This window comes from Hippocampus zosterae, chromosome 1 (assembly GCF_025434085.1).
Source record: "Hippocampus zosterae strain Florida chromosome 1, ASM2543408v3, whole genome shotgun sequence".
NCBI lineage: Eukaryota > Metazoa > Chordata > Actinopteri > Syngnathiformes > Syngnathidae > Hippocampus > Hippocampus zosterae.
The window spans coordinates 30,678,676-30,957,182 of NC_067451.1; the positions used below are offsets into that span (position 1 = coordinate 30,678,676).

Below are 278,507 nucleotides of genomic sequence, written 5' to 3' on the forward strand. Positions count from 1 at the left end.
GTTGGTTCGCCATTACCATCTTGTCAGTCTGGATCTGGAAGTCCCACAGGATCGTCGCTTTGTCATTCTCCACCACCTTCGGACGTGTTTCCCATTTTGACCTTGGGGTTTCCAGTCCATACTCCGCACAGATGTTTCGGTAGACTATGCCAGCCACGTGGTTATGGCGTTCCATGTAAGCTTTCCCTGCCAGCATCTTACACCCTGCAGTTATGTGTTGGATCGTCTCAGGTGCCTCTTTGCACAACCTACACCTTGGGTCTTGTCTGGTGTGGTATATCTGGGCCTCGATGGCTCTGGTGCTCAAGGCCTGCTCCTGAGCAGCCAGGATGAGTGCCTATGTGCTGTCCTTCAGGCCAGCCCTCTCTAGCCACTGATAGGACTTCTTGAGATCGGCCACTTCAGTTATGGTCCGGTGGTACATCCCGTGTAGGGCCTTGTCCTCCCATAATGGTCCCTCTTCCAGCGCCTCATCTTCTGTTCCCCATTGTCTGAGACATTCTCTGAGTACGTCATCCGTTGGAGCCTTCTCCTTGATGTATTCATGGAGCTTGGATGTTTCATCCTGGACAGTGGCTTTCACACTCACTAGTCCCCGGCCTCCTTCCTTTCGGCTTGCGTACAGTCTCAGGGTGCTGGATTTGGGATGGAACCCTCCATGCATGGTTAGGAGCTTTCGGGTCCTAACGTCCGTGGTCTGAATCTCTTCCTTTGGCCACCTTATTATTCCTGCAGGGTATCTGATCACTGGCAGGGCGTAGCTGTTTATTGCCCGGGTCTTATTGTTGCCATTGAGCTGGCTTCTTAGGACTTGCCTCACTCGCTGGAGGTATTTGGCCGTAGCCGCTTTCCTTGTTGCCAGTTCGAGGTTGCCATTGGCTTGTGGTATACCGAGGTACTTGTAGCTGTCCTCAACGTCTGCTATTGTTCCTTCAGGGAGTGAGACCCCTTCAGTGCGGACTACCTTTCCTCTCTTAGTCACCATCCGACTACATTTCTCAAGCCCGAATGACATCCCGATGTCGCTGCTGTAGATCCTGGTTGTGTGGATCAGGGAATCTATGTCCCTTTCGCTCTTAGCATACAGTTTTATGTCATCCATGTAGAGGAGGTGACTGATTGTAGCTCCATTTCTGAGGCGGTATCCATAGCCTGTCTTGGTGATTACTTGGCTTAGGGGGTTCAGTCCTATGCAGAACAGCAGTGGGGAGAGTGCATCACCTTGGTATATGCCACATTTGATGGACACTTGGGTAAGTAGCTTGTCATTGGCTTCGAGTGTGATTTCGAGTGTGAACATCCTCATCGAGTTCGCAACGAAGGCTCTTAGGGTCCTGTTCACCTTATACAACTCCAAGCATTCAGTGATCCATGTATGTGGCATCGAGTCATAGGCTTTCTTGTAATCAATCCAAGCCGTGCACAGGTTGGTACGTCGGGCAGTCTTGTGCGACTGTTCTGTCAACCAGGAGCTGATGTTTGGCTCCTCTGGTATCTCTACCAATGCCCTTCTGTGCTTCGTTCATGTATTGATCCATGTGTCCACTTATCTTAGCCGCAATGATGCCTGACATGAGCTTCCATGTTGTGGAGAGACAGGTTATTGGCCGATAGTTGGATGGGGCTGCACCCTTCGAGGGATCCTTCATGATCAGGATCGTTCGCCCTTCGGTTAGCCATTCTGGGTGAGTCCCATCCCTCAGCAGCTGGTTCATTTGTACTGCTAGGCGCTCATGGAGTGCTGTGAGTTTCTTTAGCCAGTAGGTGTGGACCATGTCCGGGCCTCGTGCTGTCCAGTTCTTCATATCTGAAACTCTTATCAGACTCTGTATGTCTGCCACTGTTATGGTAACTGGGTTCTGTTCAGGGAGGTTGCTGTGCTCCTCTCTCAGGGTCACCAGCCATTGTGCACTGCTGTTATGTGCAACCTCCTTCTCCCATATGCCTTTCCAGTACCTTTCAGTTTCCAGTCTTGGTGGGTCAGCTCGGTTGTTAGAACCCTGCCACTGAGCGTACACTTTCGCAGGTTGTGTTGCGAACAGCCTGTTTATTCGTCTGGCCTCATTCTCTTTCGTGTACTGCTTTAGGCGACTGGACAAGACTTGGAGCCTTTGTTTGGCAGTTTCGAGTGCTTCAGGTATGGTCATCTGGATGTACCTCTCGGGTATCCGCCTTTTCATCACACCTCTCTGGGCCTCCGTCAATTGACTCACATCTTTCCGGGCCGCCTTGATCTTAGCCTCCAACCGTCTTTTCCATGGTGGGTAACGTATCTCATGGCTTCCATGGTTGCTCTTATAGCCCAGAGTCTCCAGGAGCACTGATGCTGAAGCGTATATCAGCTCATTGGTTTCTGTGATCGTTACGGTAGGGATCGCCCTCAGTGCTGCATTCACACTTTCTATGAGACTTTCAGATGGTACTTCACATAGGCGTTGTAATCGGTTTCTAGGTTGCCCAGCTTTCATTCTCGCCATGATCTTAGCTTTCAAGTCAGTTGTTGCCTCGCTCAGCATTTCATTCATTGGGGCTGGCCACCCAATCTCATCATCTGCATTCATTGGGGCTTGCCTCCAAATCTCTTGTATGACCTCCTCCTCTGATCTGCCAGCCTGGGGCCCTTCACCATGGAACCTGCGTTGTACCTCATCAATCTCAAGTTGTGACAGCAGTTGCCGTTTGTGGATGTTGGAACACTGAGTTACTAGTTGTTTCGTGGTCAACCGTGGTCAACTGTGGGTTTGAAAGTAACCATTTAGCCCACATTCTCTGCATGTAACCCCTCTGACTAGGGTTGCTTGAGTAGTAGCATTCCAACAGAGCCATGTTATCGCAGCTCGCCCATCTCCGCTTTGTTCCAGTAGCCCATTTTTCATCAAGGTGCTCTGGTCCCCCAGCACCTGACGCAGAGCCGTCTGTGCCGGCATGTCATTCGTTTTATTGTCTCTCATCATTTTATGAGGTAGGAATTAGCGTCAAGGATCTTGCCCAAGGACCCACACTGGATGGTGTTATGTGCTCATTTTCATTTTTGCCCCAAGCGGGATTCGAACCACCGTCTCCCGTATGCCAAACCGATGCCTTACCAACTGAGCTATCCAGCCGCTCACATATATATATACACACACACACACACACACACACACACACACACACACACACACACACACACACACACACACACACACACACACACACACAGTATAAATATAATATAAATATAAGCATGTTAAAAATGGGTGAGTCGGGTGAGTCCAGATTTTCAGGACTGGAGTAATACAGCACACATGTAGAATGACAAGGGCGCACCAGTAAAATGTCTGCTTATGAGTAACCTTTTTTCTCCATACTTCACGGCATTTCTACACACTTGGAGGACAACTTTGGCACACTCTGACATTACATTACATGTGAAGCAAAAGTGTGCTTTTGATGACAGCTGGGCACTAACAACATTTAATTGAAATATTTTGATAGCTTCTTTGTTCCCATTAGTCAGAGTAATTTCCCCAATGCAGCACGCTGTGTCTTCATCAACACACCATGCAGTCGGCAGCTTAACACAAGGCAGTCAAGTCAAGCCCCAGAGGGACACTTGAGTAGACTCAGCCAAGTGAAAAGCCCACTACCCCATTACCAGCTGAGAGATGGAAACGATTAATAGCTACAATTAGCATAGTAGTCAGCACTCGCAGTTGGTTTCATCAAAATATTATCTCATCTTGAGGAGTGATATCAGATTCTTGGTTCCGGCATTGTGGAGTCCCACTGAGCAGCAAATGTCGAGACGGCAGGATGGTGATGCTTATTGATTACTCAGCCTCTTTTCCTCCCGACGCATGAGTCACCGAGACCGACGCTATGTGGCTTTGTGCCTCGGTGTGAAAAATATCTCTCCTTCGTCATGCGTGGATTTCGGGAATGCGACATAGCATGGAGGCATTGTCCGGGCACAATGGGGCCCCCCAGATGAATGTTGCACATCCACGTGGGTGCAGTTGTTTTTATATGTCCTCTGATCTTGTCCTTGTGAGCTGGATCAATAGGAGTCACTCTTTTACGCGCAACCTATAAACCGTGCTGTCATAGAGTCCGGCAGTTGCTGAGTAAATTGACAAATAAGGTACACCAAGTATGAAGTTGCCCAATTCCATCCATTTTCTATTCATTTCTCGCCATTCATGACTGGGTAATAACACACATTTTGGGACAGATATACAGTACTTTGCGACAAAAAATAATATTATAGATACTATATACCTGTGTGGACCGGCCCAGCGAGTGGCAGGGAGCCATGGCCCTAAATATTTCTTTCACCAGCTCGTGCTCGTATTCAGTGATGTAGCGTGCGCACAATCGTTCAACGACATCAGTGGCGAACACAATGATGGGAGGTGTTACTGATTTGTTCTCATCTCATGACTTCAACACAGATGGCATGTCAACAGAATAGACCATTGACCTTTTACATTTAGCATGCTTGTTGCGAGCATCTGCATGCATGTTCAACATTTGCTGCCTTGCTTTGTTTAGATGTGTGATAACAGCCACACATCTTTTACTGCAAGAAGGCAGATCACTCGAGTCATGTTTATAAAGTGCTCTCTGATGTTTGCTGGTCTGTTTTTTATTTGCAGGTGATTAATAACAAATGCCAGTTTTAAATCCTTTTTTGTTTTGTTTTTTTGTGCTGCTTTATTTGCTCATCTGTAGCAAGTCTATACCGCAAACCTTTCTGTTTACATTCCAGTGCCTAATAAAGAATAGAGCAACGTCATTTGTTTTTTCTTGTGACGCATTTTCTTACCCCTAGAAATGTTACGATTAGAACATGAGACAAACCATGGTTAGGGTGTGGAGGATGGGGGTGGGTGAAGGACGTTGTTCACAAACCCATGAACAATCACCAGTGGAAAAATACACACCCATCTACTTTTGATAACTGTTGAATGTTTGGGACTTTAAACATGTTGACAAAAGACATTTGACAGCAACTACACAGTAACCACATTGCCTTCACACAACATGTGGCGTACCATGAGGCACAGTTCTTGGCCCCAAAACAATGCATTAAGTTTTTTTAATTTGACACATTTTCTTGTTTTTTGGGGGGGGGGGGCTGGGGGGAGGGATACACACTGTATTTTTAAATTAGCTATAGGGTTGAACATCCCTGAGGTTGTACAATTCAGAATTAATTGTCTTCAAAGTCACATAAAAATTGAGTTTAAATCACCACCACATATGCCTTGCAAAGCCTCAAAATATCTTGCGAGATTTTAGCTCACAGAGTATTTACTGTAAACTATTAACTCCACCAGTGTGGTCTGCATTTTCTTTGGCATATTTGTGTGTGTTTTTTCCCTAACGGGACAACAAAAACGGGACAACGTGGTTGTCTGGAATGTAATGTGAGATGGGAAAGCAGTCCACACATTTGGGTCTATGCTGCTCTGTACAATATAGCTAACGACAATAATAATTGAATCCAAATTAATAATGAAAAAATGAAAGAAAAAAAACGCTGAACAGCAGCCAACCTTTGTAATGGGCAACTTGAATTTTTAGTGGTTCCTCACACAACACAACAGCGGTACAATTTGTGTACAATTTCTTGCGTAACAGTAGCAAGGCAGTGAAAACATCAAAGCTCAAGATGCTGGTGGTTAAAAGGAAGGAAAAAAGTCCGGAAGTCACACGGCAGATCAACTCCCCCCAAAGTGGAGGAATTGCCAATAAAAACTGGCACCTGCTTTGGTTCCAAGCAGTGTGGAAGGCCTTGAGTGGGGAGCCAGATGATCTGCTCCACCACTAGTGGAGCATTTCTGAAAACCACCTGCTTTTTGGCCACTGAATGCATGGTTTTGGAACCTCAGTGGAAGAAATGGAAGAAGCTTGTGGTGGAAACCAGACAGTGTCTCAACTAATTCATGAGTCATGTCAATGCTGAAAGAAGCATGTGCGCCAAAATATACTCTTATTATGGGTGATGCTTGAGCTATTAATTTTCTCCGAGCAGTCGGAGCTCCTTGATAGCGTATTTACATGATGTCCCTGGGTTGCTACTATCCTTTGTATTGGTGATGTATTAGTCAGTGTTACATAAGAATACATACATTAATTTATGGTACCTTTTGTTGTCAGGAGGGTCATAGGTGAGCTCGAGCTAATCTCAGCTGACTTTGGGCAAGTGATACCCCTTTTGCAGCCGATTATAATGTGACAAAAGTCAATTCGAAGTTCGTTATTTGATGACGCCATTACTATCTTTTCAGCACAGAATGTACAATGCAATGCTACTGGTCTTATTTTGGGCAAATATTTTTACTCGATTGCAGCCTAGTGCGGCTGCATGTTTTATTGTGACTATTACGACACAGTGTCGCAAAACAATTCTTATCGTTGATGTGTGTCGTGTATGTGATGAGAAAATAGTAGTTAAATAGTAGTTCTCATTCACACATATGTTTTTCCTGTTCATTCTTAGGCTGAAGCTTATCTGAGCTGTCTTTTGGCAGTAGGCAGGGTACACCCTGAACTGGTTGTCAGTCTATCGCAGGGCACACACAGGTGACCATTCAAACACACACACACACACACACACACACGCACACACACACACACACACACACACACACACACACACACACACACACACACACACACACACACACACACACACACAGACAAAAGCAATATTGACTGACGGCCCAACATTGACTGACGGCAGCGTGTATAAGGGGTTAAAGTGAAAATCAATCTGTGAAACTGTTTGTTGAGAATAGTTGAAAATACTCTGCAGTGAATACTCCTTCTGGTGTGCCATTACTCCTTCCCACCTGTTTTCAGTTTCTTCTTTTGGTCTTTGTTTGTGAATCTCCAACACACTCACAGCTGAGGAGCTTCCCCATCAGGCTGCTGTGGTTTCAAGAGAGTCATGTAATTGTTTGAAGCTGCAGGTGCGTTTTGGACTCTGGGAGTTCCCTCCTGCTAACTACAGGCTCCCAACTGACATGTTTATTGGCCATTGTAAATTGCAAGGCGACTCAATCGCTCCCCTTTCGACACAACTCCCAAAAAGTTTGGCATAGTCGGTTTCTGGGTGAAACGTTAGGATTAACCGAAAATGCACTACAACGTTTACAAGTGAACTGATGATGCCCTACTTTGAACTTTTAAATGAACATGTCCATCTGTTGAGTGTGTTTTGGCACAGTTTGTTCTCTAACAGGGAGCTGAATGGCAAAATTCACAAATGGGGCATCCATGAAAGGACATCCATTTCTCCTGTATGCCTTTCAGTGACTCTGGCAGCTTCTTTGTCTGCTGATGAGATTCAGTGGACACCTTCCAACCTGTTGATGGTGAGGTAATGGTGATTATTTTTTCAATGTCATTTTTGTCTCATCATATCAAAATGTCAACAGAGTGATCAAGAGGACTGTTTAAACACACATTCTCATGGAATCAGAACATATTTTGGTCCATTCAGTGATCCAACACCTGTTGTGAATTTCGCTGTTCAGCCCCATGTTAGAGATGGAAAGGTGTATGCAAAGACTGAAACTCAAATTCAGTTCAACTGTTAGCTCATCCTGAAAAGCTGAATATCCCTAACTTGTTGGTCGTGTATCTCTGCATTGCGTCTACCTAACCTGACATATCCATGTAGCCTGACTTCCAGGACTGAGAGTTGCAAGGAAAAGAAACCGGGTCCCACAGGAGCCCGAGAAGGAATGCAAATGAGCTGTTAAACCGAGCCTGCACAGTGTGACCGACCACAACATCCTCCTGTTGCTTATTAACGGCCTCCATTGCTGGCCATTTCTCTGACCTGGGTCTGTGGCGAATAGGCGCTCCCTACCTCCGCCTCCTCGTCATCCACCAACAAAGCCCTTATTTCAAATGGATCCACAGACCAGCAGGAAACGACATTACCACATCACAGCTTTTTGTTTGAGAGGCTTGATATACTGTATAGTAGACTTACTTCAAACCCTGCTGGGCTCTGAACAATGTATGGTGAAGAGAGAGTGGCCGCTGGCAGGGATCCAGGGTTCAAATTCTTGCCACTCCTATGCGTGCGTGTGCATGTGTGCGTGCGTGCGTGCGTGCGCGTGTGTGTGAAAAGTTCAGTCCGAACTTCTGCTGAATTTTTTTTTTAAATTTAAATGTCTGTTACACTGACATTAAGAACCAGGAGACTACATTCTCAGTTAAAATTGTTTGATAAGATTGACACAAAGCCATGGAACGTTTTTTTTCAAAATCGTCTTCTTGTGCTGTATGCTCTTTTAGTCATTTTAGTCAGCTACTATATTTCTTTACTTTGCTTTGAATGTCTTAAATTATTTTAGTGTGCGTTTTTCTCTACTTTGCTGATAAATGTATCAAATAATTTTAAATGTTGGATTTTTTCATCATGTGAAGCACATTATGTTACCTTGTGCATAAAATATGCGGGATAAATAAATCGAGCTAGCCTTGCCTTATAAGCCCCGTATGATGCAGAAGGTGGAATACACGGGTCACGAGCTTGGGGCACCAGGTAGCCCCCAAAAGGACCACGTTGGTACCTGGCGGGCCTGTTCGCTACCCAGTGATGTGACAGTGTGATTTTCCAGGAATGTTGTAGAAATGATCATTTTAAAATATAAACACAAGTGTTGCATACTATGAAATATCATTATCATTATCAGACTCCTCACATCAATCCATGCATCCATCCATTTTCCGATTCGCATATCCTCACAAGGGTCGCGGTGGGTGCGCAGCCTATCTCGGCTGTCTTCAGGCAGTAGAGGGGGGACACCCTGAACCGGTTCCCAACCAATCGCAGGGCACACACAGACGAGCAACCATCCACGCTCACATCCACACCTAGGGACAATTTTAGAGTGTTCAATCAGCCTGCCTGCCATGCATGTTTTCGGAATGTGGGAGGAAACCGGAGTACCCGGAGAAAACCCACGTAGGCCCGGGGAGAACATGCAAACTCCACGCAGGGAGGCCGGAGCTGGAATCGGACCCGGTTCCTCTGTACTGTGAGGTCATTGTGCGAACCGCTGGACCACTGGGCTGCCCCATCACATCAATCAATACAATTAATTATTCACAAAACAACAATTTAACATTGCTGAAGGTAATTTGAGCAAACGTGTTATTTCAGTGGTGGTTTTAAAATTGGAAGCCAGTCAAAGTAGTCAGTACCCAAGAAGTGGCTCTCACCTTCCAAAAAGCTTGTGAGCCCTGGTCTCATGTTTCCGAAATCATTCCAGATTCAAACTAACCAATGCAACTATGAGAAGATAAGATAAGATAAGATATCCTTTATTTGTCCCACAATGGGGAAATTTACAGCCTCCAGCAGCAAGAATGTATGTAGAAAGAAGAAGAGAAAAAAAAAAAACAACAACAAACATCTTTCAATTAAATACAATATGAACACAAATGGATAAATCGCAGTACTATTTACAATTTACCTTCACATCATTTAATTATTATTATTATTATGATTGTTCTTTTTTATTCATCAGCCTGACAGCAGTCGGTAGGAACGAGCGTCGGTATCTCTCCTTCTTGCAGCGCGGGTGTAACAGTCTCTGGCTGAAGGAGCTACCAAGTGCTGTCAGGGCGGGCTGGAGGGGGTGGGAGGGACTGGCCATCATAGCTTTTAGCTTAGTTAGCATCCTTCTGTTGCCCACCTCCTCCAGAGTGTCAAGGGAGCAACCCAGGACAGAACTGGCCTTCCTGACCAGTCGCTCCAGTCTCTTTCTGTCCCGGGCCGAGATGCTGCCTGACCAGCAGACAATGCCATAATAGATGGCCGAGGCCACCACCGAGTTATAGAACGTCTTAAGGAGTGACCCCTGAACCCCAAAAGACCTCAGTTTCCTGAGTAGGAAGAGTCTGTCCTTTCCTGATCAGGGTGTCCGTGTTTGTGGACCAGTCCAGTTTGTCGTTGAGAAGAACACCAAGGTACTTGTAGGAGGTCACCCTCTCTATGTCCATATCCTGGATGTTCATCGGTGCTGGTGAGGACTTTTTCCTGCAGAAATCCACAACCAACTCCTTAGTTTTCCTCGGGTTGATCTGGAGGAGATTCTGCTGGCACCAGTCCACAAAGTCCTTTGTCAGTCCCCTGTACTCCCGATCATCCCCTTCTGTAATGAGGCCAACAATCGCAGAGTCATCGGAGAACTTCTGAAGGTGGCAGTTTGGAGTGTCATGTCTGAAGTCCGAGGTGTAGAGGATGAACAGGAATGGAGCCAGGACAGTCCCCTGCGGCGCTCCAGTGCTGCAGAGAAGCCGGTCCGACTCACAGCTCTGCAATCTCACGTACTGCGGCCGATTTGTGAGGTAATCTATGATCCATGCTGTGAGATGGTGGTCCACTCCGGCGTTCTGCAGTTTGCCTCCCAGCAAATTGGGCTGGATGGTGTTGAAGGCACTGGAGACATCAAAGAACATGATTCTCACAGTGCTCCCAGTTCTCCAAGTGTGACAGCACTGAGTGGAGGAGGTAGATAATGGCGTCTTCCACGCCGATGCCAGGCTGATAGGCAAACTGCAGCGGGTCCAGTGACGGGCTCACCAGCGGTCGAAGGTGGGCGAGGATGAGTCTCTCCAGCGTCTTCATCAGGTGAGACGTCAGCGCCACCGGTCTGTAGCTGTTCAGCTCCTTAGGGTGGGGGGTCTTGGGCACTGGGACCAGGCACGAAGTTTTCCACAGCTGTGGAGCTCTGCCCAGCTTCAGGCTCAGGTTGAAGATGTGCTGGACAATGTTACACAGCTGGTCAGAGCAGGTCCTGAGGAGCCGGGAACTGATCTTGTCCGGACCTGCCGCCTTCCTCACATTCATCTTCCTCAGTTGGTTCCTTACCTGCTCTGTTGTGACGGACAGGCAGGAACCAGGTGACATACTGGGTTGATGAGAGCTGGTCGAAAGAGGAGGGGGAGATAGAAGAAGTCCCCAGTGAGAGAGGTTGCAGTTTGTGGTTGGGGGAAGGGACAGACGACTGGTCGAAACGGTTGAAAAACTGGTTCAGTCCATCTGCCCAGTCCTTGTCCTTCTCGACCACTGTCTTTGAGCTGTCATGGCCTGAGATGGTTTTCAGGCCCCTCCAGACACCAGTGACATTGCTGGCCTGTAACTGGTCCTCCAATTTCATCCTGTATAACTTCTTCCCCTCCCTGATCTTTCTTCTCAGCCGAATCTGCACAGCCTTCAGCTCCTCTCTGTTTCAAGACCGAAAAGCTCTCTTCTTCTCCTTCAGCAGGGTCTTTATGTCCGGATTAATCCATGGTTTGTTGAAAGTTGCGTGTGCTATCTGGATCTCCGTTCACAGGATACATAAAGAGATTAAAGCAAATAAAGGAGATGAGCATAAATGAAGCTGCCCCCCCCCCCCCCCCCCCATGGGTTTGGGGTACAAAACCACCCAAAACAAAATGGGAAGAAGTAATAAATAAATAAAGTAAAAGGACGAAAAGAAACTCAAACAGGGATATGAGCTGCTGGAGAGGCAGCCACTCAGGGGGCGCCATCATCAAAAAAAAAAAAAAAAAAAATGTGTACCAAGCTTTGGGTTTTAAGTGGCTCTAACTAGTCTCAGTGTGAAAAGAGTGCAGAGACACAAAGTGCAAGGCCTTAGCAAAAAAAAAAAAAGGGTCACAGTGATAAATCCGTCTAGCTCAAGTCACCTATCTACCGTAATGATGTGTGCGAAAGAAGCCTACATCTAAAGAAATGGCTTTATGTGTTTGTGTGTGTGTGTGTGTGTGTGTGTGTGTGTGTGTGTGTGAGTGCGTGCAGGACCTCATTATACAACCATACCATAAAAGAAAAGGGGACAATAAACCAGTGGCAGTGCATCTGGTAAACTTGACTAATGGTCGCCCATTCAATCGAAGGGCACTCTGTGGAGTGCCAGCCTGTGCCAACCATTGCTATAGTTACCAAACGTAATGCCAGCTCGGGAAAACAACATCATAAAAGAAAATTGCTGTTGTGTTTCACAGTCATTATTGGACTGTATTGCATTGTGGGTGGGAGTAATTGAAGGCAGATGTTTTGCTCTTTGGAGACTGAAAGAAATGTTTTGTGTGCCTTGCAGTTGACAGTGCGGATGAGGTTACAACTTTCCTTGTCCATGTTAGTCAGTCTTCCTCAAGGAGATGTCATACATAATTTCCAACTGGGCCTTACATCTCCCAACACAGTGGATGACTAGTTTGCTGTGGTGGTATTTTTCCTTTGATAAACGGGTGAGTGGTGAGCACCATCAACTTTCACAAGACAGAAAAACGGTTGTCAAATATGATTGATTGATTGAAGGAGCGAGGCAGTGAAGGCGTTGTCTCAGTGAGATCGTGCGGTTGAACCAATTTTAACAAGTATGAAGTGACGGTTCAAACTTTAATGCAGTTGGACAGTTCCGGCTTGAAAGATTTTGACACAAATAAATGATGATCACTATGGATATTAAAATTCTACACACCCCTGATCCAGGAATTTGTCCATCCATCCATCCATCCATTTTGGGACCCGCTAATCCTTGCCAGCTGTCTTCAGGCAGTAGGTGGGGGACACCCTGAACTGGTTGCCAACATATCACAGGGCACACATAGATGAACAACCATCCACGCTCACACTCACACCTCGGAACAATTTTGAGTGTTGCATTAACCTGCCACGCGTCTTTTGAATGTGGTAGTACCCGGTAAAAAACCCACGCAGGCACGGGTAGAACATGCAAACTCCACACACTATGAGGCCAATGCGCGAAGCAGTCGACCACCAGGCCGCCCCCCCAGGAATTTGTGATATACAGTATACATATAACCCCCCCCCCCGGCCCCCCCGAAATGACAGTAGACCAAGCTAAATTTGAAAACTTTTTCCGCCAGTAATATAACCTCCAGTACCTTGTACAATTTAACTGAATAAAAATCTTTTTGAGAGGGCAAGTAAAACTAAACAACTGAGATAATGTGGTTGCATGAAATGAGCACAAACTCTCAGAGCTGGGGCTAGGCCTGGATTTAGAATTACCGGTAACTCAGAATGTTGTCCTTAAGTGCAGAAAATATGGCACATCAGAGCCATTACCGAGAACTGGACGCCCCTTCAAAATTGATCAAAAGCAGAAAATTGATCACGGAGGCAACACTGAAGGCGCCACAGAAAATTCTGCCAAGTACTGGATGTTTAGTGCTAATGACCAGAATCTCCTGTCTGACAAAGAAGTAAATACAAGACTGGTGACACATTTCAAAACACATTTGAAATATCCCCCAAAACATGTTGGAAATGTGTAATGATGTATCAGATGAAATAACGGTGGAAATCTTTAACCACATGATAATTTCGAAAGGAATATTTGCCACAAATGTGACACTACTCATCACCAAAAGAATATTTGCTCAGAAGCTTTGCCAGCACCATGTCAAGGCATCCACACAGACATTTCCAAATCTATCCAATGACTTGATTATTCAATGGGATAGTAACAGCTGAATAATAGACCTCTTGTTGCATGCAACACAACCCGAATCATCAACTAAGAATTCCAGTTGACATTTCTTATTTTCCTTATGTCCAAACCTCCCCAACACTTGCCCTGCGACTTTATGTCCTCTTTTCTCATGCTTTTCCATCCTCTTATCTCTATGTCAGGCTCAGTCTGGTTAAAAAAAGAAAGAAAGAAAGAGAGAAAGAAAGAAAGAAAGAAAGAAAGAAAGAAAGAAAGAAAGAAAGAAAGAAAGAAAGAAAGAAAGAGAGAAAGAAAGAAGGAAAGAAAGAAAGAAGAAACTCCCATCAAGACCACTGTGTCTATTTCTGTTGCAGGCAACGACATGGTGTAGCTACTTCAATTCACTTCTTCCTGGTACTTTCTGTCATCTAAAGTTAACACATTGTTTTGTATTGTTTGCAAGCTTGTGCAAGTGGGTGTTGATTGTAAGAGAGTGGGTGGAACCTGAAAGGCGTGCATTTAGATAGGCTCTTCCTTCGAGCCCATGACCGCAATCATGAGCAACACAAAAGGAAACATACTGTTGGCACACACACACACACACACACACACACACACACACACACACACACACACACACACACACACACACACACACACACACACGCACACACACGCACACACACACACACACACACGCACGCAGTGACATGTTGCTGACCTTACCAAGGAAAGGCCAGTCTTGCGTAAACACACAGATTGTTGTTTCTTTGTATTTTTCCTGGACTCTCTCCTTTGCCAGCGCAGTGTTCTCTTCCACGCGTCTGTCAACAGTGCCACTTTTAGAACAGTGGGTGTTTGCTGCTTTAAGTAACAACAAACATTGCTAAAAATATGCCAGTGAATATGACCACAGTTTTTATATGACTTTCGTCATATTTTTTGGATCTTATGAAGCTTATTAAAGATTATGCTTTATTTAAGCGTTTTAAAAACCTTTTTTCCTCCCTCAGGTACGGTTGTTATTTGTTTGTACATAACAGGACAAAAAAACTAAAGCTAATCAAAACAATGCACACAGTGTCACATTACATTGTTTAGGGCTAATGTTGTGGCCAATAGTGAGTGTACCGGTACATCCTGGGTGTCATGTTAAGGTGACCATGTGACACACCGGTTAGTGGCTGACAAAGTCAAATGACCTCAGTCCCGCTGCTGACAACAAGCTTCTAAGTTGACTTTGTCATAGACTGACTGAGTTCGTGAGAAATATTTCGGCTGGGAAGGTCACCGGAAACCACACGCTCATTCTATTGTGGTCCTGTTAACATCTTTACCGTCTTTTCTCACACATGACACCTGCTCACGATGCCTATCTGAAGGTCAAGCTCACATTTTGACTGGAAGGCTCTTTTCCATTTCTGGTGTCCCATCTGCGTCGTATCACCGCGACATTCCTTCCTTCACCATGTTCCTGTGCCCTCTCCAAACAATACTGACAAGAGAGAAGAAAACGAGGGCCCAAAAGTGGCAGCGGAGACAACTTGAGCAACGTCTTGGGAGGGCGGCCAAGTGAGGTCACGGCTCCTGCGTTGCCGTGGAAACCCTGGTGGCCTTGACACACAAGCGGCGAGATAATTTGAGGCTAAAAATCTCCTGTTTATACTGCTGTCTTAGATTAGATTTAGATTACAGTACGTAAAACTTTGGCGTGTCACTTTGAATGAGGCGAACCTGGTGAAATCAACAGCGCTCTTGCCTTTTCATTGAATGATCATTTTGAAAATAATGAAAAATGTGACTTTAGGTACTGGCTGTGCACACTTGTGTTAATTATCATCAAACACATACAGTAGGTAAATTAAGTTGTGTTACCATGCCGTTTTCTATCCTGCTTATCCTGTTCTGGGACGCCAGTCAATGTAGTTTGAGATCGACACCCGTTCACACTCACATTTACATTGTCACGAAGTGGGAACAACTCTAATAATGGTGTAAATGTCATGTTAGATCAACTTAGTAGTTGTGTGTGGTACAAACTCAATGTTATGATCCCAAATGAATTTGTCTTTCGGATCAAACAAAAAAGAAACGGAGAAGAAAAGCGTACTCCCGGACCTCTCACGTAGACAATGAGCATGTCAACCAAAGATTTTGGACAAATCCCACTCGAAAATTGCTGAAACAATCAGTGCAAACCTTTGCCACACATGACATTTTGTGGGAGCTCAATTCAATATGATGGAGCTTTTTCTTTTTTTTTTTTGCAACAGTTATTCCAAAAGAAGTGCAGCACCTGCCTCAACAATTGAAGAAGAAAAAACTACGGTAATCGAAAGCTGCCGACGTGGTAATAATTTACACTGGTCTGATATAATGTGTCGTACAGAAAAGGTGGCGGGTTTTATAGATTTCGCGCCTTGAAAAGTGATGCACTTCATCTTAACAAGTCCATTAGAAATGATAAAAACTGATTCTGCATCCACATGATCTGCAGCATGATCTTATTATTTGTCATTAAACTTGATACAGTTTTATTGTTTTTTATGAGTAAATACAAACAGTGGTTGATGTGTTTTTATACATGTACGCTTATTAAAACATGATGCCTGGACAGCAAATAACGCTTTTCTGGGGCGGACAGTTTGACCTGGGAATGGATTATTTCTATTCCTATACTTTCCTTTTGAGAAAAATGGTTTCAAAAAGACCTCATTCTCTCGAGGCGAGGAAGTAAAATTTCTTGCTCACAGTTGCTACACCTCTTTCACAAGTGTAATGACACTCAAGTTTGGTAGTGACAGTGAAACCAATAAAACCCATCCTCTGTGACCAAGAAACACCCTAAAATAATTAACTACGCCACCTAAAAGTGTTTCTCTTTTATTGAGTTGCACAGGTATTCTTATAGGGGCCAATGAGTGGTGCAATAGAAATAGTTTCACGGTCCAAATGAAGGGTGTGACAGGAAAACAGTGGAATGTGACAAGTGCAGGTGCGGCGGCAGCAAAAAAAGGGACAGGAGCGGAAGTGTGCTTAGTGTAGCCTCGGGGCCATCTTCATCCACCTTTGTACAGATAAAACAAGATTTACACAAGCTGACCTGACTCACAGTCGCGGAGCTCTTTTTACGCAGCTCCAGCGTGGCTTTGCTTCATGTGTCATGTCCGCGGCCAAGCAGGCAGCTGCAGTAACCTGAGTCAATGTATGACCAAGCAGCACTCAGGTAACTTTGAAGCTCATCTTGCAAACAAAGATATCATATTTCTTCCTTGTGAAAAAGAGGCTGGCATTTTAGCGATCAAAGGTGTTTCCTCATATTAGCGTCCCTAAAATTACCAACGACATGAGTAGTACAGAAAGTTATTTACTACTATAGGCCTCTCGCAGTTGGAGAAAAAGAGCACTCTGGTTTGGCAATATCTTCACATGCACTGATTCGCACATAGAATGAATTAATGTGACAAGTGTAATTCAACATCTTGGTGACAGCGTTGGCTCTCTGAAAGGTTTACAATATATCTACGGGCGCGCAATTCTCCCCTCCCCCCCACATTCCGGGTTCCACTTACAGGAATGAAATCTTTACCCCGTGAGCCCGAGCTTGGCAATATTTTACCTCACAGTCCGTGCAGTGATCCGTTTTCTTCTTCATTTTGCTGTGGTTTACAATGTTGTTTGTGAGTTTGTTTCCCTTCAACTGATGTGTCCAATATGGCGGGATGTTTACAGTTTCATCTGTTACTCTTTGAAGTGGAAAGCTGACCGTACTGAAGTAATTAGAAATACGCCTCTACTGTGGAAATGTGGTGTGTTGAAAAGCTCTCACACACGCATTAGCTTGTAATTTAGCACATGTTAGCTACACCGTGGTAGCTGGTAAAAGAAACCGCCTTTGCGTTTTGATTCTAATTGATATTCAATTTATTTTAGACTTATGATAATTACATTTTTTGCCTATGATTTCATGAACGAACTAACTAAAGTCAGATGGCAAGTACATTATAGCGACTAGTTTTGGTTAGACAGAGGTCTCACAAACAGCTTCACTTGGTGATAGCATACATACAAATACGGAATCACATTTTGCAATTTCTTTTTACTTGCTTGCTGAAAGAAATTAATCATTAGCTACTTTTTAAAAATGTTAATTGAACAGGCAGTTCTTTGCTCAAACTTTTTTCAATTTTGTGTGAGGGACACTAAGTAATAGGCAGGAGGCAAATCAGGGTGGCCTAACTGTCCTCACCTTTGAGGGCTCTGAAATGACTGTACGAATGTTGGACTGAACTCTGAAAATGGGGAGATAAACAAGGATTTAATAATTACAGTACCGAACATTTCTTTGATTTCGACTTTTCCATTTATCCTGTCTGTAGGACTCTACTTGCCAGGTAGTGGGGCACCTGCCAGGAATCCAAACTATTAATGACCAATTATTACAGCAAAGTACCGTATATTTGACATGCTCAATAAAGGTCTGATCCGAGAAAAACCTTACTCGCGGCCTTAAAAATGAGCACCGCACTCACAAATGAATGCATGTGGCATATTTTCAAGGCGGGCACAGCATTCCTCTAAATGCTTCTCGGTAGCGGCCAAGCATTATTGAAATGTTTTCCGCGGCATGTGTCTGTCTCAGGCCCCACGCATGTACGTAAGATATGTTAGGCATTTTAGCAACCTCATCGCACAACCAGTCATTAGACACCATATAAACTTGAACCAGACCTGTCAGTGGCTTGCGGACCAGTGATTCACAGTCGCCACGTTGCACCTGCAAAGTGGCATAATGAATTATGACGTTCAAATGGTGTCTTACAAGAAGGAAGTAATGTTACGGGTTTTTTTTTGGGGCGGGGGGGATGCACAAAGCAGACATGGGATTGATTTCCTGAACAGTTCAATTCCTTTCCACTTTGTTTCTTTTAATGAAAGATGTCAAATTAAAATGTGAAAAAGTATCATTATTTTGATCTGAAAATCAATCGTCTGGTATTGGAAATATGGATATTTCACGATCAAGCCACACATTATTAGCTAGGAAACCTAAAGAAAATATAAAGAAGCTTTTTTTAAGACCCTGAAAGATAATCCTGTGGTGTGGGTCGTGATAACTGTGATTCTTCCTTTCCCATCTGTCCAGAAATCAACAATTGTAAATGTGGCATAAACTGAAACCACAAGCAATTCGGAAGCCACTTAAAAAGATACACTTTTTGTTGGATAAATATTGAGGCACAATTGTCACTAGCGATCTAACATTTTCTTTTAGGCCTGTGACATGAAGCAGTTTTCCTGTATATTGTTTTGTGAAAGAATGTCTCTGCAAGTGTTAATACACAATTTTTTTAAGGCTCCAACAGTAATAACTCATTATCCACTTTTTCAACTCTACCTTCTCTTCTGGAACGATTAACTTGAGCTTCACGGTTTCCGATCCCTTATCTTAGATCGACATGCAGTCATGCAATAGCAGATTAGCACACAGACATAATTGTGTCAGTTCAGTTGAAACTGAGCTGTGAATCAAATTGCGTCATTCAGACACAACTGAAGGAAGTAGAGTACATGGTGACATCTTTGTCAGCATCATTTGTACTCACTGCGCACATCATTAGGTACGCTTGCAAATTACACAATCCAGTACAAAAATCCCGTCTTGAATGACGCTGTCAGGGCGGGATTTATTTAACAAAATGTTCATGACTGTGACTGGCGTTTGCTGTGCAGCATCTTACTGATCAATGCTGCGATGTTGCTTTGTTGAATAAATTCTTTGTATAATTGATTTTGTAAATGTAATTATCTCAGAGGGAGATGGATCACGCACAACCAAAGAAAAATGACTTTCACTGAAAGCAATTGATGCCAATTCCTCCTTTTATTGATTGATTCAATGGGATTCTATCAAATATTCAGTCCTGTGTCCTGAGGTAACGTGACCAAAAGAAATGTGAATCAGACAAAGAGAGTATTGCAGCATGTAGGAAAGAGGAAGCTACAGATTGCGCAAAAGTGAAAATGGTGCCTTGGTATACTGTTTCATTGCCATCTCACTGATTTCATCTTGGTGTCATTATTTCAACTGTACATATTTTTAAAGATAGTTTGGTTAAAAGATTTGAAACATTTGATGTGAAATGATAATCATTCTAGGGTGGCATGGTGGCATAGCACGTCGGCTTCACAGTGCAGAGGTGCCGGCTTCGATTCCGGCTCTGACCTTCTTGTGTGGAGTTTGCATGTTCTCTCCCTGCCTGCGTGGGTTTTCTCCGGGTACTCCGGTTTCTTCCCACATTCCAAAAACATGCATGGCAGGTTAATGCAACACTTAAAATTGTTCCGAGATGTGAGTGTGAGCGTGGGTGGTTGTTCATCTATGTGTGTCCTGTGATTGGCTGGCAACCAGTTCAGGGTGTACCCCGCCTACTGCCCGAAGACAGCTGGGATAGCTCCAGCAGGCCCTGCAACCCTCGTGAGGATAAGCAGATTACAAAACGGATGGATGGATGATAATCATTCTCCCTAATGCTTGTGAGATATTCAATAATTAAACAAGTCAACACTCATAAATTAGAAGTCTGTGTTATACTCTCCTCCTTACCCCCACTACCCCCATCTGTATTATATATTCCATAGTGCAGTAATTTGAGTCCGCAATAATGTGAATAAATAAACTTTCCCTAAGTCAATAGAAGAATGGAAATCTGTCCCATAGTACTGCTTATGATATGATTTCTCTCTCTCCATTTACGTGTCTATTCATGGGCATGATGAGAAATGCAAATGTTTTCATTGGCCTTTAAGCCATTTATGATTGAGCCCTATGAACTCTGCCGAGCAACAAGTGGCTGCATGGGCAAACATGACCAGTAAAATCCATGCCAAAACAAATGTTTCAACGTTAGTGACTCCAACGGTTGTTAGCATGTATGCCTCAAAGTTGAGAAATACTGGGTTTGAATCTGCAAGTACTTTGGCTTCTTCCCACAATCCAAAACACATGCATCTTAGATGATGTGAAGTGACTTTAATTAGTATTGTGAATGTTGTGTTGCCGTCCAACGGGCACAGAACGTGCAGGCCACTTCTGATTCATAGTAGGGGCAGATCATGGATAGTCATTTACAACGAAGCTGTGGAAGAGTGAGGGTTATAATAATTTTGGCTTTTTTATTTTAGTTTTTCATTCGTTTTGATTTTTCTTTCATTTACTTTGTGTTCATTTGTTTTTAGAGTTGGTTTGTTAGTTTTGTTTTTATTTTAGTTTCGCTGCAATTGGTTTTCGTATTGGATTTTTTTTTTAATATATGCAGGAGAAAATGCACGCATAGCAGACATGCTAAGCACCTAGTTACCATGATTATTATTCATTTTTGAAATTTATTCGGTTGATTGAGAAGCAAGGCCGATCAGCTGTCTCGCCCCTTCTTGCTACCTTGCTTGTACCTTTGCTTTTGTTCAAACCGTTTAAATTAAAGGTCCAGCTTGAAGTGTTCTATTGTTTTTGGATGTTTAATTTAGATTCTACATAGTCACTAAATGTTTGCTCTTTTAATTCAGCAAGTGGTCCTTTAGTTTGACAGAAATTGGAATTTTCAAGAAAGCCCATGAATCATTGGGAGAGCGTACTAGGTTTTTTTTTCCGGTATGTAGTCGATCTCAGTAGTTGGTGCCCCACCAATGTTTTTTTCCTACGAATATTCCACAGCTCGACAGAAGTCCAAAAACACAAAGTGATGGCCTCTTCCTGGTTACACTGTCATCAGGCAAATCCAATTTTGTGTTGGAAAAAACACTTCTATAAATCACGTTGGGATCCTGTTCAATTAAGGCATTTACTGGGTGGGTCAACTTGTGAGTACACCCTCCGAAGAGAGACTTCACTGATACACCCATGTGTCACAGCCTTCTGATGTCTGACATGCTAAGAGACAAGCGAAGGACAGACTGTCCTCCCGTTCCGTGCCGGCGCCGCACTTATTCCAGGCAGGAGTACAGTCGTTTCCTATTCGATGGCTCTCCTCCGGTTCTTGTAACAGGAGCCGTCTTTCTCGCAGAATGGAGAATGTCACAATGATGCGTCTCCGTTTCACAGACTCTCCCGACCTTCGCACAATGCTGCTTTTCAGCCATGGAGTGAGCAGTTTCTGTGCAAGTGCGTGCGTGCTGTGCAGAATGCAAGGGGAATCCCCGAACAAACCGTGTTTGTTTTACAAGCCCAGCAATTCAATGCTGCATTTTGCCATCATAGGAAAGCTTTCCATTGCTGTTTCCATCCTTTTCTATATTGTGGTTTCTTGTCCTCTCAGCAACTCGCATATATAGAATGCATAGCGCAGGAGTGTGTTTTGGAGTGGGGTCATGGGGAATAGGGCCCACCCCTCTGTGGGGATTGAGTAGCATGAGAAAAAAGCCATACAGTATGTATTTTCCCAATTGTGGACCACAGTCGCATGCAGCAGATCATGGAGACGGTCTCAGCTGCGCGGCATGAATTATGTGAAAAATGCAGTGGGCGCGTGGGAGACAGAATGCGCCGTCTGAAGTGCAGGAAGCTGGAAGCTAACCCAGTCAGAGCAGTCAGACAGTCTGATGACTCTGCTGACACGCACACGCACGCACAGACATACGTACACACGCACGCACACATTGATGAAGCAAGCAAAGAGAGAGTCATAGACAGCTTTAGATCTTGTGCAAGTCGCCCCAGACGTAATTTAGATTTGATGGCTTTGGCATTTCAGATTATTGGACAGCAACGGAATATGTCACTCGCTGCATGAATGATTGGCCTTCCAAGATTTACAACCATTTGGGCAGCACACTTCAATGCAAATATCATCTCATATGAGATGAGAAACGCGATGCCAACATCATGCACTCCCTGCTTCAGGAGGAAAACATTGTTTTGTTTTCTTTTATGAAAATGAATGATGGTTGCGGAATGTGTGACTTAAGCGTGTGACCTCATTCTCGGACAGTGTGATGGAACATGTTAACACAATTAAGAATCCAATGTTATACAGCCAATGTACAGAAAACACCAGTACAGTTAAGAGCACTATAGATGCTGTTCTGAAAGAATATTGTTCTGTTTTTATATATATATATATATATATATATATATATATATATATATATATATATAGGGCGGCTGGATAGCTCAGTTGGTAAGGCATCGGTTTGGCATACGGGAGACGGTGGTTCGAATCCCGCTTGGGGCAAAAATGCGCACATAACACCATCCAGTGTGGGTCCTTGGGCAAGATCCTTCACGCTAATGCCTACCTCATACAATGATGAGAGACAATAAAACGAATGACATGCCGGCTCAGACGTCGCCCGGCCAAACAAGGTCTGCGTCAGGTGCTGGGGAACCAGAGCACCTTGATGAAAAATGGGCTACTGGAACAAAGCGGAGATGGGCGAGAGGCGATAACATGGCTCTGTTGGAATGCTACTACTCAAGCAACCCTAGTCAGAGGGGTTACATGCAGAGAATGTGGGCTAAATGGTTACTTCGAAACCCACAGTCGCGGTTGACCACGAAACAACTAGTAGCTCAGTATTCCAACATTCACAAACGGCAACTGCTGTCACAACTTGAGATTGATGAGGTACAACGCAGGTTCCATGGCGAAGGGCCCCAGGCTGCCAGATCAGAGGAGGAGGTCATACAAGAGATTGGGAGGCAAGCCCCAATGAATGCAGATGATGAGATTGGGTGGCCAGCCCCAATGAATGAAATGCTGAGCGAGGCAGCAACTGACCTGAAAGCTAAGATCATGGCGAGAATGAAAGCTGGGCAACCTAGAAACCGATTACAACAGCTATGTGAAGTACGATCTGAAAGTCTCATAGAAAGTGTGAATGCAGCACTGAGGGCGATCCCTACCGTAACGATCACAGAAACCAATGAGCTGATGTACGCTTCAGCATCAGTGATCCTGGAGACTCTGGGCTATAAGAGCAACCATGGAAGCCATGAGATACGTTACCCACCATGGAAAAGACGGTTGGAGGCTAAGATCAAGGCGGCCCGGAAAGATGTGAGTCAATTGACGGAGGCCCAGAGAGGTGTGATGAAAAGGCCGATACCCGAGAGGTACATCCAGATGACCATACCTGAAGCACTCGAAACTGCCAAACAAAGGCTCCAAGCCTTGTCCAGTCGCCTAAAGCGGTACACGAAAGAGAATGAGGCCAGACGAATAAACAGGCTGTTCGCAACACAACCTGCGAAAGTGTACGCTCAGTGGCAGGGTCCTAACAACAGAGCTGACCCACCAAGACTGGAAACTGAAAGGTACTGGAAAGGCATATGGGAGAAGGAGGTTGCACATAACAGCAGTGCACAATGGCTGGTGACCCTGAGAGAGGAGCACAGCAACCTCCCTGAACAGAACCCAGTTACCATAACAGTGGCAGACATACAGGAAAGAGTCTCAGATATGAAGAACTGGACAGCACCAGGCCCGGACATGGTCCACACCTACTGGCTAAAGAAACTCACAGCACTCCATGAGCGCCTAGCAGTACAAATGAACCAGCTGCTGAGGGATGGGACTCACCCAGAATGGCTAACCGAAGGGCGAACGATCCTGATCATGAAGGATCCCTCGAAGGGTGCAGCCCCATCCAACCTGTCTCTCCACAACATGGAAGCTCATGTCAGGCATCATTGCGGCTAAGATAAGTGGACACATGGATCAATACATGAGCGAAGCACAGAAGGGCATTGGTAGAGATACTAGAGGAGCCAAACATCAACTCCTGGTTGACAGAACAGTCGCACAAGACTGCAGGTCCCGACGTACCAACCTGTGCACAGCTTGGATTGATTACAAGAGAGCCTATGACTCGATGCCACATACATGGATCACTGAATGCTTGGAGTTGTATAAGGTGAACAGGACCCTAAGAGCCTTCGTTGCGAACTCGATGAGGATGTGGAAAACCACACTTGAAGCCAATGGCAAGCCACTTACCCAAGTGTCCATCAAATGTGGCATATACCAAGGCGATGCACTCTCCCCACTGCTGTTCTGCATAGGACTGAACCCCCTAAGCCAAGTAATCACCAAGACAGGCTATGGATACCGCCTCAGAAATGGAGCTACAATCAGTCACCTCCTCTACATGGATGACATAAAGCTGTATGCTAAGAGCGAAAGGGACATAGATTCCCTGATCCACACAACCAGGATCTACAGCAGCGACATTGGGATGTCATTCGGGCTTGAGAAATGTAGTCGGATGGTGACTCAGAGAGGAAAGGTAGTCCGCACTGAAGGGGTCTCACTCCCTGAAGGAACAATAGCAGACATTGAGGACAGCTACAAGTACCTTGGTATACCACAAGCCAATGGCAACCTCGAACTGGCAACAAGGAAAGCGGCTACGGCCAAATACCTCCAGCGAGTGAGGCAAGTCCTAAGAAGCCAGCTCAATGGCAAGAATAAGACCCGGGCAATAAACAGCTATGCCCTGCCAGTGATCAGATACCCTGCAGGAATAATAAAGTGGCCAAAGGAAGAGATTCAGACCACGGACGTTAAGACCCGAAAACTCCTAACCATGCATGGAGGGTTCCATCCCAAATCCAGCACCCTGAGACTGTACGCAAGCCGAAAGGAAGGAGGCCGGGGACTAGTGAGTGTGAGAGCCACTGTCCAGGATGAAACAGCCAAGCTCCATGAATACATCAAGGAGAAGGCTCCAACGAATGACGTACTCAGAGAATGTGCCAGACAATGGGGAACAGAAGATGAGGCGCTGGAAGAGGGACCATCATGGGAGGACAAGCCCCTACACGGGATGTACCACCGGACCATAACTGAAGTGGCTGATCTCAAGAAGTCCTATCAGTGGCTAGAGAGGGCTGGCCTGAAGGACAGCACAGAGGCACTCATCCTGGCTGCTCAGGAACAGGCCTTGAGCACCAGAGCCATCGAGGCCCAGATATACCACACCAGACAAGACCCAAGGTGTAGGTTGTGCAAAGAGGCACCTGAGACGATCCAACACATAACTGCAGGGTGTAAGATGCTGGCAGGGAAAGCCTACATGGAACGCCATAACCAGGTGGCTGGCATAGTCTACCGAAACATCTGTGCGGAGTATGGACTGGAAACCCCAAGGTCAAAATGGGAAACACCTCCGAAGGTGGTGGAGAATGACAGAGCGAAGATCCTGTGGGACTTCCAGATCCAGACTGACAAGATGGTAATGGCGAACCAACCAGATATCGTGATCATAGATAAAGGGCAGAGGAAAGCCGTTGTAGTGGATGTCGCGGTCCCAAGTGATGGAAACATCAGGAAGAAGGAACATGAGAAACTCGAGAAATACCAAGGGCTCAGAGAGGAGCTGGAGAGAGCCTGGAAGGTAAAGGTGACAGTCGTGCCTGTGGTGGTCGGAGCACTCGGGGCAGTGACCCCCAAACTAGATGAGTGGTTGCAACAACATCGGGAACGGGAACAACATCGGTCATCTCAGTCCAGAAATGTGCAGTGCTGGGAACAGCAAGGATACTGCGCAGAACCCTCAAGCTTCCTGGCCTCTGGTAGAGGATCCGAGCTGAATGAGGGACGGACACCACCCGAGGGGTGAGATGAGGATTTTTATATATATATATATATATATATATATATATATATATATATATATATATATATATATATATATTGTTGCTACAAGGTGTCTCTGTCAAGTCAGGCTAACAGCTAGCCTAGATCCTTGTACAGTATTTCATTTTCTTCTTCTTTGTACTATGGATCAATCTGGCGGCAATGTGACGTTACTTTACCTCTCACAGGTCCGTCTTGACACTCCGACAGACTGTAACGCAGGCGTGCCCAACCTTTTTTTGACCAAAGATCGACTTTTCAATCAACCAACCTCCTGCGATCAACCGTTACCGCACACGTGCGCATTTGCACGCACTTACACACGGATGCCCCTATGATCAATAGCCATCACGGCCCCTAGGATGAACGAAACAGAAAAATAAAGTAGACACAAGAGTTTGTGAGTTTGTCAAAAGGAAATCAGTGCTTACCTTCATCGAGATTTGACACGGAAGCACGGTATGCATTTTATTTACTATCGTAGCGTTGGTGTACCATTTTAAAATGTTTCTCTCGAACCTCCAGATTTCCATTCTTTGCCAGTGCACTTGGTGAATTGTCCATGAAACGAAATCTGAATGAGAATAATAATAAAATATATTGCGCTGCAGACTGCTGATTGCTAACAACTTACGGTGATGTAGGTCCCAGGCCACCGTAGGTTAAAGATTTACCTGCTTTATTTTATTTTATTTTTTAAAATACTTTTTTGTGAAGGTGAAACTGATAGGATGCTAAGGGTGCAGTGTTCACTGACACAAAAATATACAGTATCATTTTAATAACACGCACACAGACACACAAATGTTTGGGGTTGGGTTTTTGTTCCCACTCTACACTTCTAGCAATCGACTTGGAACCAGTCAGCGAGCTACCGGTCGATTGCGATCAACGTATTGGGCACCCCCGCTGCGACGTCATTCATTATATGCATGGTGTGCTGTGTTGGTCATTTCAAGTACCTCACATAACAACAAATATGCCATGTGTGGGGTCGCTCACATTTCAAGAATATGTTAGACGTGTGTATACCTGGCCACTGAATAACACTCTCGCGGCCAGGCTTGATGGCTTTGACTCCAGGGCCTCAGGAGGGTTGAAGGTATCTCGTGGACCGAGCACATCACAAATCAGGCTCTAAGAGACAAAACCAAACAGCCTCCCGTCTCGCACAATGCGGCGAGTGCGATGGTATGGGCATGTCATCCGCCTGCCCCAGGAACACCCAACCAGCGCCATCTTGGCCTTCAACCCCCAGCAAGCTGGCTGGAGACGACCCAGGGGTGTCCCCCGCACTCGCTGGCTGGACGTAATAGCCCTGGACCTTGCCAAGCCCAACCCACAACATATACTGATCGGTACATATTGTTTTCCAAGCTGTTTGGCAATGTAGCTGATTACCCAGCAGTAGCTAAAACAATAACAGTATTGTTATTTGTGCCAATGTGCTTGCACGTTCAGTCACACAGCCGCCGCGATAAATCATCACCCTCACCATATCTTGTGAAACAATCATCTTATCAAACCACAAAAAGAAGAGGGGGGAAAAAACGAATAGGGTGAAGGTGTGTTGAAACCAGTGCATTGTCAGGGCATGTTTGGAGAAATCGCCAGTGAACCTGTCATGACATCACACTGAGTTTGTCCTCACCTCACGAGTCAAGAATGCAAGCATGGGAATCCCTGTGGTACTTTTCCAAAGTGTTGCTACACCGATTGATAATAGATTTAACAACGGCATATCTGTTCTACTTGTTTCTGCACTTGGTGATAATGGATTGTTCGCTTCCATTGAGGCCCTCTCTCTAAAGTTTCGACTCTTCAGCGCATGTCTCCACACCAATGCGCATAGCAGATTACAGCTATCAACACATACACGATTTATAGCACATTGTGTATGGGAGCAACTGTACGTGCAGTCCTTGTGCTTAGCTCAGAGGTCACACAGTGGGGCTGTGACTGGAGCAGCTGTGCTTCCACTTTATTGGGACCATGCGTTTTTGATGTTCTATTTAGTCCAGCACTCCTAAAGAAAAAAAACCCCACTGGTATTGCAGTTTTCTGCAGCTTTACGGACACAAAATTGTTGTCGTGCACAGGTGCCAGGATTTAAAAGGTGAGATGTGAGGGGAGGCGCACAAGTTTACTGAGTGTGCGTATTCAGAGTATCTCCCCTCCACTGCCACTCAGGGTTCTCTGTTTATAGCAGCTAGGCGCACCACCCCCACCTCATGACAGGGATCTACAGACCATCATGACCTCACCATCCAAGAGGCTTGTGCATTCGCGTGGTCCTGCTGGGTTGCGGGTCGCCGCTGGTGTTAATTTACGAGTTAACATGATGCCATTTAAGTGGTCTCTCAACCACGCACACACACACACACACACACACACACACACATAAAGATAATACGCACGCTCATTACAGCCCAGTCATGCCAAAACATCAACATTGCAGCCGCTCCGCTTCAGGCCGGCAGGTGAAAGGTATCGTGGCATCTGAATGCTCCGCATGCAATGACCTCTTCACCTGCACTGGTCCCATTTAATCAGTGGGTAGTTGGGCTTGTGTGTATGGCGCGTTATTAATACTCCAGAGGCAGTCAGGGGATTTAAAAGGCTTCTTGGGTTTCAGTGTTTCTAAGCTCACAGACAAATGTCCCTACATGGCAAGTTTCTTTGCCACTCCAAGGTGTTAACAACCTGGCCCTTGCAAAGACGACACCGGCCCGTCCGAGGCCGGTGGGCTGTTGGAGACTATTTGCCTACCAGATGGATGACGGATGATGCAAAGCAAAGTTTGGCCAACTTGTGACTTGACTTGAAATCCCGAGAGACACTGGGAGAATCTGCATGGATGCACAACTAGCTCAGCAATAAACAGGGAAGTGAAGGTCCAAACGGGAGGTCCACTGGGGCGGTTGAAAGTGAAACAACAGGGGACTGTGGTTGGATTTAGCAAGTCCAGGCCTTTGCTAAAAATGGCCAATAGCAAAAGACTGAATGTACACGTCGTCCCCTTCCCATAACAGTCTTGCGGACTTTAATAACTGAATGAAAATGATACCAATCATCAAGAAAGAGGACAAGTATGAACTCATGTGTGAACCATGCCAAACTATTAAGAAAAGTCGTCTCCTATGCAAATATTGTAACGCTCCAAAAACCCCAATTTTTTTTCTTTGCAGAGCTGTTTTGCAAATCAATGACATCATTTGAAGAACAACTTTCAACTTGCAATTTTGTGGAACAATTATTTTTTTTGCAAGTTAATCCCCTGAAGAAAGGCTTTTATTCAACAACAAAAATATGACAACATAAAGAAAGAACATTTGGTTTTCCTTTTTAATAGAATCAAATTATTATTTCTTAAATTCAAATTGTGTATAAAAGAAAACTATTCTCTTGTTTTGAAGCAAAGCCAAATTGATTTTAAAAAAAAGAAGCTCTGCTCTCATGTGATTTTGAGAACATTAATTGTGCAGACATCAAAAGTCAAAGTCAAAACTCTGGACTCTCTTGTGAAAACAAGCAAACATTCCTGATCAATTATAAATATTTCACACTGCCTTCACATACTTTTACTTACTCATCCTGGCTGATGTGCACTGTAACAGAAATGAATTAATTTCCAGTTTCGGTTCCGTTTAGCGAGTATGTTTTTCTCTACAGACATTTATTCATTATTCATTTGCTATTGTGTATGTTCTCCACTTTAACACGGTTCCAGTCTGACTTCTGTGCATTACTGACTTAAGAGTGACTCCACAACATGTTGAAGTGCAAAAGTAGCCACCCAAAACGGTTGTAAGTTTATTGCTTCTGCGTAAGTAGCACAGAGCTTCCCTGACTTCGGTGAAGTGACGTGAACCCACTGAAACTTTTTGGGACCACTTCAGTGGCTCTTCCTCTGGTTTTATTTGACGGTTCTCTTGGCAGTGTATTCTCAGTTTTGCCAGTCAATGCGTTTTGATGAGGTGTAACAACTGTTACAGTTTTTCCATTTTATTTTATACGTTGTAACTAGGTCTGAGCATAAAAAAGTGATTCATTTTTGCTCAATATTGCCATTGCAATTTGATATGCATATTATATCACCGCAGTTACACCTTTATTCCGAGTCGAGCGCAAACCCCAAAATGCAGCAGCGTCTCTGTGCAGACAGTTCTCTGACCTCTGTCTGTCTGCTTTTGAAGTGTCTGTCATTGCCAGGCTGTGTGTCCACTCATCTATTTGCAGTTGTAGACAGGCCATCCACTTTGTGTTTGACAGTTGATGTGTTATTTTGTGTGTGTGTGCCTCGAGTGAGGTAATTCAGGTGCTGTGTGCCCGGGCAGCGAGCCCAGGTGACACCGTCTGATGCTGTTTTTTTTTTTTGCACCCTGTCCGCACTTCTGTCACTGGACACCGTGCAGTCTGGGGAACACATGTGCAAGCTCAATAAGTGCAGTCTGTATGAGTGTGCGCATGTGCATTCTTGGTGCAAATGTTAAAAAGTAATACCTACAATAATACCTGTGGCACCTTTGCAAAGTGCTTGAAATAGGGAAGCCCTGTGATTGGACAGTGGTGTGTGATGGAGCACACTTTCCTTTTACTCGCTTGACTGGCTGTTCATGCATTTACACTGTGGTGATGGATGCCCAACCCAGAGTAAATATAGCCTTGCTCCAGCTAGTTAACATCACTGGCATGATACAGGCAGCCAGTCAAAAGCTAAATATATATCCAAAATAGTTACGTCCAGATTGAATTTGCGCTTGTTGTTTAGACAGGCTGGGGTGTAAATCTAACGGAGAAAAAATGAGACAGTGGGCCCTTCTGTATGGAAGTAAATGCTTAATGTTTGCACGATCGCACACAAACTTTGGAGAGCCATGGAACAAAACTCTTCTTGAATTGCTTACACAGAGGCTGCCCAGCGCAGTGGTGGCTGTGGTTGGGAGCCATCGCCACGGTTTCCATCCAAGTTTGATTTTGTGTTCATATTCACCGTGGGAGCTGTGGTTGCAGAAATAAAGCCCGGCAGCCTGCAGTGACGCAAGCAGACAGCTTGCGGAGTTCATGTGGAGGTTTGTATTCAGGTGCAATTATACACCACGACCACGGCTCCTCGACAAATGAAGCAAGGAATGTCTCTCCGTGTGCATGGTACAGATGCTTCGGTTACAGTATATCTGCAAGCATGCAGTCCTTCACCACTCCGCTGCAGACAAATGCCAAGCCACACTAAATCATAAAAAAAAATTTGACCCACTGAGTATGTTTACCTATTATCTAACTTTACCTCCTCAAAAACCTGAGACAGCGAAATGGGAAAATTCCAATTAAATCTTACAATTCTAAAACTGACTTGAATCCTCACGATATTCTTCAAAAGAAAGCATTCAATTAAGCCTGGAGTCTTCATTACCATTACGACCAGGGGCGTGGCTAGGGTTTTGAAAGATGCAGGTGGCTTCTACTAGCCGAAGCAGAGAGCAGATTGGAAAAAAGAGGGCAATCAAATTATTTTCTCTCATGGAGGTAGCACTTCATACATACGTACTTGTCCATTAGTTTTGTCGATCAGTGCAGGTGCAGCATGCAGCAAACATTACAGCAAGTACCAATACACCACCGATTCCCACTACATGGACGAATATTTGAGTATGTGCTGAATATCAGAGGGTAATATTGAGAACCCGGTTAGCCTATGTTAACACCGCCACTCTGCTTACATTTTTACTGTGATCTGATAGTGCTTCCCCTGTAATCAAGTGGCGGATTTACCGCCAGCCTAGCTGCCAAATCATGGACAGATTATGCAAATTACAGACACCGGATTTGTTTTAACCCGCAAACTTCAGAATGGCTCGCGTGCAAACACACAACGGACCCCACAGAAGAAGAAAAAGTACATTAGGTAAAGTCTTGTTTTGTGCTCTCATTTTCTATGGGTGTAGATGTCCCTGTGTTTTTAGACAGTGCAGTACTCTGAGTGCAAATTTTCTTTAAAAAATATATATATACAGGTGTATATATATATATATATATATATATATATATGTGTATATATAACAGCTATCCAGCGCGGCTGGATAGCTCAGTTGGTAAGGCATCGGTTTGGCATATGGGAGACGGTGGTTCGAATCCCGCTTGGGGCAAAAAAAGAAAATAGCACTTAACACCATCCAGTGTGGGTCCTTGGGCAAGATCCTTCACGCTAATGCCTACCTCATACAATGATGAGAGACAATAAAACGAATGACATGCTCAGGCATCGCCCGGCCAAACATGGTCTGCGTCAGGTGCTGGGGAACCAGAGCACCTTGATGAAAAATGGGCTACTGGAACGAAGTGGAGATGGGCGAGATGCGATAACATGGCTCTGTTGGAATGCTGCCGATTTGAAAAGGACACACCCATTTCCCACACACACCCACCTCTACCAGAAACCACTCTACCTACCCCCCACCCTCTTTTTCTCCATTACAGATCCACGAACAGGACGTGAGACGGCTTTTCAAGCAGCAAAAGATCAAGAAAGTGTCCCCCTCCTGCCTGAAAAGTCTGCGCTGACCAGCTGGCTCCGGTCTTCACACAAATCTTCAACAGATCCCTGGAGCTGTGTGAGGTCCCATCCTGCTTCAAACAGTCTACCATCATCCCAGTTCCCAAGAAATCGGCAACATCGGAACTGAACGACTATAGGCCTGTCACCCTGACGTCTGTGGTCATGAAGTCCTTTGAACGCCTTGTGCTGAACCACCTAAAGAACGTCACTGGACTCCTGCTGGACCCTCTCCAGCTTGCCTACCGGGCAAACAGGTCTGTGGAAGACGCAGTCAACATAGGTCTGCACTACATCCTCAAGCACCTCGACAGCACAGGGACCTACGCAAGGATTCTGTTTGTGGATTTCAGCTCTGCGTTCAACACCATCATCCCGGAACTCCTCACCCCCAAACTACTCCACCTCGGTGTGTGCCCTACGATCTGCCAGTGGATCCTCAGCTTCCTGACGGGACGGACACAACAGGTGAGACTGGGAGCAACAACATCATCAATACGCACCACCAGCACTGGAGCCCCACAGGGATGTGTCCTCTCGCCACTGCTCTTCTCTCTCTACACAAACGATTGCACCTCAACAGATCCAGCTGTCAAAATCATAAAGTTCGCAGACGACACCACGGTCATCGGTCTCATCAAAGACGGCGACGAGTCTGCGTACCGCCAACAAGTGGAGCAGCTGGAGCTCTGGTGCGGCCGACACAACCTCGGGCTGAACACGCTCAAGACTGTAGAGATGATCGTGGACTTCAGGAAACATTCTTCTCCTCAGTTGCCCCTCACACTATCCAACTGCCCTGTGTCAACCGTCGAGACCTTCAAGTTCCTGGGAATCACAGTCTCCCAGGACATGAAGTGGGAAGTCAACACCATCTCCATCCTGAAAAGGGCCCGGCAGCGGATGTACTTCCTGAGGCTGCTGAGGAAGCAGGGCCCACCACAGGAGGTGCTACGACAGTTCTACACGGCAGTCATCGAATCAATCCTGTGTTCTTCCATCACGGTTTGGTTTGGGGCCGCCACATAAAAGGACAAAATCCGACTTCAACGGACAGTTAGGACGGCAGAAAAAAATCGTTGGAACCGCCCTACCCACTCTTGAGGACTTGCACACTGCAAGAATCAAGACAAGGGCACGGAAAATCCTCCTGGATCCCCCGCACCCTGCCCACCACCTTTTTCAGCCACTCCCCTCAGGCAGACGCTACAGATCCATGCGCACCAAATCCAGTAGACACTTAAACAGCTTCTTCCCTCTCGCCATTAACTCCTTAAACAGTCACTGACATAGTCACTCTTCTTGCAGACACAAAATGGTACTACAAAACCACTGGTTACTCTAAAATGGTTCAATGATTTTGTTGTTTACGATGATACTAGTGCAGCGTGTTATACCGGAGACAAATTCCTTGTGTGTTCTACATACTTGGCCAATAAAGATGATTCTGATTCTGATTCTGATTCTGATTCTGATGCTACTACTCAAGCAACCCTAGTCAGAGGGGTTACATGCAGAGAATGTGGGCTAAATGGTTACTTCGAAACCCACAGTCACGGTTGACCATGAAACAACTAGTAGCTCAGTGTTCCAACATCCACAAACGGCAACTGCTGTCACAACTTGAGATTGATGAGGTACAATGCAGGTTCCATGGTGAAGGGCCCCAGGCTGCCAGATCAGAGGAGGAGGTCATACAAGAGATTGGGAGGCAAGCCCCAATGAATGCAGATGATGAGATTGGATGGCCAGCCCCAATGAATGAAATGCTGAGCGAGGCAGCAACTGACCTGAAAGCTAAGATCATGGTGAGAATGAAAGCTGGGCAACCTAGAAACCGATTACAACGGCTATGTGAAGTACCATCTGAAAGTCTCATAGAAAGTGTGAATGCAGCACTGAGGGCGATCCCTACCGTAACGATCACAGAAACCAATGAGCTGATATACGCTTCAGCATCAGTGCTCCTGGAGACTCTGGGCTATAAGAGCAACCATGGAAGCCATGAGATACGTTACCCGCCATGGAAAAGACGGTTGGAGGCTAATATCAAGGCGGCCCGGAAAGATGTGAGTCAATTGACGGAGGCCCAGAGAGGTGTGATGAAAAGGCCGATACCCGAGAGGTACATCCAGATGACCATACCTGAAGCACTCGAAACTGCCAAACAAAGGCTACAAGCCTTGTCCAGTCGCCTAAAGCGGTACACGAAAGAGAATGAGGCCAGACGAATAAACAGGCTGTTCGCAACACAACCTGCGAAAGTGTACGCTCAGTGGCAGGGTCCTAACAACAGAGCTGACCCACCAAGACTGGAAACTGAAAGGTACTGGAAAGGCATATGGGAGAAGGAGGTTGCACATAACAGCAGTGCACAATGGCTGGTGACCCTGAGAGAGGAGCACAGCAACCTCCCTGAACAGAACCCAGTTACCATAACAGTGGCAGACATACAGGAAAGAGTCTCAGATATGAAGAACTGGACAGCACCAGGCCCGGACATGGTCCACACCTACTGGCTAAAGAAACTCACAGCACTCCATGAGCGCCTAGCAGTACAAATGACCCAGCTGCTGAGGGATGGGACCAACCCAGAATGGCTAACTGAAGGGCGAAAGATCCTGATCATGAAGGATCCCTCGAAGGGTGCATCCCCATCCAACTATCGGCCGATAACCTGTCTCTCCACAACATGGAAGCTCATGTCAGGCATCATTGCGGCTAAGATAAGTGGACACATGGATCAATACATGAACGAAGCGCAGAAGGGCACCAACCTATGCACAGCTTGAATTGATTACAAGAAAGCCTATGACTCGATGCCACATACATGGATCACTGAACACTTGGAGTTGTATAAGGTGAACAGGACCCTAAGAGCCTTCATTGCGAACTCAATGAGGATGTGGAAAACCACACTTGAAGCCAATGGCAAGCCACTTACCCAAGTGTCCATCAAATGTGGCATATACCAAGGTGATGCACTCTCCCTACTGCTGTTCTGCATAGGACTGAACCCCCTAAGCCAAGTAATCACCAAGACAGGCTATGGATACCGCCTCAGAAATGGAGCTACAATCAGTCACCTCCTCTACATGGATGACATAAAGCTGTATGCTAAGAGCGAAAGGGACATAGATTCCCTGATCCACACAACCAGGATCTACAGCAGCGACATCGGGATGTCATTCGGGCTTGAGAAATGTAGTCGGATGGTGACTAAGAGAGGAAAGGTAGTCCACACTGAAGGGGTCTCACTCCCTGAAGGAACAATAGCAGACATTGAGGACAGCTACAAGTACCTTGGTATACCACAAGCCAATGGCAACCTCGAACTGGCAACAAGGAAAGCGGCTACGGCCAAATACCTCCAGGGAGTGAGGCAAGTCCTAAGAAGCCAGCTCAATGGCAAGAATAAGACCCGGGCAATAAACAGCTATGCCCTGCCAGTGATCAGATACCCTGCAGGAATAATAAGGTGGCCAAAGGAAGAGATTCAGACCACGGACGTTAAGACCCGAAAGCTCCTAACCATGCATGGAGGGTTCCATCCAAAATCCAGCACCCTGAGACTGTACGCAAGCCGAAAGGAAGGAGGCCGGGGACTAGTGAGTGTGAGAACCACTGTCCAGGATGAAATATCCAAGCTCCATGAATACATCAAGGAGAAGGCTCCAACGGATGACATACTCAGAGAATGTCTCAGACAATGGGGAACAGAAGATGAGGCGCTGGAAGAGGGACCATCATGGGAGGACAAGCCCCTACACGGGATGTACCACCGGACCATAACTGAAGTGGCTGATCTCAAGAAGTCCTATCAGTGGCTAGAAAGGGCTGGCCTGAAGGACAGCACAGAGGCACTCATCCTGGCTGCTCAGGAGCAGGCCTTGAGCACCAGAGCCATCGAGGCCCAGATATACCACACCAGACAAGACCCAAGGTGTAGGTTGTGCAAAGAGGCACCTGAGACGATCCAACACATAACTGCAGGATGTAAGATGCTGGCAGGGAAAGCCTACATGGAACGCCATAACCAGGTGGCTGGCATAGTCTACCGAAACATCTGTGCAGAGTATGGACTGGAAACCCCAAGGTCAAAATGGGAAACACGTCCGAAGGTGGTGGAGAATGACAGAGCGAAGATCCTGTGGGACTTCCAGATCCAGACTGACAAGATGGTAATGGCGAATATATATATATATATATATATATAATATATATATATATATATATATATATATATATATATATACTGTATATATAAAATTAAAAATGAATTCTGTGTGTTTTTTGAGGGGGCTGGAATGGATTAATTGTGTTTCCATTCAATTCATTTTCTGAAGGAACCACTGTATTTGTGTACTTCAAAGCTGTGTGACAACAAGCTATACAAAGAGAGCATGATGCCATCAAAACAGCTTTGCCACATGGAGACAACACCCTTCTGAATCGAGTTGTAATGCGTCGCAAGCCTGTGGCCAATTAATTACACATTAAAATGCACATGCAGTAGCTGGTCTTTGTAAAGCGTTCATGTTAAATTGGTCAGTGGTGCAAAACAGGTCAAGACCTCTGCAGTATGCCGATAAACAAAAACAGAAAAATAACGCCATCGAGCTCAAAAAAGACCAGAGTGTTTATGAAATTGGTTTGTAAACATCTTGTCAGGGTGCTGCCACCATGAGTTAGTGATGGGATGTAATCTGTAGCTTGAAAGTTTCCATTCTTTACCCAATAATAGAGAGCCTTCTCCAGGCAGTCTGCCTCCACCCTGATGACTAAATGCATCACAATCACCCCAACATAACTCCAGTTTCCCCCCTCTGTTGCTCTTTGGACTGATATCACACATTATCACCTGAGGAGACAAATGCATGACACAGTAAAGGCGTGCCAAAGCCTAACATCTTACAAAGTGATGATAATTTTTGACTGGATCATCAGTGTAGCCTTAACTGCTTATCAGTAATTAGATGTCTTGACATCATGGAAAAGGCTCCAGATGGGCCCTCACAACAAGTGTGACTCAAACCATAACATGGAGAATCCTTCGAAGAGTTACAAATATGCCAAAACACCTGATGATTATGCCAGTGGCAGTTCTAGATGAATTTTAGTGCGGGAAAGTAGGGGAGGCAGGAGTGCTGGGGCCAAGAGTTTTTGTCAGAAAGACACACACATATAAAACACACATACATACGCTGTTGTCTTAATAAAATAAAAAAAATCATTTGTGGTAGGGTCATCGACATCTGCTTCTGCTACTTCTTCTTCTTGGTTCATTAATAGATCACCGCCATTTACTGTACAGGATTAGTCAACGGAAGCAACCTTGCTCATTCACCCCTTCAATTAAACCCTGTGAACAAATAAAGGAGACAATCTTGCATATAATGAGCTCAACAAGATTTAAAAGAAAGCCGCAATCATCAAGGTTTATATGCAAATAATTAAACATACATAAAATATGAGACTCAAAGATTCTAGATTTGTGTTATCATAGCAAAATGGAGTGACGTCATCTGGTTCAGTATCCTCAGCCAATCACAGCTGGCCATCACAGTGCCTGCAGATATCCTATTGATACAGGAGCACTCGCTCCCAAACATATATAGCTAATGCGATCCTATCCAAGAACCCCATGAGCAAACAAACACACGAGACCCAGTGGGGCGTTTTTTTTCGGTCGTCAGCAAAACAGGTGTCCGTCAGTGACAGACTCGGAGGTCCGTCGATATTTGACCTGACAGTGACGATTTCACTGATGGACAAAAACCCACTCCTGACACTGCTTCTCTGTCATGTTTTTTTGTTGGTGTTTTGTTTTTAGTTTCTTGTCTTTTGTCAGTCACCAGCAAAACGGGCGTCAGTCAGTGACAAACAGATGGACCTTCTGTCACTCGTGATAGAATGTCCTCCTCTGCTTAAGGGGGAGTACCTTGTATGTGGAATGACTCACGAATCTGTTATCACTCTGTTTCCCCACCCATCAGCACAAAAACAAATTTGAGGTGAGAAAAGCCTCCACTCTGAGCAACAATAGAGGATTTTGATCCAGATTGTTACTTTCTGAGGAGAACATGAACTATGGCAGGGTTTAGAGCAGGGGTGTCCAAAGCTGGACATGCCTGGTCGAGAGAAAACACTGTATACTGAGTCCCTAAGAGCATACCAGCCTTGTTTGCAGTGGAAACTAACTAATCACAAATAATCAAGCAGCAGGGGACTCTGTGTCTTACGTAGTCTTGTCATGTTCTTCCAGATATGTGTTCTTAATAACATACATATTATCACCAGTGGCCTTCGGCTTGTTATGACACTCTCAACTTTGTAATTTATGAGGGCTAGTCACCTAAAATTGGATTGCAGAGAAGGTCAATATGTAGTGAAAGATATCATCATTTACTACGTAGTGTACTATAACACTGCAATTGGCTGGCGACTATTCCAGGGTCTACCCCATCAACTGGGATGGACTCCAGCTCACACGTGAACTTCATGTCCACAAGTGATACAGAGAACTATCCTATTGCCTTGCGTGCATAAAATGAATCACACAAAAAACAATATATGTTCTCTCGATTGCAAATATATTAAGAGATACAGAGAAAGGAAAAACGATACCCAAGTTGGCAGATGCACTTTACTCATTAATATATGGCAAATTGAATACCTTTAAAATTATTATTGTCTTTTGCAACCAGCGTTAATAAAAAAAAAAAAAAAAAAGAGAGAGAGAGAGGGAAAGTGTTTCTCTGGGTTGTCTGGAATTCTTTAGAAGCTACCATTGTTGTGGTGTTTATTGACATACATAAACTGTATATAGACGGCATGGTGGACGGTGGGGAGCCTCACAGTGGAGAGGTCCAGGGTTCAATAATCTCCAGGTACTCCAGTTTCTTCCCACATTCCAAAAACACACATGGTAAGTTCATGGATCACTGTAAATTGTCCCTAGGTGTGATTGTTTGTCTGTGTGCCCTGCGATTGGCTGGCAACCAGTTCTGGGCGAACCTGCCTACTGCCCGTATACAGCTGCGATCGGCTCCAACATGCCAGCGATCCTTCGTGACGATAAACCAGTTCACATATTGGATGGATAGATGGATGGATCCCCTCCATGAGCCATCACCTTACTGTGGTGGAGGGGTTTGTGTGTCCCAATGATCCTAGGAGCTCAATTGTCTGGGGCTTTATACCCCTGGCAGGGTCACCCATGCCAAACAGGTTCTAGTGAGGAACCAGACAAAGCCCCCATATGATGAGTAAAATTAATGGATCTCAGTTTCCCTTGCCGGGACGCGGGTCACCAGGGCCCCCCTCTGGAAGTGAGGCCTGGAGGTGGGGCTGGTCGCCGAGCGCCTGGTGGCCGGGCCTACACCCATGGGGCCCGGCCGGGCTCAGCCCGAAGAGGCAACGTGGGTCCCCCTTCTCATGGGCTCACCACCCATGGGAGGGGCCAAAGGAGTCTGGTGCAATGCGAGCTGGGCGGCAGCCAAAGGCGGGAACCCGGTCCGATCCTCGGCTGCAGAAGCTAGCTCTTGGGACATGGAATGTCACCTCTCTTGCAGGGAAGGAACCCGAGCTGGTGTGTGAGGCAGAGAATTTCCGACTGGATATAGTCGGACTTGCCTCCACACACAGCCTGGGTTCTGGTACCAGTTCTCTCGAGAGGGGTTGGACTCTCTTCCACTCTGGAGTTGCTCACGGTGAGAGGCGCAGAGCAGGTGTGGGCATACTCATTGCCCCCCGGCTCAGTGCCTGTACATTGGGGTTCACAGCGGTAGACGAGAGGGTTGCCTCCCTCCGCCTTCGGGTGGGGGGATGGGTCCTGACCGTTGTTTGTGCATATGCACCAAACAGCAGCTCGGTGTGCCCACCGTTTTTGGAGTCATTGGTGTCATGATTCGGTTTAGGGACCAGCAGGTGTGCAGCTTCAGGGGGAGCCCTACAGTGCCACCTGTTGGTAGCCATAGGCCACCATAGGTAATTAAGGCCTTAAAAGGACTCCCAGCCCGAACACTCAGTGTCGGGTCTGCTCCTCTCTCCTGCCTGCTTTTTGGGGTCCACCACCACGTCGCAAACGTGACAGAATGACCCGACCACCTGGACCCCGCAGGTACTAAGGACTGGTCCCTATTCCACCATGTGCCTGGCCGAGCGCATCTGCGGCCGACACCCCTTCCCCTTTCAGGCAGCGCTGGTGATGCGGCTGTCCTGTTTTCGTCTCGTCAAGCCGCGTCTACGGTGGGCCGAGCCCCGTCCGCGTCCACGTTGAGCCGAGGCTCGCCACGTGTCTCTTTGAGCTGAGTCACATTCAGGTCGACGACGAGCCATGCCACGTCCACGTCGGGTCGAGCCCCTGTTCACGTCCGGCTGTTCCATGTCCCCCGTTACGTCGAGCTCCATCTACGTCAGGCCACGCCCAGCCAAAGGATTGCCGTCGCTTATTGTTCCTGTATTTCGGCGAGTCAAAGGATTGCCGTCGCTTTTGTTCCTGTTCCCTGGCGAGGTGAAGGTCACCGTCCCTTTTGTTCCTGTTCTCCGGCGAGGCAAGCGTTGCCGTCGCTTTTGGTTCCTGTTCCCCGGCGAGGCAAGCCTTTTGGACAACTTTGGGACGTCTGGGATCCGTCCCTTGAGGGAGGGGTACTGTCATGATTCGGTTTAGGGACCAACAGGTGGCACTGTCGAGCTCCCCCGGCAGCTGCACACCTGTTGGTCATAGGTAATTAGGGCTTTAAAAGGACTCCCAGGCCAAACACTCCGTGTCGGGTCATTGTTTACTTTTGCTTAGTGATGGGTCCAGTGACACCGATGCATTGACACATGCGCCGGGCTCACAGAGCAAACCACGTGTCGATGCATGTGCTGGCTCATTACGTCACGTGATTGACACGTGAACTGCGTTGACACAGTCCAGGCTTCTAATTGACACATCGAATGTGTTGACACAGTCCAGGCTGCTAATTGACACATCGGCTGCGTTGACACAGTCCAGGCTGCTAATTGACACGTGAACTGCACCGGTGCAGTTTAGACTGCATCGGCTGCTTGGCACAGTACAGGCTGCGCCACTTAGTCCAGGGGGCGTCGACTCAGTGCAGAGGGCGTTGACGCAGCAAAAGCCCGCCACACAGTGTTTATAAGGAACACCTGCCGAAACAAGCCAGACCTCACTCACGCTCGCTTGTCGAAGCTCGTGTCAGTGCAGACTTCGTGTTCGTGCCTTGCCTTCCTTGCCGATTATGGAGCAGAGACGCAAATCATCCGCCGTGTGGGACCATTTTGATGTCCTGGAGAATAAGGTATTATTTATTTATTTATTCAAATCGCCTTCTGTCGCCGAGAGCCTCTCAGATTATTGACATGTGTTGTACCATTCTAATCCGAATACATTTCAAGGTAACTCTTAGTTACTTCTTATTCACATTTCATTACAGGTGAAATGTCGAATTTGCCAAGTCAATTCGCCAACAGAAGCACCTCCACCATGCTGAGGCATTATCGGGCCAAGCATGAGAATGAAGTTCGCGATACACCCGGTATTACGCCAGGTATACAAACGTTCACTCATCTTTTCACGGTTGCTATGTTGATTAATTGACAGTAATCAGTAATTATTGGTTGACTCTCCACTCCATGTTTGACAATCAAGGTTCCAGGAAGCAGCTGTACTGGAAGGACCAACACACTTCTTTCCCAAACCTCTCCCACCTCGCAAAGGAGTTCCTTTGTACGCCAGCCACATCCGTCCCTTGTGAGCGTGTGTTCTTCACAGCAGGAGAAATTGCTTGTAAAAGACGCAACAGGCTGAAGTTTAAAACATTGGAGCATCTTATTTTTCTCAATAAAAATATGAAATCAAAGCCCACAAGCATCCTCATTCAAATGATCTTCACATTATTTGAACACATTGAATGTTGCAAAATGAATGCATGGATGTGAATGATATTGTATACACTTCATCAAATCGATGAATGACCTTATGAAAATGTCTTGGGACAGTTGTAGATGCAAAACCGTGCTGGCAGCTACATAATAGATAATAAAAGAAAAATATCCCAAACCATAGGGATCCTCCCAAAACTAAGGATGTGCTGAATAAGAAATCCTTGTACACACTTTTATTACTTCCATATTTGACCTATTGTGTGGAAATATGGGGAAATGCCAGTAAAACTGTTTTAAAACTACAATACAAAGCAATCAGAACAATTACTGGCTCCAAATAGACGGAACCCACAAATCCACTGTTTATCAAATTAAACAATGAAATCTCATGACCTGGTTGACTTCAAAATCTCCCAATTAATGTACAAAGCACACAATAACCTCCTTTGCCAAAACATCCAGAAGCTTTTTAAAATTCGAGAAAGTTGTCATAATTTAAGGGGTACTAACCTATACAGAAAAATCCAAAACACGAACAATCACGCAAAGGAGTGTATCTGTAATAGGTGTAAATCTGTGGAATGATTCTGAAACGGACCAGTAAAATGAGTAACTCTCTTGCTGAGATTAAAAATGAATTTGAGAGTAGTACAAGACAACTACACAAATCAGAATTAAGCTAATAAATTCGATACACCCATGAAATATAGCAATACATCAGGAATACATTGATGAGATTATTTAATATATTAATGAAATGTAGCATCCATTATGAATATGAGAAAATCGACATATACTTGTGCTCCAATGAGTATGTACTGTATATACAAACCTAAAGTTGTAAAAATGTATAAGTACAGCATACATAAGGGTAAAAGCATTTGTTGATATGTAGACTTTCTTTTCTATTTTGAAAAATGATCAATTCATATATAAGAAGGGGTAGGACTCTAGGTTTTTTTTTACTTCTTTCTACTCCTTTGAACACATATTTGTGATGATGACTATTTTCTTTTCCTTTTTTTATATCTTACCTTCACTTTTTGCCAATTTATTACCGAATTGTATATTTTATATGTTCAATATACAAAAAAATTATCAGTCAGTAAAGTCTGTTGAGTGGGTTGGATGCAGGGATCTTGAAGGTCCAGCAGGTGGCAGTGGTCAGTGACACAGTATCAGCACAGTATCAACACAGTGTGTCAGTGTGTCGACACGCCTCATGAGGCCTCATGGACCCATCACTACTTTTGCTACTGTCATGTTCGTTTGTTTGCTGTTCCTTTGCTGCTGTCATGTTTTTTGCAGTGTTTTGGTTATTGATAGTTTTTGTTTAAGTCATGGTTTTTGTTTGTTACTTTGGACTTTGTTTAGGATTTAATTTTCTGTGTTTTAAATACAATTCTTCAAATACACCCTGCTCCTCCCTCCTGCCTGCTTTTTGGGGACCACCACCACCACACAACGTGACACTTCGAGGGTGTGCTGGAGAGTACTCCTGCTGAGGACTCCCTTGTTCTGCTGGGGGACTTCAATGCTCATGTGGGCAATGACAGCGAGACCTGCAAGGGCGTGATTGGGAGGAACGGCCCCCCCGATCAGAACTCGAGTAGTGTTTTGTTTTTGGACTTCTGTGCTCGTCACGGATTGTCCATAACGAACACCTTGTTCAAACATAAGGGTGTCCATATGTGCACTTGGCACCAGGGCACCCTAGGCCGCAGTTCGATGATTGACTTTGTGGTTGTATCATCGGATTTGCGGCCGCATGTTTTGGACACTAGGGTGAAGAGAGGGGCGGAGCTGTCAACTGATCACCACCTGGTGGTGAGTAGGCTCCGATGGTGGGGAAAGATGCCGGTCCGTCCTGGCAGACCCAAACGTATTGTGAGGGTTTGTTGGGAGCGTCTGGCGGAATCCCCTGTCAGAAAGAGTTTCAAATCCCACCTCCAGCAGAGCTTTTCCCATGAAGCGGCCAATCTGAGTTGTAGCCGTAAGGTGGCTGGTGCCTGTCGTGGAGGCAACCCCCGTACTCACTGGTGGACACCAGCAGTAAGTCAAGCTGAAGAAGTCCTATCAGGCCTTTGTGGCCTGTGGGACCCCAGAGGCAGCTGATGGATATCGACTGGCCAAGCGGAATGCAGCTTCAGTGGTCACTGAGGCAAAAATCCGGGCGTGGGAAGAGTTCGGTGAGGCCATGGAAGCTGACTTCCGGACGGCTCAGAGGAAATTCTGGTCCACCATCCGACGTCGCAGTGGGGGGGAAGCAGTGCACTACTAACACTGTGTACAGTGGGGATGGGGCGCTGCTGAGTTCGACTCGGGACGTTGTGAACCGTTGGGCAGAGTACTTCGAAGACATCCTCAACTCCACCAACATGCCTTCCTCGGAGGAAGCAGAGTCTGAGGATCCTGTCTGAGGATCCTGCTTCAAACACAGAGATAGGAGATCTCTGTGGTTGAAGTCACCGATGTGGTTATAAAGCTCCTCGGTGGCAAGGCCCCAGGGGTGGATGAGATCCGCCCAGAGTTCCTCAAGGCTCTGGATGCTGTGGGGCTGTCCTGGTTGACACGCCTCTGCAGCATCGCATGTTCATCGGGGAGAGTGCCTCTGGATTGGCAGACCGGGGTGGTGGTCCCTCTTTTTAAAAAGGGGGACCAGAGGGTGTGTTCCAACTACAGAGGGATCACACTCCTCAGTCTCCCTGTAAGGTCTATTCAGGGGTGCTGGAAAGGAGTGAGGATCAGCACCTCCAAATCTGAAACCATGGTGCTCAGTCGGAAAAGGGTGGAGTGCCCTCTCTGGGTCGCGGAGGAGATCTTGCCCTAAGTGGAGGAGTTTAAGTGTCTTGGGGTCTTGTTCACGAGTGAGGGTAGGAGGGAGCGAGAGATCGACAGGCGGATTGGTGCAGCGTCTGCTGTGATGCGGACGCTATATCGGTCTGTCGTGGTAAAGAAGGAGCTGAGCAAAAGGGCGAAGTTCTCAATTTACCCGTTGATCTACGTCCCAACCCTCATCTATGGTCACGAGCCATGTGTCGTGACCGAAAGAACGAGATCCCGGATACAAGCGGTCGAAATTAGTTTTCTCCGCAGGGTGTCCGGGCTCTCCCTCAGAGATAAGGTGTGAAGCTCGGTCATTCGTGAGGGGCTCAGAGTAGAGCCGCTTCTCCTCCACATCGAGAGGAGTCAGATGAAGTGGCTCGGGCATCTAATTAGGATGCCTCCTGGACGCCTCCCTGGTGAGGTGTTCCGGGCATGTCCCACTGGCAGGAGACCCAGAGGACGACCCAGGACACGCTGGAGAGACAATGTCACCCAGCTGGCATGGGAACGCTTCGGGATCCGCCAGGAAGAGCTCGAAGAAGTGGCTGGGGAAAGGGAAGTCTAGGCTTCCTCCTAAAGCTGCTGCCCCCGCGACCCGACCTCGGATAAGTGGTGGAAAATGGATGGATGGATAGATGGATGGATATAAACCACAGTATTTTGTCTTTGCTTGAATATCATTACAGTAGTTTGTTCAAGACTGACATTAAATAAACTTTTGCGCCATGCCTCCTCACTTAGATACTGTGAAATAACAGAGTAAATGAAAAGTGACAAGGGAATTTAGGATTGAATGGAAAACATAATTTAAACTAAAAAAACATTCAGTTTCACAGTATCTTCAGTTGACTTTCAGGCATAAAATAAAACAATAGATTCCCCGCAACAGATATAGAAATACATATCAAGTTTCTCTGGATTCTCTGCAAAAAAACCCATACCATTACACCTGTTTTAAATTAGTTTCTGACTTCTTTTCAACAAGCTAGCGTTGCCTGTTTAAATTTGTAACCGAGACATTTCACATGATTGATGCCGTATGACGACAAAGCTTATTACAGGGCAAGGCACGATCTTTGGTAATCAGCTCCACTAATTGACAAGCGCGAATGGATGCCACACACACCGCACTACAACAAAACCAAAAAATATAGAATTCAATAAAATGAGAAACTTTATTAATATGAGCGGTATGGTCATGATGAAAATGTCTTTCAGTGAATGCTTCAATAGTTGCTATACATTACGAATGTACAAGTGTTCCTCTTCTCATCAACGTGTTCACCTCAGCTTCTACTCGTCACCGTATTGTATATCGTCACGCCGTGCAGTATCCACTAACATACCGCGGCTTGTTCTGCGCCGTGTCGAAGCTTCCACTCACTGACTTGATGGTGGTGATGAAGCATGTGGCGAGTAGGGCCTGTTAATATTATTACTTCCAGAGAAAATGGAGGAGGGTGATGCGTTTGTGTGCTCATGTCTAATGGTCATTACATGAAATGAGTGATGTCTGTGAGTGGAGGGCCACCCTTGTGTGCATGACTCACGACTTAACCTCATGCAGGAAGAATCCAGTGACCTAGAACGGACCTGACCACTGAGTGAGACCAAAGGCACACCCCCGTGGAGGATTTCTCACATGAACATGAGGCAGGTTCAACCCTATCTCAAAGACGCCTCTGAAGAAGCGACGTGATGCTATGTTAGCGCATGTGTTTCCAAAGACAATAAGCATGCCATCCGTGACTGAAGGTGTGGGATTGTTCCCGTCACTACGCGCCTCAGCGATGTGCTCGCTCCCTTGACGCCCATTCCTTCCATTCCTTATTGATCGAACGTGCACGTCGTGCCCCAGCGAGGCGCTCGGGGAAAGTGATCAGGCCATGACATCATTTTGAGTTACCTCATTCTTAGCGCTGGATAAATGTAGGCGGGTTTAGGTGATGGGGCACGTGTATGTAGTGTAAGTAACAATTTCCTCTGTAGACATGAGGGGGGTCTGAGGATGCTGGGTGGGACGAGACATGTCTAGACTTCCAGGACAATATTTCATTCGATTGTTCTTTTCCTAATTCCCCAAATTATTCATACCCTGGCAAGATTTTTAAGTCAGGGTTATCATATTGTAGTACAAAACAGTTTGGGCTTTTTCATGAGACTGTTGTTTTTTTTGGGTTCTTTTTTTGGTCTTTTCTTTTTTAAATTCAGTTAGAGTCAAGAACATGCTTGTTTGCTTTTCTTAATGTTTATTTTTTGAAAATGCTTAGTTTTATTTAATTATTATTATTATTTTTTTTTTTTACAAATTTTTGCATTACTATTAATACATGGATGGTTTCTTTAGTGAGACTCATGTTTATTTTTGATTTACACTGTCAGGGAAAAATAAATCAGACATGTAATGTTGCAGCTGCAGTCATCTACAAAAACACAAACTTTTTAATTGCGTAATGGATCCTGTTACATTGTATGAATGGGCGTATGTTTGAGCTGTCTTCCATCCATATATTTCTTACCGTGCTCGTCCTCATTAGGGTCACCAGTGAGTAATTGTAAGAGGAGTTGAAAAATGAGATCATTGCAAAAGGGGATGACGTTCATTCAGCTGTCACACAGGTAGGCCTACCACCTGCGCCTTTATTAGTACAAGCCTATGCAGTCGCCAGGCAACAAAATGAAGGCCGGATGGCACGGTTTCAGGTGTTCACAAGGCATCGCCCCTTTATCTTATCTCTGCTGTTGCCTTACTCACTCATCGCCTGTCACAACGATACATGCTGACACAAGCGTGTGTATCCACATGGAAGTGAATGCCTTTTATGGGTATTCAGGTAACACACGCCTCTAGGTGGGTCACCCTCACTCTGGCTTGTTTTGTTTTTGTTGTGAAAGTGTTGTCGCTTCTCTGATTCTTTGAGTGATGCAGCATCAAACATGACTCTTACTTTTTTATGATCTTTGGTAAAAGGTGATTTACCTTTAATGGGTGGCAACTCAGACGATGGGTCAGAGGTAGACACAATTTCATGCACATGTCCTGTGTACAAAGGTTTGGGACTATGACAATTCTAATTTGTTTATTTTTTTTTATCTTAAGTCGTTAAAATTGTGTCTACATTGGGGACATTTCTATGAAAAAAATTGAATGCAGCCATCTCATTACCTCTGCGTCCCGCGTCCTAGACGCATAAATTTCCCGCGCAGACGCAGAGTTCCAAATAATGTGCGTTTTTGGGAAGCGAGGAAATTTCTCAGTCAAAAAAAAACAACAACGCAGCAACGATCGCAGTTTGACAATCGCCACCATTGTTGTTTTGATCTTGCCTTAAATACTCTCATGTAACGAGATTTCCGTTCTTGCTAGACGAGATTGGCTAGATCGGCCTTCCCCTGGTGGAAAGCAGACAATTGCCAAGCAGTGTAACGTTAAGTGTTGCAGAAGTTTATTGCGGAGATATCACGGAGGAAGCAGCTAAAGTGGGATAGTTTTTTGCAATAATAATCTTGTATGTCTGAATTATTAAAATGTTTGCAGCATTGGTTTACAGTATAGGAAATAAACCTATTATGACTGTATATTGTTGTTGTTTGTGTTATTATCATATGCAATTGAAAAAATTGGCCTTTTTCAGAATTAAAAATTTGTGACACTCTAAATACATAATGGGACTCCTACTTTTCTTATCAATGAGTCCCTGGGACTCGCAGGGCTCAAACTGTAAAATTATCACTGAGAATGTGACTCAATTGAGCACAGACCTTCGCCAATGTTGGACTGTTAACTTCAGTGAAGGAGGGTGAGAGTCAGCGGGGATCTTGGAGGGCTGACTTTGTCCATGCTCGAAGCAACCAAGAGAATTGGGAATTTCCTCAAAATGCCAAACGATACAAGACTAACGGAAAAACACAGGTCGGGGAGGAGATCTTGCCCCAAGTGGAGGAGTTCAAGTATCTTGGGGTCTTGTTCACGAGTGGGGGTAGGAGGGAGCTGGAGATCGACAGGCGGATTGGTGCAGCGTCTGCTGTGATGCGGACGTTGTATCGGTCTGTCGTGGTGAAGAAGGAGCTGAGCCAAAGGGCGAAGCTCTCAATTTACCGGTCGATCTACGTTCCAACCCTCATCTATGGTCACGAGCTATGGGTCGTGACCGAAAGAACGAGATCCCGGTTACAAGCGGCCGAAATGAGTTTTCTCCGCAGGGTGTCCGGGCTCTCCCTTAGAGATAAGGTGAGAAGCTCGGTCATCCGGGAGGGGCTCAGAGTCGAGCCGCTTCTCCTCCACATCGAGAGGAGCCAGATGAGGTGGCTTGGGCATCTGATTCGGATGCCTCCTGAGCGCCTCCCGAGGTGTTCCGGTCATGCCCCACCGGGAGGAGACCCAGAGGAAGACCCAGGACACGCTGGAGAGACTATGTCACCCAGCTTGCCTGGGAACGACTCGGGATCCCCCGGGAAGAGCTGGACGAAGTAGCTAGGGAGAGGGAAGTCTGGGCTTCCCTGCTAAAGCTGTTGCCCCCGCGACCCGGCCCCGGATAAGCGGTAGATGATGGATGGATGCATGGATACAAGACTAATAACTTACAACAACATCTTAATTAGTGTCATTTTTGTTGAACCATTCACAACCTCACTAAATCAAACAATTTTCCACCCATCCATTTTCTCTTTCTTCTTTTGAGGGTGCAGCGGAGCAACTGACTTTAGGGAGAAAGGCAGACTACCCCCCGAGATTGATTATAAATCAATTAAAGGGACAGACCGAGAGACAAACAAACATTCACACTCATTCACAGGGTTACCGAGTGGTAACTAAACTCAGGTTGCTCACACGAAAGGCAAGTGAACAAGCCACCAGTGAGTGACTCATAGGTAGTACTAATTAATAGTAAATTTAAATACCTGAATAAACGCAGCTCCATCGTGATTTCTGGGTTTTTTGTCCGCTATTTAGTGGATTTTTGTTTTTGTACAGTCATAACTTCCGCTGTTTGCCACATGCATTTTTGGCCACATTATTTGGCCACATGACGCCCCTTTCGGCGTGACTCGACCACATGTGGTTTACAAATTCAACAAAGATAATTAGCAGGCTGGGTCCTTCTACGCCTTCAACAGCTTCTCCTCATGTAGCCTCCATGGCAAATTTGGACAGGCTTAATGTGAAGTTGGACACCACGTGCGGTCGAGTCGTGCTGGAAGTGACGTCAGGAGGCTGAATAATGCAGGCTTCAGAGGAGCCAGCCTGTGAATTTGAATACAACCCCTATTTTGTTGTGGGCTGCATTAATTAAGGTGTGATTCCACTGCTAGGCGTGAGATGGCGATCTTGCTGTTGTTTTACACTGTGGAAATTTGAAATAAGACTGAAAGCAGGAAGTATTCATTTATTTATCCCCCGCCAGCCTAGATGGCAGCCATCGGCAAGTGCTCTTCAAGGGCCTTGCTTTTTTGTTGTTTTTTTGTTGTTTTGTCGTGTCGAACTGTTGTGGACTATTTTCAGCGTTTTTTGGCCATGACTTTCATGAAAGGAGAAGAATCTGTACTTGGTGGTTGCGCCTTCTCGGTAGCACGGCTGTACCAGCACAGATTTTGATTGGGAGGAATGTAGGCGCCATTAGACTTTTTTTCAGAGCCGGACAGCCCTGGGGTGCTTGTTTTTTTTTTTTTTTGCGCCTGTAATGGGCAGCATTTTTTCACCGCCCCGTTTTATTCAGTGGAAATGTTATTTTGTGACTGATACATCACAGAACGCATCACAGACAGAACAAATGACAAGAGGGTACTTTACATCACTATGAGTCAACCATACAGTAATCAACAGTTGGGGTTTGACACACACAAAAGAAGCAAGAGATTGTTGAAAAACATGGGGAAACACAGCTACCTACACAAACGTCCGATTATCTCTGAAAACTGGTTTCTTATCCTACGGCCTAGCCCATGCCACCTACACGTTTTCACATTCCTGACAGCAGAGCTACAATGTGGACAGGCGACTTTTCCACTTGTCCTGTTGACAAAATTTCCAGCAGGTCCAAATACAGGTGGCCCCCGAACTGGGCAGAGGGCAAACACAATGGAACCTGGTCGTCACAACGCAGCATAAAGAAGTGACGAACATTTCGATTTCCATCATTTATATTACAATGTAAATCGGTACAATAATGTACTGTAAATGCTTTCATGAAGGTCAGAATGGCAGAATTCAAAGTGATGCTTATGTGTGTACCGTAAATGTTTGTGTGTGCGCGTGTGTGTGTGTGTCTAGAAGTGATTGTGCACCAAGGCGTGTCTGCCGGAGGTTACAGTCTGTGTTCATAAGGTGTGGTTCCTGTAATCTAAATGGTGACACCACTGGCACAAGATCAAGGACCTACACTTCCACTGAACCTTAGACAGCGTTGTGACAGATTGGATCAAAGTTTATTTGCTAGGTAATATTATCAGGAAAGGCAACATAAACATAAATTACAAGTCAAATTTCATTTCAATTATATTCAGAAGTTGGGTCAGCCTTGCATCATGTAGCAGCAGACAGACACAGAAGTGAAAACGAGGAGCCATTTTTCAAAATTCTGTCTTGACAAAGATAATAATGATCACTTTTGATCTTTTGCAAGGTGTTTCCCTGTGGAGGTTGGTTGCAGAGGATTTGCAGCCCGTTCCTTGGCCAGAGCCTACTGTAGTTTAGGCATCGATGGAGAGAGGAAAAGGAGAGCCATCCGCAATACCACTGAAGCGGCAGAAAGAGCCTCAAGATGGCTGTGGCTCAAAAGAGGAGATCCATGGAGTCATGGTAGCTAGCTAGCTGTCTGGACACAAGCCGGGACTTGATCAACCCCGGCTGGGTCACCTGGAGGAGGGCGTCTGATAGTTGAAAGACCCGAAACGTCCAGTGAATCCAGGAACATCACTGATGATGTGTCCAGACTAGGCATCAGTAGATGTATGTACACAGCGAATACCCTGAGAGATCAGTGACAGTCAGGAAAGACAGGATGACAACCATGAAGAGTGTGGTGACGACTGGAGAGTCAGTGACAGCCCGGAGAGACGGCAACCGGGGCAGAACGGGTCAGCAACCCAATCTGCATCCTCTGAGAGGAGGGACCCAACCAAGCTACGATGAACTCAATGGAAAAATACCCCCAGGGGTGCCCGAGAGTGGGGGAGGATGAGCACCCCAGTCGGACGGACACAACGGCTACAGACCCAGGCAACGGACAATCGACTTTGAGTAAAACGTGTACATGCGGCAAAGTCTGCAAGAACATCCATGGCTTGAAGATCCACCGGGCGAGGATGAAGTGCCCGTTGGGAGCAGAAACAACACAACGCACAGGTGTTACACCTGGTGAGACGCAGGAGGTGCCAGGCCCGGAGTCACCCCACAGTGCCCAGAACCTCCACGTGTTGCAAACTAATCCCTCGAGCATCAAGTCTGAAACGAGGCGGATCAAATGGCCTGCAGCTAGCATGACCTCTCTCTGGAAGCAATTCGACGACGATGTCGACCAAATTCTGGAGGCTATGGCGAAGGGACACGCCGACGGGAAGCTACAAGCTATGACAGCAGTCATTGTCAGCTTCGCAGCAGAAAGGTTTGGCGAGGAGGAGAAGAAAAGCCCGGGAACAACGTACGCAAAGAATCAAAGAGCGGTAAGGATCCACAACATCAGGCAGGAGATGAAAACGCTGAAGTCCCAGTACAAGGCGGCAGGACAAGAGGAACGCACTGGCCTGGCCCAGCTAATGTGCATCCTACAGAAAAAGATTAGAGTTCTCCGCCGTGCAGAGTGGCACCGGAGGCGGCGACGCGAGAGGGCACGGAAGCGTGCTGCTTTCATTGCTAACCCCTTCAAGTTCACGAAGGATTTGCTGGGGCAGAAGCGGAGTGGCAATCTGGTCTCCTCGCAGGAAATCATAAACCAACATCTGAAGCAGACGTACAGCGACCCCGCAAGAGAGCAGGAGCTGGGAGAATGCAACATCCTCATAGACCCCCCTGAACCTTAAGAGCAGTTCGACATGTCGAAGCTGCAGCTAAAGGAAGTCAGGGAGGTTGTCCGCAGAGCAAGGGCGAGCTCTGCTCCAGGACCGAGTGGCACTTCATACAAAGTGTACAAGAACTGTCCCAAACTCATGCTGCGTCTGTGGACAATCCTGCGAGTCTTCTGGAGAAGGGGAAGGATCCCTGAACAATGGAGAATGGCTGAAGGGGTATGGATCCCGAAGGAGGAAAACTCCACTCAGCTAGACCAGTTCCGCATCATCTCCCTGCTGTGTGTTGAGGCAAAGGTTTTCTTCAGTGCTGTTTCCAAGCGGCTGTGTACCTACCTGGCAAAGAACTCCTACATCAATACATCTGTCCAGAAAGGTGGCATCTCAGGAATTTCAGGATGTTTGGAACATACCGGTGTGGTCACACAGCTTATTCGGGAGGCCAGAGAGAACAAAGGTAACCTATCAGTGCTGTGGCTTGACCTGGCAAATGCATTCGGCTCCATTCCACACAAGCTCGTCCAGCTCACTCTGACAAAGCATCATGTACCCAGCAGATGCAGAGATCTCATTGCTGATTATTACAGCAATTTCAGGATGAGGATCTCTTCAGGAGCAATGACATCCAGTTGGCACAAGGTGGAGATCGGCATCATCACAGGGTGTACTATCTCTGTGACACTGTTCTCGCTAGCCATGAACATGCTCATAAAATCTGCTGAGCCAGAGTGCAGAGGGCCCCGCACGAACTCCGGACAACGGCAACCACCCATCAGGGCATTCATGGATGACCTCACAGTCACGACAGAATCAGTCCCAGGCTGCCGGTGGATTCTGAAGGGTCTTGAAAAGCTGATGGCGTGGGCCCGGATGCGTTTCAAACCCGCCAAATCAAGATCTATGGTGCTAAGGAAAGGGAAGGTGGAAAACAAGTTCCGGTTCACCATCTCAGGCACAGCCATTCCATCAATCTCAGAGAAGCCAGTCAAGAGCCTAGGGAAGGTTTTCGACTGCTCTCTGAGAGACACAAAATCTATCCAGTCGACATGCACGGATTTGGATGGCTGGCTGAAATCAGTGGACAAGTCAGGCCTACCGGGGAAGTTTAAAGCCTGGGTATACCAGCACGGCATTCTTCCCAGGATCCTGTGGCCCCTCCTGGTCTACTCCGTCCCCATCTCGACAGTTGAGACCTTAGAGAGGAAGGTCAGCAGCCACCTCCGGAGATGGCTAGGACTTCCAAAGAGCCTGAGCAGCATCGCTCTCTACGGAAACAGCAACAAACTGCATCTGCCCTTCAAATCCTTGGAGGAGGAATTTAAGGTCACCAGAGCCAGAGAAGTGGTTCAATACAGGGACTCAAGAGATCCGAAGGTGGCTAAGGCTGGGATCCAAGTGAGGACTGGCAGGAAATGGAGGGCAGAGGAAGCGGTTGAAGAGGCAGATGCAAGGCTCCGGCACAGGTGCTTGACTGGAGTGGTCACACGAGGTCGAGCTGGGCTAGGATCCTTTCCATCTCCCCAGCTGAACACCAAGGGGAAGGAGGGGCGACGTCTTGTCCAGGACGAGGTGAGAGCAGCAGTGGAGGACACAAGAACCTGCAAGGCTGTGGGAATGAAACAACAGGGTGCTTGGACAAGATGGGAGAACGCAGTTGAGAGGAAAGTGACCTGGGTAGAGCTTTGGAAAGCAGAGCCTCAACGCATTAAATTCCTCATCCAGGCAGTTTATGATGTGCTCCCAAGCCCGTCAAATCTGCACACATGGGGCATAGCAGAGACACCGGCATGCCCACTGTGCTCCAAGCGAGGAACCCTGGAACACATCCTCAGTGGCTGCACCAGGGCACTTGGAGATGGACGGTACAGGTGGAGGCATGATCAAGTCCTTAAGACTATCGCGGAAGCCATTACCGCAGTGCTGGCATGGGCTAAACAGTTCCGCCCCTCCAATAAAACCATCGCCTTTGTCAGAGCTGGGGACAAGCCTACCGCGGCCAGCAGAACATCATCTGCAGGCATCCTGACATCTGCAAGAGACTGGCAGTTGTTGGTGGATCTTGAAAAAAAGCTGAAGTTCCCCAGCCATATTGCAGTTACCACCCTACGACCTGACATTGTCCTCGTATCGGAGTCCACCAAACAAGCAATGCTGCTGGAGCTGACAGTGCCGTGGGAAGATCGCTTGGAAGAAGCCTTTGAGAGGAAGCTCTCCAAGTACGCAGGACTGGTCAGCGACTGCCAGCTGGCTGGTTGTAGAGCAAGGTGTTTCCCTGTGGAGGTTGGTTGCAGAGGATTTGCAGCCCGTTCCTTGGCCAGAGCCTACTGTAGTTTAGGCATCGATGGAGAGAGGAACAGGAGAGCCATCCGCAATACCACTGAAGCGGCAGAAAGAGCCTCAAGATGGCTGTGGCTCAAAAGAGGAGATCCATGGAGTCATGGTAGCTAGCTAGCTGTCTGGACACAAGCCGGGACTTGATCAACCCCGGCTGGGTCACCTGGAGGAGGGCGTCTGATAGTTGAAAGACCCGAAACGTCCAGTGAATCCAGGAACATCACTGATGATGTGTCCAGACTAGGCATCAGTAGATGTATGTACACAGTTGATGGATACCGTCAGAGGGGTATGAATCAAACACTGTGTTCATTATGTTCACAATGATTTCCATGCAGGTGTCATTTGTTTCAACATTTTATTTAACTACAGTTATATATTATCATTACAGTTTATTTATATTGTATGAATAAAAGAGTTCTTATAATAATTATTATAATGATAATCATATTTCCATATATTTTTCTTAAAATAATGAATAAAAATCCAATTACGATACAGTGCAGTTCTACACATTGCTCTATATCTACCCATTGGTCTATATCAGGGGTCACCAACATGGCGCCCGTGGGCACTGGGGAGCCCTCAAGGACTACATGAGTAGCAGGCTATTCCAAATATAGCTCACCAGTGATTAGACACTCCAGGGATATTATGAAAGTGATTATTTCAAAATGTGAACACTGGCAGATATTTATAATAAAGTGTGGCCAATTGATACTTATCTGTTTTATAATTATTGTGAGACATCGCTAATGTACTCAACAAAACTAATTCACTGCAATCTACAACTACAATAATTAAATTTTGTTTGATTAATGCCTCGATGTCAACCAAAACTGACCAGTACTTTTTGTCTCAACTCCAGTATTGTTTGTTACGTCCTGGTCGGATATTTCGTTCATTTTACTGCCAATCGCATCAAAGTCGCGACCCAAGTTGTGCGTCTGCTTTCAGTTACCACGGTCACGTTTCAAGCAGGGAGTAATAAATGCGTGCGTAAAGGTGACTGGGGCTTCTCACGAAAGATTTGCCACCTTAAACAGGATTCAACATGATGGGCTATCGTAACAAGTTTTATTGGTCTGTGGCATCCTCTAGTGGTCACTCAATGACACTGACGTTGATGCAAAGCCACCGCTGACGATTAAATATAATTTCCAAGGACATCGGTAACTCAACGCAAACCACAAGTTCGTCGATTTACGTTAAATGTTGGAGTTTCACTTAACAAATAATCGGATTTTATTTTTATTTTCTTGGTTCAATTACAAAAGTAAAAGGCGTGACGTTTTTAATGACATGAAATTGCGATGAAATGTGTCATATTGATTCACATAGTCAGTGTAAAACATTTCAGGACAATTTAAAGATAATTGTGATGATTAAAGATAACACAAACTCAAAATTATTGATAATACTGTATAGAAATTAAGCACTCTAGCCTATGTGACAATTATTTACCTTGTTAATGAACTGTATAATGTATGGGTCTCACTTTTTACTCTATCTATCTATCTATCTATCTATCTATCTATCTATCTATCTATCTATCTATCTATCTATCTATCTATCTATCTATCTATCTATCTATCTATCTATCTATCTATCTATCTATCTATCTATCTATCTATCCATCCATCCATCCATCCATCCATCCATCCATCCATCCATGTGAATGTGTATCGTGGCCTCCTGCTACATTCCAAAAGCATGCTTGTTAAGTTAATTTAAGACTCTATATTGTCCATAGGAGGTGAATGTGAATGTATTTTTAATCTATATGTATTCTGCGATTGGATGCCAACCAGCCCAAGTCAGCTAGGATAGACACTGAGATGTGAAGTAGAATGAGTGAAAAAGAGAAGCGCATTTATGTGGCATGTTTTATTGGCATTGTCATTGTTGACATCATGCACACAATTCAGTCTTGTGTTTGTAAGGAAATGCAATGACAAAGCAACTGAGGTTCTTTTACAACAGCATTTTCCAGTAATTTAGGAGACATTTTGTTGTTAAAGTACACACAGTGATTATGTTTCACAAGAGAACTTCGGCAAGATAACTTAGAGCGTTTGTATAAAAAAAAACAACCCACATTTGTGGGATAATATATCAGCTCCTCCCCCGCAATAATATTTGAAAAGCATGATCTCAAAACGGTTTCTTATTCTAATATAGCAGCTCTAAAGACAAGAAGAGGCAGTGGATAAACAACATACTGAATTGCTGTCTTCAAGCGCAACATGAAAAGTCAAATAACATTACAAGCTAACATTAGGCTTCTACTTTATACAGTGTGTATTTAAAACTTAACAGGCTCCAGCAAGGCGGCCCATGTCCGCTATTTCAGGACCTTTTCACCCCCGATGAGGGAAGGCTGGGTGGATGTTTATGGTAGTAGACTGGTGGGGTGGGATTGGAGCCTGCATTCATCCCTGTGGGAAGATAATACATACCCTCCAGGTAGCTCTGGTGCAGTGGTGGATGGCTTGAGGCATCTGGTTTGGACCCCTGACCAGAACAATTCCTATAGCTGCCACTGGGCGCACTTGGGTGAACTGACACTGCAGATAAGGCCTCAGGATATCGAGGTGGCTGGTGTTGAGGCTGGGGATGAGCGGTGGGAGGGGGAGCAGCATAGGGCATGTACTGTGAATTGGGTCCGTACATATTAGGGTTGTGGAGAGATGTGTATGGGGCTGCTGATGGAGGATATAGGCCTGAGTGAGACATCCCTTGCTGGGGGATGAGAACTTCCACATACTGGCCAGTTTCTGGGTCAAACAACATCTTCCTCAAGGGCTGCATAGGCACCTCGATATAAAAATACTTTCCCGTTTCAGGATCCAAGAGGACTCTTCGAGGTGTCGGCCCATAGCTGTTCTCTGAGTACAAACTGGAGGTGTCACCCCCATACTCGGAACCATACTGCCCGCACATGTATTGAGGATCCATGGGATCGAGGCCAGGGGAGTGGCTGTGCCCAGGATCACTGTAAGGAGCACCAGGCATGCCTGCTGGCTGCTGCTGGGGAGATCGATGGGGAGCGAGCCGGCGGGGGTCAATGGGCATGGGGCGGTCCATCGGCATGAGCGAGGGGTGGGGAGGACATGGGGGAGGCTGGTGAGGAGGTGGGTACGTGGTGGGAGGCTGGCTTGGCCCGGAAACACTTGACTTTGGTGATGAGCTGGGATAGAAATTTACGGGCTGAGGATCTGCTCTGTACTGGTGGGGACAGATGACAGGCTGGGGGGCTTGATATGGTATCACATGACCTGGGGAGTGTGGAGGCGCTGTTGTGGTGAGGTTGTGTGGGCTGTGGCGATGATGGTGGTGTTGGGGTGCACGCGGGGGCAAAGTTGGCTGAGGAGGGCAGCCAGCTGTACAGGAACAAGGAGGGTAGGAGGGGTTGTGATAGCGATTTGAACACCGGTGAGTCAAATCTGGCATGAGGGGACTGAAGCTTTCTCTTTCATCGTAGCTTGGAGGGTCATCTGAGGCATAAAAATGTGGGTCAACGGCCCTTTGGGTGCGTTCGGTGGACAATGATCCACGGTATTGCTGCAGTGCGTGTCTTGGGGCTTGTGTTGTAGAGAGCGCAGCAGGTGGTTTGGAATTGTTTGAAGATGTTGTCACAGGTACTCCATCTGTATTTGGCTCCACAGCAGCAGGCGGGCTTGTATGTATGCCTCTTGCAGACGATAGTTCAGTCACTTGTTTAGCTCCTGGATCAGAATTTGAACCCTCAGTTGAGATAACACCTGGCAAAGGAGCTGAGGTTACAGTTCTAACATGTGCGGATCTCACAGGCGCTGTCCATTGATGCTGCAGCTGACCTTTGGAAGCATCTTTGTCTGATGATGATGTAGCCTGGTTTGTGACACTCGACAGCGTTGCTGTTATTTTGCTCGGGAGGGGTTTAAAGCTGGATACAGCAGAGATGGCTACTTTTCTTGTTTGGCTGGACGTTGCGGTGGACTCACTGGGGATCTTTCTGTAGATTGTGGGCGATGCCACGACTATTGTTTGAGGCCTCTCCTCCTTCTGAGGTTTTACGTTTGGAATAGCTGATCCAGGTGCTTCACAAGTCTTTGCTTCTAAATCCAAAGCTTTGAACTTGCAAGTTGGCTTTGGAGGTACGGCTGGCTTTTTGGAATTTTTTGCAATAGATTTAACTTCGATGGTTTGCGGCCTATTTGTCGGGCTATTTTTGGTCACCTCTTTCTTTGGTGTCTCTTTAGAAAGGGACTTAACCTCAATTGGCTGAGGTCTGAATCGTCTTACTGCAGGTGACCTTGGGGGGAAAGTTGGGTCCTGTCTTTTCACTGCTTCAAAATCTTTATGTTCCTTTTGTTTGTCAGGAGTTGAAAAGTGATCCAGTAGATTTCCTTGTGGGGTGGTTGTTTTTTGTTTGATGCGGCCCCCCTCGTCCTCTCTGGTATTTGCGGGTTTATCTATATGGTCGAACAGCAACAAAGGGCTCGGCACAATGGATGAAGCAGAGGATGTCTTCTCTCGATGCGACTCAGCTCCCTCATATGAGGGCGTCTGAAGTGGAATCTCCAAGCAGTTCACATGTTTATGCGGGACCTCCTTCCCTAGCGTTGTATTCTGGCTATCACCAACCACTGCTCCAATGTCAGCTTGGTAACCTTTCTCCTTTAATAACATATAAACTGAGTGACTGCTACTGCTTGGGGTGCTGCCATTGTTTACAATCTCAGATGAAGATGAGGCCTGGAGAAGGGTGGGAACCTCTTCCGGACTTAGCGGTGCACATGTCTTTGCTTGACTGGATCCATCTCTTATCAACACAAGGGCAGTGGACACGCCTCTTTCCTTACTGTAAAGTTTGGGGTGACTTCCGAGCATGGGAGGTTTTCTGTCTGTTTTCCCTGGAACAGGCTTGTCATCACTGTATGCCTTCGGTGATTCTGCATCCATATTAAAATCACGTTGCCACAATTTGGTAGATGGTGTTTCCTGTACCCCCCACTGTGTGTCTGTTTTAAGGGAGTTATTTTCTTGCTCTCTGTTTGCAGAGCCCAATGTTTGGCCACTTTGGTTCTCTGAGTCTTCATGGTTTTGTATTTTAGTTTTGTCATCTTTCCAGCAAACTGCCTTGCATTGTATTTGCATTGGGTGTAGTTGAGACAGAGGCTTCCCGTCATTCGGTAGAGGTGAGCGTAATGTAGACAACCTTTCATCTTTCCCCTCTCGCCTCTCCACCACACATTTATTTGTCCTGTCCTGACATAACTCTGTTATAGGTCCCTCGAGCTTTTCTTCTGAATCCTCCTTAATCCCGTCCTTTTTTGTCTCATTCAAATGTTCGATCCTTTCGTCAGTAATCTCCGCGGGCGATGCACGACTGGTCGCTTTGAAGGAGAGATTATATGTATTCTTTACAAGTTTCCTGACATCTCTAACTTTGTGGATAAGGCCCTTCGCTTTATTGTTCTCATTCTTTTCATCCTCCTTTGTTTTGGGGTCCACATTGCTCTCTTTGATCTTTTCTTCTTGCTGTCCGAAATGCATATCTGGAGAAGATGTGTCTCGATTTTTTTCTGCCTCAGGTGTAAGGCAGACATTGAGAAAGGCTTTCTTTTTCCTGCCCCCTTCAAATATAGTCTCGGTTTCCTGTGTCATGTGGCAACTCTTGTCACCCTGTTGCACTTGTTTATGGACCTCTGTGTTTTCACATGCTTGATATTGGCTTGTCATCCTGGCTTGTGTGCTGAAGGCTCCAGTAGCAGAAGGAACTTGCGTATTCCCAGCACTGGCATTTGCAGAGTTGCCTCCCTCTCTTCCTTGCTGTGTTTTACCGTCATCTATCTGTTGTATTCCACCTCTCAACTGGGAGATATCCAAAGGCACTCTAAGTTTGGATCTTATTTCGGATGCTGCTGCAGCCGTATTGCCCTGTTGAGAACCCCACAGTTGGTTGTCAGTGGGTGAAAGGTTATAAATTCTATTGCTGCTCTTTGTGCTTGGCCTGTTGTTGGATTTCTTGACAAAGTTCTTTGTTGGTCTGATGTCATCTCTTTGTTCCTCTTTCATCGGAAACACTTCACAGGGACGATTGTAGTTAGAGGATAGAGAGGAATTCAAGTTGTCACATTCCTGGGGCTCCTCAGTAGTGTTGTTTCCGCCAAAAGTGGGGGTCACTTCATCTCCATCCGGCTCATCAGATTGTTTATCACCACTTTGCATCTTCTTGGACAAAACACTATTGATTAGGCAAGTAGCCATTTTTGTCTTAGAGCATGTTTCATCCAGAGAAATAGATTTTTTAAGTTTGGATTTTCTCTCATTATGCTCAGGATCAGAGCTGTGCTGGGGAGCGTAGAATTCTTGGTCTGCTGCTGGTGAACTGTGCTGTCTCAACAATGCCTCCCTGGAATGTCTTTCAAGTGAGGGTCTGTTGTCGATTGCAGGAAGTCCAGAAATATATTCCCCATCGATCCCCTCAGCAGAATTTTCAATACTGTGATCCGCGCTCTCCTTTCTCTTCAACTGAATCTGTCTCTTTGGCACTCCTCTTCTCACCTTCCTAGTGTCTTCTCTTTCCACAGCCACATCTATGCACTCAAAGCTACCCATCTCATAGCAGCAGACCGGATCAATTCCATCTGACTGGTACAGGGACTGCTGCTGTAATGAAAGATCATCACTGTCCAGCTTTGAAGCGGAACCCCTGAAATCAGCGTAGGTCGGCCAGGCACCACTGATCCCCGCTGAGCTCTCTTGAGTAGAAGGCTGGGAGATGTTGGCAGATGATCGGTAACTGGAGTTGTACACATCAAGGTAATCTACATCGGGGCTGGACAGGCTACGAAAAGCCACATCTGTGAGCCACTTCACCTCATTGTCTGTCTCATCCAACTCACTTCCCATGCTAGAGCTCGAACTCTGGGTAGGCCTGTTTGTGACCGATCGAGGACTGAACTTGTTCTGTGATGCAGGATTCTGACGTCTCCTGGTCAGGCCACCTCTCTTGTCTCGCTGAGAAGCAAGTTTAAGTTGATTATGCTGTTCCTGTGGCTGTCTGGTGGCAAGCAAACCCTCTGAGTCGGAATGCAGTGTTGTCAGTCCCTGAGAGCTCTCTGTGCTTGTGGGGGCTGTACTGCGACTTACAGGCTCTTTTCTATTCTTGTCATTGAATGACAGCTCAACCTGTTCCCCTCTGTAACTGGCATCCCTTTGCCACTCCTCCCCCTTTTCAATCTCCCACCCCTCCTTGTATGTTTCTCTCTCCATCCCACTTTCCCTTGGCCTTTCTCTCTTCTCCCCCAGCTCAACTTTCCTCTCCACTTCCAATTGCTTCCCAAGTCGGACATCGTGGGGCTGACTATTATTATCAGGAGGGACAATATCGGGACTTTCCCTATTTGTCACAGTCTTCTTCAAATAACCACTCTGTGAGGGTGCTGCAAAGTCAGGGGCGGCTGTGTTCTGCCAATGTCGGCGTGGTTTCTCAGGTTCTATAATGTGTACAGGGGTAAATCTGGTTAATGGGGGAGAGGGAGTTTTCCTTCTGTTTATATGGTGGGCCATGTTCTGTGCAAATCTTGCTCTTTCAACAAGTATTTGTCCTGAATGATCAGACGTAAAATTGGACTTAAATGAATTGTGTGTGTGTTGATTCAGTCGTTTTTCTTCTCTCTCCAAAGATTTGGCCTTGTTCGGAAAATGGCGAACAATTTCCTTCTTAGTAAACTCAAATTGAGGTGGAAATGACCTATTTTTAATAGTCGGGCTATTAAAATGATTACTATACCCAGCGCCTTGATTTTCCACAGACGAGGACACCAAAACAGCAATAGGTATTTCCTTTGGTGTAAGTCTGTCCCTCTGGTGTTGTTGAATTGATGCCTGGTCAAATTTCTCCTCAGTTGAGCAAGGTGGATAAGATACTTGCGACTGAATTGGGACAATTGGGGAACAGCTTTCCGTTTCAGATGTTTTATCTTCTTTGTCCAATTCAAATTTAGGTTGAAAGCTCTGGGTTTGCAACTCTATGTTTTGGTTGGGAAAGGAGGAGTGAAATCCCTCTGATGTCTCTAAGGCTGGAGTAGGCTGTAAATAGTGGGTGTTGTACTCAGAGCAGATGACTAAAGGTGAAGGTTGATTAGAGCTGTTTACTGGAGAGGGTGTAGCAGGTGATGGATCTGTATTTCTGAGCTCAGGTGAAGAATTCAGGTTCTGGTATGTTAGTTCAGGTGAGGGAGTGCAACTCATTGACTGAGGTGAAGATGTGTGCGACCTGCACTGAGATACTTCAGCCTGGAGCTCAGAGCCTGGGAAGCCTGATCCAGGAGAGGAGTCTTGTGGTGTCCTTGCTCTACTAGGGGAGGGGCTCCGTCTTGCAGGTGATGCACATGCACGTGTGATATCAGACTCAGGGCTTGGGAGACGATAGAGCTCGGGAAACGATGGAGTATCTCCCTCCCCGTGTAGTACAACGGAATCAGATATCTCAGTAATATGAGGCAAGGAACTGATGCTCTTCGTTGGGGCACACTCAAAAAGAGAAGACTCCGACATTGTTTGCTCTTCAGAGATGAAATCTCTCCTTTCGACCTCGGGTGAGGATGCTGTGATCCTGATCTCAGGTGAAGGAGCTGTGTGTGTGCTCTCAATGGAAGAACAGGTGCTCCTGATGCCAGGTGATGGAGATAAACTATAACTAATCACAGGTAAAAAGGACTTGGTGATTATTTCAGAAGATGCAGAATTCGGTCTTGAGTGTCCAGGTGAGGTTCTTGACCCACTTGTGTGAAGTACTGACGGTGCACTCAGCAGGTCAGGCGATAGCGAGGTGTGCTTTAATTCAGACACAACAGCACCATTCACAGGATATGGGCTCAATGCTGTAACAGGGGAGGAGGGTGTGTATCTTGTGGAAGCTGTTGGGATGGGAGTGCCAAACTCAGTACTTTTAAATTCAATTTCTGTTGTGTTGGGATATTCAGTCAACTCAGAGCTAAGGGGATAGTTTTCTATTTCTAGCCTGCAGCCTCTGGTCAAAACATTAGGCAGGGAGACCGTTCCGCTCAACTCATTTAAAGGAGATGACATTCGAGCATCAGGTAAGGAGGTACTATAATTCAGTTCAGAGGAGAGCAGTGTTTCTTCTGGCTGGGACTCGGTATATCCTGGTGAAGTCAAATAAGATGAAACATCAACTCTCAATTCTAAATTTGAAGATTGAGAAGATAAATCAGTGGGTGTGGTGCCACATGATGGACTGGTGTTTTTGCTAAGGTGTGCGCTCTCTGCCTCAGGTTCTGTTTCTTGCAACTGAGACTGGAAGTTGATTGATTCTGAGGAGGATGAGATGGTGCAGTTTATGGGCTCACAGGAACGACTTGGAGTTAGAGATTGGCTTGACAAGCTGGACACGCTGTCATTTTGTGTACTGTTTAACATAGGAGTGAGTCTCATTTGCTCACTTTCTGGATGAAGTAATGAGGGTGAGCATCTTGTCTCAACAGAGGAATCCCACAAAACTGGGACTAATTCCTGTGAACAGAGGAAAGAGGAGCTGTTGTATCCAAGAGAAGGGATATTCTCCCCAAAGTCGGTATTATCACATTCAGGTGAAGGGCTTGCTGCCTTCACTGTGATATGCTTCGGCTGCTGGGACTCAGTGGACTCACCCTGCAGTGCAGGGCTATAAATTCTCTCCGTTGGGACGTCAGACCCCCCTTCTCCTTCAACAGAGCCCGGTGCTGTGTGGTATGAGCCTGAGGAGTCATTTAAATCATCCACGAGGGGCGATGTGACCGTTATCCTCTCCACCTCGGTCATGGAATGGACAAATGATCCGACGGCTGGACTGTTGGAGGCCGAGGGTGACTCACTATCATCCCCAAATATGTCACACAAAGAAGTGGTCTCAGAGATGGCACCGCGTTGACTCTGAGAACTTATAATGTCAAAAATTTCAATGTGGTTAGGTGTGCCGTCTCGATTGTACAAGGAAAAAGGCGTGCGAGGTAAACTGCGCAGCAATGGGTAGCTGTCCTCTTGAAGAGTCCAGCTGTCCATCACTAGTCCACAAGCATTGAAGTCTGGCCGTCCAGTCTGTCTCCGATTCTGCTTTTGGTTCTCTTCCTGGACTGGAAAGGAGACCAGGATGGTGTGTAAGATTACTCACTTTTTATGTCCACAGACATACAGCATGAAGAGATTTCTTATAGGGAATATCATTGTGTTGATTGCTGCTCTTTTGAATTCATATATATTAATTATCATTCATTGCCAATTAATAATTTTCATGTGGTCTGAAATACAAAGAGCGTTTGAAAATGGCTTTCAATTTTGTTGAAGTTGTTTGAACAGATTTGTATAACGAATACATGTCATTTTTTTCCTTATTACTTGCAACAAAAATGGAAGTTACCATGTTAATACACTACTGTAATGTAGCAGCAAATAGTTGATACTGTACCTTAGGAAAGAAAGATTGGTATTTTCCAAAGGGCATTAAGTTGCTCTATATAGCAATGTTTGCCAGTGATCCGGGGAAGTGTCTCTTAAATCCACGGCACTCTTCGAATCTCAGAGTTCAACAAGTGAGGACGAGCAGCTTTGTTGAGCCCAAATGTGACTGAGCCTCACTGCTTCAGAGCAATGCAGTGGGGTGGGTCAGGCTTCATTATAAAAAAGCAACACGGGCATCTCTTGCCAGCACGTTGCATCCTCCCGTCTTCATTTCTGCCCCTCCCTTTTGAGTTGGCCTTGGTCAAAGTGCCTTCAGAGCCTACGCTGGCTCCTCACTTTTCTTCTCGAAGCTGAGCTGTGCGGGTGGGCATTGGCTTTCTTTTGAACGCTGGGCAGGGTGGGTTTATAGTTAGCAGCAGGTGCTGATCCAGCCAGGACGGATGATGCGACTGGAATCTGACACTTAGTTCCAGCTCAGTCACAGGGCCCGTCTATATATAGAACCATACTATCGGAGACTGATAGCTCTTGCTTTAGCTGTTTTCTCGAGCAAGATGGGAAAGCAAATAATACAAAGCGGATTATACCGACCAAATGCTTCACTAAAGTGTTTCAAGTGTTCCCTTAACGTTGACCTTGTATATTAAATGTGAATATGTGACTGTATAGATTCAAGAGCTAGGTGGGGGGAGGACAGGTCAAAGGTGGCTGCAGTGTATCCGACTTTGACAGGCCACACGCAGGCTGCTAGGGCACGCTACCTTTGTGCAACATGAGCAAGGTATGTACACATTTGTCTCCGACAGTCTGGATTTTTGACTGCCGTCAGTGTTCTGCACATCACACTAAACCAATGGGACAATAGGTGGTCAAAGCATCTATTTATGTTGGCAGAAAACCCATGTTGAACCACATGAGATTGCATGGATATGACTCTCTCAATTTGACTAAACTTGTCTCTCCCCTAACACCTCAAGAGATCAGCTATATATCGCAGTCATCTGGTCATCCAACACATGCTAATGGAAAATATTTGACTGCAGCCAAAGCCACAATTGCTCACTCAGTCAATATTACCGTAAATCGTTTGCTCAATGATTTCACTCGGCGGTGGGGGGTGCAGGTCGAGAAATACAAGGGATCAGAGAGGAGGAGAGAATTATATATATATATATATATATATATATATATATATATATATATATATATATATATATATATATATATATATATATATATATATATATATATATATATATAAAAATCCTCATCTCACAACCTCGGGTGGTGTCCGTCCCTCATTCAGCTCGGGTCCTCTACCAGAGGCCAGGAAGCTTGAGGGTTCTGCGCAGTATCCTTGCTGTTCCCAGCACTGCACATTTCTGGACTGAGATGTCCGATGTTGTTCCCGGGATCTGTTGCAACCACTCATCTAGTTTGGGGGTCACTGCCCCGAGTGCTCCGACCACCACAGGCACGACTGTCACCTTTTCCTTCCAGGCTCTCTCCAGTTCCTCTCTGAGCTCTTGTTATTTCTCGAGTTTCTCATGTTCCTTCTTCCTGATGTTTCCATCACTTGGGACCGCTACATCCACTACAACGGTTTTCCTCTGCCCTTTATCTATGATCACGATATCTGGTTGGTTCGCCATTACCATCTTGTCAGTCTGGATCTGGAAGTCCCACAGGATCTTCGCTCTGTCATTCTCCACCACCTTCGCAGGTGTTTCCCATTTTGATCTTGGGGTTTCTAGTCCATACGCCGCACAGATGTTTCGGTAGACTATGCCAGCCACCTGGTTATGGTGTTCCATGTAGGCTTTCCCTGCCAGCATCTTACACCCTGCAGTTATGTGTTGGATCGTCTCAGGTACCTCTTTGCACAACCTACACCTTGGGTCTTGTCTGGTGTGGTATATCTGGGCCTCGATGGCTCTGGTGCTCAAGGCCTGCTCCTGAGCAGCCAGGATGAGTGCCTCTGTGCTGTCCTTCAGGCCAGCCCTTTCTAGCCACTGATAGGACTTCTTGAGATCAGCCACTTCAGTTATGGTCCGGTGGTACATCCCATGTAGGGGCTTGTCCTCCCATGATGGTCCCTCTTCCAGCGCCTCATCTTCTGTTCCCCATTGTCTGAGACATTCTCTGAGTACGTCATCCATTGGAGCCTTCTCCTTGATGTATTCATGGAGCTTGGATGTTTCATCCTGGACAGTGGCTCTCACACTCACTAGTCCCCGGCCTCCTTCCTTTCGGCTTGCGTACAGTCTCAGGGTGCTGGATTTGGGATGGAACCCCCCATGCATGGTTAGGAGCTTTCAGGTCTTAACGTCCGTGGTCTGAATCTCTTACTTTGGCCACCTTATTATTCCTGCAGGGTATCTGATCACTGGCAGGGCATAGCTGTTTATTGCCCGGGTCTTATTGTTGCCATTGAGCTGGCTTCTTAGGACTTGCCTCACTCGCTGGAGGTATTTGGCCGTAGCCGCTTTCCTTGTTGCCAGTTCGAGGTTGCCATTGGCTTGTGGTATACCGAGGTACTTGTAGCTGTCCTCAACGTCTGCTATTGTTCCTTCAGGGAGTGAGACCCCTTCAGTGCGGACTACCTTTCCTCTCTTAGTCACCATCCGACTACATTTCTCAAGCCCGAATGACATCCCGATGTCGCTGCTGTAGATCCTGGTTGTGTGGATCAGGGAATCTATGTCCCTTTCGCTCTTACCATACAGCTTTATGTCATCCATGTAGAGGAGGTGACTGATTGTAGCTCCATTTCTGAGGCGGTATCCATAGCCTGTCTTGGTGATTACTTGGCTTAGGGGGTTCAGTCCTATGCAGAACAGCAGTGGGGAGAGTGCATCACCTTGGTATATGCCGCATTTGATGGACACTTGGGTAAGTGGCTTGCCATTGGCTTCAAGTGTGGTTTTCCACATCCTCATCGAGTTCACAACGAAGGCTCTTAGGGTCCTGTTCACCTTATATAACTCCAAGCATTCAGTGATCCATGTATGTGGCATCGAGTCATAGGCTTTCTTGTAATCAATCCAAGCTGTGCACAGGTTGGTACGTCGGGACCTGCAGTCTTGTGCGACTGTTCTGTCAACCAGGAGCTGATGTTTGGCTCCTCTAGTATCTCTACCAATGCCCTTCTGCGCTTCGTTCATGTATTGATCCATGTGTCCACTTATCTTAGCCGCAATGATGCCTGACATGAGCTTCCATGTTGTGGAGAGACAGGTTATTGGCCGATTGTTGGATGGAACTGCACCCTTTGAGGGATCCTTCATGATCAGGATCGTTCGCCCTTCGGTTTGCCATTCTGGGTGAGTCCCATCCCTCAGCAGCTGGTTCATTTGTACTGCTAGGCGCTCATGGAGTGCTGTGAGTTTCTTTAGCCAGTAGGTGCGGACCATGTCCGGGCCTGGTGCTGTCCAGTTCTTCATATCTGAGACTCTTTCCTGTATGTCTGCCACTGTTATGGTAATTGGGTTCTGTTCAGGGAGGTTGCTGTGCTCCTCTCTCAGGGTCACCAGCCATTGTGCACTGCTGTTATGTGCAACCTCCTTCTCCCATATGCCTTTCCAGTACCTTTCAGTTTCCAGTCTTGGTGGGTCAGCTCTGTTGTTAGGACCCTGCCACTGAGCGTACACTTTCGCAGGTTGTGTTGCGAACAGCCTGTTTATTTGTCTGGCCTCATTCTCTTTCGTGTACCGCTTTAGGCGACTGGACAAGGGTTGGAGCCTTTGTTTGGCAGTTTCGAGTGCTTCAGGTATGGTCATCTGGATGTACCTCTCGGGTTTCGGCCTTTTCATCACACCTCTCTGGGCCTCTGTCAATTGACTCACATCTTTCCGGGCCGCCTTGATCTTAGCCTCCAACCGTCTTTTCCATGGTGGGTAACGTATCTCATGGCTTCCATGGTTGCTCTTATAGCACAGAGTCTCCAGGATCACTGATGCTGATGTCAAATGGGAAACACCTCCCATTTGTGAGAGCCACTGTCCAGGATGAAACATCCAAGCTCCATGAATACATCAAGGAATGGCTCCAACGAATGACGTACTCAGAGAATGTCTCAGACAATGGGGAACAGAAGATGAGGCGCTGGAAGAGGGACCACAATGGGAGGACAAGCCCCTCCAAGGGATGTACCACCGGACCATAACTGAAGTGGCCGATCTCAAGAAGTCCTATCAGTGGCTAGAAAGGGCTGGCCTGAAGGACAGCACAGAGGCACTCAGCCTGGCTGCTCAGGAGCAGGCCTTGAGCACCAGAGCCATCGAGGCCCAGATATACCACACCAGACAAGACCCAAGGTGTAGGTTGTGCAAAGAGGTACCTGAGACGATCCAACACATAACTGCAGGGTGTAAGATGCTGGCAGGGAAAGCCTACATGGAACACCATAACCAGGTGGCTGGCATAGTCTACCGAAACATCTGTGCGGCGTATGGACTAGAAACCCCAAGGTCAAAATGGGAAACACCTGCGAAGGTGGTGGAGAATGACAGAGCGAAGATCCTGTGGGACTTCCAGATCCAGACTGACAAGATGGTAATGGCGAACCAACCAGATATCGTGATCATAGATAAAGGGCAGAGGAAAGCCGTTGTAGTGGATGTAGCGGTCCCAAGTGATGGAAACATCAGGAAGAAGGAACATGAGAAACTCGAGAAATACCAAGGGCTCAGAGAGGAGTTGGAGAGAGCCTGGAAGGTAAAGGTGACAGTCGTGCCTGTGGTGGTCGGAGCACTCGGGGCAGTGACCCCCAAACTAGATGAGTGGCTGCAACAGATCCCGGGAACAACATCGGACATCTCAGTCCAGAAATGTGCAGTGCTGGGAACAGCAAGGATACTGCGCAGAACCCTCAAGCTTCCTGGCCTCTGGTAGAGGACCCGAGCTGAATGAGGGACGGACACCACCCAAGTGGTGAGACGAGGATTTTTTTTATATATATATATATATATATATATATATATATATATATATATATATATATATATATATATATATATATATATATATATATATATATATATATATATATATATATATATATATATATATATAAATTTTATATATTATAAAATAAATAGTATATATATTATTTATATTCATTCATTAATAACGGCTAGGAATGACCCACATGACAAATATAGACGACTTTTATGAAGGTGAACGAAACCGAAGTTGTTCGACGTAAAAAGTAGCTGCAGTTGCAAGACTTTTACTGTGAAGTGATCGTGTAAAGTCGTGATGCGACACAGGAACATCCGCATTCGTACTGCTAACAACTGCAGACAAGTGCTACGCTAATGTTTGCTAACTAATCCAGATCGGTAAGTGGGTTTCGTTTAAAACGTGTCTTTATAACTCGTCACGGTTGTATATAAGTTAGGTGCTGGGGAAACGACTAACGAACAATACTGGCTACGTGTCCAGCCCCGTCGAGTCATTTTCGGCCTTGTCAAGTCACTCAGCAGCTAGTTCACAAATTAGCTGCTAGCAACGGCTAGCTTTCATACGGGTGGTCTTTTTTAATGACGGGTTGTCTTGCACGTTTCTATAGTAAACCATGTATGTGTCGAGAACTATGTGTTTCGTCTCACTTATAAGAAAATAACTACATGGAAACGTAGGTTAGATTTTAACGTCGGCTAGGATTGTGTAAGAAATTGGTTTAGACTAAACGCACATTCACGCACAAACAATAAGCCAAAACGGGTTCTAGATCTTATTACAGAAGGGTGATAATATTTTTAGACTCACCAATTTCCAAGTGTTGCAATTTCATACATTACCCGCCGTTTAAAAGCGATTTTCTCCGTTTTCTCGTTAGTAAACACAAGGCCTCAAGACCAGGCCTGACCGTAGACTGCAAAAGAGGTGACGTGAACACCAGCAATTGAAATTGCCCCTTTTTCTAGCACGCCGTGTTTAAAACTCAAATATTTTTATTGCCACAAAATATACACGTATCTGTTCATTGGTACCCACGATTAGCTACGTGCCGTGGAGATGGCTTCGTGACTTTCAATCAATGTCAACATATGATGCAGGTTTTTACTAGGGGCCATGCACCAAAATACAATTATGTTTTTATGGCAACCCGTTGTTTTTTTTTTTAATCAAACGCATACCTGTATACCTCCGTGTAAAATGTCATGAATGTTGAAGAAAAAGATGAGTATTGAATTGAAGCCCCCCCCCCCCCCCCACACACACACACAATAAGCACCTTTGCGATTTGAAAATTACATTCTAAGATACAATACAATACATGCTGATTTATATAGCACTTTCACAACAGCGGAAGCTGTAACAAAGCGCTTAACAAAACAGTTAACATAAAGTTAAATAATAAACACAACGCAATAACATAAAACACGGACAGTCGTGCAGTCCTAAGATATTACGATGTCGATTTTAATTCAATTTTCGTTGTTGTAGTTCACTCCTAATTCTTACAACTGTAAGTAACATATTCAAGTTGCTTCATCATGTCTCTTGACTGACTGCACTGTTAAGTATGTTTTATGTTGTGAGGGAAGAAATTTCGTCTGTGCTGTATATTACACATATGTAGAGCACATATGACAATAAAATTGTATTCAAATCAATTCAAATGTTTGGCTATACACATTATAGTTCCTGTTTGATTAACTCAAAGGATGATTACTGTAAATTAGACAGGACAATTTTCCTGATATAAGAGAAACAATGGTAGTCAGCCAGAGCGCATAGGTCATTTTTAGTGAAGTAATTTTTACTTGTAGTAATTTTTATACAATTAAGACAAGGTGTATTGTTTGTATTTTGAATCACTGAAGAACACATGTTCACCCATGTCCCTGTGAAGGTTCCACTATAGAGGTGTACTTGAGTGAAAATCAACATAGCTGGAATTCGAAAACATATGCACCTACATTATAAAGTAACGATGAAATGGATATAAATTTGATTTGCACCATTTGTTTTTCTTCGTAGGTGGTGTTTTGGGAGCGTGAGTGTGTCTATGTGTGTATGTGTTGCGTGTGAACAATGGAACAGTGCGGGTGCGTGGAGCGGGAGCTGGAGAAAGTGCTCCATCGCTTCGTCATGTACGGCCACCAGTCTGAGGAGAGGCTGGACGAGCTCCTGCGCAGCGTCTGCGAGATACGAGGACAGCTGGTTGCATTTGGTAAGGAAAACAGAGCTGCCGTTGAATATGTTCTTGGTCTTTTTCTCTAATTCTTGACTTGTTTTTCTTTTGCAGGGGTCCAAGACGGAGATCTGTCAGTGCTGTCTCAGACTATGGCTCAGTGCTGTAAGAATATCAAAGAGACTGTCCAGATGCTAGCCTCTCGACATAAGGACATTCACGGCAGTGTATCTAAAGTGGGCAAAGCCATCGACAGGGTAAAGAGCAGCGATCGGTTACGCTCACGAAAACCCAGATGCTAGATGTGTGTTACCTGTCTTTCCAGAATTTTGATGCAGAGATCAGTGCTGTGGTCGCGGAGACTGTGTGGGACACTCCGGAGAGACAAAAACACCTGAGTGAAACCATAGTGGAGCACTTATACAGACAAGGCATGCTCAGTGTAGCAGAAGATCTTTGTCAGGTAATGAATCCAAGCTCCATCATTCTTATTATTGTATCGTGACATGTGTTCTTCATGAGCCGCCGTTTCACAAGTGTGTTGTTTTCTAGGAGTCGGGTGTAGTTATAGATATGAGCATGAAGCAGCCTTTCCTGGAGCTCAACAGGATCCTTGAAGCGCTGAGGATGCAGAACCTAAGGCCGGCGCTCGAGTATGTTGGCTGCACATTCATCATCTTGGACCTACCTGATCTTTCTATTGATTTTTTTTCTAAGTAACATAAGCCATGCACAGAGAAGCGTAACCGAATGCCACTGCAACAATTCCCGTGTGCCTCACGGTGTGCAGGGCAAGCCACGAAATGTAATTGGTCAGTGGAGGCATGCAATCAACACAGCTAAAGCTAACACTTTACAAACTGGTCAAATCTTGCGGATATTGTGAGGGAACTTGTTACAGAGCTTCAAAGGAATTAACTTCTGTGGCTTTTCACCAGAGAAGAGTACCGGCATTGGCAAGAATTAAAAATGTGATGCCATTCATAGAAACCTGAATGGAAAATATAGCAGAGATGCCGTAACAGGGTGGCCAAATTCATACACATCTCTTTCCCAGCTGCTCAGTGCAGTCTTGGATACAAGAGTGGAATGCACGCCGCAAAGTGAGCTGTGACCATTATTGACTGAGAACTTTTATTTTGCTTGACTTTAGGTGGGCAGTGACAAATCGGCAACGTCTTCTGGACCTCAACAGCAGTTTAGAGTTTAAATTGCACCGCTTGTATTTCATCAGCCTGCTCAACGGCGGTATTAGCAACCAGATGGAGGCGCTACAGTACGCTAGGCACTTCCAGCCCTTTGCCTCGCAGCACCAGAGAGGTAAGGAGGGCAGTGAAAGACGGTGAATTTTTTTTACACGTCTCTTCTCATCACAATCCCAAGTACTACTTTCCTGTTCGCCACCGTTATATTTTTACATCGTGATACATACATACTCAATGTGCAGACCGCACATTTGTCCATGTCACGTAAATATCTTCCTCTGCACCTGCATGCAAGGGCGCATGAAGCCCACTTTTTGTAACCGCATTGACAATTTTTGTGCTACTGTGCATTAAGTATCATCATCTCCTCCGTCCTCCTCATCCTCACCCTGGTCACACGATGGCTCACGCTAGATATGTCTCCTTACCCTTCATCCCTGGTGCCAATTGATAGAGTGACTTTACACGACGGCTTCCTTCAATGTTCCTTTTATTGTGAACACAGGAAGGGCATTCAAACGACAATAAAGCACTTAGTCCGCCATCCGTATGTCCGGCCATACAAAGACATCTGGTAAACAAAGCATGTGTTTATTCACGGCATCATTTACCAAGTAACAACAACAGCAATGGCACGTGCTTGGCCCCGTGCTTGTGTGAAGAAATCCACCAGTATCCCCATCTTTATAGTACACGTTTTAAAGCAATTAAAAAATGGCTCAAGGATGGCTTCAAGGTTTATTTTAAACATATTAAATTTGATATTAATGTATAGCTGTGCGGAAGAAAAAAGGTAATGAGAATTGTGGTATACTTCATGCTTTTTCTTTTGTTGCACTACGCTTAATAAAAAAAACTAAAACGAGTACCACAACTATTAAGCTAAATTCCAATGAACCATTTTCAAAAAATAAAAAGACCATACACATATAAACAAACCATGTGTAAAATGAATTCAAACTAACTGAATTTGAAAAAGCAAAGTCAAAATGAAGTAAAAACTAACTTTAATAAAAAAGACCTTGTCGTGCACATATATGTGAAAAATGCAAATGTTGGCCCAGAAAAAGCTAATCAAACAGCTTGTTTTTTTTTGTAGTAGTAGTAGTCTTTTTAAATGTTTAGTTTTTTTAAAAACATTGTTTTAGTTTGTGTGTGCATATTGTGTTCTACATGCAGATATTCAGATCCTGATGGGCAGCCTGGTGTACCTTCGTCACGGCATTGAGAACTCTCCATACCGTAGTTTGCTGGAAACCAATCAGTGGGCGGAGATTTGTAATATCTTTACCAGAGATGCCTGTGCTTTACTGGGCCTCTCTGTTGAGTCTCCTCTTAGTGTTAGGTGAGTCCTCTGCTCCGTTTGGTGCTAACGACAAAGCTTTTGATGTCCTCATGTCGTGTTTTGTACGCGGGGGGTGATGAACGCCGCAATGCTTTACTCCCCTCAGCTTCGCTTCAGGCTGCATGGCTTTGCCTGTGCTGATGAACATCAAGCAAGTGATTGAGCAGAGACAATGCAGCGGTGTCTGGACGCACAAAGACGAGCTGCCTGTAAGTTTTGTTCTCCTTCCCAATTTCTCCTTTCCTTTTTTCTTCAGTCTTCTGCTAATGTCAATCCCGCCTCTGCCCTAGATTGAAATTGACCTCGGCAAGAAGTGCTGGTACCACTCGGTGTTTGCCTGCCCCATCCTCAGACAGCAAACTTCAGAAAGCAACCCGCCAATGAAGCTCATCTGTGGTCACGTCATCTCCAGAGACGCTCTCAACAAACTGACCAACGCTGGGAAGTAAGTCAGCTCTCATTTCATGTAAATTGGAATCAATTGTAAATAAATACAAATCCATGTTTTTGTCAAGTCCCAAATTACACAAGGTGGTACTTGGAAAACACGTTTAAAACTCTCATTTGTCCTTATATTTGTTATATGTATAATATGTAATTGTTCGGGGGCAGTCTCTGGTCAGCGAATCAAAAATATCAGAACAATATAGAACGCTGATTATTTTTGACAAGACCCGTTGGTAGTTCATTTTGAAGTGCATGTTCTGTAAAGTGCTTTGTTACAGCCGCAGCTGTTGTAAAAGCACTATACAAATTCAGATGTTGTTTATTGTATCAAGTTTGCCCATCACTGGTCTTCATTATTACTTCTACTACTATTTCTTCCTGACAACAGTGGACTTTTTCAAAAGGCATTCCAATTGGCCAAGCACATGTTTGTCCTTGCATGTAAAGAAACAGGTACAGACATGGTACTTCTCTCTAGCTAGGGGTTCAATTGTCAGCCCTGTAGGTAAATCGCAAAATGTTGAATATTTTATGACAGAAATGAACCTCTACAGTATTTTTTTTTCCCCTGACCATGTACAAAATTAAGGGATGGCTTATAAAGAAACCAAATGATGCACATCTATTACCCAAGATGACATAAATTTTCGACGGAAATTGTCTGTAAAATAAATTCAGGTCTGGAACAGGTATGACATTTTGAAATGTGTAGGAACCCCCGTGTATGACATCTTGTATCTCTGCAGTGAGTTTTCTCAGAAAAACCTGCTTCTCTGAACAGGGCTGCGTTGACTTTGTAAATGTATTTTGTCAGTCTTACATTGCTTTGTCGTTCTGTCTTGTCAGGTTGAAATGCCCGTACTGCCCCATGGAGCAGAATCCCTCACATGCCAAGCAGATCTACTTTTGATAGCGTACACTCCTGGGTGGGCGAGAGGATGAAGTTCCTTGGAGCGGCTTGCATTTCCAGGAGCATTTGACGGAGCCTGCCTCCTCTGTCTCTGGCCCATGACCCGTTGTCGGCATTAAGGTTCGATCCCGGTCCTCATGGGACACCTTCGGCCACCCAGTAGAATGCAGCGTCCCACTGCGACCTGCGGTGGAACGATGAGTCATGAGAATGTCCTCGCAAAGCAGCGCCACTGACTGAGAATCATTCAATCAAACTTGATTGCAACTGAATTATTCTTATTATTATTATTTATAGTGTTTGTTCTTTGGGCTTTTTTGAGTTGGCTTCTGAGAAAAAAAGACTCTTTCTGTTGTTGTTTTGCCCCTTTTTTATGGCAAAGCATCTGATCTTTTAGAGCAAATGTGGAGTACAACTCAAGTGAGACTTGCCTCAAGCACTACTTTGATCAGATCCACTTATCGGTGATGGAACAACACCGACCAGCCCATCTCCCTCCGTCACAAACTGCACCAGCAACCCCCCTGTAGAAACCATTTGTTATGTTCCATGTCTGTATTCAACAAACACAACACCAAGGAAATATGCGCTACTGTGAAAATGTGCTCTCTTTCTCCATCGCAGCACCCCAATGTCAAGTAAATAGCCAAGCGAACATGCCTAATAGACACTAGTGCAGCACGACTAACAGCTCGCCAATGCGCCGCGTAGCTGAATGCTGGCACGCCATGGGACTTGGAGATGTGAACTGGTGCGACGGTTGCCGTGCGGTCTGCCCGGAGGCTCGAGATTCAGCTTTACTCATCATGGATGAGAATGTCTGCTGGATTGTCGTGACCGCTGTTAAATATATTCCCGATATATATACATCTGCTGTATAGGTTTGGTTTTCTTTTAAGGAGTCACAATAGATGGATCATTAAAAAAAATCCTCAGGGCTCATCATACTCACAGCACACAGCGAGTGTTAAAGAAATGAACAGAAGTAAATATAAAGATCTTTAGGGCAGTCCTGCAGTGCTCCGTGGCATCTTGATGCATGTTCCCAGTGTCCTAGAAGTAGTGATGTCACCTCACATCAGTGAGGCTCATTAGCTCTGCAAGAACTGCACCAGCATAACTCACAAACAAAAAAATATATAGTTTAATGGGTCATTTTTTTCAGTGTTGCATACACTGATTTTATTTAAAATGGAGCAAAGCAAGATTTTTTGGTGTGTGTGTGTGTGTGTTTTTTGAGATTTCTTTTGTTTGCGATTCATTCATCGCTTCTAGAGTCCAGGCAGGCTTTCTCACGTCTGTCTGCGTTTCCTGCTTTTCTGTACGTGATGTGAGTTTATTGTAAATATTTAACCTGACATGTTTCATTTACTGGCATCAGAAATAAAACTTTATATTCCAGGCAAGTTGGCAAAGCTTATAATTACTGTGACACCACAGAAACCCGTTCTTCCCCCTTCGGGATGAGAAAACGTGTGAATTATTGGATCATTGGTAGGCCTGACAATTTTGAGAAAGGATAACAACTTGGGTCACCAAATATTAACTGCATTTTTTGTTTTTTGTCAGAGATGCAGTTAAACAAGTCTAGAAGATTTTTTTTTTGTGCCAATTCTGCATCTGTCCTCTAATATCGATTTTACAATACAGTACTGACATCGGAATTTATTGACTAATAGTGTTGAATCAAAGATTAGGTTCAGGAACAAGTGTTCTTCCCCCCCCCAAAAAAATGCCATAGCTATGAATTATAATGCATGTTAAAACCTGTATTGCGCAAAATGTTTATAGGTCGAACTTTAAAAAAAATAGTTGAAACCTATTATGCCAGAGAAAAAAAGTACACACAGTATTATTTAGAGTTCTCTATGACATATATTGCAGAGAATACAAAACGTGTTCATTTTTTATTGAAAATGTAGGAATAAGAATGCGACTGCCACCTTGACATTTTAGATTTTGTTTTTTAAATTTTTGTTATTAAATATGAGATACTGCAAATCTTGTCACGTTCTTGTTATGAATTATTCTTGTGGAGCATTAATGTTATATTATTGCATTTTCTTCAATGGTTCAATTGGAATAATAAATTACAGTGGAACTGTACTGCCATGTTCCATAAAATACGCATTTATTATTACGTTTCATGACTACATTATTGTGACTTGACAGTCTTGCTCCAAAATATGAATGTTCATCTTTAAATGTTATTTAATAAGTTATAGTCTAATGGCCTTCTTCTGTAACTACGATTCACAATGAATTGTATTATCACATATTTATTATTGAAGAACCTGGTAGAACTCGATTAAATTGTTACTTAAAATGTCTAGTGTTTTTTTTATTGTAGAAAGAATTATGGAACTCCACAACCTTGTACCATGAAGTTTAGTTATTTAAGAAAAGTGCTGACTCACCAATTTAATTACAGTACGCTGCGGCTGTTAATTCAGGTGAGAAGAATTACGTTCCTGTAAACTTGCATCAATAATAAATTGCGCAAACTGTGGATCAATATTAAAGTGAAGTACATATTTTCAGAATTTTCTTTTTTTCTTGCACTCTTTTCTTCTAACCATTTGTGGGCCTTGCAGCGAGGCGTCACTGTTGCTGTGTTGTCCATTCTGAAGTAGTTACAGGGATACTCGGTTTAGGACCGAGTTCCCTTGCTCGGTTGGCGACATACCCTAATTTGAGCCTTTTCTGTTGCTGGTCCCTCTCTCGAGAATGACCTCCCACTGAACATTCGGCAAGCCTCCTCGCTGCCCATCTTCAAAACTCGCCTCAGAACTCATTTGTATTGTTTGGCATTTGACTCAGCATGACTTAGATTTGTTCTTGGTTTTGCTGTTCGGTGCTTTCTACCGTCTTTATTACCGATTTGCTTTACTGTTTGTTGTATATGTTAAATACAACAAAAAAAAGATCACAAATCTGCAAATTGTGAAAAGAATGTCCCAATTTTCCTGAGATGCTGCGGTGCACTTAAGGAAAAGTCAGTTTGGTCCTCAGCTTCTTGATGGAGGGGGGAGGGGTGTCCTATGTTGTCAGGACAACAGTCTCTCCGGTACAGCACTTTGTATGTAGCGATGGCTGTTTAAAAGTGCTCTATAAATACAGCTGAGTTGAGTTGAGTACGTAAATTGAAACATAGGCATAAATTCAATCAAATTGAGAAATATTTAGGATGGCGGCTGAGGAGTACTGAATCATTTGGTGGCCCAAGGCAAAATAAATCAAGGGACACGACACATCCGTGAATGACAAAGATTTAAAATTTTAATGTTCATCAATAGGCATTGGTCAACTGGTTAGCACAAGGGTGTCAAACTCATTTTTGTCGCAGGCCACTTTGGAGTTACGTCTTCCCTTGGAAGGCCATTACAACAGTGAAACCGAGTCAATCTTTAGTCATCACATGGTATTGTTACTTGTACATACTAAATCAAATTGATAGATTACTAGTTTTGAAATCAGTCAAATGTTTGTTGTTCAATTATTGTCCAAATGAGTGAAAACAGGGTAAAGAAATTATTGCAAAATCTCAATGTAATTTATTACACATGACAATTTAACATTTCGGTCCAGATTTGAGCAAAGATCATGGAATTTAACATGCATGATTTGATTTTGCGGTCCACATAAAATGACAAGGTGGGCCGATTCTGGCCCCCAAGCCTAGAGTTTGATACGGGTGGGTTACCATGTCTGCTTCACAGTGCAGAGGTACAGGTTTTGATTCCAGCTCCGGCCTTACTGTGTGGAGTTTGCATGTATCCCCGTCCTGTGTGGGTTTTCTCCCACATTCCAAAAACATGCACCGTAGGTCTAAATTACCCCTCGCGAGCACATTCTTCGGGATTGTGAACTGGGGCCCACCTGCAAAGATCAAGACCTCTTAGACACTAGTGATGCTGCCAAGCAATGGATCCAGTACTGGCGCGACAAGATATGATGACCCCTAGGGAGTAATTGTGAGAGCGGATGGGTGTTGGTCTATGTGTGTCCTGCAATTGGCTGGCAACCAGTTTTGGTTGTACCCTGCCCACTGCCCGAAGACATCTGGAATAGGCTCTCGCATGCCCGTGGCCCTTGTGAGGATAGGCTGATTAGAAAATGAATGGGGGGATGTTCATCATCGAAAAAGTGCGAAGTTGAGATATTCTTCATGAGCTGACTTAAAGTCCATCAAATCCTGAATGTGATAAAATACCTTATCTGTGGTCAAGCAGCCATTAGTTCACCCAGGGAGAATGCAAACTGTCTCACAATCGCACCAAGAAACGTTCTGAAGTTGAGAGCGAAACAGGAGTTAATGTTAACTCTGCTTCAATTACTAAAATTCCACCTGATCTTAAATATTCCTTTAAAAAAAATCAATTTTCGCTATCCCACAACGAGAGCAAGTCGAGGGCAAACAAGGCCACATTAAAAAAATAAAAGGCTTTGGAAATTTGCAAATTTGACATTGACAACTAGACTTTGCAGTTGAATCTTGTAATTTTATGTTGAGCAAGCCACAGAATTCCTTTAATGTGGTTCTCTTCAAAACAATTTTAGGCATCCTGAAGTTGAGAATGGTCTTCTCCTTATTTCCTGCACATGGCAATTTAGGCTTTCTCAGTTCACTTAGATGAAAAAGTAAACATGAGTGTTCCTTCCGCAGTGTCATCCTGAATACAAGGTTTTGTGACCAGATAAGTCAAGAGTCTGGATTTGTGTGAAAGGCAAAGATGTAGTAATTTCCGGAAGAACTATAACTCGGTGGTGGCCTCGGCCATCCATTATGGCATTGTCTGCTGGTCAGGCAGCATCTCGGCCCTGGACTGAAAGAGACTGGAGCGACTGGTCAGGAAGGCCAGTTCTGTCCTGGGTTGCTCCCTTGACACTCTGGAGGAGGTGGGCAACAGAAGGATGCTAACTAAGCTAAAAGCTATGTTGGCCAGTCCCTCCCACCCCCTCCAGCCCGCCCTGACAGCACTTGGTAGCTCCTTCAGCCAGAGACTGTTACACCCGCGCTGCAAGAAGGAGAGATACCGACGCTCGTTCCTACCGACTGCTGTCAGACTGATGAATAAAAAATAACAATCATAATAATAATAATAATGGCGGCCCGGTAGTCCAGTGGTTAGCACGTCGGCTTCACAGTGCAGAGGTACCGGGTTCAATTCCAGCTCCGGCCTCCCTGTGTGGAGTTTGCATGTTCTCCCCGGGCCTGCATGGGTTTTCTCCGGGTGCTCCGGTTTCCTCCCACATTTCAAAAACATGCGTGGCAGGCTGATTGAACACTCTAAATTGTCCCTAGGTGTGAGTGTGAGCGTGAATGGTTGTTCGTCTCTGTGTGCCCTGCGATTGGCTGGCAACCGATTCAGGGTGTCCCCCGCCCACTGCCCGGAGACGGCTGGGATGGGCTCCATCACCCCCCGCGACCCTAGTGAGGATCAAGCGGTTAGGAAGATGAATGAATGAATGAATGAATGAATAATAATAATAATTTTTATCCATTTGTGTTCATATTGTATTTAATTGAAAGATGTTTGTTGTTTTTTTTTCTCTTTCTACTTTCTACATACATTCTTATTGCTGGAGGCTGTAAATTTCCCCATTGTGGGACGAATAAAGGATATCTTATCTTATCTTATCTTATTTATAACGTGATAGAGCCTGCTTGCTGACGAGGCGAAACTGCTTCAAAGGCAACCAGCACAGTCCAGTTGCAATTGTCGGGTCGTCAGCCTTGTCAGCTGCTTAGAGCAATGAATGAGCTCTGGGAATTCAGCAGCAGAGTGGCGCAGCGGTAGCGTGCTGGTCCCATAACCCAGAGGTCGATGGACCGAAACCGTCCTCTGCTACCTGGGCTTTGAAGTTGAATGTTTTTGTCGAGCAAGCCCCTGAAGTCCTTTTTTGTGGTTCTCTTCAAAATAACTTGAGGCATGCTGAAGTGGAGAATGGTCTTCTCATGAATTCCGGCACATGGTAATTTAGCCTTTCTCAGTTCGCTTAGCTCAAAAAGTAAACATGAGTCTTCCTTCCTCTGTGTCGTTCTGAATCCAAGGTATTTTGACCAGATCAGTTGACAGTCTGGATTTGTGTGAAAGGCAAAGATATAGTAATTTCCAGAAGAACTTTGATGGGTCCTGATACCTTTAGGCAGCAAGAGAACAAAAAACAACCAGAAAATCAAATGGTTCGACTTTGTGCCCAAAACAACCCTTGATTTCACTCAAAAGGTTTGTCTGGATAACTGAGAAATTTGGGCAAGATCAGATCTCACAAAGAAATGGCAGTGGTGGGATTTGAACCCACTCCTCCTGAGAGACTGGAGCTTAAATCCAGCACCTTCGACCGCTTGGCCACACTACCTGGGGAAAACCTCGGCCAATGGAAGTTTGTTTGCAAGTTTAAATTTTGGGCATCCCCAGGAGCATGGTTGACACATCAACATTCAGTGTAGTTTTGTCAGAGCTCCACTTATTTATAACGTGATAGAGCCTGCTTGGTGATGAGGCGAAACTGCTTCAAAGGCAACCAGCACAGTCTAGTTGCAATTGTCGGGTCGTCAGCCTTGTCAACTGCTGAGAGCAACAAATGAGCTCTTGGATTTCAGTAGTAGAGTGGCCCAGCAGTAGCGTGCTGGGCCCAGAACCTAGAGGTCGATGGATAGAAACCATTCTCTGCTATCTGCACTTTGCGGTTGAATCTTAATGTTGAGCATGGCACAGAATTCCTTTTATGTGGTTCTCTTCAAAAGAACTTTTGTCAATCTAAAGTTGACAATGGTCTTCTCATGAATTCCGGTCTATGGCAATTTAGCCTTTCTCAGTTCACTTAGCTCGAAAAGTAAACATGAGTTTTCCTTCCTCTGTGTCGTTCTGAATGTAAGGTTTTGTGACCAGATAGGTTTACAGTCTGGATTTGTGTGAAAGGCAAAGAAATAGTAATTTCCTGAAGAACTTTGATGTGACCTGATACCTTATGGAGCAAGAGATCAAAAGCAAAGAACCAAATACTCAAATGGTTCCACTCCGTGCAGAAACCAGCCCTTGATTTAACTCAAGAAGTTTGTCTGGGTAACTGAGAAATTTTGGGAAAGTCGGATCTGACAAAGTAATGGCAGTGGTGTGATTGGAACCCACACCTCCTGAGAGACTGGAGCCTTAATCCAGCGCCTTCGACCACTCGGCCACACTACCTGGTAAAACCTTCGGTCAGTGGAAGTTTGTTTGCAAATTTAAATTTTGGGGCATCCCCAGGAGCATGGTTGATACATCAACATTCAGTGTAGTTTTTTCTCAGCTCCACTTATTTATAACGTGATATAGCCTGTTTGGTGACGAGGCGAAACTGCTTCAAAGGCCACCAGCACAGTCCAGTTGCAATTTTGTCGGGTCGTCAGCCTTGTCAACTGCTGAAAGCAACCAATGAGCTCTTGGATTTCAGCAGCAGAATGACGCAGCGGTAGCGTCCTGGGCCCATAACCCAGATTTCGATGGATCGAAACCATCCCTGCTATCTGGACTTCGCAGTTCCATCTTAATGTTGAGCGAGCCACAGAATTCCTTATATGTGGTTCTCTTCAAAAGAACTTTCGGCATTCTGAAGTTGAGAATGGTCTTCTCATGAATTCCCGTCTATGGCAATTTAGCCTTTCTTAGCTCAAAAAGTAAACATTAGTTTTCCTTCCTCTGTGTCGTTCTGAATCTAAGGTTTTGTGACCAGATAGGTTTACAGTCTGGACTTGTGTGAAAGGCAAAGAAATAGTAATTTCCGGAAGAACTTTGACATGACCTGATACCTTATGCAGCAAGAGATCAAAAACAAAGAACCTGATACTAAAATGGTTACACTCCGTGCCAAAATCAGCCCTTGATTTCACTCAAGAAGTTTGTCTGCGTAACTGAGAAATTTTGGCAAAGTCGGATCTGACAAAGTAATGGCAGTGGTGGGTTTTGAACGCACGCCTCCTGAGAGACTGGAGCCTTAACCCAGCACCTTGGACCGCTCGGCCACAGTACCTTGGAAAAGCTTTGGCCAATGGAAGATTGTTTGCAAGTTTAAATTTTGGGGCATCTCAAGGAGCATGGTTGACACATCAACATTCAGTGTAGTTTTGTCTGAGCTCCACTTATTTATAACGTGATAGAGCCTGCTTGGTGACGAGGCGAAACTGCTTCAAAGGCAACCAGCACAGTCCAGTTGCAATTGTCTGGTCGTCAGCCTTGTCAACTGCTGAGAGCAACAAATGAGCTCATGGATTTCATAAGCAGAGTGGCGCAGCGGTAGCGTGCTGGGCCCGTAACCCAGAGGTCGATGGATAGAAACCATCCTCTGCTATATGGACTTTGCAGTTCCATCTTAATGTTGAGCAAGCCACAGAATTCCTTCTATGTGGTTCTCTCCAAAAGAACTTTCGGCAATCAGAAGTTGACCATGGTCTTCTCATGAATTCCGTCACATAGTAATTTCGCCTTTCTCAGCTCAAAAAGTAAACATGAGTCTTCCTTCCTCTGTGTCGTTCTGAAGCCAAGGTTTTTTGACCAGATCAGTTGACATTCTGGATTTGTGTGAAAGGCAAAGATATAGTAATTTCCAGAAGAACTTTGATGGGTCCTCATACCTTTAGGCAGCAAGACAACAAAAAACAACCAGAAATTCAAATGGTTCGACTTTGTGCCCAAAACAACCCTTGATTTCACTCAAAAGGTTTGTCTGGATAACTGAGAAATTTGGGCAAGATCAGATCTCACAAAGAAATGGCAGTGGTGGGATTTGAACCCGCGCCTCCTGAGAGACTGGAGCTTGAATCCAGCGCCTTCGACCGCTCGGCCACAGTACCTGGGAAAAACTTCGGCCAATGGAAGTTTGTTTGCAAGTTTAAATTTTGGGGCATCCCCAGGAGCATGGTTGACACATCAACATTCAGTGTAGTTTTGTCTGAGCTCCACTTATTTATAACGTGATAGAGCCTGCTTGGTGACGAGGCGAAACTGCTTCAAAGGCAACCAGCACAGTCCAGTTGCAATTGTCGGGTCGTCAGCCTTGTCAACTGCTTAGAGCAATGAATGAGCTCTTGGAATTCAGCAGCAGAGTGACGCAGCGGTAGCGTGCTGGGCCCATAACCCAGTGGTCGATGGATCGAAACCATCCTCTGCTATCTGGACTTCACAGTTTCATCTTAATGTTGAGCAAGCCACAGAATTCCTTCTATGTGGTTCTCTCCAAAAGAACTTTCGGCAATCAGAAGTTGACCATGGTCTTCTCATGAATTCCGTCACATAGTAATTTCGCCTTTCTCAGCTCAAAAAGTAAACATGAGTCTTCCTTCCTCTGTGTCGTTCTGAAGACAAGGTTTTTTGACCAGATCAGTTGACAGTCTGGATTTGTGTGAAAGGCAAAGATATAGTAATTTCCAGAAGAACTTTGATGGGTCCTCATACCTTTAGGCAGCAAGACAACAAAAAAACAACCAGAAATTCAAATGGTTCGACTTTGTGCCCAAAACAACCCTTGATTTCACTCAAAAGGTTTGTCTGGATAACTGAGCAATTTGGGTAAGATCAGATCTGACAAAGAAATGGCAGTTGTCGGATTTGAACCCACGCCTCCTGAGAGACTGGAGCTTAAATCCAGCGCCTTCGACCGCTCGGCCACACTACCTGGGAAAAGCCATTCTGGAATGAAAGTTTGTTAGAAAGTTGAAATTTCGAGGCACCGAGCGCATTGTTTGGCACATAAAACATTCAGTGTAGTTTTGTCAAAACTCCACTTATTTATAACATGAAAAATTCTGCTTGGTGAAGGGGCGAACCTGCTTCAAAGGCAACCAGCACAGTCCAGTTGCAATTGTCTGGTCGTCAGCCTTGTCAACTGCTGAGAGCAACAAATGAGCTCATGGATTTCATAAGCAGAGTGGCGCAGCGGTAGCGTGCTGGGCCCATAACCCAGAGGTCGATGGATCGAAACCATCCTCTGCTATATGGACTTTGCAGTTCCATCTTAATGTTGAGCGACCCACAGAATTCCTTTTATGTGGTTCTCTTCAAAAGAACTTTCGGCAATCAGAAGTTGACCATGGTCTTCTCATGAATTCTCTCACATAGTAATTTCGCCTTTCTCAGTTCACTTAGCTCAAAAAGTAAACATAAGTCTTCCTTCCTCTGTGTCGTTCTGAGGTCAAGGTTTTTGGACCAGATAAGTTGACAAACTGGATTTGTGCGAAAGGCAAAGATATAGTAATTTCCAGAAGAACTTTGATGGGTCCTGATACCTTTAGGCAGCAAGAGAACAAAAAACAACCAGAAATTCAAATGGTTCGACTTTGTGCCCAAAACAACCCTTGATCTCACTCAAAAAGTTTGTCTGGATAACTGAGAAATTTGGGCAAGATCAGATCTCACAAAGAAATGGCAGTGGTGGGATTTGAACCCACGCCTCCTGAGAGACTGGAGCTTAAATCTAGCGCCTTCGACCGCTCGGCCACACTACCTGGGAAAAACTTTGGCCAATGGAAGTTTGTTTGCAAGTTTAAATTTTGGGGCATCCCCAGGAGCATGGTTGACACATCGACATTCAGTGTAGTTTTGTCTGAGCTCCACTTATTTATAACGTGATAGAGCCTGCTTGGTGACAAGGCGAAACTGCTTCAAAGGCAATCAGCACAGTCCAGTTGCAATTTTGTCGGGTCGTCAGCCTTGTCAACTGCTGTCGGGTCGTCAGCCTTGTCAACTGCTGAGAGCAATGAATGAGCTCTTGGAGTTCTGCAGCAGAGTGACGCAGCGGTAGCGTGCTGGGCCCATAACCCAGAGGTCGATGGATCGAAACCATCCTCTGCTATCTGGACTTCGCAGTTCCATCTTAATGTTGAGCGAGCCACAGAATTTCTTTTATGTGGTTCTCTTCAAAAGAACTTTCGGCAATCAGAAGTTGACCATGGTCTTATCATGAATTCCGTCACGTAGTAATTTCGCCTTTCTCAGTTCACTTAGCTCAAAAAGTAAACATGAGTCTTCCTTCCTCTGTGTCGTTCTGAGCCCAAGGTTTTTGGACCAGATAAGTTGATAGTCTGGATTTGTGTGAAAGGCAAAGAAATAGTCATTTCCGGAAGAGCTTTGATGGGTCCTGATACCTTATGCAGCAAGAGGTAAAAAAACAAAAAACAAACACTCAAATGGTTCTACTCTGTGCTAAAACCAGCCCTTGATTTCACTCAAAACGTTTGTCTGGGTAACTGAGAAATTTGGGCCAGATCAGATCTGACAAAGAAATGGCAGTGGCGGGATTTGAACCCAGGCCTCTTGAGAGACTGGAGCTTAAATCTAGCATTTTCAACCGCTCGGCAACACTACTTGGGGAAAGCCATTCTGGATAGGAAGTTTGATGGCAAGTTGAAATTTTGAGGCACAGAGCGCACGGTTGGCACATAAAACATTCAGTGTAGTTTTGTCAGAGCTCCACTTATTTATAACGTGAAAAATTCTGCTTGGTGAAGGGGCGAACCTGCTTCAAAGGCAACCAGCACAGTCCAGTTGCAACTTTGTCGGGTCGCCAGTCTTGTCAACTGCTGAAAGCAACCAATGAGCACATGGATCTCAGCAGCAGAGTGGCGCAGCGGTAGCGTGCTGGGCCCATAACCCAGAGGTCGATGGATCGAAACCATCCTCTGCTATATGGACTTTGCAGTTCCATCTTAATGTTGAGCGAGCCACAGAATTCCTTTTATGTGGTTCTCTTCAAAAGAACTTTCGGCAATCAGAAGTTGACCATGGTCTTCTCATGAATTCTCTCACATAGTAATTTCGCCTTTCTCAGTTCACTTAGCTCAAAAAGTAAACATAAGTCTTCCTTCCTCTGTGTCGTTCTGAGGCCAAGGTTTTTGGACCAGATAAGTTGACCTTCTGGATTTGTGTGAAAGGCAAAGAAATAGTCATTTCCGGAAGAGCTTTGATGGGTCCTGATACCTTATGCAGCAAGAGGTAAAAAAACAAAAAACAAACACTCAAATGGTTCCACTCTGTGCTAAAACCAGCCCTTTATTTCACTCAAAACGTTTGTCTGGGTAACTGAGAAATTTTGGGAAAGTCGGATCTGACAAAGTAATGGCAGTGGTGTGATTGGAACCCACACCTCCTGAGAGACTGGAGCCTTAATCCAGCGCCTTCGACCACTCGGCCAGACTACCTGGTAAAACCTTCGGTCAGTGGAAGTTTGTTTGCAAGTTTAAATTTTGGGGCATCCCCAGGAGCATGGTTGACAGATCAACATTCAGTGTAGTTTTGTCTGAGCTCCACTTATTTATAACGTGATAGAGCCTGCTTGGTGACGAGGCGAAACTGCTTCAAAGGCAACCAGCACAGTCCAGTTGCAATTGTCGGGTCGTCAGCCTTGTCAACTGCTTAGAGCAATGAATGAGCTCTTGGAATTCAGCAGCAGAATGACGCAGCGGTAGCGTGCTGGGCCCATAACCCAGAGGTCGATGGATCGAAACCATCCTCTGCTATCTGGACTTCACAGTTTCATCTTAATGTTGAGCAAGCCACAGAATTCCTTTTATGTGGTTCTCTCCAAAAGAACTTTCGGCAATCAGAAGTTGACCATGGTCTTATCATGAATTCCGTCACGTAGTAATTTCGCCTTTCTCAGTTCACTTAGCTCAAAAAGTAAACATGAGTCTTCCTTCCTCTGTGTCGTTCTGAGCCCAAGGTTTTTTGACCAGATAAGTTGATAGTCTGGATTTGTGTGAAAGGCAAAGAAATAGTAATTTCCGGAAGAGCTTTGATGGGTCCTGATACCTTATGCAGCAGGAGAAAAAAACCCAAAAACCAAATACTCAAATGGTTCTACTCTGTGCTAAAACCAGCCCTTGATTTCACTCAAAACGTTTGTCTGGGTAACTGAGAAATTTGGGCCAGATCAGATCTGACAAAGAAATGGCAGTGGCGGGATTTGAACCCAGGCCTCTTGAGAGACTGGAGCTTAAATCTAGCATTTTCAACCGCTCGGCAACACTACTTGGGGAAAGCCATTCTGGATAGGAAGTTTGTTGGCAAGTTGAAATTTTGAGGCACAGACCGCATGGTTGGCACATAAAACATTCAGTGTAGTTTTGTCAGAGCTCCACTTATTTATAACGTGAAAAATTCTGCTTGGTGAAGGGGCGAACCTGCTTCAAAGGCAACCAGCACAGTCCAGTTGCAACTTTGTCGGGTCGCCAGTCTTGTCAACTGCTGAAAGCAACCAATGAGCACATGGATCTCAGCAGCAGAGTGGCGCAGCGGTAGCGTGCTGGGCCCATAACCCAGAGGTCGATGGATCGAAACCATCCTCTGCTATATGGACTTTGCAGTTCCATCTTAATGTTGAGCGAGCCACAGAATTCCTTTTATGTGGTTCTCTTCAAAAGAACTTTCGGCAATCAGAAGTTGACCATGGTCTTCTCATGAATTCTCTCACATAGTAATTTCGCCTTTCTCAGTTCACTTAGCTCAAAAAGTAAACATAAGTCTTCCTTCCTCTGTGTCGTTCTGAGGCCAAGGTTTTTGGACCAGATAAGTTGACCTTCTGGATTTGTGTGAAAGGCAAAGAAATAGTCATTTCCGGAAGAGCTTTGATGGGTCCTGATACCTTATGCAGCAAGAGGTAAAAAAACAAAAAACAAACACTCAAATGGTTCCACTCTGTGCTAAAACCAGCCCTTTATTTCACTCAAAACGTTTGTCTGGGTAACTGAGAAATTTTGGGAAAGTCGGATCTGACAAAGTAATGGCAGTGGTGTGATTGGAACCCACACCTCCTGAGAGACTGGAGCCTTAATCCAGCGCCTTCGACCACTCGGCCAGACTACCTGGTAAAACCTTCGGTCAGTGGAAGTTTGTTTGCAAGTTTAAATTTTGGGGCATCCCCAGGAGCATGGTTGACAGATCAACATTCAGTGTAGTTTTGTCTGAGCTCCACTTATTTATAACGTGATAGAGCCTGCTTGGTGACGAGGCGAAACTGCTTCAAAGGCAACCAGCACAGTCCAGTTGCAATTGTCGGGTCGTCAGCCTTGTCAACTGCTTAGAGCAATGAATGAGCTCTTGGAATTCAGCAGCAGAATGACGCAGCGGTAGCGTGCTGGGCCCATAACCCAGTGGTCGATGGATCGAAACCATCCTCTGCTATCTGGACTTCACAGTTTCATCTTAATGTTGAGCAAGCCACAGAATTCCTTCTATGTGGTTCTCTCCAAAAGAACTTTCGGCAATCAGAAGTTGACCATGGTCTTCTCATGAATTCCGTCACATAGTAATTTCGCCTTTCTCAGCTCAAAAAGTAAACATGAGTCTTCCTTCCTCTGTGTCGTTCTGAAGCCAAGGTTTTTTGACCAGATCAGTTGACAGTCTGGATTTGTGTGAAAGGCAAAGATATAGTAATTTCCAGAAGAACTTTGATGGGTCCTCATACCTTTAGGCAGCAAGACAACAAAAAAACAACCAGATATTCAAATGGTTCGACTTTGTGCCCAAAACAACCCTTGATTTCACTCAAAAGGTTTGTCTGGATAACTGAGCAATTTGGGCAAGATCAGATCTGACAAAGAAATGGCAGTTGTCGGATTTGAACCCACGCCTCCTGAGAGACTGGAGCTTAAATCCAGCGCCTTCGACCGCTCGGCCACACTACCTGGGAAAAGCCATTCTGGAATGAAAGTTTGTTGGAAAGTTGAAATTTCGAGGCACCGAGCGCATTGTTTGGCACATAAAACATTCAGTGTAGTTTTGTCAAAACTCCACTTATTTATAACATGAAAAATTCTGCTTGGTGAAGGGGCGAACCTGCTTCAAAGGCAACCAGCACAGTCCAGTTGCAATTGTCTGGTCGTCAGCCTTGTCAACTGCTGAGAGCAACAAATGAGCTCATGGATTTCATAAGCAGAGTGGCGCAGCGGTAGCGTGCTGGGCCCATAACCCAGAGGTCGATGGATCGAAACCATCCTCTGCTATATGGACTTTGCAGTTCCATCTTAATGTTGAGCGAGCCATAGAATTCCTTTTATGTGGTTCTCTTCAAAAGAACTTTCGGCAATCAGAAGTTGACCATGGTCTTCTCATGAATTCTCTCACATAGTAATTTCGCCTTTCTCAGTTCACTTAGCTCAAAAAGTAAACATAAGTCTTCCTTCCTCTGTGTCGTTCTGAGGTCAAGGTTTTTGGACCAGATAAGTTGACAAACTGGATTTGTGCGAAAGGCAAAGATATAGTAATTTCCAGAAGAACTTTGATGGGTCCTGATACCTTTAGGCAGCAAGAGAACAAAAAACAACCAGAAATTCAAATTGTTCGACTTTGTGCCCAAAACAACCCTTGATCTCACTCAAAAAGTTTGTCTGGATAACTGAGAAATTTGGGCAAGATCAGATCTCACAAAGAAATGGCAGTGGTGGGATTTGAACCCACGCCTCCTGAGAGACTGGAGCTTAAATCCAGCGCCTTCGACCGCTCGGCCACACTACCTGGGAAAAACTTCGGCCAAAGGAAGTTTGTTTGCAAGTTTAAAATTTGGGGCATCCCCAGGAGCATGGTTGACACATCGACATTCAGTGTAGTTTTGTCTGAGCTCCACTTATTTATAACGTGATAGAGCCTGCTTGGTGACAAGGCGAAACTGCTTCAAAGGCAACCAGCACAGTCCAGTTGCAATTTTGTCGGGTCGTCAGCCTTGTCAACTGCTGAGAGCAATGAATGAGCTCTTGGAGTTCTGCAGCAGAGTGACGCAGCGGTAGCGTGCTGGGCCCATAACCCAGAGGTCGATGGATCGAAACCATCCTCTGCTATCTGGACTTCGCAGTTCCATCTTAATGTTGAGCGAGCCACAGAATTTCTTTTATGTGGTTCTCTTCAAAAGAACTTTCGGCAATCAGAAGTTGACCATGGTCTTATCATGAATTCCGTCACGTAGTAATTTTGCCTTTCTCAGTTCACTTAGCTCAAAAAGTAAACATGAGTCTTCCTTCCTCTGTGTCGTTCTGAGCCCAAGGTTTTTTGACCAGATAAGTTGATAGTCTGGATTTGTGTGAAAGGCAAAGAAATAGTAATTTCCGGAAGAGCTTTGATGGGTCCTGATACCTTATGCAGCAGGAGAAAAAAAACCAAAAACCAAATACTCAAATGGTTCTACTCTGTGCTAAAACCAGCCCTTGATTTCACTCAAAACGTTTGTCTGGGTAACTGAGAAATTTGGGCCAGATCAGATCTGACAAAGAAATGGCAGTGGCGGGATTTGAACCCAGGCCTCTTGAGAGACTGGAGCTTAAATCTAGCATTTTCAACCACTCTGCAACACTACCTGGGGAAAGCCATTCTGGATAGGAAGTTTGTTGGCAAGTTGAAATTTTGAGGCACAGAACGCATGGTTGGCACATAAAACATTCAGTGTAGTTTTGTCAGAGCTCCACTTATTTATAACATGATAGATTGTACTTGTTGAAGAGGTGAACCTGCTTCAAAGGCAACCAGCACAGTCCAGTTGCAATTGTAGGGTCGTCAGCCTTGTCAACTGCTGAGAGCAACAAATGAGCTCATGGATTTCAGAAGCAGAGTGGCGCAGCGGTAGCGTGCTGGGCCCATAACCCAGAGGTCGATGGATCGAAACCATCCTCTGCTATCTGGACTTCACAGTATTATCTTAATGTTGAGCAAGCCACAGAATTCCTTTTATGTGGTTCTCTTCAAAAGAACTTTCGGCATTCTGAAGTTGAGAATGGTCTTCTCATGAATTCCGGTCTATGGCAATTTAGCCTTTCTCAGTTCACTTAGCTCAAAAAGTAAACATGAGTCTTCCTTCCTCTGTGTCGTTCTGAATCCAAGGTATTCTGACCAGATCAGTTTACAGTCTGGATTTGTGTGAAAGGCAAAGATATAGTAATTTCCAGAAGAAATTTGATGGGTCCTGATACCTTATGCAGCAAGAGATCAAAAACAAAGAACCTGATACTAAAATGGTTCCACTCCGTGCCAAAATCAGCCCTTGATTTCACTCAAGAAGTTTGTCTGGGTAACTGAGAAATTTTGGGAAAGTCGGATATGACAAAGTAATGGCAGTGGTGGGATTTGAACCCACGCCTCCTGAGAGACTGGAGCCTTAACCCAGCACCTTGGACCGCTCGGCCACAGTACCTTGGAAAAGCTTTGGCCAATGGAAGATTGTTTGCAAGTTTAAATTTTGGGGCATCTCAAGGAGCATGGTTGACACATCAACATTCAGTGTAGTTTTGTCTGAGCTCCACTTATTCATAACGTGATAGAGCCTGCTTGGTGACGAGGCGAAACTGCTTCAAAGGCAACCAGCACAGTCCAGTTGCAATTGTTGGGTCGTCAGCCTTGTCAACTGCCGAGAGGAACAAATGAGCTCATGGATTTCAGAAGCAGAGTGGCACAGTGGTAGCGTGCTGGGCCCATAACCCAGAGGTCGATGGATCGAAACCATCCTCTGCTATCTGGAATTCACATTTTCATCTTAATGTTGAGCAAGCCACAGAATTCGTTTTATGTGGTTCTCCTCATAAGAACTTTCGGCATTCTGAAGTTGAGAATGGTCTTCTCATGAATTCAAAGAAATCGTAATTTCCGGAGGAGCTTTGATGTGTCCTGATACCTTATGCAGCAAGAGAACAAAAAAAATAACCAAATACTCAAATGGTTCCACTCTGTGCATTACCAGCCCTTGATTTCACTCAAAACGTTTGTTTGGGTAACTGAGAAATTTGGGCCAGATCACATCTGACAAAGAAATGGCGGTGGTGGGATTTGTACCTCGGCCTCTTGAGAGACTGGAGCTTAAATCTGGCGCTTTCGACCACACTACCTGGGGAAAGCCATTCTGGAATGAAAGTTTGTTGGAAAGTTGAAACTTCGAGGCACCGAGCGCATTGGTTGGCACATAAGACATTCAGTATAGTTTTGTCAGAACTCCACTTATTTATAATGTGAAAAATTCTGCTTGGGAAACCTGCTTCAAAGGCAACCAGCACAGTCCAGTTGCAATTTTGTCGGGTCGTCAGCCTTGTCAACTGCTGAGAGCAACAAATGAGCTCTTGGATTTCAGCAGCAGAGTGGTTCAGTGGTAGCGTGCTGGACAAGTTGATACTCATTGAATTCTGTAGCAATTTCCACACGAATCTGTTTTTCGAAACATTAGGCATGCTTTTAGGATCCTGGATCTGTACTTTTATAATAGAGGCTTTCATCACATTAAATGTTAAGGAGAGATTAAATGCAATTTTTTACCTCAAAACATCTAAAAAAAACCAAAACAATGATTTTCACTTCCTACTGTTTCGTTTTTCTTGCTATCACATCATTGAACAGTATGGACATTTTTATTTAGTCCTCATTTGAGACATAGTAACAAAGGTAAAAATTGAAAGACAGTCTAATCTTGTATTTTGTATTTATGTCAAACACCAGGGCAGTTGTACCACATCAGTCAAAAACCTTGCCGCATGTTACACAGAGGCCTGGCCTAGTGAGTCTTCATGTGAGCATCAGTACCTGAGTTAAGGCCTTATTTAGCTCCTCGTGTTTGTTCACATCTTGTATTTGTGTCAAAAAACATCTCAAAGTGCCTCAATTGTTGTGACTGAGTTTTGCCATTTTTGCCCTCGATGTTGTTTGTTACTTTGCTCCTTTATTTGGCCACACAGGATTGGGCTCGTTTTTCTAAGTGCCAATTCGAGTTCCTCTGTTATTGTCAGAATATTAAGCCTTCTATGCCCTGCTGCGTCCAGCACTGCTCTGTTTTTTACTTTGAATATTTTGCATCTGAAGATTTTTAGTTCTCCGCTCCTCATGTGACATCAATGACTTGTAAGTTAAGGTACTAAGACTCCATATTGTGACACAATTACTGTTTCAAAAATTAAATTATAACCCCAGTCTAGATTACTGTCTGATCTCTTTGGACTGAAAGTAATCATTTAAAGAGTCTGACCTGATTTTCAGGTCAACAAGCGACCCTCAGGAGGGTAATGCAGGTCTTCGTACGTAGCGATGTTGCCATGTCCTGGCGTTGTCAGTGATGCAACTAAAGACAATTATATTTGTTGTTCCCAATACTTGAAATCAACATAATGTTGCCCTGATGCTCCAAATGACCATCAAACTCAGATTTTAGTTAATCCAACAGATTTAGAGCGGCCAAGTCCAGTCATAATGACGTGAGTGACTTCCCTTTTCATAGCCTATTGACATTTTGTGAAGCATGCAGGACAATCATCCATCTTATGTCTTTTGAATGGGCCACATACTGTCATGCTGTAGAAGACGTAGGATATGCCACACTCATCCAATTTATCACACGATTGAATCTAGATATTTTCTCTAAATCAAATTATTCGCTCCATGCCAGTGACTGTTCATTCTTTTCCTGAAACTATTTTCATAACCGTGTCAGTTCCAAATTTGTTTGTAGAGCTCTTAATCACGGTTACACCAAACAACAAAAACTCATATATATTTACACACACACACACGCACACACACGCACACGCACACACACACGCACACACACACGCACACGCACACGCACACGCACACGCACAGGCACACGCACACACACACAAAGCAAGAGATTCAGCTTAGTAGAAACACCAAGGTTAAACACTATCTTTTTTTACATACTGGACAACAGTAAGATGTAAAGATCACATCATTATGCCTTGCATGCTCATATCTAGTCAGGCAAACACATGTGAGATGAAATCAACCACTGAAAAAAAAACCATCTGACTAAACCAAAGCATTCTTTCCGGACTGGCCTATAAGGCTGAATTTTCCGCCACAAAAGAAAAATAATCTTGAGGATTTCTCTGGTTACATTTTTGAGGTTGACCTTTCTCTGTGACAACTGGGCAACCTACACGAGAAGATGAACTACACAAGAAGTACAACGCTACTGAGTAAAACCTCAACATCAGATCTCATTGTATATATGTATATACAAAAAATTAACATCCACTAGCACCTGAATAAAGTACAGTTAACAAGGTGGCTGAGTGTGATGAACGGACGCCCAAGTGACGGCACAATCAAATGTTTTTCCTCACTGAGTCAATCCTTTTTTTCTGACAGGTTTCACATCAGCCTCCCTAAATCTAACAGAACTGGAATGCAATGAGTTGTAATAAAATTTCACAAATCCCGTTCTCAGCTGGTTGCCTTTTAAAGATGCCTTGTGCCATTTTTTTCCACTCCATTAAAATAGATCCCTCTATAATAAAATGTATGTTTCATTCTTCCACCAGAATATGCAAAGGATAAATAATTACACCCTGCTGATAGCATTTTGGTTCAACTCAAATGAGTTGATGGTGACTGTTCTGTCGCATGCCCATGCCCAGTGGTAGATAGCCTTGTTAGCAAGTTTTTTTTTTGGTTTAGTTTTTTTAATGAGCCCCTTCGTTTGTGGTTAGTTATAGAGTGCCAACAGCTTGAAGGCTTTCTTGCCTATTTCTTTAGTGACAAAGGGGATGTAAGGGAAAACTGATCTGAACTTCGTAGTGTGTAATTGGATAACCTGAATGCCTTTACAAATAACTGACACCAGTGAAATTGCCACCTATTATCTAAATAAAGGCACCCATTTTGTCATAAAATATACAATGGGATGTAAAAATAGAACAAGCTAATATAAATATATGTCATTTATTGTTATACCACAGAAAGATGCTGTTAGTGCAAGTCAAAAGCCAATAACGGGCGGAATAAGTTGCATTAAGTTTCTTCTTCACATCAAATGTAAAACATTGCCTAGAATGAAATAAAACACCGACATTAAAATTAATCTTATTGAAAACATCTTCAATATGTGGTTTAAAGGTTGAGTCAATTCAAACACACAAAATATTTATATTTATCAACTTTATGGAGAATTGTACTATCATATGTTAAAAGTAGAGCTGTCAGTTTAGCGCGTTTTTATTGGCATTAATTTAAATGAATTTTAATGGGATTAAATTTTTTCTCGCGAGATTAACGCGGCACACGTCACAAGCGGATGTTACGTTCCTCTATAAATACACCAGAAACAAACGCGCTGCAGACGTCCACGCCCATGTCCGTTTTGCCAACCACGGCAGCGGGAGACAAAAGAGTTTATGAATGGAAAATTTACTTTTAAAAAGTTGCCAGATTGCTCCACTGACAAGACCAAAGTTACCTGTTCTTCTCTCTCTGTGTATCATTCAGGTATACGATGTATGCCACTGACGCGATTGTTACTTGTTTGGAACTATTTTGTGTGGAAGGTTATAGTGTTCTGTGTCCATGTAAATAGAGTGGGTGGAGCTTCTCTGTGTTCGTCTGACAGTGACAGTGCGCTACAGTGGTAGCGACCTAGCGAAAGTAAAATGTCTCCAGTGTTGTCATCGAACCAAGTGTAGTCATTCGAAATGAGGTCTACACAAAACCGTAGAGAGACTTCTGCGCAGGAAGGACCAACACAATCAACATAGCCTGACTGTGTATGGGGGAGTGAACCCCCCGCCCCCTCTTTCAGAATGGTTTGCCCCTGCAGCACAGGGGAAGTGCGTGTGCTTGTTGTACGGCCGGCAGTTTCCAATACAGCAGCACATAATGAACACTGGTGTCCGGTGTCTCGTTATTCTTCAACAAACATACAGAAAAAGACTGCTGTGTTGAAAGCAAACTTGAGAAAAATGAAGTATGCAACCATGGTTTAAATCCACTATAGGCTGAGTACTAGTGTACCTTAGATGTGCACTTTATAATGTTATATTGTTCTGTTTTGATTTTATAAAAAAAAGCTGTTAAAGCAGCTGTTGTGTGACAATATTTTTTTCACCGTTATTGATGGACAGTAATATTGTGTGAGAGATTATGTGTGAATAACTGCACCAAGTGAAAAATGTTCATGTAAAATTGAAAATCGAAATTGTTATTTCAGTTAATATATGCATTTGGCACATAGAAAACTGATTCATGATTCCATGTTGATGAGAGCATTAAAATGGGGGAAAAATAGGACAAAAATGTAAAAGGAAATTCAGAAACGATAAAAAATGTGTGAGTAATCACGATTAATTTTTTAGTTCATTTGAGTTAATTATGACAGTTGCATTTTATATTATATATATATATATATATATATATATATATATATATATATTTTTTTTTTTAATCGTTTGACAGCTCTAGTTAAAAGCAAATAATTTAAAATTAAATTAGGTTTTTCGTTACATACTAAAATGTGTTGCACATATTTTAGTTTGGTGAAGCAGTAGTCATCTGTTTTCAAAAAGCCAAGTCTGAAAAATGTTCATCATGTGTTGGGATTCTTGGATTTGTGAGAAAAGGCTTTGAGGTATAAAGTAAAAGCTACATCATATAATTGATCAGAAAACTGGAAGAGAATACAGGGAAGATCATTCATCAAAATTGGAAAACAAGTTGACCCAAGGTTGATCCTTGAGGAACATAACTTGACTGAACTAAGAAAGCTGACTTACAGCCTTCCGAAGAAACATTGTTTGACTGAAACACATGGGGCTAAAGCTAGCACGTGCGATATTTGGCAGATCAACAAACTGGGTGGTCAGGCGCAGCAGAAGGAGTTCTTTGGAGATGACCTAGCAGAGTGACCATTTGGTGGCGGAAGGTCAGTTTACACCTGAAGCTTGCTCAAACCACATGGGCTGTGATCACTGCAGCGATGCAAGCCTTTCCTTTTTGCAGATAGCCCGGACTGCGCTATTTTTGCGAAATTACCAAATTTGTGTTTGCCACCTTGCAGGATTTATGGCAATGTAAGTGTCACGTTGTGCCCGAAGCGGGTTGGGACACCTGATACAGCCGTGAGGTCGGCAACGGAGCACCCGGCTGCAGGTCTATGGCGCAATCATAGGGACGGTGCGGGGGCAAAGCGCGTGCGCGATCCTCGCTAAAAACCTCACGAAGGTCAAGTCAAGTCAAGTCAAGTCAACAGTATTTATAGAGCACTTTCAAACAGCCATCACTGCATACAAAGTGCTGTACATGGAGCGATTTAACATATACAATAAACAGTAAGACGAATCAGTAATAAGTAATAAGTAATAAGGCGGTAGAAAGCACCAAGCAGTAAAACCCCCGATAGCAATCTGGCACTCCGTCAAGGCAGATAGCTTCGGAGGGTTCGACACTGGTCCGTTCATGTTCCCCGATGGCCGATCGTAGACAGTGTTTATAACAATATTTACTCCAACTGTCTATTGCTGGGCGCTCCCAGGAAATTACGGGGTTGTGGGTAGTGATGGGTCCAGCGACACCGATGCATTGCCACATGCGCCGGGCTCACAGAGCAAAGCACGTGTCGATGCATGTGCTGCTACATTACGTCACGTGATTGACACGTGAACTGCATTGACACAGTCCAGGCTTCTAATTGACACACCGGCTGCGTTGACACAGTCCAGGCTGCTAATTGACACATCGACTGTGTTGACACAGTCCAGGCTGCTAATTGACACGTGAACTGCACCGGTGCAGTTTAGACCGCATCGGCTGCTTGGCACCATACAGGCTGCGCCACTTAGTCCAGGGGGCGGCGACTCAGTGCAGAGGGCGTTGACGCAGCAAAAGCCCGCCGCACAGTGTTTATAAGGAAGTGGGTTTGGCGACACAATGCCACTTGCCGAAACAAGCCAGACCTCACTCACGCTCGCTTGTCGAAGTTCGTGTCAGTGCAGACTTCGTGTTCGTGCCTTGCCTTCCTTGCCGATTATACAGCAGAGACGCAAATCATCCGCCGTGTGGGACCATTTTGATGTCCCGGAGAATAAGGTATTATTTATTTATTTATTCAAATCGCCTTCTGTCGCCGAGAGCCTCTCGGCGAGAGGCACTCACCGAGTGCCTCTCAGATTATTGACATGTGTTGTACCATTCTAATCCGAATACATTTCAAGGTAACTCTTAGTTACTTCTTATTCACATTTCATTACAGGTGAAATGTCGAATTTGCCGGGTCGAATTGTCATACACCAACAGAAGCACCTCCACCATGCTGAGGCATTATCGGGCCAAGCATGAGAATGAAGTTCGCGATACACCCAGTATTACGCCAGGTATACAAACGTTCACTCATCTTTTCACGGTTGCTATGTTGATGATTTAATTGACAATCAGTAATTGACTCTCCACTCCATGTTTGACAATCAAGGTTCCAGGAAGCAGCTGTACTGGAAGGACCAACACACTTCTTTCCCAAACCTCTCCCACCTCGCAAAGGAGTTCCTTTGTACGCCAGCCTCATCCGTCCCTTGTGAGCGTGTGTTCTCCACAGCAGGAGAAATCGCTTGTAAAAGACGCAACAGGCTGAAGTTTAAAACATTGGAGCATCTTATTTTTCTCAATAAAAATTTGTGAAATAAAAGACCACAAGCATCCTCATTCAAATGATCTTCACATTATTTGAACACATTGAATGTTGCAAAATGAATGAATGCATGGATGTGAATGATATTGTATACACTTCATCATCAAATCGATGAATGACCTTATGAAAATGTTTTGGAACAGTTGTAGATGCAAAACCGTGCTGGCAGCTACATAATAGATAATAAAAGAAATATCCCAAACCATAGGGATCCTCCCAAAAATGTGCTGAATAAGAGATCCTTGTACACATACTTTTATTACTTCCATATTTGACCTATTGTGTGGGAATCTGGGGAAATGCCAGTAAAACACTTTTAAAACTACAATACAAAGCAATCGGAACAATCACTGGCTCCAAATAGACGGAACCCACAAATCCACTGTTTATCAAATTAAACAATGAAATCTCATGACCTGATTGACTTCAAATTCGCCCAATTAATGTACAAAGCACACAATAACCTTTGCCAAAAGATCCAGAAGCTTTTTAAAATTCGAGAAAGTTGTCATAATTTAGGGGGTACTAATCTATACAAAAAAATCCAAAACACGAACGAACATCACACAAAGTGTATCTGTTATAGGTGTAAATCTGTGGAATGACTCTGAAACGGACCAGTAAAATGAGTAAGTCTCTTGCTGAGATTAAAAATGAATTCGAGAGTAGTACAAGACAACTACACAAATCAGAATTAAGCTGATATATTCGATACACTCATGAAATATAGCAATACATCAGAAATACATTGATGAGATTATTTAATATATTAATGAAATGTAGCATCCATTATGAATATGAGAAAATCGACATATACATGTGCTCTAAAGAGTATGTACTGTATTTACAAACCTAATGTTGTAAAAATGTATTAGTACAGCATACATAAGGGTAAAAGCATTTGTTGATATTTAGACTTTCTTTCCTATTTAGAAAAATTATCAATTCATATATAAGAAGGGGTAGGACTCGGGGTAGGTTTTTTGCTTCTTTCTACTCCTTTGAACACATATTTGTGATGATGACTATTTTCTTTTCCTTTTTTTATATCTTACCTTCACCTTTTGCCAATTTATTACCGAATTGTATATTTTATATGTTCAATATACAAAACAATTTATCAGTCAGTTCAGTCTGTTAAGTGGGTTGGCTGCAGGGATCTTGAAGGTCCAGCAGGTGGCAGTGGTCAGTGACACAGTATCAGCACAGTATCAACACAGTGTGTCAGTGTGTCGACACGCCTCATGAGGCCTCATGGACCCATCACTAGTTGTGGGTCTTGAGCCAGGGCAACCCAAGAATGACCGGAGCGTTACGGGACCGCATTAAATAAAAACGGCGATGCTCGACATGGTTACCGGAGAGGCGGAATTTCAGTGGTTCCGTTCTACACGTAACTACCGCCAGGGGGCGCCCATCGAGATCACAAACCCGCTTCTTATTAACCAACTCCTCAATACAACAACCCAACTCAGACGCGAGATCTGTGTCCATTAAACACTCATCCGCCCCCGAGTCTACCAGGGCTATAACCCGCAGCGACCGGGATTCCCCAAATATCTCCCCCTCGAGTTCTAGTCTGTTGGGATTTCCCGGCCGGGGGTCGATACGCCTAGACTCGGGAGGTACTACGCGGGGTCGTGACTCACAGTACTTGGTGTAAGGGGAGAACGGCGACTCCGGACGGCCGGGAGCAGCGTGCGGACCTTGTTGGGCGCTGTCAGACATGGCCCGATCGCTGAGTCGACGCCTTCTCTCCTCCAAACCAACGTCTTTGCCACCCAGCTGCATCGGTTCCTCCGCGGTAACCACCACCTGGGGTCAAGGGTGATCCTCGGGTCCTGCTGCTTGAAGCGCCACATGGTAATCACCGCGGTGTGCGGCATGCCGGGACGGGAACCGATCACCTCCACGTTCCCGGTCTCTCTCCCTCAGGCGGTTGTCCAATCGTAGGGAGAGATCGATCAACTCCGCCAGGTCGGAACTGTGGTCGCGGGTCGCCAGTTCATCCTTGAGCTGGGGGTTTAATCCATGACGAAACAGCCCACACAGCGCTCGGTCTCCGTAGCCACTCTGGGCGGCCAATATCTGGAACTCGATCGAGTAATCCGCCACCGATCGCCTTCCCTGGTGGAGTTCGAGTAGCCGGCCCTCCGCCTCTCTGCCCCGCACGGGATGGTGGAACACCCGGCGAAACGCCGTAACGAATTCGTGGAGCGAAGACCGGAGGCCCAGCTTCGCGTCGCTCGTCACCATCGCCCATGACGCCGCCGGACCTGTCAATAAGCTCATGATATATGCCACTTTAGCGGCGTCATTAGCATAGACGGAAGGCTGTTGGTCGAACACGAGCGAGCATTGGTGGAGAAAGTGTCCACACTGCCCGTGCTCACCCCCGTAACGTGGGGGGTGTGGAAGCGAGGGCTCCCTCATAATTGTGGGGAATGATGCGGGAGCCTCAGTGGTGGTAGGACGAACCACGGGGGGAGGTGTTCCCCGTGCCTCCACCTGTACCAAACGGGGTTCGAGATCATCGAACCGATGAGCCAGCATGGAAACCGTGCTGCGGAGTTCCGTAAGGGCTTGGCCCTGCGGACTCATCTGTTGCTCTTGTCGGTACAGAGCGGACAAGATCTTTTCCATGTCTGCGGGATCCATGGTGGCCGGAGAATTCTGTCACGTTGTGCCCGAAGCGATAGACAGATCACTTCGTGCACAACAAAAATAAGGAAGTGGATCCCCGAGATAACAGACACGAAACGAGATCTTGTCAAAGAACAAAAAGAGTCTTTAATACGAAACACAAAATACCCGACAGGAAGAATAACAAAAAGCGCTGGTCAAATAAGGACCAGGGGAAAAATAAGGGAACAACAGAAAACGCTCGCGGAAAACAAAAGCGAGGAAGGTCTGAATAGACTATGGGAATAATTTACATACGATCAATAACTTGTACGACAAGACAATTGCCAAAAGGCTAGGAAGCAACGAGTAATATTAATTTAGGGTTTTTTCGCGAAAGAACAATGGCGCGGCGTGGAATTCTCCGGCAGTGAGTAAACTGCCAGAGTCTCCTAATAAAGGAAGAATAATCAATCCCGAATGAATAACAGGTGTGCAGTCGGTGGGGAGAAAGCCCGCCCCCTGCAGGTAGGCACGGGACGTGACAGTAAGAGATCTGAGACTCGAGACGAGAGCAGCACCCACCTACTTCCAGACTGTAAATGAATGACATGTAAGCTACTGCTAACTAACATAAGGAATCAGTTATGTTAATTAGCAATTAGCATTGTTAGAAAGAACAGTGCAGGTGTCCCGATCACAGACACATATTCTCAATTTGGCCATATAAAAGACTTAGGCACAGTATTTCTTCAATTTCATTCTTGATGGGTGAAGGCCCTCATACACTCAAATATTTGTCTACAAGCATTTAAAAATGAAAATTTTCATATTAAGTCTCTTTTCAGACGGGCAACTGATGTGATGAAATGAAAAGGATACATTACCAGTCGTGCAATCTGTCTAGGCCTGAGTGGGATAGGCCGCTACTCTGGAGTGATGGGTTTTTAAAAAAAAAAATTAATCCATCGGTAGTTGGAGAACACATGCCCATTTTTTTTTACAGACAGATATTGAGGCCTGAAGCTGCATCATCATTTCTTTCTGGCAGCAATGTGATGACTCATACACACATCCTCCTGTATTGATTTGGACTAAGTTGAACTCCTGCTGCCAATAACCTACCTCGTAATCACACGAGAATCCTCCTCACTTACATCTGTTCCACAGAGGGACGCTTTCTCCTACACACACAAAAGCTTTTCATAAGCCAATGATGGATAATTTGGATGGCAAAAAATCGAGTGGGCCAGGTTTTGATTTGGGCATTGCATTTCAGCACCACGGACAGCGATTTTGTGGCTTCACCCAAAAAAAATCATCTGAAAGAATTTAGTCCGTTATGTACGTCTGATACACAAGGGCAGACACACACACACACACACACACACACACACTTCATGTCTTAGATTCTTTATGACTGGGGTAGCAGAATAAAAGCATGAAACTGCAGGAAGCCTCTTTTTGAAGATTTGTTCACTTTGCTACACGCTGATTGTTTGTAAGTAAAATAAATTCAAATCACTGCCAATATACAGGGTCCGTATCTCAAATTTTTGTTTGCAAGTTAGAGCAACAAACGAAAAAAAAAGGGAAAAATCGTATCTTGAAAAACTCGTAAATCGGGTGATTCTCTCTCTCTCTCTCTCTCTCTCTCTCACACACACACACACACGCACACACACACTTTTTTCTTTGGTATTGGTATCAATGAGCACTCAAGAGTTCAATGGTCTGAAAATAAAGTGGTATCATGCATCATCATAAAATAACGTAATGTTTTTAGTATTATTTATGAATTAAGGATGAGATTCAGCAACAAGTGGATTTTTTCTGAGCCGTCATAAACTATATAAATTACACCCCTACTATAAATTAGAACACATGATAATTGTCCCTAAGTGTGAATGTGAGTGCGCATGGTTGTTCGTCTCTGTGTGCCCTGAGATTGGCTGGCAACCGGTTCAGGGTGTCCCCCGCCTACTGCACGAAGACGGCTGGGATAGGCTCCAGGACCCCGTCGCCCTAGGGAGGATTAAGCGGTTCGGAAAATGAATGAATGAATGAATGATAAAGTTCGTATTGCACAAGCTTTAATAATTCAAACGTAAATACAAAAAAAGGAAAATATCCCAAAAACTCGATGTGCCAGAAAAAAAGGTAAGGTAGGGATTCTGAAAGCCATATTTGGGATGCATCATGACATGATTGAAGTGAAAATAAATATGTGAATTTTACAACAGTGTATACGTTAAATATTTGGTCAATAAAATAAAACAGCCCCCATCCGTTGCCTTGTATTTTTCTCTACATAAACAATGGACACATTTTATCCCTCTAGACTGTAAATAAGGTGGAGTCCACAGAACCTATGGCATAGGTTTGCAAAATTGATAACACACACACACACACTCACGCGCATACACACCGCACCCGCGCAGCCCGACCACTCGGACGAGGAAGCCAAGGGTCGTAACTTCGCGAGGCTCCAAGCGTCGTCAATGCTCGCCAATGGATTATCGACGGGGCGGTCGATGCAAAGCGGGGCATGCCTGCCTGGCATGAATTAACATTTCAACCATTCCCGTAAAGCGTCGGGAATGCAGAGGGACCCCACAGCGTCGCGGACCGCCTCCGCCTCCGAACCGGTCGAGGAGAAGAACCGGCCAACGATGACCGCCGGCGGCAACCGGGGCGCTCCCGGACCGGACGGAGGATGAAGGCGGCTGCCAGCGCAGAGGGATCGAGAGCGGTAGGAGAGGTGGAATATAATGAAGTTGAGTGGGAAAGGACTGTGCGCCGTCCTGTCCAGCAGCCTCCTCTTCGCATGCGCCCTCAGCGAACTCGTGTTCGGATTAAAATGCGTCTCGTTGGGCTCCAGCGTCAGAGAACAATTCCACCTCGGCGCCGCAGCCGGAGCGTTCTACTCCGGGCTGCTCCTCGGAAGCGGCCAGGTCCTCTTGGGCGTCGCGCTGCTCTGCTGCACGGGGAAGCCGCGCAGCCGGAATCTGGTCCTCCTGGGGGTTGTGGTTTTCCTGCTTGGGGTCCTCACCGCCTTCTCCGGAGCCGTGGTGGACGGGGACACCGCTTCTCTGGTGGAGAAGAAGTATTTCCACTACTGTGTCCACTCGGGCCAGGTGAGCCGCGCCTGCGAGGAGCTGAGGGAGTACCAGAGGAATTTGGTCATCTCCACCGTGCTCAGCACGCTCGAGTGCCTCCTGGGGCTCGTCAACCTGGTGCTCATCCAAAGGTACAAAGCGGCCCAGTTCTCCCGGAGCAGGCGGGTCCAGAGGCACAGCTCCGGGCCCATCGTCTTCAGCGAGGAGCGGGACTGCTCTTCGGCGGACTTCCAGCCCGTGTCTTATATTAATCTAGCCGTTTTGAACGTGTCGGACGAGAGCGGCGCGGAAGCCCAGCGAGGGGGCCACCCGTCCATTGAGCTGCCGGGGTACTCGCCCGCAGACCCGGAACTCAACCGCTGCTTTCCCTTCTCCTACCCGCTCCCCAGTGAACTCCCGCCCGCCTATGAGGACATCTTCCCCGCCGAGACACGCAACACATAGCCGGCCGCTGTGGGACGATTAGCGAAACCCCAAAGTTTTTTGTTTTTTTTGTTTTTTTTTTTGGGGGGGGGGGGGTTCTCCCAGATGCCTGCGACAGCTTTTAACATCACCGTCACGCTAAGGAGGAGCAACAAGCTGAAATGTGGCAGTGCGGCCGCATGGCAGCATCAGGCCAGCATCTTGCAGTTCATCAAAAGTTTGTGTTGGAATATTTGCTGTTCAGATTTATACTTGTGAATTAAAAGTATATTTAACCTCACGTCTTGCGCCCTGAACCTTCCCTAAACATATATTCTTGGGATTTTTGTTGTTGTTTTAACTGCTATTGCGGCGACCAAATCGTTTGATTTATCTATTTATTTATTTATTTATTGTTTTGCAGAGGCACACACTAAATAGAGAACTTTCGCAAAAAGGAATAGAAAGGGAATAGTACCATTTCAACTCCATTACTAAAGTACACAACCCCCCCCCCCCCCCCCCCCCAATTGCATACAATACCCGTATTCAGAACTGTCACATTTCGGTTTTTCGGTCTGGCCAGAAGGTGGCAGGAGCGGTATCTCTAGCACACCTGCTGGCAATCATTAATCAATAGAGACACTATTTAAGGACTCCTACGTTCGACACCTGTTGTGGGAGTATTGTTTTTGGCATTGCTTACCTCATTGCTCATTGACTAGTGGCTTTTGACCTCGTCGTGTTTTCGCGTGTCGTCTCGGTACCAAGTTTGTGTGTGAGTACCATTTTGTTTTGATGTTCTGGCTTTTCTTGCGTGTACAAAGTGTTACATTGTTTTTCGTTCGTAGTTTGTGGGCTTTACTTTCTTTTTCTTGCTCTTTTGTGCAAGCACCTTTTGTTAGTCGTTTTTGATTTACCTCCTTATTTTCGGTTTGGACATTAAATTGTCTTACTTCGGAGACCTTGTTTTTGTCTACGTTTTTTGGATCCCCCTTCCTAACTCGGTTTACCCGAGTACGTAACAAGAACTTTGCACAATGAAAATGTTTGTTCTTTTTCAAGGGGAACACAACCCTAGATGTCAAAACTTGTTTTTCTTTTAAATGTGCATATTGTTGGCGTTGGGCAAAGTCCTTGTTTCACCAAAATAAATCACCGGTTTTCAGGAGACCCCCGAAACAACATGTTTGTTCATGAACATCGCATCGTCACAAAGTGGGAGCCATTTTCAACACAAAAAACAGAACAAAACAAGTTGTTACAGAGGAGGTTCCATTCTTCAGCTGATACAGTTTATAGTTTAAATGTCCAAACTGGCAAAAATTTAACATGTACCTGCCCTTCCAGTCTGCTTTATTTACTAACTAAACCTGACCAATATTAAATATTGAGCTATGACAAGCAACACATTGGTCAGATGCACGTATCGAGCCAGCTAATATCAAACGTGCGATTCATATGACTTGGCTCGTTCAAGTTGGCACGTCACCTTATATTGCTTTTGTATACTGTTGGCACCAATACCTGTCACGTTGTGCACGAAGCGATAGGATAATTGCTTCGCTCACAACAAAAAATAAGGAAGTGGATCCCCGAAATGCAGACACCAAACAAGGTCTCCGTAGCAAAAGGGTTTAATATACAAAAATTCGCACCGACAAAGTAGTAACATAAAGTGCTGGTCAAAACAAGGACCAGAGGGCACAAAAACGAATAACAAAAAGCGCTTGCACAAAAGGCAAGGGGGGAAAATAAGAATCGCGAAGGCAAACAAAAAACAATGTAACCACTACACGCAAGCGAGAGCCAAATCACAAACTAAGAACCATACTTACAAAATACTGAGCACGAGAGTCCCCTCCGTGAGCCGTCACCTTACCGTGGTGGAGGGGTTTGCGTGTCCCAATGATCCTAGGAGCTAAGTTGTCTGGGGCTTTATGCCCCTGGCAGGGTCACCCTTGGCAAACAGGTTCTAGGTGAGGGGCCAGACAAAGCACGGCTCATAGACCCTCATGATGAATACAATAGATGGACCAAGGTTTCCCTTGCCCGGACGCGGGTCACTGGGGCCCCACTCCGGAGCCAGGCCTGGAGGTGGGGCTCGTTGGCAAGCGCCTGGTGGCCAGGCCTACACCCATGGGGCCTGGCCAGGCACAGCCCGAAGAGGCAACGTGGGTCCCCCTTCTCATGGGCTCACCACCCATGGGAGGGGCCAAAGGGGTCAGGTGCAATGTGAGCTGGGCGGCAGCCAAAGGCGGGGACCCTGGCGGTCCGATCCTCGGCTGCAGAAGCTAGCTCTTGGGACATGGAATGTCACCTCTCTGGCAGGGAAGGAGCCCGAGCTGGTGTGTGAGGCAGAGAATTTCTGACTGGATATAGTCGGACTTGCCTCCACACACACCCTGGGTTCTGGTACCAGTTCTCTCGAGAGGGGTTGGACTCTCTTCCACTCTGGAGTTGCTCACGGTGAGAGGCACAGAGCAGGTGTGGGCATACTCATTGCCCCCCGGCTCAGTGCCTGTACATTGGGGTTCACACCGGTGGACGAGAGGGTTGCATCCCTCCGCCTGCGGGTGGGGGGACGGGTCCTGACTGTTGTTTGTGCATATGCACCAAACAGCAGCTCAGCATACCCACCCTTTTTGGAGTCCTTGGAGGGAGTGCTGGAGAGTACTCCTGCTGGGGACTCCCTTGTTCTGCTGGGGGACTTCAATGCTCACGTGGGCAACGATAGTGAGACCTGGAGGGGCGTGATTGGGAGGAACGGCCCCCCCGATCAGAACTCGAGTGGTGTTTTGTTATTGGACTTCTGTGCTCGCCACGGATTGTCCATAACGAACACCTTGTTCAAACATAAGGGTGTCCATATGTGCACTTGGCACCAGGACACCCTAGGCCGCAGTTCGATGATCGACTTTGTAGTTGTATCATCGGATTTGCGGCCGCATGTTCTGGACACTCGGGTGAAGAGAGGGGCGGAGCTGTCAACTGATCACCACCTGGTGGTGAGTAGGCTCCGATGGTGGGGGAAGATGCCGGTCCGTCCTGGCAGACCCAAACGTATTGTGAGGGTTTGTTGGGAGCATCTGGCGGAATCCCCTGTCAGAAAGAGTTTCAACTCCCACCTTCGACAGAGCTTTTCCCATGTTCCGGGGGAGGCGGGGGACATTGAGCCGAGTGGACCATGTTCCGTGCCTCTATTGTTGAGGCGGCCAATCTGAGTTGTGGCCGTAAGGTGGTTGGTGCCTGTCGTGGCGGCAACCCCCGTACTCGCTGGTGGGAACCAGCAGTAAAGGATGCCGTCAAGCTGAAGAAGGAGTCCTATCGAGCCTTTATGGCCTGTGGGACCCCAGAGGCAGCTGACGGGTATCGACTGGCCAAGTGGAACGCAGCTTCGGTGGTCGCCGAGGCAAAAACCAGAGCGTGGGAAGAGTTTTGTGAGGCCATGGAAGCCGACTTCCGGACGGCTTCAAGGAAATTCTGGTCCACCATCCGACGTCTCAGGAGGGGGAAGCAGTGCACAACTAACACTGTGTACAGTGGGGATGGGGCGCTGCTGACGTTGTGAACCGGTGGGCAGAGTACTTCGAAGACCTCCTCAACTCCACCAACACGTCTTCCTTGGAGGAAGCAGAGCCCGGGGACTCTGAGGTGGGCTCTCCTATCTCTGTGGCTGAAGTCACCGATGTGGTTAAAAAGCTCCTCGGTGGCAAGGCCCCAGGGGTGGATGAGATCCGCCCGGAGTTCCTCAGGGCTCTGGATGTTGTGGGGCTGTCCTGGTTGACACGCCTCTGCAACATCGCGTGGTCAACAGGGAGAGTGCCTCTGGATTGGCAGACCGGGGTGGTAGTCCCTCTTTTTAAAAAGGGGGACCGGAGGGTGTGTTCCAACTATAGAGGGATCACACTCCTCAGTCTCCCTGGTAAGGTCTATTCAGGGGTGCTGGAGAGGAGGGTCCGTCAGGAAGTCGAGCCTCAGATTGAGGAGGAGCAGTGTGGTTTTCGTCCCGGCCGTGGAACAGTGGACCAGCTCTACACCCTTAGCAGGGTCCTCGAGGGTATGTGGGAATTTGCCCAACCAGTCTACATGTGTTTTGTGGACTTGGAGAAGGCGTTTGACCGTGTCCCTCGGGGAGTTCTGTGGGGGGTGATTCGAGGGCATGGGGTACCGAACCCCCTGATACGGGCTGTTCGGTCACTATACCACCGATGCCAGAGTTTGGTTCGCATTGCCGGCAGTAAGTCGGAATTGTTTCCAGTGGGGGTAGGACTCCGCCAAGGCTGCCCTTTGTCGCCAATTCTGTTCATAACCTTTATGGACAGAATTTCTAGGCGCAGCCGAAGCGTTGAGGGGGTCCGTTTTGAGGGCCTCAGTATTGCATCCCTGCTTTTTGCGGATGATGGGGTGCTGTTGGCTCCTTCAAACGGGGCTCTCCAATTCTCACTGGAGCGTTTCGCAGCCGAGTGTGAAGCGGTTGGGATGAAGATCAGCACCTCCAAATCTGAAACCATGGTCCTCAGTCGAAAAAGGGTGGAGTGCCCCCTGCGGGTCGGGGAGGAGATCTTGCCCCAAGTGGAGGAGTTCAAGTATCTTGGGGTCTTGTTCACCAGTGGGGGCAGAAGGGAGCGGGAGATCGACAGGCGGATTGGTGCAGCGTCTGCTGTGATGCCGGCGTTGTATCGGTCTGTCGTGGTGAAGAAGGAGCTGAGCCAAAGGGCGAAGCTCTCAATTTACCGGTCGATCTACGTTCCAATCCTCATCTATGGTCACGAGCTATGGGTTGTGACCGAAAGAACGAGATCCCGGTTACAAGCGGCCGAAATGAGTTTTCTCTGCAGGGTGTCCGGGCTCTCCCTTAGAGATAAGGTGAGAAGCTCGGTCATCCGGGAGGGGCTCAGAGTCGAGCCGCTTCTCCTCCATATCGAGAGGAGCCAGATGAGGTGGCTTGGGCATCTGATTCGGATGCCTCCTGAGCGCCTCCCCGGTGAGGTGTTCCAGTCATGCCCCACCGGGAGGAGACCCCGAGGAAGACCCAGGACACGCTGGAGAGACTATGTCACCCTGTTTGCCTGGGAACGACTCGGGATCCCCCGGGGAGAGCTGGACGAAGTAGCTAGGGAGAAGGAAGTCTGGGCATCCCTGCTAAAGCTGTTGCCCCCGCGACCCGGCCCCGGATAAGCGGTAGATGATGGATGGATGGATGAGCACGAGAGTTCAAAAAGCGAAACACGACGAGGTCTGTAGCAATAGCAGTCAATGAGCAAGGAAGTAGCAAGGCGAAATTCAATACTCCAGCGACATGTGCATATCGGAGGGCACAGCAGGTGTGCACAGAAGTCCGCTAATGCCACCTGCTGGCCAGACTGCAACATAACCGTGACAGTACCCCCCCCCCCCCCCAACGGACGCCTCCTGGCGGACCACCCGGCTTCGATGGGTGCGCAGCGTGGAAAGCGCGGAGAAGGGACGGGTCCAAGATCCAGGAGCGGGGGACCCATTGCCGATCCTCGGGGCCGTAGCCCTCCCAGTCGACCAGGTACTGGAACCCCTTCCCACTGCACCTAGAGTCCAAAATTTGTACACCGGGTCACCATCGATAATCCGTGGAGGAGGCGAGGTGGGAGGCGGAGCCAAGGGACTGGTGGCCACCGGCTTAAGCAGGGAGACGTGGAAGACTGGGTGGACCTTCATGGTGGGCGGCAACCGGAGCTTGACGGAGACGGGGCTGATGATCGAGTCCACCACGAACGGTCCCGTGAAGTGGGGCCCCAACTTGCTCGAAGTGCCGGCCAGACGCAGATCCCTCGTCGACAGCCACACCTCCTGGCCCACCTGATAGGCTGGCGCCGGGTGACGACGACGATCTGCGATCATCTGGTTCCTGGAGGCGGTGCGAGACAACGCGGCCCTGGTCTCTTTCCACTTGCGATGAGCCCGTCTCAGATGACGCTGCACTGACGGGACCTCCACCTGCCCTTCTTGTGATGGAAAAAGCGGCGGCTGATAGCCATAGGCAGACATGAAAGGAGACCGACCTGTGGCTGACGAGACGACAGTGTTATGGGCATATTCTACCCAGGGCAGGTGAACAGACCATGATGAGGGACGATGGAAACACACGCAACGCAGCGCCGCCTCCAGGTCCTGGTTCATGCGCTCAGTCTGTCCGTTGGATTGTGGGTGGTAGCCCGACGAGAGACTTGCCGTGGCTCCCAGGGCTAGACAGAACCGCTTCCACACCCTGGAGACAAATTGGGGACCCCGGTCCGACACAATGTCCACTGGAATCCCATGGAGCCGGAAGACATGGCGAACAAGAAGGTCAGCGGTCTCCAGGGCAGACGGTAACTTTGACAAGGGAACAAAATGAGCAGATTTAGAGAAGCGGTCCACAATGGTAAGAATAACGGACTTTCCCCGGGAAGGAGGGAGGCCAGTGACAAAGTCCATGGAGATGTGGGACCAGGGTCGAGGTGGAACGGGAAGGGGTTGAAGCAACCCTGCCGGAGGCTGGTTAGAGGCCTTACTACAGGCACAGGTGGAGCAGGCCTTGACAAAATCCAGAACGTCCTTCCGCAGCTCCGGCCACCAAAACCGCTGAGAGACAAGATGCCGGGTCCGATTCATCCCAGGATGGCAAGCCACCTTTGACGAGTGCCCCCACTGCAACACCTCTGAACGCAGAGGTGGGAGTACAAAGAGTTTACCAGCAGGACAGCCAGCCGGGGCTTGGGATCGGTCTTGGGCCTCTTGGACCTTACGCTCAATCTCTCACCTCAGTGCCCCCAAGATGCAGTGGTCCGGAAGAATGCTCCCTGGTTCGCTGCTCCTCTCAGCGGGGTCATGGATACGCGATAGGGCATCTGGTTTTATGTTCTTGGACCCTGGACAATAGGTGAGTGTAAAGTTGTAGCGCGTAAGTAGTAGGGCCCACCGGGCTTGACGTGAGTTCAGTCTCTTGGCAGAGCGAATGTATGCGAGGTTCTTGTGGTCGGTGTACACGGTGAAGGGTTCCTTAGTCCCCTCGAGCCAGTGCCTCCATTCTTGTAGAGCTGAAACGACGGCCAGTAATTCACGATTTCCCACATCATAGTTGGTTTCCGCGGGACTGAGATGACGAGAGAAGAAGGCGCAAGGGTGGAGTCTCTGGTCGACTGTGGAACGCTGCGACAATACCGCCCCCACTCCAGTCTCGGAAGCGTCCACCTCTACCACAAAAGGAACTTCGGGGTTAGGATGTTGAAAAACAGGGGGGTTAGAGAAAGCTTTCTTTAATTCGCAAAACGCATTGTCAGCATCCGAGTCCCACCTATAGGGGACCTTGATTGATGTCAACCGGGTTAATGGAAGGGCTCTCTGGCTATAGTTCCTGATGAATCGTCGGTAGAAATTGGCGAAACCCAAGAAACGTTGTACCTGTTTCCTAGTGGTGGGTGTAGGCCACTCTACCACCGCCTTAGTCTTGGCGGAATCAGCTCTCAGCTGACCCTTCTCTATGACAAAACCAAGAAACGAAACTGACTCCACATGAAACTCGCATTTCTCTGCTTTAACGAAAAGTCGATTCTCCAAGAGACGCTGCAAGACGAGCCTGACGTGGCGTTGGTGCTCTTGGGGCATACGAGAAAAAATCAATATGTCGTCCAGGTACACAAAGCAAAATACATTCAATAAATCTCTCAACACGTCATTAATAAGACTCTGAAAAACAGCGGGGGCGTTGGTCAACCCAAAGGGCATGACTAGATACTCAAAATGTCCCAATGGGGTCTTGAGTGCAGTTTTCCATTCATCCTCCTCCCGTATGCGGACTAAATGGCAGGCGCTACGTAGATCCGGTTTAGTGAAGATGGTTGCAGATTGGAGAGGGGCAAACGCAGAATCTAATAGCGGAAGTGGATATTTATTCTTTATGGTGATTTCGTTAAGCCCCCGATAGTCTACACAAGGACGTAGTGACGCGCTTCACTCGAGTCGAGTGACGTTGCTACAGTACGTGCATATTATGGAGCAGCTTCCGGACAAATACAAATTGTCCGCCGCGTAGAGCCATTTTGATCTCCTTTTGGAGAATAAGGTATTCATTAAAATCTCCTCGTCTCACCAAGTGCCTCTCGGATTTTTGACATGTCTTATTCCATTGTGTGTGTGTCTTCTCCACAGCAGAGGAAATAGCATGCATTAAATGCAACAGACTGAAATTTAAAACACTGCATCTTATTTTTCTAAATCAAAAATTGTGAAGACAAAGCCCACAAGCATCCTCATTCACATGAATTTCACATTATTGAAACACATTGAATGATACAATATGAATGCATGGATGTGAATGATATTGTCAAGGGTCAATGTCATCTTTATTGTCAAATATGCTTTATGTATGACATGCAGCATAGATGAAATTTGTTCCTCTCAATCCTCAGTGCATACATGCATGTAAACATGCTGTGCATTAAATACACACAGCTAAGAAAGGATAGCAGCTACACTATATAAAAAAAGACATGTAATCTGAACAGTATAGCCAATATAAAAAGCATAAACAAATACATAAACAATGGCGCTTGTGGCTACACTGAGCTTTTAACTCATTCAGTACCAGTCATTGGGTAGAGTGAGGTAGTGCATTGTATACACGTCATCATCAAATCAGTTTGTTCAGTCTGTCAAGTGGGTTGGCAGCGGGGATTTTGCAGGTCCAGCAGGTGGTAGTGGTCAGCGACACAGTATTGGTACAGTATCAACACAGTGTTATTGTGTCGACACGCCTCATGAGGCCTCATGATGACACCGCCATGCAGCGTGACAGTGTGGTGGTGGACCCCAAAAAGCAGGCAGGAGAGAGGAGCAGGGTGTATTTGAAGATGTGTATTGATAAAACACAGAAAACTAAATCCTAAGCAAACAAAGTCCAAAGTAGCAAACAAAAATCATGACTGAAGATAAAACATAACAACCAAAACATGACTTAAACAAACATGACAGTAGCAAAAGCAACAATGACCCGACACTGAGTGTGCGGGCAGGAGTCCTTTTATAGGCCTGATTACCTATGACCAACAGGTGTGCAGCTGCCAGGGGAGCTCTACAGTGTCACCTTTTGGTCCCTAAACCGAATCGTGACAATACCATCCTGAAATCATGTTCAAATGATAATTTAACACACTTTAAAATATAGAAATCAATTATGCTGGTTTTCATCAGATGGAATTGCAAGGCCTTTGTCAAGGTGGAATTATGAACATTTCCCAATACAGTTAAAAAAAAAAAGGAAGGAAGTCTCCACTAGAATGTCTGAACTTTATTTAGAATACAAAATAGGGGGTGTGGACTCTTTCTAACGAGTGTATGAGCTCAACAAAAAATGTGTTTTTATTTTCAAAAGGAATTAAAAATTCTTTCGGTGCTTTGACAGGGAACTTAAAGTACATAGTTGGCATGATGACATAATACTTTTCCTTTTTACTCCTAACTGTGCAACAATGACGCGTTTGCTTTTTGGTGATTCACAAATGAATGCTGGATACAACAAAATGAACGAAGCATCTGTTCTTCTCACTATATATAAAACAGCTCCATCTCAGGAATTGTCTTAATAACTTATCAGATGATAAAAGGGCTCCTTGGGGAGATAATTCAGGGGAAGCACGCCGGAAAATGATGATAAAATTAAAAAAAAAAAAAGTGTGTATTTTGGGCCGTTCGCAACAAAGGACTCAGAAATGAGCCGCTGTCAGCAGAAAGGTTTCACTTGGGAAGACTGTGTTCACTTTTTCTCAATATTGATCCATTATTTGATGATGGGAGAGTCGTGTCAAGAAACCTCAAAAGATTTTCTTTTATTGTCATGGAATCTACCAGGTGGAAAAAGTCAAAGGAATGGAAAATATAGAATTGGGAATAACAATACAGTAACACCCGCTACATCGCAAGATTATGTTGCACACCATCCCTGCAAAAAGGGAAATCCACAATGTAGAGATACCCTATAAACACTTTCTAGGCATGTTTTCGTAGCATTACTGGCACTTAATTATTTGTAAGACGTTGAACACAATTAAAATAATATATGAGAGAGAGAGAGAGAAAGCCAGCAATGGATTACACAAAACTATTGTACAGAGTACCAGTCCCTCAACGTGTTGACAAACTCAATTAAAAAAAAAATCTAACTAATGAATTTCCCAAGCCCAAAACTGTAGATTATCAAGTAAACCTACAGTATTGGCATTGGTAGGCGTAAAAACCAGGATTAATGAGAAATGAAGATTTGGTAAACTTCAGCAAAATCTAGGCTGATCTTGAAATATTTTGTTTGACTCTTCTTTCAAATTTGCATCATCTCTGACTGCATTACAAAATGGCGCCACAATGTGGGATTTCCAACCACCAGGCTGTTATCATTTGCTCTCAGTTCGTCCTGTGAAATATAATTATTATTCTTTTTTTTTTTTTTTTAGCTTTTCACATCCATGCAGCACGTCCGCCCACTATTTTAGTTGCAAAATGGCCACAGCCCCAGCGCCAGGATTTTTTTCCCTCCAGGGCTTCCAACTCGAATACTGTATTGCCATTCATTCTCAGGACAATGAATCAATGGCAACAGGACTGCTCTGGTTATTTTGAAAAACATTTCGCCTCTCATTTGAGCTGGCTTCATCACTTATGCAACAAGGCTTGGTTAGGACTTGTTAGTGTGTAACACTCGCTTTATGCTCCAAGTTGGAGGAGGCACGCACCCAACCACGAAAGGTATCATGATGAACCCCATCTTTTACATAGCGTAACGACTTTTAAATGTGTCTGACGTACGAACAAAGGCCTGCTATTCCAGTTTCTAAGATTGATCAGCAGCTGCAACAATGTTTGCTGTTGTTTGGCTTCAACACGATGGCCATCTATTTGCGTTCAAATATTCATGCGATCTAATTCTGCTGCCAAAATATAATATACTGCATTCATTTATTTGAATTTACAGCATGTAATTACGACAACTGTGTGCTATAGATTAACTGCTAGCCAGTGCCAATGTGATTTCATTGGAAGCCTTGGAGCCTCGATGAGAATATTGAGCGTACTCGATCAACCGGTTTATTAATTCCAGCTCCAAAAGTGAGCATGCTTTATTGTGAAGTCAAATTTGGTGTCACAAAGTTGAACCGCACAACTAAAGTACGTGTAGTTACACACCATCTGGGCACTAAGGCACAAAGTGAATTTGTTATTACTTAGCTGAGTAGGTGCTGAGATTTAGTTGCTAATGTCATTGCAAAAGTTTGCACAAACACGCGCGTGCGTGCGTGTACACACACACACACACACACACACACACACACACACACACACACACACACACACACACACACACACACACACACTTAGCCTATTATCATAAAATCAGTGTTCTCCGGGCCCAAGAGGCCATTCTCCGCGTGAGGGATCTTTAGTTGGATTGTATAGCTGCATTAGTGTAATGAGTCTCTAGCTCTGGTCACACAAGGTAGCAAATCGCTGATTTGCAACTCCCAACGTCTCACTCTGAGGCGTCTGATGAGCGTCTCCGCACAAGTGATGGCGCTGCAGAATTTTGGAAGAATGATGAATGTTGAAATGTTGCAGTGGAGGGCTGAGAAAAGTGACATCAAAAGTGTCTTTGGCGATCCGGGAGCCACTTTGTACATCAGTGTGTGTGTGTGTCTGTGTGTGCGTGTGTAAGAGTGTAATCCCGTCGGTGTGTTGAACACTGTAAAGCATTGCTAAGACATAACTGTCTCTTTCAGAGGTATACATTTAATTGAATGTTAATTCTCGTGGACGAATTTGCTCTGCGTGATACTGAGAAGTGCTGACCAAAACTGATACTTAATAGCTCTCAAAACTGAGCGAACCTACAGGTATCTTCTTCTAATGGATCGCAGACAAGAGCATATCCCAATATTTTGAGTGTCTGTCAAAAGGGGGGGAAACTGCTGCCTGTGCTTATAGAAAGAAAATCAATGTCCCTAAAAGGCTTTTATTAGAAATGCATCCATTTGTCTGTGTGGCATCCTGCTGCAACGTGAAGAGAGCTTACTTAAATGGTTTTTAAAAGCCAAACAATGGACGCATGCTGACCAAAATGGGTTTTATTGCTGATGCCCAAGCTTCATCCTGCACATCTCTATTGGCGAATATCTATTGGGGGAAACGCTGACAATTTGTATTTGGAAATTCCTTTTAGTGAGGATTTGTTTACTGTAGTGTAAATGTTTATCATATTTTGATTTATAAATCAAAATCATTTTTCAGTAACTCGATGTGCTATCTGTTGAATAAGCAAATGGGGAACATAGCGGATAATTGGGCAACATTTGGCCAGTTCCCCTTCCCTTCCAGTCAAAGTTGGCTCAGGCTCAAAGTTAAGATATCTCCATGGCACAGTGTTTGCAAAAACTTCATCTGGTACAGAGCGGTCTGGATCAGATAAAAATCTCAAAATGGAGTACAGTCATGGGGATTACATTCCAGATCAATCCCCGTGATAGGTCAAATCCACCATATCGAAATACCCTGTTTAAAGACATTTTTAAAAAATTACAAACTCATCATTTTTTGGAGAGAGAACAAGCAGTGGCTCCATCAAATCGCCATTTAGTTCTAATGTGAATGACTCTAAAATGCCACAGAGTCAAACGACAGCACCTCAATGTGATTCTTCTCTAATGGAGATAAACAGGTGAAGCTAATAAGTGACATCTGCTATCTAGTGGCGAACAGTGTTATTACAAATGAAAACAGATCAAGTGATCGAGGAGTTGCGTTGAAGGACTAGCAGAGGCGTAACCTTGTGGGTGCCGCCTCAGTGACATGCGAGGAAAGCGCCCCAGGGACAAAGTTCAATTTGAACCCCAAATCACACCATTAAATTGTAAATTAACATACTGTAGTAAATGTATGCAGACCCCAAAATTGTCAAAAGACAGCATCCACTTTCTTGGAACGAACAGCGAGCCAGAGATGCAGTGCGGGGAGGCAAAAGGGAAGCATTGGCACAGTCTGTGGCCCCACCAGTGAATTGGGCGTTCATCAGCAGCATGTGCAGTGGAGCCAGCTGGAAAACTTGTAATAACCTCTTTGGCCTGTCGCCATCGGCCATTTAAGCAGACAACTCCTGAAGCATCAGTGCGGCTGAGGTAAGGTCGTTCTCACGAGAAAAACTCCATCCTGCAACTTGCAAGCACAACTTCACTCCCAGGCACATGTTCAATAAACTGGTTCGCATTGCTCTTTAAGTAAACGATTGATACAAGACAATCATTATTCCAGTACTGTATTCAACACCTTTGGGGGGGATTTTCCTCATGTACAGTCGGTACAGGTGTGGAAACAGTGCTGCCGGATGTATGAAACAGTTTTCATGCAGTACTGCTTGTATGAACGCACAATTACTTTGATGGAAATGCAGTCTCTAGCCATGTTTGTTCACAACCATCCAAGGGCTCGTACGGCTTGGTTCTAGCTCACCTCCGATGATTATTTAGCGAGTTTGAGTTCATCCTGTGGAAAAAAGAAGCAGAGCATTCATCTTTTAGTAGCAAAGGGAACACCACAGAAGCTCCTTGGAGAGCCCGAGTGATTATTCTGGTCTTTGGGAGATCATTAAAACGTCATTATCTGCTGGCAAGGCAACACCTCCACAGACAGCCCGGTCAAAGGGGTAATCCATTTTGTTTTCCTACAATAGTTTAAACATCTTGGAAAGTGACTGAATAGGTAGGGAAGCATGATAGACACATTACAAATATTGCAACATATACTGGGTAAAGCAATATTGACATATTGTAATTTCCTAGACTAATTACGGTCAAATCTCGTTCAAATGATTTCCGATTTTAACCAGATGTGTAAAGTGTCCAGTTTAATACCGTAAGTTGAAGTCAGTTGTAAAGGATACAAGCTGTTCAATATTTATGAAAGCAAACCCTTAACTCTTAAGAATCATTCGCGTACTCCCTACGCTGTAATCACCACTCAGAAAATATGGAATACATTTAATGTATCCACAAATGGTTTTGGGGTGGAAACTCATCCTATTATTTACTGAAAATCAATTCACTGCTGTGGGATCAAGTCAAAGCCATGTCTAAATGAAAAAGTATTGCTTTGGCTCCGGGCGGCCCGGTGGTCCAGTGGTTAGCGTGTTGACCTCACAGTTCAGAGGTTGTGAGTTTGATCCTGGCTGCGGCCTTCCTGTGTGGAGTTTGCATGTTCTCCCTGCACCTGTGTAGATTTTCTCTGGGTACACCAGTTTCCTCCCCCCTTCCAAAAACATCCATAGCAGCTCTGATTGGCCACTCTAAATTGTCCCTAGGTGTGAGTGTGGATGGTTGTTCATCTCTGTGTGCCCTGCGATTGGCTGGCAACCGGTTCAGGGTGTCCCCCACCTCCTGCTTGAAGACTGCTGGGATAGGCTACAGCACCCCCCGCGACCCTAGTGAGGATCAAGCGGTTCGGAAAATGGATGGATAGATGCTTTGGCGCCATCGTGGGGCCAAGGAATTGTTGAGTGAGTGGAGGAGCTTCATTTTGTCAGGCCTTGGCAAATTTGGGAGAAAAACGCTATGCTATCTGTGGGATCTACAGACAGCTGGGCTCCGTCCCCATACCCTGCAAATTTTGGTGAAAATTAATCCACTGAAAAAGAGTTTCCATTCCAATATGGTCATTTCAACTTTGGCTGTTCGTATCATGTGTTGTGTGTGTTGCGTTTTAAAAATCGGTTAAGATGTTAAAAATCAGTGTGTCTGATAACAAAGTGCTAAAAGATTGATTCGTCAGAAAGAATATTCGAGAGCTATTTTGCAGCAGTTGGCTTCCACTCAAAATAATTTCGAAGGTTACTCATCACTGACAAGTACATGGAAAAAAAACATTAAAATGTTTTTTAAATCTCTGTCTTGAGAGTTTCCAGCAACAGTCACACAACCTTGATTTGTGGAAGATCGTTTATTCAATGATGAAAACCAACTCAACTCAACACAGAACAAAAAAAATGCATCAATTGTTGACTTTTTATTAGACGTTAAGATTCCGAACTTGACAGAAAAGATAAAATACAGAAATAATTCAAATTGAGCAGGATTACAAGAGCTAACATACACACAGACACAGAAGATTGGGTAGCTACTACAAAATGAAGCAAATGTTCTTACAAAGATAATGTTATTCAGTGTAAAAATATGAGAAACTCTTGCACTTTGAATGGTGCACGGCAGTTTTACACCACAGAAAACCAATAATAATAAAGATTCAAATCATAATAATAGTAAAAATTTTTTTTTAAATGAATGCCCTTCCGCTTTTTGAGAACAGTGAAATTCAATTGTCAGTGACGACAGATGCTGTAACGCAGAACTCTGAATTTACAACCAGCATTGGCTCCATGTACTGTATATGATTTATTATTTTTTTTACTCCCAGCGCTAGTGGCATTTTGGGAACTGTCAGTAATCTTGGCCACAGGTGAGAAAGTGTCACACGGCAGCCAGACTAATCTAGCTGAGTGACAAGTTGGGAGGCGGCATTGCAGGTTCAACTTTGTCCCCAGAGGTGTCGAGTTGCACTTTGGTCTCGCTTCGGCCAACCAAATCTTTCACCCCAGTTTATCACTATCGTTATCAGTGAGTACAATCATGTAACAACCAGCATGGATGCATCTGTGTCTCAAAGTGTCTGACATGAAAACAAAACGATTGTGTTTTTTTATGGTCAGAACTGACAGAAGCCACTGGTGATTATAGCGCTGAATTATTAATTGCCCTTATCCTCAATATTGCAATGGAAATATACAGTATATATATAAATCACAATTTTCATTGTCTTTTTTACACCTTGGAAAAAAAAATGTCAAGTCCAACAGTCTTTCTCCATACATGGCATATCAAGTGTTACAAATGTGTATTTCAGTGGTTCTTAAGCTGGGTTCGATTGAACCCCAGGGGTTCGGTGAATCGGTCTCAGGGGTTCGACGGAGCCTCTGCCATGGAGGTTAAGACACACCCGACTCAACATCTCAATTAGTTATGACACACCCGTTTGGCCATCACTGGCTGCAGATGATCACATGACGTTGCTTGTCCAATCAGTGCTGCGGGAAATTTAGTTTGCTCAGTAGTCACCGTGTGACCGGTGTGATAGTACGTCATACAATTTTAAAAAAACTCTACTTAGACCGGGCGGCCCGGTAGTCCAGTGGTTAGCACGTCGGCTTCACAGTGCAGAGGCACCGGGTTCGATTCCAGCTCCGGCCTCCCTGTGTGGAGTTTGCATGTTCTCCCCGGGCCTGCGTGGTTTTTCTCTGGGTGCTCTGGTTTCCTCCCACATTCCAAAAACATGCATGGCAGGCTGATTGGACGCTCTAAATTGTCCCTAGGTGTGAGTGTGGGCGTGGATGGTTGTTTGTCTCTGTGTGCCCTGCGATTGGCTGGCAACTGATTCAGGGTGTCCCCCGCCTACTGCCCAATGACTGCTGGGATAGGGTCCACCACCCCCCACGACACCCTTGTGAGGATCAAGCGGTTTGGAAAATGGATGGATGGATCTACTTAGACCATGAGATTTTATTTGACTTTTTTCTATTTTTAATAAATATGTGTTTTTTATGTCTTGAATTTATTTAAAAAATATACATATTTTTGACTAACGAAGGGTTCGGTGAACGTGCATATGAACTGGTTGGGTTCGATACCGCTAACACGGTTAAGAACCACTGGTATAGTTGATTCGAACTTTTTAGATTTTGCCACACAGTAGAGTCCTTTCAAAGGGTGCACTTCCCCAAAACGGTCCAAAAAGTGCAAGGATATGATGAATGATTATAATTATCAATAATAATAATAAAAGGAGCAATCGTGTGTCATAATAACTTAAAATAATATCGGTACAGCATTATTTTCAACTTCCTCAATCAGAAAACGGAATTTTGTGACTTCTCAGGCAACTTCCATTGAGTTGCCTTTGAGTCCGATGGAGCCAAACATCAGTTTAGGAGCCGTCTTAGGAGTCCCTGAGATCAATCTTCCCAAAACATTTTCACATCATCTCATTTTTTTATTTCTCTTCGCAAAGTCAACACAAACTCTCTCACTTGCTCAGCTGCCCTAAGCTGCTGAAGAGGTGCGGCTTTGCTCCACGGTGTTGAAGATGAGACAGACGCCGGCAGTGAGCAGCAGGTGCATGGCCTCATAGAGTAATTTGGGAGAGAAAACGCTCCATATGAAGAGATGGTAGCGCAGGACAGTCACTAGAACAATATAGGCTGCCGCCGGCACCGACCTGAGCAGAGCCAAACAGTAACAGCCGTGGTCCATTGCGACGGGACTCCTGCGGAGTAAAATGCATCATCAGACGAGGGAACGCTGAAGTCAACAGGATGAAAATGGCAATGTAACCGCAAGTTACTGTTCTGGAAACTTAGCATTTGTCTCTCAAGACTTGGTGACACAGCATGTGGCCCATTGTCCAAGCTTAGTCTTAAGCTTAAATCCAAGGACAACGGCACCTTGCCCGACTAGCTTAATTTTAAATTGAATTCATTGTACTCATTATGTTGCCTCGAGGGCAAATTCAAACTCACACTTAGCCGTAACAAAATGTTTAATTGATATCTACACGGCAGTGTGAAAAGTGAATGTGATTAAAGTTTTTAGGGAAGAACATTTAATACATCTCGAGGAAATTGGACACCAATTCTATTGTGCAAGTGTTGATAATGTTGCTTGTCGGTCGACATGAAATAAAAGCACCCGATGCTGACCTGTATGCATCAATCTGGATCCGGTGCAGCAAAATACAACCTATATTTTCTATGTCCTGTGTGTAGTCACGCAATAATAAATTACCACACATATTTTGTTTTTGAAAGATCATATTAGTGCATTAGTTTTACTGATCAGCATTGAAACAGTTGGTATGTAAAAACCCATCGTGGCGAAACCAAAATGAATAAATACATAAATAAAACTTATTTCATCTGTGAGGATTCCCAATCTTTTCATATTGTGAGACTAGCCACTATAAATTACAAAACAAAACCTGCCACATCTCATCGACTGGCATAGCATACGATAGCCGAGTTACATTGTTTCTTGGGGTAAAAAAAACATGTAGTGATTCTATAACAGGCACGACACAGCAACCATTTTCATAGTTACAAAGATCTTGGACCAAAAGTGATTATGAAGTTTATCAGCCTGCCGGCCAGGAGCAAAAATGCACTAAGGTGATTAAAAAAAAAAAAAAGATGATTAATCAGTCTTCTTGCTTGAGACAATGTGCACTGGTGTGTAAACGAGGAGATTTGATCAGGCATAAGTGCCAGGTAAGGAGGAGGGAACTTCGAGCAGATTCCAAAGAGAGGGAGGGAAGAAATGCAGATGAAGTAGGAGACATGGGAAGGAGTCCAGTTTGGAGGGAGAAATTTCAACAGAAAGCCAGTAAAACTGTGTTACGATGATATGGATGTTATTTGGTCGCCATTCGTATTTCTGATATGCGGTCTCAACTACAGCGGGCAATTGCATAAATTCAAAATATTTGAGATTTTATTATTGGACTTTACTGTGTAGCTACTGTATGTATTACTTTCTCTCGAGAAACTTACCATATCTTTTGAACTACAAGTCACACTTTTTTTCATCATTTGGATGGATTTATACTCAGGTGCGACATAGTTCGTACTGGCCCCAGAAATCCCATTCCCTAATCACGTAAACTTCTTTTGGAGGTCGGCAAAAACTGAAAGTGTATTATCACCGGTGGCCCGAAGATAGTGGCAATGCAATAAAAGTATATGCCGACTCCCAAAATAAAGCAGATGTAGCAAAAGCAGTAGAAAAAGAAGTTGAAGAAGACTTGGATTCTACTTTCGGCCACAACGCGATGTGGGATTCTAGTTAAGGTAAGCCATTTTAAATGAAAAAGAAAAGATTTCCCGGAGTTAGAAGCCGAAGTTGTGTTCGTCCATAACTCGTTTGCTCCCTGTCAACACAGGGTGTGTTCGGAAATTCACGCTGATGCTCTGACCTCTGACCTCACACCAACTGTGTGTGTGTGCGTGTGTGTATGTGTGTGTTCAAAGAGATAATAATAATAATTTCCCAAACATAGCCCATTGATAGGTTGATTATTTTTAGGAATAATACATTTGCTTATCATTAATGTTATATTGATATTGAGTGATTGTTTGGTTGATTATGCTCGCAATGAAGAACGCTTATGCTTTTAGTAAAGATATAATGCTTCTTAATAATTTTATATATTAATCACAATGTACTCACATCTATAATGCTTTTTATCGATTATACACTCACATTTATAATCAAGAATGCTTGGTGCACTGTGTGGAAGTTTAGGGACGCAACCACCTATCCGAGGACGTGGTTGGGAAGAGATAAGGGTTAAGACGGGACAGTGAATGGAGCCATCAACACCAGCTGCGACATAATGTTTTTGTAACAATTGCACACATGTACGTAATTTACACTCACATACACACACATCGTCAAACAAGTGCCCCCACCCTTTAGGTTGGACACACCTATGTAGTAGATTTCCCAATAAATGAGGGGGTGAAGGGGGAGATCATTCTGGTGACGTGCCGAGAACTGAAACCGAACGCTTCTCCTCGTTCCCTCCTGGTACCAGAATTGAGTCTCCTGTCTCCTCCTTGTGCTTCCTTGTGTCAAATTGAATAAACGTGACACCTATGTTATACACTAATTATCAGCTTGTGCTTGAACTGTTTCCATATGTACTGCCTGATGCACTGAGCTCTGGCACTCCTTCTTTGGGGCACTCCGCATAACGGAACGGCATATAAGAGCAACACTCCGAATTTCTGAATGGTCGAAGTGAAGCAATGCGTGCTTGGAGCATATTTCGAGCAAACCCGCGATAAGGGAAGAGGGATTTTCGCTGTCATGATCAAATGTTTTTAGAAGCAATTTTTCTTTTTTGCTTATTCAATGTATTGATCGAATAATGTGATGAAACTTTATGTTGCATTAAATTGCATTACAAATCATATCAGTGCTTCCCGATAATTACTCCTCGTACTCCTTTTGGGATTACGGCGCTTGCCAGAAGTGTAGTTTATTCACCGCCATGGAGGTGATTATTAGTGATTTAGAGGAGTGGCTGCAAAATGTGTTTAGGTAGCCAGTCATAGCACAAAGCTAGAGAGAATGTTTCATGCTAGCGGAGCGCAAAGCATTCCGCATTAGTACTTGCACAGGGGATTCTTGCACGGGTGTTGTGATTCCTTAAAAATCATTTTAGAGGTACAAGATGGGACCAGAGAGGGAACATTTTTTTTTCACAGATCATTTTACTAATATTATACTGTCAAGTCAGACTGACTGGTATGCCTTTCTGTACAAGGAAACTTGGACATTTATATGCCTTGACAATCTAACAAGGGCAGATTATGTCCTGCATCGTGAACAGTTAACGAGCTACATTGAAAGTCACACATAGCTGCAAGCGGCATCGTGAAACAGGCATACAGCGGGTGCTGCATTCATTAGGGGCCACAACATGAAAGCGATGGGCCGACTAAACAACATCCTAACGACTCCCCAGGGAGAGCCACAACGCGTGTTGTGAGGAGGCTTTAACGCAGCCGCTTGGCAAATCAATTGTGCAGTTAGACTAAATGTAATTTAGGCTCTGCTTGCCCGGTTGTACAGACGCCCAGTGAAACAGATCAATGTGAGAGCGCTGCATTTGAATTTATTTAATTATGCCTTGTGAGATTCCCTCGTGCTTCCCTAAATTAATGAGTAAAAGCAAGGCTAGGCTGATGTGCGCAAGCTTTCATCCCTGCATGATTTAACATTTGCGTTTCTGGCAATAGATACGTGGTCAGGGATATGACACCGTGGTGACAGTTATTTTCAATGTGGAACAAAAATTCTAATTATTATTCATTCATTTTAATACGTCTTGAAAACATGTTTTAGGGTAGTGGTTCAAAGGGCGATTTTTTTTCTTGTTCAAGGGCCACCTCAAAAATACTTGCCGCTCAAAGTAACACCATAATAACCAACATTAAAATAGACTAGCATAGTGGGCCAAAGCGTTCATCAAAACTGAGGTAGCAGATGTTTTCCAAATAGTATATTCAATAATATCGTAAGACCCTGTCATCTAATGCACAGTTTGAACATCATCATTGGTGCCAAAACGTGCACATTTTGCCTTTTTTATGTTTTTGATTCTCAATATATCAGTCAGTCTAAAGGCTAATATAATGAAACTTGGCCAGGATTAGTTTTTTTTGGATTAGCTTTCAAATTCCATTTGAACTTCTACTGCAAAGCATATAGAATAGGAGATATGAATGTATGCCTACACCTGTTAGGTTAATTCCCATTTTGGGTACATTGAATGCCATTATAACCACATATTTTTGATGGACTGTAATTCTGATTTAAATCACTTTTTCCACGAATAACTTTTAAATCTAAGTTTTTACCTTCAAAATTTGGGGCAAAATATATTTTAGGTTGAATGACCCTACAAAATCATCAGGGGCAGCTGATCCAAATCATATACTGTATGTTTTCAATCGAGGCCTGCTTCTCTTACCTTGCAAAATGCATGGCAATAAAAAAGCTGACCACTATAAAAACGGTCATGTGGGGTGTTCACACGGCACACATATGCTCCGGCGCTGCACCGATGTATTTTGTTGCGATATATTTTGCACCGCAGCAAATTGTGTGGAGCGTTCACACGTACAAAGCCGCTGAGCGTGTCAGTACCGGCACAGCGCCGGTGCAGCCCCACTTGCGTTCACACGGCAGTTTCTGCAGCGGAGCAAAACGCTAGAAAGCAAATGAGCTGTCGTGTTGGTTCTTTTTAAAACGTATACACAACACAAGCGACTACTGGACGGGAACGTCCTTCTCCTCCTCGGTCTCCGTGCCTTCTGCTCGAGAGTGACCGCCCCCGAAAAAGTAAATCAACGATGACTTCAATGACACTCAGAAAAACAAACACGTAATGCGCCAAACAGAAAATCAACAGAGGAAATCACAAAATAAATTATATGGGGGGCGGAGGGTTGTGAACACACAACAAAGGAACAAACTATGCAAACTACGCAGACAGTCCATTCTCCTACAAAAGGATAGATGTTACCAGCCAAGTCTTGTGTCGTTATTAAACAAACACATGAGGAAAGTCCGACAGAGCACGAAAGCAACGCATTTTCGCCGTACGTACTCTTCACAAGCATTTGCTCTGGAGCAAATTTAACCCAGTTGCGTTCACACATTCAAATTTACATCGGTGCTGCTTCGCAAACGAGCATTTGCTCCGGAACAAATTTTTAAACCATCTCCCCTATATTGTGTATTGATCTAAAAGAGTGTTGTGAATGTGGTCCAGTGGCAGCGCGCATGCGTGTGTGCGCACGTGGGTATGGTGAGAAATCGATGATCACAGGCTCCGTGTTTGCAGCTTTTCTTGTCGATTTGAAAAGGACACCCCCATTTCCCACACACACCCACCTCTACCAGAAACCACTCTACCTACCCCCCCCCACCCTCTTTTTCTCCACTACAGATCCACGAACAGGACGTGAGACGGCTCTTCAAGCAGCAAAAGATCAAGAAAGCTCCAGGGCCCGACAAAGTGCCTGAAAGTCTGCGCTGATCAGCTGGCTCCGGTCTTCACACAAATCTTCAACAGATCCCTGGAGCTGTGTGAGGTCCCATCCTGCTTCAAACAGTCTACCATCATCCCAGTTCCCAAGAAATCAGCAACATCGGAACTGAACGAATATAGGCCTGTCGCCCTGACGTCTGTGGTCATGAAGTCCTTTGAACGCCTTGTGCTGAACCACCTAAAGAACGTCACTGGACCCCTGCTGGACCCTCTCCAGTTTGCCTACCGGGCAAACAGGTCTGTGGAAGACGCAGTCAACATAGGTCTGCACTACACCCTCAAGCACCTCGACAGCACAGGGACCTACGCAAGGATTCTGTTTGTGGATTTCAGCTCTGCGTTCAACACCATCATCCCGGAACTCCTCACCCCCAAACTACTCCACCTCGGTGTGTCCCCTACGACCTGCCAGTGGATCCTCAGCTTCCTGACGGGACGGACACAACAGGTGAGACTGGGAGCAACAACATCATCAATACGCACCACCAGCACTGGAGCCCCACAGGGATGTGTCCTCTCGCCACTGCTCTTCTCTCTCTACACAAACGACTGCACCTCAACAGATCCAGCTGTCAAACTCATAAAGTTCGCAGACGACACCACGGTCATCGGTCTCATCAAAGACGGCGACGAGTCTGCGTACCGCAAACAAGTGGAGCAGCTGGAGCTCTGGTGCAGCCGACACAACCTCGGGCTGAACACACTCAAGACTGTAGAGATGATCGTGGACTTCAGGAAAGATTCTTCTCCACAGTTGCCCCTCACACTATCCAACTGCCCTGTGTCAACCGTCAAGACCTTCAAGTTCCTGGGAATCACAGTCTCCCAGGACATGAAGTGGGAAGTCAACACCATCTCCATCCTGAAAAGGGCCCGGCAGCGGATGTACTTCCTGAGGCTGCTGAGGAAGCATGGCCTGCCACAGGAGGAGCTAAGACAGTTCTACACGGCAGTCATCGAATCAATCCTGTGTTCTTCCATCACGGTTTGGTTTGGGGCCGCCACAAAAAAAGGACAAAATCCGACTTCAACGGACAGGTAGGACAGCGGAAAAAATCGTTGGCACCGCCCTACCCACTCTTGAGGACTTGCACACTGCAAGAATCAAGACAAGGGCACGGAAAATCCTCCTGGATCTCCCGCACGTTGCCCACCACCTTTTTCAGCCACTCCCCTCAGGCAGACGCTACAGATCCATGCGCACCAAATCCAGTAGACACTTAAACAGCTTCTTCCCTCTAGCCATTAACTCCTTAAACAGTCACTGACGTAGTCACTCTTCTTGCACCACAAAATGGTGCTACAAAACTACTGGTTACTCTAAAATGGTTCAATGATTTTGTTGTTTACGATGATACTAGTGCAGCGTGTTATACCGGAGACAAATTCCTTGTGTGTTGTACATACTTGGCCAATAAAGATGATTCTGATTCGGAGGAAGGATCAGAAGAGGAGTACCTGCCAGGCAGCTCAGAGTAGGAGGAGGAAGAGGAGGAAGAGAGAATGGAAGACACTTCTCCATGGATTTCGCGAAATGGGAAAATCCGGTGGTCCCCAACTCATGAGGAAGTCCTGCCATTCTTTCCCCTGCCTATCCCAACTCCAGGACCAACTTATTTTGCACTGGCAAGGATAACTACTCCTGAAAATGCATTTGAACTTTTTTTTCAGAGGAAATCCTACAGTATAGCCTGCATTTCACAAACCTGCAGGGGAAGAGGTCAGTCAATGCCTGGAAGGAGTTGAGTGTGCAGGAGCTGCGGGCCTACTTAGGAGGGACAAGCTTGCCCTAAACAAAGATTTCTGGACTAGGTGGAGCAGCCGCCTCTCCAAGCTGTTCAACCCAGGGAGAGATATATGCATTGATGAATAGCTGGTCTCTTTTAGGGGAGTATGGTTAGGCCTGAAGTGGTTGAAAAGATTGGATGCAGTGAAAGCGAAAAAAAACAAAACATCTTTAAAAGTTACATTTTAGGACACTTTTATGAAGGTTCCTATTTTGGGAATTAACCCAACAGGTGTATGTTTTGGGGGAAAACTTGCATTACGCCAAAAATAAAAATGCCCCAAAATCAAGTTTGGTATCAAATATTGACCTCATCAAAGCTGTAATAAGCTCATCCCAAATATTGCACTTCACATCTTATTTTTGAAAATATGGCATATTTTGTGTTTTTCTCACTGAAAAAAATCAGGGGTAAAAAGAAATAATGAAAAATTTTATTTCTATGGTTAGGTCTGAAGTTGTTGAAAAGATTTAATGCAGTGGAAGTGAAAAAAATATGAATATATTACATTTTTATGTAAGTTTTCACATATACACCACATTATAAGGCCCGTAGAATACAAGCTACAATAGTGGCTGGGGTTGCGTTATGCATCCAATAGATAAGAAAAGAAAACCTTTATTAGTCTCGCAATGGAGAAATTCCCAATTCACAGCAGTAAAGTTATGAAAGGAAGAAGTAGAAGAACAAAATATAGGAGCTGCTGGAAAGGCAGCCACTCTCGAGGTGCCATCTTGAAGTCAAAATAACAAAATAACACAACAGATAAAACACGAAGCTGACAAAAAGAGATTGGCTCACATCTCCTGTCCCACGTAATCTGCTGAAGCTATGCTAAATGGAATACAATACAATGCAGCTTTATTTATATAGTATTTGCACTATCGCTACAGCTGTAACAAAGCGCTTTACAAAACATTTAAAATACTACATCATAAAATCATCATATCGCAATATTGATCCATATATTAGGCGCATCGGATTAAAAAACACACTGTCGGCTTTTGAGAAAATTGAATGCTTTTAGGTGCACCTTATGATGCGGAAAATACAGTACATGATGTCTCATTTAAAAATAAAGTTCCTGTGAGCTCATTTTCAATAAATTTTATTCAACCCTCCCCAATTTTTGACATCAATTTTCTTGAGAATATATTGCACCTGGTGGTAATTTGGAATGAAGTCTGACGGTCATTCAAATGATACGCAATGGTTGAAGTGATCCAATTGGCTCTGTGCACTCTCAAAGCTGATTGTTGGTAAATACAAACAAATCTGATCAAATGAAACGGTTTATTGCCCTTTGACTAAAAGTTGTATTCTCACTGCAATGCAAGAAACGGCCATGTTGCGATTTAAGGTACTGTAAAAACATGCTAAATTTTAGCCTGACTCAAATAAAACTGTTAACCAAGCTCTGGGAACAAGAATCAAAGTCTGCTGATGTAGTCGGTGAATCACGAATCAAGTTGTCCCTTTAGGGCACAAAAAATGTAAAATAACACACACAACACATACTGCACTGCAGAGCCTCGAAGAGTTTGAACATAAAATAGCGGCAAGCACAATCTGCTACATGTTTGTGATGTTCCACTACACAATGCCATATAGAACACAAAAGTAGTGGGCAACTCACCTATTTCTGTCGGAGCTGAGGTAACAAACAAGGTGGCAAGCCCAAAGCAGTGGCCCAGCATACGTACTGAGGGCCGTCAAGAAGATGGCAGGAGCTTCTACGTAGTTGTCGAAACCAACAAACCAGACTGAGATGTCCACAGTTGAAATGCTGTTGGAATTACCCTGCAAGAACAGGCGACAATTTATTGTAGCATTACAAAAAAAAGAAGCAACATTTGCCAAACAGAAATGACGAGCACAAAAAAAAAAACAGTGGTTAACGCTTTGTAGGCGCTTTGTTAAAAGTTGGTTCCATGGACATGAGAGTCCACTGGGCTTGTGTTTGCCGCCTGCGACATCACAAAAAGCTCTTTCAAAGAAGTGCTCATGACAACAATAAAGATGCTGGACTCTCAGTTTTATACAGATGGGCAGGATAAGTCAAGATAGGCAGGAAGCAGGTTGAAGAGCAGCATGAATCAACTTGTTGGCATGCTAAAATGTCTCCGTGATCTTGCAAAAACGGTGGTGTGTTCTTCGTGATGACATTACTTGTAAGAAATGAACAATCACACTGCGAACTACTCTGCAGAAAGCGGACTTTTCACATGACAACACACTCTTGACAGCCTTGAGAGAAATTCTTCTGGTTGATTGTTATGTGGATCCAAAAACAAAAAACAAACAAAAAAACAAAATCGTGACTTGAGATTTTATTATGAGTCACTGTTGTAAGAGAATCAAGTATGCCCACTTTTCCCATCACTGTGGTGATTCATATTTTCTACAGACGGTTGCTCAGTTGCAGCGGAATTCCATCTTCATAGGCCCCTACACATTTGTACAATCTTGCTCATTCCTCAAGATTATTATTATTTTTTTTTTTAAGGAGCAAAAGCCTAAATGTTCATCAGTCTAAAAGATCAAGCAAGCCAAATATTACCCTAGGGAGTTAAAGTCTTTATACGACCCGCGCATGTAATGATACTCGTGATATTGGCTTGCTTGGAATATTTCCGACATTCCCCTTGTGTTTTTTTGTGCAATAAGCGAGGTCAGGAAAATCCCAAGCAGCTTTCGGAGGAACAGTTTTAAAATGAGTATGCTCAATCATCAAATACAACTATTTTGGCGAGCTGGGGGATTGTTGTTGTTCAGGCACCATCTTTTTTGTGTGGATTGCAAACTGTAGTAGAGAAATTGAACTTACAGTAGTAATCTTTCGTTGTGTTGCTTTACCTCGACTAAATTCCCAGTTGACCTTGACAAAAAACAGGCCAACGCATGTGACCGATACTGCCACCAGATAATTGTGGCTATGGTGTTGTTTTGGTGATGTACAGTTTTGAGTGAAACGTACCCTTTAAAGGTTAACTAAGACTTTTTTTTCAAAACAGAACACATTTTCCCACATACTTGATACACTTGGTAGTTGCTGAACAAATACTTCACATGATTAAACATTGTTCAAAAATTACAACAGACATTTGCAGGTCATGTTTCTGTTCGACTTGCTTACCTGAAAGTAAAAGAAGGCCTGACCAAACCAGTAGTGCATGATGGTGGTCTGGGCTGCATCATAGTGGAGCTTCTTCCAGATGAATTGGGACAGAAGTGCTTGGATGAGAAGACAGGAGCACAAGACCGGCAGGTTGTGGGGCCGAAACAACAGTGACACCAACAAGACCAGGCCAATATAAATCTCCCACAGGCCCCTGTTCTTCAAGTTGCCGTCAGCTGTGATGATTTGTGATCGCAACAGGTCCTTTGTACCCGTGAAGAGGATACCCAGAACGAACACGTATACGAAGCGCGCTTCCACGGTTCCCCTGAAAGACACGGTGACAGACGGACAGGGTCATTCCTCAAGGCATGTATCCAATTTATTGCACTTCAATTTAACTTCTAAAACATTGTAGTACTGCGTTCATGAGAAAATGCAAATGACGACAATTTGGTTGAATGTCACAAACATCACATTCATTAAAATAAGTGGAATAAATCAATACATACATAAATAAATAACATCTGGACCTTGAACCCAATTTGTAATTGTGGCTGAGGAAAGAGCAAAACACATTCTTCTGAGCCAAACACTCCTTTGTCAAGTTTACAACCCAGAACACTGATTTGACCTGCACCCTGCTTGCGAGAGCAAGTTTTTCCTTTCAAAAAAAGTACCGGTAGGAGTTACAAAAATGACATTTCAACATGCATTTTAACATACTGTGACCATAACATACTCCAGGAGCACACGAAACTTCACCCGCTGAACTTCACAAGTTCTTTTCAAATGTGTCTAACGGGCGGACGACACAAGCGTGCTCAGTCCCCTGATAATCTTTGTTACAACACTAAGTACTAAAATGCTTTTAATTAGGTAGTGATGGTCAATTTTCCATCACTATTTTACGCCATTTCACAGTCACTTCTTATTCACAATATATGTGTCTTTCTGCTCCGTTGTTTCGGTCCGTACACACCGCACCAAGGTAATATCAATAATTTAAAGTATGAGACTGGAAGACAGAATGAATTGCCTGCAGGAAGCAGACTTGATGTCTATCAGTGTATTGCGCTCTTGTGGGATATCATTCATGGAGGTCCCCCCCTACCCCCCACACACACTTTTTGGCTCTATGTTTCCATGCTGCTGTTAATGTTTTTAAGTACGCATACTGTACATACATCCAGAATACTTGTTTTGATCTAGCAATGTTAATACTATAGTATTACAATAAACAAAGTCAATAAAAGGTCAACTAATTACATTATAGGACAATTTAACTAAGCTGTATGCATGTGAAACAACTCCTCAATAATAACACAATATAACAGGAATTTTTATCATATGCAGACCAGAAAAGTCCTAACAAAGATAGAGGCCATTAAACAGCCATGACATACCGATATCATAAAGTGTACATACTAACTACAATAAAGCATAATGACATCAAGAACCTATATGATTGTTGCAATTGCATTGCACTCTTCTGGAGTGCAAATAAATCAAAGTATAAAAACACAAAAACCAAAAAAAAAAGTATAATGTGTTGTTGAAGCTAGAGGGGAAGTAAAAGAGTTTCCATCAACCATCAAACCAAAAATGTAACAAGTTGTCACAATTGAAGGACGTGCAATTTGTCATTTGTTGAAAGCACACACACGCACATTCTCTCTCTCACACAAACACACACAATAAACAAACAAACAAACAAACAGAACGAAAGAACATGACACAAATTGAACGTTTAATTCTATAAGCAGTACATCGTATGTACCAACGGACAAATCACTTGCACACCAGCTGGTGATTTGCTTCCATTTCCAACCATCATTAACCAACAGGAAGCCATCAAAGCTGCAAAAGCACTACGGCATAAAGGCAGACCCGAAAGGAGCTGAGCAAGCAACGGAAATGTATTATTAATCATCGTGTTTTATGGAACCTGTTACAGTGAACAGGGGCAGCGCAATACACTTCAGACGGTTGGCTCTTTATTATTCATAACTCTCCCAACAATATGGCAGATATTGCACTTATCATTAATTAATGCTGAGCAAAAGGAGAGAATTGGCGAGGTGAGTGACAGATTTCTGCTGGTGGAATGACTTCACTCGAGTGCCAAATGGCAGAGTTACTTAAGAATGACAAACTAGTCAACTTAATAGAATATGAACATGAATCAAAATAAGATTAATAACAATAAATCATCTAACGGTTGTCGCTTGGTTATTCTGAGGCCGGGCTCCCCGATAGTCGCAGCCATCCATTTTCGATACCGTACTGGAGCCCATCCCAGGTGACTTTGGGAGCGAGGCACGTTCATACCCTGGAATGGATGCCAGCAAATTGCAGTCTGCACAGTTATTAAGCGTCATTTATTTTCAAGGCACTGTGGTAAAAAGTCATTACCAGCAGTAAATGTGCATTTGTTCGCAAGCTGATTTAGGTGAAGCGAGACCTTTGGATTTCCCCTCCAGAGAATAGGCACTACTTTACATGTGCCAACTTGGCCAACCGTTTTTGGGGAGTAATAAATAGCGCTACAAGTATTCCAAGCACACTTCTGTGATTTATTTATTGAACGCAACTCACCCAGGTTCATAGTTTGACCCCACGCTTATTCAGCAATCTCAGAAGAGTGACGTCATTTCCAAAATGCCAAGTCGCCAGTTAGCCATTGTTGATTGTCCCGTTAACTGCTCCTTGCCATTGTTATCGAGTTACTCGGCGAAATGCCTCGGCGCTGTGTGATGATGCGCTGTTCACATTCAGGCAAATGGTTGTTTGAGTGGCCAAAACAAGAGTAAGACACTTAAATGGACCAGAACATTGGAACAATACAATTTCGATCTTGAAAAGCCAATGAATTTCACGGCGATGTGTAAAACGAGCACTATTTGTTGCAAGTACTTCGAAGCCCTCTGTTTTCTCAATCGGATTTGCAAAAACGGTAGGTGTGCTAATCAATGAATAACTGGCTATTGTTTGTGGAAACATTCCATTCAAAGTGCTATCCGTGTACAATGTACGGAACTGGCCCCCAAGGAGGTTCTATCAGGCCCGCAGGATAATTCAAAAGTGTAAAAATGCATAAAAACACGGTATGAATATTTCTAATAAGGTAATATTAATGGAGTATCCGCAAGGGGACACACTGTTTTGATCAGAGTAGAAGACAACAGCAGCCTCAGTCTGTCACTGAGTCAAACTCCACACAGCGGGCGGTATCAAGGACATGTGGATACTTCATTCTTTACACATTTATTAGCACTCTCCTGAGTTTGTAAAGTGTAGGCAGGGATTACATTTAGATTTCACATGCACATGTGTAAATGGTGGGCGGCCCGATAGTCCAGTGGTTAGCACGTCGGCTTCACAGTGCAGAGGTACCGGGTTCGATTCCAGCTCCGGCCTCCCTGTGTGGAGTTTGCATGTTCTCCCCGGTCCTGTGTGGGTTTTCTCAGGGTGCTCCGGTTTCCTCCCACATTCCAAAAACATGCGTGGCAGGCTGATTGAACACTCTAAATTGTCCCTAGGTGTGAGTGTGAGTGCGAATGGTTGTTTGTCTCTGTGTGCCCTGCGATTGGCTGGCAACCGATTCAGGGTGTCCCCCGCCTACTGCCCGAAGACAGCTGGGATAGGCTCCAGCACCCCCCGCCCCACCCGCGACCCTAGTGAGGATCAAGCAGCTCGGAAGATGAATGAATGAATGTGTAAATGGTTTAAAAATGTCTTTCTTTATAAATCTTGTTTAATCTTAAAGTGCATTACTATATTTTTCAATACCACTTGTTCAAGTTTTGTGCCTTTGTACAATCAGTGGGATCAGTTGCAATGCATTCATGTGAATGATGAAAGTAAATTGCACATTTGTCTCAGGAAATCTAAGGTCATGAATGTCATGAAATGTTTTGTAACAGATATGTTCATAAAATTTCAACATTTCCTTAATGTTCTACTGTTTCTATAGACCAAAACAAAGGCAAGCCATATTATTTTGGTTATTTATAGCAGAGTATGCTCTAAATTTAATGGTCCAGCCCACTTGAGTCAACATCTACCGAGGCCGTATGTGGCCCAAAATGTGAAATGAGTTTGACACCCCTGGTGTACATGAATGTAATCATGCACGAAAACATTCACACTATATGAGTGCGTGGATGGAATCCTCTGTAATGGTTTACAACTAACAATGCTGCCAATATAGTAATGCAGAGTGGTCGATAACCCAGCAGAACTACCTTAGCAGTGACAATGTTGGACACCAGCCCCCTATGACGTGTGCTTTCAGGACTAGCGGGAATACATGGATCAGGCAGGTAATCCCACTATGCGCAGCACCGCACAGTCTCAAATTGCAAACAAGAACGCTAGACCAGGGATCGGGAGCCATACATGGCTCTTTTGATGATTACATCTGGCTCGCAGATAAAACAAAATATTCTCGCTTGTTTAATACATCCAACAACTTTTCACTTGTCGTGCCCTGCAGTTGTTGGCAGGGGCAATTTTAATTGGATGATACTGGCCTTTCGTCGGCCGTTGCTGTGGCAACAGGTAAACGCCCCCTTTTGAATCAGCCCGCTGAGTCATTAGCTCAAAGCTTTGACAAATAAGATGGCGAAAAGAAAAAAAGATGACGAATATTGTACACTTCAGGACAGAATGGACCGAAGGATTCACCTTTGTGGAGGGAACTGCGGTATGTCTAATTTGCAATGACAACATACCATCGATGAAACTGTCAAATGTGAAGCGTTCACATCAAAACACACTATGAGAGAGAGCCGAAAGCAAGTGTGGAGGCTACTTAGCAGGGTCCAAGCTAGCCACCAGCAGCAACTCCACGTATGGACCCGGCAAACTGACTATACTCCTGCTAGTTTTGCTGGATATTTCGCAATCACGAGGAACGGAAAACCATTCACATTAATGGTATTAAAACAAAATTATTGAAAATAATACATTCAGAGGTGTATTATACTGACATTTTGTTGTATTGACTTTTAAAATACAGTTCGTGTGGGTGTGTATGTATTTATATATGGCTATCACTGAAATACATTTCCAAATATTTTGCTTTCATGACTCTTTTGGTCAAAAAGATTCCCGACACCTGCCTATACAGTTACAGTTTCCCGTTCTTCCAATCACGATGGGTCTCGTCTCCACCCCACGTCCTGCCATTCAGGCACAACATTTTTTGCATCCTGATCATCTGGCTCGTCCATATATCGTGCAACATAGATCTTGCCAACAACCTCCTCTTGCTTTAACACCTGGATCTCATCAGAAGAGTTTGAAACGTCGTTCTCTGGATCGATTTCTGACTGGCTTTGTACACTTTCCATCGCGAGCCCCACGATTGATGTCTTGAAGTGATGTCACACTTCCGGGTTTTGGGGAAAACGGTTACTTTCTCAAATTTACAAAATAGAAATAGAAAGTTTTCATGCTTTATTTAAAGCATTTTGTTTAATTGTGTCATAAAAATATTTCATTAGGAATTTTCTAAAATTACTTCATTCTTGACCTTTAATGGTGGCCATGGCAGTCGCGTTTCAGGCAACCGGAGATAAAACAATGTGGGATGGGACGTGCAAACACGATTGGGCCCTGATTGTTATGTTTACCCGGTGTGATGTTTAAATTGTCAAAATATTTGCCATGGCAGTCTTGGGGCAATTAGAGGAAGCAGTACCCGCCTATGTTGGCTGTTGCCACGTGGGCTAGTAGCGGTGACGAGGCTTCTGTCACGCAAAGGCTGCTGCATCACTGACTCCATACATGATGTGAGTGCGCCAGATTAATAGGGGAAAAGCAGGAGTCACTTTAATTGGCAGCAAATGGAGTCAGCTGTGTTCATGCCCACCACGGTGCAAACCACCCTTTTTTATTTATTTATTTTTTAAAACCTCCTCTATAGAGAAATAGAGCCCATAGTGTTAACAGCGCAAGCGGGAGAGACAACTCGCATTGCAAACAATCTAATTGCCAGGCTTTTTATGAGCATATTTGTTGTTGTCGTAAACAGTCCCGTTTGCCAATGTGATCAGTGTGTTCAAATTGTCTAAAAACACACGTCCCAAACCATGTAGCATGATAGATGGAGCTTACATATAATCTGCTGTTTTCTCACTGTGGTTGCCGTGTGAAAGACATTGTTGCAAAATTATGATTTCCCAGGGGATATATATGTTTTCATATTTTTCCCCAAGTATTGCTCTGACCACATCCATCGCAATTTATAGTGTGTTCACGTGCCATTTAGAAAGTGGGGAAGTTCCAACATCTGACAGGGAGAATACGCTAACACATTTCATTCATTCATTCATTCATTCATCTTCCGAGCCGCTTGATCCTCACTAGGGTCGCGGGGGGTGCTGGAGCCTATCCCAGCTGTCATCGGGCAGTAGGCGGGGGACACCCTGAATCGGTTGCCAGCCAATCGCAGGGCACACAGAAACGAACAACCATTCGCACTCACACTCACACCTAGGGACAATTTAGAGTGTTCAATCAGCCTGCCACGCATGTTTTTGGAATGTGGGAGGAAACCGGAGCACCCGGAGAAAACCCACGCAGGCCCGGGGAGAACATGCAAACTCCACACAGGGAGGCCGGAGCTGGAATCGAACCCGGTACCTCTGCACTGTGAAGCCCACGTGCTAACCACTGGACTACCGGGACGCCCTAACACATTTCAAACTCGGGATAAAAATTATTATGAGAAGGTTTGAGCATTGAGGAAAAGTAGGGTTGACATTGCTCAGTGGCCGGCAAATTATTCCAATTTTCTTCTACTCCTCATGTCAGTTAAATGTGTCAAATATAACCAGAAACATGTCAAATGTGTGATATTTTCAAGGTAATTAAGGTCAGCACTACATGGCAGGGTGAATCTATCTGACCTAGTATGGTGTTAATAGTAGCAACAGAGGAAAACGTATCTTAAGGTAAGGAGCAGAGAGGCTGTCAGGATTTTATGTTACCTTGGAAACAAGCACTGGTGTGGTTAAGAAACCTAAGACTGTGCCCAATCCCCTCATGTTTTAAATGCCCCCTTCATAAATCCTCTGCATGAAACGAATACATTCTGCCCAACAATAAAGTTAAGAAGAGAGTGGACTAACGGCATTCTTGACACATAAAAGAATTCTCTCTCTCTCTCTCTCTCTCTCTCTCTCTCTCTCTCTCTCTCTCTCTCTCTCTCTCTCTCTCTCTCTCTCTCTCTCTCTCTCTCTCTCTCTCTCTCTCTCTCTCTCTCTCTCTCTCTCTCTCTCTCTCTCTCTCTCTCTCTCTCTCTCTCTCTCTCTCTCTCTCTCTCTCTCTCTCTCTCTCTCTCTCTCTCTCTCTCTCTCTCTCTCTCTCTCTCTCTCTCTCTCTCTCTCTCTCTCTCTCTCTCTCTCTCTCTCTCTCTCTCTCTCTCTCTCTCTCTCTCTCTCTCTCTCTCTCTCTCTCTCTCTCTCTCTCTCTATTGGGAACCCTTCTTTTCAAGATTACTGGTAAATACTTTTTTCACACTCACCGTAAAGCTATTTTTTTTCTTCCCAAACCACCCTATTTGGATTTTGTCGGGCTTACTTGTCCTTTTTTGACTCTTCGGCCTTGCTTTTTCGTAGATAGCACACATGCCCTTTTCGTTAATAAACTGACGCACCTTCATTTTCGTGCCGGGGCAAATCATATTTACAGAGTTTGGGAATTTGGCAGACTGCGCTGCGCCATGCCTCGCGCTCCAGCGGACTGATGGTGTTGTTTTTTTACACGACCACGGTACACGTAACAATTTGGTGACAAAAAGTCAACGAGGCGTTAGACACCGGAATAAAAATACAGTCTAAATTGTGATGTGGGTGCTGCAATGCGATTTTAGTGAATTTGATTGAGGCACAGGCATACAGATTATGTGTTTGGTTAATGTGTAGTTGATGTAATCATATTTCATTCCTAAATATGACAAGAGCATGTATTGAACCCTCTGAATCATTATAGAAATCAATTCATTTAATGCCTTATTATCTGTAATATATTCGTAAACCCTGACCCACTGAACGGCGCACAGATATGCGAGGGTGGGAGGTGTCATACATGGACACTAACAATTGGAGCGGAAGGTGTTCCACAAGTGCCCAATTCAAATCATATGCAAGGATATTGTTTATTGCTTGTTTTGTGCTTACATATATATTAGCACGTGCATATTTGTGAAATTAGATAATGATCTATTTTGTAGCCTGTGCATGTATGATCTGTAGACCTCATCATGTTTATATGTAAGCACACAGTTCTGTTTCGATTGATATGTAAAACGGTGTTTTATGTTTGAATGTGATTGGTTGTGGAAGTGGGGGTAACTGTGTGCAGAGATGTGGTCTAGGTCTTGTCTTTGTGCTATCTTCTGTTTGATTTGGTATGTTGGAGCCACTCTAAAATGAGATCCATCCATCCATTTTCAACAGCAGTCATGGAGGGGTGCTGGAGCCTATCCCAGCCGACTTCGGGCGTACGGCGGACTACACCCAGAACTTGCCGCCAGTCAGTCGCAGGGCAGATATAGAGACAAACAACCATTCATTCCCACATTCAGACCATCACCGAGTGAGGACCGATACCACACTGCCCGAACACAAGCCAGGCGAGTGTACCACTACACCATCAGTGACTCTAAAATGAGATAATAATTTCTTGGACAAAAAATAGATTTCTGTGGTCTTTTTTTGGCTTCAATCAAGGGTGGTGAGGATGAAGGGCAAAATCAGAGCCATATTGGCCAACTCCTCTCAGCCTTTCTACGATGAGCTGTGACAGATGGTAAGCTCGTTTAGTCAGCGGATCATTCCAGCCAGGAGCAGAACTGAGCGCTCGAGGGGCTCCTCTGTGCCCGCTGCCATCACATTGTACAGCAGCAGTGTGGGCCACAATTCAACAGTCCCCTCTCCACCAATATCAATCAACAGGCTCATCACAGAGGCAACGACAGTTATACATCACAGAGGCATGGCATAAAACTGTTTCTTTTTAGCATGCATCTTAAATTCTTTTCTTTCAATAAATGTAACAATTTAATTCAATTAAATGTCTTTGTTGTTATTCAACTGCTGTGACACCTGAACTCTGGGGGATCATTTAAGGATTATCTTAAATACTTAGTGGACCTTGGGTAGGAAAATGTAAATGTCAACGACAGATCCTCGGTAGGTAAGCAAGAGCGACTGTGTGTGTGTGTTTCTGCGTGTACACGAGGTTCACAGGTGTCTCAAGATGGGTTTGAATATATTTCCATGTTTAAGTGTGATCTATATTCATGAATACATTTGAACTGGAAAACAAGCACCAGCGTCCTGCGCAAGATGAAATGGTTCATGTGCTATGGAGGGGTGAATTTCAAACACACATACAGTACTCAGATAAAACAAACAAACATTGACAAGATTTCTGTTTTCAAGCTCCAAGGGAACACATAGCGTTGATCCTGCAACCATTGCTTTGATGGTGAGCTACGTGGAGGAACGTCTCGCATTTTTATTACTTTTCTTTTATTATAGATTTTAGGCAATATTGTTTTCATCGAGTCCTTGCAAATTGTGCAGCTGGTTTCTCAAATAATGTTACAAGAAATAATAGAAATATAAGAGGAATTTCGAGCGACTTATTGGATGTAACTGCAGCCTTGTCTTAAGTGAAAAAGTCAGTTTCGATTCATTGATGAGGGAAGGATCGTACAAAGCCAATTCCAATGAAGTGGGGAAGATGTGATAAACGTAAATAAAAACAGAATACAATGATTTGCAAATCATGTTCAACCGAAATTGAAGTGAATACACTACAAAGACAAGATCTTTAATGTTTAAACTGCTAAACCTTTTAGCAATCAAGAATTGAAAATTGGATGGCGGTATCTCAAAATGAGAGTCAAAGAGGCTTCTCTTGGCCAGATGCAAACGGGACACACAGCCCACTAATCTTTCCAAGAAAATCATGACTTCCTAAAGTGGCAAATGCCATCGTTTGGTCAGGCAGTATAGTATGAGTAGTGAGAAAACCTCACGACGAATGCCGGTTGAGGTCTGACGAAAAAGCCAGGGCACGTGTCAACTGTCAGCATGTCAATCATACAGTTTGTTAAAAGGGTCTTGGGTTGCTGCTTTGCCTCATTCGGGTGCCCTTTGTATGGATGGTGGTGAGAGGTCGAGCTTTTAATTAGGTGAGCAAGGACAAGAGCCTGCCAAGGAAGACAGGAAAGGTGAGGAGAGGCCAAGCAACTTCAGGGTAATAGACCTGGTTAACTCCGCAGGGGAACTGAACTACACACTTTTATTTGAAACAGAAGGTAACTCGGCAATGGACAAAATGATATTTACTGTATCGATGTACTGAATCTATCAGACTAGTCACTTTATGGCCTCCACAATGACATTTAGAGTGCAACTTTGACGAGTCGCTAATTACGTTTTTGGCTGATGAGGAGACAGAGCAAGTTAAGTATGACCTTATTGAAAGATGCCTGTCATCTTAGCTGATCTCAACTGTCGAATACTGCTGAATGTGCCACTGTGGTTCATCGGGGGGAACTAATAAAAGCGATCAAGGCACGTTGATCAGGATTTTGAGCAATATTTAATCCTGCACTATACTGGGTGGAATGAGATTGGGGAATTACTGGGCCGGACACAAAGAGGTTGGCGATTATTTGCACCACATGTTCCCACCAAGCAAAACACACTGACCTGGTGTTTGACCTGTTTAGTCAAGTTGTGCACACGTTACCTGTCTGTCCAAGCAGCAAACACACGTAGCAGGGGTTTTGTTTTTTTTTTTCCAATTGGCTGGCAATGCAATCACACAACAGCAGGTGAGTCCACGCAAAGTTTTTACTAATGTCAAAAACTGCCAAAATGTCTAAAACTACAGTTTAAGAAATAATTTCGATGAATGAAATAATACAAGTTTTTTAATGGAACTACATCTTCCATTTATAAAACCAACTACAATTCACAATTGTAGAGAAAATGTCTTTCTTTTTCATCTTTTAATATGACACATGGGCTTGCTAGGCTCATTTTCAAAGAACTTACTTGGTATTGCTGTATGCCGGTTGAGAATTGTAGTTTACATTATTACACAATAATACACATTATTACACATGCATTCGACAAACACCTGATACAAAAAAAAGAAAACTAATACAAAAACAAGTAAAAAGTGGAATAACACAACCATTGTCAAAACAATAAAAATTAACAAATGTGAACTGAAAAATAATTAAAACTCACTGAATTTAAAAAATTAAGCCAAAACAAAGTGAATGAAAGTAAAGTTCATTCACTTCAAGTTTCAAAGTAAAATGAAAAAAAAAAAAGAATCCCAAACTATTATAACCCTGAGCCCACATAGGTGCTCTTTTAAGATTTATGTTCTGCATAAATTCAGTGTAAAAGATGTCCATTGTCAGTGAATATACATTATTATAACGCATTACCTCAGCCTGTGATTTTTAATTTTAAATTATAGTATCACTGACATCATCAGTGACCAGTCGACGTCAACTTAAGTCAGTGTTGACTTAAAAAAATGTAATTAAAAGTTGTTCAACCCAATTTGACATGAAAAGGTGAATATGAGAAGAAAGGATAGCTTGAGCTTCTACTATTTGGTGTATTATTTGAATCAGCTTTCACGACAGCATTAAGAAACACATTCAACAAACAAGGAGTTGGAAGGCTCAAGCGTGATGCAGCATGAATTGAAATCCTTTCATCAACAAAGGATTGCAATATATATATTTTTTTCATAGTCATGAGAAATAGTCATGGTCGAGTGGGTCTTAAATACTTACTTGGACATGTTCCGACCGGAGTGTTGCCAGGGAAACAAGACATTGCCGACAGCTGCCCGGTAGCTGTAGACCCCCAAAAGTCCAAGTGCCAGGGCAACCTTGGACACCAACGAGCATCGTCTTTGAATCAGGAAGTAGATGAAAACCATACAGAGAACAGACAGCAGGGACAGGACCACTTTGTGTTCTGAGCTGCAAAGAGAAAAAAAAAAGATTCCAACATGCAGCACTTTTGCAAATTCCAAACTTATAATCCTTTTATTTTCAAAAACATTAAAAAATAATGTAACCACTCAACTCAACTGTATTTATAGAGCACTTTCGAACAGCCATTGCTGCATACAAAGTGCTGTATATGGAGCAATTTAACATTTAAAATAAACAGTAAAACTAATTGGTAATAAAGACGGTAGAAAGCACCGAACAGCAAAATCAAGAACAAATCTAAGTCATGCTGAGTCGAACGCCAAAGAATACAAGTGAGTTTTGAGGAGGGTTTTGAAGATGGGCAGCGAGGAGGCTTGCCGAATGTTCAGTGGGAGGTCATTCCAGAGAGAGGGAACAGCAACAGAAAAGGCTCGATCCCTTCTAATCCTCAGTTTAGTTCTTGGTACTTCTAATAATGTCTGTTCCGCAGACCTGAGGCGCCGGGCAGGTGTGTAGGGGCGGATGAGCTCAGAGAGGTAAGGTGGCGCGAGGTCATTGAGACATTTAAAATCAAATAAGAGGATCTTGAAAATAACTCTAAAATGTATGGGGAGCCAGTGAAGGGATGCCAGAGTAGGAGTTATGTGCTCCCTCTTACGAGTACCAGTCAAGAGGCAGGCAGCGGCATTCTGGACCAGTTGAAGGCGCTTAATAGGGAACTCGCTGACTCCAAAGTAAAGGGCATTGCAGTAATCGAGCCGGGATGTGACAAAGGCATGAATTACTGTCTCAAAGTGTTCATGAGAGAGGAGAGGTTTTACTTTGGCCAGCTGTCTAAGGTGAAAGAAGCTGGATTCAACAACAGCACCAATTTGTCGGTCAAGTTTGAAATCACTGTCCAGTTTAAGGCCCAAGTTTGAAACTGTTGACTTAAGATAAGGAGACAGGGGGCCCAAGTCTACAGGATGGGATGTACAAGGGCCACTGGGTATCACAGTATCACCTCTGTGTTCTTTTCATTGAAATTCAAGAAATTTTGTGCCATCCAGGTTGCGATTTCTTCCAGGCAGGACAGAAGTGGCCTTAATGAGAAGGCGTCTTTTTTGCTCAGTGGGACATAGAACTGGTAGTCATCTGCATAGCAGTGGAAGGGAATACGATGTTTCCTTAAGATGGAACCCAATGGGAGCAGATACAGCGAGAACAGCAGAGGCCCCAGAATTGAGCCCTGTGGAACACCACATGACAGGGGAGCAGTGTTTGACTCAGAGCAGTCATGATTCACAAAGTGAGAGGAACAACATTTTGATTTAGTAATTACATTGAATTACAAAGATTCGACTTCAAGGTTGAATAATGAACATAACTCCTGGGTTTCAAGGATGAAAACAGCCAATGTTATTTTTCACTTTAAACTCAATGCGCAGATCACAGATGGTTCACTGAATTTAACAAGATTTTGATAATGTTGCACTTTGATATATCGAGAGATGCCGTTGAAAAGAAGTCTTGTTTTTGTGGTTAATCAGCTGAGATAGCAGATAGCAGTACTGAGAGGCAAACTGCAGGCGAGCATCTCATCATCTGAGCAACAGGCAATGCGGGTAGGAGAAAGGATAGACGGCGAAAAAGTCAGAATCTATATCTTCATTCTACAATGGCATGCGTGCATGTTAAAGAAGGAGTCACAATGCACTGAGCAGTTGAATGAGTATTAATGAGTCTTCAGTGCTAAAACCGATTCGAAACAAGGATTTTTTTTACTAACAGGAATCTGAGATGATCCGTTTTAATATTTGTAATTTTAAAAAAACTGTGTAGGATAAACAAAATTTGTGTTGTATTATGTGTTAAAGGGGAAGTCCGCTCAAAAGCTGACTTGACAATAATGATTTAAGCGGCCCCACTAGTCTAAGGACGGTATTGTGATTAATACTGCGTTTGTGTACTATGAATTCAGCAGTAAAATCTACTAAATGTAACTTGATCCAAAACAGGAAGCGGCCATTTTGCCACTTGCTGTCAACTCAAAATGACATTGCAGTGGCCCAGGGCTGAGGTACCGATCAATCACGGCTCACCCGTTTTCTTGGTTTGGTCATGTGACGTTTGCAAGCTGAGCCGTGATCGTTTGTTCCCCGAGTGTCATTTTCATGTCGACAGCAAGTGTCAAAATGACTGCCCCCCTGAGATGGCTCAATACGGGTGGATTTTGCTGCTTAGCTCATATGTGCAACTGCAATATTAATCAGTGGCATATCATATTTAACTATTGGTCAGTCCCACCTGTTCAGCCAATGGCCCAGATCAGGAAGATGAGCCCACTGTACGCCTGTCTGGTTGAGGGAGCGCAGCAGTCGACAACAGAGCAGAACAAAGGGGGGCGTGGCTAAAGCTAGCCACTTCTCATAGTAGATCTCCTCCTTCACGTTTTCTTTATAAGAAAGGACAAACTCTTCCTCGTCACCTCCTGGGTCGCTCTTCTCTCGGAAGTACTTGCGACACACGTCCTGGAAGACTGCAAGGCAGAGGGTGCTGAGCAGGAAATACCAGGTTTGATGCTCCTCCTCTACGAAGCTGCTGGCCGCCAAACTGAGAGTGTGGCCGGCTGTGCCCGCCAGCAGCAACACGTCCAATTCTGACAGAGACCACTCACTGCTACTGATCTTCAATGATGACTGTGCAAAGCAAGAGAATAACTGTGTGACAGTGAAAACAAACAATAAGGTCTAGATATCAGAGTCTCTGAGACAAACAAAGAACTTATTTGATATCCACCACGATAAAGTCATTAGACTTTTTGCTGTATCTTTACAAGTTTGCGGGAGGGAATTGAGATGTAACCTTTAAAGATCGACTATAATCAGCAGAGGGAGGCAGCAATAAAATGATGTATTCGCCCAAATGAAAGAAGAGACCTACTGTATAGTTTTACCCTTTACAATAACCATACCCAGTACCAACTAACTGACACGTAAGCTAGTCCTATGTGCTGACCCAGTAGCACTGATGAAAAATTGTGGCCCCCTCCAGCATTTAAGTGGCCAATCCCTGCTCCGTTTAAATAAAACCCTCATATACAGTATTTAAGATTTTTTTTTCTTAGCTCATGTTTTCGGTCAAAGTTTGAAACAAGTAAACTACCGTAGTAAGGACTAAATAAAGTAAACAGTGTTGTTTGTTACTCTGAGGCCTCCGAAAAAATAGCGTAGTTCCAAAAAAAATCATAACGAGTGCACTATAGGCATGTTGTGCCATAGAAAGCGAGAGGCAAATATTTACAGTATTACACTGAATGCTATATGCTTTATTTGACTTTCAGCCTTTGTTTGGTTTTAAAAGTAGGTTCCAGAGTTCCAAACACTGAGAGCACAACTCACCTTCCCAGGTAACTTTAGTCCGACGGGGAGTCGTCTTGTTGTCAGAGAGAGCAACAAACAAGACATGGCTGAGGTGAGGGTGATGGCAGCAAACACAAGACCCCAGGAGAGGCTGCAGAAGTAGCAGGAGCTCTCAGCAGAGGTGCAGACCAGAACATGAACAGACGCAAGCAGCAAGCACAAGAGGTAAAAGGGTAACGAGAGCAGCGCCGACATGACTGGAAGGTCCACGGCCGCCGAGCTGCTCAAGGCTTCAGGCATTGCCAACAGTAAGACCAACAGCAGCTTGGAGAGAACAGAGTAAATTGTTGATACTGTATTAGTACGAACGAATGGTGGAGGTGGTACAGTGATTGCATTTGAATAAATAGTAATACATTTTTATTTGTGGGCGCCTTTCTAGGAACTCAAGGACACCTTGGTCAATACAAAGTTGTCTTCATCGTGACGGTACAGTGTTTTGTGTTTTTATGTATTACAGCAAGAGACCATTTGACTTTAAGATTTTAAGAATCCTAAAATGGTGATTAAAAATTGCCTGTGCACCTAAATTCATGTTTTAGGATGGCGGCAGTTTGACCCTGAAATCTCTATTTCCATGATTTCCGATAAAATAATTTTTTACAGTACAAGGTGAGTGATAAGTAACTCCCCATTTTAAAGTACTTAATTTTTATTCCTAATATTGATATAATATTTTCCTTCAATTTTGGGTGTATGTTCCATGATGTACGGAAGTTAAATGGATGCTCTTGTTTTCTTTTCGGACTGATTACTCAATTTAAAATGTGGACGTTTTTGGAATGACGTGAACTTGAACTCCGAGGGAAATCGGCTGATTCAGTTCACATGCGGCTAGAAAACCTGGTGAAAGCTTCATAGAAAACTCCATATACACTTATGATTTTCATTTACTATAATTATTGAGAGTTTTCATTTATATTACATTAACATGACAGCGCTATTTTTCTTTCATGAAAGCATGTAACCCCCAAAATGCGTGTTTTTTTTAAGGGGTTCTGGAAATGTATTCCAGTAAGCCTGAATGGCTTGTGTACATCTTCAGAGCTTTCGAGCAACCACTGACATTCAGTTACACAATGCCATTTGAGAAAAAAAAGGCTTGCTTACCTGAAATGCGAAGACCATTCCGGCAATCATGGAGTACAGGTCGTACTTTCCCAGCTGCTTGCTGAGGGCTGAGCTCATGGCAGACAGGGCCTCCAAGTACTGCTTGAGGACCTTCTTGCCCATGTTGGTCAAGACCTCTGATGTGTTTCCCTCCAGGTAGCGCTTCATCCAGCTTCCGTGTGCCTTCTCAGCCACACGGTATTGTTCAAATCCTGCGTCTGCATCAGGAAGAAGGCAGCAATGTTTTATACAACTGTTTTGAAGCTGAGGAAAGGTTGGCGACATCCCCCTGATCAAAATCAATTCAGTCCGTGTGTAAAATTCATCACTGCATGTAGGTATCTAAAAAAACATTTATCAGGAAATGAATTTCACAGGCATATATCAAACTGATGAAGGGATAAACTTGTTTTGAAAGAACGATTAACATGATTGCTTTTATGTAATTTGTGTTGAACAGCAATGGGCGCCAATTGATACATTAAGTTGCCATATCTACAGGCTCAGGATTTACATGATCACTCAAAGAAAAGATCTCATAAGAGAATTGTTTTTCTCAGTAGTGCTTTTGTAGTGCATTGAAGGGCACAATAATGCAGTAATTGGACAGGTACATCAATGAATACTCTTGTTCTCCTTAAATAATAGTAGTACAGTATAACACACGGCATCTCAGCAGCAAAGGTGGTGATGAATGGTGACTGGGAATTTGCCAGACAGAGGGGTTGCGAGCAATATTAGAACCTGGAGCCACAGGAATGAATCATACAATATCGATGTGCCTGTCTCATGCTTGATCAGCGAGTAATTAATGGCCCTTCAAAGATGCCGCAGGTTAGAAACACAAGAAAAAACACAATAAGAACATGGAAAGGATCATTATTATTTTTTTTTCTTCATTGCTCCTAATCTATTCATTTCTACATCTCTCAGCCTCACGGGCTCAGGTAACTGAAGAAAGACTATCTCAGCTATTGAAGCACTGGACGAGAGGCGGGCCACGGCCTATCAAAAAACAACCGGTCACACTCACAACTATGCACGACACTTCAGCGTTTTGGCATGTGGGAGGAAGTTTGAGTACCGAGAGAAAATTTTCGAAACCTGGATCCCCGGACGGTAAGACAGACATGCTAACCACTGCTCAACCGCACTGCCCTGCCAAACTGCATTGTGAGAAATGTTCCTGTAAGGTTTGTTTCAACCCAGTCAGTCAACTTTGACCCTACCAAGCTACTTAATAAACATCTCTGGTGCAACAGGAAGAGCTTTAGAGTTTTATCATTGTAATATTCATCCGATCTGGTTATCGGGTTGACATTGTTGATCACCATTTGACTTTTTTTTTCAACCTTTTGGATCATATCATGATATCTCTGGGTGCGAAGGACGACAATCGAGATAGAGTAGTCGGTCCAGATGCGAGAGAGAAAGGCGGTAAGGTAGTGAACACATGGTCCTGAATTCTGGTTTGATCAAGTCGTGCGCATAAAAAGTTGCTCGATTTATTTGTTCTCGAACAACAGCACGTCTACTTTTTTGCTGAGCGCCTCCAGTTCCCCTTTTGGGCACATTCATGGAAATGTGGAACATTCATGGGAAAACTGGACGAGAATACAAAAATGTGTCGCTATAACATCTGAATGGGTCTCGCATTCTGACGAGATGAACCTAAGAGAGAGAGGAGATATGAACACAAATTGTCATTCGGTGTGATTGTGAGTGCGAATTGTTGTTCATCTCTGTGCCCTACGATTGGCTGGCAACCGGTTCAGGGTGTACCACTGCCCGAAGACAACCGAGATAGGCTCTAGCACGCCTGCGACCCTTGTGAGGATAAGCGGATTAGAAAATGGATGAAGCACCAAAGCATCGAGTTCAAATGCAGACTCAAGTGTTGATCCATGTTTATAGCACAACCGCAGTCCAGCCGTCACTTGAAAGTGACGCAGGATTTTTGCCCAACCTAGTTCCTATTCAGTGAGCGGAGAAATGTGTAAGAATCCACTTCTTATGAAAATCAGTTCTGGAACAGTGGGGATGAAGTGCTGTCCAGGGACCAAACTATTTTTATATATTGATTGAAAAAGTAAAGTTCTATTAACGTGCGTGCCGCCCGTACAAATTAAGCCAGTTGATTTTTTTTTTTACCTTTCTCATAGTCCGAAATGCTGTCTTTGAGCAGGCAACTTAGCTGGTGGGCATTGAGATGCAGAAAGCGCAGCTGGTCCCGAAGTGAGCTTTCTTCTAAAACACTCGGAATAACATGGCCAACGCTGTTCTGAGATATAGGCAGGCCCAGAGACAGGGCCAGGGTTGGGGTCAGGTCAACCTGCTCAATTTCATCAGGCTTCTCCATTCCAACTGACGGGGCAGGAAAAAAAAGCACATGTAATCGATTTATTCAGCATTATACCTGAAAATGTGATTACGATTCACAGAAATGAAGTCATTTTCTTGCATTATTCTTTATTTTCAAGTATGTTTGTTTCACTGTTGTTTTTTAAATCAGAGATTAATAGTGTTGAAGGGTTGACATTTTCTATCGAGTTGTTTCAAGGAATGTTTTAACCTTTGTCCCTGACTAAAATGTAAAAGCTTGACATGAGCTCATAGGCATACTTTGCCCCATTGAAGTAACACGAAACTATTCCAACAGCACAAAATGTTTGAAAGCATAGCTTGCTCCTCAATGTAGACGACTATAAGGATGTGATAAGGCACCGGCCACTCATTGTTATTCACTCCACCTTGACTAAGGCTTGATGGAAGGTGAAGAAAAACAAAGAATGATGCAGCGAGCTTCAGGCCAGGGATGTTTTGTTTGTGAGAAAGTCTTGGTACAAGATACATACAATATGTATAAACCTAACACACTGTTAGTGTGACCACTACATCTGAATTAAGACGTTCAATTGTTACCGTCAAAAATACTGCGTGAATGCTTTCATTACAACACCTACGATGACATTATTACCACTACTGTTATGGGGGATTTTTATTGATTTTTTTTTCTTTTACATTGATGAGTGCAGGTGACATCGCGGAGATGAGCGTGAAGGCTGTACTTTCAGTTTTCACATCATAACAGCTTGTTTGAGAGTAAACCTAGGCGGTAAACCAGCTCGCGAAACATGAATCAGCATAACACTTTCAGCAAAAACTAAGACCCATCTGTTTACCTTTCCTCTTGAAGGCAGGGCTTATGAGCACCAGTGGCGTATTGACTTCTGGTTCTGAGGAGCCTCCGTGGCTACCGGTTTCTGACATCCCATGGTCCGCGCACAGAACAAGCAGATAGGGCAAAGATCCTTCTGCCTCCTACAATGATAATAAACCCCAAATTTAATGGACATAAGGTGCCCAGATTTATAAAAACAAAAACAAAACAACCCATTGCTTTAAAGGCCAATGGAATCTAACAGTAAGGACTCAAAAAGTCTGCTGGTTTACGATGACATTCCAACCATTACACAACTGCCTTGATGTGAGGAGTGTGTTGGAATTTGCCACTACATGTAATTTGACATGAATGTTGAGTGCAGGTTACTGAATAATGGTTCCCATTAAAAGAATGCTAGTATTTTCTTCAATTTCTTTCGCTATTTCAAGTTTTTAAAATCCTCATCCCTAACTTACACAGTAATATTCAACACTTTTAGCAATTTACTATGGCCATAACAACGGCAACAGTTTTATGAGGTGCTTGGTATTTTATTTCAAAGTTCTTCACACAATGGAGCTTAAAAAAAAACGTAAAATATCAGTGATTGGACCAATTGGTCATAGTCTAATTTCATTATGGAGCCGGCATCATTTTTATGACTACCGCATTTTGGTGTCGCTGATTGAATTCATTATCAAAATTGTCACGTGTACCTTTGAAATGAGGGCACCGTGGATCTTCTTCAGAATATCATCCATCTCCATCAGTTTGGGCTGGATCATCGAACTGTGGGGTCCACTAATGTGACCAATGTGGTCAAGGCCAAGGTAGTGGAGGATGAGAATGTCCCAGTCATCCCTCTTGAGCGTGCTATCCAAGTGGCGGGTCACATTGTTGTCAACCTGGAAGACACAAGATAAAAAGAATTAAGAATGAAATGGTACGTGCTGGTAGTTAAAAAACAAATCGAATATCCACGCCTCCTTAGTTTGACATAAAGTTCATGTATGTACTGGTATGTAAAGGTCATGAATTGCAGGTAATGGTTTATCATTTGTGGAAGTTTTTATGAGAAGTTAACAGTCTGGCCAGTAGGATATTTTCAGTTATAAAAGGACCCATCTTCCATGTTTTGTAATTTTGTCATCTTTGGCATGTTCTTTTGTTACTCTAAATCTGAAAAAATGAGCACCGCTGATTGAACGCATGTTAACAGCTTTTACTCTGCTCTGATATTTCAAGTAAGACACTTCAGCAAACAGCACTAAGGGGTCATTTTGCTGTAATCGCAATTCAGAACTGCCCTATCTGTAATGCAGTTTTTACTTGGACTTAAATCATACTTAAGATAAGATAAGCTAAGATAAGAAATCCTTTATTCGTCTCGCAATGGAGAAATTCCCAATTCACAGCTCATACCTGTGAACCTGTTTTGGAGCGCCAACCTGTATAAACTACCAAAAAAATCCTTAGAAAGAGCAAAAGATCCAAAAGATACCAAAGCATTTTATATGTCAAACTAACGGCAGAACCCCCCCCCCCCCCCCCCCGAAATTTTCAATGATATTTATTGTAGATCTCCATAATACAATGTCTGGTTAATGTCTAATCATCATTCTACTGAGTTGCATTACTGTGTTCAGAGTTGTATTCCTGCGTTACTTTTTCACCAACTCCAACTGTGCTTCTTTTTACTTCTCTTTCTTGTTGTTTCAATTGCGCAATATGAATGATATATTTGTTTCCTTGTAGAACTTGCTTGTACACTACCGAAGTATGCAATGAATACTCTGCTGTTTTCAACTAGGAACCACGTGATTTACTGGAAAGTTACCGGAAATTAAGGCATTCGAGTAGACTAGCACCATTCTGGACAAAAGCAAACGGAACTACCTGTTAGGGAGGGGGTGAACGGAAATTTTCAGAATCCGTATGATTTGTGCAATATGGCCATATATGCAAGATTCACCACAAAATCCGTATGAACTATGGCTAAACCGTATGAGTTGACAGGTATGACAGCAGCGAAGTTATGAAAGGAAAAAGTAGAAGAACAAAATATAGGAGCTCCTGGAAAGGCAATCACCCTCGCGGCGCCATCTTGAAGTCAAAATAACAAAATAACACAACATAATACACAGACAGTCATGCAATCTTAATCACTTTTCTGGCAGACTTTGTTGTTTGAAGCACTTATAGATGAAAGAGGAGAGGATCAACGTGTCCTTTCACCAGTGGATCAGAGACGTCATGCTGAAAATGAGCACACGTCTGCTACAAGCTAAGTTTTGAAAGCAAACAAGCTGTAGCGTCCATTGACGAAAAGAGATCGTCTTACATCTCCTGTCCCACGTAATCTGCTTCAACTCCAAGCCGCGACTCCCAGTTCCACAAGGCATCAATATTGTATTGCATTGTTCCACTGTCAGCGATTGGCAAATGCATGTTGCGGAACAATATCAGCCAAGCTACAAAAGTGAACAAGTATACTGTTGAACACACTGCGGGCCTTGTGTTTGGCTCAGTTGGTCATGTCGAATGTGTGAACTGCTCCAAATGAAAAGAGATGTCATTTGTGTTTGGACTCCTATTTTTCGAGTTTCGTAAATTGGTAGTTCATCAAACAATTGAAAGACAAACTGCCTCAGAGCGACGCAAAACACGGCCGCCAATTATGTTAATGACAAAGTGATAGAGAAATCTATGAGCAAAATGGTATCATGCTTAAAGTTTAATTTAATTTGGGCACATCTAAACGTTTGGGTGCGTATCCAGCGCCCCCAAATGCCTGGCGCAAAGGCGCCGGTCGTCTGGGCGGAGGGCTTTTGAAGTCCACAATTATCACGTCAATGCAAGGGGGCGAACAGAGGGAAGAAGGCTGGACTCGGCCACAAAATGGGAATGAACAATTCGGGAACAAAGCGTTGTAGAACTACAAAAGACGATTTGAGAACACCTGTCGCGCCCAGGCGACATTTGTCGTCTGCAAAGTCTGCAACAGATAGGCGTCAACGTACGGGTGGTTCAAAGCTTAAACCAAGGTAACCAATCACGACCGAGGGGCCGGACTCCTCAAGGTTTGGAGACCTTCAAAAAGGAACTAAATACATTAGCAAAAATGCTTGCTTGCTTTAAAACCTCTCAATTTTTTTTTCCTGAAACAAAGTGTTTTTATTTTCGCCCATTATCTGCTGCAAACCTTTAGTTCTTTCACCTGGTTTTAAATCTTCTGTAGTTATGTGAACTGTCTCTGAAATGTAAAGAGCATTGCAGATCAAATCTATTATCATTTTTATGATTACTCATACAACATGAAAAAACTGTAGATGAAACTATCAAGTCCATGTAATTTCAGATTCAGAGCACAAAACAAGCTTGGGAAATGTTTGCCTGGTGACTAATTCTGCTGTACAATAACTAGTGACTCTGCACCTTGAATGAGGTGCAATCATTTTGAAGACACACAGCTCCCATGTGATAAAATACATAGCTAATACCACAACAACGACCTCACACATTTTCGCCAAATTCAGCTCATTATAACTGGCAAACTTACCTCAGTGTAGTCGGACACAAAGGAAATTGTGCCATCGTACTCGATGAAGTGTTTGGGGAAGAGTCGCACCCATGTCTCATCTCCATAAAAGATCATTTTTTTCCCCGCTGTTTTGGCTTGCCAAATCAGATTGTCTTCCAATAAGGCTGGGGAATTTAGATTCGTCACCATATCAATAAAGCCCGGGATACTGCCAGTGGTGAGAGCCTGGGGAGGGATATGTTTACGTCATTGTTTAGAAAAGTAAGATAAGATATCCTTTACTCGTCCCACACTGGGTAAATTTACAGCCTCCAGCAGCAAGAATGTATTTAGAACACAGTTTCATGATGCTGTAAAACCCACACAGTTACATCAAGTAAATGCAACTAATTGCGAGGACTAAGCAGAAAATGTATAAATATTTTATTCATTTTAATGGTGGGGAAACAGACTATTAAAAAAAAGTCAGGAGATCCTTTATTTTGCATCGCACAGAAATTCCCACAATACCAAACTTTTTTTTTTTGGGCCACAAATGATGAAATAAAAAAGAAGACACCAGCGACCAAGAAAATATCATCGCAGCAGTACAAAGGCTGTGTGTAAGAGCGAATATAGCCGAAAATGAAGCAATGAAGCAATACCACGATAGGGGACTTTACCACTTGCCTGTAACCCATTTTATAATCGTTTTGTGTTGTTGAAAAACACAAGCTGCAATATGGAGTTACTGTTTATCATCTTATGGATGTACAATGCCACGTAGCTCCTTTTAAAATGTCCACTTAGCTTGTCCTTTCCCTCATAAACTCTTAGCTGGCATGTTTTCATTACACAACATCATGTCTCACGTATCAAAAACGCTAAAGGCACCCGGGATCCTAATGAAGCTAAATGATACAAAAAATGGAATGGATGTATTTAAAACACTGCCTATACAGTTCATAAGGGCTTTACAATGGCAGTTGTGACAATTTAACTCACAGAAAAAGGGGACAGAAATCATCTTTTGTTGACGTTTTTATCTTCCTGTTAACAATGATGACCTGATAAACAAAATGATATGACAGTCAATTGCTTCAAAGAAACTAAAGCAAGGATTTTGCTTTTGCTTATTTTCGGACTCCGTTATTTACTACAGCTGTCAGTGCGACAATCTTTCTGTTGCCAGGGCCGATGCGAGCTCTCTGCAAGAGATGGATTGCTCCCCCTCGATTTCTTGAAAATGCAATTTCAGGGAGGTTCAAAGTCTATTCAAAGACTCAGACTATGATTGGAACAAATAGAGGCTCTAGACAAGATTGTGGAACAATCATAAGAAGTGTGCACAGCCCAAAATGTGGTTACGAGCGATAACACAATAGGTCAGCTAAAAAAAAAAAGTGTCGGCTACACTTTATGATCCTTCCAGTCGCCAAATGCTGGTTGAATGAATTGGACCAGTCGCTCATCACCATGCTAATTACTGCCCCACAGTGTTTCTCTGCTCCCCATGTGTCTCTGCTTGAATGTTGAATGCAATATCAGTGGGGCACACACGCTCTATAGCTGGCACAGCGGGGGGAACTTGTACAGGTGCCCAAACGTTGATGGAAAACATCAACATTTTTTTTTTGTCTACTGACCAATCAGAAGTACAACCAACCCAACAATATCGCAGCTGTGGTCGTGTGCATAAAACACCCAAAGTTTACACCTCTGGATGGTTTCAATTTAGGGTACGCCAAGTAGGGATGACCGTTGGAATAAATGATCTTGGGGGAGGAGAGGCCGGGGAGATTAACCATTGAGAACTGATTAGACCGTCTCTTTTGGAATGTTCTGAGCTTCAATACCAGCATTATATTGAGCAGAATAATGCTGCGCAGAGAAGTTGCACGAGCAGCGACATCACAGTACCTCCCGTGCTATGCTTTGTTAGCAAGCAAACTAGTTGAAACTGAATTAACAGCACCTCTGCTTGTTGACACTCAGATTTTCCTCTTTTATGATCAACATTTGTCGTTTTTGCATTCCTACAGCAATTTCATTTTTTTGGGGGGGGTGGGGGGTTAATTAGATAATTCGGCTCACTTGAATATAGATTGATGTAAAGCAATTGATCGTTTGGTCCTCTATGTCCACACCCCTGAGGCAAATACTCAATCTTTAGACACCCACCACTCAGAAGGAAAAAAAAGGGGAAAAAGGAGTATTTAGTTTTCGGTTACACATGATTAAAATGTATCAAACTAACAGATGGTATTTGTTTATTTTTGAGAATGACAAGGGAGTTGTTACATAGGTTTAACACATTTCATTTGACATGTTTGAATTAAGTAAATCCAAAGGCCCATTTTTTTCAGTGCAACTAGTTGCTGTCATTGCTGCTGCAGTCATTATCTGAATTTACAGCCAAAATTGAGTCTCTCAGAAATATGTACTGACAGCTGTGCCAGTCAGAGACGGGCTCAACTGGCCATCTCTGAATAGAGAATGGAGAGTGAGCCATTTCAATGCCAGCTTCTTGTCAAGAGGTGTACCACATTGCTGTGGCTTAAACGATATAGACTTATAGAAATTTTTTTTTTCCCATAAATGCAAACAAATGCACTGGTGTCAAATTTAGTGGCCCAGTCACAGTGCTGTGATGATTTACTGGCATGTGTCAAATAGGCTGCAAAGCAGAGACAGGGGTTCGAATGTGCTCCTAGTAGGTTTATGCTGCTACCTACTGGTAACATACTTCATTTCAATGCTGTGGCCTGTAGTGAATAAAAACAAACATTTCCTCAAAAGACCCCCACCCCAAAAAGACCCAAATAAAAATGAAATAAATAAATACAAAATAAAATAAGAGGTCCGAATACATGTTTACCCTGATCTTGATTATCTATTATATGGTTCCAACTTTGAAACACCAGTTTGAGAATTTTGTTCTCCATGTGTGACAGTGCAGAAGGTTCAATGACATGGAAGAGCAAGACAGAGCAGCACTAACTACTGCTGCAACATAATTGCACACCTCCCTTGAATGATTAACGTCATGCTACCAGCTCCCCAAAAGACATTTTTACACGATTGTCCAATAGTAGTGATGTGTTCCTTTGCGCTCTAGCCGTCAGCAAATGTGTCCTTTATGGATTATGGTGGAACATCTGTCTCAATCCTAAAGGCCAGCTCAATCCCGACCAGCTCATCCTCCCATTAGATCCTTCGTGACCCCCTAAACAGAAGTATCATGACTCTTGACAAATTGCAGAAACACCCCCAAAGTTTGGACCAAACAACATTTTGTGGGGGCAAGATCTGCCTATGAAGACACACAGTAACACAGAATTCATACCACACGACATCAGCATTTGATATTTCAGGTCCCTGCTGCCCATATGAGAATATAAACACTTTTTTTACCTGACATGATAATCTGGACGCTCAACTGCTGTTTTATTTTGAGTCCTTTTTTTCACAACAGTGCACACAATATCTCGCATACAGGCTTTCCCAGTCTGCCCACCAGCTGTCATATATAGCAAGAATGAGTCTTTCTGGCTCTGCTCGCGCGTTGACTCATCTATATGTGAAACCTCACCAGTATATTATCAGTTAAAGTACAAATGGACAATTTTTGCACTTTAAAAAAAATCACTTCTCTGCTTCAAGAAAAAGTGGCTGAGCTTAACTACCTATGACATCTTATTAAGTGGGAGAACTGGCACAATGGGTGGCTGATTTTTTTTTTCTTTTTTTTTTTTGCCGCACTGTACTACTACCAGCCGATGAAACAACTCTCACTTACTTTGATCCTGGGCATGGTGACAGTTGGAATTCGAGCTTTGGAAACATAGCTGAGTGTTGAGCCTCTCTCCACCAGGTGTCTTGTGTAGGGCATGTACGTGCGACCATTGGCTCCAAACACAAAGTCTTCCCGCAGTGCATCGACTAACATGATTACTACCCTTTTGAACAACGGCTGCGGGACGTGAGACGAATTGGGCGAGCTGCCTGTAATTCAAGAAACATACTTCATCAGGTTTTGGTTGATGAGTGAGGACCACCCACCCGGCTGAACTTACCCGACAACGGCTCCATAGGTAGTTCTTGCCTGATCTTGGACAGAGAAGATTTGACAGGTACAGGGAAAAATCCCCTCAGGAAGAGTGCAACCGCCAGAACTTCAAATATTAGAATTATTGAGGCAAATGCAGACGAACGGAGTTTCATTTTTTTACGCTGGTGATAACACAATGCGTGTGATAGTATGAAAAAATTGCTTTGATGAGTTAGTTAGCAAGCAACATAACACGTCGTCGCATATTTTTTTATATTAAATTAAAGCCTCACATATAATTGCAAACACTACACTGCATAGAAGACCGTAACAAGAGAATTCTTAGTTTCCCTGTAATTTTTAGAACACAAACAATACATCGGTGTCACCATTCATACACAACTTCCGCAGTTTTTGTTGAACTACGGCAAGCACGTTGGGCCAAAAATACCGACACGCGCGTTAAATTACTTAAAATATAAAATAAAACATCCACAGCGGCAGATATCGCACGCATTAAAATGGGTTGAATCCCGTATCCATTAGAAGACATAATTTTAAAGAAAACAACAGTTGCAAATGTCCTTAATCTGGACATATAGTAAATAGAGCCGACCCAGTGATGTGATCTTTTCGGGAAAAGAAGAATAGATTAAATATTGAATAATTACGATATTTCAATTACTATTAAGGGACAAAAATAACAGTTAATTTATCTGTGCAATAATATGAGAAGTATAAGCAGGATCAAATAAAATGCCCACAGGTCATTTGTGTCCTATTGTGCCATATCACACTGCAGTAAGTACAGTATTTTTTATCCGCAAAATATTATAAATATAGGTATAGATTTCTGCTGTTTTGTTTATGTAAACGAATTATATTTATTTGTAGGCAATAAATCCAAGTGGGTAAATGTATTTTTGCTGAAACTTGACGAATTCAACTTTTAATGCTATTATTTGCCAGGTGTATAAAAGAAAAAAAATGTACACACATTTTCAGTACCATTTTATTTAGAAATGAACAATGCAGTCTCACCTCCATGGAAACATATTACACACACGTGTGTGTGTATATATCTAGATCTAGATCGTCACTTTCTTAAAATAATTGCCCAAGTAATTTTTTTTTTCAGAAAACATGAAAAACTGATCATCTTCTATATATTAATAATTTCATTTCAGGTGTAGATGTGAATGATCTGTTTAACTAAGGGTTCAGCCGATTTTAGCATAGTTGGCCAGCATCCTGAGGTGATAAAAGAAAAACCTTTGTCAAAATTGAACTTAGGTCATTATTTTAAAGGCTGGCGTATATATATATATTTTAAACAATGCAATTACTCTAGTTGTCTTTCCTCTTCAGAACATTAATAAAAACATCTTTGGGTACGTCCACGTTGCCAATACGCCTCATCTTCTTTTTGCCTTCTGCCTGTTTTTTCAGGAGCTTCATCTTGCGTGTTATGTCACCTCCATACTTGCAACAAATAATGCTTAATTTGTGAAAATGTCATTACAAATGGCACAGTATGAATAGAAAAATAAAAAGGACACTTACACATTTTGCGAGGACATTTTTTCTATACGCCTTTATCCTGAAAGAGCCACACAATGGGATGTTACTTGCCTAAAGGAAATTTTTGGTGTATAGTAAATAAACCGCCTTTTACTCACGTCTCTCTTGCAATGATTTTACTTCCAATAGACGCTTGTACAGCAATTTCAAACATTTGCCTTGGTATTGAATCCTTGAGTCGCTCACATATGGCTTTTCCTGTGCTGTATGCACGTGCTCTGCAAAGAGAAAACAACAATAGCAAATCCGCAAAAACACATTTGATACATCCGTGTCCTCAGCAGTTCATGGCAGCAGCCAACCAAAAGTGCTCGTCTAAAATCCACACTACTCTGAATATGCAGTAATGAATTACAGAAAAACAGAGATGTATACAGGTACCGGTACATCTGAGATACTGAGACTACCCAAGAAAAAAATGATTTAAGTACTGTTGTTCAACTCAAAACATGAAACTGGTAGATTCATTAAACACACAGAAAAAATACTTTTCAGTCAGCCAAATCCTACCTAATTACATGTCATTTTGACTTGTGAGACAGTGAATGAGTATTCATTAGCTGTAAGCGTTTGTCATCTCAAAAATAAATAAGAAAATCATGAAATATTTCACTTGGTGTCGTGAATCTACATAACATTGATTTTATATTTATTCATGTTTTTATTTATTTCCTTTGAGATGCACCTGTAAGTGCAAACCATCTCAGGTCAACAAAATGATGTACACGAATCATAAAAGACCATAATTTCAAGAATAAAACATGTCTTATTCAAATACGCACAACAGAATCAACATAATGTAATGTAATACTCTAATGTAATGATATCCCTTTGAATAAGTGTCTGATGACAACTCGAGAAGGAACAGAAAATGTGTTTTACAGTGTCCCCCGCCTTGAAATCCCATTGCCTTGAAAGAATGATCAAGTAAGACCATGCTGGGCACAGCTCCAAGGACTGTGGCAGACACGGTTGGGGTAGCAGCCTTCATCAGTGTTTTGAAAGACTTCAATTACCAGGATGTGCACTTGCTTCTCCACTGGTTTTGGTGCATACAATAAGCACAACTTCTGTGCGTCATCACTTTTGATCTGTGACTCCATTGTCCTTGTCTGCTACGTAACAGAAAATGTAACACTGACTGCCAAGTCGACAGTTTTGGTTTTTTTTGCATGTGACCCTGGCTAGCCAATACATTTTATACTCTGTAAAGTATGACTAATTGCAAATTTCTCCAATGTGGGACAAATAAAGGTTTTCTTATCTTAATTTCAACAGCAACCAAGGCCCTTTTAACCCTTGTCGTGAGACTGAGGCTGGTGATTCAAACCCAAAAAGGGATTTCTTTCCATGGATTCATGCAGAATAATGACAATCATCCCATCACGACAAAGTCAAGGGTGTTTTCATTTAAAAGATCCAGTGTGAAATATATGAGACATCTCATGCATGCCCTTGGTAATCGCTAAACATAATGTAAACCCATATATGGGCAACCTGTTACATGTCACAGGTGGATGGATGCATTTCACATCTTCTACAGCAGCGTATTTCAAATGAATTAGACACTGTTGACAGATTGGAAAGTCGGCAGTCTGCTTTTATAGGATCGTAGCCCAAACCCAATTTTTGTTTGAATGTACAACTTTTCCACGATTTAGCTCATTGTTGCCTATGAGGTGTGACTTGTTGAAGTTTGAAGTTGGTTGTAAATCATGGAGCATGGAGTTTTCCTGAGACTTGTGAATGCCAGTGAAATTCATTTGGGGGGGAGAAGGGGGGCAGCCCACTTTATTTATATGCTACATATTACTGTATTTGCATGGATCATTGAATCATTTGGATTTGCCTTAAATAAGGTGGTACGTCAAACAAATTAAGGTTTTAGAAATTAATGAACCAATGGGGAGTGTTTTGTAACACCGCACTTTTGTATAGTTTGGCTAGTTGGTAGAGGGAAAAAAAAAATATTCATTACGCAAAATCTAACCTCTGCTGTATGAAACCTACCTGTGCACAATTGTGGTGAGTTCTTCCACCGGGCGTCCATTCAAAAGAATATCCATCTTTATGAGGTCAGCAGCCTGATAGCCTGCATTTTCATAATCAAAGCTAGGAAGGAGAATGGATGTCACATGTTGAATACTTAAGAATGCACGTAGACAAGGACAGGGTGGCCATTGGGAATTTCAGGAAAAATATGCTCATTTTCCCGAACGGCCAGTGTCTATGTTTTGGCACATGACAGCCCATTGAGGACAATTTTTCACCGCATGACGGCACACCATCGACATTTTTTTAAAATGATTGTTTCATTAATTCCTCTCATACTCCTCACCCTTTAAACACATGACACGAGACGTAAAATTATTTCTTGTCATTTTGGCAAATTTTCAAGAATGAAAACGGACTATGATCTTCCATAAATTATTTTACCTGGCATATCCAGAAGAGAGGGACTTGAGTAGGTCATAGAAATCCATAACAATTTCATTTAAAGGAAAGAGATACTTCATCATCACACGATGGTCATCTACGTACATCATATTATTCTGGATTCCTCTGCGATTCTATGTGGGTACAAACAACACAATTTTAGTGTGTATGGTTTTGTGTGTGTGTGTGTGTGTGTGTATGTGTGAGTAAATTACAAAGGCAGAAAAAATATTCAAGTGCATGTCTGTTAAGCAGAATATATGTAAAGGCGGATATTAAAAAAAACAAACTTACCAAGCAGAGAGTCATAATCTTGCCAGTGTATGTGTCGGGTGCTAAAATGGTCCCCAGCACCATTGGTTCTACAGTAAGTACTCCGACACTACCGATCTGTCTGGAAACTGAGCTGGGTTCACTACTGTGATCTCCTCCTTGCCATGTTCCTGTAACAAGTGCCAACAAGATCTACAAGTGAACACGAGCCATTATCTTCAGTTCCAGTTTCTACTGATGCTCTCATATGTAAGAAGCACAATTGAAAACTGAGATTAAGTCAACTCCAGTGCGTTTAAAAATATAGTTCCAGAGACGAACCATTATGGTTTCAGGAATGGACGGATTCATGAATATGACAGGTACACAAAATATTTGGACCTTAAATCTTGACAAGTGGAATGATAAACCATAAGCGGGAAATATTCTATAATAATATATTCTATATATTATATTTAGATATAATATATTCTATAATATAAATGGCCTGAGACATGTAAAGAGAACATAATCGATTACACCCTTCATGTTTCATTTTAGTCTACAAGCACTACCAGACAACTACGTTAGCATATCATTAATTCAGTCTTGGAAACTTTCATTTTGCTTACAGTGACTGGAATGTAACTCTTAAGTAAGGGTAGGAAATGCGGTCTGGGAGCAACTCTTACCTTGATGAGTTTAGCTGACGAGAGCACCGCCTTGTAAGGTACCGTTGGTGCTGTTATGATAACAGAGGCGTTGTATTCCTGTTCCAGCCTTTGATTAAACACCTCCATATGAAGGAGTCCCAGGAAGCCCAGCCTGCGGATTCCCACTGCTGTTACATTACATTCATTATAGGAGAAGCTGCTTGTTGATTCACCCATCAACACCTAAACATGTCAGAACTAGTCTGAAACATATGACACACATACTCTTTAGGTAGTGATTGTAAAACCAGTTTGGTACTGACCTCCAACCAGCTCCAAGCGCCAAACTGCTGTCTCTCTGCACTGTGACACTTGAGTCGTTTAATGTCAGTCTCTCGATGGCGCTACGAAGGCCCGGGTATTCTGACTGGTCCACTGGATACATACCTGAGAAACAAGCGAACCACAGCTAAATTTAGAGGTGGTGGTTGGTGGGGCAGCTAAGGGTTATAATAGTTTGGGATTTTTCCTTTCTCTATCTCTATATATATATATATACATATCCATCCATCCATCTTCTACCGCTTATCCGGGGCCGGGTCGCAGGGGCAACAGCTTTAGCAGGGAAGCCCAGACTTCCCTCTCCCTAGCTACTTCTTCCAGCTCTCCCCGGGGGATCCCGAGGCGTTCCCAGGCCAGCTGGGTGACATAGTCTCTCCAGCGTGTCCTGGGTCTTCCTCGGGGTCTCCTCCCGGTGGGACATGCCCGGAACACCTCACCAGGGAGGCGTTCAGGAGGCATCCGAATCAGATGCCCAAGCCACCTCATCTGGCTCTTCTCGATGTGGAGGAGAAGCGGCTCGACTCGGAGCCCCTCCCGGATGACCGAGCTTCTCACCGTATCTCTAAGGGAGAGCCCGGACACCCTGCGGAGAAAACTCATTTCGGCCGCTTGTATCCGGGATCTCGTTCTTTCGATCACGACCCAGAGCTCGTGACCATAGATGAGGGTTGGAACGTAGATCGACCGGTAAATTGAGAGCTTCGCCCTTTGGCTCAGCTCCTTCTTCACCACGACAGACCGATACAACGTCCGCATCACAGCAGACGCTGCACCGATCCGCCTGTCGATCTCTCGCTCCCCCCTGCCCTCACTTGTGAACAAGACCCCAAGATACTTAAACTCCTCCACTTGGGGCAAGATCTCCCCCACCCCCACCCCCCGACCCGGAGGGGGCACTCCACCCTTTTCCGACTGAGGACCATGGTTTCAGATTTGGAGGTGCTGATTTTCATCCCAACCACTTCACACTAGGCTGCGAAACGCTCCAGTGAGAGTTGGAGAGCCCTGTTTGAAGGAGCCAACAGCACCACATCATCTGCAAAAAGCAGGGATGCAATACTGAGGCCACCAAAACGGACCCCCTCAACGCTTCGGCTGCGCCTAGAGATTCTGTCCATGAAGGTTATGAACAGAATCGGTGACAAAGGGCAGCCTTGGCGGAGTCCTACCCTCACTGGAAACGATTCCGACTTACTGCCGGCAATGCGAACCAAACTCTGACATCGGTGGTATAGTGACCGAACAGCCCGTATCAGGGGGTTCGGTACTCCATACCCACGAAGCGCCCCCCACAGAACTCCCCGAGGGACACGGTCAAACGCCTTCTCCAAGTCCACAAAACACATGTAGACTGGTTGGGCGAATTCCCACATACCCTCGAGAACCCTGCTAAGGGTGTAGAGCTGGTCCACTATTCCACGGCCGGGACGAAAACCACACTGCTCCTCCTCAATCTGAGGCTCGACTTCCTGACGGACCCTCCTCTCCAGCACCCCTGAATAGACCTTACCAGGGAGGCTGAGGAGTGTGATCCCCCTGTAGTTGGAACACACCCTCCGGTCCCCCTTTTTAAAAAGAGGGACTACCACCCCGGTCTGCCAATCCAGAGGCACTCTCCCCGTTGACCACGCGATGTTGCAGAGGCGTGTCAACCAGGACAGCCCCACAACATCCAGAACCTTGAGGAACTCTGGGCGGATCTCATCCACCCCTGGGGCCTTGCCACCGAGGAGCTTTTTAACCACATCGGTGACTTCAACCACAGAGATAGGAGAGCCCACCTCAGAGTCCCCAGGCTCTGCTTCCTCCAAGGAAGGCATGTTGGTGGAGTTGAGGAGGTCTTCGAAGTACTCTGCCCACCGGTTCACAACGTCCCGAGTCGAAGTCAGCAGCGCCCCATCCCCACTGTACACAGTGTTAGTGGTGCACTGCTTCCCCCTCCTGAGACGTCGGATGGTGGACCAGAATTTCCTCGAAGCCGTCCGGAAGTCGGCTTCCATGGCCTCACCGAACTCTTCCCATGCTCTGGTTTTTGCCTCGGCGACCACCAAAGCTGCGTTCCGCTTGGCCAGTCGGTACCCGTCAGCTGCCTCTGGGGTCCCACAGGCCATAAAGGCTCGATAAGACTCCTTCTTCAGCTTGACGGCATCCCTTACTGCTGGTGTCCACCAGCGAGTACGAGGGTTGCCGCCACGACAGGCACCAACCACCTTACGGCCACAACTCAGATTGGCCACCTCAACAATAGAGGCACGGAACATGGTCCACTCGGGCTCAATGTCCCCCGCCTACCCCGGAACATGGGAAAAGCTCTGTCGGAGGTGGGAGTTGAAACTCCTTCTGACAGGGGATTCCGCCAGACGCTCCCAACAAACCCTCACAATACGTTTGGGTCTGCCAGGACAGACCGGCATCTTCCCCCACCATCGGAGCCTACTCACCACCAGGTGGTGATCAGTTGACAGCTCCGCCCCTCTCTTCACCAGAGTGTCCAGAACATGCGGCCGCAAATCCGATGACACGACCACAAGGTCGATCATCGAACTACGGCCTAGGGTGTCCTGGTGCCAAGTGCACATGTGGACACCCTTATGTTTGAACAAGGTGTTCGTTATGGACAGTCCGTGACGAGCACAGAAGTCCAATAACAAAACACCACTCGAGTTCTGATCGGGGGGGCCGTTCCTCCCAATCACGCCCCTCCAGGTCTCACTGTCATTGCCCACGTGAGCATTGAAGTAGAACAAGGGAGTCCCCAGCAGGAGTACTCTCCAGCACACCCTCCAAGGACTCCAAAAATGGTGGGTATGCTGAGCTGCTGTTTGGTGCATATGCACAAACAACAGTCAGGACCCGTCCCCCCACCCGCAGGCGGAGGGATGCAACCCTCTCGTCCACCAGTGTGAACCCCAATGTACAGGCACTGAGCCGGGGGGCAATAAGTATGCCCACACCTGCTCTGCGCCTCTCACCGTGAGCAACTCCAGAGTGAAAGAGAGTCCAACCCCTCTCGAGAGGACTGGTACCAGAACCTAGGCTGTGTGTGGAGGCAAGTCCGACTATATCCAGTCGGAACTTCTCTGCCTAACACACCAGTTCGGGCTCCTTCCCTGCCAGAGAGGTGACATTCCATGTCCCAAGAGCTAGCTTCTGCAGCCGAGGATCGGACCGCCAGGGTCCCCGCCTTTGGCTGCCGCCCAGCTCGCATTGCACCCGACCCCTTTGACCCCTCCCACCCCTATATATATATATATATATATATATATATATATATATATACATATATACAGTATATATATATATTTTTTATGACATCCTGCATAACTTTCCCATGCCAGCAGGGGAACACACAGACCCTGCTTCTTCCTCATGCCTGCAAGTTGACCTTTTCACCCGAGAAGCATCTCCAACTTCAAAGCGACATTCGGAGGGACGACTGATGTGAAATCAAGACAGACTTATCAGGCGGCCCAAAGCTAATAACATACATCGTTCTGATTAAACTGGTCATTTTGGTCTCCATTTCTCTACTGATGGGGGAGATTGGTGTCAACCTTCATTAAGACTGTTATTTCCTGTTGTAGTTTGTGTGACAGTGTTTGTGCTTTTTTGACAAGAGATTTGACGTAGATGATTTTGTGATCACAATATTATTTGTGATCAAAAGAGGCATTGTTTAGTATTTATTCCTTACTGTGATTGTATTTAAGCCCTCTCTGTTGTTGGTTCTGTTTCAAACACTTAAAATAAAGAATGTAGTGTTAAGCTTACATCCACTTCCCCCAAGTGTCTTCTTTCGCACCCCCATCTCTGCAAGGTCCCTGAAGGCTGTCAAGTCTCCCTAAGGAGGAACTCCTGTCTCGAGATTTATTCACAGCAGCAAAAGTCTGGACTTTGTTAACATGCCAAGATCGAAGTGCATAGACCTTTCTTCGTTTCTGATTTTTACATCAGGGGAAGGACTGCCCGCCTCTAATTATCATATTGTCTCTATATAATCTCATGACCGTATTTTTTCTACGCCTCCTGACTGAAATCTGAAACCCTCCGGAGCCCGAATGGATTCGTAAACTGCATAAAAATCAATTAAACCCTTCGAAGCAACTGTTCAATGACTCCAGCCTGTATTTGGATAACCAACATCCTCATCATCCGAAATTAACAAACACGCGGAGGAAGAGAAATCCTTAAATGACTGACTTTCGCCTCTTCTTCTTCTGGTCAGACGTCCACTAATACTGAGATGAAAGTTATATTTTTGCAATCAGTATTGTTTAATACGTTTTATAAACAAAATATGAAGTATCTTTTTGTTTTCATTTAGTTTTTTAAAGCATTTCCATTTTCATTTTATTTGGTCAATCCAATTTTTTGTTGTTGTTATTTTTTTAGTTTTCATGAACGATATTACTTTAGTAGTTACATGAACTATATTTCTTACCAGCAAACACCATTGCTTTAGCTGGCTTAAAGCCAGGCAGAGCGCCCACTGGCTGCTCCTGGTGATAGAGGGTGTCCCCAATCTGTGCCTCCTTTACCTCCTTCATCCCAGCTATGAGGTAGCCCACCTGTCCCGCAAATCTGAGACGCAAACCACCTCAATCTCAAAACAAGCGAAAGAAGCATCTGAATGGACAAGTTATACGAATCCATGCATGAACAGTGCATTACTCTATTGCCATTGCATGATTGTTGCAAAGACTCATTGTTTGGCCACTTTGTACTTATAGAAATACTGCTGTATTAGTTTAAAAATCAACATTCAAAGTGCCTAAATGTACACTATACCTAAGTTATGTGTGGGATAACTTTTTAACCTTTGTGTACAGCATTTTGACAGAATGCCGAAAACCTTTTAATGAAACAACAAGGAAATTTAAATTGTGAAATAATACAAAAACATCTACATAATGACATATTTTATTTTAAAACCATTGTGGTGGTGGATAAGCAGAATACATGGGAGTCAAGACAGAATGATCTTACAATTTCTGTGTGGGATGCTCCCGTGGACCAAGAAGTCCGAGCTCGTTGACCTCGTAGGCTTTGCCAAGATGTGCGGAGACGATCTTGTCCCCTTTTTTGACATGACCAGCAAACACAGCAATGTTAGCTACTACTCCTCTGTAGTGGTCAAAATTGGAGTCAAAGACCAGTGCTTTGAATGGGTCATGAACAATTGCTGTAGGCCTGAGGGAACATGGGGGGAAAAAATTGCAGTGATATGTCTCAATATTGCCGTAAGTACCAAATAGCAGCTTTCTTGGGCAGCATCTTACGGTGGAATTCTCTCAACAATGGCTTGGAGAACATTTTCAACATTTGTACCCAGTTTAGCTGATATCTGAAAAAAGAGGAATTCACAAAAACAATTATTTACATGATGGAGCCGAAAAATGGTGCAAACATGTTCTTCAACTTACCCGAATGCAGTCCTCGCGAGGAATGTCAAACACATTTTCAATCTGGGACTCCACTCTCTCTGCATCCGCATTTTTCAAATCAATCTGGAGGAAAATAATTGGAAATAAAATATTAGATCCAGAAGGCCCTCAAGACCAAAAAACATGTACACGAGTGAAACTGCCAAGGTCGAACGTAATCCGCGTCGTCATCCAAACACACCAATTGGTGACAAATAAACATCCACTTCTGCCCAAATAGCAAAAATAAACACATTCAAAAAACATCACTTGACTATAAATTAAAGTAAAAGCATCGACTATTAAATCTGGTTTTATAGTCAAAGTATATAAAACATTAAATAAGGAAAATAATTGGTTCTCTCCAGGTACTGCAGATTATGCCCACATTCCAAAAACCTCATGCTAAACACTTGAAATGTGATGAGACGGTCGAAAAAATGTAAAAATTAAGGCATTAGATCAGAATTGGGCACTTTTAAATCCACCCAAGGACGAAACGCAGTTCACTTTCTCGTGTGCAATTGGGTGCACAATATAGTCAAAGTGCCTTGCAATGCTACCCCATCTCTCGTCAAATTTAGTTAAATCCACTTCACTCAAAAATGCACGCATATTTCTGCCTTGGACACGTTGATAAAATGTTCGGTTCGTACAACCTTGAGGGTGCTAAGACGCCCACTAAAATCAAAGGCCAAGCAGTTTACGTATTACCTTGTTAATGACAGGGATGATCGTGAGTTGAGCTTCAAAAGCCAGATAGAAGTTGGCCACCGTCTGCGCTTGAATGCCCTAAAACGACACGGACATCAACAATGGCATGCATCGACTACACACATTTGCAGAAACACCCAAGCTGCGGCCCTTGTACCTGATTGGCGTCGACAAGCAGCAGGACACCCTGACAGGCAGATATGGACCGAGACACTTCATAGCTGAAGTCAACGTGTCCCTGTGGAGAGACGTTATAAAAACAGCTACGATCAGTGGAATGAATATGGTTGTCAAGAATATTATTACAGGGTTAACACTCTAAAAAAAAGCAGGCAAATTTGTCTCACTAGCAACCAGAAATAGACCTTTCTAAATGAATAGCGACGATAAAAAATAGAAAACTGTGTAGATTTCATCAGGTATTCATTTTTGGAGAAGCAAAGGGACATCATGACCACAAAGTCATTATTTAGTCATCTTAATATGAAGACTAGTAAAAGTTAAAATGTAACTTCAAAGATTTCCTGACAGTTAATAATAGCGTCACGATGGCAAATAGCTTGACCCGAGCTGGAACAATTTTCTTTTTTTCTAATTCCACGATTTCCTTGGAAATACTAACAACCCAGCAGTTGACTATTAGCCCAGAATGGGTTGTGTTTGACTTTATTTCGCAAAATCCAATAGCGGACTTACTGGTGTGTCAATGAGGTTCAGGAGGTGCTGTTGGCCGTGGCGTGTGTAAAACAAAGAGGCCGTCTGAGCCTTCACGGTTATGCCTCTCTCTCGCTCCACCTGGAGTTTGTCCAGCACCTGTTTGTTCTTGTCTGTCTTTGCTATAGCTCCTGGTAATGACAGCCATTAATGATACCTTACTTCAACACATGGTTCACGACAACCCAAAACATGACGAATGGAAACACATTGGACACTTCTCGGTCTACCTGAACAACATAAAGAGATCTAATAATGAAAAAATATATATTTTATACCAACTCATTGGAACTAGGCATGTGCCAATTACCGGTTTGACAGTTAATTGTGGTTTCTCAAAAATCAACGTTTCATTGAGCGCTAATACTGGCCGTCACCGGTAATGAACTCTTCTCTTGTTTTTTTTTAGGGCACTTCTGTACGGAGCACAATATGATGGGCTGCTTGCAAAGTTGAGTAAACAAGCGACCTCCAATTAACTTTCCCACATTGGGCAGTTACGCACACTTTTTGCCCTGTGCATTGTTTAAAAAAAATGCCAGCGGGTACTATCTAACAAGAATCAAAACAGAGGAAGGTTAACATCTATTTATTGACACTTAACATGTTACACGTTTTTTTTCTGTACTCAATATTCTATATTTATTAACAAATAAAATAGATTGAAACATGTTTGTATTCACTCAAATATTTCAAAAAGGTAAATGTAGAGTTGTAATTTTAGTACGGTGACACTGCAATATTTTTGCTCACTTTTAAGCCCGTCACAATCTAAAATTGTGCCATGACTATTTGGAACATTGAACAAGATGCTGATGTATTGACTGTCGTCTGCAGTGTCTTTTTTTTACTTTTTTAACAAGGTTTGTACAGGATCTCGATAGACTTTGCACGCGTGTTGTAAATTTAGAAACAATTTTGTGGTGATGTGCTCAAAACTAAGATGTGATTCGGGTACTCCTAAAACGACAACAATGCAATTTAATGATTTTGCTTTCAACATGTCGAAAAAGAGCTGTCTATCTCAAATTGAATATACAAATAAGAATCAATCGGAACTGCTGATCGGTGGTTCGATATCCAGCCATGTTTGCAAACATACCTGTCATTTCCAATAGTCTGTCAGCCAGTGTGCTTTTTCCATGGTCAATATGTGCAATGATGCAAAAATTCCTGATTCTATCCACAGGAAACTCGGATAGGTCAATGACTTCCTACGCGACACAATAAGACAAAATTTGGTCTCTACAAGACTCTAAATGGAAAACAAGACGTTTTATTTCACAGGTGGTGTTACCTTGTCACTTTGTGTGCTGAGATTCGAGAGCTGCAGCTTGAAAATGTTCGAAAAAACAGGCAGCCTCTTCATACAGCAACGTTTTAAGACGGAATAATTCATAATATGGTTTGGAATTTTCCGTCTGCACATTTTAAATAGTAAAACACATGGTGACAGTGGCGTTTGCACGACAGAAACAATCATTTCTTTAGAAATCCCACAACGTGATCAAGATAAGTAAAGTACAAAATATCCACTGCTCACGCAATATAATAAAATGTTGCAAACGATGCTAAGAGGGTCACACCAGTTCACATTAATGGAGGTATATAATTATTTTGTTAAATCGTGACTTTTTTTTTTTGGAAGCTTAGAGTCCTGCAACAACCCCGGACACCAACCTCTTGGGCGCTGACATCTTGGTCGACGTTCCAGCAGCAACGCATTGTGGGAAATAGAGTCTTCGCAGTGATATATATATATATACAGTATATATATATATATATATATATATAGAGAGAGAGAGAGAGAGAGAGAGAGAGAGAGAGAGAGAGAGAGAGAGAGAGAGAGAGAGAGAGAGAGAGAGAGAGAGAGAGAGAGAGAAATAATTATTTTAATTAATTATTATGTATTAAAATAATCACAGAATGGTCCAGATAATACAGACCATCAAATGCATTTAAGACCCGATTAACACTTGCATGCGTCGGAGAACTGGAACTCCTGCCTACTCAACCCGCTGAATGAAAAAAAAAAGAACGAATGCCAGTTTCTATGGTAACGAATCTGCTTCTCTTGATGGCGCTCTTGCTTTGCACGACATATACAGTACATTTTTTTCGACCCACTTCCTGTCCGCCTGTTACGCCTCACATTCTTCAAAATATAACTGATCTGTTGTGATATGGATGCTTTCAGACATTTTAATGCACATTAATGATTAATATGTTGGTGCATTGTGAAATAATGACAAATTAATGGCCACTTCATTAATAAATTGGTCATAATTTGTTTAATTGTATTTATTCATTTGGATAGATATCGTTAGAGATTTTAAAAAGCGCAAAACGCACTTGCTGTACAGGCTGTACTGTATTGGCTTGATGTCAAACTTTTTTCCATCGAGGCCACATCACAGTTATTCGTATGGACTTGTTAGAACTGTATTATGTGTAGGCCAAAAATCACGGTTAAGTAAGCGAACAAAATTCAAAACAAACTGCTTATCTCTAACTTTAATGGCATCATTAGTCATTAAATTTCCTCTTCAAGTTCAAGATCAACAGTTGATCTTAATTTTAGAAGAGAGGGGTGCTGACAACATGCTACAATTACAGTAGAAACCATGTGAATTATGAGGCTGTAAAAATGTACTGCTCTGACACTGTGAAAAATGTAAAACCTTTGACGTGACTCAACGCCATCTGGCGCCTCCGTCAATAATGTTGGGAGGATTGAGTGCGATATCGTAATATGCAGTGCTTAACTTACTTTTACGCTTGTTTTACTTTGTTTTAAAATTGCCTGCCGTGATTCTAAGGATTTTACAACATTGACAGTTTGACCGTCTTAGATTTTTTTTTTTCCGAAATCAAAACGTCAACCCATAAGTCACAGCAGTTTTAAGAGAATTACTACTAGGACAAGAGTGTTAAAAATCCTCAAAATAACAAGTAATTACAGTATATCATTTTCAGGTGATATGTTTTATTAGAAAATGAGCGCATCGACCTTGTGAACAATCATTCTTATCTGAAATGTATAAGAATTTTAATAAGATGCCAAAGAATAAATCTGCAAAGAAGGAATGTTGGGCAAGATAAGAAAGCAAGCAAGATTGTTATGCCATGCAAAATTGGAATAAACAATCAAATAAAAATAGACTGTTGTTCAGTAGATAAAATTACTGAAAGGAAATGCAAAATATGTGGCTACTGATATTCGACTGGGGTTATTTCTCTTCAGAAAACACTATCCTCTCTGAGTGCCAGTAGAAATGCTGCACACACACACACACACACACACACACACACGCACACACACACACACACACACACACACACCACAATAAAACATTGCTGTATCCTCTCACAATACAACACGAGAAAAAAAGTCTGTCACCGTTTTTTTTTTTTTTTTTTTTTACAGTTCATCTAAAATCTTGTCATTTCAAGTTACTGCAGCAATTAAAATATAAATCAAATTTAATGAACACGGCACAAATATTTCATACACTATGTGGTAACAAGAATATTACAAATGTACTGTTTTGGTTTAGTCTTGCACCTCGCTACAAAACTATTTCCTCGCCAAAAACAAACATCTGATTGAAAAACACTGAATTGTGAAAGATAACTGGTGATAATAAGGTTAAGGTAAGATTGTTTACTTGCGATCAAAAAATGTCCACCGCACAAGCCACGGCCCTTTTTTCCCCTCCCCTCGCTCTATTATTTTTTTGTTCGTTTTAACTACTCTTACATTTTCCTCCACCATTACTTCCCTTAGTGGTCATATGTGAAAATGTATCTTAAGGCTTGTCTCGTGAACATATCTCAGCTTTGAATATGCCTGGCTGTAAATTGTCGTTTTTCAATGAAAAAAAGGTGTACATTTTAGCCTAGAATACACTGAATATGTTTGTGTGTGTGTGTGTGTTTTTATGTTCATTACAACCTCATACCGATAGTCATAGCACAGGTAATAAAACATTGAGTCTGTAACAATGCTATACAAGTGTGTTTTTGCATTGGCTTGGAAAGAACAAGCCAGGCCACGTTTAAATTGGCAAAACAGAAAAGAGTCAAACGTAATCAAAATGTAACCTTGATAATCTCGTTCACTCAAAAAGAAAACAACAAGAAAACATCAAGCGGATGTTGTTGATTACAGCTAAATTTAAGTATTTAACTTCAAATCATTGTAAATGGTTGTGTTCACGTTGATATCATGGTGGTCACATACTTCAACTGGAAAAACAAACAACTTTCAAGGAAATACACATTCTAGTAGAAGTCATAACACATTGAAATGGGAATATAAATAAACAGACATTTCCAAAAGACAGAATTGTCAAAATGTGCCGCAGACGGTGTAGAAAATAGGTGGAGCTAGAGGATCACGATGCAATCCAGGACATCACTCTGCAACAGTACTGTATGTACACACAGTTGCTGGAGGTATTTGGTTCCGAGGCCCCCTGACCAGAACTTGTTAAAACCGGCCTCTAAGTGGAGGGCACCATGTCCTTGATGACGGGTTCTCTGTTTAAGTAGGTAGCCCAGTAAACTAGGTTGAAGGAACCAAAGAGGACGGGAAACAAAATCCTTGACATCCTGTCAATTTTGCTCACACTATTGAATGTCTTCTTGCTCTCATGGACCTTGCCGTCTTCGTTGGCCTTGTTGGGTTCCAGAGCGCCTCCTTTGGCAATGGTTGGAAGTGTGCTGGAGTCCTTGGTAATATTCGGCGCATAATTGGCCACTGCTACAGCATAGGCGTTGTTCTTCTTGATCACAGATGCCCTCTCTTTTTTCTGTCGACAGACCAAAAGAATCAACTAAAATGTCTAAAAGACAAATCTCAGTTGAACCCTAAAGTGATGAAAAGATGGAAGCCTCTGCTCTAGCTCTCTAGTACAACATGGAAAAGAAGAAAGTACAAACGGAATGTAAACCAATATGTTTAGTGCTTCCGTGAAGAGTCCCGCCTACCCGACAAATGCAGTAGTCACATTTGTCATGAGTTATGAGTTATTAACACGAGTTAATGAAGTTGTTCAGATTGTTGAAAACACCAACACATGAAGCCATCTGAAGCAGGCCTTGCACTGCGCCTTGGTGACATGCATGACCAAAAGGTGAGTAGTTTTGATATTCCTGTTGTACTTTTACTATTTTTACACTTGGTGTGTTTTTATGGTATTATTAGGACTCTGGCAGTTGTTTTGTCCCAAAACTGGTTGGACTCAATCGACAATGTTTTCTTTTATTCTCCCTACACTCCACCTCACATTTTAAAAAAATATTCTAATATTGTATAAAGGTTTTAATATGACATTAACTACTGTGATTGTCTGGTTACAAACTCACGAGTGTAAAGTGCCTCTGGCTAAATGTCAGCTTAGATAAGCTGCAGCTCACCCATGACCCTAATGAGGAAAAGTACAATGGGAAATTGACAGATAGTAATAAATGCTAAAACAAATATTTCAACTTGGCTTGAGTTGTAGGTGTATCGGGTGCATGTTTAAAACAAGAACAAGTGTTATATTAAAGTTTCTTCATGTCATGTATCACATCCAATACTAAATAAAAATACCGTTATAAATGATAGGCTAATCTAGAATCTTCATATTTACTCAATACTCTTTTGATGTGTAGGATCAGTAACACAATTTAAATTTTTTTTTTTCTGAGCTTACGTTCCTTTTAGTGTAACATAATGGTAATGTCATCTTTGTGTAAACTGTTTTTGCTCATCACCTTGTCAGTCACAACACTCTTTCCATCCCAAGCCCAGCCACGCTTGGTGAAGTAATTGACTGTGGCAAACTCAATCAAAGCAGAGAAGACAAAAGCATAGCAGACAGCAATGAACCAGTCCATGGCGGTGGCGTATGCGACCTTGGGAAGGGAGTTGCGAGCGCTTATACTCAGTGTTGTCATTGTGAGCACAGTGGTTACCCCTGAAAACACAAAGAAATCAAGTAAACAACCTTGATAATATGGTAAGATTCATGGTTAAATGGGGCACACGGGCCTAAAGGGACCCTCAAGGCTTGGTCTTCGGACCCCTTTTGTTCAGTCTGGATATGTTTGGGTCAAATGAAAAAAAGTAACCTTGTCACTGTTGAAAAATTACTGAATGTTTAGGGTCTTGATTGCATTAAAATAGTATACTTTGTTTATAATAACTGAATAAGATAGTTTTGTTCTCTTTGTTTCGCCTTTGAATGTGCTGAACTGTTTGTAAATGCTTTTAGGTGTTGCACTTTTGATTGTGTGAACCACATTGCCTTGTGTGAAATGTGTCAATACCCTGCCTTGCCTTACATACAGGAAGAAAGGTGGTTTAGTAAACCAAAGAAATTTGTCAACAAATTTATTAGTATCCGGTCGGTTTTTGAAATATCAAGACAAATCACGTCAGCTTTATTGTCTGCTTTGCTTTAGCACACACGTGCAAATAGTACAAAATCCGGTAGCGATCCAATGCAAAATAAATACGGGACCAATCAAATTTTGAAATCTGAATTCATTTTGTAGTACCTGAAAATGAAATAATGAAGACTAAATACCTGAACAGTCCCCGAAGCCTTCGATTTAAACTAACGTTTGCCTATTTATATTTGATGAAACCTGAGAAATTGAATTTTAAATAGACGATTACACTTGTGTCCTTTAATGCCATGACCAACATAATTGATATTTGGGTTGCTCTATCAGCCACTTTTACATAGTAGTTGTTATTAACTATAAAAAAAAAAAGCCACAGTCAGCCACTACTGATCTTTAGGGCCAAGAGATTTATCACAAAAGTCACGATAATCATAAATATTCAGTCTAGTACTGGTTGAACTAGGAGGCCAATTTGTTATCTGACAGGACAACTTGACTCCTTGCTTGGTTTCTTCCTTGAGCTCACCAATCTTAGGTCACTCCTATTACGTCTACTTGGTTGACAAATTCAGCTATATAGAAAAAGCAGTCGAGCATTTAGGTCATTTCTCCTCTTTTCAAGTCACCCTTCTCCGGTATGTCATGATGTTGAAAGACAAATATTAAAAATTATGTTTCTTTGTGGATTTTGAATGGAAGAAAGGTGCACATTTCTTTGCATCCAAAACTGATGTACTTTTTAGAACACTAATTGTTTCAGATGAGGTAATTGCAACCACCTGGGAAGGGCCAATTGTTGCTTGGACCTGATTGGCCTGAAGCTCAAGTGAACTCCCTTTAAAAGAGGAATGAGGAAGTCACTGGAGGCCGGACAACTTGGAGAGCAGTGCTACATGTGGGCTGCTCAACTGTCACTCCTGAAAATAAAGAAAACTGGAAAATCTCCTTGCTGAATCTTGGCTGAATTTCCTTTTTATTCTTTTTCACTCGGCCTGCTGTTTCGCCGCACGACACGGTACTTCCAGACATTATATTCTTTCAACCCTGTCCTGACAAATGGCCGTTTTTCAAAACTAAGATGATTTCAAATGATTTTATGTGTTTCAATAGTCAAGATTCATAACATGAGATCCACGTTGCTTGAACTCTTTGGGCTTTGTTGAGTCTGTATACCAGATGTGGGCAAAATACGGCCCGCGGGCCGGATCCGGCCCGTTTGTGTTTTTAATCCGGCCCGCCGAAGATTGGTGCACAATTAAGGTTTGATTGTATTCATTTCGTTTGGACTTGTAATGACAGGTATTTCAACACCAGGTGGCGCAGTTACTTCAAGTTGCAGAGCACAGGGAGGGAGGGGAAGACGAAGAAAGAGGGAGACAGTAATGTCCATGGAAGGGAAAGTGATATGTATCTGATTAAAAGAAGCGGGTAACAAAGTACGAAACATTCAGGAGACGCCTGGAGTCGGAAAGGCTCAAATCTACGAGACTTTGAAAAACAAGGAAAGGATTCTTACTCAGTCCGATTCTGGCAATTTCCATGGTCAGAGTGAATTGCTTGTGGCTCAAGTAAATGAACATTTCCTAGAATGGTTTGATTGTTATCATGTTAAAAACTTCACCCTCCACAATATTTTGTGCTTCTCATTTGGCCCCCCTGGGAAAATAATTGCCCACCCCTGGTGTATACTGTAGATCAACGTTGAGCTGGCAGTGGAAGAACGAGCATGAGAAGAGGATTGTGAAAGAGTGATGTACGCTCTTACCGAATACAGTTCTTGCCGGCACTGATTCTCTATTGAGCCAGAAAGACACTTGGGAGAGGATGACTGTCATGATGCATGGGAGGTATGTCTGGATGACAAAATAGCCAATCTTCCTCTTCAGATGGAAATGAGCTGTCATCACAGTGTATTCGCCTGAGCGGAAGCAGAGGTCAGTTCAATGCATCACAACTGCTGCTGCAGATTTGGGTCGGAATAGCAAATATTGTTTGTTTGTTTTATTGAGCATATATAGTACACACAATAACAGGTTGACAAAGGTCAAACAAACGATGAAAGAAATATGAATAAATGATGATCGACAATGCGAGATAAGCAAATACAATGAAATGAAATGATGCAAATGAGGGAAATTCATTTGCAATTCAATGTACTACAGACAATGTAACGTTACTTGGTTTGAATTATTTATATTAAATAGCCCTTAAGCAACTTTTTCCGACAGATATATTACAGTGGAACCTCTAAAATGGGATGTCTCTGAGGTCGTACAATTTGGAGGAAGTTCTTTGGAAAACTACTACGGTACTTGAAAGTCACACAGACATCTTGGCTACCACCAGAGATGCTAACCTGTAGCAAGAACATTCTGAATATTTTGACAGGAATGCTTGCATTTCAACACCACTATTTTTAACATCCTTCCATTCATTTTCTAATCCGCTTATCCTCACGAGGGTCACGAGCGTGCTGGATCCCATCACAGCTGTCATCGGGCAGTAGGCGGGGGACACCCTGAACTGGTTGCCAGCCAATCGCAGGGCACACACAGACAAACCACCATTTGTGCACCTTGAGGCGGACGTGCGAACCAGTCGACCAACGACAATTTAATATTTAATTTTTAATATTTAATATTTCATGACAATTTAACATGAAATATTAAATTACGGTAACTTAAATTATGTATGTATAATGACCTATATTCCAACACAATGGCCCAAATTAAATGAAATTAGCATACACATTTTTTGATCCTGAACATTTTTGACTCATCCCTTTACAAAAATACAAACAAACAAAAAAAGTCACAATGTTGATTATCTCTCTATCTATGCATCTCTCAGAAAGCTGTCTCAAGTGTACAGATGGCTCCAGACCTTCAGTTGGAAAGATGTACCGCACTTGTGACAGTATTAACCTGTACATTGTAGTCACTTCTAAACGTCATGAATGGCAGCCTCAGCTGACACTGATAATCAAAAAAAAATACAGATGTAAATCCTTTAATTGTGAAGCCTTCCTATTAATGACTAGATTCTCGGAGATTGATTGAATTCAATGACAAATACATTAGTGAGCATATACAAAAAGTAGCAGGGTGCCTCACAGTGAAAGTGCTGCAGCATTAAGCAGGCCTTCTGAAAGAGACGCCACGGTTAGACATGAGAAGATGCGTTACCCGTGGCAACAGAACAGAGAAACATAGCTCAAATGAAGGCCTAGTTATGTACATGTTGCTCCTTGGCAGAGGAAAGGCGGCGCTGGCGTCAATTCCAAAAGCTAATGCCCAAAGATTTTTTTTCATAATTTCTTTTGATTATTACAAATATTTTATAGGCATTGTGTCGCCTGCAAGATCATTTTCTCGGTTGCCATATATACGCTTGCGCTGTGTAATTTAGAGGTATTGAGTGCACTTGTGGTATCCCAAGGAGCTAGATATCTTGTGTAATTTCATTTGCATCCTAGCATTGATGCCTCTGTCGTGGAGGGTGGGAAGCAGGAGCGTGTGAGCGGAAAGAATCAAAAGGATGTGCTGAATTTTCTCAGGAGACGACTGTGATCGTTTGTTGAAAGGGAAGACAATAATTAGAGGATTCCACAGATGTTGATGACAAGATCTCATGTTCATATCCCACAGAAATAGCTCACAAATACACGGCACAGAGAGATGGAGGTGGCCCCCTCCTTCACCTACATGGCCAGTGGCACACCCACCTTCGGACAAATCATTTAAACATTATGGACTAAATCCTCATCATAGAAGGTGTCGAGCCATAGTGGAGATGTTTTTTTGTTTTTCTTTCCATGACTACAGTACTTTAAATGAATTTTCTTGCATACATCGGATCAGAATCCGAATCATTTTTATTGGCCAAGTATGTAAACACACACAAGGAATTTCTCTGCAGTAGTATGAGCTACACTAGTTTGGCACTAACAACCACATACAATCACAACAATGACATATAGGTATCGAAAGTCTCTCCGTACTGCAAAGGTAGCATTGTGTCACAGTACCACCCAATGATAGCCGTTCAAACAATGTGAAGAGATGTCATGCATGGTGGCAAACACAGTCAAGGCCCTTCGAACAGAACTCATTCTGACACTCCTAAAACGGCTGGGTAAAAAGTAACGCAAATTGAGGAGAACAGCTAACCTAGCGCTGGGTTCAAAAAGGACCGAGGCATTGCTGGGTCATCAACCCATTCCATTGCATTGGGTTGAGGATTTCATCCAGGACATTGGTTCAAGATTTTCATTCAACACAAGATACAAGCTAACTATTGTGACACATTAAAGATGGCATGAAATGTGTGACCAGGTTATCAGCATTGCTCTGGTAAAAAAAAAAAATTACGGTAATACTAATTTTATCACCATTTTCGAGGAAAAAGAAATAGCTTTCCTCTGTCAGAGGTCAGCAACAGTGAGTCACACACATGATATGTTTGGCACAGTTTATACACCTGGTCAAAAAGTGATTGACCCATCATTATATGGTTCAATTTCACACAATTTTTCTTTCCTCAGCCCACCCAAATCCAATCTTCAGCACACTCTTCTGGGTCAAGATAATTAACCTGGCAAGAAGTGACCCAATCTGCTCAAAATCCACAGCTAGCCGATGGGTGGGTGAGGAAGACATTCCAGCATTTTTAGTGTCTATATTAGTCAGCCCTGAAAAATAATTAAGGCAAAGTGGTCCTCATGCAACGTAAAACTGTGCGCACCACCACAGGAAACATGGCTTCTGTGGACCAAACTCTTCCTGCCGTAAGATTCTGTAAGAAAATCTATCCCCGGAGGATCTTCCGAAGCCACCCATTCAGACGTCCCAGTCCCTTTGCCCCCACTGTGACAATTCGACTTACGTGGCCAAAAAGACCACTTGATGACACAGCTCGCTTTTTCTGACCTCATTACCTTGATGCCAGAGACTCGCAGTGCAAGGTCATTTCCCCAAACCAGTGTTATGAGTGTATCTGTAGAACCAAAGACTCTGAAAGAACCAGCAGCCTAAAACAAACCAGCCATAGCTTTTACTCAGCAGGACTGTTGAATACTGTGCATGCTTTGGCTATACCAAACTATACTCATGCTCCAAATGGTAGTAATTGCATGCCACTAAACAAAACCATCTCCCCAATGATCCATCTTGGGCCTGACAGCATATCCATTTACAAAGAGTGTTACCATAGCAACCCGCCCTCGGAAGGAAAATGGGCATCATCCCCTCAAGGTGGTATAGTTCTACATTTTCTCACTCCGCAGATCAAACGTTTGGCAAGCTCTCCACAGCAATGATGTCCTCCATCATGCGATCAAATAATTGGTGGTTGTGCTTTGACCACAACAAATGCTACCCCGAATCTGTACCCTGCTCCAGCTAGTTCCGCCTGTTAAAAGTGAATACCGGTACTCTAAACCAGTGATCCCCAACCAATGTGTTGCAGCACATCAGTATGCTGTGAAAGATCATCAGAAGTACCACATGAAATTTTCACTTTTCTATTGTTAGTCAGAGCCTACAGATCATAAGCCCAGCCAGGCCCTATGGGTGTAGGCCCGACCACCAGGCACCTGCCAGCGAGTGCCATCTCCAGGCCTGGCTCCAGAGTGGGACCCCGTCTGGGCAAGAGAAAACAGCATCCGATTTTGTCATCCATTTGTCCGTGAGCCGTGCTTTTTCTGCTCACTTAGGATCTGCTTGCCATGAGTGACCCTACGAGGGGCTTAAAGCCCCAAGATATTTTAACTAAGCTCCTAGGATCATTGGGACACACAAACCCCTCCACCGCGGGTCAGTGACAGCTCACAGAGGGGACTATTTCTTCTCTGTTTCTATCAACGATCATCAGTCGTTTGAAAACAAAAAAAAACATTTTGAAGACCGGAATTTTAAATGTTCATGATGTTGGCCTTTTATGAAGTACTATTTTTATTTTATTTTATTTTTAAAGAGATGCAACTAAATTCTTCTAGATAATTTTTGTGCTGACTCAGAATCTGCCCTTGTGTTTTCTCTAGCACATCAGGTTTTAATAATAATAATAATAATAATAATAATAAAGTGAAATATAGTCAACTGTTTATGATGTAAGGTTTACAAAAAGATGATTTTTTTTCTAAAACCTCATAGCTCTAAATTACAACGAATGGTGAAATGTGTACTGTGAAAAGCTTTTACAGGTCAAATTTAAAAAGAAAAATATACTGTATCTCAAAAACCTGATGTGCTCAAAAAAAAAGTTCAGATATTTTAAAACCATCATCAAAATTACATATAGAGAATAGACATTCTGAACATCTCAGATTCAAATTTGCTGTTGACCAGTGGGTTGTTTTTCCTTAAAATGTCACATTCCTGTTCTCTTTCAAGTCTCAGTAAATCAAGACCTTGCAGCAATGACTCACAATACACATCACCAAGACCTAGAAACTTACACAACTCGCACCCTTCCTTCTATTATTTAGGCCCTGAAATGTCAGGGTCCCCGTTAGCAGCATGAAATACTGCGGATTAAATAACACACTTCCCTTTCAGCTCACTTTAGATGTGTGATCTGTATATAAAGTGTGCTATGCAAGTGTACACACGCAAATGCTTTAAAGTAACAAGTAGAACATGAACATGTTGCAAAATAATACAAATTTTGCAAGCGCGTGACGCTGTGTTCACATGTTTGTGCAAGATGTCCGCCCCAGTGTCGCCCCAGAGCACATTTACTCGTGCCAAATGACCTAGTTTGCAAGTACGCTACATTAAACCCTGACACACCACTAATGAATGATTCATTTAAAGTCAGCCAATCAGATAATGTGGAGTGACTAGTTTAACCAAAGAAACAGTCCCAGCTAGGCATTTTTCTTCCTATGAAGACATCACACGCCACTTATCCCCGATAGGAGCGTTTTGTTTATGAAAGGATAGTACTCGTGAATGAAATGGATGCTGGGATTCCCTTGATAGCGAATAGCAGTCACTGGGGAAATACATTATGCTGGGCAGTGAAACAGTCACGAAAGAGAGGAGAGGCACAGGATTTCATTTCGAATGTTGAAAACGACTTGTAACAGCTTGCATTTAAACCTTTACACGACGTGTATTATGTGCAGTAATTTGAAAAAGAATGCTGACTAGGATCTTAAAATTGATGTTTTTTTAATATGATGTGTGGAAATTACAAATATGTCGATGCTATATTCACCAGTGAATCAAAATTTTGAACAGGGCCTACCAGATGGCTTTGTTTTCAACCATCCATTAATCGATTTTCCGATCCACTTTGTCCTCACAAGGGTCGCGGGGCATGCTGGAGCCCATCCCAGCTGTCATCGGGCAGTAGGCGGGGGACACCCTGAACTGGTTGCCAGCCAATCGCAAGACACACAGAGATGGACAACGATTCGTGCTCACACTTGCACTTCGGGACAATTTAGAATGTTCCATTAACCTGACACTTACGTTTTTGGAATGCGGGAGGAAACCAGAGTACCCGGAGAAAACCCACGCAGGCACCGGGAGAACATGCAAACTCCACACAGGAAGGCCGGAGCGAACCCAAAAGCACTGCACTGTGAGGTCGACGCGCTAACCACTTGACCACAGGGCGGCTTTGTTTTTGTCTTACCAAAAAAATATATATACAGAAGAAGAAGAAGAAGAAGAAGAAAACCTTTATTAGTCTCACAATGGAGAAATTCACAATTCACAGCAGCAAAGTTATGAAAGTAAGAAGAACAACAAAATACAGGAGCTGCTGGAAAGGCAGCCACTCTCGCGGCGCCATTTTGAAGTCAAAATAACAGAAATAACACAAGACAACACATAGGACACTGACAGTCGTTCAATCTTCACCAATTTTCTGCATACACTTTGTTGTCTGAAGCAGTTCTAGATGAAAGAGGAGAGGATCAAAGTGTCCTTTCTCCAGTGGATCATAGACGTCATGCTGAAAATGTGCACACGTCTGCTACAAGCTAAGTTTTGAAAGCAAACACAAAGCTGTAGCATCCATTGACAAAAGAGATTAGTTCACTTCTCCTGTCCCACGTAATCCGCTTCAAACTCCAAGCCGCGACTCCCAGCTCCAAATCCGCATCGGCACTCCGCGCCAACGCTCCTTTCTTCTCATCGTCGGCTCCTCAAGACCTCCATCCATCCAGCCGCAGACCGTTCAACAGCACCGATCTCTCCGCTGAACAAAGCGGGGCTGTGAAAAATGCTGCCCATTACAGGCGCAAGACACAAGCGCACCGGGACTGTCCAGCAACGACAGTCAAATGGCGGCGACATTCCTCCAGTCAAAAACAGTGCTGGTATACCCATGCTGCCGAGAAGGTGCAACCACCAAGCACAGAGTCTCCTTCTTGATGAATGTCGTGGCCAAAAAATGCTGAAAAAGGTCCACATCAAGTCCACACGACGTAACAACAAACACAAAGTGACAAAAGAAAGACAAGAACAACAAAAAAAGCAAGGTTCATGAGAGCACTTGCTGACGGCTGCCTACTCGGGCGCCATCTTGACTTCAAAGATATATATATATATATATTAGAGCTGTCAGTTTAGTGCGTTTTTATTGGCATTAATTTAAATGAATTTTAACGGGATTAATTTTTTTCTCGCGAGATTAACGCGGCACATGTCACAAGCAGATGTTACGTTGCTCTATAAATACACCAGAACAAAACAACAAGCGCGCTGCAGAAGTCCACGCCCATGTCGGTTTTGCCAGCCCTGGCAGAGCGAGACACCGAAAACGGATACTTAAAGAGTTTATGAATGGAAAGTTTACTTTTAAAAAGTTACCAGATTGCTCCAATGACAAGATCAAAGTTACCTGTTCTTCTCTCTCTGTGTATCATACAGGTTTACGATGACGCAATTGTTACTTGTTTGGAACTATTTTGTGTGGAAGGTTACAGCGTTCCGTGTCCATATAAATAGAGCGGGTGGAGCTGATCTGTGTTCGTCTGACAGTGACGGTGCGCAGAGGCGGTGACATGACAACGAAAGTTCAGCGGTGCAGTGGTAGCGACCTAGCGAAAATAAAACGAAGTATCAACATAATCAACATAGCCTGACTTTGTTAGGGGGAGTGAAACCCCCCTCTTTCAGAATGGTTTGCCCCAGCAGCACGGGGGAAGTGCTTGCGCTTGTTTGTACGGCCGGCAGTTTTGAATACAGCGGCACATAACGAACACTGGTGTCCGGGGTCTCGTTATTCTCCAACAAACATACAGAAACAGACTGCTGTGTTCAAAGCAAACTTGAGAAAAACGAAGTATGCAAACATGGTTTAAATCCACTATAGGCTGAGTACTAGTTTACCTTAGATGTGCACTTTATAATGTTATATTGCTCTGTTTTGGTTTCATTAAAAAAAGCTGTTAAAGCAGCTGTTGTGTGACAAAATATTTTTTTTCTCTGTTGTTGATGGACAGTAATATTGTGTGAGAGATTATGTGTGAACAACTGCTCCAATTGAAAAATGTTCATGTAAAATTTAAAATTGAAATTGTTATTTCATTAAATATTTGCATTTGGCACATAGAAAACTGATTTGTGATTCCAAGTTGATGAGAGCATTAAAATGGGGAAAAATAGGACAAAAAATGTAAAAGGAAATTCAGAAACGATAAAAAATATGTGAGTAATCACGATTAATTTTTAGTTCATTTGAGTTAATTATGACAATTGCATTTTTAATTAGATTAAATATTAAATATCGTTTGACAGCTCTAATATATATATATATATATATATATATATATATATATATATATATAATAAATTCCTCGTCATTCAGCTCGGGCCCTCTACCAGAGGCCAGGAAGCTTGAGGGTTCTGCGCAGTATCCTTGCTGTTCCCAGCACTGCACATTTCTGGACTGAGATTTCCGATGTTGTTCCCGGGATCTGTTGCAACCACTCATCTAGTTTGGGGGTCACTGCCCCGAGTGCTCCGACCAGCACAGGCACGACTGTCACCTTTACCTTCCAGGCTCTCTCCAGCTTCTCTCTGAGCCCTTGATATTTCTCGAGTTTCTCGTGTTCCTTCTTTCTGATGTTTCCATCACTTGGGACCGCTACATCCACTACAACGGTTTTCCTCTGCTCTTTATCTATGATCACAATATCCGGTTGGTTCGCCATTACCATCTTATCAGTCTGGATCTGGAAGTCCCACAGGATCTTTGCTCTGTCATTCTCCACCACCTTCGGAGGTGTTTTCCATTTTGACCTTAGAGTTTCCAGTCCATACTCCGCACAGATGTTTCGGTAGACTATGCCAGCCACCTGGTTATGGCTTTCCATGTAGGCTTTCCCTGCCAGCATCTCACACCCTGCAGTTATGTGTTGGATCGTCTCAGGTGCCTTTTTGCACAACCTACACCTTGGGTCTTGTCTGGTGTGGTATATCTGGGCCTCAATGGCTCTGGTGCTCAGGGCCTGCTCTTGAGCAGCCAGGATGAGTGCCTCTGTGCTGTCCTTCAGGCCAGCCCTCTCTAGCCACTGATAGGACTTCTTGAGATCGGCCACTTCAGTTATGGTCCGGTGGTACATCCCTTGGAGGGGCTTGTCCTCCCATTGTGGTCCCTCTTCCAGCGCCTCATCTTCTGTTCCCCATTGTCTGAGACATTCTCTGAGTACGTCATTCGTTGGAGCCATTCCTTGATGTATTCATGGAGCTTGGATATTTCATCCTGGACAGTGGCTCTCACACTCACTAGTCCCTGGCCTCCTTCCTTTCGGCTTGCGTACAATCTCAGGGTGCTGGATTTGGGATGGAACCCTCCATGCATGGTTAATGAGCTTTCGGGTATTAACGTCCGTGGTCTGAATCTCTTCCTTTGGCCACCTTATTACTTCAGGGTATCTGATCACTGGCAGGGCTTAGCTGTTTATTGCCCGGGTCTTATTCTTGCCATTGAGCTGGCTTCTTAGTAATTGCCTCACTCGCTGGAGGTATTTGGGTTTCAGTCCTATGCAGAACAGCAGTGGGGAGAGTGCATCACCTTGGTATATGCCACATTTGATGGACACTTGGGTAAGTAGCTTGTCATTGGCTTCGACTGTGGTTTTCCACATCCTCATCGAGTTCGCAACGAAGGCTCTTAGGGTCCTGTTCACCTTATACAACTCCAAGCATTCAGTGATCCATGTATGTGGCATCGAGTCATAGGCTTTCTTGTAATCGATCTAGGCTGTGCACAGGTTGGTACGTCGAGACCTGCAGTCTTCTGTGAACCAGGAGCTGATGTTTGGCTCCTCTGGTATCTCTACCAATGCCCTTCTGTGCTTCGCTCATGTATTGATCCATGTGCCCACTTATCTTAGCCGCAATGATGCCTGACATGAGCTTCCATGTTGTGGAGAGACAGGTAATTGGCCGATAGTTGGATGGGACTGCACCCTTTGAGGGATCCTTCATGATCAGGATTGTTCGCCCTTCGGTTAGCCATTCTGGGTGAGTCCCATCCCTCAGCAGCTGTTTCATTTGTGCTGCTAGGCGCTCGTGGAGTGCTCTGAGTTTCTTTAGCCAGTAGGTGTGGACCATGTCCGGGCCTGGTGCTGTCCAGTTCTTCATATCTGAGACTCTTTCCTGTATGTCTACCACTGTTATGGTAACTGGGTTCTGTTCAGGGAGGTTACTGTGCTCCTCTCTCAGGGTCACCAGCCATTGTGCACTGCTGTTATGTGCAACCTCCTTCTCCTATATGCCTTTCCAGTACCTTTCAGTTTCCAGTCTTTGTGGGTCAGCTCTGTTGTTAGGACCCTGCCACTGAGGGTACACTTTCGCAGGTTGTGTTGCAAAACAGCCTGTTTATGCGTCTGGCCTCATTCTCTTTCGTGTACCGCTTTAGGCGGCTGGACAAGGCTTGGAGCCTTTGTTTGGCAGTTTCAAGTGCTTCAGGTATGGTCATCTGGATGTACCTCTCGGGTATCGGCCTTTTCATCACACCTCTCTGGGCCTCCGTCAATTGACTCACATCTTTCCGAGCCGCCTTGATCTTAGCCTCCAAACGTCTTTTCCATGGTGGGTAACGTATCTCATGGCTTCCATGGTTGCTCTTATAGCCAAGCATCTCAAGGATAACTGATGCTGAAGCGTATATCAGCTCATTGGTTTCCGTGATCGTTACGGTAGGGATCGCCCTTAGTGCTGCATTCACATTTTCCATGAGACTTTCAGGTAGTACTTCAGATAGCCGTTGTAATCGGTTTCTAGGTTGCCCAGCTTTCATTCTCGCCATGATCTTAGCTTTCAGGTCAGTTGCTGCCTCGCTCAGCATTTCATTCATTGGGGCTGGCCACCCAATCTCATCATCTGCATTCATTGGGGCTTGCCTCCCAATCTCTGGTATGACCGCCTCCTCTGATCTGGCAGCCTGGGGCCCTTCACCATGGAACCTGCGTTGTACCTCATCAATCTCAAGTTGTGACAGCAGTTGCCGTTTGTGGATGTTGGAACACTGAGCTACTAGTTGTTTGTGGTCAACCGTGACTGTGGGTTTCGAAGTAACCATTTAGCCAACATTCTCTGCATGTAACCCCTCTGACTAGGGTTGCTTGAGTAGTAGCATTCCAACAGAGCCATGTTATCGCATCTCGCCCATCTCCACTTTGTTCCAGTAGCCCATTTTTTATCAAGGTGCTCTGGTTCCACAGCACCTGACGCAGACCTTGTTAGGCCGGGCGACGTCTGAGCCGGCATGTCATTCATTTTATTGTCTCTCATCATTGTTTGAGGTAGGCATTAGCGTGAAGGATCTTTCCCAAGTACCCACACTGGATGGTGTTATGTGCTCATTTTTTTTGCCCCAAGCAGGATTCGAACCACCGTCTCCCAAACCGATGCCTTACCAACTGAGCTATCCAGTCGCGATAGATAGATAGATAGATAGATAGATAGATAGATAGATAGATAGATAGATAGATAGATAGATAGATAGATAGATAGATAGATAGATAGATAGATAGATAGATAGATAGATAGATAGATAGATAGATAGATAGATAGATAGATAGATAGATAGATAGATAGATAGATAGATAGATAGATAGATAGATAGATAGAGCGAGAGGGCTACAACTACCTTTTTAAATAATCAATTACTATGTATTTTTGGGATTTATCATCTTAATTTCCCATAATTCAAAACATTTTTGTTGCGTGTGAAATTTATTAAACATACCTCAGTGCCCACCGCTGCCTATTTTAAATGCATTCATCAACACTTCCTTGAAGCAATGAACATTAATAAAGATTATTTCTACGAATAAAAACTGAGAAGCCTACTCCACAGACAATGACACAAGATGAAGCTGACAAAGAGAAACTCCAAATAAATGAATGAGACACACAGCTGAGCCTTTAATCACATTTGAAGGCTGACAACAGGCTGGAAACATGTAAGCAACAGTGATCTCCCAGCACCGATGACTCTTCCCCGGTATCTTGCTGTTTCCGCAACTAAATAAAACTCCTAAAATTAGATCAATGCTGTCTTGAGAATCACACACAGTTTCAGATCTCATCTACCCCAGAGCCTTCCTTATGAAAACAAAACAGCGGATTGTAAAATATTCAAATAAAGGAATGGAATTAATGCAAATCTACTGAGTTTTGACATTCTCCTCCCGCCCGGTATCACCCCACCTCACAACTGAAATGGGTTTTTCACTGCATGGTTTTGTGGAGTTATTCATGTGCAATGTGGGTATCTGCACATGCGGCTTGTCTGATATACTTCATCAGCATCAACATAACTGATATGCGTCATTTGTAATGTAAATTCCACCAAATGCTCAAAATAACCAGATGTAAACACTCAGTTGAAATTCAGCAAGGTGTAAATCGTCCCAAAAAGCATTACATCATTGCAATGGTGTATTTTTTGGTCTGTATTCCAAGATGTACACTTTGCTCACAGTAAAGCTAGGCTGTTTGACCAAAGCAATAACCCAAAATAACAGATCTAGATCTGGAATTGCCATGGTAATGAAAGTCAGTTTACCGTATAAACCTTATAACAGTGGTTCTTAACCTTGTTAGAGGTACCGGATCCAACCAGTTCATATTCACCGAACCCTTCATTAGTGATTTTTTTTTTAAAAAAATTAACAAATTCGAGACATTAAAAAAACACATTTATTAAAAACTGAAAAAGTAAATAAAATACATGCCCTGAGTATAGTTTTTTTTTTAGTTGTATGACATACTATCACGACTGTCACACAGTAACTACTGAGCGAACTGAATTTCCCGCAGCACTGATTGAACAAGTAATGTCATGTGATCATCTGCAGTCAGTGATGGCCAAGCGGGCGTGTCATAACTAATTGACACGTTGAGTCAGGTGTGTCTTAACCTCCATGGCAGAGGCTCCATCGATCCCTTGAGACCGATTCACCGAACCACTGGGGTTCGATCGAACCCAGGTTAAGAACCACTGCCTAATAATCAGTACAAGTCACGTTAGATTGAGGTGCTAAGCTACAGCCTTCAAAGATAATGATTTTCAAAGCCAAATGAAAGTATTGATATGGACACATCCAAACTACATAGATGAATTTGCAGTGGTCATTTATGCTATTTATCATCTACGGTTTGTTTTTGCCTTCTGCTTTTGTCAAATAGCCTCTGTAAAGGTGTGTGGAGGAGTATTAGGAGGAAAAAACCCCCAATGAAGTCGGAATGAAGAAACGAGTCATATTTTTAACAAGTCAAGTCAAAATCCATACATGTACCTGTCACGTTGTGCCCGAAGCGACAGAGTAATCGCTTCGTGCGCAACAAACTGGAGATAAGTGGATCACCGAAATAGCAGACACAGAAAGGAACTTTGTCACAAAAATGATATTTATTACAACACAAAATCCCCATCTAAACGGACAACAGAAAACGCTGGTCAAAAAGACAACCAGGAAATAATTGTAACGAGGCAACAGAAAACGCTTGCGGAAAAAAAACGGCAAGGAGAAAATTTAGGCAAAATACTATGATCACTCACGAGACGATATCTAGGAACGCAACAATTGTCAAGAGACTTTAAGGCAATGTTTTAACCGAGAAGGAATAGGCAATAGCAATGGCACGGCGTGGAATACTCCGGCAGTGTGTTGACTGCCGGAGCGCCTAAATATAGCAGGTGCAATCGCCTACAAATGGGTGGCAGGTGTGCAGGCGGCAAGCATGAACGCCTGCCCCCTGCTGTCAAATATGGAACGTGACAGTACCACAATATTAACGTTCTGTCTGTTACTTCATTCAATGCACACCAAGTCATTCCCCTTCTCAGTGGGAATTTTGGGCACTCGAATAGGACGCTAAAATCATCGATCGGCACAACAGCCATCATTTTCTACTCTGTGAGCATCCCTTTCTGTCACAAGTGGCAAATCTCCGTCTATGTTTTTGTCCTGTACTGTATCAGCATCATTCATTTGTTTTTATGCCGATTTGTTCGTTGCACACACGCAAACGCAGGAAAAAAGACACGGCAACGAGACTGCATGTTAAGGTCTCCCCATTTTCATTCTCCGTGGGGAGCTTTGGTTAAGTGGTAAGGCTTGTAAAAGCAGCAGCACACCTGTCATCCTGCTTTTGGGTTTCTCGTCTACGCGAAATGCAAATTAGTGCTACAGTGGTGCTTTCAAATACTTGAATTCTTGAATTCTAGTTTAATTCTGTGAGCATGCTTGTAACTTAAATCATCTTTCCCCTCACTGAAATGAATAATAGATGCCATTAATACCCCCCACCCACCCACCAAAAAACAACGGATTTTTATTTTGTCTTATTACATGATAACAGTATTCTAATATTGTACTTTATTCATTCATTCATTCATTCATTGTACTTTATTATTATTTTTTAAACATACGTGATAAGTTACATTGGAAGTGATGGTGATGTTCATTCTTCATTTGTCTGTGCCACACATGCAGTTCAGGTTAGTGAAAATCAATAAATGAGCATCCACATGCATGTTAAACAGCAATGGTGAAGGTTTTACGTTGAATGTGGAGGATGGCTCAGTGTGACTTGAAGATATCAAGTTTGACTTTAATTGATTTTGTTTCTTCCAAACTTTGACTCGTCTGAGCATGCGTTTACCTGTACTTGATTTAATAGTTTCCTGCCCCGCCGTTTGTCCAAGTAAGTCATATTGATTCAGGCGTGAGCTTTCTCCTTCCACTACTACGGAATCAGAGGCATTCAGAGTCCAAGCGTAAGTCACTTCAGAGATTGTGTAAGCATCTAAAGACAAAAACAAAACACATCACAGAAAGTAAATATGGGGCAGCGACCATATACATTTTAGAAATGAAGCCAAAGAACTATAAAACATATATTTTTTTTCTTCGTAGTTCTCCTTTAATGGAACAAAATTATTTCACATTTGTGTTGATGCTTTGATATCTATTAACCCTTTCATGCACGCTGTAACCTTATAACATGATATGCCGTCCACTATAGTAACCGCTGTGCATGGAAGGGTTAATAAACTATTTTAAATTGAAGAAGGCAAAAGCATCCAATATAAAGAAGTGGCAATGACAGCCAAGATATTCGATTGGTTTGACTGGAAAGTCTCCTCAGACTTGTATAGCTGCACCTCTGAAGCCAACTCCGAAGCAGGTGTATTATTCACATGTCTCTGTCATGACTGTTGAGTAAAATATGACAAAACATTAACAAAACCGAAGAACGGAATACACATCAAAAAGTCAACAAAATCACCTGGCTCATCTGAAGCACGAGCAGTGAAATTAGGATCGGCTCTTAATCTCCCTTTACGTGTGTCACCACGGTCATCACTTCCTCAAAATTTTATGGGTGTATACAGGAGATTAACTTTACGATTAACAGCGGTTAACTTTGTTTTTGTGAGCAGGTGCAGAGAATGAACAAATCGAAAGAAACAAGTTTCAGTGAGCACAATCATCATCCGTGTTACTCACAGCTGCCAAATTTAAGCGGACAGGAGTGAAAATCCATGGGGAAATCCTCCAGATGCATCGGGCACTCTGCATGCACGGTTAACCTGCATCCAATTCACAAACAATTAGACTTGGAAAATGCATAAAAGATATCAACAGAAGTTAGGCATCTTTCAAAAACCCACCAAACCCCAAATCAAACTCACATGTCTCATGCGCAATTTAAAACACAACCTGTCTGGATTACCTCGAGGCAGAAATAATTCATCTGTGCTGTAATCAGCATGGGGTGTATGGGGTGTATGGGGTGTACGGGAGAGGTAGTACCCTTGAGGGCGATACGGTCGCAGCTGCATTGCTGATGCTTTATAGCTGGTTGATCCCTAACTGGTCCTCACCAACACCCAGCTCTTGTCTATGGCTCCAAGTAGCAGAGATTCTGCGGCCACACCACGGTAAACTGCTTCGACCGGCAGGCTAAACTAGACAAGGGTAACCGGGGGGTCCTTGGCCCCCTGGTGAAGAGCTTGGAGAGGAGATAGGCACCACCAAGTTTAATCGCCTACTGAAATGTCATGAGGAATAAACAGTCATGATCACACATGCCGGATCGGTCGAGGCCCGGGTCGAGGCCCGGAAAAACAACGACCGCGCTACCCACTGATTTGCCCCAGGGTGGGGACGACAAGTTTACTACTGGGACAAGAACACCATCAAGTCATCACAGCCTCCCAAGGAGTGATACCGTCATTGGTACATGGAATGTCCGCACACTGTATGCCTGTGGGAAAGTGAAAGAGCTGACCCATGAACTAGACAGATACAGGTGGGACGTCTTGGGAATGGCTGAGGTTAGGTGGACCAGCTGTGGTGAGACCACCACAGAAGAAGGTCACAAGATATGGTATAGTGGAGAGGAATCTAGACACCAACATGGAGTTGGCTTTATTGTCAACAACAGCAAAATTAACTCAGTCATCAGCTGCACGCCTATATCCAGCAGGCTCATCAGCATCCGGATCGCTGCGTGGCCCATGAATATTACCATCATACAAGTGTATGCCCCAATGATGGATTATGATGATGATGCAGTAGAAACTTTTTATGAGGAGTTAGAAAACACCATCAAGGCAACACCCAAGAAGGACTTTCTCATTGTCCAGGGAGACTGGAATGCCAAAATAGGCACAGACGCACATGAGCACTGGGAAGGGACAGCAGGACGTTTTGGGCTAGGAGAAACGAATGACAGAGGGCTAAGACTTCTGGAATTCGCAAGGAGCCACAAGCTCACCGCAGCCAACACACTGTTTCCACATAAAATCTCCCGCAGAACGACATGGCATTCACGAAATGGTGTGACACACAATCAAATCGACTACATATTCACCCCACAAAGATTCAAGTCAAGCATCAACAAAGCCCAAACCAGAACGTTTCCTGGTGCGGACGTGGGAAGTGACCACGATAAGGTACTGCTGACGCTCAGACTCAAACTTAAAACACAAAAGCAACACAGTACACCACGCATCAGGTTCAACTTAGACAAACTGAAAGACCCACAAGTTGCAGTAATATTTGAGGCAAGCATAGGAGGAAAATTTGCAACACTTAACCTACTACAAGACATAGACTCATTGACAGACACTATGGAGAGCATACTCGTAGAAACAGCGACAGAAGTATTGGGGAAGTGTAGAAAGAAAAAGAATCCGTGGGTCACAGATGACATCCTTGATTTGTGTGACCATAGAAGGACATTAAAAAGGACCAAGAAGGATGACCCAGAGGCAGCAGAACAGCACACTCTGGTGAACAAAAATATCAGGAAGAGGATGAGGGAAGCGAAGGAGAAGTGGATCACAGAGCAGTGTGAAAACATAGATGCAGGGATATGACAGGGCAACAGTAAAGCAGCATACGCCACATTGAAGACACTGACAAAGACACGGCAACATACAGCAACAATAATAGAAGATGGGGACGGTGCTCTGCTAACCGAAAAGACAGCAGTAACCAGAAGATGGACAGAGTACTGCCAGGAACTCTACAATTTCACAATAAAACCCAACCTTAACATAATCACCGACGCCACAAAGACTACCAGCGAAGATGCCGACGTGCCAATACTCCAGGCTGAAGTGGAGGAGGCAGTAAGGAGCCTGCAAATTGGCAAATCACCTGGCATCGACAACATTCCTGCAGAGCTTTGGAAACATGGAGGGCATGAGACAACAAAAGTACTCACACATATCTGTCAAAATATCTGGGTAACCAAGCAATGGCCCCAAAAATGGACACAATCTCTCGTTATTCCCATCCCTAAGAAAGGGAACTCAAGTCAGTGTCAGAACTAGAGGACCATCAGCCTGATCTGCCATGCAAGCAAGGTGCTACTACGGATCATCCTGAATAGACTAAAGAGCAGGGCAGAGGAAATCATTTCAGAAGAACAAGCAGGATTCCGACCAAAAAGGAGTACCACGGAGCAGATCTTTAACATCAGATTACTCATCGAGAAACACCTCCAGCATCAACATGACCTTTACCACAACTTCATCGACTTTAAAAAAGCCTTTGACCGTGTGTGGCATGAGGGGCTGTGGCAGGTGCTCCGAAACTACAACTTCAACAATAATCTCATCCAGGTCATCCAATCACTCTACACAAATTCAAGTAGTGCAGTTCTCATTAACAACACTATGGGAGAACTTTTTAAAACATCGATCGGTGTCCGCCAAGGATGTCTTCTGTCCCCAGTCCTATTCAATGTCTTTCTGGAAAACATCATGGACGAGGCCCTTGAAGAGTTCCACACCTCCATATCCATCGGAGGAAGACCCATCTGCAACCTCCGGTTCGCTGATGACATAGACCTTATGGGAAAAAGCGAAGCTGAACTCCAGGATCTTACCACCAGACTGGAAGAGGTAGCGAGGGCTTATGGCATGGAGATAAGTGCAGAGAAAAGCAAGATACTGGTCAATAGCCACAGTAAAACAACACCAACAAGCATCACATTGAACAGGCAAACCCTGGAAGTGGTAAGGACTTCAAATACCTTGGGTCCTTTGTGAGTGAGGATGGCAGCTCCACAAAGGAGATTAAAGCAAGAATAGGCATCGCAACATCAGCCATGACAAGACTGGCAAGAATTTGGAGGAGCAATACCATCAGCTTCACGGTGAAGGTCAGGCTGTACAAGTCCCTGGTACTCTCCACCTTACTATACGGCTGTGAGAGTTGGACACTCACAGCAGACACGGAACGCAGGATTCAGTCCTTTAAGAACAAGAGCTACAGAAGGATGCTCCATATATCTTATAGAGAACACCGGACAAATGACTATGTCAGACAGCTAGTCACCACTCTCGCTGGAGAACAGGACCCCGTACTGTCAACGGTAAAACGTCGCAAAATGGCCTGGTATGGCCACGTTACAAGGCATACCTCGCTATCCAAAACCATCCTACAGGGGACAGTGGAAGGGAAACGGAGAAGAGGCAGACAGAGAAAGTGCTGGATGGACAACATTAAGGAATGGACTAACTGCAGCTTCCAGACCCTGCTACGAACAGCTAAGGACCGAGAGTGCTGGAGATCCCTGACTGCCCAGACCTCCACTATGGCACCCCGACGGCCTCTTAGGCCATGGGATGAATAAGAATAATAAGAAGAAGCTGTAATCAGCGCAGCAAAACAAACACGGTGCTGTGTATGCCACAAAACAGAAATACAGTATGTTGGGATATTTTGATAAGGATATTCACTGTATGCAACAAAGGCGGTGCATACATGTCCGTAGGGTAAACTTTATTTTCAGTATAATAATCCCTCGTTTATCACAGGGGTACATGCCAGACCACAGCCAGGTTAGACAAAATAAGTGAAGTAGTGACCAAGTATTTATTTTTCACAGGCTTCTCCAGGTACTCCGGTTTCCTCCCACATTCCAATAACATGCATAGCAGGCTGATTGAAGACTCTAAATTGTGCCTGGGTGTGAGTGTGAGCACGGATGGCTGTTTGTCTCTGTGTGCCCTGCAATTGGCTGGCAACCGGTTCAGGGTGCCCCCCCCCCACTACCAAAGACGTCTGAAATAGGCTTCAGTACCCCCCGCGACCCTTGTGAGGATAAAGCACGATAGGAAAATGGATGGATGGATATATATTTTAAAGCCTCAAGTGTATAATACCGAGTAAAAGGAATGAGTAGAGATGCTTTCATTGCCTGGGAAATAAATTAGCCGTGGTCTCGCTCACAATGGCACAAATACTCCTCACTGCGGCAGTGTACAAAAACACTCAAATAAAGAAAACTCCAAAGTTAGTTTGCATTAGACTTACACTGGGCATGAAAATACGGCTCTGTGTGTTGAGTGAGTTGCCTGTGTGAATACAGGCGTGTGGTTATTATGTTACCTTTGTTCAATACAACGACTAAAAGTGCACCGGTGGCGATGATAGCGAACAATATTTACGTTACCGTAGACGTGCAGTTGTGTAACTTAAGCTAGTTGCACTTGGCAGTATTCACATTGCACTTGGGCTTCTTTTATTAGGAATGAAGATCTGAACATTCTGTCTGCTCTGTGGAAAAATAATCACGACAAATTGATTCGATATTGCAAATAATCTGTAATATACAATGGGGGTGGGGGGATCAGATATCGAGGGATGACTATGTTCTCGTTCTTGTGGTCTTTCTTGACATTGCTAAATGGATGCCATGTGGCAGAAAACCAGATGCTTGAGTGAAACTGAATCCTTTAGCAAGTTAAACACTTTGTTTCCTGGTGATATTCTGCTAAACTCTATCTGTCTTCAAATACAGCATATGCATGGAGAAATTATGGCTTTTAGAGTTATTGATGACAGCATCTACCTATCAGCATGAGAGCAAATCTTTCATGAATCATAGCACATCGATTCAAGCTGTATCACAGTCAGATGAGTTCGTTTGACATCAATTACCTCATGGTGTACAACAACGTCCCGTCATCTTTGATCCTCAGCAATTTATTAGGCATGGTCATGTTATGAGCCACAGACTTTTTCCCATTATGGAAGAAAGTGTCAGGGGTCCAGATTTTACTCGCCATCAGGTTGTTGAGAGGCAAAACATTCATTGGTCCATGAAATTTTAATCTCTCGTCCTTCCAGGCTTGCCTGAAGAAAACATCGATGGTGTATTCCTGAGGGAAGAGGACATGTCGTCAGTCCAACTGTTGCTGTTTGTGTGGAGAGAGAATACAACAGACTCCCATTCTTGGTGGAAAATGTGAACTAAAACACAATGTAATCTTTGCTGACATTTCTTATTGTACTCTATCTGACATGTTCAATTTGGGCACCGGGTGACTTTTCGGATGCAACGGTATTTGTTTAAGAGGCGAAGCCTGCACTCTCGCTGTTCTTTACAACTCCCTCTATCTGTCTTTTTCCAAAGCTGGCTCTGAGGCAGAGAGAAACCCATGACCCAAAATCCTCTGTTGTCAAAAGAAAACACATATAACAGTGCAGAAAACCCTGCACAATGAAATGTGTGTGAAAGTGTGTGTTCGCCTGGGTCACACATAAGCAGCAAAAGAAAAAGGCTAGTTTTTCTTTTTTCTACTTCTACTGGAAAAGCCATACAGTGAGGGTGAATTCCTTCCATTAAACACCCTGATGGAAAAATTGAACGCTGGCATTTTAAAAGGATCATAAAGGTGGTCTTACATGAAGGGTTCATGTCAGTGTATGACAGGGGTGTCCAAAGTCGGTCCTCAAGGGCCGCTGTCCTGCCTGTTTTCCAGCTCTCCCAGGAGCAACACATCTGATTCAAATAATCAGGATCATTCTAATGCTACTTCAGAGCTGGCTGATGAGCTGATCACCTGAATCAGGTGTATTGCACCATAGAGAGATGGAAAACGGGAAGGACGGTGGCCCTCGAGGCCCGGAGCTGGACATGCCTGGTGTATGAATACAGTGATTCCGAGCCACTGTGCCACGTCACATTTATGAGAATCAGGTGTGCCACAATAAATGATCACTTTTCACTTAATTGGCCCCCCAAAAAATACACTGGTCAATACATTTCTTATATATATATTTTTTTTACCAGAGAACTTTATATATATAAATTAAAAAATTCCTTGTCTCACCCCCCCCTCGGGTGGTGTCCGTCCCTCATTCAGCTCGGGTCCTCTACCAGAGGCCAGGAAGCTTGATGGTTCTGCGCAGTATCCTTTCTGTTCCCAGCACTGCACATTTATGGACTGAGATGTCCGATGTTCCCGGGATCTGTTGCAACCACTCATCTAGTTTGGGGGTCACTGCCCCGAGTGCTCCGACCACTACAGGCACTACTGTCACCCTTACCTTCCAGGCTCTCTCAAGCTCCTCTCTGAGCCCTTGGTATTTCTCGAGTTTCTCGTGTTCCTTCTTTCTGATGTTTCCATCACATGAGACCGCTACATCCACTACAATGGCTTTCCTCTGCCCTCTACCTATGATCACGATATCTGGTTGATTCGCCATTACCATCTTGTCAGTCTGGATCAGGAAGTCCCACAGGATCTTCGCTCTGTCATTCTCCACTACCTTCGCAGGTGTTTCCCATTTTGACCTTGGGGTTTCCAGTCCATACTCCGCACAGATGTTTCGGTAGACTATGCCAGCCACCTGGTTATGGCGTTCCATGTAGGCTTTCCCTGCCAGCATCTTACACCCTGCAGTTATGTGTTGGATCGTCTCAGGTGCCTCTTTGCACAACCTACACCTTGGGTATTGTCTGGTGTGGTATATCTGGGCCTCAATGGCTCTGGTGCTCAGGGCCTGCTCTTGAGCAGCCAGGATGAGTGCCTCTGTGCTGTCCTTCAGGCCAGCCCTCTCTAGCCACTGATAGGTCTTCTTGAGATCGGCCACTTCAGTTATGGTCCGGTGGTACATCCCGTGGAGGGGCTTGTCCTCCCATGATGGTCCCTCTTCCAGCGCCTCATCTTCTGTTCCCCATTGTATGAGACATTCTCTGAGTACGTCATTCGTTGGAGCCTTCTCCTTGATGTATTCATGGAGCTTGGATGTTTCATCCTGGACAGTGGCTCTCACACTAACTAGTCCCCGGCCTCCTTCCTTTCGGCTTGCGTACAGTCTCAGGGTGCTGGATTTGGGATGGAACCCTCCATGCATGGTTAATGAGCTTTCGGGTCTTAACGTCCGTGGTCTGAATCTCTTCCTTTGGCTACCTTATTATTTCAGGGTATCTGATCACTGGCAGGGCGTAGCTGTTTATTGCCCCGGGTCTTATTCTTGCCATTGAACTGGCTTCTTAGTAATTGCCTCACTCACTGGAGGTATTTGGCCGTAGCCGCTTTCCTTGTTGCCAGTTCGAGGTTGCCATTGGCTTGTGGCATACCAAGGTACTTGTAGCTGTCCTCAATGTCTGCTATTGTTTCTTCTGGGAGGACTACCTTTCCTCTCTGAGTCACCATCCGACTACATTTCTCAAACCCGAATGACATCCCGATGTCGCTGCTGTAGATCCTGGTTGTGTGGATCATGGAATCTATGTCCCTTAAGATTAAGATTAAGATTAAGAAAACATTTATTAGTCTCGCAATGGAGAAATTCCAGATTCACAGCAGCAAAGTTATGAAAGGAAGAAGTAGAACAACAACAAAATAGGAGCTGCTGGAAAGGCAGCCACTCTCGCGGCGCCATTTTGAAGTCAAAATAACAAAAATAACACAAGACAACACATAGGAAGGACAGAGACAGTCGTGCAATATTCACCACATTTCTGCATACACTTTGTTGTCTGAAGCAGTTATAGATGAAAGAGGAGAGGATCAAAGTGTCCTTTCACCAGTGGATCAGAGACATCATGCTGAAAATGTGCACACGTCTGCTACAAGCAAAGTTTTGAAAGCAAACACGAAGCTGTAGCATCCATTGACGAAAAGAGATTAGTTCACTTCTCCTGTCCCACATAATCCGCTTCAAACTCCAAGCCGCGACTCCCAGCTCCAAATCCGCATCGGCACTCCGCGCCAACGCTCCTTTCTTCTCATCGTCGGCTCCTCAAGACCTCCATCCATCCAGCCGCAGACCGTTCAACAGCACCGATCTCTCCGCTGAACAAAGCGGGGCTGTGAAAAATGCTGCCCATTACAGGCGCAAGACACAAGCGCCCCGGGACTGTCCAGCAACGACAGTCAAATGGCGCCGACATTCCTCCAGTCAAAAACAGTGCTGGTATACCCATGCTGCCGAGAAGGTGCAACCACCAAGCACAGAGTCTCCTCCTTGATTTCGTGGCCAAAAAATGCTGAAAAAGGTCCACATCAAGTCCACACGACGTAACAACAAACACAAAGTGACAAAAGAAAGACAAGAACAACAAAAAAGCAAGGCTCATGAGAGCACTTGCTGACGGCTGCCTACTCGGGCGCCATCTTGACTTCAAAGACTTCCACTCTTAGCATGCAGCTTTATGTCATCCATGTAGAGGAGGTGACTGATTGTAGCTCCATTTCTGAGCCGGTATCCATAGCCTGTCTTGGTGATTACTTGGCTTAGGGCAGGCGTGTCCAAAGTCCGGCCCGCGGGCCAAATTCGGCCCGCGGTCGAATTTCATCCGGCCCTCGGCCCCTGTCATAAAGTCAGTGCCGTCTGGCCCGCAGGTTGGGTGCAATGGAACACGTGTTGCATTGACTGAGGTCTCGTAGACTGGTGAGTGATGTTTCATAGAGTACTGCTTCCCTCTAGTGGCTAAATGAGTAATAGCATTCACTAAATGAGTAATAGCATTTAGACACTAGAGGGCATCACTCACGAGTTAACAAGACATCACTCCGTGTTTTATTGACTGATATGTCATATTTCAAATGATCCTTGCAGTTGTGGATATGTGTATTGCTTGTTCATTTCCCTGTTGTTCGAGTCAAAGGTTTTGTGACTATTGAAAAGTCATGGTGATACATTTTATGTTTCAAATCAATCAATTTGCACTCAGGAGACTTCTGTTTAAGAAAAAGTCAAGTGAATAAGCAGTTGCATGTGATATACCTGTTTCAAATGAACCAAAAGACATTCTTAAGATTGTTGAAATTAAATTAAAAATGGAAATGTGAAACAGACTGACTTACTAAAATTTGTTGAACAATATTGTTGTTCAATGTAAAGAATGTCAGCCAAGGTCGGCCCCCCGACATTTTACCACGTAAAATCTGGCCCCCTTGGCAAAAAGTTTGGACACCCCTGGCTTAGGGGGTTCAGTCCTATGCAGAACAGCAGTGGGGAGAGTGCATCACCTTGGTATATGCCACATTTGATGGACACTTGGGTAAGTAGCTTGTCATTGGCTTCAAGTGTGGTTTTCCACATCCTCATCGAGTTCGCAACGAAGGCTCTTAGGGTCCTGTTCACCTTATACAACTCCAAGCATTCAGTGATCCATGTATGTGGCATCGAGTCATAGGCTTTCTTGTAATCGATCTAGGCTGTGCACAGGTTGGTACGTCGAGACCTGCAGTCTTGTGCGACTGTTCTGTGAACCAGGAGCTGATGTTTGGCTCCTCTGGTATCTCTACCAATGCCCTTCTGTGCTTGGCTCATGTATTGATCCATGTGTCCACTTATCTTAGCCGCAATGATGCCTGACATGAGCTTCCATGTTGTGGAGAGACAGGTTATTGGCCGATAGTTGGATGGGACTGCACCCTTTGAGGGATCCTTCATGATCAGGATCGTTCGCCCTTCGGTAGGCCATCCTGGGTGAGTCCCATCCCTCAGCAGCTGGTTCATTTGTGTTTGCTAGGCGTTCATGGAGCGCCTAGTAGCACCCCCAAACGCGACCCCCAAAGCCCACTGCCGAAAATGCCACACCCGCAAATGAGGGCTCCCAGCAAAAAAACACCCAAATACGAGCGACAAAATGATTTCTTGTGCTTTGTTTCTTTTCAATTTCAACAGCATATATTTTATATATATATATATATATATATTACACACATATATATATATATACACAGGTTTAGGTTCAGCAACAGGTGCAATTTTTCTCTGAAACAGCATCACTATAAATGACAACGCATCGGAATATCCGTATTGTGCAAGCTTTTATAGGTCAAACAAAATCCATCCATCCATCCATCCATCATCTACCGCTTATCCGGGGCCGGGTCGCGGGGGCAACAGCTTTAGCAGGGAAGCCCAGACTTCCCTCTCCCTAGCTACTTCTTCCAGCTCTCCCCGGGGGATCCCGAGTCGTTCCCAGGCAAGCTGGGTGACATAGTCTCTCCAGCGTGTCCTGGGTCTTCCTCTGGGTCTCCTCCCGGTGGGACATGACCGGAACACCTCACCGGGGAGGCGCTCAGGAGGCATCAGATGCCCAAGCCACCTCATCTGGCTCCTCTCGATGTGGAGGAGAAGCGGCTCGACTCTGAGCCCCTCCTGGATGACTGAGCTTCTCACCTTATCTCTAAGGGAGAGCCCGGACACCCTGCGGAGAAAACTCATTTCAGCCGCTTGTATCTGGGATCTCGTTCTTTCGGTCACGACCCATAGCTCGTGACCATAGGTGAGGGTTGGGACGTAGATCGACCGGTAAATTGAGAGCTTCGCCTTTTGGCTCAGCTCCTTCTTCACCACGACAGACCGATACAACGTCCGCATCACAGCAGACGCTGCACCGATCCGCCTGTCGATCTCCCGCTCCCTCCTACCCCCACTCGTGAACAAGACCCCAAGATACTTGAACTCCTCCACTTGGGGTAAGATCTCCTCCCCGACCCGGAGGGGGCACTCCACACTTTTCCGACTGAGGACCATGGTTTCAGATTTGGAGGTGCTGATTTTCATCCCAACCGCTTCACACTCGGCTGCGAAACGCACCAGTGGGAGTTGGAGAGCCCCGTTTGAAGGAGCCAACAGCACCACATCATCTGCAAAAAGCAGGGATGCAATACTGAGGCCCCCAAAACGGACCCCCTCAACGCTTCGGCTGCGCCTAGAAATTCTGTCCATAAAGGTTATGAACAGAATCGGCGACAAAGGGCAGCCTTGGCGGAGTCCTACCTCCACTGGAAAAGATTCCGACTTACTGCCGGCAATGCGAACCAAACTCTGACATCGGTGGTATAGTGACCGAACAGCCCATATCAGGGGGTTCGGTACCCCATACCCACGAAGCACCCCCCACAGAACTCCCCGAGGGACACGGTCAAACGCCTTCTCCAAGTCCACAAAACACATGTAGACTGGTTGGGCGAATTCCCACATACCCTCAAGGACCCTGCTAAGGGTGTAGAGCTGGTCCACTGTTCCACGGCCGGGACGAAAACCACACTGCTCCTCCTCAATCTGAGGCTCGACTTCCTGACGGACCCTCCTCTCCAGCACCCCTGAATAGACCTTACCAGGGAGGCTGAGGAGTGTGATCCCTCTGTAGTTGGAACACACCCTCCGGTCCCCCTTTTTAAAAAGAGGGACTACCACCCCGGTCTGCCAATCCAGAGGCACTCTCCCTGTTGTCACGCGATGTTGCAGAGGCGTGTCAACCAGGACAGCCCCACAACATCCAGAGCCTTGAGGAACTCCGGGCGGATCTCATCCACCCCTGGGGCCTTGCCACCGAGGAGCTTTTTAACCACATCGGTGACTTCAACCACAGAGATAGGAGAGCCCACCTCAGAGTCCCAAGGCTCTGCTTCCTCCAAGGAAGGCTTGTTGGTGGAGTTGAGGTCTTCGAAGTACTCTGCCCACCGGTTCACAACGTCCCGAGTCGAAGTCAGCAGCGCCCCATCCCCACTGTACACAGTGTTAGTGGTGCACTGCTTCCCCCTCCTGAGACGTCGGATGGTGGACCAGAATTTCCTCGAAGCCGTCCGGAAGTCGGCTTCCATGGCCTCACCGAACTCTTCCCACGCTCGGGTTTTTGCCTCGGCGACCACCGAAGCCGCGGCCCGCTTGGCCAATCGATACCCGTCAGCTGCCTCTGGGGTCCCACAGGCCATAAAGGCTTGATAGGACTCCTTCTTCAGCTTGACGGCATCCCTTACTGCTGGTGTCCACTAGCGAGTACGGGGGTTGCCGCCACGACAGGCACCAACCACCTTACGGCCACAACTCAGATTGGCCGCCTCAACAATAGAGGCACGCTTACAATAGAGCTTTTATAGGTCAAACAAAAAAAATGAAAATAAATCATGTGCATCAAAAACTTGATGCACGTGAACTTGATGTACGTGAAAAAATACTTTTTAAAATCATTATCAAACTGATCAATAAAAGATTAAAAATGACTTCCAGATTTTTTCAGGATAAATAACACTTAAAAAAAAAAGAATCTGCCTTTTTGCTTTTAATCATTTTGAAGCGATTATTTTAAGAAAATAAAACACTGCAAGTTGAATAAATGATTTCCCGTGCCTTTGTGTCCAGTCCATCTGTTTTTAAAAAGGCAAAATTTGTTTCATAGGCAGATTCCCCTCAGGCAGATTCCCCTCAGGCCAGTCAGATGTTGGTTCTCTAAAAAATGTTTGTCTCTACTTTCCTAAAGAGGGTTTTTATCATTTGTCTTGAACTGATTCCATGTGGGAGGCCTATTCGTCACAACTTTGGCTTTTTCTGAGTCCTCATTAACATAACATTCAGAGAATCAAACAGCCGCACCGTAGCGGTTCCATCAACGGATCAATCACTTGGAAAATGGGTCCTCAACAACTGCGGGGACATTTACGGTATGAGGTGGAATGTGTTGCATATCTTAGAATGAGAAGCAGGGAAAACCCTGGATAAACAAAGGACTGACAGGAATAACAGGAGGAGTTTCAATAATTCATAAGATGATTGTTGTCACATGAATAGACGTGGTGCCTAGAGACCAACACGTTCCTGCTTTAGTTCTGCGGCGTATGGGCTGTGCATGATGTAATAAAGGTGGCTAAGAATATTTTGTCACAGTAGCATTATAAGAACGTTCATTAAACATTGAAAATGCTGTATGTCTACTCTCACCATGTCTGTGTCTGAGACAGGTCCAAAACTGGTGACGAAGATGTCCGTCTTCACCTCAGTGATCCTGTCTGGAAGGCAGAGAATACTTCAACATTCAATTGAGCAGCAGAGGACCATAATTTAACACATACTGAGCTATGCTTTTTTTTTTGCCCAAAAACTAGCCTGGCCAGTAGATTCATGACAAATGCGACTCCTGAACTATCCTGTGATTAGGTGGAGGGTTGCTGGTCAACTGTATTTATAGAGCACTTTCAAACAGCCATCGCTGCATACAAAGTGCTGTACATGGAGCAATTTAACATGCACAATAAACAGTAAGACAAATCGGTAATAAAGACACTATAAAGCACCGAACAGTAAAACCACTTAAGGGCATGCAAATCCAACACACAAGATCACAAACCGAGAATAACAACAAACTACTTTTGTGAAAAAAAAAGTACTACGCACAAACGTGGTGAGTAGCTATGAGGCAAAATGTCAAGAACAACTACAAAATTAAGCGCTTGGAGACAGTGCCATGAACAAGGCTAAAAATCCGACAGCCAGTTGTCAGTGAATCAATGCTTTTTAAAGGCAGTAGGTAACAAAGCCAGATTTGTGTCAGGTGCGGCTCGTGAGGGAACTCCCACTCTCCAGCTGGAGGCTGGAGAAACAAAGCAAACAGGGCAGGATCATGACAATGTCACCTATTTAATTGTGTGCTAAAGAGGTCTCATCTCATAGCGAAGAGGTATGCAAAGACTAACCCGTTCCTCATTGTTTTATGTAAAACTAAACTGACTGGCATACCAATGACTGTTCCGACAATGTAGTTCCGATAGACTCAGCGACTGTGAATTTCAGCGTTGAATGATTGTTTGTCTATATGTGCCCAGGGTATGAGTCTGCCTTTCAGTCAATCAGCTGCGATGGGCTCCAGCTCTCTAAAATGGATGCATGGATAAACTGGCTACTTTGACTATACTGCAGTTACACAACAGCACTTAATGCCAGTAAGTGTCACAAAAATGCCCAAGTTAATTTACCATGAGGGCATTTATATTCCATTTGATTTTTCAAGTAAAGTGGTAGTTTAGATGACAATTTTCTAAATGTGCGCTTCTGTTAGAAGAAAATCGATTTTCCAATCAACATATCGGCACGGACACCCGCAGCGGCTCCTCTTGTTTCTTGTTTTATGTTGAGAGGGAAGAAATTTCATCTGTGCTGTATGTTACAGCACATTTGACAATAAAGTTGTATCCAATTCAATTCAATCCAATATCAAACCACACATGCAAAGACAAGTCAACACACTTAATTATAAAACTATAATGAAATTGTAGCTATTGTTTAACGCCGTCATAAACCGAGGGCTCCCTGTATTGATTTTTTTTTTAATAAGGGGTCATCAAAATGAGTAATTGCAACTGAAACAACAGAACCTCTCAAGTACTGTTATTACGGTACTTCAGTTGCTTTAGGGGGCATCCTTAATTACCAATGCTGAAGAGAAAGTAGCTAAAAATTTCTACGGGGCATCATACTCGTGTGCTCGCCCCAGCCCCTAACCCATCAATTCAAGTAATACAGTATTACGCGACTGCATCAGCGACTGCAACGTTACATCCATTTGCTTCTTCCACATGCTGCCTCTTTCAATAATTACTGAAGCTTGATCTCACACGCTCGCTCAATTTAAAAAGCTTTCCTTTCCCTTTTACTCGAACACTTGTACAATCTGAAGAGATCATTAGTTCAAGCTAAAGTGCTGTGATGCATTGCAGGGCTGGCAGTCGCCCCCATTGCTCCATGAAGATATATTACGAGCTGGCTTTCTTGTTGAGAAGGTATGTGAATCAAAGGAAATGGACAGTAGCAGGCGAACGGGTGTGTATCCCTTTTAGTTTCAGACAATGAAGAGCCACTAATCAAAAAGATGATTTACATGACGGGTTTTTGGCTCGCTTTCTCACATCAGAATCGAAATGTGCAAAACAGCAAGTGCATTTCTCATAACAATTTGTAGAAATAGCAAAACTTCCTAGTTATACTGCAAAAGCCATTTTCTTCCCGAAAGTCTTTTTACATGGCTCAAAAGCAAACAATTGTGTCACTGAACATGTCACAACCATCAGAACGAAAAGTCTTTGTGTCACTGTGTACGGATAACACACTCAAATTGCTTAGTTGTGTTATCAGTACAATAGTGTACACAAGAAGGGATGTTCTGATGTCAACTACTCCTTACAGTTTGATGACAAATTCATTCTGTAATTTGTTGAAAACCCATCTCATTTTAATTTTGAAAAAGATAGCATTGCATAGCATGAATATATAATATACTGTATATACTGTATATTTAAATAGAGTATATATATATTTTTAAAGTAATTTAAATTGTGCTGCTTCGAATTGTTTTGGTTGATTCAAATTATCTCACTCGGTCGAATTTATTGCAGTTCAAACACATCAGAATATTCAGCTTTGAAAGTAACCATTACAAACATCTATCTATTTTCAACACCGCTTATCCTGTACAGGGTGATGGAGCCTATCCCAGCTGTCTTTTGAGCGAAGGGCGGAAATATTATGTATTAAAGCATTTATTGTACACAGCAAACATGTAATTGTTGTTCTTCATCAAGTCACTCTTGTAATTTGGGCTAGATGAAGGAGAGAGCTTATTTGACTGTGGGGGTTCTACAATTTTGCTCACTACTACCAGTCACAATTTCCAGATTTCTCATTGTCGATATGCATCACCCTTGTGTATTTTGTTGAATTTCAGTCGACATTTTTGTTGACCACACCACATACAAAGATGAGACAGAACCAACCGTGCATCCTTCTTGCCACAAGCTTGGGACAGCACAGGCCCCATAGAGTAAAATGTTCTACCCAGAGTGCATTTAATGCCTAAGGATGACAGTGAAGTTATTTATAGGAACATGAGGACAATACACAAAATTCATTTCTTCAGCACGAACAGGCAAAAATGCTTTCCGTAAAATCCTTGTCCCTTCTTACAAGTGGGTGTGCTGAACCATGTTTTATTGGTCAGATGAAACCTGGCTCTGTCCTGGCACTGTGAGCCCCGTTTGTGAATCTTCCCAAATGTCAGAAAATGCTTCTTATGCATGTGGATTATTTGTATTCACCAAAACACAATGCAGAAGCAAACACCTTTCACAGTATCCACGTTGCTTATTTCCACCTTATCCTGGTACAGTATACACATAATGACACCTCAACTGATATACACAAGTCTCCTAAATCGATATTTATTTGGAATATTTTTAACACGTGATTGTTGGCACCAGCAGAGGTGGAACCAGAGGATCAAAAGGGGCACGGGCACTTTTTGGTTTGTCTTTCACGTGCCCCTTTGCTCCCTTTATCACACCCTTTATTTTTTGCGCTGGGTGGCGCCTATCTGAGCATATATTTCTTATCAGTAGCATAATAACAGTACATGTAGCAACTCAGTATTACTCAAAACACACTCTTCACCACAGGACAATCTTTCAGATATATCTGATGACACTACAGTGAAACTCCTCTACAACGAAATCATGTTTGCAGCAAGACATTTTTCACAACAGGTGGTTTTTCACTGTGGCAAATTTAATCTCACACACACACACAAACATCCACACACACACACACAAACACCCACACACAAACGTATGTGTTATCTTTATTTTTATTCCAATAGTGCATAAGTATGAGCATACACTCATTTGACACTTCATATAGTCAGTGTAGAAAGAAAAAAAGGGAAAGACATTTACGAATCAGCACTTTCACTGACATCAATTTCTTGGATAGTTTATTTTATTTTGTTTCCTCCGTCTTTCATTTTGATCACTTTTGCCCTCTCTTCCAGCGTCAGAGCTCTTCTTGTCTTAGCTGCTTGACATCCAAAGGTCCGTTTTGTAGCCATTTTTGCAATGCAACGTTCTTGCTGAGTCTGAAACTAACAATAACAAATACTTCCTGTACTACTGTGCATGTGTAAACCAGTCTGGTGGTTGCTTTTGCCCTTTCCGAACGAAGCAGTAGAGGTCGCTGTTGGATTAGACTTCGTTATAGTAAATCTTGTCGCGAGGCAAGAGCAGAGAAAAAGATTTCGTACAACGCAACATGTTTTTTTTTTTTTGTATGGGGGCCAGGAGAGTGGGAATGGAGTTAATGCATGAACATTTTTTCACACTAGGGGGTATTTTTGCCCGTCTATGTTTCGTTGTAGAGGAGTTTCACTGTAGTCAGCAATTTTTCTTTTCCAAAATATTTTAATGTGAGATGCAAATGACTTTTCAATGTGATCCTTTGTTGTTTGCATTTTGTGTGTCTGCATTTTGGGGATCCAAAACATTCGGTTCGTTCTCGAGCCTGACACAAACAAGGACCGATTATCAGTGAGTGTGTGTGTGTGTGTGTGTGTGTGTGTGTGTGTGTGTGTGTGTGTGTGTGTGGGCAGGGGGGTGTTTGCGTGTGTGTGTGTAAGTGTATTTCGCTTCAGTAATCGTGAACACCACTAAACAAACGACTAAACAATTCCAGTCAGCAACACTCATCAGTGAGTCAATGCACATCGACTGACAAACTTCAACAGAAAACTGTGAGCCCTGCTATTATCAGGGAACATGTCATGTCACGTGGGGGTGTGGCAAATTAGAAGAAAGGCACCACTTGAAAAAGACCCCTGAAGGATGTCAATGTCTTTTCCATTTTTGCAACGTGGTCTCTTTGTGCCAACCCACATACACGGTGTGTTGAATTTACTCCATTTTATTTCATCTAGTAGTTAGTTGCAAGACCTAAAATCCTCTGGATATAGATTCATTTTTTAAGTAGATGTATAGAATTCATAAATAAAAAATATGTACCTAGATCCAGTTTAACCTCAGCAAGAATATAAATCGAGCTTAGCTCACAGTCTCATTTTGATGATGCGTAAGTCCAAAGTGGCATGCTTTGTACACGAACAACTAAATGAAATTGCTTTCAGCCTGATATGTTGACATTCCATTGGCTTTGTGTAAAACGAAAGAGCCGCGTGCATTTAGACCCATACTTGACTTCCGAAACAAGAACATTTTATTCTCTCCCTTGAAACCTTGCAGTTGCCTCAAGGGGGAAACGTGGGTTCTTCTTGAAAAACTTTGACCTAGATTTCCCTCGTCTACCTTTATTACAAAGTCATAGTGTGGAATGGTTTGACACATACACTCTGTTGTTTCGTCTTAGTCGAGACAATATGGTTCAATAACCAAACAATGCCCCCGGTTTAATTTTAGAATGCCGCGGTTAGAGCGGATTGCTTGTGATGAATCAATAAAACGTATGTTTTGACACTGAAGAGGATTTAAAAAGACAAACACCTCAGCCACACTTTAAAATGAGTGCAAGTGTTAAGACAAAACATTTTGTCAAACTAAGGACAGAGAGAATAAATTGATGAACGATTGATGGTGAGAATGGCAGTAAACAGAAACGGTGATGTTCTGTTTATATCGCATTGTATTATATATGTGTTATGAAGACAAACTCCAGTAGAGCGTGAATGAGCTCGTTCCCCACAGATGAGATGTACACATTAAATGCGTCCACAATGTGGAAATTCCATCTGATGCCGAATGAAAGCTTTTCACTGTTTGGTCGAAGGGTGGCTTTGCCTTTCCCAAACCGTTTCATATGATACCGATTTACACACTTGTGGTTTTTCTATATGAAAGTGTGCAACTGATATCATTTTCTAACATGCCATGAATTACTGTACAGTTCAAAGTTTTAATCGTGTACTTAGACTCGCCTCTTGAGTGTTTCAACAAACATATCGGGTCCTCGGTTGCTTTGAGTTTTGATTTGTTTTTTGTTTGTTTTTTATTTAAATCATCTAGTTTGAATTAGGTTTTAGAGCAGACATGCTAGTTTTAATTATGTTCTTTTTCAAATATGCTCCCTTTTAGTTTGTATTAGTTTTAGTGTTGGCTTTAGTTTCTTTAAATGTATATGTGAACTACAAAGGGTTTTACACGATAAAAAATGGTAGTGTTTGGGGGGCGGGTCCTAAACCAGTTGTTCGGGACATGTTGATTTTGAGCAGATTGGTTTAATTATTTTGACCCATCAGAATCGATTGAAGATTTGATTTTTTTTAAAGTACATTTAATGTAACAATCTGACTTTGGACATGAGGATTGGGGTTTAAATCCCGTTCAGGGCAGACAGCCCAGACTAGAAAATGTCACGAAAACTGTAAAAACTGTGCCAGACATGTTATTGATGCGACTTCCGGTGGTGACCCCCTGAGAGGGGAAAGTTGCTTTTTATCCTTCTTCAAATGATCAATTGTCCAATATTAGTTCTTTTAAAATCGGCAGTTTGCCCATATTTATGTCCCCCGCCCCCGCCTCCAACCCACGACATCAAGTCAGTACAACACAGGACAAAAATAATGACATTCAATCACCGAAAAATGGGTTGCTTACCTGCACTGGCACAGTAGTGAAGTCATAATTACAGTAAATATTTGAAGTACAAAAACATTTAAAGGTCATAAAAGGAAATAATCCAGTGGAAAAACAATAAGGAGGTCCACAGCAGTTATTGAGCATGCCTTCACGTGCCACATGATGCTCCTTTGCGCTGCACCGTACTCACTCACTAACATAATCAAACGCAGAAGTACGTCGACCCCAAATATAAGACATTGAAAATTGAAATGAACTTCACGTGCTTTCTTAAGCTGCATGACAAGGCAGTCTCACACCGCCTCGTACACCAATTCTTCGAATGCATGGGAACCTCAAAACCAATTGTTGGAAACTGAATTGGAGATTTTAAACTTTTTTTCCCCCCCATTTAAAAAAATGGTTGTGTAATTTTACTTTTTTTTTTTGCAGCCAAAATACTCCTTCGTGTCATTGAAATAATCAAAACCTGGAAAATAAAAGAAAAACATCACACAACGCAGATCGATGACCTACATAAACGTGCATTATACTGTATTGCTTCTGGTGCCAATGCGAGACGCTGTTTTTCGGGATGCGCGCCGTCATTCGACTAGTTTTTTTTATTTTATTGTTTTTATTGCAAAAATCTAAGCTATGAGTGTTGTATGGTAGCAGTGACCTCGACTCAATTCACAGCAAGTGACAGTTTGGCCCATGGTGATCAACCCTTAATAAAAAAAATACAAATTTAAGCCGTTTATCGACACTCCAAGTTGAACTTTACTGTCAAACTAAACATAAAACAAAGACAATTACACATTGAGTATTTAAAATAGCTCCACTTTGCCTTCACTCCCCTTAGTTTAATGCTGACAAACACACACAGGCAACAAATGTCCTCGATGTATATGTTGATGTAAAGACACCAAGTAACGGATATTTCAAACTCGTATCTCGGGGCACCACTGTACATATTTGTATTTTTTTCCTTTGGAAAAATAAACATGACTGACGAGCAGTGTACAATGCTGGCAGGCCAAAGATCTGCTCTCCATATGGCTGCTTCTGGGCTGATGGCCCCAGGAATTTGAATTTCAAATGGCACCAAATCTGAAGGGAGGAGCTCGGCTTTGAGGTGAGGGGCCGACTGGAAATGAGATGCCACCCCCTAGAAGATGATGGGAGAGGCGAGGATGGGGAGGAACACCGGGGAAGGGCTCTTTCTCCTCAATTATCCAAATTTACTGGCTTTTGCTTCCTCTACAAAATTACATGACAAGTCTTCATCCCAGGGGAAATATTTTATGTCATGAATGTTTCACTCATATTAGGATTTGTCTCTTTGAAAAGATGCCGAAAAGAATCATTTAATTTTAAATGCACCATTTTACTCAAACTGCACCTCTAAAAATGCCAAATTGAATCAGACGTGTATTGACAAAATAATCATGATACACTTCCTCCCAAAAATCTCATATCTTTGACACGGTTGACAGTCAAATGTTGGTCTTTCTTTCTGCGAAACAATGTGTTCTATAATCTTCATGTTTTGTTTTTTTAACTTAATGCCAAAGGTTATCTGTGCCACGAATGCTGATGTTAACCCAAGTGTGTTCAAAATGTACATCCATGGTTTTGTAACAAACCGGTGCTAATAATATTTACTACAAGAAAATGAGAAACTTCATAACAACGATATCAAGTTAAAATCATATCTAATGCTTTCTTACCTCCAAGACCAGGGCGGAGACGATTATCATAGCCGTCGAGCAGGCTGTCTAGGATGCGCGTGAACAGGGTGATGTTGGTTTTGAAGGCATCAGACGTGTCGTCTGCATTTACCGATCTGGTCAACACACACATGATAACAACATGACAAGCTAGAAGACCCTTCACAAACAAAATATGATTGTATTTGAGGAGTGCAATCAAAGACCCGATTCATGAAACAAAATGCCATTTTTCCATTCTCCATTTAAGGCAGAACATCTATAAGCCATCTTATCATAGGGCTAAAATGCAACATAATATGCATTGTAAATGAAGTCACAAAAGGTATTACATTCGAGCAGAAAATACTCGACAACTTCGTCAGCTCACGAAGAACAACCTCGGGTCAGTCGTATTTCTATTCTGAAGGAGGAGAAAGGAAATGTATCATTTATTCTGGGTAATTTCTTCCAATTTTTTGGACTACTATCACAAATTATTTACAGAAATTGTTAAAGGTAGTATCAACTATACCAGTAGCAATGCAGTTGATATATGACTGAAAGTCCATGTCCATTTTTGTCCTGAGTAACACAATTCAATGCACTAATAGTAATAGAGAGAGAGAGCGAGAGAGAGAGAGCCTCTCTCTCGCTCTCTCTCTCTCTCTCTCTCTATATATATATATATATAATAACACACAGCCTTTCTACGTTTGCCCTGAATTGTCTCAATGGGACGACATAGAACAGGGACTAGTACAGGGACCTTAAGCTGGATATCAAGGACATTGAATAGCAGCTCAGCTGTTTTTCCGTGTGTGTGAATGTGAGTGTGAATGTTTGCCTAATTGTGCTCTGTAATTATTGCCGACCAGCCCAGGTTATACCCAGCCTCTGACATTGTAAAAATGTAGGTAAATGCACGTAAAATACATATTTACATATATTCACCATTTCATGCACCCTGTAACCTGATAACATGATAAACTGGCCACTGCAGTAAGCACTGTCCCCGAAAGAGTTCAATGATATGGAATGATGTGAAATGTGGATATTGGATTGGATTGGATACAACTTTATTGTAAAATGTACTGTATGTGTAACATACAGCACAGATTAAATTTCTTCCCTCTCAACATAAAACAAGATATGGAATGATATCGAGTGATGAGATCGAATGATGTACAATACTGTAAATTAAAAAAAATAAATACATAAAAGTGCAATATCTTGATTAAACACTAAAATTGTCCCTAGGTGTGGATGTGAGCGTGGATGGTTGTTCGTCTCTGTGTGCCCTGCGATTGGCTGGCAACCAGTTCAGGGTGTTCCCCGTCTACTGCCTGAAAACGGCTGGAATAGGCTACAGCACCCACCGCAACCCTTGTGAGGATGAAGCGGTTCGGAAAATGGACGGATATTTTGATGAAAAGTGTGCAACGATATTGAGTGGTGAAAAATATGGCATGATAACTGACGTGGAAACATATTAAAACATCTGGAATGATGCAAATGACATTGGTGAAATGTGTGTAATATACTGTATTGATGAAAAAAGTGTAGTATGCGGCAATGTTCAGATTGCTGAAAATCATTGAGCAATGATGTGTATCTGTGAAGTTAAATGTGTCTGTGGGAATGAATGGCAAACTTTGAGGTTGAAATGTGGAATTAAAAAACTGGAAGGCTTCCAGCATTCACACAAGAAACGTAACATTTGCACCCTGGCTATGATGCATTTTTCATTTCCAGCAAGTCAATAACAACCCATTTGGTTTGTCAGCACCATGCCTCCAGGTTATGGCCAGACTAAGGGCGCAGAAGGTAAACTGCCTCTCCTTTGTGCACAACATGTGCGTCCACGGACTACAAAATCGGCGGAAAGTCCCTCGGTTAATAATCAGCCAACACGCTTCCCCTCTAGGCGTCTCCCTTTCACAGAGGCATAAACTTAAAGATGAAAAAGAATCACCTGGTTATCCACAAAGCCATGAGCGCCAGGCAGGAGATGAGCAGAGGCGCGCTCTTGCCGCTCCACATTGCTCCTTCAACACCGACACGAGCAGGACGCTCACTGCAACGACAACCGCTGGATTTAATCATAACATACAGGTCATTGCATCCAGCAATATTGACACCCAAAGGAGTGGGCTCAAAAGAGATGTGATTGGCGATTAGTATTCAGTGACACGTCCCACGCACCCACGAACTGCGTTGGCACAAAATACCGAATCGTGTCAGTCCACATATTTTACGCCGTGCCATCAATTAAGCCACAATCATGAAGATTAATTTTCAAAGAGAGTGAGTGTGAAAGAGACGTAGAGGAAAGAAGGGGAGCTTCGCCCCCTTCGCCCACGCGTTTACGCGTTTTGCGGTGATAATGGCTGCGTGCTTCTTTTGTGCCAAAGCGCACTCACCTGAAGTGCACAAAGTACCCACGGCAGCCGCGATCGTCGACGATTAAAAAAAGGAAAAAGTTAAAGCCAATCCCTGCTCTCTCCTGATGTGATGAATCGATGGAAGTGTGTCATGAGAACAAACAAATCGTAGTCCCAGTCAGCTGGAATGCACCGGCTTCCATAGTGGCTCGAACGAGGCAATTAAATGAAAGACAAGCGTTGGTCAAATAAGGGAGCGAATAAAATAAAAATAATATTTTTTAAAAAATCAAAACAAGCAGTGTGGGGCTGCTGCTTTCAAAAGGTTTTGAGCAACATCATCTTGTGCTCTCGATGTGATTCGTGATTAGCAAGAAGCACATTGAGTCCCCCCCACCAAGAAACACGCACACACGCACACACACTACAAAGGCTGACGAGGACACACACTGGGTCCTAGAGGTAGTTCAGCATTTCCCGAGCTAAGAAGCGCATTCCAAGGAATGTGTGCACCTTAATTGATGTCACTTCCGCTGTAGCTGCCACTCAATATGGTAAATTGGTAACGTATCGATTGTGCAAATTTGGTCGCATTCGCATCCACCATGGTGACGAAACTGACGCTGGAGTTGTTTTACGATGAATTACTGTCTTTGTCCAACAGGATATTGTGTGCTTGTCAGAGCTAATACAGTGAAACCTCTCTGCTTATATTTTAGTTAATGATTGGGACACTAAATGAAACACAAATATTGGGGGCACTAGAACACCTTAGTTATGATTGTGGTTATTGTAAATAATGGTAACTACAACGAAATAAGCCAAACTAAAATTGGAGAAAAAAAAACATCTTTCATGAAATGAAATAAAAATGAAAACTAATTAAAACCTAACATCTTCTACAGCTTTCGGGGTGTATCGTAAATTTAGTTATTTGTATATTGCTGTAAATTCCTTGCTACAGAAGAAGGATGGTCCTGGAATTGCCACATCTGGCGCCCTTTACATTACATCAGCCATCACAACTGATTTTTGAGTCCCTGGGCAGATTAGATGTATTTGGCAACACAGCGGATGAAATTTAATGGGATAGCCACATACATTGTCCTGGAAACACTGCAGCCAAGAGAAAAACTATAAAACAAATGAAATAACCCGGCAGGTATCAAATATGAGAATTTCATTGGGGGGGGTCATTATAGGTTGGAAATACAGTACAGTACAGTATACTATAGATCAGCGTCACTGACAGTGTTTGGACCAACACAAGAAAGCCTTGTTGGCCCTGCTGGCCAAGCGCTGAAATTTCAGCACTAAATTTATCCACTTTCATTGTCAGTCATTGTGCCAACTGGGCCGCGCTCATGACATGAGTGAGTGTGATGCAATGCCTTGCAATAAATGATGTGCTGCAAGAGAATGCAACTCAAGCAGAAGTAACAAATAAGAAACATTATTTGCATGAACAATATAACACAGGTTTAATAAATATAAAATGTATCTCTTTTGGAGCTCTTTGGTCCCCAGATCCACCCTTGGACTTGATAACGGGCCCAGGGGTCACATTTAGTTAGGCGGCCTGGTTCATTGATCATTGATCAGAGGTATTGATTAGAGCACAGATCAACAGAACAGCAGTGTGCCGTCTGAAGTGAAGTGCGGGAAGGTGGCAATTGTGTTTGATAATGGTCTGACCCCCGGTCTGTTTTGATCTGTGTGTGCTTTTTGTGGGCCGCTTTGCTGTCTCTTAAGCCAGGGAATGTGCTCCTGATGATCTTCGGCAAGTCTTTGCGCCAATGCTGTTTTTACGACAGTGTTCAATTTGATGCTTGTGAAAGTCATGACATTACAGTTCTTGGAGTTATAACGTGGCTTGCTGTGTTTTAACACCTGCAGTCCCCAACATCTCACTGGCGCGGCACCAATGTGGTCTCCTCAGCAGAATTCTCAGTGCATCATTGTAAACTAGGCTGACTTTGACCACAAGTAGGCAGTAGAGCATGCAGTGTGTTCTGAATGAAAACATTCAGTCCATCAGCACATGTACTAAACTTGAGAGAAAGCAACATTGCTTGTGAATATCTTAGTCATCTTTCAGCCAGTCTGTGATGAGATGGCCAAGATACTTCACTTTGCTCAGACGTCTTAAATTCTTACTGGCTAATCTGAATGGAGGAAACATAAGACATTTGTCCACCTTTGTTCTAGAGATATGAACACACTCTTATCTGGATTGAATTTCATGTCATGGGCAATACCATATACAAAGCAAGCCAAGTCAACAAGTCAAGTCAACAGTATTTATAGAGCACTTTCAAACAGCCATCGCTGCATACAAAGTGCTGTGCATGGAGCGATTTAACATACACAATAAACAGTAAGACGAAATGGTAATAAAGGCGGTAGAAAGCACCAAGCAGTAAAATCATGCTGAGTCAAACGCCAAACAATACAAGTGGGTTTTGAGGACGGCTTTAAAGATGGGCAGCGAGGAGGCTTGCCGAATGTTCAGTGGGAGGTCATTCCAGAGAGAGGGACCAGTAACAGAAAAAGCTCGATCCCCTCTGAGCCTCAGTTTAGTTCTTGGTACTTCTAACAAAGACTGGTCCACAGACCTGAGGCGACGGGCAAGTGTGTAGGGGCGGATGAGCTCAGAGAGGTAAGGTGGCGCGAGATTATTTAGAGATTTGAAAACAAAAGAGGATCTTGAAAATAACTCTAAAATGAATGGGGAGCCAATGAAGGGATGCCAGAGTAGGAGTTATGTGCTCTCTCTTACGAGTATCAGTCAAGAGGCAGGCAGCGGCATTCTGGACCAGATGAAGGCGCTTAATGGAGGACTGGCTGACTCCACTGGCATTACAGTAATCGAGCCGGGATGTGACATAGGCATGGATTACTGTCTCAAAGTGTTCATGTGAGAGGAAAGGTTTTATTTTGGCCAGCTGTCTAAGGTGAAAGAAGCTGGATTTAACAACGGCACCAATTTGCCAATCGAGTTTGAAATCACTGTCCAGTTTAAGGCCCAAGTTTGAGACCGTTGATTTCAAATAAGGAGCCAGGAGGCCCAAGTCTACAGGATGGAATGTACAAGGGCCACTGGGACCAAACAATATCACCTCTGTCTTCTTTTCGTTGAATTTCAAGAAATTTTGTGCCATCCAGGTTTTGATTTCTTCCAGACAGGATAGGAGTGGCCTTAATGAGAAGGCGTCTTTCTTGCTCAGTGGGACATAGATCTGGCAGTCATCTGCATCGCAGTGGAAGGGAATACCATGTTTCCTTAAGATGGAACCCAATGGGAGAAGATACAGTGAGAATAGCAGAGGCCCCAGAATTGAGCCCTGTGGAACACCACATAACAGGGGAGCAGTGCGTGACTCAGAGCAGCCAAGGCTGACACAAAAGGTCCTGTCAGCTAGATAGGACCTAAACCACTCAAGAGCGCTGCCGCCAATGCCCACAAAGTGCTGCAAACGAGTCAGCAGAATACTGTGATCCACTGTATCAAATGCTGCAGTTAAGTCCAATAAGACCAGACACACGTGGTCTCCACAGTCATTTGCCAGGAGGATGTCATTAGAAACGCGTAACAGGGCTGACTCCGTGCTATGCATCGTCTTGAAACCTGACTGGAAGACCTCCAAGATGTTATGTTCATCCAGGAAAAGTTTCAACTGCATGTGCACCACTTTTTCCAGAATTTTGGAAATGAAAGGCAGTTTTGAAATGGGCCTGTAACTTGACAGCACATCTGGATCAAGACCAGGTTTCTTGATCAAGGGTTGGACCACAGCATGTTTAAACTGTTGGGGAACTACACCAGAAGAAAGGCTGCTGTTGATGATATCCAAGACCGATGCACCAACACTCGGGAGAACCTCCTGAAAGAAGCGTCGGGGAAAAGAGTCGCAACGGGAGCCAGATGGCTTCATCTGGCGAACTACATCCTCCAAAAGCGCCAAGGACACAGTATCAAAAGAATTAAGTACAGCTGAACATGGAACATGGACAGAGGTGTCAGATGCGGTATTTGAGACCGGAGTCCTAGCTGTAGAGACCTTATCAATGAAAAACTGAAGGAATCTGTTGCACATCTCGGGTGAAGAATCCGAGCAAGTAGGCAGAGGGGGTTTGAGTACAGAATCTATCGTTTTAAATAGTGCGCGTGGGTTGTGACGGTTAGCTAGAATAAGGTCCGACAGATATTCTCTTTTACTGTGAGCTGGTAGTTACGCCAGCAGTCTTTCCTAATTTGATAAGAGACATGCAATTTGTCTTTTTTCCACTTGCGTTCAGCTTTGCGACACTCCTGCCTAGCTGCGCGCGTAATGTCGTTAAACCATGGCTCGGGTTTAGGCTTTGGGAGCACAATTTTTGAAGGAGCCAGCAAATCCAGGATGGCACGGCCTGACGAGTCGAACCAAGAGGTGAGTTCCTCTGCGTTAGACGAGGGTACGCAAAGGTTATTAAAGGCATCAGAGAAACGACTAGCAGTGCGAGGGTTAAAAATTCGGCGTTTACAGCTAGGAGCGCCAGATTTCACAGCAGCATGCGATAAGACTACTTCAAATAAAACTGCCATGTGATCAGAAATTGCATTTTCAAGGACTTCCAGATTCGACACCGGTAGACCATGAGCAAGGACAAGGTCTAAAATATGTCCTTGTTCATGTGTCGGGCTGGTCACATATTGCACAAAATTAAAAGAGTCGATAAGTCTTAAGAAGTCTTTTGCTAGCGGTTTTTCCGGACAGCACACATGGATATTAAAATCCCCCATTAGGAGGATCTGATCATATCTCAGCCTGATTTCCGCAAGTAAGGTTGAAAAGTCACTTAAAAAGTCTTTGTTGTATTTAGGAGGACGGTAAATGACAGCACAAAGCACCGGGAAAACACGACCAACTTCAAAGAAGGTTGCTTCAAAGCTGTTGGCCGATGTGGTGAATGTGCACCGTTTACATTTGAAATTGTTCTTAAAGATGCTTACCGTACCTCCACCACGTCCTGATGTCCTCGGGGTATCGAGGAAACCACAGTTAGGTGGTAACAATTCAATCAAAGCGTTGTACTCACCAGTACCTGCCCAAGTCTCCGTCAGACACAGAAAATCCAAGTCATTGGAAAGGAAATACTCCCTCAGAATATGGGTCTTGTTCGTCAGCGACCGGGCGTTTAACAACGCGATCCTCGTGGAAGTAGCAACGGGAGGGATTGCCTCTGTCGATCGCCGAGCCCGGGGGAATTCCCTCAAAAGGTTTCGCTGGACTCCTCCCCGAGAAAGGCGCGCAGGGTAGAAATGTCGTGGCGCGACAAGCAGACATTAACAAGCTGCTGGAGATCAATGGGGACTGAAGACCACAAGGTCATCGGCATAGATTATATGATTCACCAAAGTATTGCCAATCATGTTAAAACCAATCGGAAGGTCATCGACATACAGATTCAAAAGCATTGGAGAGAATATTCCACCTCGTCTGACCTCATTCCTAACCCCAAATGGGGCAGAGACACGTTGACTGTATTTTTCTCGCATTGACCGATTGGGCTCCCAACAGGACAGAATTCTCGGCAATACCTTGAGGTACATCTCTGCTTCTCATTTTATCAAATACTGTAACTTAAAATTATTCACCTGTTCAAAGGGTTTTGAAGCATCAATAAAACACATTAAAACGGAGGAATTCTTATCTTGATACATATTGATAATTTCCTTTCAGGCCAACTCTGTGCCATGCTTAACTTTAAAGCCACATTGGTTGTCAGTAGAGGAATTTTTCTCCACAATTCTGTCCAACAGGATGCTTTTCAAAACTCTAGACCAGGCGTGTCCAAAGTCCGGCCCGCGGGCCAAATGCGGCCCGCGGTCGAATTTCATCCGGCCCTCGGCCCCTCTCATAAAATCAGTGCCGTCTGGCCCGCAGGTTGGGCGCAATGGAACACGTTTGCATTGACTGAGGTCTCGTAGACTGGTGAGTGATGTTTCATAAAGTACTGCTTCCCTCTAGTGGCTAAATGAGTAATAGCATTCACTAAATGAGTAATAGCATTTAGACACTAGAGGGCATCACTCACGATTTAACAAGACATCACTCCGTGTTTATATTGACTGATATGTCATATTTCAAATGACCCTTGCAGTTGTGGATATGTGTATTGCTTGTTCATTTCCCTGTTGTTCGAGTCAAAGGTTTTGTGACTATTGAAAAGTCATGTTGATACATTTTATGTTTCAAATCAATCAATTTGCACTCAGGAGACTTCTGTTTAAGAAAAAGTCAAGTGAATACGCAGTTGCATGTGATATACCTGTTTCAAATGAACCAAAAGAACTTCTTAAGATTGTTGAAATTAAAATAAAAATGGAAATGTGAAACAGACTGGCTTACTAAAATTTGTTGAACAATATTGTTGTTCAATGTAAAGAATATCACCCAAGGTCGGCCCCCCGACATTTTACCACATAAAATCTGGCCCCATTGGCAAAAAGTTTGGACACCGCTGCTCTAGACTTTAGACACTGTTTTGATCAGAGGAAAAGACACGGATCAAGCGGTACGGAAGATGAATGAATGAATGAATGAATGAATGAATGAATGAATGAATGAATGAATGAATGAATGAATGAATGAATGAATGAAAAGACAACATTGTTTTGATCAGAGAAGAAGACAACAACAGCCTCAGTCTGTCACTGAGAAAGGGCCCCGTGTACACTTTATGTGATATCTCCTTTAGTTATTCACCGATTGCCCTTATTTTACAGGACATGGCAGAATCAACAACCGTGAGTACACCAAGACCCCAGTGGGAGCTGGGACAAAGAATACACTGTGTCAAGATAAGATAAGAAAGCCTTTATTAGTCTCGCAATGGAGAAATTCCCGATTCACAGCAGCAAAGTTATGAAAGGAAGAAGTAGAACAACAAAATATAGGAGCTGCTGGAAAGGCAGCCACTCACGCGGCGCCATTTTTAAGTCAAAATAACAAAACAACACATAGGACACAGACAGTCGTGCAATCTTCACCACTTTTTTGCATACACTTTGTTGTCTGAAGCAGTTATAGATGAAAGAGGAGAGGATCAAAGTGTCCTTTTACCAGTGCATCAGAGACGTCATGCTGAAAATGAGCACACGTCTGCTTCAAGCTAAGTTTTGAAAGCAAATATGAAGCTGTTGCGTCCATTGACGAAAAAGAGATTGGCTCACATCTCCTGTCCCATGTAAATCCACTTCCATTCCAAGCCGCGACTCCCAGTTCCAAATCCGCATCGGCGCTCCGCGCTAACGCTCCTTTCTTCTCATCCTTGGCTCCTCAAGCCTTACATCCATTCAGCCGCAGACCGTTCAACAGCACCGATCTCTCCGCTGAACAAAGTGGGGCTGTGAAAAATGCTGCCCATAACAGGCGCAAGACACAAGAGCCCCGGGACTGTCCAGCAACGACAGTCAAATGGCGCTGACATTCCTCCCAGGCAAAAACAGTGCTGGTATACCCATGCTGCCAAGAAGGCGCAACCACCAAGTACAGAGTTTCCTCCTTGATGAATGTCGTGGCCAGAAAATGCTGAAAAAAGTCCACATCAGGTCCACACGATGTAACAACAAACACAAAGTGACAAAACAAAACCAAAAAAAACACCAAAAAAAGCAAGGCTCATGAGAGCACTTGCCGACGGCTGCCTACTCGGGCGCCATCTTGACTTATTGTCTTGTTAAATTTTACTACAAGACAGGCTCGTTTAAGAAAACCCATGACAGTTTCATGCGTCAGTTCGAATGTGAAAAGGCTCCATCCAAAAGCAGAATTTAGAACTGGGACGGAGCAAGTTCTCACCCTCAAACCTGTCCCGAGATTGGCTGAAAGAGAACTTAGGAGGCCAAGTGATCAGTCTCCGGACTGATTTTGAGTGGGCACCCCCTAGCCCGGAACTAAGCCGCCCAGATTTTTTTTCTTTGGTGCTATCTTTAGGAGAGAGTCTACGCAGGCAAACTCAGAATCATCATGGAACTCAAGAAAGCCATCAGGGAGGAGATGAGAGCCATTACCAATTCAGTCTGTAAGAACGTCATGGACAACTTCGTGCTGCGGCTCAAGAAATGCACGGAGCTAAATGGAGGCCATCTAGAACATTTGCTGTAGAATGGAGCAAAAAAAGGCCATAGACCCTAGTGTTTTGATGTGATATTTTGAGTATAATTAAACTAGTTATGGCCAAGGTTTCATTTCATTCGGACAAAACACTAAGAAACGGGGCCTAATTAGAGTTGGGGCCCGTTTTTTAGGGCCACCCTGTATTATAGCACTCTCCTTAGTTTGTGAAGTGTAGGCAGGGATTTAAATTTTATATGCTCGTGTAAATAGTTTAAAAATTCCTCTCTTTACAAATCTCGTTTAATCTTAAAAGTGCATGACTATATTTTTCAATACCAATGACTTCTTAAGGTTTTGTGCCTTTGTATATTCAGTGGGATCAGTTGCAATGCATATATGTGAATGATAAAAGTAAATTGCACATTTGTCTCAGGAAATCTTAGGTGCTTCAAATGTTTTGTAAAAGATGTGTTCATTAAATTTCAACAGTTTCATAGTGTTCTTTTGCTTCTTTAGACAAAAACAAAGGAAAGACATATTATTTTGGTTATTTACAGCAGAGTATGGTAACATTTTTAATGGTCCGGCCCAATTGACATATACCGAGGCCGTATGTGGCCCAAAATGTGAAATGACTTTGACACCCCTGGTCTATAGTTTTCAGGACAGCCGACTTTACGTGAATTTTTCCTTATCACTGGAGCGAACAAGACAGATATCATCGTATCTGCTAAGAAAGTATGAATTAAGAAGGCATTGAAGCAAACGGCAACCAGTGGGGCTAACCTCACGCTGGCATATTTAATGCCTGTAATGTGATCCAAACCACTTGCTTCGTTACCTGATGGCATTTATAGTGCGGGTCACTTCATAAAAATTACCTTGAAAAATCAACACGCTTCACATTATCAGGTACAAAGACACATCTTTTAACACAATTTTAAAAAGTGTTGTTGTGCTGTCTCCACAGCTCAGCAAGATTGTCAACGCCTGAGATACCATCTACATTACATTTGAGCACGCAAACACACACACACACACACACACACACACACACACAGATATATATCCATCCATCCATTTTACGATCCGCTTTATCCTCACAAGCGTCGCTGAGGGTGCTGGAGCCTATCCCAGCTGTTGAACCGGTTGCGAGCCAATCACAGGGCACACATTGACGAACAACCATCCACGCACGCACTCACACCTAGGGACAATTTTGAGTGTTCCATTAACCTGCCGTGCATGTTTTTGGAATTTGGGAGAATGTCCAAAACACAGGGAGACCGGAATCGAACCCTGCATTGTAAGGTCAACGCACTAACCACTGGCCCACCGAGCTGCCCACAGAGAGAGAGAGAGAAATCAGTCTCCTCACCATGCGTGATTTTCTGCTCCAACAAAGCACCCTAGTCACCTCTCAGTGTGTGCTCATAAACATTATAGATCATCCCAAGCATGATGATAAACATATCTGCAATGCTACCTTCCATTTTATACACATTCACCAGGTCCATACAAACCAGAGGGATATTTTGGACATGATAGAGTGAGTATACAGTACGTTGCTGTCAGTTGCATGTCAGACAAAAATGCTGTGCCATTCTCTGGCCTGTTTCCTCTGCAACAAGGCTTGAATGGGAGAAAGATGTTAAAAGAGGCTGGAAAGATGAGGAGCCCAACAAGGCAGACTCTTAGAAGAACCGCATCAAGACATTACACAGAACCACACTGTGATTAAGATCGCATCATCAACTCTCAAAGCGGAGTATCCTTCATGATACAAATAATGATGCCTTGTTGACTCACTCTGTGTTACATTTGTCTTCTAAAATCATGGGCCATGAGACAGAGCTCGACAATAAACTTGAGCTTCACAGGTGGTATCGGATGTCAGAGTAAACGTAATTGCCGCCTTCTAGTGGAATAATCTGGTATTATTTTTTTACAGAGGGGAAAATTGATTTTTGCAGAGGGCCGACGTCTTTAATAGCAGCGGCATGCATGTCCCAGCTTTTTTAAACCTTTAATGACCCTAATATTGTTTCATTTGTGAAAGTAATTTTCACCCTAAAAAATAAAGCCCTATTTATGTATCCTGCTCATCATTTCCATAAAACCCCAAAATCTGCATGTTTTTGAGTATGACTCCTTTGCCTTTTAACACACAAAAGAAAAAGGTATACTCCATCAGTTGTCATGTTTGTGGACGTTTGCATTTTTTGCCCAGATTTTGCTCCGTTTCTTGTTCTGTCATGTATCACAAAGTCTTGGTTTGGTTTGTGTCTGTATCTGTTCTCATCGAGGCACGCCTGAGCAAGACTCATGTGGCTGGAAGATGATTGGTTAACAAATACCGAACAACCATACAACACAGGAAAACAACACAGAATTTAAAACAAAACAAAATCTGTTCCCCCTAAGAATGCGAAGGTCCACAAACACACAGATTCTAACATCAGCTGATGTGTGAAGGACAAAACAACTTGTGCAGCGTAGAATCAGCTCATTTCAGAGCCACAAGCAACACACGGATATACAGAAGTTCATGTAGAGTTCATGTTCTGCCATGGGCTGTCATCATCAGAACATATGCTTCTGTCTACATAGCTGCATGCAACTCGTTCAACTCAATAAATGAGTCTTAGCCACGCATTGCTGATGAGAACAAAAAGGTCTGTTCCTTGACCCTAACGAAGCCTTTACTATGGCAGTTGTACTCACTCACTTGCCTCAGGTTACCAGGGAAACTCCAGTGAGCACGCGTCATCTGTATTTTTAGTGGTTCTGTCGCCATCTGTTGACAGTAAATTCAAACAATCGATGCATTTCTATCCCGGGCTAAAATTCACTGCTGAGAACAATTGGATGGGATAAATCGTGGGGGCTCACACATTTGTCCCCCTCAGCTCGCTGTTGTTATGCTAGGAAACATCTCAAGATCACATGACAACAAAAGGGAGTCCTTACCAACTAAGTGGAAGCACAGGTTACCCAAGAAATGGAAGATATTTCCCATGTGCTGCCTGTGGGTGCTGGGATAGTGACATGACAATCATAGTCTCTTTCTCTGTCTCTTAAATGAACACCCCTCGCACAAAGGTGTACCCAATACTGCATTCGTCTCAATGTACATAATGTTTCGCAATCTGCTGTGATTGATTACAGATTCGTGTCATGTTGTTGCCACACTTGTTGCAAAACAATGTCATCAATACTGGCGGAAAAGAAAACAGAAATGAACCGTCACGTAATCGACTGCTTTACATACAATTCCATGAAATAATTCTTAATAATACATAAAAATAAATACAAGGTCAGAATAGTACATATTGTAATAAGACGAATAGCGTTTTCGTGTTATTGGTGACAATATTACCAGCCAGCATCCGTTTAATACACGATATGTGAGAAATACGTTAACTTTGACCTGGCCATTTCGAGTTCAACAATTTAAAAAAAAAGGTTCCTGAGGACGATTCTGCTACCCGCAAACAGCCACAAGATGGCAGAGGATGCCAAATTAGTGAGCCGTTTTCTCGGATGTTGGTTCTCAGGCTTTCTGCTCACGGGAAAAACAAGTAAGTAAATAAATAAAAAATGAAACGAAACAACACACAGGGGAAGTCTTCAAACAGGTGCATGAGCATCTCATTATGCAAATCCGCATCAGTGAAGTGAACTGACCCTTACAATTTGCGAGTGTGCCTACAGTTGTACAACTAAAAACAATTGAACAACTTTGTGACAAGTCCCAGCGTGATCATTGAGGAAAAAGTCATGATCTGTTTGATTTTTGTCAAGTAGTGTTGGAGAGATGGGAAGTGGACATGTAACGCTTCACAGCATGTGATGATTAAATGCCTGACAGGAGGCAGATGGTAACGCTCGCAGGAGTACACGGCATGCTGATTTTTCGAGTGAATGTCACCACCAGTCGCTCTGTTGGACTGTGAAGGTTATGTTTCCATGACACACACACACACACACACACACACACACACACACACACACACACACACACACACACACACACACACACACACACACACACACACACACACACACACACACACACATCGCTCAAGAAATTAATCAGCCACTCCATTTATTGGCCTTATTGCCCCCATTTTTATCTCAATAGCACACAGGCACGTCTAATCGGAGTTGAAGCGGTCTGTCTCCTAGTGCCCACTTCACAGATCTTTGATGCTCCTGTGTCTTTTTCCACCATGTCAAGGACTCTCAGGACAGCATTGTCGCATGCCACATAAGAAAATGAAAGGAGAATAGATGTGTGCACATACAATCGTGTGGATATGTCATTGACCTAATATGCGCTACAACACTTTTGTTCTGAATCACCTTCTTAAGACGACGCGACTCTCTTGTCATTCATTCCCGCAGCTTCACTGTGCTTTAAACTGTGTGGACGCTGAGCGTCGACAGCGCAGACGCTGGGAATCGAGTGAGTTCAGAGCCCGTTGTCCCAATGCATTGAAATGAGATGAGTCATTGGATAAATGCTGGTTTTGTCCCGCCCACCGGACGCTCAGCATCTCTGGGAGTCTACTGGGCGTGTATCGGCCCGCCCGGACGCTCAGCTTTTCTGCATGATGATTGGATGCTCTGTCTGAGGCTGAATCTCTTTTTGATTGACAGCAAAATGCCAATTTTGATGACAGCCAATCACCGATCTTTTGGTGTAGGCATCCGTGGGAGCATTTTTCAATTCTCATTCTGTTCTGAGTTGAACTGGAGACTTCTTCTAATCATCTTAGCGACACTCTCTTTGTTGAGAATGACTAGCAACAAATTCATCTTTTATTTTTGGTGGGTTTTATTGTCGTTGCAACACCATGGGCCAAGGCCAAGCAGTCTTGCTCTACTGGCCATAGAATGGACACTAGTTCAGTCCCGGGAAAAGACACCTTGTTGGTATGACAGGGTCGCTAATCATTTTCTTGAAAAGGAACGGAGAGTAGAATTCACATATAAATAAACGGACACATTTTATGATGTAGGCCGAAATTGAGCTTCCCCCCTCCTTGACAGACCAGCGTCCGCCAATGAAGGAGACGCTTCGATTGGCAGTGAAACAAGTCGGCTGTGTCATGCTGCACCGGCTTGCATGGGTCTGCGAAAATACCTAATCTTTGTCTAGCCCGCCCCTGCGCATGTTTACACCGAGTCTGAGAGCAGAACGTCACCTTATCTTGAGGCTAGGTTTTCCTTTGCGTTGGCTCCGATATCTTTCCCAGGCTCTGCTGAGCAATTAAATTTGTGCTTTGTCTTTTGTGTCTTTGCCTCACAAGTTTCGTTCATACTGTTGTTAAATAAATTGTTATTTCGTTCTTTTTCTGTGTTCTTTCTGTACTTGAGTCTTCCTTACTGCCCACACAGTCCAGGTCTGTTCTCTTTTTTTTTTGCCATTAGCCACATTGCATGATTGTCTTTACATGCCTTACATACCGTATACTAAATTGGCAATTGTGTCTATGAGTGTCTATAAGAAATCATAAGGCCCCTTTACTGCGATAATCTCCCTCCACGCGCTTGGATTTTATACAATCACTGTTCAGTATTCCTAATATCAGAGGCTATTTGCCCAGGCTGTTGCACTCTCATTCTCGCTCCCTCTCGCCATTTCTCTTTTCTTGTTGGGTTCTGAACCATACAGAACTATCGGTTTGACTGTCCATGCACGCTATTTGATATATTTGCAATACAGTACGCTCCAAATCCATCTGTAAGTGTGTCATCATACACTCAACCCCAGTATGTTTATCCTGCAAATAAATGATCCAATCTATATTTGTCTCACCTCCCACTGACTTTTCTGATATGGAAACCGGCTGGTTACAACGGTTGTGCTACTGCGGATTTATTCATTCAATCTCCTCATCCAAACAGAACTGCAACTGCAAAAAGCCCCGGGTGTGTATTAGGTTTTAATTCACACGTGACCCTAATGAGGACAAGTGCTCGAGAAAATTTATGGATAACAGCATAAAATAGGATAAATTACAGTATTTCATTTATTGTAAAATATTGATATTTAATTGAAACAAGTTATATGATAATACAGGTATGCTATTTATAAAAATGTAATGGGGTGGCCCAGTGGTTGACAAGTTAGCGTGAGGTGAAGGGTTCTGGCTCTGGCCTTTCTGTGTGGAGTTTGCATGTTCTCCCTGTGCCTGCGTGGGTTTTTTTCCGGGTATTCCTGTTTCCTCCCACATTCCAAAAACATGCATGACAGGCCAACTGAACACTCTAAATTGTCCCTCAGCGTGAGTGTCAGCGGAATAGGGCCCAGCACAGCCCGTGACCCATGTGAGGATAAACGGAAAATGGATGGATGGATAGATTTTTATCCATCCATTTTATGACCCGCGGGTGGCGCTGAAGCCTATCCCAGCTGTCATCGGGCAGTAGGCGGGGGGACACCCTGAACCGGTTGCCAGCCAATCACAGGGCTCACATTGTCGAACAACTGTTCTCGCTCATGCACCCGAGAACATGCAAACTCCACACAGGAAGGTCGAACCCAAAACCTCTGCACTGTGAGGTCGACCCGCTGCCGACAGGTTGAAAATCTAATTTCTCGTCATTATTATGGACAATTTTTGTTGTGTCCCAAAACAATCCTCGCTAAATATTGGAGGAAATTAGCCCCCCATCTATCCATTTTCTATCGCACTTAACGAAGCTGACTATGGGTGAGAAGCCTGAGTCAATATTCGAATCCAAAACATCTCAATTGAATCGAGAAAAAAGATTGTTAGAAAATGTTTTCACATTGTTTTTTTCTTTTTTTTACATGTACAGTATGGAATGGAATTAAGGTTGAAAAACAGACTTTACACAGACCTGATCAGCAGATATTTTGCATTCCATACAAAATGGGTCAATCGCTGAATCTGTGATGTCATAATTTGCGAGTCATTGATCGGATCCACAAAATAAGACATTACAGTGGTTATGGCAGGATAAATCTTCAACTTTGCGTCATGAACCAGTTATAGTTTTTTTTGTCATCTAGATGGCACTCTCTGTTCAACATTGAGCTGAAAACACACTGACTTGCTAATTCTTAAACCCTATGATTTACCGGTAATAATAATAATAATAATACATTTTATTTGTGGGCGCCTTTCTAGAAACTCAAGGACACCTTACAACAAGCAGTTAAAATCACGAGTACAATGTTAAAAACAACATCAAATAAGATAAGAAAAAAATACAACAAAAATAAATAAATAAATAAAATAATGGCTTTATGGTCTGAGTGAATAGGCTTGTCGAAACAGATGTGTTGGATTTTGAAGTGTGTTAGTGAGTCTGAATTACGAAGGTCAGCTGGGAGTGAGTTCCAAAGCTGGGGAGCAGAGCGACTGAAGGCTCTATTTCCCATGGTGACGAGGCGAGCAGGGGGGACAGAGAGGAGGACAGAGGAGGAGGAACGAAGAGAGCGGACAGGCGTAGAAATATGGATGAGGTCAGATAGGTATGGAGGGGCTAGGTTATGAATGGATTTGAATGCGAGGAGCAGGATTTTATATTGAATGCGGTGTAAAATGGGGAGCCAGTGGAGATGTTGAAGGACAGGTGTAATATGGTTTATGTATGGTGTGAGTGTGATAATGCGGGCGGCTGAATTTTGGACCAGCTGAAGCTTATGGAGGGTTTTTTGAGGGAGACCAAACAGAAAGGAATTACAGTAATCGAGTCGCGAGGTGACGAGGGTGTGTACAAGTATAGCAGTGGACTGACTGCTACTGACTGCTAAACTAACATTGCCACCAAGAGGAGTCAAAAAATATAACAACTGGTTCCTGAAGCAAATTTGAAGCGTCATTTCCCCATCACTACATTACAGAAAACACAATCTCATTCAGATCTTTTGCAGATGATGCGGTAGGGATGAAAATCAGCACCTCCAAATCTGAAACCATGGTCCTCAGTCGGAAAAGGGTGGAGTGCACCCTCCGGGTCGGGGGGGAGATCTTGCCCCAAGTGGAGGAGTTTAAGTATCTTGGGGTCTTGTTCACGAGTGGGGGTAGGAGGTAGCGGGAGATCGATGGGCGGATCGGTGTAGCGTCTGCTGTGATGCGGACGTTGTATCGGTCTGTCGTGGTGAAAAAGGAGCTGAGCCAAAGGGCGAAGCTCTCAATTTACCGGTCGATCTACGTTCCAACCCTCATCTATGGTCACGAGCTATGGGTCGTGACCGAAAGAACGAGATCCCGGATACAAGCGGCCGAAATGAGTTTTCTCCGCAGGGTGTCCGGGCTCTCCCTTAGAGATAAGGTGAGAAGCTCGGTCATCCGGGAGGGGCTCCGAGTCGAGCCGCTTCTCCTCCACATCGAGAGGAGCCAGATGAGGTGGCTTGGGCATCTGATTCGGATGCCTCCTGAACGCCTCCCTGGTGAGGTGTTCTGGGCATGTCCCACCGGGAGGAGACCCCGAGGAAGACCCAGGACACGCTGGAGAGACTATGTCACCCAGCTGGCCTGGGAACGCCTCGGGATCCCCCGGGGAGAGCTGGAAGAAGTAGCTAGGGAGAGGGAAGTCTGGGCTTCCCTGCTAAAGCTGTTGCCCCCGCGACCCGGCCCCGGATAAGCGGTAGAAGATGGATGGATGGATGGACAATCTCATTCAATCCAGCTTCATTCTCTGCTGTCATCGTTAATAATCCAAGGTGTCCTCATCATCTACAGTCAGCAGTCAAATTTTCTTTTAGAATATTTTAAAAGAATGTGTTTTATTTTATTTTGGGGGAGTACCAGTTTTCACCCATTTTCTGTATATTGAATGTTATTTCAGCATTTTTGGGAGAAGTTTTAGGGTTTTTTTGTTACTATTTTTTCCACAATACGGTACATTGATTGGATGTCCCGTCATGTATATTTTGGCGATCCACGGGCCGGTCCCAATGCAAAGCGAAAAGTGGGCCTCTATTCTACAGTAAATAAACAAGTTGTTTAAATGCAAAGTAGATTGGATGACTCGGTCTTTCTTCTGATCGGATCGGTAACTGTTTTTTTAAAACTTGTTGATCACTCATTGGCTCAAAAAATACTGATCATGAAAAGCCTCTGAAACATCGCAGTTGTGTTATGCCATTGAGTATGTAGTTTCTAATTCGCCCATGAATGCTCCATTTTACCGAATTAAGATCACCAAGCACAAAAATGTTCCAAACGATGAAATGAATAATGATGGGAATCTGACACGATGATAAATAAAGCCTCAAAGCTTCTCTGCAGCAGCTTTAGAGGCATTTAATGTGAGAGTTGGCATCTTTCTGGCATCGGGAATGATAAGCCTGGAAGAAGAATACAAAGTAAGGGAAAAAATATGTGTTGGCACCTCCATCAATCATGAGCACACTTATTTAGAGCACATAAACAGCAAACATCAATCTGTTGTTGACAAGCTCCTCATTAGGACAAGCCTGGTCCCTGTTTTTGTGCTGAGATCTATTCTGCGCGTGGTAGTTGCAGGCAGATAGAGAGAGAGCAAGTGGGAGAGTGGCAGTGGGGCAATAACGGCAACGTCAATTTCACACATGACTGAGTTCGGAAGAGATGAGTGGCAGCGGGCATCTTGATCTGTCTCTCAGCCCGCATGTCTCTCTCACTGGCGTGACAGTATCATCCCTCGTGTTAGTCTAACAGATCGACCGGGGCCAACGACGACAAATACACGGATGAAGAAACAAGACACCCACCACATGTTGAGGATACACGCGCGCGCACACACCCACACACACCCACACCCACACACACACACACACACACACACTGCATCTACTGTGACGTGTGTGTCTGCAGATAGATGCACGTTAGATGTGAGCTCATTCCAGGGTTCAAGCAGAATATAGCACACAATTAAAATTGGGAATTTCTCCATCGCGAGACTAATAAGGGTTTTCTTATATTATCTTATATTTTCATCGACACTGCACCTACGTCATGGTACAAATGCCGGCGTATCCTGATTTTTGTATCGTTGCAAGACTCGCTGTTCGGGGTTGCCAATGTGATTTTGAGAAACAAGGCACAGTCAGACAAATGAGATTCTGAGCTTTCTAGACATCGTATGGTGGAAGTCAGATATATTTCATTTGGAAAGAAATGAACAGTTCACCCTCTGAATCATTGTATTATATTTTATAATATTAGGCGTGCGGCCCGGTGGTCCACTGGTTAGCATGTCGACCTCACAGTGCAGAGGTACAGGGTTCAATTCCAGCTCCCTGTGTGAAGTTTGCATGTTCTCCCCGGGCCTGTGTGGGTTTTCTTCGGGTACTCCAGTTTCCTCCCACATTCCAAAAACATGCGTGGCAGGCTGATTGAACACTCAAATTGTCCCAAGGTGTGAGTGTGGGTGCGAATGGTTGTTCGTTTCTGTGTGCCCTGCGATTGGCTTGCAACCGGTACAGAGTGTCCCCCACCTACTGCCCGAAGACGGCTTGGATAAGCTCCAGCACCCCCCGCAACCCTTGTGAGGATGAAGCAGTTCAGAAAATGGATGAAATATTAGGCATTGGCTGGGCACACAAGCGATCGTGCTTCCGCCATGTTGAGACTGTGGTGCACTGCATTTAAAGGAAATAAAAGATGATTAAAGTCCGCTGTGGCCACTCCCACAGCAGCACAGCCCTGCCTCTCCCAGATCCGCCAGCCTACGCTCACTTCCAAATTTTGCAACAGCATGTGTAACCCACATCAGCGTAGGGGCATGCCACGCTCAGTGTAGAATCTACGCAGGTCATGAAAACAGAGCCCCCAAACTCTTTCTTACATTATTAAGATTTGCTTTCATGTCATTAACAAGGTCTTCATATTCAAATGTAAACACACTGTATCATAGAATCAAATCAGTGAGCATAAATAAATCAATTTGCATAACATGTACAGTTTTAGACTGGCGGTTAACATATCCACACAAATTGCCAGATGCAGGATAGAAAAATAGTATATCTCATTCATGCGTTATCTGGACTGCAGTGGTAGACGGTAAAGACCTTTAAATATACATTGAGGAAGATTAAAAGAGGAGAAAAGCATCGTCCAGTGTGCTAGTTTTCATCCTTACAGTGAGTCAAACAAAGTTTGAGTGATTTATTCCCATGCTGTTTATTTGTTTATTTAAAAAAAAAAAGATATTTGTTCTCTCCGGATATGAACGTTATTATGTTTTTGGCAGCGTATTCCTCACGTTTCTTATAATCCTTCTTCACTTCCCATCTGTGAAACAAAATGGTGCTTCATGCTTGTTGCCAGACTCTAGCCTGCTTTTGCTACCAAGGTGTCCTTGGATAAGTAAACCACCCAGTATACCATGTTAAATGCCCCAAAAGACACTGGAAAGAGGATCCGTGCGTACTTGTCAATTTTGCTGGTTCCGCCCATCCCAGCAGTGGTGGGCTGGGAGCACGGTGTCTGTTTTAGCTCTACTTTGTTCCCCATCATCTGGAGGCGCTCCAGTTTGGGCCCCAGCAGATGCTGCAAGGAAGCGGAGTTGGTGTTTTGCTTGCACGGCGTCCCCGCCGTCACGTCTGGCGTGGAAGCAGCAGCCTGAGGCGTGTTTTTCACAAGCTGTTTTTCTTCCGGTGATGAAGCCACGCTGAGCACACTCTCGGATTTGGGGTTGGAGCAAGAGAGGGTGGACGAGCTTCCGTTGACGCGGCTGTTTAAAGGTCTGGGCGGTCGGGCTCTCCCGACTGCTGAAATGTTGCTTGTGGACTGAGCTCGCTGTTGGTTGCGCGAGTCTTGGTGGGAAATGTAATTCATCCGCTTCCTCAGGTTACCATTAGTGTCTGGGTTTTGCTGTGAACGCAAACAACAGCGTGCTGATGACTCTGTGACACTTTAAGAAAACTTTCAGGATGGTTCATCCGTTTTTGGATGTCATCGTGGTCTCGTAATGTCAAAATATGAACAGCTTCATGAAGACAACTAAATATCAACTGTCATTGACCAAAGAAATGTTTAAGTCAATTCATGTATCAAACACCTCTTGTAGCACTCTAAATTGTCCCTAGGTGTGAGTGTGAGCGCGATTGGTTGTTCGTCTCTGTGTGCCCTGCGATTGGCTGGCAACCGATTCAGGGTGTACCTCGCCTACTGCCCGAAGACATCTGGGATAGGCTCCAGCACGCCCGCGACCCTAGTGAGTATAAAGCGGAGCAGAAAATGGATGGATGGATGGAACACCTCTTGTTGTATTTGGTAATAGGCTCCTTGTTAGAGAATAGCACAGAGTACTGAAGCATTTGGAGTGTTTGAGATATTTGAAGAAAAAAAACGCTCTAATTTCAAGTAATGTTTGCTTCACACGTGGGCAAAATTGTTGGTACCGCTCTGTTAATGAAAGGAAAACACATAGTGGTCACAGATATACCGGTAATTTGAATATGACAATGAAAATCCGACATTCTCATGTTCCTGTTCTTGTGTCCCCAGCAGGTGGCAGACCAGAGTCATTCCTCCAGTTGCCAATGTTGTCATCATGGAGTCATGCATTTAAGGACCCACAAACTTTAAGTGGTTTGTCGGATTATAGTTGACTTTGTTGATGCTGCTCCTCCTCCTCCTCAAGTGATCATGTTTCTAGACCTCTCACTCTCGTCGTATTAGTTCTGGTTCTCTGGGTTCTGTGTTTGTTTGTAAGCATAGTCTTACTTTCGTTATTTGATCTCATTTCTACAATTCTGGGATTCTGAAACATTATTCAGTTCTCTTTTAACCCGATAAACATTGCTTTTTAATTGTGGTTTAACATAGTTATTGAAAAACAAACCTTAATGGTACTCTCAGAAAACAGTGAAAATAATTTTGACCATAGATAGGGACATGTCCTTCGATTAGCAACACAGGTGTCACGTTTCGGTTTTGCGGTCTGGCCAGCAGGGGGCATGGGCGGTCTTTCTAGCGCACCTGCTGCCAATTTGTAATCTTCAGACTCAGCATTTAAGGACTGCTCCACCATTGACCTGTTGTGGGAGTATTGTATATGGCATTGCTATCTTCACTGTTCGTTGACGTGGCTTTTGACCTCGTCGTGATTTCGCGTATAGTTCTCGGTACCCAGTTTTGTGTAAGTACTGTTTTGTTTTGATGATCTGGCTTTTTGTGCGTGTACAGGTGTTACATTGTTTTTCGTTCATAGTATGCGGGCTTTACTTTTCTTCCTTGCTCTTTTGTGCAAGCACTTTTTGTTATTCGTTTGGATTTACCTCTTGGTCCTTATTGTGGACCAGCGCTTTATGTTCTCGCCTTATTTTCGGTGCGATTGAGACATTAAATTGTCTTCTTTCCTTCGGAGACCTTGTTTCTGCCTACCTTTTTTGGATCCCCCAAACTCGGTTTATCCGAGTCGTAACAACAGGTGTCTTCAAATTCTATTTAAAGTGTGACAACTAGTCACTATGCTGTTCGGTGACATGGTGTGGACCATACTACAAATCGACCAGTGGAAGCGAAGGACCGCGTGGTCAAAGGAGGAATTGGACAGAAAATTATAGATAAGCAAGTCAAGAGTAAGGCTACAAGACCATCTCCAAGCCACTTAATGTTGATATGTTGGACATACTGTATACAGAAATGTGTCCACATGTTTATATATCTTTTTTTTTTTTAACCATAAAAATCCCTTGCATTTTCTCTCCCGTACTCCAAAGTTTGTTGGTGCAATGTAAACCTTGTCATATCGATCTGATGACAGACAGCCTCACACAGATGGCCTTAATCATGAAGCAGAGTAGGCAACGCAGATGTCACGTATCAAAGATTTCACTCATTTCACACAAGCTTAAGACAAAGTAGGTAGTACTGCATCGTGGCGGTAAAGCAGTATTGAGTCAAAGAAGCTTATCCTTTGGGAGTTGATGTTTTCAAGCAGGCAAGCGTGTGAAGCTGCCTGGCACTAAAGCATTTGCAGAAATAATCCACCCCCACCCAACCTCTGAAACTGAAAATATTCAATTGTATCTTGTCCAATGAGGAAATCGGCATTGTTTGCTTGTCATCGTGAAAGGTGTGAAATGCTATCAAAGTGCACCTATCACACTATGACCGTTGCATCAAATCTTTTTGAGGGTCAACAAGACCTGCTTTTGAGTAAAACAGAATTTCCACCTGCCAGCAGCACAGCATCTCCAAAACCGATACAGATGCAAGCAGGCTGTGTTGCCGTGGCAACCTACTTAATCCACTGAAGTGCTGCTGTCACCCGACTGCATTCAGGCATGATTACACCATAGTGGGATTTGAACTGTAAGGGGCAATGTAAAGAAGTCAGTGGAAATAAAATGGCATATGCATTCCAAGCACTGATCATTTCATAGAATGGAATTCGAAATATTTCCAAGAACACTCAAATATGACCGAACCAAGTGCATCTCTCCACTCACATTCCATGTGAACAAAGCTGTTAATAGCTTATAAGTAAGAATTCAGTCGTCCTCTTTGTTAATGCTAATTTCTGACAGTGAACAAGTGTTTAAGAAATAGCAGCAAGAAATACTATGTCTGATGTGGTGTCTTTAAAGTTAAGAAGCCGTTATTCAGCCCCCGCCCCCCACCACCCCTAATCTTCACATATATATTCTTTTATTTTGAATAATGAATGGATGATATGGGAGAATCTAAGGGCCTGATATTAATATGATTAATTATCCAATGTATACTTTACTAATTACTAATATATTCTACTAAAAGTGTTAAAATGAAAAATAAAAATGTTTTAAAAAAGAGATTTACCACCATTGACTTTATATTGGATATTTGTGTCTGTCTGAAAAAGGATGTACGCTTATACGTCATGTAATAATGGGTTCCCGTATGGAATGTAATAATGGTAGCAAACCATTCTCACAGGTTGTTCAGCACCACCGTGTTAACAGTACATGCATGTGAACACGGAGGGCTCTATTTTTGTAACCGGCAAAAAGATTTTGCGGTGCAAGGCTTGCACAGGGACAGGTCAGACCTGATGTTAATGATTGCAGGCCGGGGTATCTGCAAGTGGTCAGACTACATAGCTGTGAGAGGCATAATTGAAGAACGAGAACCATTGTTTGCTTATTTACAAATGTAATTTGAATGAAAGTCTATGAAGTCCATGTACCCCCTGTGTCTCAACATCCATCCATCCATACATCCATTTTCTACAGCTGGATTCCAGCAGACTTGCAGGAAAGAGGTGTAGTACACCCAAGACGGTGTTTTAGGGTCAAGATTCATTTGTTGGATGAAAATTCTTATCCTTCCTTATCTCTTTTGTGGCCATTTTGAGTCATTCAAAGGTCCAGTAAGCGCATTTAGTGAGAGATGTGCTGTGTAAGTGCTCCTCCAAGCAAAGTGCTGTCAGATTATCTGCCACGCTTATCTTTGAGGGACACGATATTTACCTGCAGCACTTCCTCCGTCTCCTTGACCTTGACTGGTGTGCTTTGAGGTCCAGGGGGGCATTTGGCTGGCTTCTTTTTGGCCCGTTCCAGCTGCGCATTGGTGAAGTAGTTGACGGCAGCAAACTCAATGAGGGCGGAGAAGACGAAGGCGAAGCAGACCGCAATAAACCAATCCATCGCCGTGGCGTATGACACTTTGGGGAGGGAGTGGCGAGCGCTGATGCTGAGAGTCGTCATTGTCAGCACAGTGGTGATACCTTCAGGGGTTCAAAAAGAGCGTTTGTAAGCAAGTAAATGACAGAAGTCATGTGATGTCAGATATTACATTCATTTTGCTTTGGGATTAAAGGAAGTGAACTCAGCTAACCGAACTGACACAAGCACAACAGCTCTGTAATGTATGTCTAAAATAGAAAATACATCAAACACATTTATTTTGGAGGGTTTCAAGTCCAACGCAGTGTTTCGACGAATACTCGAGTAATCCATCACGGTTTCTATGCCGCTTATCCTCATTGGGATCAGTAGTCAATCACAGGCATGTAACATGTAACACAAGCCATTAAAGATATTAGATTTGTGTTATGGTAATTATATATGCAGCGCATTATATTGTGCTACAGTCAGACATGATTGACGAAATGCATTGTTTAAACCATCACAAAAAATGGTTGCTTTCCTAAGACACTTACTGGGCAACTGCAGACTTTGACCAGATTGTGTTACTTTTGCCCATGCTTGGGTTAATTATTTTGACCCAGCAGACTGGCTTCAAGATTGGATTTCGGCGGAATGAAACGATGAAACTGGTCGCAATTTTGGGTGGTTGTGTACTAAAATTAAAGTCAATTTTATGTACCGCTGTTATAGAAAACAGTGATGGCTCAGTGTGTAACGCCTCTGACTTCAGACACAGGGATCGGCTCGCAAATCTTGGTCAGGGTGGATGGCTGAACCATGGACAACACTTGCGAATCATTGATTTAGAGGACAATTAATTATTGCTCAAACTCACTCTGTGATATATAATGTAACATAGCACAGATGAACTCAACTAAAAAGGTGTGCACGGTATCGCCAAAAGGACGCAATGTCATGACTGTGATGGAATGTCATATTATCGCTGTCACGGTGCCATGAAACATTAGATGAGATGAATGCGTATGCGAGCGTGTATACAAGGTCATGGGTGGCCGCTACAAAAATAGAAAGATGCTCTCTCTCTCTTTGCTAACAGTGTACCATTTGTCCTCTGTGTCATTAACCAATAGCAATAATTAAATTTAGAGAAAATCCTCTTTACATTGGCAGAACATTCTGTGTGCCACAGAGTCCTTCCTCAACATAAATGTACCTCCTTACAACCGGAGGTGACTGCTATATAATTGCGTGTCAATCATAGGCAACCAAGTGAGAATGCTCGGTGAAATGTAGCTCGTGGACTTATCAGCAGAATTATTTGGGAGGCCTTGCCTTTCCATTAAACAAAGAAAATGCATACCTGACAAGTCATAAAGATTTTAGGAGAATGTCCTTCATAAGAGATTCTGTTTTATTGGGGGGAGGGGGGGCCGTGTGCATTTCATTCATAACAGTGGGTTTACAACAGAGGTGGGCAATTATTTTCCCGGGGGGCCCAAATGAGAAGCAGAAAATATAGCGGAGGGCCGGGCCAAAAGTTAGAAATAGAAAATAAAGAAGATAACACAATGTCTTTGTATGCCAGTAATAATGTAACATTCTCCTCCACCATCACACTCAGCACCGGATCTTCTCAAGGATGTGTACTGAGCCCCCTGTTGTTCACGCTCTACACATTTGACTGCTCTCCGACTCTTATGAGCGGTCCAGTTTGCGGAAAGTTTTTAACATGATAACAATCAAACCATTCTAGGAAATGTTCATTTACTCGAGCCACAAGCAATTCACTCTGACCATGGAAATTGCCAGAATCGGACTGAGTAAGAATTGCTTCCTTGTTTTTCAAAGTCTCGTAGATTTGAGTCTTTCCGACTCCGGGCGTCTCCTGAATGTTTCGTACTTTGTTACCCGCTTCGTTTAATTAGGTACATATCACTTTCCTTTCCATGGACATTACTCTCTCCCTCTTTCTTCGTCTTCCCCTCCCTCCCTGTGCTCTGCAACTTGAAGTAACTGCGCCACCTGGTGTTTAAATACCTGTCATTACAAGTCCAAACGAAATGAATGCAATCAAACCTTAATTGTGCACCAATCTTCGGCGGGCCGGATTAAAAAGACAAACGGGCCAGATCCGGCCCGCGGGCCGTATTTTGTCCACCCCGGGTTTACAATATAGTTCAAATGCTACTTAAAATGTTTTGACCACTGAATATAATATTAACAAAGCTTTTAAAATGGCAATATATATATATATTTCTATTTAGTATCACGGGTGAGGCTGACGCCTCCGTGAGCCGTCACCTTAACCGTAGTGGAAGGGGTTTGTGTGTCCCAATGATCCTAGGAGCTCATTTGTCTGGGGATTTATGTCCCTGGCAGGGTCACCCATGGCCAACAGATCCGAGGTGAGGGACCAGAAAAAGCACAGCTCACAGACAAATGGATGACAAAATTGGATGCCGTTTTCCCTTGCCCGGACGGGGCCCCCCCTCTGGAGCCAGTCCTGGACATGGGGCTTGCTGGTGAGTGCCTGGTGGCCGGGCCTACGCTCATGGGGCCCGGCCGGGCTCAGCCCAAAGAGGCAGCGCGGGTCCTCCTTCCACCACCTTGGCGGTCCAATCCCCGGCTAGCTCGAGGGACATGGAATGTCACCTCTCTTGCAGGGAAGGAGCCCGAGCTAGTGTGCGAGGCAGAGAAGTTCCAACTGGACATAGTCTGGCTTGCCTCCGCACACAGCCTGGGCTCCGGTACCAGTTCTCCTGAGACGGGTTGGACTCACTTCCACTCTGGAGTTGCCCACGGTGAGAGGCGCAGAGCAGGTGTGAATATACTCATTGTGCATTTGGGTTCACACCGGTGGATCAGAGGGTAGTCTCCCGCCACCTTCGGGTGGGGGGAGGGGGACAGATCCTGACTGTTGTTTGTGTCTATGCACCAAACAGCAGCTCAGAGTACCCACTCTTTTTGGAGTCCTTGTAGGGTGTGCTGGAGAGCGCTCGCCCTAGGGACTCCCTCGTGGGGACTTCAATGTTCACGTGTTTGTTCACTTCCTTTGTTTGTCTTTATTTATTTATTGAAATAAATCCTGTTTTTAGACTAGTGCACTAGTTGCCTCTCTTTGGCCACCATCGCCACAGAAGCCCACACTCCCTGACAGAAAAGAAATATCAAGGAACAACAGGGAATAACCTCAAAACAAAAAGAAACATGACATGACTCGACTGTTACGGTATGCATGACAGCAATAACAAACCCACAAAGACTCAACAATACTACTCTGTTAAATACAGGCAAAATGATGAGACATGCATACCTGACATGCATAACACTCTAAATTGTCCCTAGGTGTGAGTGTGAGTGCGAATGGTTGTTCGTCTCTGTGTGCCCTGCGATTGGCTGGCAACCGATTCCGGGTGTCCCCCGCCTACTGCCCGGAGACAGCTGGGATAGGCTCCAGCACCCCCCGCGACCCTAATGAGGATCAAGCGGTTAGGAAGATGAATGAATGAATGAATGACTCAAAAACAAATGTTGGGTTTTTTTCCCTTCTGTATGTTGTGTAAAGCAAGAGAAGAAAGTTGTTGGAATGGTTTCGCAATTTGTTGTTTGTAGTAGACATCTATCACCGTCATTTGCGTTGGCTCCGCCGTACTTAAAAGGTGCGGCAAAATGACTTTTGTTCATGTCTAATCTTAGCTTTCAAAGAACACTGCCGCTCTTGATACTTCGCCGTAATTACACAGAGAGAAGAGGCACTCCGAGCAAATTGACAGCCACCAAAAGGTTGAACACAATGAGTGAGGTCCACGTACCGAAAACTGTGCGCGCCGGCACCGACTCTTTATTTATCCAGAAGGACACTTGGGACAGGATGACTGTCATTATGCAAGGGATGTATGTCTGAATCATGAAGTAGCCCATTTTCCGTTTCAAGTGGAAGAAGATCGTCATCACCACATATTCACCTGCAGATGCAACACAGGAATTAGCGTCACAAACAAAACATTCTGACGAGTCGTATTCCGGGTTGATGTCACTCATGAAAGCTTGGACAGATGATATTTTTTTTTAAGTCATCCTAAATATCCTTAAAAACAAACACACACACACACACACACACACACACACACACACACACGCGCGTTTTGAGGCCAAGCACGTTGTCTTGATACTGATGAAATGTTTGTTTAAATTATGCACTTAGCATTGAGGTGTCTGCGCGAGTCTCACCTGTGATGGATTTGATGGTTTCACTGGAGACTGTCTGGCCAATGAGATCGTACTGAACCAAGCTAGACGACTCGGGAGGGACCTCCACAGAGTGCTCAGGCCCTTTGGTCCAAGTATAGATCATCTCCGTTTTGGGATAGGCATCTGTGCGCAGTGAAGACACATCGCTGAATGTAAAGTGGCTAAGACTGAAGAAATGTTCCGGACTTGCTTAACTTAAGTTCTGATTTGATTTGACTTGCTTGTTGGTTTTTTGCGAACTTGGGAATTGCTTGAAAATCTGGAGGTCAAGCCTTACCTTTGGACCGTGACTTTATTTCGAAACTCATCTGAAAGAAGGCTACTGGGTCAAGCATTATTAAAGACAAGCTCAAAGTGAGAAATTTGTGGCAAATATACATTGGAAGAAATGAAATATTGGATGAAGTGAAAATTGTCCCACCTAATATTTTTCCTTTGATTCAGGGAAATAATTCATTTAGCCCTTCATGTCAAGTATTTTGTTTCTATGAAGCAACTGGTCCTAAATTGTCATGGTTCTGTTTGTTTTGTCTGGTACCCGGACATAAATTCAATTGGTCTAATCAATTAATGCAAATGCTCAGTTTAACCTCAAGGTTTTTATGTTCAATGACCATTTTCAAATGTATTATACATTGTTTATACATTTTCTTATCTTATCAAGTTGTCTCATAGAAAGATTTAAAGTTGTCATAATTCCAATAAGAATGAGAAAGGCTATTTTAAATGAGGACACCGATACTTTAAATATTCAATATTCAAATATTGGGAGAAAGACAAACACACCAAAACTGCTTGCACATTTAATTGAATAAAATCAGTGAATTTTAATTTTTTTAAATTAAAAAAAAACATTTTGAAACTTTAGGTATTATTAGCATTATTATATTATAGATATTTATGTTTTCTCCGGGTACTCCGGTTTCCTCCCACATTCCAAAAAACAATCATGGCAGGTTGATTGAACGCTCTAAATCGTCCCAAGGTGTGAGCGTGAGCGCGGATGGTTTTTTGTCTCTATGTGCCCTGCAATTGGCTGGCAACCAGTTCAGGATGTCCCTTGCCTACTACCCGAAGACAGCTGCAAGGCTCCAAAACACCTCGCGGATCAAGCGGTTCGGAAATTGAATGAATGGATGTGGATAGTTTTCCATTCGACTTTAGTATAAAACGGTGTTATTGTGTACTTATTTTTTCAAGTTCTGTTTATTTATTCCAGTGCTTTGAAAACTCAAAACTGGAATCATTGTGTGTGCATAGATTGACAGACAGACAGACAGACAGACAGACAGAGATATATATTTCAATCTCATTATTATGACGGGAAGAAAGCATTTTTTGTTTTGTATGAATTCAGTTTATACTTTTGCACTTTTATTTAAGGCATTGGATTAGTGCCAGCAGCTTTTTTTATCTTTACTTGAGTGCAGTGAACATTTGCCCACTCTCCTGACATCTCTGCAGAAAATACCATTATCCTGTTTTGTGACTGACTTAATTCATATCAAAATGCCGTTCTATGTCTTAATGTTTCCCTCATCGTGCTCCGGCCACTCAATAAATGCACAACAAAATGACAGCTGTCTTTGCCTTGCACTCCCTATGGGACTCCGCACCAGCAGGATACCAACTGTGCTGCCAAAATGAAATGACTCTTGTGTGTCATGGAGTGCGCGCACAAGTCCAGATGGAGAAGCAAACAGGAGAGCGCAGGGAATGAAATCAGAGGAGAAAGGGAAGGGGTGCGGGGGGCACACACACACACACACACACACACACACACACACACACACACACACACACACACGCTCACGCCAGATATGGAAAATAGCTACATAGGTCTTTGCTATCCTGGGGCACACGAAGAAAATCTGACCTTTCCTTTGCTTCAGGCCACATCACATGCAGGGTCGTTTCTTCCTGACTGAAGGTGAGTACAAAGAGGATGAGGAGAAGGGGGGGAAAGGGTGACAATAACCGAAAAATGGGAATTTGTCCTCTACAATGTCATCTTGCAGTGTAATTGACAGAGATTGGCCAAGAGCAAAGACAAACGTAATTTCCATTCCTTGTTTCTCTTTTGCAGATCGAATCTCTAAATGGCTGCTTCTCTCTGATAAGAATGAGCTATTCTTTTTGAGTAGCAGCGTTAATTGAGGCAAGGCATTTTTGCTGACCAGTAGAGCCACCATAAACAATGGTGCTGAGTTGAGCTTTCATTGTTCACTGCTCAGCCTGACAATCAAATCTACGTCACTTTTTTAGTATTAACAGACTTGTGCTTTTCAGCAAAGAATCCATTTCAGTGCCAAAATGGAGGGAGTTTTTTTGTTTTGTTTTTGTTTTTGGGTTGTTTTTTTTTTGTGTGTGCACCACACATTCACACTCAAGCAAAACTTACAGCTTCCAAACTTGAGGGGGCACGCATGCCCATCCATGGGGAAGTCTACAAGCTTCATGGGACATTCTGCACTAATTGTCAATCTGTTAACCATAAGACAGAAGACCGTTAAAAACTGATAAGAAACACACATAGTTTCTGCAATAATCAAACACATGTCCCCTGGATTAAATGTGTATTTTTATACAAATACCAAAAGACAAAGATTCAAAATAGTCCTATTAATCCTAAATTATATTGTTGACTTATGACTTAAATTATCCTCGGAAGAGGATAGTTCGAGCGTGTTTTTTTTCCCTCTCCCTACCCAGTGTTTTTCCTTTCTGAATTCTGATTGTAATTTCCCCATTGCGGGACAAATAAAGGATATCTTAAATATTGTCCAGTGAAAAATGTGTATAACTCTGAAATTGTAAATACACAATGCTTAAAAATATATAACAAATGTAAATGTATGAAGGAACATGTTCTTCAATAAACAGTGAAAAATGTTGCTCTGCCTTTTGGTAGTTTCTATCACAATAGCGGCACCGTGGTTCAAAACATACAAGGCTCTAGTTTTGTGACTGACGTATATCCTGAAAGTAATTTCGCAGATAACACAAACCGGTAGATCCACGACAGGAAGGGTTGCTCCACTGTGGGAGTGGTCATAGCTGCATTCAATCATGGATGATCAGAGTGGCTTCTTTCAAACCCAGTGGGATGATTTTAAAAAATATAATAGAATTATACAGGGGGGTTTGATGCCGCCTGTTAACCTATTTAGAAATAAAAAACTTTAGACCAGCTGTCCATCCTGCGCCAGTTAGAATTGGCATGCCAAGAGTAAGGTTTAGATTGACTTTCTGCCAGCAAAGTGTCACTCCGCCAGGTGCATCTTCAAAACATTCCTTCAGCTATGCCGGCCTACTCAGCTTAGTTGGAGACGGTCTGCGAAATTGCACAAAAACAATTTGGAGTGAGAGCCACCACAAAGATTTTTCACTCAGCAAAAAAAGTACATTTTACAAAGAGAGTTTGGGAGTAAATTTTACTTGCATAGTATTAATTTAGGGTGATCGACTGGGTCGTGGCCTCGACTCTGGCCTTCCTGTATGAAGTTTGCATGTTATCCCTGTGCCTGCGTGGGTTTTTTCCGGTTACTCTGGTTTCCTCCCACATTCCAAAATCATGCATGTGAGGTTAATGGAACACTCTAAATTGTCCCCAGATGTGATTGTCTATGTGTGCGAGTTGTCATTTGTCCATGTGTGCCTTGTGATTGGCTGGCAACCAGTTCAGGGTGTACTCATCCTACTGCCCAAAAACAGCTGGGATAGGTTCCAGCATGCCTTGTGAGGATAAAGCGGTTCAGATAATAGATGGATGGTATTAGTTTATTCTAGTCATTCAAGGTTTGAGGAATAAACCTACAACCTTGAGGTTGGAAAGAGAGCCACTCAATCCAACTGAGCCACGCCGCTCCTACTGCGTATTTGTGTATTGCTGGTGTCAGGCAGAACACACGTATGGCACCTTTGACCCGTTTTTAAGGTCTTCTTTTGGAAACGACAACAGTTTTGTAACATTCCAGACAGAACGGCATGGCTCAAGTGGTAAATTGGCTGTTTACAAATCTGAAGATTGTGCGTTTGATCCTCAATTCCTTGAGTGACCTTTTTTAAAATATCTAACACTATGCAAGTAAAATGTGCTCCAAAACTCACCTTGTAAAATCTACTTGGAATTTCTGAGTCAAAAAACATTTTTCAAGTAAATATCACTCCAAATTTTTTCAGCATGGATCAAGATCCGCTGCCTACAAAAATAGGGGCCTAAAATTTTGAGTTTTCAAGCTCAAGACTATTCACACCAAGTATAGACATACCAGATGACTCTCGCAGGAAATCACAGTTTGAATTCTGACAAGCTGTGAATTATTGACTCCCTTTCTGGATGCTAATTTTAAAAAAAAACAACAACAACAACAACAAAAACATGAAAGTTCATCTCACAGGACCTCATGGTGTAGAGAATGGTTCCATTCTTCATAATGCGAAACAGTTTGTTGGGCGCCGTCATGTTATGGGCCACTGACTTCTTGCCGTTTCTGAAGAAGGTGTCTGGCGTCCAAACTTTGGTCACCATCAAGTTGTTCAGCCTCAAAATCTCAATCGGGCCCTCATACATTAACCTGCGGTCCACCCACGTCTGTCGAAAGAACACGTCCATTGTGTACTCCTAACACATGAAAACGGACAAACAAGGCAAAAATCTGTTGACATTTTCAATTTACCGGTACTTTGTTGACTGGGGCTGATGGTACACTGCTCAAAAATAAAGGGAAAGTAACCCCTCCCCCCAAGCCTGATCTCAATGAACAAAATGCTGCAGTTCAAAATGTTATTTAAACAACATTTTTATGAAAACTAAGTAATGTACCTGATCCGGGGTACGCCACAGGACTTTGCCTGGCCCTTTTATCGTTAATGCTCGCAATATTATACTAACAGTAACTAGCAGAAGATGGCATATTCTCAGTTGAACAATTTAATGGATGCCAGAAGGATTGAGACATGGTCGTGGAGCCCTTTTCGGCCCAATGCGGAAGAATGTCTAATCCAGGGGTCTCCAAATCCAGTCCTCGGGAGCTCCTTTCCAGACAGTTTTAGATGTTTCCCTGGCTGCAACACACCAGATTCAAATGAGAGATCGATATAAGGCTAATGATAAGCATGCTGATGATCTGATCGTTTGAATCAAGTCCGTTGGAGCAAGGAAACACATCAAACAGGCTGGATAGGGGCTATCAATGGTCTCATCTGTTCGGTTCTGTCTCGCCCGTATGACATTTGTGTGATTCGTTGGTCTTAACTGTTTTCAGCCGGAAACTGTGCAAGGGTCCAAATAGATAGGAAGACGGCAAGACGCATAGCCAGGAAAAGGTCACAGTGACACAACAGCCTAGCTAAAGTCTTACTTATGTACCAAAGAGGCCCGAACAAACATAACATCCACCCATCCTTCCATTTTCTGATCCGCTTATCCTCACAAAGGTCGCAGGGCATGCGAGAGCCTATCCCAGCTGTATCGGGGCAGTAGGCGGGATACATCCTGAACTGGTTGTCAGAGGAAACCCAACTTGTTAATGTACAGTGAAGTGGATTCAAATTCATATGCAAATGCAATCAGACAGATCCAACTGCTGTACATTGCCTCGAGACAAGTCAAACTGAAGTTCTCTCTCAATCTCAGTCAAAATCATCAATGCGTTTGTCAACCAAGAACTGCCGACACACTCCAACCACATGAGGCGTTTTCACACACCAAAAGGAACCTCCGGTCCATATGAGACGGAAATGGTCTGAGAATGGTTGTGAGTGATTTTCTGACAAGTCGGACAGAGAAGGCCATGCGTCTTCTGTTCTGTACTGTACAAAGGAACAGATAACGGTTCTGTTGTTGGGTCGTATGCCTTCCATGCTCTTGACACTGTGTCGGGCCATGCAACAAAGGCTTCTGGCCATGGTGCGTATGGATGAGCTGCATTACATTTGCAAAGGGTCGAGCATAATACTGTATGTCCCCAGTGTTGTTCCCTCAACAACAATAAAAATGACGAGAAAAGGAAGAGCCTGTTTCTTCTATTTCTTCTTTTTCTCGGCGGACAGTGTTGATACAATACAATGATTCTTCGTGTGTGGTATTGAGTGGCTATATTTTTACTCTGGCTCACTCTAGTGGCACGCAAAAGAATTACTGCCCAAGTACAGTTCCGTTGTATTTCAGTTTTTGGAACATTTTTGCTGTATTTTAGTTCAGTGTTAATGTTCAAGTTGTGCATCATGTTCCACTGACTAGCAATAATTTGGATTGCATGACACTTTCATCGAGCATGCTACCGTATTTTAATGTTAATCCTTTTGGCGGTACTTGAAGCACCTACAATTATTCTGGTGGCACCTGGCGTAATGCGCACTTGCCAATTTTATATCATCATCTGTGGTTTCTGTCAGATTTTTAAGATTGGTTAAGACGTAAAATATCGGCATGCATGCACCCCACTGAACTGGACTAGTGATATCCCAGAAATGCAATTGACTGCGATGATTCCCTGTTTTTTGAGCAGTGAATGTGAATGAAATACAATATTTGAAGTTGTAATCATTGCAGTGCATACCATTTCAACATCTGAGACAGGACCAAAACTTGTCACATAAATGTCTGTCTTGACCTCGGTCACGGGACCTGATGAGACAGTAAATCACACGTTCAACTTAAAATGCCCCTCAAGTTGCATTCATTCATTCATTCATTTTCCGAGCCGCTTGATCCTCACTAGGGTAGCGGGGGGTGCTGGAGCCTATCCCAGCTGTCTTCGGGCAGTAGGCGGGGGACACCCTGAATTGGTTGCCAGCCAATCGCTGGGCACACAGAAACGAACAAGCATTCGCACTCACACTCACACCTAGGGACAATTTAGAGTGTTCAATCAGCCTGCCACGCATGTTTTTGGAATGTGGGAGGAAACCGGAGTACCCGGAGAAAACCCACGCAGGCCCGGGGAGAACATGCAAACTCCACACAGAGAGGCCGGAGCTGGAATCGAACCCGGTATCTCTGCACTGTGAAGCCGACGTGCGAACCACTGGTCTACCGGGCCGCCCAAGTTGCAATTCAGTAGTCTTATTCACACTTTATATTTGCTGTAAACACACTCAATCTTCTCATAGGCCTCCAGTTTGTCAGGATGAAGTCAAAAGGCGTGCACTCAGCCGCATCAGCCTAATGGCTGTAAAAAAATGCTTGTAAAACATAATCCTGTTTGATTTTTCCCCTCCAGTGATTGAATGCGGACTTGCTTGAAGTCTTTACTGCGGGGATGAGCTCCAGTGTGGATGCGCCATAATGCAATGACACCATGTACACGCACAATGGTTTCGGGCATGCTTGAGAAACAAATCTGCACTTTTTTTCGCCCTTCAAGTGTACATTAAGCATTTGTCCCGCAACGCGATTATATAACCACATTGGGTGTGAACGTGGGAGATTATATGGGATAAAAGTGTGATATACTGTTTAACATAGTGTGGGTGGTGATGTCCCGTTTGGAGGTCGAATTAAGCCACGGTGGGAGGGAAGTCGTCACAAAGTTCCAAAAGGTTCACTGCGTCATTTATTTCATTTATACAATTTTATTTATATGCTTCCTTCAAAGTAAGTTACTCTTGACTTCGGTGTCTGTCGGCAGGAATGCGTGCGTTGTTCTTAAGAGTGAATCGTGGTAGAATCTAAAAGAATTGTACCTCCGAATCCAGGTCTCAGCCTGTTATCGTAACCGTCCAGAAGTCGGTCTAAAATCCGCGTAAAATTCTCCGGATAGATCCTTTCATCCTTCCTTGTCTGTCCCGTGGCGCTCTTAACACTAGACAGGAAAACAGAACAATCTCGAGATAACAAAAAAAAAAAGAAAAGAAAAAGACAAAAACGAAGAAGTTGTGGGACTCACCACGTCGTCAAAAAGAAAAAGTGGAGGAGAGTCATACAAATAAAAACGGTGCGCATCGCCGTCACCATCTCCTTCGTATTGGCAGAAATCATGTTCGCATGCCATACTTCAAGCTTCTTCACATCTCCTCGCTTCCAGGTGCCTCTTCGGGGAGGAGAATGAGGTGAGGTCAGATGGAGCGGCGCACGGAAGCAGCAAGTTCTGCCAGCCGCTGTCGCCTCGGACGCGCCTCCCTCCAGCCTGAATTTCAGCTGCTCCTCCTTTTCTTTACATTTGCAAATCCGCCTTCTCCTTCACTCACTTTGCTTATACGTGCCACCCTACCTTGCTTACATCTTGCCTGTGCTGTTTTTTTCCTCTCTGAAACATGCTTTGGTCAAACATTGCTTTACACGACCCTGACATTCACAACATAACGGAAAGTGGCAATGATCCGAATATTTCTTCGTCCTCTCAACACTCAGCTCAGCATTTGGAGCTTCCTGACAATGTGGCCGTGACCTCTCCTGCAGCTTTCGATGTTATAACATTGAAGGTGTCCTCCCGTCTGCGTTTCTTTGCAAAACGTTATCCTGATGTAAAAGGTGGCAGGGAAATGCAGATACTTGGGCTGTACTCTTGTACTGTATGTTCTGTCATTTGAAAATGTTCAAGAAACACAATAAGCAGCATGGTGAAGTAGAGGTAAGCATGTCTGCCTCACAGTTGTGAGCTTCTGCGTTTGAATCTCCACTCCAGACATCCTTTGAGGAGTTTGCATGTTATTTTGACCTGTTCTGTGGTTATAAAAAAAAAAAAAATAATAATTCAGGGCAGTGGCATGGAAGGGGCAGTGGGAGGCTGCGAGCGTCCCCCTGGCTTTATTTAACTGTACAGGCACCTTTAAGGAACATTTCAAGATTCATCACTAACAGTCAAATGAAATATATGTGCTTAATGGGACTCCATTCCCCGTGACCCACCATGCAATAGCTGCTTCCTCAGACGATTGTCTTTTGACGGTCTGAATTGGATATTGTACGACTTTACACTGCCTCTCACTTAAAGTCGGCTGGAATATGAAGGCAAGTTCTCCAAAAAATGAATAGCTAAAAGGAGTTGGAGCTCTATTTTGCAGGGGTCAGTTAGACGCAGTGTTGGTAATTTCACAGATGCGCAAATCTGCGAAAGGGAGGCCTGTGATGCTGTGGGAATGGTCACAGCTGGCTTCAATCATGACCAATCAAAGCAGCTCCTTTCATTCCCTTTAAATGTGGCGAGCTCGCGTCTCGGAAGCACATTTGTGCCATGAAATGGCCACTTGGAGAAACTACCCTTCGCTTCCTATTATTCTTGTGCTCCCCCTTGCTGTGTCACTTGATAGGAAATGTAAAAATATACAGTATAATATAGTATAATGCATCCAACCCTGAGTGTTTGAGTCGTACTTTTAATATATTTATGAAGGAAATGCGATAGTGTTAGACGTGGTCTGAGCAGGTGTACGATTTTAACCGACTTTCTGCGACCATATTGTCACTCGGGCAAGCACATCTCGAACACACTCCTTCTGCTGCACCAGCCCACCCACCTTGGCAGGGACCAGTCCGCCAAATTGCCAAACACACGGAGCGAACCTTGTGAGTGGCAACGTGATATTCAAATGGGTCAGCCTTCTTGCAATACACACACACACACACACACACACACACGCACACACAGGTAGTGGAAGTGGGACAAGCCACCTGCTGCTTCACAGATTTCTCTGCACCTGGGACATGTACAATATCTTCATTCTGAGTGTGTGTGTGTGTGTGTGTGTGTTTGTGTGATGAGTGATGAGTGTTTTAGTGCATGTGTGGTCTTTGGCTGAGGTAAATTCTGAAGTCTTAAGTGACTTCTTGCTTCACGTGTATATGCATGTATGCCCAAAAAATTGACCTATCACGCTAAATTGAGAAAGCATCTTGTCCATTTCTTACATGCAAAGAACACGCATTTCCCAGTTCCCTGCACGGCCTCCCACCCCAGTCCACCCACAACACACGAGAAAAAGGCGGCACTGAGGGGGATGAGTAATACGCATGTGCTTTGTGGGAGCAGGCTTTCATCCAACTCTGTTTCTTTTTTCTTCTTCTTTTTTTTCTTTCTTTCTTGATTTACTTTTTACATTGGATCACTGCAACTTCAACAGTTCTCCAGATGACTTGTAGAACTGTAAAATATGGAGTCCCAGACATGACATTTGAAAAAATATATATTTTGTGTGCACAAACTACTAATTTGTGCATACTCATTACTATTTCGTGCACACCAATTACTCCATTGTGTGCATGAACTATTACTTCATGCGCATGAAATAGTTCCAGCGCACACGTGAAGTAGCACTGATCCCTTATTGGACAAGAGGGTAAACAAATCGAGCACACCTTCACGGACTCGCTTCTCACTCACCTACTTGGTGCCTTCAAAACCCCACAAAGTATTAAATCTGCCCTTTTTAAATTTAAACCGACATTAAATAGTGATATTATGTCAAAATGTTTTCATTTCGTAGACATCGGCTTGTCCCAAAGGGTTGGTGTAATAACTCTGTATGCAATTTCATACAAAGAAAAATAGGATTATAGGAAGAGAATGTCAAGAAATAAACTGGTTTTATAATGTGTTTAAGCCAAAACACACACACACACACACACACACGCACACACACGCACACACACGCACACACACACACACACACACAGAAGTACAGTACATTTGTGTTTGTGCTTAACAGGGGCGTGGCCTACTGTGTGACATCAGACATTGCAGTGACCAGTAAGTTCAGTCTTGGCATCTACTCCAAGCTCCTTGCAAGTGTTTTTATTTTGTATTTGTGTGGCTATTTGTCCCATTCAATAAACGGCTGAAAGTGCATTGGTGACTATTTTTTTTACATTCACTTCACTCGAGCGACAGCTTCGAACATAAAAACTAGGTGCTACAAAAGTGGCACTTACACGTTTATTTTTTATAATTTATGTTAACTTAATGTTGTCACTGGAACTGCAGTACAATGACCCTCCAATTTTGGGGGCAAAACCAAAACCTCTAGTGAACGACACCGAGGCCGACAGGTCCGCCGATAATCATGCCTAATTTGAGATAGTTTTTTTTCCTACTCTTTCTATCAATGTCAGCAAATCGCCAATTCAATTATTTAATATCTCTGAAAGATTATCCTGAGCAATTATCTTATGGCGCGGGGGATGTTAAGAGTTTCCCCTGCCTGAACAATCCTAAATCATAAACCTGTTCAAGATTTTCTATCGCAAATCCTTACGTGTGCGGTTAACACTGATTCCAGCCTGGTTTTAGACACTCAAACTTCAAAAAGATGCGCCGGGTGATATCAAATCGGTGACAAAGTTAAACAAGTCACAGAAATGATAACGCACACAGTATGGACTAAAATAAATCACAATCTAATGCTTTCACAATACAATACATGCTGATTAATACAGCGCTTTCACAACAGCGGCAGCTGTAACAAAGCGTTTAACAAAACAGTTAACATAAAGTAAAATAATAAACACAACACATAACATAAATGTGGTTCAGAGACGCACACAATGACTGCGGCACTGAACAAATCCTACAATGGCAGAGTAGGAGTAGTAGTCGTGAAGCGTTCCCCAAAATGCATTGCGCACTTCACGTATGAGGCAAATATGACATAACTCTACTGTTTAATATAGAAACACCAAATATATAACGACAAACAAGACTTGCAACCTTTCGAACCACTACTATTTCTTCTTTGCTTTTCTTTCCAGCAGCGTGTATGCCACTATGCGGCCTCTCACAGGTCAGTCTTGACGCTATAAAAGACATCTGGTTTGGAGGAGGAGACTTGCGATTGTCGACGGGCATATTGTTATGTGCGTGGGGTGCTGTGTTGGTTCGCTCAAGTACACCACACACCATGAGAGCGGTAAGCACATACTTGCCAATTCTCCCTAAGCGATGTGTTGGATCTTTCACATTTTAAGAATTTCACCCAAAAATGTGCATGTGTTGAGGGAAACAACAGTGAATTCAATTTGAGTGATATTCAGCAAAATTGTGTTTATTCAGGATTTCGATTCTCCTCTCATCACTATGTTTTCTTTTATCTGGATCATGGCCTGGAGCATTAGAAACATGCACTGCACCGTGAGTCTCTCTAACTAGCAGCGACGGGAAAAAAAAAGTTGCGATTCCTTCCTGCCGGGTTGCGCCGGTCGTTGTCACCGCAAAACAGAGCTCGTCTGTCAAGGACAGCATGAAAACAGCAATCATCCGGGCAGATTTGCGGGGATTCTCCTTTGCCCGGCTATCCCCAATCAGAAACATGATACTGTGCAGCATTCAGCACATTATCTTCATTCCACTTGACAAGAATGGAAAACGAAGCCGTCCAAGTGAAGGAAAGAAAGCACCGGCCTGAACTAAAAGCCACTTGTGAGTGATTGGGAGTCATTTTTGCCTTGCTGAGGCCCACCCACCGCATGTAAGCTCTTGAAAATACTCAAACGCCCTTCGAGGTGGAAGATAACATGCTAATCGTGACACAAATGAGACGTAGGTTCTTTGCCTTTTGCTCCAACAAGACAGGTGGGCACTGATGTCATCTTGATTTTGATTTGATTTGGGGGCAAACTGGAACATTCTCACAACACCATGATTTTATTTTGGTCACTTTCGACAACACAACACATTTCAAAGCGGTTAAATGTGAACGTAACCAACATGCGAATGCAAACTAGACCATCCCATTCCTATATTATGAGATTGTGCCACATGCACCGAGAATTTTGTGGCCTCTGAGTGTTTGTCTCCCGCATGAATGAAGAAGTACAGTCATTTCCTACCAAATGGAGCTCTTGTCATTCCAAAAGAAATGAAAAGGAATCCACTGTTTACAGAGGTGTCATCGGAATAGATTCAGCCTGCAACGTAAGAATGAAGTCCAACAGCCCTGGATATATGCTGTCCCAACTTCCAAGTTTAGAATTTGGCCTCATTTCAAAGGCTCGTTTGGTTTGGGAGGCACTTGTGCCTTCTTGGATTGAGTGAAATATGTGGAAGGTGAAAACCAAGGTCAAGGTATGTGCAGTGCGAGACTGCGCCCCAAAGTTCCCACCACAACTGTAAAAAAAAATGTCACTTTGATCATTTTTGACCAGTAATGAAATGTTAATTTAACAAAAGGAGGAAGACCTGAGTGAGGAGCATTTTCGCCTGAAGAGAGCGCATCACAGAAGTATTCACTCATTTACATGTCAATTCATGTGATCATTGACAGTCCGATGTGTTGGGGCACACGGCTGGCGGCGGATGCAAGAAGAAGCGTGCGTCTGATGATGCTGACAAAATGGTTCCTCTCCATCAAGTGGTGTGTGTGGAAGAGGTTTTTTTTTTCATCCACCTTTTCAAAATCAAAATCATCAACACTTATGTGGATATCAAATGTACAAACAGGATGAGTATTTATGACTCAGAAAGGACGAATGATTTTTTGAGTTTTTTTAATGAGGTGCCTCATCGACTTTTTACGAACCCACAATGCAGAAATACGGTACTAACGCTGCACATGAGCTCATGAGGAAGAGCGTTTTTATTATTTTGCTTGCGCTCAACTACTTCACTGTGCTCCAGAAGCAAGCCGCAGTAGACCCCCTCCAGCAGCAGCAGATGCGGCCTCAAGACTTCACTGATCTGTTTTGCTGAGCCATGACAGTTGCGACAAAAAAGCAGTCATGAAAGTTCACTTTATAATGTCATTTACACCTTAGCAGATGTTTAGAAATGATTGCTTGCAGCAATTTAGCAGCAGTAGCCCGGAGGGAAGACTTTAACTCATCATTGGAGAGAGTCCACCAAACAGGAGAAAAAAAACATGCATCAGACTCCGAGAATCAGGCTAATGAACATTCAACTCTTTTTCTGTCGTATGAATTGCACAAATAGATATGAGGGTGTGCATCTCCCCAATAAAAGACAATTCCTATCTCAATAGAAGGCGGTGACATGATTCGATTTTAGAGTGGAACGATTCTATTCGGTTCGACTTATGGTACAGCTCATTTTGAGAGGATATGATGCACTGAGTTTCTTGTTGTCATTTGGCATAAATATGAATTAACTTGTTAGCATTGTCATTGTGGTGTTCCTTTCAAAGATGTATCCCTCCAAAAAAGGGCGATTCAAGATCTATATCTATATTTTCAATTTTCAAATGGAATGATGCAATTTTTCATTCTGTGCACTTGGATCTTTAAAATCTAAACCAAGTTTCCGATTAAAATCTTTTTTTTTGTTACATACACACACACACACAGACACACACACTTATGCAGCATTGATTGCATCGCATTGTGAAGCTAGGATCGGTTTACGTTTCTCATCGTGGTAATTTAATTTGGATCTATGGAAGCTCTCAGTTTCCTGGCCTGATTGCTGGGAAGATCTCGCTTCATTTCACCTCTCCGTTGAGGCGGCGCTGTATAAATAGACACACTTAAAATAGTGTTTGTCTCTCAGAGGAGCTTCTCAAGAGAGGACCAATGACCACATTTCCAACAATGAGATATAGGCCAGACTGTTACTGGGCTGGATTGGATATGTGGAATCCCTTCACTTTTGAAGTAGAGTGTTATTTTATGACTGAAATAGTCTCAAACATCTTTTTGGGGGAAGTGGGGAGGAGGGAGGGGAATAAGAATTTTTCCTCCTGCTGACGAACCTTCGATTTGTTGTTATGATCCATTTACTCCGACAGCCCTCATCTGCTCTTACTGTGTCTGTGTGTGTGTGTGCGCGCGTGTGTGTGCGTGCGAATGACAGCTTTGATAGTTTGTGTGTGAGCCGACAAACTTCATCCCCTGCCTGAGTTCTCGAGTTGTCCCAATTATGTTGTTCGCGCACAGACATGTTTTCCCTGCAGACATTTGTGTTTTCAAGGTGCTAATGAATCATGACTACTTTTCCTTCCATAACTGTGAGAAAATAAGTTGCAGCTCGTCAGGTTGAACCTCTGCTATACAGCAAAATTGTTGGACAGTATTTGGAACATTCCCATTTGGAAATACAGTAGTCACTACCGGTGCTCGAAAACACCGCAACGGTCGGATTTGCACTATATTAGCATCGTGGTCCCTATTCGTGCACCATCCCCCAACTGTTAAAATGATCTCTACCTGGGTACATCATGACGATAATTTCATTGTGATCTTGGGGCATTAGCCACTAAACTAGTTGTGCACCCATCATCAACACATTATCAGGTGAGGTTTCCATTTCACATTCCACTTAGCGAGCAGCCACAGATGCACGACTGTCTTCTCCTCATCGTATTATGGCATACGCAGTCTTTGCCTCACCATTCGATATCTCTTTTGGGTGAGTTTGGTCAATAAAATGCAGGTGCACAGCTATAGATAGTGGTGTCTCAAATGATCCTTAAAGGGGAACTAAACTCAAACAGAACCAGAATGTGAAAATGCATGATTAATGTTGTGTTTGTGGAATAAGAAACACTGATCCTGAGCTCACTGTCGGTTTGACGCGAGCACATGAGTGCTGAATAAACAACATCGGGGTATGTTCCTCAGTGACTCAAGTGATTGTTGCACTGCCAGGTTACATGTGCTGCTTAACTGGCGGAAAGGGGCAAAAGGAAATGAGACAACACATGGTGGAGTAAAATGGCAGCTGAAAAGAGTCCAACCCAAATGGCGTTTTTTTTTTTTTATGTGTGTCCTTTGAGTGGTGAAGCACTTCAAGCAGTAAGGACTTGCTTGCAATTGTCATCTGATTAAAACCTCGTCTATTTTTACATCTCCAGGCAGTCAAAGTCCTCTTTCAAATAGAGTACTTTAAGGACAAGATGCTTGTGAATCAAAAAAAAAAGTTATTCGATTGAACTGATGACGCTGTTTGATCCGTTGGATAAGCTTTCCTCCAAAACAGGTTTTGTCAACATTTCGAGGAAAATAAATTGCCATGGTAGTATGAATATTGAATACATGAGACAGTTCATTTGGCACGTATGATAGTATCCCCTGAGGTCCTCAGTTTGACGGCACATTGTAAACATCAAACTATCTTTTTAGACTGAAAATCAAATATCAAAGAGTTGTCAAACAATGAGGACCTTCCAGAATGAATGGTTCCGGATTTAGTCTTATTAGTGCGTTTAATGAAGTTAATTTGTAGGCCAAGGTGAAAGATCTCATTATCCTTCATCATTAGAGGTCTCGTCTAAGATGTGGATCCCTACTTCTTGCAGTCTCCATGGCAATAAAGGTAGCTAATGCAGGGAAATCAACCCCTCATTTCAACCTTTTTGAAGTTGATTAAAAACATGAATCTCCTTCGTAGATATCCTACAGAGCAGCGACCAATCCGTGGTATCCCGCGTCGCCGCAAGTCCATTGCGATAGGTCCTCACACAAGACCCTTAACATGCCAAGTGGTTAAAAAACAAAAGTTATCGATGGTGCGTGGATGTTTCCCATTGCACTCATTTCTCCCATTTCTCTTGAATTATCACCTACTTGCCCAACATTTTCTCCCTTCCAGACAAGCGCATCTGTCCGTTCGAAAAAACTTGATGTGGGGATTCATTCTGTTGAGATGAAAGCCATCAGACACAGACAGACCCCTTATAACATGCAGCGCTATGTCCGCTGACTGAAGGGCACATTGCTCACATTTCAAATGGAGAATTCAATTAAAAAGTTTAGTCAACTTTAACTTTCTGGCTCATGAGTGAATGAGTTTTTATTGACAAGATTCTACCCGGTGAATACTTTTTTTCTTTTGTATCAACAACATGTGAATCCGAAAAAGCTGAATAAAGCAGAATAAATTGACAGAGAATGAAAAATGAATGGGAGACTTTAAAAAATGAAAACAAAATAATGGTGAATTATGGTATAAACATAACACTGTATTTGTTGGTGGTATGCAAATTTCAGTTTCTTTGGTACATGTCAAACTGACAATTGACGTTGCTCCCCGTGATGTTATTCAGTGTTACCAGGCATTAGTGTCTGAGCACCCTATATTTAGCAGTTGTTCCAATTCCCAACTCACAATGCAATAATTCATTCAATTAAATGGCATATGAGTGTATGCTACCAATTCTAATCAATTGTGCATATTCATCACATTTCAAAGCTTTGCTAGACATCATTTTATAGACTATTATGGTGATTAATTATTATTCGTATGCTTGACAAAGGGATTGCAAGTAAAAAAGCTGGTAAAGCTGTGTTGCTAGTGGTTTTCAGAACATATTCTCTGCCACAATTAATTGTATCTAAAAAAGCCTCACAAAAAATGGTACTGCATGACAAATCCCCTTTTTCCTTCTCCTCGTCCTCCTCCTACTCTTCCTCCTCCTCCTCATTGTGAAGTCACACAGGCCTCAATACAATCAGGCCAAGTGACAGAATGAATGCCAGTTTACATTTGATTCCGTAAAGTTCCGGAATAATCCAGGACAGAGGTGGACCCCACAAATGTAGACCGAGAAGAAAATAATCTTACAGAGAAGAAAAAAAATGCTAACAGAGAAAAAAAAAATCCATAAAAGCGACAAAGTACAAATCAGATCCCCTAACGAACAAAGCCAGAAGTCAATACGTAACATCCAAAGAAATCATGAAAAGAAAAGAAAATCCAATTGTGAGAAAGAATGAGCAACACAAAATTAACAAGAACACTACCAACAACACAAGACAAACCACGGCATGGACATAACAGCATGAGAAAGACTCGACCATCTAGATAATAATCATGGACGGCGACCGAGGCAAATAATCCGATGGTAAATTGTCAGTGCGGCAGTCCTGAAGTAGTCCACTGATGGTAATACATGACAGGTGAAGGAAAACACCTTTAACTCCCACCCGAAACAGAAACCAAAAGCAAGCAGGAACATGACAGACTCTCACATATATGTGGAACAAGAAGAAAAATGCATTCATTTAAAATGACTGTCACATTATTGGGAGGGGGAAAAAAAATAATTTCAAGCAAATTTATGGTTCAATTTTAGTTGCCGTGGCAGAAGGTCAGCAAATACAACCATCAATCAGTAAAACTTTTGCAACTTTTTTTTTTAATGAGCTGTGTGTGTGAAACTTGCAAAATGCATGTCAGCGGGTGGTATAACCACAATGTTTCTGCTGTATACATGACAATTGATGCAATATTTCCATCCATCCATCCATTTTCTACAGCTCTTATTGATGTTAAATCTAATGCTTGGTTTTCTATTAAATTCAATGTAAGACGTCTTCCTTCAAATGTGGATCTCAAAATTCTTGTCTCCTTATGCAACATGACCTTTTGAGGGCCAACTCGGTCCCCCGTGAGTTTGCGCTATTTTAACCTGGGATTTCCTACGAGCGAGTGGAATGTGTGGGCGACTCTTTTTTTTTTCAGATGAGAGGTGCAGGGTCATGTGTGGATGCGTGGGAGCAACAGGACGCTGTTGGGTTCTAAGTATACCCACTCATGCACAATATCCAAAATTGTGACTCAGAGAACTCTAACCAAACTAGATCTGGAACAGTTCTCATTTTATTAAAACACAATTATATTTTAGTAAAATCCCTAATCTACGTCAATTGTTAGTACAGAAAATGTTGAAGGCGTTTTTTGTACAGTGAAGAAGAAAAAAACATTTTATTCCACTAGTCTACATCCAGATGAATCCGCTTGTACGAGTCCTTAACACCATCTAGCGGTCACTTAATTTGGCTGGCACACAGAAATTAATCTGCTACATTTTAATTTCAAATGTCTTGCTTTTTCAGTAAGAATCACCGCAGAATTGAAATATATGAAGTAAAACACATGTATTTTTAAATTATCTGCCGTGTAATTTACCTATGAAGATGAGTGAATTGAATTTAAACTGTCACGTTGTGCCCGAAGCGATAAAATGATTGCTTCGTGCACAACAAGATAATGAGGTGGATCCCCGAAATAGCAGACAGAGAAAAGATGGTCCGAGAACAAATGAGTTTTAATACAAACACAAAATACCCGTCCGGGAGCAACAAACAGAAAACGCTGGTCAAAATCAGGACCAGGAATAAAAGGAAGTAACAGAAAACGCTTGCGAGAAAATGGCAAGGAATATAGTTGGTAACAATAGGAATTGACAATAGTGGATTAAACGACGCGCAATCACAGTCACAAGGCTACACGGCAACGAATAGATTTGGGCAATAATCGAGAGATTTGGCACGGCGTTGAATACTCCGGCAGTAAGTCAACTGCCCGAGCACAAAGATAAAGCCTGTGTAATCAGACCTTGATGGGTGACAGGTGTGTCGGCGGTAGGCAGGAAAAGCCTGCCCCCTGCTGGCAAACACGGGACGTGACATAAACAGCAAAACCCAGGAGACAGTTACCATGAGAACAGTACACAGAAACCCGCCGAAGCCTTGCTTGTTTTCTAATTTCTGATTTTCCCGATATTTTTCTCTCGTTGCAAAAGTTAAGGAGTTTCTTCACCGTACAGCAGGTTGGGTTCAAATCATTTTGAAGCAATGTTGTGCCGCCGTGTTCAACCGTGTGAGCGTTGTGACGTGTAATCGAAATGTGACCAAGATAACGCAAGACTTAATGCGTTGATGATTTCGTAAACGTTTGCTTGATCATCCATTTTTCATCTGTCAAATTAGGCGCATCTTTTCCGATTCATGCAAATCATTTTCTGTTTTTGTAACAGATTTTGTTCAACTCCATCCATCTGAATAATTATTATTAGTCGTAGTAGTAGTAGAAGAAGAAGCAGTCACGGTAGTAATATTATTAGCATAACCCCCAAATATTTGCATGGATTCTGTTTATTGAACTTGAGATTTATTTTGATCATGTTTAAGCTGTATAAAAATAATCTGTCTTTCCAAAACAACTTATTGATGACAACAATGTATGCATTGTATTCCCTAGGTTCCCCTGGTGGGATTCAATAATGTATTTTTTTTTCTTCACAAACTCCAGTGGGCAATAATGCATCAAAATGGGATATTTTGCAAGCAGTATTTAACAACAGTTTGCAAAAATATTAGACGCCCTTAGCTTAGTTTGATGCCGTTTCATTTCTAGCCTTGTACAAACTATTCAATCATCCTTTTTCTGTACTGCTTATCCTCACTAGATCACCGGTGAACTGGACCCTATCCCAGCTGACCTGGGGCGAGAGACTGGGTACACCCTGGACCAGTCGCCAACCAATAGCCGATATTGCTAAATTATAATCAGTTTGAAATATCTGTGGCTACATGCCATCGTCACAATCCAGTAAGTTTGGGGCAAAACATTCAATATTGAATTCACAACAAAAGCACATTGCATTTTTTTTTTCAACAGCAAAAGTTGCTGAGATTTCCTCAGACAGTCTCCTATCGGAACAGAACAGTGTCACCAAATTCAGCAAAGCAGGTACACTGGTGTATGTGTCTTGTGGTTCACACAGAAAAATAAATACAAAAAAGGTTTGTCCAGATATTTTCTGCACTGTATTGTATGTCTGTAGATGTGAGGAGGAGAAGGGTGAGGAAGGAGCCATTCAACTTACCAGATGGGAAAAGCATTCTTCTCCAAAGTTCGGTTGAAAAAGATGACCGACAAAAGGCGTGTGTCTATTTGTGCATGCAATTGTTCAGTTTTATACCTTGTTACTTATCTTGTTCTCCGTGCACAGGAGATGCACAACTTCCTGCCTCTCCCACTTCACGAGAAGAAAAATTACTCTGCTCGAATGATGGCTGAGCAGAAGAAAGAGCTTTTCGGGCATCTGAAGGAGGAGGACGAAGAGGAGCCGGAAAAAGACAAAGTGAAGACGCTGAGGCAAGCCAAGAGGAAGCCAACACTCCCAAAACAAACACCCGCAAGACATCAGCTGAAGACTAATTTGTTGAAACAAAGTAAGTGGAAACCGATTAGAAATGACAACTTTACTACATCTTCACAACTCACATTTGAATTCATTTACTTATGTGTCTTATTTATTCCTAGCAAACATAGTGAGAGAATGTAAACATGACTTAATCTCCATGGAGCGGCAGAAGGCAGTGTTGGAGGTAAATAAGTGCAAGAAGTACACTTATAGTTTGGTAAGAGCTACGGTGGCAGCGATGATAGCATGTTGTTTAAAAAACAAAATTGATAAAATGGTGACACGGAGATGACGAATGCCGCGTCCTCAGTGCCTCTTCCGCTGCCACCACTCTTGCCTTTACGGGTGTCAGACTGTGCAGAGAACTGCTGTGCAGCCGCAATTATAGCGGAAATTTACGATTGAAGCGGCTGCCCAGCATAAATACACTTCAGAATGATTTGTACATTTTAAACCGAGATTTGTTCAAGAATTAAACGTGTATTTCACTGTCCTCACTTTGCCGTCATGTGGAGTCAGTCACCTTAAACAATCCTCCCTCCCACCTCCCCTTTTCCTCAGATATCGCTGATGACAAAAAGATCGGAGATTTGCAAGATGAACAAAGCTATCACCAAAGAGGAGAGACGCCTGAGGGAGTTGGAGGAGGTCATTGAGAAGGACAATCAGAGCTTTGCGGCGTTCCTGAGGGAGAATGAGAAGAAGTCTTTGGAGGCCCAAACATTGTAAAAACAATCAAGATACACGACTATTCACAAAAAGTTCGGGTTAGGTGAAATTGCAGGATGAACCTAAAATGCACTTGAACCTTTACAGGCAAACTGAAATTGACTGTTGCTGACTGAAGGTTGTTTCTGTTGTCAGTTTTGAACGAGAGGTTAAGTCCAAAGAGGAGAAAACGGCTGAGATCCAGAAGTTGACTTCTGAAATAGCAACGATAAGAAGGTTACCCTTTTTTGCTGTATATTAAAAAACAACAACAACAACTCGGTGTGTTTATGGTAGTCTGAAAATATATGCATCTAAATCGAGTCTTCTCTGATTAGTGAAGTTGGCAACTATGAAGAAATCCTCCAAGAGTACAAGAGATACAGGGAGCTTCTCTTTCAGCTGTCTCCTCCAGAGTGGCAAGAGGCCCAGAGGGCAAAGCTTCTCACCAATGTCCATCTGGATAAGAACCCTGACGAGGACTCAACTTTCAAGCAAAGTAAAAATAAAATACCTCTCAATACGCAACGATGCGACCAAAAGACAAATTAAATAGGTGACTACAGCAACATCTTTATTGCGCTTGGGGGGGGGGGGGTTGTTCTATTGTGCACACAGAACAGGAAAGCAACATTGCAGGTGCCCAGCCCAAACAGTTCTCTGCAGAGAGCGCCAGGTCTTCATCACACACAGTGTTCCACATACCATTACTTCTAAAAAAAAAGTGATTTTTATTTTGTTTTTTTTTATAAACATTCTTTCCGAAATATTTTCTTTAGGACTACAAAAGAGTATGAAGCAGATAGCGACTGTACAGAAATTGAGGTCAGTTTTATTGAAATTAACTGTGGTGTACTGTTCTACTCATTTACAATGTTGCATCCATGCAGGATAATCCGGAGTTGTACTTCACTGATCCCAAGCAACTTATTGAGCTGATGACAGAGCTAACTGAGCAGAATTTATCCTTGATCAAGAACTCTACGAGGGCCGAGGAGACACTGGAGGAGCTCACACAGTCTATGGAGGAAGTCAGGAATAGGACGTAAGCATAAGCATTCTGGTCATTGGTCTAAAAAGCTTCCCATTGATTACGGCCTTATCTTTATCTTAGAAGATATTTCACATTTTAAAATAGCTTCCAGGTGTCTGTAAATCAATTCTGTCACGTTATTTAATCAAAATACAAGAATTAAGAAATATATTTCCTTACTTGCAAAACCTATCCAGAATTTTTACCACCCCTAGCGAGTGGACCCATATCCCCACCCACACAGGCACTGTTAGATAACGCTAATCTCTGCTAACACTGCAACTTCAATAACGTACTTCTTGGTTTGGACATGATGTTGCTTCCGACACTTCTTCAAAGCAGACACTTACACCTCAGAAGTCAAAGTCAAGACCCGAGGGCTACATCCGGCCCACCAAATCATTTTATGTGGCCCACGAAAGCAGTTCATTTGTCAACTTCCATGATGCTTGCTAAAAATCTGTACCGAAATGTCAAATTGTAACGTGTAACGAATAAACTTGAGCTTTTACAATAATTTTGTTACCCTGTTAACACTCACTCAAACAATAATTGAACAAAATATACAGTACCGGTAGTTGATTGGACTAATTTCAAAACTGGTAATCTATCAATTTGTTGTGTACAAGTAATAATATATAAACATTTATTTCGCTTCACTGCTGTAACGGCCCACCAAGGGAAGATGTAAATCCAAAGTGGCCCGCGACAAAAATGAGTTTGACACCCCCGACTTACACATTGTGGAAATTTTGGCCAGCTTATCTGCCAAACCATTGGCTGAGAAACACTGTGCGTTTTTCTTTTATAATTATTAAATTAGCTCCACTGTCACAAAAATGCAGAATAGTTCGCTCATTCACACATTTTTAGAAATGTGAAGATGGCAAACGATTTACATGGTAGCTTATTTTCACTTTTGCTTGCTGGGCAGGCATTCCAGAGATCCAACTATTTGTGTGCCGGTATATATTTAATGGCGAAATGAAGACACAAATATTCTTTACAACATGTTCTGTAGCCACACTAGTCTAAACATGGTATTCTGATTGTTATTGCATTTGTGGAATATGAATTATGCAGTAAATCCACCCATTTTTGTGCATGGATAAAAATTTGTGCTTCTTGCTGCTTAATAATTCTATGAAGGGAATGCTATCCCTTACAAAAAAGTAGTATGTGTGAAGTATACTCGTATGTAAGTATATAAGGTATACCGTTTCATCCTAAATCAGAAGAAATTAAGTAAATAAAGTAAGAGTATACTCTTTCTGTCTGTATACAAGCCAAGCATACTTATGTGAAGTTTATAAAAATATAATACTGTGTTTTCAAAGTACACTTATATAGTATACTGCCTCCAATTTAGTAGTAAAAGTTTACTTATACAGTAGTATACTTGAATAAACTACTTTCTGCTAAGGGGTGTTTAGGCTGGTGTGGGCTTCTAGAGCATATTGGTGTAAATAACATTTTTGCCTTGACTTCAACCTTAAAAGTCAATTTTATGTAATATGTCCTTTTTAAGTGAAAAGGAGAAGGAGCTTCTGACCCAGCAAATAGACGAGATGAACAAGCAAATTGAGGAAGAGAAAACAAGAGCATCAAAGCTGAAAAAGAAGGTTCAGCTCCATGTCTTGCTGAACACAGAAGATGAGGTGAGGAAATTGAAGTATTTTTTGCCGCATTTTGTGGGATGTGGAGTCAGAAATCACGGGACATTTCTCCACAACAGAAAAAAACTTTTGTTCTGACTAATTTTAGCGCTATGTTTTTGGCAAAACTGAGTTCATTGCTCTCACAAGTCTTTTGCTTCATCTAGGACCTCGTTTAGTACAGCTCACTCTACATCCAGGAAAACGAGTATTAATGCAATGCTGTATTCTGGACAGTCTTTCAGTTTTGTGCTCTTTTTATGTCCAAGATGTTCGTTCATAAGGCCTTAAAAAAATCAAAATCTTAAAAAAAAAAACTACCGAAACACTTTTTTTAGATCCTTAATTCTTCAAGTTCCCTGCTGATTTCATACCAAAGTCCAATTGCACATATTTTACTGGGTTTTTCTTTTAATGTAAAAAAGCATCTTTTTGACCTGATTTAGACTATGGTGATTTTTTTATACATGTATGCCTCTGCACAGTCAATCCAATTCATACTTGTTACCATGCATCGCTGAGCTTCATTACGAATTGTAAAGCTCTGACTCACCATTGTGAGTGGCACACTCAGGTTGGATGGCCTTTGTTGGTGACCCGCAGCCTCATTCGCGAGCACACCTTCATCAGGCAATCCTTGGGCAGCCTCTCCCATATCTTTGTGTTTTTATCAGGCAGAGAAATACCAAACAGTATTTACTGGACAGAAATTGGGAGACTCCAGACCCTGAGCCTGGATCTCCTGCAGAATGACTTAAAGCTCAAGGAATTCGTGTCAGGGTTTGCGGAAGGTTCCGGACACCATTGGACTACAGAAACGGAGAATCCGAACAAATTGACAGAAACAAAGGTTACAAGACCGACAAAGCTCAACAAAAGACACTGTACACACAGGGAACAGTTAACAACCAAAAACGCTTGCAAAAGGCAAAGGGGTGCGGGGGTGGAGCAGAATATAAATGGAATGTTACATTTCTTGGATCTGCCCGCTTTGTCGCAGGATGACATGATGAGGGCGCTTGGGGAGAAGGTCTCAGAAGTGTACAGGTGCTGTGTGGGTGATGGGTCGAGCAGCCATAGTACCTTGGAGAAGCTGGCCAGCATTGAGAAGCAGATGTCTTTACTGCTGCACTGTCTTGAGGACATCCCCAAGGCAAGTTTGGAAACGATGCAAAAGATCAAAGACAGCGAGAGGAGGACCAGGTATGTCTTTTGTAAGTAACCTTGATCTGCAGCCATGCCTTGAACAAAATAGATATATGGATATAGTCTAGAAATTTACAATAAGTCAACTTGTTATTGTCACGACTTGAATACATTACACACAATCATGTTTTTTGGGTTCAATTACGTTTTTCTGAGGCAACGTGAAGAAAAGTTGAGATTGCAAAGAGAGAAACAAATAGAAAGGATGAAGAGGTACTTGGAGAGGTCCCTTTCTGACACCAAGAAAACAGTAAGTAAGAATTTTGCCATACATCTTTTTTTTTTAAATCTTTTTCACTAGTTATACCTTAACACATATTGTGTCAGTGGAATTATTGTGGAGTCATCCTTTGCTACATCGCAATTCACTTTTTGCAGGCTCAGTGAATCTTGGATTTTTTTTTTCCATTTTACTTATATTGCGGATTATTCGCTATGTCGCGGGACTTTGTGGTGATCAATTTCCCACACCAACAGTTACTGCAGACATACCATAAGTGTAAGCCAGGTGGGAAAAAAAGTGTTCTAAAAGACAGAGGTCATGCAAAGTTTGGGAACATTTCACACATGATGAAAGAATCTTAACGTGCCGATTGCTATGGATTAAGGTACACTGCTGCACGTCGACAGTGAAGTACCCTACCATTGCTAGTTAGAACAAATAGTTGACGGGTGATTGGAATAATGAGAGGATGGATCTGGCTGCTCTTTCAATCGCTTTTTTGAAGAATTGGGTAACAATATCCAAGAGACGCACGTTCTGAGTCACGCACATTTAACGTCACACATTTTAAAATGTAGAATGTAAGAATGGCAACTCCATTTGGATAAAACAATACCTTCCCCTCACATACATGTACATTGTGTTGATAGGCATGAAGCATTTGTCTGCTGCCACGTCAATCTAATCTGCCCGGGGCCCTCAGAATCAGTAGTTCCAGCTGATGTAAATTAAACTACGGTGGCATTGGGAATTTTTCTTCAACCAATCAGATTCAAATTCTAGCTTCCTGCTACAACAAAATCAGCATAGAGTATTTCTATCCACTGATTGGTTGGTCGGAGCAAGCCAAGTTTGAATAGCAAAAAATGCCTGTCTATTGTGATATGCACACATCAATACATTGAACAATCGTCATTTCCGATGAATAAAATATTTTATTTAATTCCTGTATGTTTTGTCTTGTTATTGTACTGTATAATTATTTGATTCTGAACGGCTACAGAAGATGGATACGTGGGAACGTTGCATGCGGTGTCTTCTATAATATTAGGTTTCTATCAATGCAATGAGATAGTGGTTGTATAAGGAGGTGGATTAAGTCAGGTAAATCCCCATCGAAAGCCCAGGCATCAAATGCAAGGCCCACGACTGACAATATCAGATGGTAAATGTTGCTTGAAATGCTCAATAAGTGAGATTTCATAAGACCATTGTTTCTGAGAATAAGACATAATTTAAGTTAAAACTGAGCTCTTCTCTTTCAGAATGGACGTAAACTAATGCCCAGATGCATCCCTACTGCTCAGAAGGTCACAGTCCAAAAAGTGCAAGGTGCTCCAACTGATGATGGCTTGAATGACTACTTCTTCACACCTTCAGATGGTATTGACTGAAGAACAAAACAGAAACTGTGCAATGCCTGATTTGACTGGAAAAAAATACTGAGCATTAGTAAAAATACATGCAGCTTAATCTTGCAGCACACTATCCGAGTCTCATTGTTGTGTGTGTGTGGGTGTGTGTGTGTGTGTGTGTGTGTGTGTGTGTGTGTGTGTGTGTGTGTGTGTGTGTGTGTGTGTGTGTGTGTGTGTGTGTGTGTGTGTGTGTGTGTGTGTGGTGGGGGCGAGTTGACCATGTTTGGGTTTGTAGACCGATATGGGTCTTGCACTAGTCTTTAGATTGATTGCAAAATAAATAATAAATATTTTCCTGATTATTATTCAAAGTGCAGTATTGTTAGTTTTGTGCAGTGCAAGTCTGTGGGAAAATTTAGTTTAAATTTAGTTTACTTAGTTCGATTCCTACAACAGTGATGTAAAGCAATACTAATAAGAGATATACAGTAATCATCAAATGTACAAAACAATACAATGCAAGACATCTTTATTTATACAATGCTTTCACAACAGCCGAGGCTGTAACAAAGCACTTTCCAGAACAGTTAACATAAAATAATAAACTATAACAGAACACATAACATAAAACATGGACAGGCATACAATCGTTACAACTACAGCATTCCTGCATCTGGCTTGAATGCCAATTGTGTGTAATCTAATATGGTACAGATGAAAATTGGTTTTCAGCCATAAAGGTCCTCTCTCTCTCTCTCTCTCTCTCTCTTTCTCTCTGTGATGACAATTAGTTTTTCACCAATGAAGTACGGGCAAACTTTGCAGAATATAATGTGCATATTTTTGTAATGTGGGGGAGAAGTGTGGAGAAAACCCATGCAAGAAGGAGAGAACACTCCACCTTTGAGTGGGAAGGCCTCAATTTCAATTCAGAACTTCAGAACTGTGAGGCAGATGTGCTCGCTACTTCTTTTCCATGCTGCCCAGTTATGAATGAAAAATTGAAACAAAGAAGACGATGGGTGGCGGTAATAAGAATCGCGGTGCTGTCACTAAGAAAGGAAAGCAGATTAGAAAGCATTTTTCACCCAAAAACGCAAACTTCTCACGCAAGAACATGATTACAAATTAGTCAGTGGTTAAGGCACTCAAATAATAAAGATTAACATATTCTCTTAAAGAATAAATCTGTGTGTGGCATTTTCTACATGATTAGTAGGTGTTTCTGTTATCAGGGCTTCACAACGGCCATTAAGAAGCAGCATTTCCACAATGCTTTGCTGCAGTTCAAATCAACACTTGTGACTGCTATTGATAACGTATATGCGCTGTTTTGTAAAAGCAGGGCGTAGCATAGTTACAGGCGTGTTATTTCTGCTTATGTATTAAATTATTGCTACTTTTATTGACAAATTACCGTGACTTCTGCTGAACACCCTAACACAGTCAGTCACTCAGTGCGTGCCCACAACAGATAATGGACACCAATGTTCTCTTTAATTTTCGTTCCGTCGGAGCATTCGCACAAACTCTCTGAGCATTCCTTGGACCACAAGTGAGCAACATCAGATATGGCGGCCGAACCATTATCACACCTGTCCAAAAAAAGATGTAGTATGTTATGAAATAAAATCGAATTACCTTTATATAACAATAGGACATATCATGGATTGAAGATTTATGACATGAATCAAAGTTTTGACAAACTTTTTAGCGCACAGGTTATTTGAAGCTTAATTAAGACAGTCTGGATAAATTTCGTCACATATTGTCCACTCCTAAATAGCGGAAAACACGTCATTCAATACAACACAAAAATTCCTAGTCACCTGACCTTTGAAACGCACAAAAAAATTCAAGGGGCTCCAGCTATATCACTGTGTGCGCTGAGAGGGTGAGAGGGTGAGAGGGTGAGAGAAGTCCGCATTTGCTCAC

At 43.7% G+C, this 278,507-nt stretch overlaps 8 protein-coding genes, 1 long non-coding RNA gene and 5 other non-coding genes across 18 annotated transcripts; 5 read left to right on the forward strand and 9 right to left on the reverse strand.

Moving 5' to 3' along the window:
* Window positions 1-254: 254 nt before the first annotated feature.
* LOC127607743 (uncharacterized) lies at window positions 255-207,590 on the reverse strand. 2 transcript variants are annotated; one of them, XM_052076386.1, is made up of 3 exons: window positions 207,525-207,590; window positions 68,893-69,148; window positions 255-1,073 (listed from the first exon to the last, which is right to left on the reverse strand). In XM_052076386.1, the coding sequence occupies exon 3, from the start codon at window positions 1,013-1,015 to the stop codon at window positions 338-340; it is 678 nt and encodes a 225-aa protein (XP_051932346.1). In that variant the 5' UTR covers window positions 1,016-1,073; window positions 68,893-69,148; window positions 207,525-207,590; the 3' UTR covers window positions 255-337. The 2 variants fall into 2 exon arrangements, with proteins under 2 accessions (XP_051932346.1, XP_051932338.1); XM_052076378.1 differs by lacking the exon at window positions 207,525-207,590 and adding an exon at window positions 192,294-192,359.
* On the forward strand, window positions 41,622-42,514 carry LOC127608220 (uncharacterized). Its single transcript, XR_007964211.1, has 3 exons — window positions 41,622-41,971; window positions 42,107-42,220; window positions 42,322-42,514. It is a non-coding gene; the product is annotated as an uncharacterized LOC127608220 (long non-coding RNA).
* Window positions 71,060-176,453, reverse strand: guf1 (GTP binding elongation factor GUF1). Its single transcript, XM_052074369.1, is given in 19 exon segments — window positions 71,060-71,076; window positions 163,977-164,112; window positions 164,194-164,230; window positions 164,310-164,429; window positions 166,222-166,323; window positions 166,648-166,781; window positions 166,942-167,010; window positions 167,013-167,090; window positions 167,592-167,724; window positions 167,876-167,999; window positions 172,336-172,475; window positions 172,881-173,084; window positions 173,174-173,238; window positions 173,318-173,401; window positions 174,032-174,109; window positions 174,189-174,269; window positions 174,728-174,876; window positions 175,848-175,959; window positions 176,043-176,453. Coding segments are annotated over 18 exon segments (2,031 nt in total). The 5' UTR covers window positions 176,229-176,453; the 3' UTR covers window positions 71,060-71,076; window position 163,977.
* rmnd5b (required for meiotic nuclear division 5 homolog B) lies at window positions 71,373-78,630 on the forward strand. 2 transcript variants are annotated; one of them, XM_052075279.1, is made up of 11 exons: window positions 71,432-71,515; window positions 72,016-72,062; window positions 73,164-73,356; window positions 73,432-73,574; window positions 73,643-73,780; window positions 73,870-73,970; window positions 74,471-74,637; window positions 75,702-75,867; window positions 75,974-76,076; window positions 76,158-76,312; window positions 77,161-78,630. In XM_052075279.1, exons 3-11 carry the CDS (start codon window positions 73,218-73,220, stop codon window positions 77,222-77,224), a joined length of 1,176 nt encoding a protein of 391 aa, XP_051931239.1. In that variant the 5' UTR covers window positions 71,432-71,515; window positions 72,016-72,062; window positions 73,164-73,217; the 3' UTR covers window positions 77,225-78,630. The 2 variants fall into 2 exon arrangements, with proteins under 2 accessions (XP_051931231.1, XP_051931239.1); XM_052075271.1 differs by lacking the exon at window positions 72,016-72,062 and having other exon boundaries at window positions 71,373-71,515.
* trnal-uaa (transfer RNA leucine (anticodon UAA)) lies at window positions 83,506-83,587 on the reverse strand. The gene has a single exon. It is a non-coding gene; the product is annotated as a tRNA-Leu (tRNA).
* trnat-cgu (transfer RNA threonine (anticodon CGU)) lies at window positions 85,487-85,558 on the forward strand. Its single transcript has one exon. It is a non-coding gene; the product is annotated as a tRNA-Thr (tRNA).
* trnal-caa (transfer RNA leucine (anticodon CAA)) lies at window positions 85,979-86,060 on the reverse strand. The gene has a single exon. It is a non-coding gene; the product is annotated as a tRNA-Leu (tRNA).
* On the reverse strand, window positions 87,629-87,710 carry trnal-uaa (transfer RNA leucine (anticodon UAA)). The gene has a single exon. It is a non-coding gene; the product is annotated as a tRNA-Leu (tRNA).
* Window positions 92,634-92,715, reverse strand: trnal-uaa (transfer RNA leucine (anticodon UAA)). The gene has a single exon. It is a non-coding gene; the product is annotated as a tRNA-Leu (tRNA).
* Window positions 106,399-108,076, forward strand: LOC127607663 (transmembrane protein 271-like). The gene has a single exon (XM_052076218.1). It carries the CDS (start codon window positions 107,026-107,028, stop codon window positions 107,815-107,817), a length of 792 nt encoding a protein of 263 aa, XP_051932178.1. The 5' UTR covers window positions 106,399-107,025; the 3' UTR covers window positions 107,818-108,076.
* On the reverse strand, window positions 124,708-163,402 carry pigg (phosphatidylinositol glycan anchor biosynthesis class G). The gene is made up of 13 exons (XM_052073517.1): window positions 162,656-163,402; window positions 162,379-162,584; window positions 158,619-158,825; window positions 155,776-155,964; window positions 155,079-155,217; window positions 154,048-154,260; window positions 151,897-152,114; window positions 150,766-151,050; window positions 149,672-150,063; window positions 147,239-147,430; window positions 135,412-135,721; window positions 133,912-134,075; window positions 124,708-125,139 (listed from the first exon to the last, which is right to left on the reverse strand). Exons 1-13 carry the CDS (start codon window positions 162,801-162,803, stop codon window positions 124,917-124,919), a joined length of 2,886 nt encoding a protein of 961 aa, XP_051929477.1. The 5' UTR covers window positions 162,804-163,402; the 3' UTR covers window positions 124,708-124,916.
* On the reverse strand, window positions 177,715-222,046 carry LOC127606928 (gamma-aminobutyric acid receptor subunit alpha-2). 2 transcript variants are annotated; one of them, XM_052074963.1, is made up of 10 exons: window positions 221,694-222,046; window positions 221,246-221,347; window positions 219,292-219,407; window positions 211,116-211,183; window positions 203,085-203,305; window positions 198,132-198,214; window positions 197,284-197,427; window positions 182,910-183,062; window positions 180,509-180,711; window positions 177,715-179,559 (listed from the first exon to the last, which is right to left on the reverse strand). In XM_052074963.1, the coding sequence occupies exons 2-10, from the start codon at window positions 221,311-221,313 to the stop codon at window positions 179,251-179,253; spliced, it is 1,365 nt and encodes a 454-aa protein (XP_051930923.1). In that variant the 5' UTR covers window positions 221,314-221,347; window positions 221,694-222,046; the 3' UTR covers window positions 177,715-179,250. The 2 variants fall into 2 exon arrangements, with proteins under 2 accessions (XP_051930923.1, XP_051930924.1); XM_052074964.1 differs by lacking the exon at window positions 221,246-221,347.
* Window positions 222,047-239,000: 16,954 nt separating this feature from the next.
* Window positions 239,001-257,998, reverse strand: gabra4 (gamma-aminobutyric acid type A receptor subunit alpha4). The gene is made up of 9 exons (XM_052074923.1): window positions 257,465-257,998; window positions 257,262-257,380; window positions 256,136-256,203; window positions 253,976-254,196; window positions 251,974-252,056; window positions 249,552-249,695; window positions 249,134-249,286; window positions 245,181-245,437; window positions 239,001-241,596 (listed from the first exon to the last, which is right to left on the reverse strand). The coding sequence occupies exons 1-9, from the start codon at window positions 257,554-257,556 to the stop codon at window positions 241,054-241,056; spliced, it is 1,680 nt and encodes a 559-aa protein (XP_051930883.1). The 5' UTR covers window positions 257,557-257,998; the 3' UTR covers window positions 239,001-241,053.
* A 10,869-nt stretch (window positions 257,999-268,867) lies between these two features.
* Window positions 268,868-276,790, forward strand: cfap100 (cilia and flagella associated protein 100). Of its 2 annotated transcripts, none has more exons than XR_007963793.1 (16): window positions 268,868-269,012; window positions 269,652-269,794; window positions 269,864-269,935; window positions 270,030-270,127; window positions 270,198-270,420; window positions 270,512-270,576; window positions 270,954-271,117; window positions 271,257-271,337; window positions 271,439-271,599; window positions 271,719-271,776; window positions 271,880-271,925; window positions 271,991-272,145; window positions 273,662-273,791; window positions 274,789-275,002; window positions 275,151-275,244; window positions 276,483-276,790. XR_007963793.1 is itself a non-coding variant. In XM_052074888.1 (16 exons), the coding sequence occupies exons 2-16, from the start codon at window positions 269,776-269,778 to the stop codon at window positions 276,609-276,611; spliced, it is 1,698 nt and encodes a 565-aa protein (XP_051930848.1). In that variant the 5' UTR covers window positions 268,868-269,012; window positions 269,652-269,775; the 3' UTR covers window positions 276,612-276,790. The 2 variants fall into 2 exon arrangements, 1 of the variants encoding a protein (XP_051930848.1); XM_052074888.1 differs by having other exon boundaries at window positions 274,789-274,991.
* The last annotated feature ends 1,717 nt before the right edge of the window (window positions 276,791-278,507 follow it).

Coding starts and splice junctions, on each gene's coding strand:
- LOC127607663 (XM_052076218.1), top strand. CDS start 107,026: ATGAAGTTGAGTGGGAAAGGACTGTGCGCCGTCCTGTCCAGCAGCCTC.
- pigg (XM_052073517.1), bottom strand. CDS start 162,803: ATGAAACTCCGTTCGTCTGCATTTGCCTCAATAATTCTAATATTTGAA. Junction 155,965..158,618: donor TTGTGTCCGACTACACTGAG/GTAAGTTTGCCA, acceptor TGTGTCTTCCAG/GTTGACAACAATGTGACCCG. Junction 134,076..135,411: donor AGGCCTTCTTTTACTTTCAG/GTAAGCAAGTCG, acceptor CTGTTCTTGCAG/GGTAATTCCAACAGCATTTC.
- rmnd5b (XM_052075271.1), top strand. CDS start 73,218: ATGGAACAGTGCGGGTGCGTGGAGCGGGAGCTGGAGAAAGTGCTCCAT. Junction 73,971..74,470: donor AACCTAAGGCCGGCGCTCGA/GTATGTTGGCTG, acceptor GCTTGACTTTAG/GTGGGCAGTGACAAATCGGC. Junction 76,077..76,157: donor CGCACAAAGACGAGCTGCCT/GTAAGTTTTGTT, acceptor CCTCTGCCCTAG/ATTGAAATTGACCTCGGCAA.
- gabra4 (XM_052074923.1), bottom strand. CDS start 257,556: ATGATTTCTGCCAATACGAAGGAGATGGTGACGGCGATGCGCACCGTT. Junction 254,197..256,135: donor CTGTCTCAGATGTTGAAATG/GTATGCACTGCA, acceptor TTCATGTGTTAG/GAGTACACAATGGACGTGTT. Junction 245,438..249,133: donor GCCGGCGCGCACAGTTTTCG/GTACGTGGACCT, acceptor GAACCCCTGAAG/GTATCACCACTGTGCTGACA.
- cfap100 (XM_052074888.1), top strand. Junction 271,338..271,438: donor GAAATAGCAACGATAAGAAG/GTTACCCTTTTT, acceptor TTCTCTGATTAG/TGAAGTTGGCAACTATGAAG. Junction 271,777..271,879: donor TTCTCTGCAGAGAGCGCCAG/GTCTTCATCACA, acceptor TATTTTCTTTAG/GACTACAAAAGAGTATGAAG.
- LOC127607743 (XM_052076386.1), bottom strand. CDS start 1,015: ATGTCATTCGGGCTTGAGAAATGTAGTCGGATGGTGACTAAGAGAGGA.
- LOC127606928 (XM_052074963.1), bottom strand. CDS start 221,313: ATGTGGAGCGGCAAGAGCGCGCCTCTGCTCATCTCCTGCCTGGCGCTC. Junction 180,712..182,909: donor GCCGGCAAGAACTGTATTCG/GTAAGAGCGTAC, acceptor TTGTGTTTTCAG/GGGTAACCACTGTGCTCACA. Junction 179,560..180,508: donor AGAGTGTTGTGACTGACAAG/GTGATGAGCAAA, acceptor GTCTGTCGACAG/AAAAAAGAGAGGGCATCTGT.